The sequence below is a fragment of the Mobula hypostoma genome, chromosome 14, assembly GCF_963921235.1.
Source record: "Mobula hypostoma chromosome 14, sMobHyp1.1, whole genome shotgun sequence".
Classification (NCBI taxonomy): domain Eukaryota; kingdom Metazoa; phylum Chordata; class Chondrichthyes; order Myliobatiformes; family Myliobatidae; genus Mobula; species Mobula hypostoma.
The window spans coordinates 6,102,959-6,371,440 of NC_086110.1; the positions used below are offsets into that span (position 1 = coordinate 6,102,959).

Genomic DNA, 268,482 nt, shown 5'->3' on the forward strand with positions numbered 1-268,482 from the left:
GGTGCCCAAACTTTTGCATGGTGCTCCTTTCTTTTTTTTCACTCTAAAATTGTACAAAACAAAAATAATACACTAATCTTGCTTAAAATGTTGAAAAGAATGTTTCATCTTTAACTTTATGACTTTTGGAGATCAGTTCATCTTCTACTCACTTAACTATTCACAGTAACAGAAATTTTGACCGGGGTGCCCAAACTTTTGCATGCCACTGTATGTACAGTCTAATGACAATAAACTTGAATTTGAAATTGAGAGGTTTAGAGGAACATGAGTCAAATGTGGGTGTGTGTGACTCGCTGAGATAGGAATTTTGATCAACATGGATGTTGGGACCAAGGGCATATTTCGGTACTGATTGTCCCTTCTATGATTCTATGGAAAATACACCCTTTTTTAGGGAGATGAAAACAACATAATACTCCAGGTCTCATCAGTGATACTGCTTTACTCCTGCCCTTAAATTCTCTTGCAATAATCACTAACCTAGCACTTGTCCTCTTAATTGCTTGCTGCACCTGACAGCCACATGTATAATCATTCCTATTACCTAAAAAACACCATCATTATCCAAACTCTCACAAGTTAACTAATGTCAGCCCCGTAATACTTGTAGGAGAGGCTCAAAAAGGCTGTAAGCAAGAGCAGGGAGACCATTTTGAGAAGGGCTGTTTTGCGCTGTGCTTGAGGCCTAAGTCTGGATGCTTTGACTGAGTGAGGAGGCTGAGCCGAGATAATGTACTGTAAGTTTTCCTTGTTGCTTTCTTTCAAACCAGCACTAACCACAAAGCTGAGAGCCAGAAGTCAGAGGAGTGGTGTACTCCTGTGAGATGTGGGAGGTCAGGGTGTGATCAAGTGCCCCTGATGACTGTACTTGCAGGAAAGTGTGTCCATAAGTAGCTTCTCTTGGACTGCATGGACAGTTTGGAGCGACAGCGGGCAGACAGGAGGCAGGGAGTGTTCTGGACTGCAGACTCAGAAGGGTGGTTGGTAGATGGGTGACTGCAAGGAGTGGAATTGGAACTGGTTTATTATTCTGATGTGTACTGAGGTACAGTGAAAAGCTTGTCCTGCGTATTGTTTATACAGGTCACATCAGTATGTTGAACATCAGTGCATTGAATTATATAGAACAATAACAGTGCAGAATAAAGTGTAACAGCTACAGAGGAAGTAGAGTGAAGGTAAACTAGATCATAACAAGGTAGATTGTGAGATCAAGACTCCAATTGTTTGGACTAATGAACATTTTTTTACTTTTATAACGGTGGGGTAAGAGCTGTCCTTGAGCCTAGAGGTGTATGCCTTCAGGCTGATTGTATCTAAAACGCTGTGACTCTTCAATTTTGTAAATGTTTAGTCAGACTCAAAGCTTCGGGAACAGCTTCTTCCTTTCCGCCATCAGATTTCTGAGCGGGTAGTGAACCCATGAAAACTACCTCACTATTTTTGCCCTCTTTTTGCACTACTTAATTCATTTATTTTTGTACATTCCTTGTTGTAATTTATAGTATGTTTATGTACTACACTGTAGTACTGCCTCAAAACGACAAATTTCATGACATATATCAGTGATAATAAACCTGATTCTGATTCTTCTGTCTGGGATGAGTGTGCCTTTGGTTATATTGGCTGTTTTACTAAGACAGTGAGAGCACGGATAGAGGCTTGTTTCCATGATGTGCTGAGCTGCAACTACAACACTTTGCAGTCTCTTGCGGTCACATGCAGATAGGGTATTCTGGTAAAAATTGGTATTGGTGGAAGCCAGGTGGTTAAGAACATAAGAAACCAGAGCAGGAGCCTGCTTCACCGTTCAATATGATCATGGCTGATCTGACCATGGACTCATCTCCAGCTTTTCCCCGAAACCTTAATTCCCCATACTATGCAAAAATCTACCTAAATTTGTCTTAAATATATTTACTGAGGTAGCCTCCACTGCTTCATTGGGCAGAGAATTCCAGATTCACCACTCTCTGGGTAAAGCAGTTCCCCCTCATCTCCATCCTAAATCTACTCCCTCAAATCCTGAGGTTATGTCTCCTAATTCTAGTCTCACCTACCAGTGGAAACAACTTTCCTGCCTCTATCTTATCTATTCCTTTCATAATTTTATGTTTCTATAAAATCTACTCTCATTCTTCTGAATTCCAGCAAGTGCAGTCCCAGGTGACTCAATCTGTCCTCATAGTCTACGCCCCTCATTCTGGAATCAACCTGGTGCACTGCCTCCAAAGCCAGTATATCCTTCCTCAAGTAAGGAGACCAGAAATGCATGCAGCACTCCAGATACAGCCTCACCATTACTATGCACAGTTACAGCATAACCTCCCTGCTCTTAATTTCAGTCCCTCTGACAATGAAGGCCAACATCCCATTTGCCTTCTTGATCGTCTGCTGCACCTGCAAACCCACCTTTTGTGATTCATGCACAAACACTCCACGTCCCTCTGCACAGCAGCGTGCTGCAATCTTTTACAGCAGAACCATATGACTGTTCCCCTCTTTAACAAGTTTACTGTTTTGGAAACTGTTGGGTTATAGCCTCTCAGGGGAAAGTGACAGCAGCACCACGAACGGCTCTGTTGTATGGCAGAGAAAGGCAAAGTCTAGGCAAGGTAGTGTAGGGGACTGTGATGGTCACGGGCACGGACAGGCATTTCTGTGGCTATGAGCAATGCTCCAGGGTGGGAGATGCCTGACTGATGCCAGGGTCAAGAATATCTCTGTGCAGGTACAGAGCATTCTGAAAGGGGCGGCCAAGCAGCTAGAGGCTATAGTCCATTCTCGCAGAGTTGTGCATTGAGTTTATGTTCCATTCTGGCCGAGCTTAGTCAAGATGGCACGAAATGGCAACTCCTTTGCTTTCATCTTTGGAAACAGCTCTATTTCTCTATGAATATCTCTATTTTTCCCTTTTGAAGACTCTGATCTGGAGTTACATGCTGACTTCAGTTCTTTGCAGAAATGGGACTCACTCTTGGGGTGTCACGACTAGCTGTTATCCGACATGCCAAGGACGCGGCCTAAGAGTTCAGCTCGCCTTTGGAGGCCTGGGATCTTGTGGCTCTGGAGACGGGCAGATCGAATGTCGTTGTCCCGGACCGGTGTGTTGTGGGAGCTGGGAGATCTTTAGCTGTGTGCCCAGAGACCTGAGATCTTTGAGCACAGAGCTCAGAAAAAGGGATGCAGTGGATTTTTAACATCATAAACCAGCACGTTGTTTATTATGTCTCCCCTCTCACTGTGAAATGGAGACATCTCTTTCTCCCTTATTAAGGAGAGACAGCAAACCTGTGGTGAATGTGTTGTCTTTGAGTGCTTGGTGGCAAGTACGCATGCTTTCTTTTTGCCGATGGGGGGAGGGTTTGCTGCCGCTTATGCACAGGAGGGAGGGGAACTGGAGTGACTTCCGGGTTCTAACATTTAACTGTCATTCATTCTTTGGGGCACTCCTCTGTTTTCATGGATGGTTGCAAAGAAAAAGCATTTCAGGATGTATATTGTGTACATTTCTCTGACACTAAGTGTACCTTTGAAACTTTGTTGTCGGAGTCTAAAACAGGACATTGACAGGACGCAGAGCTGAGCTGAGAAGAGGCAAATGGAGTTGAACCCGGGAAAATGTGAAGTGGTTCAATTTGGAAGGTAGAATTTGAAGGCAAAATACAAGGTCAATATCAGGATTCTTAGCAGTGTGGTAGTCCACGTCCACAGATTCCTTATAGTTGCTGCACAAGTTGATAGGGTGGTAAAGAAGGGACGTGGTGTGTTGTCAGGGGATTGAGCTCCAGATCTGTAAGGTAATGTTACAAGTCTATAAAGCTCTGGTTTGGAGTATTGTGTTCAGTTCTGTTCGCCTTCGTTTTAGGAAGATGTGAAAGCTTTAGAGGGGGTGCAGAGGAGATTTATCAGGATGCTGCCTGGACTGGAGGATTTGTCTTATGAAGGTAGGTTGAGCAAGCTAGGACTTTCTTTGTTGAAGCAAAGGAGGATGATAGGCAACTTGATAGAGGTGTGCAAGATGATAAGAAGCATAGATCCCGTGGAGAGCCAGAGACGTTTTCCCAGGAAGAAATGGCTAATGTGAGGGGGGTATAGCTTTAAGGAGATTGAAGGAAAGTATAAGGGGGAAATCAGAGGCAAGTTTTTTTGCACAGAGAGTTGTGGGTGTGTGGAATGCCCTGCCAGGGCTGGTGATAGAGGTAGGTGCATTGGGAAGTTTAAAAGACTCTTAGATAGGAACATGTAAGATATTGATCTAAGATCTTAGATGTTGGATGCCTGTGAGATGGCTTTTTAGAGCAGCTTATCCTCAGGGGAAGGATAGCTTAGATTGGGTGTTGTGTAATAACCCAGATCTTATTAGGAAGTTTAATACAAAGGAACCTTTAAGAGGCAGTATGAATTCATACTGCAATTTGAGAGGGAGAAGCATAACTCACATATATCAGTATTGCAATGGAATAAAGGGAATTACAGAAGCATGAGAAAGGAGCTTGTCCAGGTGGATTGGAGGAGGATACGGGCGGGATGATAGCAGAGCAGAGGTGACTAAAGTTTCTGGGAATAGTTCACAAGATGCAGAATAGAAGGATAGAGACAGGGGTAGGCAACCGTGGCTGACAAGGGAAGTTAAGGACTGCATAAAAACCAAGGAAAGGGCATATAAGGTAGCAAAGGTGGGTGGGAAATTGGATCATTGGGAAGCATTTAAATCCAACAAAAAGCAACTAAAAAGGGAAAAGATGAAATATGAGGCGGACTAGCCAATAATATAAAGCAGGACACCAAAAGACTTTTCAGTTATGTGAAGAGTAAAATGGAGGTGAGAGTTGATATTGGGTCACTGGAAAAACATGCTGGTGAGGTAGTAACGGGGACAAAGAGATGGCAGATGAACTTAATAGGTACTTTGCATCCAGGAAGACACTAGCAGTGTGCCAGAGGTCTGTGAATGTCAGGGAGTAGGAGTGAGTGCCATTGTTATTACCAAGGAAAGAGTGCTCAAAGCTCTTAAGGTGGTTAAGTCACCTGGACCAGATGGTCTACGTCCAAGAGTCCTGAGAGAGGTTGCTGAAGAGATAACAGATGCATTGACCATTGTCTTTCAAGAGTCACTTGACTCTGTAAAGAGAAATCTTGCCTGACGAAGCTGCTAAGAACTCTTCAACGAAGTGACAAGCAGGGTGGACAAAAGCGAGGCAGTGGATGTAATTGACTTGGATTTTCAGATGGTGTTTGATAAGATGCCACACATGATAAAATCCTTTGGTGTTACAGGAAAGATGCTGGCATGAAAGATACAGGAAAGATAGAGGAATAGCTGGCAGACGGGAGGCAGTGAGTGAGAATAAAGGGGGCCTTTTCTGGTTGGCTGCCAGTGACTAGTGGTGTTCCTCAGGGGTCAGTATTGGAACTACTACTTTTCACATTGTTTGTCAGTGATTTGGTTAACAGAATTGATGGCTTTGTGGCAAAGTTTGTGGATGATATGAAGATAGGTGGAGGGATAGGTAGTACTGAGGAAGCAATGCGATTGCAGCAAGACTTAGAAAATTGGAAGAATGGACAAAAAAAGTGGCAGATGGATCAGTGTTAGGAAATATACGATAATGCCTTTTGATAAAAGGAACAATAGTGTGGACTATTATCTAAATGGGGAGAAGGTTTAAATATCTGAGGTGCAGAGGGACTTAGGAGTCCTTGTGCAAGACTTCCAAAAGGTTAATTTTCAGGTTGATCTGTGGTAAAGAAGGCAAATGCAATGTTGACACTTACTTCAAGGGGAATAGAATATAAAAGCAAGGAGATAATGCTGAGCCTTTATAAGACTCCAGTCAGACCACATTTGGAGTATTGTCAACAGTTTTGGGCCCAATGTCTCAGAAAGGATGTGTTGTCTTTGGAAAGAGTTCAGAGGAGGTTCACAAAGATGATTCTGGGAATGAAAATGTTAACATATGAGGAGTGTTTGGCAGCTTTGGGCCTGTACTCACTGGAATTTAGAAGAATGCGGGGGGAGGGGCGTGGTCTCATTGAAACCTACCAAATGCTGAAAGGACTAGATAGGGTGGAGATGGAGATGTTTCCTATGGTGGGGGTATCCAGAACTAGAGGGCCAGCCTCAAATTTGAGGGGCAACCCTTTAGAACAGAAGTAATGAGGAATTTTTTTTTATCCAGAGAGTGGTAAATCTGTGGAACGCTTTGCCACAGACTACGGTGGAGGCCAAGTCTGTGGATATAATTAAGGTGGAAGGTGATCGTTTCCTGATCAATCAGGGCATCAGAGGAGGTGCATGGCGTTGAGTGGGATCCAGGATCAACCATGATGGAATAGCAGAGCGGGCTCAATGGGCTGAATGGCCTAATTCTGCTTCTATGTCTTACTGTCTTATGTTGATAGAAAAATGGAGGGCTATGCAGGAGGGAAGAGCTAGATCAATCTTAGAGAAGGTTAAAAGGTAGGCACAACATCATGGGCTGAAGGGCCTGTACTGTGTTGTAGTGCTCTATGTTCTGGTAAGAATAAGTTCTCTACACAAAAGTTGTGTTGAGCTGGAATTCTCCATCTGAAACTTCTGAGAATTAGCGTGGGTGGGGTTGGGGCGATTACAGAGATATCTATAACAGTAGTGCAGTTCTATGGAACTGGAATTAAATCTACAACTATAAATATGTTTTCATTATTCATGAAGGATGAAAGGAAAAAAGCAAAGGTTCTTGGAACAGTTGTTCTGACACCTGAGGGAACTTTTGGTATCTGACTTTGCTTTGGAAAATCCCCATTTATTCATGAGGACTAAGGTATATTTGCAAAGGATAGGCCACAGCTCAAAATATCTATGGATTTGTTGCAAGCAAGGGTAATGTGTGTATTTCCGTTTTCATTTCTATTCCACAGCAGATGTTTTTAACAATGTTTTAATGATGTTTTTAAGTAACCTTCAAGGGAATGATGGTAACTGATTAACCTGGATTAAAGAAAAGTACATGGGTGAGTACTGAAACTGAAAGAATGGTGCATGCTGTGTCCCTCACGTATCTGCGGTAAGAGCATATCCATACATCAGATTTGTTATGGACTTTAGGAGTTGCCATTGACATGGAAATTCATGTTGTAGCAGGGAAGGTAGTCTGGAATATTCAAAGTTCAAAGTACACAGGCAGCCACAAAACAAAGAAACCCAATAGAACCCATTAAAAGAGGACTGTCAAACAGCAAATGTGCAGAAAAAAAAACAAATCGAACAAACAATAAAAGTAAGCAAATAATATTCAGAACTGAAGTTCACCAAAGTGAGTCCAATGTCATGAAATAGACTCTTTAAAGCAGAGGTTGAAGAGTTCTTGATGAGGAAGGGTGTCAAAGCTTACAGGTAGAAGGCAAGAGAATACGTTTGAGTGGGAATGGTGGAGCAGGCTCAATGGATTGAATTTCATTGTCGACTAATTCTATGTGTTATGGTCTGATGGAATATTAACTTGGAAATAGTTATTGATGGCTCTATCAAGCGAGTCACATCAGCCACCTCCCAACTGATGGAACTGGAGTGGAAGCTATGCATACTCCATCTCAAGGCTGGCTTTAGATGGAGAGCGTAAGTAAAATCAAGGACTAAGAGTCAATTTTACTAACCATGTGCTTTATTAGGAATTTGCTATGGTGTATTGGTCATGGCATGACATGCAAGAAGTAGCAATTATAAGAATAAAGAAGTATATAAGAAAAGCCAGTAAGACCATAAAACACAGGAGCAGTATTTGGCCATTTGGCCCATCAAGTCTGCTCCGCCATTCCATAATGACTGATGTATTATCCCTCTCAAGCTCATTCTCTTGCCTTCTCCCCGTAACCTTTGACTCCCTGACTATTGAAGAAGCTACTGACCTCCACTTTAAATATACCCAATGACTTGGACCCCACAGCCACCTATGGCAATGTATTCCACAGACTTACCAGGACAAAAACCCATACATTCAAAAGCCTGTGCAATACGAGGGAGGGCTTTCTGTGCGCAGGAGGTTCAATCGATTCACCATGCGATCACTCGGCTGCATGCACAATTGCACATTCTCGCAATCCATCTAATAGCGCTGAGAAATCTGTTGGTGGAGAAGAAGAAGCTGTTCCTAAAACACTGAGTGTGTGCCTTCAGGCTCCTGAACCTCCTCCCTAATGGTGGTGATGAGAAGAGGGTATGCCCTGGGTGGTGGGGACAGGTATTTAAGATGAGAGTAGGAAAGTTTAAGGGGGATATACAAGGTAAGATTATTTTTCACAAAGAGAATGGCATTTGCCTGGACTGAGTATTTTTAGGGAAATCAGACATGCTAGTTGTGTTTTGAGAAGCTGATAGGTAGTAGGCACATGAATAGCAGGGAGTGGATCTATATAATCATCAGCAAGCGGAGGAGGTTTAGTTGTATTTGACACTGTATCTGTCATATTGGGCTGAAAGGCCTGTTTCTGTACTGTACTGATCTCAGTTCCTCCTACAGACACATACCTCCACTTTATTCCTTCATCATGGCAATGTTATCACTTTCCTAGAGACTCCTGACAACACTGTTTTCTCTAATGCTTGTGTTCCCTTCGATATCTCTGGTAAAATTTGTTCATACTTTGTTTTTGTGTTTCTCATTGCTGTTCTACGTATCTCTCCCAGTCATCTGGGTCCTTTTCAAAGTTTGGATTAAGAAGGCCTTTCATTGTCTCAGATCACTGTCTCATCTCTAGCTGGAGTTTTATTGTCTAGCATGGAGAGTCCTTGTTTCTTGGGAATACAGACTGGTTTTCGAAGACAATAAAATCTCTTTTAATCATTTCCTTAATGAGTTTCTATTCATTTTGCCAAGTTTACGGTGTGGAATATTAAAAACACAAACACGAGGAAATCTGCAGATGCTGGAATTTCAATAAAAAGTGCAGGTGAACGCAGCAGGCCAGGCAGCATCTATAGGAAGTGGTACAGTCGATGTTTCGAGCTGAGACCCTTCGTCAGGACTAACTTAAAGAAGAGATAGTAAGAGATTGAAAGTGGGAGGGGGAGGGGGAGATCCAAAATGATAGGAGAAGACAGGAGGGGGAGGGATGGAGCCAAGAGCTGGACAGGTGATTGGCAAAGGGGATATGAGAGGATCATGGGACAAGAGGCCTAGGGAGAAAGAAAGGGGGAGGGGGGAACCCAGAGGATGGGCAAGGGGTATAGTGAGAGGGATGGAGGGAGAAAAAGGAGAGAGAAAAAAAATTAATAACAATAAATAAATAAATAAATAAATAAATAAATAAATAAATACATACATACATACATACATACATACATACATACATACATACATACATACATACATACATACATACATACATACATACCGGATGGGGTTCGAAGGGGAGGTGGGGCATTAATGGAAGTTAGAGAAGTCAGTGTTCATGCCATCAGGTTGGAGGCTACCCAGACGGAATATAAGGTGTTGTTCTTCCAACCTGAGTGTGGCTTCATCTTTACAGTAGAGGAGGCCGTGGATAGACATATCAGAATGGGAATGGGATGTGGAATTAAAATGTGTGGCCACTGGGAGATCCTGCTTTCTCTGGCGGACAGAGCGTAGGTGTTCAGCGAAACAGTCTCCCAGTCTGCGTCGGGTCTGGCCAATATATAGAAGGCCGCATCAGGAGCACTGGACGCAGTATATCACCCCAGTCGACTCACAGGTGAAGTGTTGCCTCACCTGGAAGGAGAGGAAAGCTGTGTTGGAGAGTTTTTAAAGTGGAAAAGCTGTTGCAACAGGATAGTTCCACCTCTCTCCACCTCTGTAGTCCAGGTCCAATGGTATGAATAAATGTCACAACTGGTGTCTTCCTTGACTGCAGTAGATGAGTAGGACTTCTGTGCATCAGCATGCCCTTTTCTCTCTGCGGAGCATTGCAGAACCACCATTGGATCTCATCAGCCCAGTCCGCCAGAGCCGACTTCACATGCTGGGGCGGGCACGTCTCAGCACAGGACCTGCTGGCCACCCTACATGCTTTAGCCCACCTGTCGAAGCGTGTGGCAGCTGTCACATGAAAACAGCTACTTGAAGCCACAGGTGAGAGCTAGGTGTCTGGTGGAGACCAAAGGTAACATTCAAGATGAGTACCAATACCTTCAAATGATTTGTCATTCCTAACTTTCGAAGTAGTTAGCGAAAATTTTATTTTCACTCCTGGCCACTTCTGGCATTTCGAAACCTGAGTGCTTGAAAGTGCAGTGAGCAAAACAGTTCTGAATTAGCTTACCGCTTATTTCTCACCAGCTATCAGTGACATAAATCACTGCTTTTTGAACACAGACACATGCTATTTAAAAACTCTTCACTCTAACCACGTATAGTGACAACAGCCATATAATTGCATGTGACTGATGCTAGTTATAACTTGTTTAGCAACAGTCTCCTGTCCCAATTGAGCAGCCTAGTGTCCCAAATAAATGAAGGGAAAGCTAGCTATTTTCTTGATTAGTTTTTGTTCTTTAAATGTTGTCTCAAATATGCAGCTGCCCTGATTAACCGATGCCCCAATTAACCAGAATCCACTGTATACTTGGAGCAGTGCCTCCAGCATTGTCAAAGACCTCTCCCACCCTTCCCACAACCTCTTTGACCTCCAGCCATCAGGCAGAAGGTACTGTAGCATAAGAACCAGATCTGTCAGGCTGGGTAACAACTTCTTCCCCTTCTCTGTCAGGCTTCTTAACATCCTGCTGCCACCCAGCACACTTACAATTTGTATGAATGCTCTGCCGCCCCCCACTCCCCAGATCACAGACACTCTCATCTTCACTGGTCACTTTTCATCATTTATTGCTGCTGTTTCACAGATTTATATGACTGCTTGTTTTATTATATTAGTGCCAGCAACATTATACTGTCTTAGGTAAACATGCATCTCACACTTTCTGTCAACCTGTCAATCTTTAGGCCATGTCACCCAGGGACTTGTGTTAATATTACTGTGTGACTGTGTTTTCTACATTTGCCCCAGAGGAATGATGTTTCATTTAGCTGTGTACATGGCAATAAACTTGAACTTGAAACCTTGGAGGTTTTGCATGCACACAAGTACAGAACTTCAACTTCTTCCCAACTACAAAGCATTGAAAACTTTTGCCTTGTGAGTGAAGCCTATCCTAAGATTCTTACAACTTCTTTTCAATAAGATTGAAAGAGTAGAAATAAATATAATGGGTCAAGATAGGGTAAATTCATGCAGGATGCTTCCACTAAACTTGGGTGAGACTAGAACTAGAGGTCATAAATTAAAGGTGAAAGATGAACTATTTAAGGGGAACATGATGGGAAACTTAACTCAGGGAGTGTGGAATGAGCAGCCAGCAGAAGAAGTAGACATGGGTCTGATTTCAACATTTCAGAGAAGTTTGGGTAAGTACATGGATGGGAGGGTTATAAGAGCTATGTTCACATCGATGGTTCTGAAAAAAGGTTTTGGCCTGAAACATTCTCTGTTTATTCATTTCCGTAGATGCTGTCCAACATGCTGAGTTCCATCAGTTTATTGTGTGTGTTGCTCAGGATTTCCAGCGTCTGCAGACTTGCTGCTGTTTATGATGGGCAGAATAATAGTTTGGCACAGACTAGATAAGCCAACAGACCTGTTTCTCTGCTGTAGTGCTCTATGACTCTCTACCCTCACTCTCTCCCTATAATTCCTATATTCCAATTTTAGAATTTGTTTTGATATTTCAGTCTTTTATTATCTAAATTTTAATGCAGTCATCTTAATATTAATTTTACTTTCTGCATAGATTTAATTAAAGATTAAGATTCGGATCTTACTTCCTGATTTGCTGTCTATAAGAATTCTTCATTCTGAATGGCAGCTCTGCGAACTTCTGACATTACTGCTGCTGGATACCATGTATCCCAGAGAGATATATTCTGCATTACCATCTGCTCATCCTTTGCGAGCAGCATCTTGCCATTTCCATAATTCCCTTCTCGCTTTGCTGTTGACCAGGATAAACGCTGCAGACATTACCTGTGTGAGGTGGTGCAGTTTAGGAGAGGGACAGAACACAATTAATTCAGGACACTCAACAGTGTGGATGAACTTGGGGTCCACAGCACCCTGAAAATACTGTGCTTTGAAAAGGTGGTTTATGGCATAATTGCTTTTATGAGTCAAGGCATTGGGCTCAAGAGCAGGGACGTTATGCTGCAGCTTTATAAAACTGTGGTTAGGTTGCATCTGGAGTATGGTATCCAGTTCTAGTCACCTCGTTATAGGAAGGATGTGGAGGGGTGGCCAGGGTGCAGGTTTCACAGTTCAAAGTAAATTTATTATCAAAATACATATATATCACCATATACGACCTTGAGATCCATTTTCTTGCAGGCATTCATAGTAGATACAAAGAAACATCAGAGGATTAATGAAAAACTGTACACCACAAGAAGGACAAACACCAATAAGCAAATGTAAAAATAAAAATAATAAAGATAATAATAAATATATAAGCCATAAATATCAAGAACATGAGATAAAGTCCTTGAAAGTGAGCCCATAGTTTGTGGGAACATTTCAGTGATGGGGCAAGTGGTCCATCCCTTTTGGTTCAAGAGCCAGATGGTTGAGGAATAATGACTTCCTGAATCCAGTGGTGTGGGTCCTGAGGCTCCTGTACCATCTTCCTGAATCCAGTGGTGTGGGTCCTGAGGCTCCTGTGCCATCTTCCTGAATCCAGTGGTGTGAGTCCTGAGGCTCCTGTACCATCTTCCTGAATCCAGTGGTGTGGGTCCTGAGGCTCCTGTACCATTTTCCTGAATCCAGTGGTGTGGGTCCTGAGACTCCTGTACCATCTTCCTGAATCCAGTGGTGTGGGTCCTGAGGCTCCTGTACCATCTTCCTGAATCCAGTGGTGTGGGTCCTGAGGCTCCTGTACCATCTTCCTGAATCCAGTGGTGTGGGTCCTGAGGCTCCTGTACCATCTTTCTGATGGCAGCAACAGGAAGAGAGCACAATCTGGGTGGTGGAGATACCTGATAATGGTTCTGCTTTCCTGCGACAACACTTTGTGTAGATATTGCATTCAAGGGCATTCGTGCTTCCATATCAAACTGTGATGCAGCCAGTCAGCATAGTCTGCACCCCACATCCATAGAAGATCGTCAAAGTTCTAGATGACATAACAAATTTTCACAAACTTCTAAGAAAGTAGAGGTGTTCTCGGCTTTCTTTATTATGGCAGCTATGTGCTGGTCCCAGGACAAATCCTCTGAAATGATGACACCAAGGAATTTAAAGCTCTTGACTCCCTCCGATTCCTCAATGAGGACTGGATCATGGACCTCCAATTTCCTCTTCCTGGAGTCAATAATCTGCTCTTTGGTCTTGCTGATGTTGGATGAGTGATTGTTATTGTGGCACCAGTCAGTCAGATTTTCTACCTCCGTCCTATATGCTGATTCAGCACCACCCTTGATTTTGACAATGACAATGGTGTCATCAGCAAATGTAAATATGGCATTGGAGCTGTGCCTAGCCACACAGTCAGAAGTGAAAAGCAAGTAGAGCAGAGCATTAAGCACAAAGCCTTGCGGGGCACCTGTGCTAATTGTGATTGTGAAGGTGATGTTGCCAATTCCAAGTGCCTTGCATCACAAGGAGGATTTGAGACCTAGGCCTGGGAGCTTATTGGTTAGCTTTGAGGGGATGATGGTATTAAATGCCGAGCTGGAATTGATAGAGAGCATCCTGATGTATGCACCTTTGCAGACCAGATGTTCCAGTGTCGAGTGAAGAGCCAATAGGATGACATCTGCTTTGGACCTGTTGCATTGGTAGGCAAATTGGAGCAGGTTTAGGTCTCTTCTCAGGCAGGAGTTCATGGAAGTGCCTCCATATTATTTTGGTGGGCAAAGCAAGCACAGAAGGCATTGAGCTCATTTGGGAGCGAAACCTTGTTGTCACATATGTTGCTTGATTTTGCTCTGTAGATGACAGCATTCAAGCGCTGTCACAGCTCTCAAGCATACCTTCAGTGATTCTAGTTTGGTCTGGAATTGCCACTTTGCATGTGAAGTGTTTTTCCCTGAGGTTTTTCCTGGATCTCTTGTACCAGATTTGAACACCACTGATCTGGTCCTCAGCAGATTGCAGATCTTTTGGTTCATCTAGGGTTTTTGTGTAGGGAAAACTGTAAATGATTTTTGGGAGACACACTCATCCATGTCTCACGTTATAAAGTCTATGACAATAAATACATTCAATTCCTCTGATGAGTCCCTGAACACAACCCAGTCCACTGATTCGGATCAGGGTCAAGATCTAGTGGCATAGAATGAGAGAGATAGACAGATATTATCTTTATCTTGGGGTTAAATGAGGGCAAAATTTCAAAGGGGATGTGTGGGAGCAAGTTCTTTTAATGCAGAGAGTTGTAGGCACCTGAACTATACCGTCATAGGGCTGTGGTGGAAGCAGAGGTGATAGAGGCGTTTAAGAGGCTATTAGAGAGGCACATGAGTGTGGAAAGAGTGGAGGGCTGTGGGCCATGTGTAGGAGAGACTAACTTAATTTGGCGTTGTGTTTGGTGCAGCGTTCTATTACACTGAGCGCACAGGAAGTTGAATATCTTTCTGACATTTGTGACACAGTTAAACCCAACTGGTGTAAATGTTTAAAACCATCAGCTTTTGCTGCATTTCTCACAATCCACCTCATTATGATCTTGCACTTTATTGTTCACTTGCACTGCATGTTTGCAGTAGCTTTTGCACTTTACTCTGCATTGTTACTGTTTTACCTTATTCCAGCACAATGCACTGTGTAATGATCTGATCTGTATGAACAGTATGCAGGACAAGCTTTTCAGTCTATCTCAGTACATGTGACAATAATAAACCAATTTCAGTTCCAATTTCTTTGGAAATTTCCAGACTGCATGAGGGTCTTTAACTACAATTTAAGATCTTTTACAGTAGCACTGTGCACAGATTTCTCTCAGGAACAATCAGTGCTGATGTCCATGCATTTACCCTGTAACAGGCAACTGTATCACATCCAGTAAAACAGTTCCATTGCCCATACAAGTGTCCCACCAGTAACTCTCAGTCATTGTCAGTGGATCAGCTCCATTACTAAAAACACAGAGAACATACAGCACAATACAGGCCCTTCGGCCCAAAAAGCTGTGCCGAACATGTCCCTACCTTAGAATTACTTAAGCTTTACCCATAGCCCTCTATTTTTCTAAGCTCCATGTAGCCATCCAGGAGTCTCTTAAAAGACCCTATCGTTTCCGCTGCCCACAGCCCATTCCACGCACTCACCAATCTGCGTAAAAAAACTTACCCCTGACATCTTCTCTGTTCCTACTTCCAAGCACCTTAAAACTGTGCCCTCTCGTGCTAGCCATTTCAGCCCTGAGGGAAAAGCCTCTGACTACCCACAGATATTAGTCACACCAAATAAAAAAAAACAGAGGTGCTGTAAACACATAGAACACTTACAGCACAGCCCTTCAGCTCATAATGTTGTGCCAACTTATTATCCTACTCTGAGATCCATCTAACCCTTCCCTCCTACATAGCCCTCCATTTTTTCTATCATTCATGAGCCGAAGAATTTTTAGAATGCCCTTGTGCATCTGTCTCCACCACCACTCCTGGCTGGGTGTTCCACACACCCACCATTCTCTGTAAAAAAAAAACCTATCTCTGACCACCCCCCCCCCCCAAAGCAACACACATAAAATGCTGGAGGAACTCAGTGGGCCAGGCAGCATTCTACAAAAAACAGTGAACTGCCAATGTTTTGGACCCAGACCGCTCATCAGGACTCTGGTATTAGTCATTCACTCTAAATCTACGTTTTATTCCCTCTGCATTTTTTCAACAACACCTAGATCTGAGCCTCAACCTGGAAGGGTCTAGACTGTGTGGAAAACATAATATGTGGTCCCAGTACCTAAGAAGGACTGACCAAAAGTCTTAAGATACTACCGTCCGGTGGTCTTAACCTCACACACCATGGAGACTCCAGAAAGGCTGGTCCTGGCTCGCCTCCAACCCCTAGTCAGTTCTGCCCTTGATCCCCTGCAGTTTGCCTACCAGAGCACATTGGAGTTGACAATGTTGTCACCTACCTGCTGAACAAACCCTACTCCCATTTTGATAAGCAGGGCAGCACTGTGAGGACAATGTTTTCTGATTTCTCAAGTGCCTTCAATACCATACGGTCCTCATTGCTGGGGGAAAAGCTTCGTTCAGTGCAGGTTGGCACTTCCATCGTATCCTGGATAATGAACTACCTGACTGGTAGATCACTGTTTGTGCAACTTCAGAGCTGTGTGTCAGACATGGCTATAAGCAGCACTGGGGCCCCACAGGAGACTGTATTGGCTCCCTTTCTGTCTACCTCAGACTTTAGAAACAACACTGACTCATGGTGTCATCTGCAGAAATTCTCTGACGACTCAGCAGCAGTTGGGTGTATAAAGGATGGATGGGAGGATGAATACAGGGCCGGATGGAGAACTTTCTCAAATGGTGCAAACTGAAACATTCGCAGCTCAACATCAGTAAGGAGATGGTGATGGACTTTAGGAAGACTAAGCCTGCATCGCTCCCCGATGAGGATGTGGATGTGGTGGGGACTTACAAGTACCTGGGGGTGACCCTAGATAACAGACTTTAGTGGACCCCAACACAGAAGCTGTGTACAGGAAGGGCCAGAGTTGCTTCTATTTCCTGAGGAGATTGAGATCCTTTGGAATATGTAGGCCTCTCCTTCACATGTTCTACCAGTCTGTTGTCGCAAGTACAATCTCCTATGTGGTGGTGTGCTGGGTCAATGGCATCAACATGAGTGATGCCAACAGGCTCAATAAACTGATTAGGAAGGCTGGCTCTGTTATTGTAGTCAAAATGGACACACTGGAGGCTGTGCTAGGACAAAGGACCCTATGGAAAATCCTGGCAATTCTGGACAATGTTTCTTACCCCGTGCATGCCATCTTGCCTGAACAGAAGAGCACTTTAAGTCATAGACCAAGGCAACTTAGTTGCTCCAAAGAGCGCAAAATGAGGTTATTCATACCCTCGGCCATTAGGCTCTATAAGTGGAAGTGATGACCTCCTCCTGTTAAGATTGTTTGAGGTAACTTAGTTTTTTTAAATTCTTTTTTGCTTCTCTTCTAATATTTGTGTATCTGTGCTCTTGTAATGCTACCATGACACTGTAATTTCCTTTGGGATCAATAAAGTATCCATCTAGATTCTACCCCTCTCCTGCACAGAGTGGCCAGTTAACCCCCGGCCACATCTTGGGGACATGGGAAGGAGACCAGACCACCTGGCGGAAGCTCCTTGTAAGTCACAGGGAACATGTGAACTCCGCTGGAGGTCAGGACTGAACCTTGATCTCCGGTTCTAACGAGTAGTGGCCATCCCTTCGTGAGTGGGTTTTCCATGTAACTCACTGTATTGGTGTCCAAGAGCCAGCGCCAGTGTCCCAGTGATGCTTCTAGTTTCCTTCGAGCCACTGGAGTCTGCACATCAATTGTATTCTGTGTGGTCGGTGCAAAGGGAAATACCTTAGTAAGGACCAGGGAATCAGTGATGACAGACCAGAACTCAGGTTGATTCAGTCTGCTGGTGTAGGCATCCTCTTGACTGATGTGTTCAGGAGTTTACACACTTACTGAGAGCTTGCACTCTGGATCTTACACACCACAGGAAAACAGGTCAATTGTTCCCCTTTCGAAGAGAAAGGATGGGTGTGGGGAAAACTGGACAGGCGACAGAGGATGTGTGACAATCACAATCAGGTGTATTGTAACGTGATTCTGTGGCAGCATTAACAGATGGGAGAAGGAACTTAGGCCGGCCGGCAGGCAGGTTTGTACAGCACAGCTTTATTAATACTGGAAACATCACAGTGCGGCTGAGGCTTCAGGCGGTGAGAGTAAACAAATTTACATGGTTATAACAATACAAAACGGGGTGGAAAGGGTAGGGTACTGAAATAAATTAAATGACAATTACTAACAGCACCAGTAACATCATTTCAGTTTATTTATTTGTTTTATCTTGTCTGTACAAAAGGTTGTGTGTGTGTGTGTGTGGGGGGGGGGTGTTGCGTGGGTGGAAATGGAAGAACATTAAGTAAGCTGCCACTGTCATGATAGAGATCGTGAGCTCCTTGAAAAGTTTTCAGTGATGGTGAAGGCAAACAGCGAGAAGAATCGCTGCCCCGCTTCTCGCATTGGTGCTGCGAGGTGGGTACATGGTAGCGGAATTGGGAACATGCGGTGGGAGTGGACGCTGGCGACCTCCGCGCCCTGTCCCTGCCAGAAGCGACTGGCTGGCTGCTGCTTTGGCTGGACAAACTGAGCCCTGTGTTTGCACAGCAAGCTTTCTCAGTCCTTCGCTGTCGCCGGAGTGATACCTTTCCAATATGTCTTCAGAGGTTATGCAGACCACAATGCTACCCTCTAGACCCCAGAAATACTTCTGGCAAGTGGCAATCTGAAACTGAAAGAGGCAGTGCACAAAACCTCTGGCCCCTGTGGATTTAAAATAGTTTCTCTCCATGACCTGCCATTCTCAGTCAGTTAGATCAGTCACCCCAGCAACCCATGATTTCGTGACAGTATTTTGCACACCTTTAGCACCAAAGACAAACACTAAGGCCAAGCCACACACAGGAGATGTCAGAGAAGCAGGCTGAAGGAGCATCATAAAGCAGGAGGGAGTCGGATTTCAGTGGTCGGATTATCAGGCAGTTGTTTGATTTTACTGTTTGTTCTTCCCCAGGTGACGCTAACTGATATTCCAACTACTCACTTAGAAGCACTAAGGTACCTGCCAGTTCTCCAATCACGCCATACCCGCCACCCAGTTGGCAGTGTTTACTGTTAAACCATCTCCTTTCGTATTAAGGCATTGGCCAGTGTCTGCGTTCTGCTCTTACAAGCTCTCCAGTCTTAGACTAGCTTTCCCTGGCCAGCGGCCGTTCTGTGCGACAGCAGACACATCAAAGTTTATGGCACTGTCGGAGAACAAAGCTCGGCCACTTGTACCCGAGCAGAAGTATCCCCACAGACCAGAATTTTGTACTACACCACGCTCCCACCACCTGCTCTGTCTATTTGAAATGTACTTACTAAATAAACAGAAGCATTTGACATTTCTTTCTTCTTCCCTTGGCCAACTCCAACCACTACCCCAGTGCCGAAGCCTTAACTTCCAAACTCCTCAGCCTGTCTCCTGAAAGCCGGATGTAATTCAGATAATTAGTAACCGCCAGTTAAAACAGACCATCACCAACCCTGGCCAGCGCCCACTGAACTCAACCAGAAGCATCTTTTAAACAAACTGATATTGAAAGAGGGACGGTGGGTGGAGATACATCTCTACCAAAGGAGGTGTTAGGCGCTCCTTTCCTCTGCTAGCCTGCAGCTCACCTCTGGGCAAGGTGTAGCACTTACTTAGCACCTCCCCTACCCCGCCAGTCGGGGTTATGTGAAACCATGGGAGCAGCAGGTGCATGTCACAAATCCTGGTTACACAACCACTGACGCCAGGCAGACAGGTCTGAAGAGTATTGATAATGGCTGGGGACTACCGCCCAGAATAAGACGATGGCAAACCACTTCTGTAGAATTTGCCAAGAATAACCCCATGTTTAGAGACCATGATCACCTACGTCGTACGACACAGCAATGATGATATTTAGAGCTTGGAAATGGCAACCTGAGCTAGTCCCATTCGGGCCTGTATTCTGCCCACATCCTTCTAACCTATGCAACCATCCAGCCTGAGCTCTCCAGTGTAAAACAGTATTGGGATATTAAGGCAAGAGGGATTGGAGGAAGGGAATGGAGACGTGGACATGGCAGTGAGGCAACCCCGGGTGAGGAGAAGGACAAACACAAGAGCGGAAATCATCCTGCTGGTTGCGAACAGATAGCCTGTCTCCTAGCCATAATCCTAACCCAGCTGATTTGACCGTGCCACAGTTGTCTTTGTTTTTGCATCCTCACTGAAGAAATATCTCACTGACGCAGCCTTAATTTCTTATTTTCCCTCAAAAGGGAGCTGGTTCACGTCACCAACAGTTCTTGGCCTAGGCACGCTACCTTGCAAACACAGACCACGATCCAACACAAAAAAAAAATGCTGGTTTACTTGGTCACGTAAAGTATGGACCAAAAGATAATACCTGTAGTCAGTTTGCAGTGCAGCCAACAGTCTTACAGTCTCACAAAACAACACACAAGTTGGCTCTCTCAGCAACACACAGCACTGTTTGCCTTTCTGGGGCCCCTTGAATTGCAAATTGTAGTGCTTAGCTCATCACAGTCACTTGGTTTAACGATTATAAACACTTCATCGTAAATGATGAAATTCCCCCGGGCTTTCCCCCATCTCCAATAATAACTAGCTGTTTTCCTTTTCCCTGCTAGGCCTGCTCTTTCCATTCAACCACTGACACATCACACAACACTCCAGCCTCTTCCACGCGGCCAACTCGATCTCCAACCCCGGCTCCTCACACACTCACCTTGATTCACTCACAATCAGATGCTCACATGAAGGAAAAAGGAAATAGCTTAAAGAAGGTCTTTACAGGTGGACACAATTATACAGGAATCACTGTGCAAAATGTCACGTGTTGGCTCTGCCTTAATGGGTGGTGAGTATTACTGCCTTCTCCATCCTGCCTTTGGCACCTTCTCCAAAGGACCATATCCTGACTCTCCCAAAAAGCAAATATCACCTGCATAATGAACTTTAGGCAGATTCAAACTGAGGCAGTTCCCTTGCATTGATTCCAAGCTCTGCTCTCTCCCCTTACATTAGCCTGAATTCATCCTTACGCCTCCATCCAAACTCTCCCTGTACCCCCTCCATTCCAAACCCTGTCCTCTCCCTGTACCCCCTCCATTCCAAACCCTGTCCTCTCCCTGTACCCCCTCCATTCCAAACCCTGTCCTCTCCCTCTTCCCCACCATCCAAACCCTGTCCTCTCCCTGTACCCCACCATCCAAACCCTGTCCTCTCCCTGTACACCCTCCATTCCAAACCCTGTCCTCTCCCTGTACCCCCTCCATTCCAAACCCTGTCCTCTCCCTGTACACCCTCCATTCCAAACCCTGTCCTCTCCCTGTACACCCTCCATTCCAAACCCTGTCCTCTCCCTGTACACCCTCCATTCCAAACCCTGTCCTCTCCCTGTACCCCCTCCATTCAAAACCCTGTCCTCTCCCTGTACACCCTCCATTCCAAACCCTGTCCTCTCCCTGTACCCCACCATCTAAACCCTGTCCTCTCCTTCTTCCCCACCATCCAAACCTTGTCCTCTCTCCGTACCCCCTCCATTCCAAACCCTGTCCTCTCCCTGTACCCCACCATCCAAACCCTGTCCTCTCCCTGTACCCTACCATCCAAACCCTGTCCTCTCCCTGTACCCCCTCCATTCCAAACCCTGTCCTCTCCCTGTACCCCACCATCCAAACCCTGTTCTCTCCCTGTACCCCCTCCATTCCAAACCCTGTCCTCTCCCTCTTCCCCACCATCCAAACCCTGTCCTCTCCCTGTACCCCCTCCATTCCAAACCCTGTCCTCTCCCTCTTCCCCACCATCCAAACCCTGTCCTCTCCCTCTTCCCCACCATCCAAACCCTTTCCTCTCCCTGTACCCCACCATTCCAAACCCTGTCCTCTCTGTACCCCCACCATTCCAAACCCTGTCCTCTCCCTGTACCCCCTCCATTCCAAACCCTGTCCTCTCCCTGTACCCCACCATCTAAACCCTGTCCTCTCCTTCTTCCCCACCATCCAAACCTTGTCCTCTCTCCGTACCCCCTCCATTCCAAACCCTGTCCTCTCCCTGTACCCTACCATCCAAACCCTGTCCTCTCCCTGTACCCTACCATCCAAACCCTGTCCTCTCCCTGTACCCCCTCCATTCCAAACCCTGTCCTCTCCCGGTACCCCCTCCATTCCAAACCCTGTTCTCTCCCTGTACCCCCTCCATTCCAAACCCTGTCCTCTCCCTGTGCCCCCTCCATTCCAAACCCTGTCCTCTCCCTGTGCCCCTCCATTCAAACCCTGACCTCTCCCTGTACCCCCTCCATTCCACACCCTGTCCTCTCCCTGTACCCTCTCCATTCCAAACCCTGTCCTCTCCCTCTTCCCCACCATCCAAACCCTGTCCTCTCCCTGTACCCCTCTCCATAATCTTCCAGAAATAGTAGGGGACAGAGGGTCCAGTGAGATGGAGGAACTGAGCGAAATACATGTTAGTAGGGAAGTGGTGTTGGGTAAATTGAAGGGATTAAAGGCAGATAAATCCCCAGGGCCAGATGGTTTGCATCGCAGAGTGCTTAAGGAAGTAGCCCAAGAAATAGTGGATGCATTAGTGATAATTTTTCAAAACTCGTTAGATTCTGGACTAGTTCCTGAGGATTGGAGGGCGGCTAATGTAACCCCACTTTTTAAAAAAGGAGGGAGAGAGAAACCGGGGAATTATAGACTGGTTAGCCTAACGTCGGTGGTGGGGAAACTGCTGGAGTCAGTTATCAAAGATGTGATAACAGCACATTTGGAAAGCAGTGAAATCATCGGACAAAGTCAGCATGGATTTGTGAAAGGAAAATCATGTCTGACGAATCTCATAGAATTTTTTGAGGATGTAACTAGTAGAGTGGATAGGGGAGAACCAGTGGATGTGGTATATTTGGATTTTCAAAAGGCTTTTGACAAGGTCCCACACAGGAGATTAGTGTGCAAACTTAAAGCACACGGTATTGGGGGTAAGGTATTGATGTGGATAGAGAATTGGTTAGCAGACAGGAAGCAAAGAGTGGGAATAAACGGGACCTTTTCAGAATGGCAGGCAGTGACTAGTGGGGTACCGCAAGGCTCAGTGCTGGGACCTCAGCTGTTTACAATATATATTAATGACTTGGATGAGGAAATTAAATGCAGCATCTCCAAGTTTGCGGATGACACGAAGCTGGGTGGCAGTGTTAACTGTGAGGAGGATGCTAAGAGGATGCAGGGTGACTTGGATAGGTTGGGTGAGTGGGCAAATTCATGGCAGATGCAATTTAATGTGGATAAATGTGAAGTTATCCACTTTGGTGGCAAAAATAGGAAAACAGATTATTATCTGAATGGTGGCCAATTAGGAAAAGGGGAGGTGCAACGAGACCTGGGTGTCATTATACACCAGTCATTGAAAGTGGGCATGCGGGTACAGCAGGTGGTGAAAAAGGTGAATGGTATGCTGGCATTTATAGCGAGAGGATTCGAGTACAGGAGCAGGGAGGTACTACTGCAGTTGTACAAGGCCTTGGTGAGACCACACCTGGAGTATTGTGTGCAGTTTTGGTCCCCTAATCTGAGGAAAGACATCCTTGCCATAGAGGGAGTACAAAGAAGGTTCACCAGATTGATTCCTGGGATGGCAGGACTTTCATATGAAGAAAGACTGGATGAACTGGGCTTGTACTCGTTGGAATTTAGAAGATTGAGGGGGGATCTGACTGAAACGTATAAAATCCTAAAGGGATTGGACTGGCTAGATGCAGGAAGATTGTTCCTGATGTTGGGGAAGTCCAGAACGAGGGGTCACAGTTTGAGGTTAAAGGGGAAGCCATTTAGTACTGAGATTAGGAAAAACTTCTTCACACAGAGAGTGGTGAATCTGTGGAATTCTCTGCCACAGGAAACAGTTGAGGCCAGTTCATTGGTTATATTTAAGAGGGAGTTAGATCTGGCCCTTGTGGCTACGGGGATCAGGGGGTATGGAGGGAAGGCTGGTGCAGGGTTCTGAGTTGGATGATCAGCCATGATCATAATAAATGGCGGTGCAGGCTCGAAGGGCCAAATGGCCTACTCCTGCACCTATTTTCTATGTTTCTATTCCAAACCCTGTCCTCTCCCTGTACCCCCTCCATTCCAAACCCTGTCCTCTCCCTGTACCCTCTCCATTCCAAACCCTATCCTCTCCCTGTACCCGCTCCATTCCAAACCCTATCCTCTCCCTGTACCCCCTCCATCCAAACCCTGTCCTCTCCCTGTACCCCACCATTCCAAACCCTGTCCTCTTCCTGTACCCCCTCCATCCAAACCCTGTCCTCTCCCTGTACCCCCTCCATTCCAAACCGTCCTCTCCCTGCACCTCCTCCATCCAAACCCTGTCCTCTCCCTGAACGCGCTCCATCCAAACCCTGACCTCTCCCTGTACCCCCTCCATCCGAACCGTCCTCTCCCTGTATCCTCTCCATCCAAACCCTGACCTCTCCCTGTACCCCCTCCATTCCAAACCCTGCCCTCTCCCTGTATTCCAGCATTGCCCCACCCTCCCCGCACCCCTGTGGTCCTACCTCCCAGAATTTGCCCTCTCCAGTGACGTGGCCCATAATTCCAAATTCCACAGCCCACCTTTGGGAGCTGAAATGTCAGAAAACCTAAATGCACCTAAATGAAATAAAATTCCATTGGAGAAGAACCCTTAATAACTGGACAACTACTTTGACTCCAGCACATCCTTCATACTAGAAGTCATGACGAATTTGCATCCTGATGTATTTATTAAATTATTGCACAAATGTAACAATATAAAACATTGCTTAAAGTGAGCTTATTAGATTGGAAGCCACGAGACAAGGTTTAATACAGAGCCCAGCATCACATGACTCTAAACCATCACAATGACCCTTGTTACAAAGGTCACCCAAAGTCACAGCATCGACATTTCCTCCAGGAAGGTTCATTTCTATTCCATTTAATTACTTTCTCACCCTGCTGAATTAAAATTAAACAATCGTTGCTGAAGACTGAACTGGTCACTTACGTGGATAGTAATGTAAGTTTACGTACTTGCATCTGAACATTTACAAACTGTTCTTGGGTTTGGGTTCACAGTGAAGCAATGGGCCATTACAGCTCATCCCATCATGAGCGTGGGGCAGAAGGCTAAGGAGAGGGTATGCGGTAGTGATGAGGTCAGCCAGATGTTCATCCAAGTTCATCCCTGCCCAAGCAATGGTGTTTGTCTGGATGCCAGTCAGAACTGAGATGCTCCCAGGCACAGAAACAGCTGTAAGCGTCCAACTCTGGCTGACGTGGCCCAACACTGCCAACACCAGCAAAACCCAAGCTACTGAAGGAATTCACTGGATCAGGCCATTTTGGGTCGAGACTCTACAGATGCTGCTTTTCCACTGAATTTCACCAGCAGTTTGTTCAGTTACTCCAGTCTGCAGCATGCGCAGTGCGTTGCGTGTCCTTTAGACTGCGAAAACTAGGACAGGAGCTGGCATCTTGCTGGTGTACCCTCACTACCCCCCCCCCCCAACCCCTCTTCCTCTGTGTTGCTTCAGCCTTGGCTGGGGTGAATCAAACTTGGCATTCAGCACAAATATACTGCCAAGCGCCTTTCAGGCAGAAGTCAAAATGTTCATTTGGAGATTTTCGGAAATAAAATCTAAAAAGCTATTATGAAAAAAAAAATCACCATTTTCATTTTCTGGAAACTTCTATATAATGTTAAAAACCTCTTTTCCCTGCAAGCGATAAAAGGATTATATAATGTCTAATGAATCATACAACTTCTCACACATTATTTCACAAATATCTAGCTAATAAATACTAAAATTGCAATTAATCAATCATTTAAGTGTGATATAGAATATAAGCCTTGCTCTAAAACTGTGCTGCACATCACAATGGGTTTAGAGGGAGCTTGTTTGCCCACTGTTAACAACAGCATTAACCAGAACATTCTTCAGCTCTTGGGTTCAAGTACTGAGGTGAACCTTGGCTTTAAAGGTTGCTCCATAGCTTTTGAGTCAAGATGTTGCAAGTCCAATTCCTTTCCAAATATCTGAGGACATAATCCAGACTAGTGTTCTTCGGAAATATAAAACGCTACATTACAAGAGATAGGCCAATGTACCAATCTGATCCTTATTCCATCATTCAAGACAGCGTTGGCAATCTCATGATGTATCCCAGCCGCTACTAATGCCTCAGCTGGTATCACTGAAACAGATTTCCAGGTCACCTTCCTCACAAAAGGACACGGGCAAAAGCACTGTGCATCTGCTACACATGACAACTGTACCAAAACTATCATCTCGCACCCTTGAGTTACCGAACACAAGAACATCCGCAGATGCTGGAAATTCCAGAGCAACACACACAAAACACTGGAGGAAATGGAATAAATGCTGGTCCCACTTCAAGCCTCCTGATAAAACAGCAGGAGCAGAGGGCCCTTTGATAGATCAAGGTATCGGACCGCAAGGCATTCCAGCGTATGGTGAAAACTGCCCATCTAATTGCCCACCATTGAGAACATCTGCCATAAGCGCTGCCTGGGCAGGGCGAAAAGCATTATCAGGGATGCATCTCTCCCTAATCATGGCCTTTTTACTCTCCTCCCATCCAGTAGGCACTACAGGAGCCTCTGCTCCCGCACCAGCAGACACAGGAAGAGCTTCTTCTGAGGCTGTGACCCTGCTGAACCTCACATCACAGCGCTAAGCAGTATTGCACCCATATTGTACTGTCTCAGTACTTTTATATTTGTGTGCTGTAGCACTTTTTATTTACAGCTATTTTGTAAATAACACTATTCTTTGCATTTCTGGTCAGATGCTAACTGCATTTCATTGGCTTTGTATCTGTATTCGGCACAATGACAATAAAGTTGAATCTAATCTAAGAAAGCAACAGGCTAAGGGTGGTGTGGGGTGGGCAAGGAGAAGAGTGTTTACCTGTCCCATACACCAGTCAACTCTGTAGTATTAATTAGGTAATTTCAGCAGTTCCTGGGCACATCCAGGAAATTGTTGACCACGCACACAAGAGGAAAGAAGTGGAATATATGCCCTCACAGGATAATCTCTCCTGACTGTACTGCTCAAAGAGAAACTAGGGATTCCTCAATAGTCCGGTTCAGCAAGTAAAAAATAAACTGAAAACAAAAATACTGGAAACACTTCACAGGTCAGGCAGCACCTGCACAGAAAGAAAGAGTTAACCCTTCAGGCCTTTGACATACCGAGTATTCCCAGCTTTACTCCAGTAACACCTAACACAGTACATGCTGGTTACTGCCTCGGGACGTCCAGAAGAAGGATATCAGCTGCAGCTGGACACTTTTCTTCTCCTAACCCCAGTAATATATTAACCCAGCTGAAACTCTCCTCTCTTGCATTCAGTGATCTGGGTACTGGAACTGAGAGTCATGGGACAGTTACAGGATTCCAATAGCAGTGGGAATGTGGACCTTGGATCCGTGGAAAGGGATTGAGGATTTTGCCCTTCTGAGGGAGGGGGAGAGTGAGACTGAGTGCACGCCATCGACATGAACAAACATATCCAAATCCTTGATGTTATCTGTTTCAACCAACTACAGCAGAAATCTCCTCCTCCAGGAGGATTCAGTTGGATAGGTCACCACACACTTCGAAGACTAACTAAAGCCTTTGCTACCCTCCCTGTTCCAAATGACCTCCGTTCCACAAAGAGGAACCAATCCAAATCTCCTTGTGACCTAACTTGCACCAAGTTCCTTTCACCCCTCAGATGATGACCTTCTCTGGACTTTGGTTAAGTAATGCCTTGATCTTACATTCTCACATTCCTGTTCCCATACCTTCCAAGATCCTGCTATGATCTTTATCCACACATCACCAGCTCCGCTCTCCAGAATGCCCACATTTAATTGTTCCACCTCTGCTTGTCAAGAACTTAAACTCTGGAATTCCTACTAAGCAACTCTACCACTATTTGCACTTTAAGATGCTCCTTAAAACCTACCTTTTTGGCTAAAGATTTCATCTTCCACCTTAAAAGCTCTGAATGTGACTTGGCGGGAGTATTTCTGCTTTGCTTGCTAAATTTGGTGTATTCACCCTGGATACAGTGGTGAAGGTGGCAAATACATGCTTGCCTCCCTGGGTTGGGGCACAGAACAGAAGAGTTGACATGTTATGTAGCACCTTCACAAAACACTGGTAATGCTGCATTCAGAATATTGTTCAGTTCTGGCTACCACACCATAGAAAAGCTGTGATGATGCTAAAGAAAGTAGAGAGGAGATTCCTCAAGATTGCAGGAGTTCACTCATGGGAAAGAGATTGAATAGTCTAGGCTTGCTTTCCCCGAAATGAAGGAGGTTGAGGGATAACCTGGCTGATGTATGTAAGGTCTTAGGGTAGACTTGGGGTAGATAGTCAAAGTCTTTTTTCCCCATGATAGGAGTATCAAAAACAAGAGTGCCTGGATTTAAGGTGGGAGGTGGGAATTTTAAAAGGGATCTTTTGATACACAGAGAGAGTGGTAGATATCTGGAATGTGCTTCCAGGGGAGGTGATGGGATCAGATACAATCAAGTACTTAAACAGACACTTAAATAGGCAAAGTGTAGAAGGATACAGTCCTTAAACTGGTACACTAGTATGGGGGAAATGGTCAGCATGGTTGTGATGGGCCGAACGACTGCCCGGTTCTGTGCTGTACAACTCTATGAAATCATCCCGGGACTTGTTTTTGCTGTATAAATAGTAGTCACTTTTGGCTCTGGAACAAGCAGCAGAGCGTACACTTTTGTGGGAGAAATTGCACCTTTCATGCAGGAGGTGAGTCACACACAATAATAAACCTTACTGGCTGGACTGCTTTGTTCACCAAATCAACAACAACCTGAAAGGCCGGTTTTAATGAACAGTTTTTTTTCTTTTTCACCCATTGCCTCAAGACAAAAAAAAACTCAGCGCACAATCTAGAAGGAAGTTACCCTTAGACAGGCCTGCAATCATTCTGAGAAAGTTTGGCAGGTTTCTGGGTAACTATATTGGCAAATAAAGCTGGATTAGGTTTTCAGTGGATGCTGTTCTCCACCAACATTCCCCAGTGAGGATAATTGTGCATCAAATCTCTATCTCTTTTCTGGAGATCAGGGGACATGACCATTTTCGCTGGCCAATTCTACATCAATGAAAGGCTATGGTAGATGCAACCCCAAGATATCACTCCGCTTGCTTCCCCAAAAATGAAAAGACAGTCTATTACAAATAAATATCCAACAGGTAAGACTGCTAAAAGGGTAACAGACAGTGACTGAACTGTTAGATCCACCTCCTGATTCAGACTTACCCGTCTTTACCAGTCGGAGGTGCCTTTTCAATTGGAAATCACTAAATTAGTACTTTTTAAAGAAAATGTCACATTAGTCTACAAGTGTCCAAGTAAGTCTACCATAGAAGAGACCAAAATCCATTTGTACCATTCAGCAGGACTGCAAAGGTTCAATTTTTGTATTGCAAAGGTCAGCTGCTTGGACAATCGGATGCAGAAAAATCCAATTGCGAAAGTGAAGAACACTGGGACTCACTAGAAGACAGAGAACTTCCAGCTTCAAGTTGGTTAGAATGGGGAGCAGTCTAATATTCAAAAATGATCTTGAAGCAGCCCCAACAACATGAATGAATGCAAGGGAAGCGCGATGCACCGAAGGAACTTGCAACCTGCACCTCTTCCTCTGAACCAGCAGACTATTTCTCCCCTTGGGACATCCTCCCCCGCCCAATTCCACCCCACCCTCTCGTTTCTCTGCGACTCCGGGGCTGCATATTGACGACTGACGCACATTGAAGATGACCGCAAATCACCACAGTGTTTGAAGCTACACGGAGCACGTTAAGAGAACATTTCTGCATTGCGTCAAATACGGCAAAAGCTAAAAAAGAGTCACACAGTGAGTCAGTAAACGGCTGATAGAATATCTTAAAGAACAAAATGTTAAATTCCTCTTTTAACGAACATAATACACGCATTTAAAACCTGCCACATCTTAATTTAAAATATTCTGTTCCGCCACACCAGTAGGTTGTTCTTGCTTGGTTTAAGGTAGTTCATGGCACTGTATTGGAAACCAGATTTGTTAAGTAAGAGTTCAGAGTCTTTTGGTTCGATCTTCTCATCGTATTACACAGGGTTCATTTTAGGAGACTTTGCGGCCCAGCTCGACCTCCTTTCCTGCCAGTACCAGCCAGTCCTGGAGCCCCAGGTCCCGCCGTCACAAAATCCTGGGTGCAGACCTGTCATTGGTGATGGTCCTCCTAAGCTTGACGCCCCGGCGGATGGCAGTGAGCATATCTTCAGGGGCCTCGCTGGGGGAGACAGGGGGCAGTGGGAGGCCCAAGCTGTCGTCAGAGGCGGGGGGCACCGAGGGGAAGGGGAACTGTCCTTCACCCAGAGCCTGGGCACTGGCCACCAGCTCGCCGATCTTCTCCACCAGGCTGTGGCGGTTGGCAGCCAGCTGCTGCTGCTCCTCACTCGACATGTGGCCTCCCGGGTAGACGGAGATCTCCGCAGTGGCCCCGCTCCAGGCTGCATTTGGCAGGCTCAGCCGCTTGGGCGAGGCCTTGGCGTGCTCCAGGGTGCCGGGCGAGGCGTCGTCAATGAGAAATACACTCTCGTCACTGCCCACCCGGGTGGCGAGCTGGCCGTCCGGCACAGTGGGCGTCTTCACCGGCACGATAGGCGGGCGAATGGGAATAGGGCCGGCGCTGGAGAGGGCACGCCGCACAGAGGGCTTGGTGGAGGGGGTGCGCCTGATTGTGGCCACCCCGGGGGTCACCCCTGAGGGCCCCGACACGATACCTGAGGGCAGCCCAGCCGTTGAGGCCGGCCGTTTGGCCTGGAACATCCTGCGGTAGCTCTGTGCGATATCACTGTTCCGTGGGATGGTCGATGACCTGTCGAACTCACTCTGGTGATCTGCCTCCACATCGCCATTGACGGAGTAGCAGTCGTAATCTGACACTGTGGGGGGCGGGGGGGAGGCAAAGGGCACGATCAGTGGCTCCATCACTGTCAGCAGGGATACTTCAAGAAGGATTAAACAGAGACCAGAGATACAAAACTATTTGCTGCAAATGGGAGATGCAGAACAGAAACAGGCTGTTCGGCCCACCAAGTCCGTACTGACCATCAATCACTCATTTACACCACTTCTACAGCCAATTAAATCTACCATCTTTGCTATGTGGGAGGGATCAGGAGTACCTGCCGGAGGGGGGTGGTGGTGGGGGTGGGATCGTTATGGTGGCAACAGGAGTGTGCAAACTCCGCACAGAGACGAAACCCCAGGTCAGGATTAAACCTGGTCCTTACTGCTGTGAGGCAGTAGTTCTACCAGCCACGTCACTCTATCGCTCCCTAAGGAGCTGAATCAACAATACTGCACCATGAACATTGACCAAGGCCAAGCAACTGAGTGAATAACACACACCTGCCCAGCTAATGATTGAGAAAGGCAGTGAAAGTGGGATCACAGGCAGATCGGGTACAAAGGGAGGTATCTGGCATGCTTGCCTCCAGAGATTGAGGCATAGAATATGGAGTTGGGATATATTGTTAGGTGGAGATGATATTCTCTGGCATCAGAGCCTCAGAATATCCCTCTAGAAAAGAGGTCAAGGAGGAATTTCTTTAGCCAGGTGGTGAATCTGTGGAATTCATTGCCATACATGGCTGTGGAGGCCACGACACTGGGTACACTTAAAGCAGAGGTTGATAGGTTCTTGTTTAGTCAGGACATCAAATGTTACAGGGAGAAGACAGGAAACAGAGGTTGAGAGGGATATCACGGTAGTGTAGTGGTTAGCACAATGTTATTACAACGGAGAGCGTTCCAGAATTCAGAGTTCAATTGCAGTGCAGTTTGTAAGGAAACTGTATGTTCTCCTGGTGAATCACTTGGGTTTTCTCCAGGTGCTTTGGACTCCTCCCACAGTGCAAAGATGTACCAGTTAGTAACTTAATTGGTCGTTGTAAGTTGTTCTGTGATTGGGCTAACGCAAAATAGATGGGATGCTGGGGCTCGTTGGAACGGAAGAGCTGTTTCATACTGTAAATCTAAATAAAAATAAATCAATTAGCCAGGATGGAATGGCAGAGCAGACTCGATGGGCCAAATGACCTAATTCTGTTCCTTGGGTCTTAGATTGCAATTTCACAAAACACTGGGTAGGCTGCACATCAAGTATTGTTTTCTCCAAGCTACAGAAAGGGTGTGGTTGCACTGGACAAAGTGCAGACCGGATTTCCCAGGATTTTGCCTGGATGGGTGTATATCAGTCACGGGGAGACAATAGACGGGCTGGTCTGCCCTGCCCTGCCCTATAGCAACGGCACTTGAGGGTGACTTGATTAGAAGCGTATCAGGTTATGAGAGGCACAGATAAGCTAAAGATTTAGAATACTGCCCCCCAACCCTGGTGGAGGTATCAAAAACAAGAGGTGTTGCAGTGTCAGATTTATCTGTAGATCAAAAGCCAACCCCTCGTGGGAGGTGGGGATTGGAGCAGTGTAGTCCTCCAACTAGCTCCTGTTTAGCTTATGACATCACAGCACTGGCGGAGTTTAAACCTAGTGTGCAGTAACCATGCGATCTCTTTTCAGTTTCTGGGTCACCGCAGACCAGATAGTTGAGAGTGCTGTGGAAACAGCAACGGTGGGGGTGTGCTGCAGTAAAGAGGGTCTGGGCACCCACTTTGGATAAGTATTTGCCGCTGTGTGTATGCTGGGTGTCTGTTTTGCCCTGCCCCTTCGGACGCTCAGTTTAAATAGGTATTTGTAACCGAGTCTAACTTGAAGTGTTTACTGCAGTGTCATGTAACCTACTTACTGGTGGTGAGGTTCTTCCGTCCCCACAGAATCGTTATGAGGCAGAGCAATAGTGATAGTGAAGGTCAGGTATCCCTCACACTTGGAGTGGGGTTTGCTGCTGCAGGAGGAGTGCAGCACAGTTGAAGGAGGAAGCAGAGACCTCCATCAGAGAGCTCTGGTCACAGGAATCTGTCATGACACTAGAAACTCACCAGGGGGTCGTAGGTTAACCTCAACCATGGAGGGACATTTAGTTAAGGCAGCAGCTCCCCATGTAAAGGGAATGGTCTTGCCCTTATTGGAACCAGCAATAGGGGTACCATAAACATTGCCATCAGATTATTGGAGGGATTAGAGTACGCAGGGAAACGTCCCCATATTCAGGTGTGGCAAATTAGACATGCAATGTGGGGATGGAGGGCCTCACATGACCCATAAAGAACTGTTTTTGTGTTGCTCAGAGATGGGGTCCTGAGGGAGCAAGTAGATGGGGTTCCCACTCCCACCTATATGCCATGTGGGGGGGGGGGCTGGGGGCACGGAAACGGTAAACAGTAAATGGTGGGGATGTGCTGCAGTAAAGAGTGTCTGGGCACACACTTTGGATAAGTATTTGCCACTGTATGTATGCTTAGTGTCTCTTTTATCCTGCCACTTTCGGTGCAAAACCCTTCAAGCTAAACTGAGTTATTGAAAGTTAATAAATACTTGACCTACTTACCGGTAGCAAGTCTCTTCTGTATCACTCACTGAACTGAGAACCTGATTTCCAACAAGAGGGCTCAGGTGAGGAGAAAGAGCTTAAAGGGGGATCTGAGGAATAAGTTTGTTTTGTACAGAATGGTTGCTACCTGGAACATGTTGCCAGGGGAGCTTGTGAAATCAGATACAACTACTGTTACTAAGAGACATTTAGATGGAGGCACACAAAGTGCACGAGGATCTCAGCTGGTCCAGCCGCATCCATGGAGGGGAGTAAGTGGCTTGTATGTCAGACTGAGACCCTTCATCAGGACCGGAAAGGAAGGGGGAAGAAGCCAGAATAAGAAGGTGGCTGGGGGAGGGGAGCTGAACTGAGAACTGGAAGGTGAGAGATGGAAGAGGTAAATGGCTGAGAAGAAGGAATCTGATAGGAGAGTGGACCATGGGAGAAAGGGAAGGATGAGGAGCGAGCAGAGGCATATAGCAGGATACATTCTAATGCAAAATGTGATTAGTGTAGATCAGTAAGATGTCAGCATGGGCACAATGGGCCAAGTCCATTGCTCCTTAAAAGTGGCCGTGCAAGTAGACAGGATGGTAAAGAAGGCATGTGGCATGCTTGCCTATATTGGCCCGGGCACTGAGTCACACTGCAGCTTTGTTTAGGATATATATGTATTATTGCAATTCTGGTCACCTTGTTACAGGAAGGACGTGGAGGATTTAGAAAGGGTACGGCAGAGGTTTAGCTGAATGATACTTGGATTAGGGAGTGTGAGGTGAAGAAGAAGTTGGAGACCTTGGGTTGTTTTCTCTTGAGGTTCAGAGGCTAAGGGGCAATGCGATAGATGTTCATAAAACTCTGGAGAGGTATACAGAATCTTCTTCCCAGGGTAGAAATGTCAAACACTAGAGAACACACATCTCACGTGAGAGGAGGAAAATTTAAAGATTTTGTTTAATTTGTGACTATGTTTGACACAAGCATCATTGCCTGAAGGGCCCGTGCCTGTGCTGTGCTGCCCTTTGTTCTGTGTGTCCAGTCAGTACAGCAGTAACTGTGTTCACTTATGCAACAAAATACACTCTAGAAAAAAAAAAATGCACTAACGTAGTCACTGAATGTTACAGTGGCATGCAAAAGTTTGGGCACCCCTGGTCAAAACTTTGTGAATAGTTAAGTGAGTAGAAGATGAACTGATCTCCAAAAGTCATAAAGTTAAAGATGAAACGTTCTTTTCAACATTCTAAGCAAGATTAGTGTATTATTTTTGTTTTGTACAATTTTGGAGTGAAAAAAAAGGAAAGCAGCACCGTGCAAAAGTTTGGGCACCCCAAGAGAGCTCTCAGATAACTTTTACCAAGGTCTCAGACCTTAATTAGCTTGTTAGGGCTATGGCTTGTTCACAGTCATCGTTAGGAAAGGCCAGGTGATGCAAATTTCAAAACTTTATAAATACCCTGACTCCTCAAACATTGTCCCAACAATCAGCAGCCATGGGCCCTCTAAGCAGCTGCCTAGCACTCTGAAAATTAAAATAAATGATGCCCACAAAGCAGGAGAAGGCTATAAGAAGATAGCAAAACGTTTTCAGGTAGCCATTTCCTCAGTTCGTAATGTAATTAAGAAATGGCAGTTAACAGGAACGGTGGAGGTCAAGTTGAGGTCTGGCAGACCAAGAAAACTTTCTGAGAGAACTGCTCATAGGATTGCTAGAAAGGCAAATCAAAACCCCCGTTTGACTGCAAAAGACCTTCAGGAAGATTTAGCAGACTCTGGAGTGGTGGTGCACTATTCTACTGTGCAGTGACACCTGCACAAATATGACCTTCATGGAGGAGTCATCAGAAGAAAACCTTTCCTGCGTCCTCACCACAAAATTCAGTGTCAGAAGTTTGCAAAGGAACATCTAAACAAGCCTGATGCATTTTGGAAACAAGTCCTGTGGACTGATGAAGTTAAAATAGAACTTTTTGGCTGCAATGAGCAAAGGTATGTTTGGAGATAAAAGGGTGCAGAATTTCATGAAAAGAACACCTCTCCAACTGTTAAGCACGGGGGTGGATCGATCATGCTTTGGGCTTGTGTCGCAGCCAGTGGCACGGAAAACATTTCACTGGTAGAGGGAAGAATGAGTTCAATTAAATACCAGCAAATTCTGGAAGAAAAAAATCATACTGTCTGTAAAAAAGCCGAAGATGAAAAGAGGATGGCTTCTACAACAGGATAATGACCTAAACACACCTCAAAATCCACAATGGCCTACCTCAAGAGGTGCAAGCTGAAGCTTTTGCCATGGGCCTCACAGACCCCCGACCTAAACATCATCGAAAATCTGTGGATAGACCTCAAAAGAGCAGTGCATGCAAGATGGCCCAAGAATCTCACAGAACTAGAAGCCTTTTGCAAGGAAGAATGGGCGGAATCCCCCAAACAAGAATTGAAAGACTCTTAGCTGGCTACAGAAAGCGTTTACAAGTACTACGTTTCTAAGTTTCTAAGTACTGACCATGCAGGGTGCCCAAACTTTTGCTTCGGACCCTTTTTTTATTTTGAAACTGTGAAAGGTGGAAATAAAGAAGTAATCTTGCTTAAAATATTAAAGAATTGTGTCATCTTTAACTTTCTGCCTTTTGGAAATCAGGTCATCTTTTATTCGCTTAGCTATTCACAGTAACAGAAATTTTGACCGGGGTGCCCAAACCTTTGCATACCACTGTATGTTTGTTAGATTAACAGTACATTTGCGTATTTATGTGAGCGACAGTGAATCACTGAACACAGGGGGCTGATAAAATTCCAATGTCTCTAGTGTGGTACTGAAGTTAGAGTGTTGGCAAGATCATTATATCCTCAATGTTGTCAACAGAAGTGAGACTCCAATTTGTGTATGACCAGCTCAGATGCTGATCCCTTAACCAAAGGCAGAAAGCAGAGAGTGAGCAAGCAGGTGTATGGTCTTGACTGGATGCATAGTGTGATACTTGAGTAGAAGGGCAAACACCAGGAAAGGGAGCACAGACAGATCTCCTGACAGAAGTACCTTGAGAAGGGATGGTGTCTTCGGAGCAGGAAGGCGTTGTGGTCTGGGTGCTGTAACCGCTTGAGTACTGCAGGGAGTCACGGCTGCTCTTCTGGTGCTCCAGGCTCAGGCCACGAGTCAGCACCATGGCCAGGTCACTGGCCGCCGTGGAGATCTCCTCCCCATGCTTCTCAAGAGAAGAGGCACAAGAAATAGTTAGCATTGACTACCTTATTTCCTCTGCTCCAAAGACCCCATTTATGCAACTAGCTTCGAAAGGATTGTTCCTGCTGGATCCCTCTCCTCTTGTAACATTGGCTCTGAGACCCCAGCATGGATGGTATCAGAATCTGAATCAGGATTAATATCACTGGCACTTACAGTGAAACTTGTTGTTATGTGGCAGCAGTACATTGCAATACATAGTAATAAAAACTGCCATCCAATTCCCAAATGGACATTGAACCCAAGACCACTACCTCACTACTTTTTAATCTTTGTTTTTTGCAATACTTATTTTAACTTAATCTATATCTATATATAACCATATAACAATTACAGCACGGAAACAGGCCATCTCGGCCCTTCTAGTCCGTGCCAAACTCTTACTCTCACCTAGTCCCACCGACCTGCACTCAGCCCATAACCCTCCATTCCTTTCCTGTCCATCTATCTATCCAATTTAACTTTAAAGGACAACATCGAACCTGCCTCAACCACTTCTGCTGGAAGCTCGTTCCACACAGCCACCGCTCTCTGAGTAAAGAAGTTCCCCCTCAGGTTACCCCTAAACTTTTGCCCTTTAACTCTCAACTCATGTCCTCTTGTTTGAATGTCCCCCACTCTTAATGGAAAAAGCCTATCCACGTCAACTCTATCTATCCCCCTCATAATTTTAAATACCTCTATCAAGTCCCCTCTCAACCTTCTACGCTCCAAAGAATAAAGACCCAACTTGTTCAACCTTTCTCTGTAACTTAGGAGATGAAACCCAGGCAACATTTTAATAAATCTCCTGTATACTCTCTCTATTTTATTGACATCTTTCCTATAATTCGGTGACCAGTACTCAAAACTACTGACTGCTAACTTGATGTAAACCTCTCAACTTAACTTCCCATACGATTCTGAGTTGTCTGCAACCAGCTTTAACCATATAACTATATATATATATATATATATATATATATAGTTATTGTAATTCAGATTTTTTTTCTCTATATCACGTATTTCATTGTACTGCTACCATAAGATTAACAAATTTCACAACATGTGCTGATGATATTAAAAATGATTCTGATCCCTCCATGAGAACTGGTGTGTTTCCTCGTCTTGCCCTTTCTGAAGTCCAGAATCAATTCTTTGGTTTTACTGACTAAATGGAAGGTTGTTGCTGCGACACCGCTCAACTAGCTGATAACTCACTCCTGAATGCTCCTTTACATTTCTCACCACCTTTAAAGGGCCATCCTGTCCCTTTCAACCGGATCAGAAACACAAGGGTGGATTGGATCTGGACTGCAGTGCTCCTCTTGTCCTCAGACACACTTGGGGGACAACCAAGAATCCAATTTTAATTAAACACCAGTCTCATGAATAAAACAATTTATCAGCAGACGTTATGAGTGCTCCACTGGGGATTTTACTCTGGCTCCAGTGAGCAGCCTATAAAGGAAGCGTGAATGTATAGCAACTTGAACTGGGCTTTCCGTGGGAATTGGTAATGGATTCTGAGAAATACTGGATCTGGTGAGGCTGCTCCAAATGCAGCCTGTCCCAGGGTATCAGCCACTTGGAAGGTACATAGTCTTTGATTTAAACCAACAAACCAAGAGGCTGATTGGTTTACTTCTGTATCAAGGAAATATGTTCTGCAACACTGGCTAAAGCTGGAAACAGCATATCTTCAAAGCAAGCTCCTGACGTCTTGGACTGCAATGTAACTTGGAGGGTATGTGTATAAGATAACACTTCAATTTACAGATTATGTCCTACATCAAATGGTAAGAGTATGGTTATATAATGCACCCTGCATTTTAATATACTGTGCTCGTAACCTGAAGCATAACAAACTCTACCCTGTACTGTGATATAGTGCTACTGTATACACTACACCCTGAACTGTAATATACTGTACCTAACATTGTAATGAATTATACCCTGTACTGTGATTTATAGCACTGTGTACCATAATATACTGTACCTTGACATTCAGGACACTGTGATATACTGGATTTTATATTGTAAATATTCTGTCTTATTCTGTACCTGGTACTGTGATAGAGTGTCCTGCACTCTATCCTACTGTGATACACTGCTCCTTGTATCATAATATACTACACCTTGCATTTTAATACACCGCACTTTGTACTGTGATATACTGAACTTTAAAGAAACACTGCACCTTGTACTATAATAATAGCACTTTACATTGTAATATTCTCTACTCTATAGTGTGAAATACTGCCCATTGTACTGTGATAGACTATATCTAAATCTGTGATATTCAGTACTGTCGTGTACTGTACCTTAGCAGCCAGTGATGCTGCAGTCACACGAGGCCTCTGTCCCTCCTCGATGCTGATTCCTGGATAGACCACGGCAGCCGAGACCGCTTCAGCTTCGCGGTACCGCTCGACTGCCTCCTTGCGTTTCTGTAAAGTGTTCACTACTGGCTGGTCATACGGCCCAGGCTTCGACCAGTCCTGGAAAGTTGAGGCAAACGCACAGTGAATACAGATGTGAACATGGGGACTAGAAATTCACAGCCACAGGGAGGAGGAGAATTTCATTTGATTAGATATTGTAGCAAGGCAGCTATTTAAGTAATAAAGAAATTCTGGGTTTGCTTAACGGTGGCTTACTAGAAATAGCTCCAATAATGCCTACATTTGGCACCTGGAGCAACTTCACAAACCTGCCCTCTCCCCCTGCTCACCTATCCTCAGACTGCCCAGTCAACTGCTTTCAGCCACCACAGTTCACCTGGTTTCAGCAATCATTTCCTCCATCTGCTCCTGATACACAACCCTTGCTCTTCTGTTCTTTCTGTTCCTTCGCCCTGCAAGTGCTGACAGCATTTGTACACTGACTGGGGAGGGCTATCACCTTCCATCCCAGGGCAATGTGGAGCAAGAGTGGCTTACCAAAATACCAGGCATTTATCTTTAAATGAACATGGTCACAAGAAACAAAGAACTCCAGAAATCTGAAAAAAAGATGATGATATGGGAGATACTCAGCATTATTGAGAGAGAAATTAAGTTCATTCTTTACTGCACTGAAACGTTAACCCTCTTTCCCTCTCTGCCTCACTTGCTCATAGTTCCCTGCAGTTATTGCTTTTATGGGTAAGGGGAATGTGGTTGTATCTTGACCAGCAGAAACTGGTCTGGGTGGTGGAAATGTAGGGCAGGGGATGCAAACTTGGCAGCATAATAAGCTGTTTCCTGGTTAGTACTGAGAGAAAAGATATTCATTCCTGGAAAATTTCATCTCTTCTGGAATCTGGGATCACTGGTATCTTTACTCTGCTACTTTTTCTTTCTTGTCTGTTTCTTCCATCTTCAAGTTGCCTCCTTCACCTCTCACCACCCCAGACCGTCTCCTGCGCAGAGACCCCTTTCCCAGAATTTTTAGCTGCCTCCACCACAGATCATGATCGAATTGGCTGCATTCCAGTTTCTAATTCAATTAGTTTCAGGCTGCCTCTGAATTAAAGCACCACCATTAAAACAGGCAGGCACAAAAAAGGTGTTAACGTGCAGTGGATTCCGAGATCACGCATGCAAGTGATTGGGGCAGAGCAGCAGATGCATGAGGAGAACATGATGAGAGGTAAGCGCAAATTGAATGAACTGTAACAACACAAAAAGTGAACAAACCAACCTTCCAGCTAGGAATCGATGAGGCAGGGCTAGTTCGAAGGGGGTGGTTAAAGGAAGGGTTATCAGAGAAAACAGCAGGGCCAGGCCCAGCACGCGACCTGGTGTCAGGGATGGTGGGAGCACAGCCAAATAACGCAGGTGAACAGCACTCACTAGGAAGATGGCAATGTACATAACCAGGCATGAACTGCAGATGGAAGAACATGATGTCAGCACAAGCAATAAGTGCACAGCTGTCAGATGGCTTGCAAGAAAAAGGTTAAAAAAAACACAACTTAATCAGGGGCTTTCCATGCGAAAGCATCAGACACACAACCAACAGTTCAACTATTTAAAGTACAAACACTGGATACCAAGGGAAGATGGCTAAAGGTGCAACTTGTTGATCTGGTAGATTTCTCCCCAGAAAAATTCGTACGCAGGTTTCTGATCAGACATGGGCTGGAGGTGTGAGATAACTAGCTGACCCAAATGCATTAAAACTTGCACTAATGGGCAAGAGATCCTGTTGTTTTGATGTACCAAAGTTTTCAAATCTTAAAGCAAAGCCTTCTTCAATCAGAGCAACCACAGCTAAAGCCAATCGAAGGACTAAGTGCTTTTTGAAATATTGTGTTTTGCAAAAAATTTCTCTTGAAACACTGCTACAAGCAATTGGGCTCCAAAACTAGAGGACCATTATCCAAGTCCCCAACAAACCTTCTCCAACTCACTATTTAACCTCACATCCTTCTGGATACAGCTAAATACTGTAAGTTTTCAAAGTATTCACCAGTGAATTCTTCAACAAGTTTCTGTTTGAAGCCAAGCCTTCTGTCATTCCGTCAGACATCATACAACTTGCATCATCTTGATTTTGCAAAAGGTACACGATATTTTACATCAACAGGCTATTTATGCATAATGAATCCAATTATCAGTATCAAGAGTCCAATTGTACTATATTTCTACTGTTTCACACTTAAACGTTAATATCTTGCGATTCTGTGTTTTCCTGTGTATACATTTTTGGTTTTCTTCCAGTGACTGAATTTGATCTTTCTTTGAATATTTTGTGATACCTGCTTTGATATTGCTTGATACTTATTTTGATATTGAATTTCATATTGATTTATGGAAAACACTTTGTAACTCTAGGGAGGATATTTTAGCCGTGGCAAATGGTATAGTATAGAATTGTACAGAGGTGTTATGTAATGAAGCAGTGCCAACCTGAATTACATCCATTCAAGCACAACATTTTAGAGGTGATTTGATCAAGGGGTTTTAACTGAAAAGTGATTTAATAAGGTGGATAAAGAGAAATAGTTTCCTGGGATGGAGAAGTGAAATCATAAATTAGAGCTGAGTTCACTCCTTTACCACCACATCGCAACAAAATTCAGGAGTAGTCAGGAGACACAAGGGCAATGGAAAACTAGAATCCTCTTGCCAAAAGTTCTCTATGATGGGAACATACTAATACTGAAAAAAATTGAGTACTAATGTGGAAATTAATAGAGTACTAACACTGAAATCAATAGAATATTAACGCTAAAATCAATAGAGTATTAACGCTGAAATCAATACAGTAAAATGCAGAAATTAACAGAATACTAATGCTGAAATCAACAGAATACTAATGCTGAAATCAACAGAATACTAATGCTGAAATCATAGAATTCAATTAGCTGTAAAGCAACTGAGAGATAAAAGTAAATACAGCTGCCTTCTAATTCAGTGCTAGAACAGAACTGATGGGTTGAATGGCCTTTTCCTGTCTGTGTCAAGGGTTAGGATAGTACACTGAGATGGAGTTAAGATATCTGCCTCTTTGAGCTCATCCACGGAAACAGCTCAAATTCCTCTCTCTGTCTCTGTCTTTTCCTTTCCGAGGTTGCTGGGGTGTGTCGAGGTCTGATCTGCAAAAGCACTCAAAATGTGTTTTTTTAAAATGGTGGTGAGTTCCTGCTCCTGGAGCTCACCAGCTGATCCTTTTCCAACATTCTCCAGGCACGGCTTGGAAGGTGGTGCCTCCAGGGACAACCGATTCCAGGCCGGTGCTGCCGACTGAGGCATCGTGAGAGAAGGAACATCAGGAATTCGCTGTGGCAGACGTATGGAAGGAGTTCTCTGTAGTTGAGCGAATGCCCTCTCTCTCTCTTCTTCTTGATGGTGGGGAGTGTTTGTTGCCCCTTTCTCTGTGAAATGGGCAACATCTCACCTGTGTAAATTGCGGAAAGGAAGTATGTGTGTGGGGCCAGTGTTCTGTGCTCGGTGCCAGATGTGGGAGGTCCTGGGATCTCCCAGCCTCCCGGACAGCTATATCTGCACCCGGTGTGTCGAGCTGCAGCTCCTAAGGGACTGCGTTAGGGAACTGGAGTTGCAGCCCGATGACCTTCGTCTAGTCAGGGAGAGTGAGGATGTGATAGAAAGGAGTTATAGGCAGGTGGTCACACTGGGGCCACGGGAGACAGACAAGTGAGTCACAGTCAGGAGAGGGAAGGGGAAGAGTCAGGTACTAGAGAGTACCCCTGTGACTGTCCCCCTGAACAATAAGTACTCCTGTTTGAGTACTGTTGGGGGGGACAGCATACCTGCGGGAAGCGACAGTGGCTGTGCCTCTGGCACAGAGTCCGGCCCTGTGGCTCAGAAGGGTAGGGAAAGGAAGAGAAAGGCAGTAGTGATAGGGGACTCTATAGTTAGGGGGTGATTCTGTGGACGCAGGAAAGAAACTTGGATGGTAGTTTGCCCCCACCCCAGGTGCCAGGGTCTGGGACATTTCAGATCACGTCTACGATATCATGCAGTGGGAGGGAGAACAGCCAGACGTCGTGGTACATATTGGTACCAATGACATAGGTAGGAAAAGGGAAGAGGTCCTGGAAACAGACTACAGGGAGTTAGGAAGAAAGTTGAGAAGCAGGACTGCAAAGGTAGTAACCTCGGGATTACTGCTTGTGCCACGTTGACAGTGAATATAGGAATAGAATGAGGTGGAGGATAAATGTGTGGCTGAGCGATTGGAGCAGGGGGCAGGGATTCAGATTTCTGGATCATTGGGACCTCTTCTGGGGCAGGTGTGACCTGTACAACAGCGGCCTCAATGACTACAGACCGGTGGCATTGACCTCCCACATCATGAAGACCTTGGAGAGACTTGTTCTAGAGCTGCTCCGGCCTATGGTCAGGCCACACTTAGATCCCCTCCAGTTCACCTACCAGCCCCGACTAGGAGTTGAGGATGCCATCGTCTTCCTGCTGAACCGTGTCTACGTCCACCTGGACAAGCCAGTGAGCACTGTGAGGGTCATATTTTTTGACTTCTCCAGTGCGTTCAACATCATCCGCCCTGCTCTGCTGGGGGAGAAGCTGACAGCGATGCAGGTGGATGCTTCCCTGGTGTCATGGATTCTTGATTACCTGACTGGCAGACCACAGTACGTGTGCTTGCAACACTATGTGTCCGACAGAGTGATCAGCAGCACTGGGGCTCCACAGGGGACTGTCTTGTCTCCCTTTCTCTTCACCATTTACACCTCGGACTTCAACTACTGCACAGAGTCTTGTCATCTTCAGAAGTTTTCAGATGACTCTGCCATAGTTGGATGAATCAGCAAGGGAGATGAGGCTGAGTACAGGGCTACAGTAGGAAACTTTGTCACATGGTGGGAGCAGAATTATCTGCAGCTTAATGTGAAAAAGACTAAGGAGCTGGTGGTAGACCTGAGGAAAGCTAAGGTACCGGTGACCCCTGTTTCCATCCAGGGGGTCTGTGTGGACATGGTGGAGGATTACAAGTACCTGGGGATACGAATTGACAATAAACTGGACTGGTCAAAGAACACTGAGGCTGTCTACAAGAAGGGTCAGAGCTGTCTCTATTTCCTGAGGAGACTGAGGTCCTTTAACATCTGTCGGACGATGCTGAGGATGTTCTACTAGTCTGTGGTGGCCAGTGTTATCATGTTTGCTGTTGTGTGCTGGGGCAGCAGGCTGAGGGTAGCAGACACCAACAGAATCAACAAACTCATTCGTAAGGCCAGTGATGTTGTGGGGATGGAACTGGACTCTCTCACGGTGGTGTCTGAAAAGAGGATGCTGTCTAAGTTGCATGCCATCTTGGTCAATGTCTCCCATCCACTACACAACAGAATCAACAAACTCAATCGTAAGGCCAGTGATGTTGTAGGGATGGAACTGGACTCTCTCATGGTGGTGTCTGAAAAGAGGATGCTGTCCAAGTTGCATGCCATCTTAGTCAATGTCTCCCATCCACTACATAATGTACTGGTTGGGCACAGGAGTACCTTCAGCCAGAGACTCATTCCACCGAGATGCAACACAGAGCGTCATAGGAAGTCATTCCTGCCTGTGGCCATCAAACTTTACAACTCCTCCCTTGGAGGGTCAGACATCCTGAGCCAATAGGCTGGTCCTGGACTTATTTCATAATTTACTGGCATAATTTACATATTACTATTTAACTATTTATGGTTCTATTACTATTTATTATTTATGGAGCAACTGTAACAAAAACCAATTTCCCCCAGGATTAATAAAGTATGACTATGACTACTACTATACAAAAAGGATGGGTTGCACTTGAATCCCGGGGGACCAATATCCTGGCGTGGAGGTTTGCAAAGTCTGTTGGGGAGTGTTTAAACTTGAATTATTAAGGGGTGGGAACCGAACTGAAAAGACTGGGGAAGAGGCGGTTGGCTCACAAATAGAGAAAGCTTGGAGACAGTGTGTGAGGGAGGATAGGCAGGTGATAGAGAAGGGACACGCTCAGACTGACGGTTTGAGATGTGTCTATTTTAACACAAGGAGTGTTGTGAACAAAGCGGATGAGCTTAGAGTGTGGATCAGTACTTGGAGATAGGATGTTGTGGCCATTACAGAGACTTGAATGGCTCAGGGACAGGAATGGTTACTTCAAGTGCCGGGTTTTAGATGTTTCAGAAAGGACAGGGAGGGAGGCAAAAGAGGTGGGGGCGTGGCATTGTTGTTCAGAGATAGTGTCATGGCTGCAGAAAAGGTGGACGTCATGGAGGGATTGTCTACAGAGTATCTGCGGGAGGAGGTTAGGAACAGGAAGGGGTCAATAACTCTACTGGGTGTTTTTAATAGGCCGACTAATAGTAACAGGGATATCAAGGAGCAGATAGGAAACAGATCCTGAAAAGGTGTAATAATAACAGAGTTGTCATGGTGGGAGATCTTAATTTCCGAAATATTGATTGGCATCTCCCTAGAGTGAGGGGTTTAGATGGGGTGGAGTTTGTTAGGTGTGTTCAGGAAGGTTTCCTGACACAATATGTTGATAAGCCTCCAAGAGGAGAGACTGTACTTGATTTGGTATTGGGAAATGAACCTTGTCAGGTGTCAGATCTCTCAGTGGGAGAGCATTTTGGAGATCATAATTCTATCTCCTTTACAATAGCACTGGAGAGGGATAGGAACAGACAAGTTAGAAAAGTGTTTAATTGGAGTAAGGGGAATTATGAGGCTATCAGGCAGGAACATGGAAGCTTAAATCAGGAGCAGATGTTCTCAGGGAAAGGTATGGAAGAAATGTGGCAAATGTTCCAGGGGATATTTGTGTGGAGTTCTGCATAGGTACGTTCCATTGAGACAGGGAAGTTATGGTAGGGTACAGGAACCGTGGTGTACAAACACCGCAGTAAATCTAGTCACGAAGAAAAGAAAAGCTTACAAAAGGTTCAGAGAGCTAGGTAACGTTAGAGATCTAGAAAATTATAAGGTTAACAGGAAATTCGGAGAGCCAGAAGGGGCCATGAGAAGGCCTTGGCGGGCAGGATTAAGGAAAACCCTCAAGGTATTCTACAAGTATGTGACGAGCAAGAGGATAAGACGTGAAAGAGTAGGAGCTGTCAAGTGTAACAGTGGAAAAGTGTATATGGAACCAGAGGAGACAGCAGAGGTACTTAATGAATACTTTACTTCAGTATTCACTATGGAAAAGGATCTTGGTGATTGTAGTGATGACTTGCAGCGGACTGAAAATCTTGAGCATATAGATATTAAGAAAGGGGTTGTGCTGGAGCTTTTGGAAAGCATCAAGTTGGATAAGTCACTGGGACCAGATGATATGTACCCCAGGCTACTGTGGGAGGCGAGGGAGGAGATTGCTGAGCCTCTGGCAATGATCTTTGAATCATCAATGGGGACGGGAGAGGTTCCGGAGGATTGGAAGGCTGCAGATTTTGTTCCTTTATTCAAGAAAGGGAGTAGAGATAGCCTAGGAAATTATAGGTCAGTGAGCCTTACTTCAGTGGTTGGTAAGCTGATGGAGAAGATCCTGAGAGGCAGGATTTATGAATATTTGGAGAGACATAATATGGTTAGGAATAGTCAGCATGGCTTTGTGAAAGGCAGGTCATGTCTTATGAGCCTGATTGAATTTTTTGAGGATGAGACTAAACACATTGATGAAGGAAGAGCAGTAGATGTAGTGTTATGGATTTCAGCAAGGCACTTGATAAGGTACCCCATGCAAGGCTTATTGAGAAAGTGAGGAGGCATGGGATCCAAGGGGACATTGCTTTGTGGATCTAGAACTGCTTGCCCACAGAAGGCAAAGAATGGTTGTAGACGGGTCATATTCTGCATGGAGGTTGGTGACCAGTGGTGTGCCTCAGGGATCTGTTCTGGGACCCATACTCTTTGTGATTTTTATAAATGACCTGGACAAGAAAGTGGAGGGATGGGTTAGTGAGTTTGCTGATGACACAAAGGTTGGGGGTGTTGTGGATCGTGTAGAGGGCTGTCAGAGGTTGCAGCGGGACATTGATAGGATGCAAAACTGGGCTGAGAAGTGGCAGATGGAGTTCAACCCAAGTAAGTGTGAAGTGCTTCATTTTGGTAGGTCAAGTGTGATGGCAGAATATAGTATTAATGGTAAGACTGCTGGCAGTGTAGAGGATCAGAGGGATCTTGGGGTTTGAGTCTATAGGACGCTCAAAGCAGCTGCACAGGTTGACTCTGTGGTTAAGAAGGCATACAGTGTATTGGCCTTCATCAATCGTGGAATTGAATTTAGGAGCCGAAAGATAATGTTGCAGTTATATAGGACCCTGGTCAGACCCCACTTGGAGTATTGTGCTCAGTTCTGGTCGCTTCACTACAGGAAGGATATGGAAACCATAGAAAGAGTGCAGAGGAGATTTACAAGGATGTTGCCTGAATTGGGGAGCATACCTTATGAAAACAGGTTGAGTGAACTCGGCCTTTTCTCCTTGGAGCGATGGAGGATGAGAGGTGACCTGATAGAGGTGTATAAGATGATGAGAGGCATTGATTGTGTGGATAGTCAGAGGCTTTTTCCCAGGGCTGAAATGGCTGCCACAAGAGGGCACAGGTTTAAGGTTCTTGGGAGTAGGAACAGAGGAGATGTCAGGGATAAGTTTTTTTTACAGAGAGTGGTGAGTGCATGGAATGGGCTGCCAGCAACAGTGGTGGAGGCAGATACGATGGGGTCTCTTAAGAGGCTTTTGGATAGGTACATGGAGCTTAGAAAAATAGAGGGCTATGGGTAAGCCTAGTAATTTCTAAAGTAGGGACATGTTCGACACAACTTTGTGGGCCGAAGGGCCTATATTGTGCTGTAGGTTTTCTATGTTTCTGTCTCTCTGTCCCTTGTGAGACAGAGAGTGAGAGAGAGCGAACGCGTGAGAAAGAGAGAGAGAGACAGAAAGAGTGCGAGAGAGAGAACGAACCCTGTGGCATGTCAAACTGTCAGGCAAACAATAGCTTTTGTTAACTGCAGATCATGGTGTCTCTTTGGATGGCTTGCTGTTGCTTGGCGGGTGGTGGGCACTGATGCTTTTTTGCTGATATGGGCGGCGGGGAGGTTGATGCATTGATGCTTGCAGGGGAGGCGGGAGAGGGGGCTTTGGGGTTCCATCGTTTTTCTGTCGTCATTCTTTTGGGGTTCTGTTTTTCATGAATGTCTGTGAAGACTAAGCACTTCAAGTTGCATACATTATATATTCTCTAATAATAAATGAAACCATTTGAACTTGAATAGGGGGTAAACTTACACCACCCTCCTCCAATGACCCTCACTTGAAGGACTGCAATATTTCAAGTAGACAACTCACCAACACCTTCTTAAGGGCAACATGAATTGCATAATTAAATGTCTGTTCAGCCTGTGAAGCCCATATCCCTTGATTGAATATTAAAAATATGGCTCGGTCTCATTTCTAGAGTTACGCCATATTATGTAAAGTGAGATGCTCCTTCCCGGAGTGAGATTGCTGATGAAACATAAAGTAGTTTTTTAAAAAAGTAAAGTGAAGGGTCTTTGATCTGAAATGCTATCTCTGCTTCTCTCTCCACAGATGCTGCCTGACCTGCTGAGTATTTCCAGCATTTTCTGATTAAATTTTCAGATTTCCAGCATCTGCTATTTTGTAATTAACTTTGTTTAAAAAAAATATATATATATTTATTTATTTATCTGGAAAATCTTCCCCTGTCCTCATTATCAACCAGTGATTCAGCAGATATACTGAAGAATTCTTACGATGATAAATGTGTGAACAATGTGTTGCCATAGAGACAGAGGAGAACCTGACATGAACACAGTGGGTCAAAGAGTCTGCTTCTCTGCAGTATAACATCATGAATGAGCCCTGTCAAACGTTTCAGTGAGAACCGTAATAGAAGCATCATACAGCTGGACTCTCTGAAGGGATTGTTGGACTAAATATGCAGATACATCCTATTGATCCCAAGTGTGCACACACCCATTAAACAAAGCTGAGCAAGGTGTTGATAGAAACACAGTTCACTTATGGAGTATATCTAAAAATGCAAACACTTTAAAACTTACAGTATCAAAATGAGGGGTGGGAATGGGCCCCAAGCACATGGACTGTGGATTAACCAAGTTATCCCGACTGTGCTGTATGGCATTTACTTGCTGGATCCTCGAGCCCGGGTGGGAGGGAATTAGCGATGAGTATGGGTGATTCACCTTTTCACCACCTGACCAGGCTCCAGCCGTGGAGCTAGAACTAACCGAGGTGGGTGAGCTACACTCGCTGACCGACTGACAGGTCTCTGATGCCTCGGAGGAAGCTGAGCTCGATGACTTCTGCGTTGGGTCCAGGGTCCAAGAAGACAAGACGAAACAATGAAAGGGAGAGAGACAAGAGCTGGTTAGAACTTCAAATACTCAGAACTTGCACCTCCTCCCTGTGACTGCACAGGTTTGCCCCCAGGTGATCTAGTTCCCTCCCACACTCCGAAGACTGACTACTGTAAATGAGCCCAAGTGTAGGTGGACATGTGGGAGAGAGTACGCTACAGGAAAAGGAACAGGGGAATGGGGTGCGGGAGTGGGCATAGACTCTACGGGCCACATCATCATAAAGTAAGGATGTAAGTAAGTGTAGAGCCAGGATTAGGTGGTCCTGGAGGCAGCGGATCAGAGTAGGTGGGAACAACCCAAGGTATTTATAGCTTTGAAATCAGAGTTATGAGTTACTCCAGAGCTGCTCAAGTTCCTCCACAGACCTTCCCAATTCTCAGATGAGTGAAGCCAGCAAGCAAATCTTGAGACCAATTTTGACTTCAGCCCAATTTTATTCCTGAATATTGTTGGCCGTGGGTCAGTTGTTCAGAAGCCAAGCGGTAAAGGTTCAAGACTTCACACCCCAGCGCCGGATGGCCGCTCTGCTCACCCAATACCAGTGAGTATGGGGCAATTTGTTGCCAGTTCCGTGCCGGCGAAGGGCAGACCTGAGGCACAGCTTCTGAGCAGTTGTTTGCTGGATGGTTCAGGGGTCACAGGCTGTCACCTGCAAGGGTTTGCCTGGAACCAAAAAAAATAACAGTGCTCTGTCGGGGTCATGCTAAGAAGGGTACTTGTGTATGTACCACAAACACCGAGGGGGTACGCCAAGCCCTGTGGAACCCAGTGGTGACAGCCCTTCACCTGTCTGTCATTATCCTGTACTTACTGATTCAAAGGCAACCTGGGATCCATGTTGTCACCTTCTCTTGACTAATACTTTGTTTTTGGCATGATCAAGGTTGATCAGACACAAAGAGAGGGAGGTAGCAGCTGCCATCACAACAGACCGGAGGTGAGTAGGGTCCAGGCGCTCTGTCAGCCCACAGAGCACACATGATCGAAGTTAGTCAGTTTAATTTGTCCCAATCCCGACTCATCACAACACTACTTGCCAGCAGCAAAATATTCAAGTTCACTGTTGAGTCTGGCTCAGTGACAGCTGACCATCATCATAACCCTTCTTTGGGGAGGTCGAGAAGGAGCAGCCTGTCTTAATCCAAGCTCAAAAGTGCTTTGTTTAGCAAACTAAATCAATCTACAATCTGCTGGGAAATTAAACCTTTCTTCATACTCTTTGTGATCTCCAAGGGATATTCCCTGTACTTGAATACAAAGTTTAGCATAACCCATCAGAGAAAATAAAGCATATGTTTGAATAGATCAATAAACTCTTGCTTTCACTTGGAGGTCTCCTGAGTTATCACAATTGTACACGCTTAGTTGTTTCTACTAGTGTTCTTTGGGATTTTCAGTCTTTAATTAAAATTAAAGAGTGTCTCGGAATGCACAGGACAGCAGAAGGCACAGCCTCAGAATAGAGGGACAACCCTTTCAAACAGAGATGAGGAGAAATTTCTTGGTTGGTGAATCTGTGGAGCTTATTGCGACAGATGGCTGGGGAGGCCAAGTCATTGGGTGTACTTAAAGTGGAGGTTGATAGGTTTTTGATTGGTAAGATGATCAAAGGTTATGGGAAGAGGGCAGGAGAATGAGGTTGAGAGGAATAATAGATCAGCCATGATCGAATGGTGCAGCAGACAGTGGGCCGAATGGCCGAATTCTTCTCCTGTGTTTTATGGTCTAATTCAGACTGGTCTTGAGCAAGGTACATTTTCAATGAATGGTGTTTATACTATTGCTGCTCCACGGAAACCTACTACAAATCCCTTAGAGGACAGAGGAATTATACTCGCACAAACTTTGTTCTTGTGCTTGTCCCTTGCTTTGCAGTGTGATAGGGGCACACAGAGTAACAACATAATTCTGCAGGTACTCATAGAGAATGCTTAGTGCATTATGACCTGGTTCAGAAAAATGTACTGTGAACGTCTGTGCGCGTGTGCATAAGGCACCTTGAAAATTCTCATTCTATTATTGAAAACCTACAGCACAATACAGGCCCTTCGGCCCACAATGTTGTGCTTACTTTAGAAATTACTGAGGGTTACCCATAGCCCCCTATTTTTAAATGCTCCATGTACCTATCCAGGAGCCTCTTAAAAGACCCTATCATATCTGCCTCCACCACCGTTGCCGGCAGCCCATTCCACGCACTCACCACTCTCTGCGTAAAAAAACTTACCCCGACATCTCCTCTGAACCTACTTCCAAGCCCCTTAAAATTACGCCCTCTCATGCTAGCCATTTCAGCCCTGGGAAAAAGCCTCAGACTATCCACACAATCAATGCCTCTCATCATCTTATACACCTCTCATCCTCCATCGCTCAAGGAGAAGAGGCCGAGTTCACTCAACCTATTGAATTGTCCCCAATCTAGGCAACATCCTTGTAATTTTCCTCTGCACCCTTTCTGTGGTTTGCACATCCTTCCTGTAGTGAGGCGACCAGAACTGAGCACAGTACTCCAAGTGGGGTCTGACCAGGGTCCTATATAGCTGCACCATCACCTTTCTGCTTCTAAATTCAATGCCACAGTTGATGAAGGCCAATGCACCATATGCCTTCTTAACCACAGAGTCAACCTGCACAGCAGCTTTGAGTGTCATTTGGACTCAGACCCCAAGATCCCTCTGATCCTCCACACTGCCTAGACTCTTACCATTAGTACTATATTCTGCCATCATATTTGACCTACCAAAATGAACTACCTCTCACTTATCTGGGTTGAACTCCATCTGCCACTTCTCAGCCCAGTTTTGCATCCTATTGATGTCCCGCTGTAACCTCTGACAGCCCTCCACACTATCCACAACACCCCCAAACTTTGTGTCATCAGCAAATCTACTAACCTATCACTCCACTCCCTCATCCAGGTCACTTATAAAAATAATGAAGAGAAGGGGTCCCAGAACAGATTCCTGAGGCACACCACTGGTCACCAACCTCCATGCAGAATATGACCCATCTACAACCACTTTTTGCCTTCTGTGGGGAAGCCAATTCTGGATCCACAAAACCATGTCCCCTTAGATCCCATGCTTCCTCAATTTCTCAATAAGCCTTGCATGGGGTACCTTATGAAACGCCTTACTGAAATCCATATACACTACATCTATTGCTTTACCTTCATCAACATGTTTAATCACATCCTCAAAAAAATCAGTCAGTCTCGTAAGGCATGACCTGCCTTTGACAAAGCCATGCTGTTTATTCCTAATCATATTATGCCTCTCCAAATGTTCACAAATCCTGCATCTCAGGATCATCTCTATCAACTTACTAACCACTGAAATAAGCCTTGCCAGTCTTTAATTTCCTGGGCTATCCCTACTCCCTTTCTTGAACAAGGGAACAACATCCGCAACCCTCTAATCCTCTGGAACTTCTCCCATCCCCACTGATGATGCAAAGATCATCACCAGAGGCTCAGCAATCTCCTCCCTTGCCTCCCACGTAGTATATCTCATCCAACTTATCCAACTTGATGCTTTCCGAAAGCACTGGCAGATCCTATTTCTTTTAATATCTATACGCTCAAGCTTTTCAGTCCGCTGTAAGTCATTGCTACAATCACCAAGATCCTTTTCCGTAGTGAATACTGAAGCAAAGTATTCATAAGTACCTCAGCTATCTCTTCTGGTTCCATACACACTTGATTAGTCCTATTCTCTAACTTCTTATCCTCTTGCTCTTCACATACTTGTAGAATGCCTTGGGGTTTTTCCTTAATCCTGCCCACCAAGGCCTTATCATGGCTCCTTCTGGCTCTCCTAATTTCATTCTTAAGCTCCTTCCTGTTAGCCATATAATCTTCTAGATCTCTATCATTACCTAGTTTTTTTTGGACCTTTCGTAAGCTTTGCTTTTCTTTTCTTCTTGAATAGGTTTTCAACAGCCTTTGTACACTACTGTTCCTGTACCCTACCATCCTTTCCCTGTCGCACTGGAATGTACCTATGCAGAACTCCACGCAAATATCCCCTGAACATTTGCCACATTACTGCCGTACATATCCCTGAGAACATCTGTTCCCAATTTATGCTTCCAAATTCCTGCCTGATAGCCTCATATTTCCCCTTACTCCAATTAAACGCTTTCCTAACTTGTCTGTTCCTATCCTTCTCCAATGCTATTCTCTGATATAAACAAATAATTTAGCCCCACAAGCAATATTTCAATGAACTCCTGTGATCTGTGCTTTCTCAAAAGACCTTTTTCAGATTCCAGCAAAGTGATTATGCTCCCTACCTTTGGAACATTTGCACTGTGAACATTCACAGCCTATTGTGCGTTGTGGATTAACAATTTACTGTGAACAGCCACGATATCGATCCTCTTTTGCGCACTTATTTACAGAATCGAATCAATACAGAAAGATATGACATGGAATTGGGTAATTGAGTCTGTTTCAGTCATCAACTCCATGCTCATCTTGTTTTTTTTTATTTTCCACACCACATGAATTCCCCCCTAACTGAGATTCTACCACTCACCTACACGCTAGAAGTAATTTACAGCAAAAAATCCAAGACCTTGGGATGTAGGAAGGAACCAGATCACCCTGAGGGAAATCTGCAGAGTTAAGGAGAGAACGTGCAAACTCCTCACCGACAGCACCCGAGGTCAGGATGGAACTTGGGTCCCTGGAGCTGGTCGCTGAGCTACACTACAGGATTAGCCAGAGGCAACTGACAGTCATGGATAGTGTCTAAACTCCATACGGACAGGACCTGAGGTGGAATTGAACCAGCTGTGCCAGCTATGCTTTCAGTCTTCCATGCATCATAAGTCTTCATTCAGAGCAGGGTGAGCATACTCACAATCCTGTGATAAAATCAAGTGGCATTGTGAACAGAAATGGTTCTTGTAGCCACATGCCTTACTGTAGGTTGGGGAAAAACCTGTTCTGGTGAGTCACCTCTATCTGATTCATGCTGCCTTCTCTTTGGTTTGTCTCCTTGCAGCGCTGCGAGCATACTCTAGAAACTGATCACGTTACCTGGGCATTAATCTAACGATCTTTCTCCAAATCAGACAAATGTCAAAGTCCCAAGGCACCATGTGTAGGAACTCTGCACCTTACGCTGCTCATACTTGTGACAGTCAGATCTGCTGGGTGAGATTCATTGTCCAAGAAGGCAGTTCTGCAACACTTCGTGAGAGCAAAGAGCATGACAAGGCTCAGAAGTCATGGTCGTCAGCTGCAATCAAGGAAGACACCAGCTGTGATGCAGTTGCTAATGTTGCCACGCAAAAGTGCGGGACGGACACCAGTGTAGACTTGGAACATAGACTGTTCCACGTAGCTGACAAACAGACAAGGCAAGCAGAGCTGGGACCCATGTGAATGCCCATGGCTACACTTTTTGTTTGAAGGAAGTGGAAGGAGCCAAAGGAGAAATTATTAAGAGTGAGGACAAGTTCTGCTAAGTGGAGGGGAACTAGTTGGGTCTGGTGTCCAGAAAGAAAAGGAGAGCTTTGAGGCCTTCTCGGTGGGGGATGGAGGTGTATAAGGACTGGATATCCATGGTAAAAATAAGATGATGAGGGCCAGGGAACCTGAAATCAGTCAACTCCATTGGTGCTTCTTCCTGCACCCGTGCTGAACCCATTGACTTCATCTACTTTGCCTCCAACTTCCATCCTGCCCTCAAATTCACCTGGTCCGTTGTTGATACCCCCTTCCCTTTCTCGATCTCACTGTCTCTGTCTCCGGAGACAGCTTATCCACCGATGTCTATTACAAACCCACGGACTTTCACAGCTACCTGGACTACACCTCGCCCCACCCTGCTGCTTGTAAAAACACCAATCGCCTTCTCTCAATTCCTCCATCTCCGCCATATCTGCCGTGAGGATGAGGCTTTTCATTCTAGAATGAAGGAGATTTCCTCCTTTTTCAAAAAATGGGGCTTTCTTTCCTCCACCATCAACACTGCCTTCAACCGCATCTCTTCCATTTCACACACATCTGCTCTTACCCCATCCTCCCACCATCCTACCAGGGATAGGGTTCTTCCTGTCTTCACCTACCACCCCCCCAGCCTCCATGTCCAGCACATAATTCCACGAAACTTCTGCCACCTCTAACGGGAGGTCAATCCCGGAACATCAATCGCTCCCCTCCCACTTTCTGCTTTCCACAGGGATCGCTCCCTACGCAACTCCCTTGTCCATCTGTCCCTCCCCACGAATCTCACTCCTGGTGCTCGTCCATGCAAGTGGAACAAGTTCTTCACTTGCCCCTACACCTCCTCCCACACTACCATTCAGGGCCCTAAATAGTCCTTCCAGGTGAGACAACACTTCACCTGTGAGTCTGTTGGGGTCACCTGTGTCCAGTGCTCCCGCTGTGGCCTCTTGTATATCAGTGAGACCGGACGTAGAATGGGAGACCACTTTGCCAAGCACCTACGCTCTGTCCGCCAGAACAAGTGGGATCTCCCAGTGGCCGCCCATTTTAATTCCACTTCCCATTCCCATTCCACTGTTGTGATGAGGCCACACCAAGGCTGAAGGAAACAACACCTTATATTCTGTTTGGGTAGCCTCTAACCTGATGGTATGAACGTCGATTTCTCAAACTTTCGGTAATGCCCTCTACCTCCCTCACCATCTCCCATCCCCCTTTCCCTTTCTCACCCTATCTCCTTGCCCACCCATCACCTCCCCCTGGTGCTCCGCTCTCCCCTCTTTTTTTTCTTCCGTGGCCTTCTGTTTTCTTCATCAATCAACTTCCCAGTTCTTTACTTCATCCTTCCACCTATCACTTGGTGTTTCTCCCCTCCCCCAGCTTTTAAATCGACTCCTCAGCTTTTTTCCCCTCCAGTCCTGCCGAAGGGTTTCGGTCCTAACGTCCATAGATGCTGCCTGGCCTGCTGAATTCCTCCAACATTGTGTGGGTTGACATGGAATAAAACCTGCTTTCTTCCAGTCAAGATGGTGCTAGCAAGCAATGATTCCTTGGGCGACATCTTCCAGAGAACAAAAACTTTCAGATTATTTCACTTATTCTGTGCTTTCTGCTTGTTCTTTTTGTTTTGCTTGTGTCATGGAAACTGTAACGTACAGTTTGAACCCCGATGGAAGGACCCAGCACAGTGAGCTGCCTCGTGGAGATCAGAGATGGGCGGGGGGAGTGGGGAGAACACAAGCTGACTCATGGAAACGACTAACGGCAAGACAACTCCATCTCAAAGCAGGAGGAAGAGTGAAGAACTGAGGTGAAAGCAAAGGGGGTCAGCGATTGCTCCCAATGGAGGACACCATTTGGACTAGGTGTAAGTTCTGGGTTATGGAAGGACTGTTTGATGTTCTGAGATTTATGTGATAGGACTCTATATTGGTCTCCTTCAGTTTACTACCATTTTCTTTCCTGTGGCCTTTTGGTAAAAGGGTGCTCTGTTAGTTCTTTGCATGTGGGGGTGAGTGGGAGGGGACTTTAGATGTTACTGAAGCTGTTCTTTTTTGTGAACGAGTGGGTTGGAGAGTAGATGGAAATGTGGGGAGATTAAATGTGATAATTGTATGGGGAAAGTTGCTGTGCACTGAGTCAAAGGGCCTGTTTCTGTGCTGCATGAACAAACGTGATAGACCTACATCTGCTCCTTCCTACTTTATCTACAAGCTCTCGCCAATAACATTAGCACTCATCAAAGCTAAGAAGCACTCACCTGACTGGTTATATCTGACGGCATGGGTGACGGTGGCTTGGAGTACATGGCATCCTGGGATATGAAGCCAGAATCATGTGAAGAGACGCTGGAGAGCCGGGTGCTGGAACTGGCGGGCTGAGCCAAACTGCGGTAGCGGTAGTTTGAACTTGGCGAGTGAGTCTGGGATCCGCTGGAGCGCGAAGTGCTGCTATTTGTACTATTTACACTGCTGGGGAAGGATGTGGAGGGTGAAAGGATGTGAGGGAGGGTAGGAAGACAATTTGAGAGAAGGTCAGACTTGCTGAAAATACAATCAGAGACAGAGCCTGCAGAAAGTTCTTCACAAACATGAAATTCAGCAAATGCTGGAAATCAAGAGCAACACACACAAAATGCTGGAGGAACTCAGCACCTATAGAAAAGAACAAACAGTCAGCGTCATCAGGACAGAAAAAAGGTCTCGGTCTGAAATGTCAACTGTTCATTCCTCTGCATAGATGCTGCCTCACCTGCTGAGTTTCTCCAGCATTTTGTGTGTCTCACAAATCTCTCCACTGTATTCATTTTTCTGGTATCTGCCCATATGAACAACCAGGAAAGACTGTCTCTCTTGGCCACTTCAGAGCTGACCAGAGTGCAGATGAAGCTGGTGTCACAGATAGGGGAAGGTCTGCGGACTTCATCCTCTGAATTAGTTTTTATGACAAATCGCAGGTTTGGGAGTCCAGCTGTTCCTAAAAATTTGATTTTTTAAATTGCAGATCCTGAACTGAATTTAAACCAGAGGTGAGATTTGAACTCAGGTATTTGGGTTGTTGTCCAGGGCCTTGTGTGTTAACCTATAAGACAGGCTAATGGGCAGCACGTGGCATTTTGTCCTCCCTTCCGTCTTCTCTCCTTCCTTAGAACCCCACTTATAGCAAGACCAAAAGAACAGTCCTTCCAATGCAGCATAAAGTATCAAAATCAGGTCTATTATCACTGATGTATGTTGTGAAAACTGTTGTTTTGAGGCTGCAGTAGAATGCAATGTATAAAATATACTACAAATTACAATACAAGAAATATAAATTAGTACAAAAGAGAGCAATATACTGAAGTAGACACCAACAGAATCAACAAACTCATTCGTAAGGCCAGTGATGTTGTGGGGATGGAACTGGACTCTCTCACAGTGGTGTCTGAAAAGAGGATGCTGTCTAAGTTGCATGCCATCTTGGTCAATGTCTCCCATCCACTACATAATGTACTGGGTGGGCACAGGAGTACATTCAGCCAGAGACTCATTCCACCGAGATGCAGCACAGAGTGTCATAGGAAGTCATTCCTGCCTGTGGCCATCAAACTTTACAACTCCTCCCTTGGAGGGTCAGACACCCTGAGCCGATAGGCTGGTCCTGGACTTATTTCCTGGCTTAATTTACATATTACTATTTAACTATTTATTACTATTTTTCTATTACTATTTTATTACTATTTATTATTTCTATGACTATTACTATTTACTAATAGTAATATTACTATTACTATTTCTATTTATTATTTACGGTGCAAATGTAACGAAAACCAATTTCCCCTGGGATTAATAAAGTATGACTATGACTATAGTGTTCATGTGTTCATAGACCGTTCAGAAATCTGATGCTCGAGGGGAAGAGGCTGTTTCTAAAATGTTGAGTGTGTGTCTTCGGGCTCCTCTACCTTCACTTTGACAGTAGTAAGAAGAAGAGGGCATGTCCTGGGTGGTGGGGGTTGTCAATGATAGATGTCACCTTTTGAAGATGTCCTCAACAGTGGGAAGGCTGATGCCCATGATGGAGCTGGCTGAGTTTACAACCATCTGCAGTTTTTTCCAATCGTGCAGTGGTCCTTAATGAAATATAGCCATAGACATGCCTTCTCATGACTGCATCAATATGTTAGGCCCAGTTAAGTCAATTAATGCTGTGTTTAGCCCAGTGGTCATCACCCATGTAGGGAAAGGAGGAAAAATAGATAAACTGAGGCCTGGGTACAGGTGAGAACCCATCAGTTCTTCCAGGGACAGTGCAAGGATGTCCTTGTCCTGAATAATAGAAGAGTAAGCTGGACAAGGAAGGGAGTCATGCTTGGTCTCACTGTTGAATTTAGGACACTTTCAGAAAGGCATCAATGCCTAGGAGAGGTTGTAAGACAGAATTACTGAAACATTATTTATATGACAACGTGTCGTTCCCCACTGTTAACCTTCCCATGAAGCCCTAGCTAGTTTTAAGCTGGAGAGATGAGAGGAATAGAAACCTCGTGCACCTACCTACACATGCTGGATTTCCGGGAGCTCGAGCTGCTGGGGGAAGATGGTGGAGTCTGGTAGGACCAGCTATAGTCAGAGCCCTTCAGGTCCTTAATCACCTGCAGGAGAAACGCAGAGGTAGATTACTCTGGGAATATGGGGCAAGCAAGGCTTTATGGGGAAACAGAGCCCAGCAATACAACAGGTAATTTTATGCCATTGTAAACAGTCCTTTTAAGATGTCTGCTATCAATAAGTACAATGTTCTCACCAACTGTCCTGCACAAAACCTGACCACATCACAGAGTGTACAGTACCTGGAGTTCAATCTAGATAAGTGTAAGGTGATGCATTTTGGAAGGACAAACCAGAAGGCTGAGTACAGGGTTAATGGTCAGTTACTTAAGAGTGTGGATGAACAAATGGACCTTGGGGTTCAAATCCATACATCCCTCAAGGTCGTTGCACAGGTTGATAGGATAGTTAAGAAGGCCTATGGGATGCTAGGCTTCATTAATAGGGGGATTGAGTTAAAGAGTAGAGAGGACATGTTGCAACGCTACAAATCTCTGGTGAGACCAAGAGTATTGTGTTCAGTTCTGGTCACCTCATTATAAGAAGGATGTGGAAGCTATGGAGAGGGTGCAGAGGAGGTTTACCAGGATGTTGCCTGGATTGGAAAACAAGTCTTATGAGGCAAGGTTAGCAGAGCTGGGACTTTTCTCTTTGGAGCGTAGAAGGATGAGAGGGGACTTGATAGAGGTCTACAAGATTATGAGAGGCATAGATAGGGTGGATAGCCAGTACCTGTTTCCCAGGGCACAAATAGCAAACACCGGAGGGCATATGTACAAAGTTAAGGGATGGAAGTTTAGGGGAGACATCAGGGATAAGTTTTTTACACAGAGGGTTGTGGGTGCCTGGAATGACTTGCCAGGGATGGTGGTGGAGGCTAAAACATTAGGGGTATTTAACAGCCTCTTGGACAGGCACATGGTTGAAAGAAAAATAGGTTACGAGGTAGTGTGGGTTTAGTACGTTTTTTTAAGGAATATACAGATTGGCACAACATCAAGGGGCGAAGGGCCTGTACTGTGCTGTAGTATTCTAGTGTCTAGTGTCTAGTACCTGTAGATGTTAGTTTGTCCCAGGGATACTCCACCTGGACTATCACTTTCCCAAAGGCCCTCCCTCAGGCCTTCTGGATGCACTCCCCAAAAGCCTGTCCACCATCTACAAAGCCCAATGGAAGACTCTCCACTTGCCAAATGTGAGCAGCTTCAACAACACTGACGAAGCTCCATACCATAGAGGATATAGCAGTCCGTTTGAAAGTCATCCCATCCACACTCACTCACTCCACCACCGACACACAGTGTGTACCGTCTACAGGATGCACTGCAGCAACTCCCCCAGACTCTTTAGACAGCACCTTCCAAACCCACCACCTCTACCAGCTGGAAGGACAAGGGCAGCAAAAGCACAGGGAACACCTCCGGCTGGAAGTCACACACCATCCTGACATGGAAATATATCACCGTTCCTTCACCATCACTGGGTCAAAAGCCTGGAACTGCCTCCCTAACAGCCCCAAACGTCAAGGATTGCACTGGTTCAAGACGGCAGCTCATCTCCACCTTCTCCAGGGCAACTAGGGATGGGGGATTAAATGTTGGCTCAGCCTGCAAAGACAATGTCTGGGAACAAAAACTGGGAATCTCTCTCGCACAATGGTCTCCCTTCAGACCAGAGTGATCTGTCAGACTCCAGCATTAGCATCCGCCACCTCTTCTCCCCTACCAATGTGGCTCTCCATTCCCATCCAATCCCTACATCTATTCCCTCAGACCACTCCCTCTTGCTTCTAAGTCTAGCCAGCCGTCTCAGACCACAACAGACGAAACCACCACTTGACAATTTTGCTTTTTCATCCAGATATGGGCCGCATGAAACATTCCAAAGCTTACACAATTTCAGTATTGTTACTTCCACCCTGACAGCCCACTCCCCATGTCAATCACTCTGCAGAATTTCCTGACCTTGGCACTAACCTTGTAACTCTGTCAGGGCAAGAGTTACCCTGAAACAGCAAACCTGGTCCAATGTCTCCCTGCTCTTTACAGCCTTGTTATCTCTACAAATTAGACCCCAGGTGGCAGCACTGTGGTTAAATCACCAGTTCCCTACCTGAACTTCTGGACTATTGTTCAGAAATACCCCGGGGAAAGGATACCTTTGTAGGAAAGGAGTGTCAAAACCAGACTTACAAACAGTACAACTTAAATTGAAGTTACCAAACAATTTAATTTAAAAAGCTAGTTCAAAGTTCAGAGTGAATTTATTTATTATAGTATGTATATGTCACCATATACTACCTTGAGATGCATTTTCTTACAGGCATTTACACGAAAATACAGAAATGCAATGGAATTTATCAAAAACTATACATAACAAAGACCGACATACATCCAACGGGCAAAGGACAGATTGTGCAAATAATAAATAAATAATACTGAGAGCCTGCTTATGTGGCTTCTCTGCTAAGGTTTATTCCAAGTACACGTGGATATTATATGTTGTCATCTACTTTACTCTACTAACTATACTTAGTAAAATGACATCTTTGTAACTAAATGGGATCCCTGTTACAATCAGATATGACTGGGAGATTATCAAAATACCAAGAACAATACTCTGAGAATAATAGTCGAATCATACAAAGTGGAAACAGGTCATTTGGCCCATCACAGCCATGATGGCAAGTGGGCATCTGCCTCTATTAATCCTATCTTCCAACAAAGTGGCACATTCTGGTTATGTTACACGCTCAAGGAGATCTGTTTTTTTTTGTGAGAATAATGTAATGGTCCTTTGGAGGTCACCTGATATGATTTTCCCGCCGATGTGAGGTCACGTGATGACATGTGCCCCGTGACTATATAGGGGTCGACTCAGGTGACGCAGTAGGGATTTTGAGTTTGTAGATTTCCAGGTGGAACGTGTTGCGCCTCCGTTTCTGGTGCGTGTTTGTTTTTGTGACGCAGTTTCATTTTTAAAATGGAAGGTGCGTTCTCTTACAAGATTTGTATTATTGAACTGGAAATTTGTGGCTGGAAGTGCCAATTTACTCAATTCCGACAGTTTTGAAGGGAGAGTGAAGAATTCGTCGAAGTGAAGGATCGAGAGAAGTTGGCATCGTTTGGCAGTTTAATAAAGGATCGACCTTATTGAGTCTTCGTTGAAGAGAAGCTGCATTGAGATAACTCTTGTAAAAGTGCAATGAGTTCATGCAAAAAGGCTTTCTCTCTCTAAAAGGAATTTAAGGTCAGTCGATTTAAACTGTTTATTTTCGGCATCGGGAATCCTGTGGACAGAACCAGCAGTAAAGGTACGTCGGTGAAGAAATCGTTCTCCAGAGAAGTCTCTCCCAATTGAATGTGTGAAACTGTTGGACTTTCGACTGTATCGCTTTAAGAACTGTTTTCGCATTTAACACTTTAAGAACCAGAGCCGAGTGGAGTTGATGAACGGCTGTGTACCTGTTTAACCTCCGGTCAAAGTTTTCCTTTGTTTTTTCTCCTTATCACTTATATGTGTTTAATAAATGTTCGGTTGTTTTTATAAAACCTGTCTCGATTAATATTCATTGTTGCCGGTTACATAACAGTTAAGATAATGCTTTACAGCGCCACCTGCAGATGGGGGTTCAATTACTTAAGGAGCCTGTATGCTCTCCCCATGATCACGTGGTTTTCCTCACACATTCCAAAGGGGAGAGGGTCAGCAAGTTGCAGGGCAGCACCAGAAGCGTAGCGACGCTTGCTGGCTGCCCCCAGCAAAGCCTCGGACTGTGTTGGTCAAACAAAACACTTCACTGAATCTTTCCATGTGCTTGTGACAAATAAAGCTAATGTCACCTTTGTTTATGACTGTAACCTTCTATCCCCAGGCAAATGACCTTGCTTCCAGACTGCTCCAGGCACTCATCGCTCTCTGGGTGAGAAAGGGTCCCCTCTAAATCTCTTAACCCTCACTCTAAATCTGTGTCCTCTAGTTTTATCTGCTGCTAGTTGTGAAGTACACCACAACTATGATGTGACACACTTGCAGTGATATTTGGGAGATCACAGCCCAGCCCATAGGAATGGTACATTGCTGTTTTTAGCTGGGGAGTTTTTTTTTAATACATCAAAGTAAACTTTATTCATAATAAGGAAAATTATTTACAAAAATAGCCCATGCAATGTCTTTTCATGTTTACAACACTGTAAGATGTATGAGCAGAATAAGGCCACTCAGCCCATCGAGTCTGCATTCATAGTCAATGCATTAAGTAGAGTTCTATTACATTCCAACAGGACTGCTGCCACTCATGTGCACCTTGGAGTGGTAAGCTACCACAATAATAGAGGGACTTCCTCACCCAAAATGGCTTCATGCCCAGTAGCAGAAGAGTGCTCCACTGTGGTTCTCTCCTGCGGATGCAGCTGAGTGATGTGTGCCCATACATTCAGAGGCAGGAGGCAGGAAAAAGGACCGGAAAGGCTTCCGGTTCAGGCAGCTCACAGTTGTAGAGCAGGTGCCCAGCACCAGACAGGCCCAGTGCAGGGGTTGCGGGGATTAAATGATGAACCAGGTTCCCTGGGCACCACTCAAAAACTTCTTGCAACTATATTGGTCGGTCAAATATGATGGCAGAATATGGTATTAATGGTAAGGCTCTTGGCAGTGTGGAGGATCAGAGGGATCTGTGGGTCTGAGTCCATAGGACACTCAAAGCAGCTGCACAGGTTGACTCGGTGGTTCAGAAGGCATACGGTGCATTGGCCTTCATCAACCGCGGGATTGAGTTTAAGAGCTGAGAGGTAATGTACAGCTATATAGGACCCTGATCAGACCCCACTCGGAGTACTGTGCTCAGTTCTGGTCACCTCATTACAGGAAGGATGTGGAAACCATTGAAAGGATGCAGAGGAGATTTACAAGGATGTTGCCTGGATTGGGGAGCATACCTTATGAGAATAGGTTAAGTGAACTCGGCCTTTTCTCCTTGGAGCGATGGAGGATGAGAGGTGACCTGACAGAGGTGTATAAGATGATGAGAGGCATTGATCATGTGGATAGTCAGAGGCTTTTCCCCAGGGCTGAAATGGCTAACATGAGAGGACACAGGTTTAAGGTGCTTGGAAGTAGGTACAGAGGAGATGTCAGGGGCAAGTTGTTTTACGCAGACAGTGGTGAGTGGGTGGAATGGGCTGCCGGCGACAGTGGTGGAGGCTGATATGATAGGGTCTTTTAAGAGACTCCTGGATAGGTACATGGAGCTTAGGAAAATAGACGGCTATGGGTAATCCTAAGTAATTTCTAAATTAAGTATGTGTTCAGCACAGCATTGTGGGCTGAAGGGCCTGTATTGTGCTCTAGGTTTTCTAGGTTTACATTATGGGTTGAAAAGTTACCTGGTGTTTTTGAACAAGGGCGGGACATGATTGCTGATCTAGAAGATAACGAACTGACTGCCCTGCCCTATGGGCAGTTGTAGGCTAACCAATTGCTCATAATCTGTAATTTACACTGGAATTAACCACTGCCTTGGGTCACATCTACCCCAGCCAACAGCTCACAGCCTGGACTAAGACCTGAGACAATGGAAGCCCCACCCTCAAAGTCACATCTTGGGCATCTTTGTGCTGTGATGCCACGTGCCCTGGGATGAGAACTGTTCCTGCAGCCCCATTTCATCTATTAATGCAGCCTCAGTACCTACTCACCCACCCATGCATGCACTTGCCCACACATGCACACCTAGTCATGTACATATCCAATGTCCACTTCCACCTCCACCCTGCAGACATATCCACCCATGCATGCATTCACCAACCCATCATGCAATCATACACAATGCACATATCCAATCACACACTACCACACTCACTTATCCATGCAGGTATGCACCCACCAACTCAGGCATACTGTACATCCATTTAACCATCCACACATTAATGAACCAATGGACGCATCCATTCACTCCACCCACATGCCCGTGCCACAAGCAGAATTATAGAGAATGCTGCAGGTGTTTACACACTGTGGTCTATCCTTACCTGCTCACTGGCTGGAGGCAGCTTATGTGGTTCTGCTGTCTGGATGACAAGATCATCAACAATTGCCTGGAGGTGCGTGATCTCACCCAGCATCGCGATCTCCCCATCCTAGAGAAACACAGCATGTTAAACCTGATATGCCTGGCCAGTGGGCCAAATGGCTGTACTCTTCCTTCCCTGCCCAGAGGGGAGATCATGACGAACTACAGACAGAGTTTCAAAACTCTTTGCACGCAAACCCACAGCGTAATCAACCTCAGGGCATCACAGTCAAAACCAAACAAGCTCACTCACCAGTACCAGATTCCAAAGCAGTAATAGGAAAACAGGCTCAGTTTAACCCTTCCCTTGCTAAGGGAATAGAGTCAGGAGTGTAACACTGGGAGTGAGTCCTCCAATATAATCCAGATGCTTCACATACAGAATAAGGGATTGCAGAAGATATGTCACTGGGCATGATCTATTTGAGGGATTTCATTTAGAGAGGGTGACTACTCATTCTGTGTCAGTCTTTAATGGGAAACAATGAGTTTATGGGTAGTTGGAGACCTACTTTGCCTTCTGCTTGACCTCTGTTCCCCTTGAAGTAATTACTAGCTCACAACACCTTCTCCAAACTGTTCAATGAAGTTACCACTAACCCCCAGGAATCCATCTTCTGCCAATGGTTTCCATTTACCCAGACCTGGCTAGGACTGCGGTCGCTAGTGATGGGTGTTGTGCATTTAATATTTTAGTAATGCTTGAGTAATATTGTAAATATATTGTTTGATCAAGCATCCTTTGTTGTTTATTTAATGCACTGTGGGTTATGTGTAAAGGTATGTAAATGGCATACGTCATCACGTCACCACGTCATATGTGAACGGCTCGCTGAAAGTAAAAATGAAATTAATTACACACATCCCGGCCTCCCATGTTTCTCTTTGGATTGATTTTATGTTTTGGAGTTACGAATAACAGTGGGGAGTACAACCACTGCCATACCCCAGGCAATGAGATTGCAAGCCTCATCACGATGGGAAAACAACTCACCCTAGGTGATACTGAACTAGCTCGCATTTCACCCAGTTACAGAGCTCCTGGGCCACACATGGACCTGGTAAAGATCAAAAAGCCATAGAGCAATACAGAATGGATACATGCCCTTCGGCCCACTGAGTCCATGCTGACCAAGGTACCCATCCAGCTGGACCCAATTTCCGGCAGTTAGCTCCTATCCCACCAAGCCCATGTACCCATCAAAGTGTTTCTTAAATGACTTTATTGTACCTGCCTTAAACACTTTCTCTGGCACCTTATTCCATATACTCACCACCCACTGTGTGAAAAAATGCCCCTCAGATCCTTTTTAAATTTTTCTCTTCTCAGCCTAAATCTGAGCCTCCTAGTTTTGGCCTCCCCTACCTTGAGGAAAAGACTGTTACCTACGCCTCTCATCATTTTAAACATTTCTATAAGGCCGCCCCTCATTCTCCAAGGAATAAAGAACCAGCCTGGCTAATCTCTCAGCCCCTCCAGCCCCGGCAACATCCTTGTAAATCTTTTCTGCACTCTTTCTTGTTTACCCACACCTTTTCCATAACAGGGTGATCAAACAACACTCCAAAAGTGGCATCACTGACAACTTAGACAACTGCAGCATAATGTCTCAACTCCAATACCCAGTCCCCTGACCGAAAGCCAGTGTGCAAAAAACACTTTCTTTCACCGCCTTCTCAACCTGGGACGCCACTTCCAATGTACTCCACTGTACTCCAAAGACCCCCTGTTCCTTACACTCTCTAGTGTCCGGGCACAGTCAGAATATTGTGCTCAGTTCTGGCCACCCTATTTTAAGAAAGATATGGAAGTTTTAGAGAGGGTGCAGAGATGATTTTCCAGGATGCTGCCTAGATTAGAGTACATCTTATAAGGATCGGATGAGTAAGCTAGGGCTTTGCTCTTTGGAGAGAAGGAGGATGAGAGGCGATTTGACAGAGGTGTACAAGATGATAAGAGGCGTAGACTGTGTGGGCAGCCAGAGACTTTTTCCCCTAGAGTGAAAATGGCTTATATGAGCGGGGTATAATTTTAAGGTGATTAGAGGAAAGTATAGCGAGCAAGTCAGAGCTAAGTTGTTTTTTTTTACACAGAGAGTGGTGAGTACATGGAATGTCCTGCTGGCTGGATACATTAGGGACATTTAAGCGACTTTTAGATTGGCACATGGATGATAGAAAAAGGGTCTTAGATCTTAGAGTTGATTAACAGGTCAGCTCAACAGGGGCTGCGGTGTATTGCTTCACGTCCATCTTGGTATGGATATATAAGAGCTGCCTCTCCACCTGCCTTTAAAGATGGAATTGGTGAATTTATTACACTTGTTGGGAACTTCCTACGTTTTTCACGTGATGTAATCGGCCAGGGGCAATCGATTGGCAGTGTGCCCACTTTATCTTAGATTCATCAGCCAGTGGGAAGAGAGTCAGGATTCACAGGAGACTTTGTATGCAGTAATCTGTTTGACACAGTAGGTTGAGAAGCATTGGTGAGGAAGAGGAATTGGTCCACATTTTAGGTCGAACCCTGCCTCAGGGATACATTCAAAGGGCAAGTTCAGGCAGTAGGAACAGCCTCTCCTGGGGTGCTTGTAAGACCACGAGACCATAAGATATAGGAGAAGAAATAGCCCACTCAGCCCATCAAGTCTGCTCCGCCATTCAATCATGGCTGTTTTATTATTCGTCTCAACCTCCCTTCTCCTGTCTTCTTCCCATAACCTTCGACACCCTGACTAATCAAGAACCTATTAACTTCCACTTAAAATAAATACAATGACATGGAGTCCACAGCCATCTGTGGCAATGAATTCCAGCCTCACCAGCCTCTGAGTAAGGGTATTCCTCCTCATCTCTGTTCTAAAGGGAAATATCTTATGGAGGTTAATAAAATCATGAGGGGCAGATAAGTCTTTTTCCCAGGATGAGGATTCCAGAAGTAGGGGGCACAGGTTTAAGGTGAGAGGGGTAAGATTTAAATGGGACATGAGGAGCAGCTGTTTCCACTGGGAGGATGTTGGGTATGTGGAACAAACTCCAGGGGAAGTGGGAGAGGTGGCAACAAATGCAATGTTTAAAGACATTTACATAGGTACAATGATAGAAAGGGGTAGTGGGATCTGGGTCAAATGGGACCCGCTGAAGTTGGCACCTTGGTTGGGCCAGAGTCTGTTTCCACTCTATGATGCCTGATCCATGTTTCCTGCATTTTCTGATTTTATTTTAGATTTCCAGCATCTCCAGAGTGCTTTTTTATTTGATTCTTTTCAACACGTTACAACTGCCTGGACCATGAACATCCTCCTATTTAGAGCAATGTTGCTTCTGAACTCTTTCAGTACTGAGGTAGGCGCCTTACCACCACGGGCTGTAAAAAGGTGATGAACGTGCAAAATCGGCCCCTCTCCTCGATCAGGGCCTTCCGCACGGCCTGCTTCTCCATCTCCTCCAGCAACAGGTACATGTCGTTCACATCCTGCACGGCGTTCTCCACCTGAGGCCTGAGGTCACCCTTACCTGGAGGAAGGAACAGACAACACTAGGGCTTCACCGCGGACACACTCAGGAGCTTGGGCAACTGGCCCAACTGCCAAAGACTGCCAGCTCTAGTTTTGTGCAGGACTAGTGTGAGGTGGACCAAATGGGTCTTCACAGGAAACGGTGCACTAACCCTGGAGTTGGGAGAGTGTCTGTTGGGGAGATATGCAGCCAGTTCCCCACTGCTACACTGATGACAAGAAGGGGTGTCAGAACAAGGTGAAATCTGCTGGGGTCATGGAGCAGCTGAAGAACAGGCCACAGCGACGAGGAACATACAGGGCAATCTTCTCAATGAGAGAGAGTGGGTGGGAGGGTGAATGAGTGAGCGGGCGAGTGGGTGAGTGGGTGAGTGGGAGAGTGGGTGGGCGAGTGAGTGGGCAGGTGGGCGGGCGAGTGAGTGGGTGGGTGGGAGAGTGGGTAGGTGGGCGAGTGGGCAAGTGGGCAGGTGGGTGGGCGGGCGGGCGGGTGAATGAGTGAATGTATGTATAAGAGTGAGTGAGTGTGAGTGTGTGGGTGTGTTAGCTAATATGTGCATAATGCAATGAACATGGATGTAAAGCACAGAAATAGGCCTTTCAGCCCATTGCATCTATGCAGGTCACCATGCCTACCTACCTACAGTACTGTACATCTCTCCTGTTACCAGATAACAATACTACTGAGCTAAAACAAAGCTAAGTACTCTTATTTCTGTTTCCCAAGCACCTTCCTATTTTAACCAATATACGGTACAGTGTAAAAGTCATGGACACCCTCACTAAATATGCGTGCACAGTACTGAGTGTTAGTCACACTGGCCTGCAATCATTCCATGTCCCTCTGTCCTGCTCATTCAACTGCCTCTAAGATGTTGTTACTGCTCCTGCCTCCACCAACCTCCTCTGGAAGCTCACCAGCTTCCCTCTTTGAAAATCTTACCCCTCAGATTCCCTTTAAACCTCTTACCTTAAACCCATGGCCTCAACTTTCGGACACCCCTACTGTAGAGGGAAAGAGATCCAGCCTATCCTACATCTCCAATCCAGGTTACATTCTTGTGAATCCTCACTGTACACTCTCCAGTTTAATCTTTTCTACAGTATATAGGTATGTCTATGTGTACGTGTGCACACGTGTCCTGAGGGAAGAGAAAGCAGGGCACTGTCGTTGTTACAGTGGGAGGTGTGCAAAAAGCACGCTGATCATTTAAGTTGGGGGCTGGGGGTAAATAACCCATCTCTCATGCTGGTGATAGTAAACCCGACTGTGATTCAAGGTATCCTTTACCCTGAATATTGAAGCTGGGAGGTGCTGTGCTCAAGGCAGGCGAAAGTGTGCTCGGGGGGGAGGGTGGCCCGACCTGGACTCGAACTCGGGAGCCTTTGCTCTGGAGTCCGGCACTGATGCCATTGCGCCACCAGCCGGCCGGCACCAAGGTGCAGTCGCACCAATGACACGCTCAGGGCAATGAGCTCCTGGTCTTTCTGTGAGGATTCAACGAAGGCCCCCTGATGTTCCCACAAAAGAAACGTGTGATGGGTGAAGTTGGGTAAACACCGCGTCAAGTGAAGTGCAGAAAGATGTTCCCAAACCATCTTTATGTAGACACAACAATTAGTGTGACCTGCCCTGGAGGGAATGGCTTCCATGTGTGATAAACACCAGGGAGAAGGCAATGCCAGGAAGAGCAAGAGTGTCCCCTGCAGGCCACTACTGGTAATGTCACAAACACAGACAGATTCATGGCTTTCGTGCAGGGTTTAAAGTAGCTCGTACGGGCTGGGGAGAGAGTAGCTAGTGCTGAATTTAGTTCACTTTTACCCAGGCTTCGGCCCTGCTTATCAATCCACTTGTTGGGAGCTGGGTATTTATTGCTCATCCCTAATTACCCTTGAGAATTTGGGGACAATTTAAATTAAATTTATATTTAATTTATGCTCTTTTTGCAAATGTTGTGTCTAATGCCATACGCTACGATGTTCCTCCAAGTAAGATTTTCATTACACCTGTGCGTACGTGTACTTTTTCATATGACAATAAACTTGACGGGTACACCACTGTAACTTGCAGGCTGAGAGCGTGGCAAGCAAGACAAATGCAATGTTCGCATTTCTTTCCAGAGGACTAGAAGATTAAAGCAACAAAGTAATACTGAGGTTTTTTAAACATCGGTCAGACCCGCACTTGAAATATTTGTGAGTGGTTTCGGGCCCTCATTTAAGAAAGGATGTGTGGGCATTAGAGACAGTACAAAGAAGGTTCACAAGAATTATCCCAGGAATGAAAGGGTTAACGTAAGAGAAGCATTGATAGCGCTGGGCCTGTACTCGCTGGAGTTTAGAGGAATGGGGGGGGATGGATTTTACTGAAACCTATCAAATATTGAAACCCCTAGATAGAGTGGATGTGAAGAGGATGTGAGGATGTTTCCTATAGTGGGGAAAGTCTCAGTCAGGAGGGCACAGTCTCAGAATAGAGGGACATCTATTTAGAACAGAGAATGAGGAGGAATTTCATTAGCCAGAGGGTAGTCAATCTGTGGAATTCATTGCGAAAGATGGTTGTGGAGGCCATGTCATTAGGTATATTTACAGCACAAGTTGATACGTTCTCGATTAGTCAAAGGTTATGCGGTGGAGACAGGAGCACTGGTTTTGAGAGGGATAATGAATTGGTCATGATAGAATGATGGAGCAGATTAGATGAGCCAAATGGCCTGATTCTGCTCTTATGTCTTATGGTCTTAGGACATTATACATGAGGAATATTGTGTTCTGTTCTGATTGCCTCATTATAGGAAGCTAGGAAGCATGTGGAAGCTTTGGAGAGGGTGCAGAGGGGATTTACCAGGATGCTGTCTGGACTAGAGAGCGTGTCTCATGAGGATAGGTTGAGTGAGCTCGGGCTTTTCTCTGGAGTGAAGGAGAGTGAGAGGAGACTTGATAGAGATGTACAACATGATAAAAGACAGCGATCAAGTGCATAGCCAGAAAATTTCTCCCTGGGTTGAAACAAATGGGCATAATTTTAAGGTGGTTAGAGGAAAGTATGGGGTGGCATGTCGGAAGTAAGTTGTATTTTTTTTACACATAGAGTGGTGAGTGCCTCCCAGGGGTGGTGGCAGAAGCTGATATATTAACAGCCTTGGAGAAACTCTTAAGATAGGCACATGGATGATAGAAAAATGGAGGGCTGTGTATGGAGGAAGGATTAGATTGATCTTAGAGCAGGTTAAAATGTTGGTACAACATTGTTGGCCAAAGGGCCTGTACTGTGCTGTAGTGTTCTGTGTTCTATGTCCTGGTTGAGATTAGGAAATTTAGCATGAGTAGAAGGCAGATAGACAATAGCCAATTCTATAAGTTTCAGTCAATTCTGAACATGAACAGATACCCCGACCCCCACCCCCCAAGCAATAACAAACACTTTATTTAGAAATGCCCCCTGCCCCACAGTGATTACAAAGTTTGTACATAGGCTACGCCATCTTCTCACAGCTACTGTCGGGTAATCCCACACCACCCAGATCCAAGAACAGCCATGTACTTCCCTTCAACGATTTGGTTCTTGAACAAACTGGCACAACCTTAATCACTACCTCGGTACAGCAACGCTGTGACCGTTTCGAACTACAATAGATTTTGTTTTACTTGACCTGTGCATTTTCTGATATAATATTGTATTATATTATATATGTCTACTTTATGTTTCTTGAGTGAATGTTGTGCCTCCAACGCCACGTGCCCTTGAAGTTGCTGCAGGTAAGTTTTGCATTTCACCTGTGCATGCACATACTTGTGCAGATGACAATAAACTCGACAACAGATATACTGCACAACACTAACATTGCACACCAATAAGTCACAAGTCAACTACACAGATACACCCCCAAATAATTAATAAAATACTACACAGATCCACAGCGTAATAATAAGCAAATTGCACAAATGCACCTTACAGTGGCAACAGGCAGAATATATACAGAGACACCTGACAGCAACGCAGTCTAGGACAGTCATGCACAAAGGAACACAGCAAAGTGGGTAGCCATTCCAGATTACAGCAGTGACAGGCAAGTGAAGTGATGGCTGAACAAGTCAATGCAGAGAGCAAGTGCTAGAATGAGACCTGCTGAAGCAAGATTCTGGGCTGTACCCCGTCTCAACCAACAGCATCATTACCCTGGCACTAACCACCATGTCCTATCACACCCTCTACATCTGCGAGGCAAAGCTCCCTATGCACTGCTCCCTCACTCACTCCCAGGGACATGGTTAGACACAGAGTAAGATTCCCTGTGGCACACTCAGGGCACAGATTATGCACAAAGTAAAGCTCCCTGTACATCATCCCAACACTCACTCCCAGGGCAGGCACTACAAGATGCAAAAGACAATATTTTAATTTGTCTATTTGTTGGGCTGATTTGAAAAAAAAAACAAATAGGGGCAGGAAATAAAAACTAAAAAAGGTGGTGGTTTGGACACAGAGCAAACCACAACATACACAGTCAAAGGCACTCTCCAAAGGTAGGGCCAATGATGGTTAGGTACAGTGTAAAACTCTTGGTACACTGTCCCATCAAATGGTGAAGGTACAGCAAGAGTTAGTAACAGATTAAGCCCCCCTCCACAATATTTCATCCATCTCAAGACCAATGTTCATATTTCTGTGCCCAGCTACAATCTTTCTAAGCGAGACACGGATGAGGTTCAATATCACAGGAAAGTCTTACTGACACGACCCTAGCTCTAGTGCAGGCACACTGACCCGACCCAATCACTCGTGCAGACACATGGATCTGACCCTAGCACCAGTGCAGGCACACTGACATGATCCTAGCACTTGTGCAGACACACTGACACGACCATAGCACTCGTGCAGGCACACTGACCCGACCCAATCACTCGTGCAGACACATGGATCTGACCCCAGCACACGTGCAGACACACTGACCTGACCCTAGCAGTCGTGCAGGCACACTGACCCAACCCTAGCACTCGTGCAGACACACTGACCCAACCCTAGCACTCGTGCAGGCACACTGACCCGACCCTAGCAGTCGTGCAGGCACACTGACCCAACCCAATCACTAGTGCAGACACAATGATCTGACCCTAGCACCAGTGCAGGCACACTGACATGATCCTAGCAGTCGTGCAGGCACACCGACCCGACCCAATCACTCGTGCAGACACATGGATCTGACCCTAGCACCAGTGCAGGCACACTGACGTGATCCTAGCACTTGTGCAGACACACTGACACGACCCAATCACTAGTGCAGACACACTGACCTGACCCTAGCACTTGTGCAGACACACTGACCTGACCCTAGCACTTGTGCAGACACATTGACCCGACCCTAGCACTAGTGCAGACACACTGACCTGACCAAATCACTCGTGCAGACACACTGACCCGACCCTAGCACTAGTGCAGACACACTGACCCGACCCTAGCACTCGTGCAGACACACTGACCCAACCCTAGCAGTCGTGCAGGCACACTGACCCAACCCAATCACTAGTGCAGACACACTGACCCAACCCAATCACTAGTGCAGACACACTGACCTGACCCTAGCACTTGTGCAGACACATTGACCCGACCCTAGCACTAGTGCAGACACACTGACCCGACCCTAGCACTTGTGCAGACACACTGACCTGACCAAATCACTCATGCAGACACACTGACCCGACCCTAGCACTCGTGCAGACACACTGACCCGACCCTAGCACTCGTGCAGACACACTGACCCCACCCTAGCACTTGTGCAGACACACTGACCTGACCAAATCACTCATGCAGACACACTGACCCGACCCTAGCACTTGTGCAGACACACTGACCCCACCCTAGCACTCGTGCAGACACACTGACCTGACCAAATCACTCGTGCAGACACACTGACCCGACCCTAGCACTAGTGCAGACACACTGACCCGACCCTAGCAGTTGTGCAGGCACACTGACCCGACACTAGCAGTTGTGCAGACACACTGACCTGACCCTAGCACTCGTGCAGACACAATGACCGACCCTAGCACTAGTGCAGGCACACTGACCCGACACTAGCACTCGTGCAGACACACTGACCTGACCAAATCACTCGTGCAGACACACTGACCCGACCCTAGCACTAGTGCAGACACACTGACCCGACCCTAGCAGTTGTGCAGGCACACTGACCCGACACTAGCAGTTGTGCAGACACACTGACCTGACCCTAGCACTCGTGCAGACACAATGACCGACCCTAGCACTAGTGCAGGCACACTGACCCGACACTAGCACTCGTGCAGACACACTGACCTGACCAAATCACTCGTGCAGACACACTGACCCGACCCTAGCACTCGTGCAGACACACTGACCCCACCCTAGCACTCGTGCAGGCACACTGACCCGACACTAGCACTAGTGCACACACTGACCCGACCCTAGCAGTTGTGCAGGCACACTGACCCGACACTAGCAGTTGTGCAGACACACTGACCTGACCCTAGCACTCGTGCAGACACAATGACCGACCCTAGCAGTTGTGCAGACACAATGATCTGACACTAGCACTTGTGCAGACACTAATCATACATGGTGACAGCATGAAAGGCACAAACACTCGCGCGAGAGAGAAAGATGAGCTGCATCAGAGAGGAGACTTACCAAGGAGCTCTACGGGGAGGAGGAGAGGAAAGGGAGAGGGGAAGAAGGTCAGAGAAGGCAATGGGAATAGCAGCATTAGTGACCAGGCAGAAGGTAGGAGCAGAGTATCCTAGCTCATTTCTCGCAAGCATAGCAACAGGGCTGAGAATGGGCATCTGTGAACACCTCACTTTAACACCACGGCTGAACAGAACCTGGTCGGGGTTATTTTACCATCGGTCATCTTGGGCTGTACTGGGATCCAAAGCACCGCTAACTGTCACCAAGTATCGCACTTGGATACAGAGCAGCATCCATTGCCAGGGAAGGCAATGGGTAATGGCCAGTGTCCAGAGAGGAACAGTGGCCTAGGTAATGACCAGTGCCCCGACAGGGCAATGTACTAAGTACTCACCAGTGCCCAGAGAAGGGCAATGGGTAATGGCCAGTGTCCAGAGAGGAACAGTAGCCTAGCTGCTAACCAGTGGCCAGAGAGAGGCAGTATCCAGGACACTGGCCAGTGTCCTAGGTACTAATCAATGTCCAGAGAGGAGCAATGTCCTAAGTACCGAACAGTGTCCGGAGAAGTCAGTGATTTATGTACTGACCAGTGTCTAGAGAGCAGCAGTGCTCTGGGTAATGACCAGTGTCCAGAGAGGGATGGTGCTCTGGATACTGAAGGGAGTTATCCTGGCTGAGAGTTTCCTATTTGAGGTCGCATAGAAACATTAGTCTCTCCAGATAGTTGAGATTCATACCCTGGTGACCCACCTCTCCCACTGGGGTTACAAGTCAGAGCAAACTAAAACTCAGCCAGTGTCCACTCACCTTTCCGTGCCTTCTTCTGGAGCTTGAGAGTGTCAGACGATTTCTTCTTTATCTCGTGTCGAGCTCGTTTGTACTCTGAGGATGAGAAGGAATTTCTTTAGCCACAGAGTGGTGAAACTATGGAATTCATTGCCAGAGACGGCTGCGGAGACTGACACATTGGGTATATTTAAAGCAGAGGCTGACGGAGGTTCTTGGTTAGTCAGGGTGTCAAAGGTTACGGGGAGAAGGGAGGAGAATGGGTTGAGAGGGATAATAAATCAGCCATGATCAAATGGTGGAGTAGACTCAATGGGCCAAATGGCCTAATTCAGTTTCCATGTCTAACGGCCCACAACTATGAGCACAATTGTGATTTAAACTTACATGGGCACATTCAATAAAAGCCTGAGTGATTACTCTCTCTCCTGAGCTGCCGGTTTTTATTTGATTAATATTCATAAAAAGAATAAAAATATCATCAGTGTTAGCTAAGGCATGGGCAAGATGGGCACCATGTGTAACAGCTCAACGTGCTGACTTTTCCCCAAAGTTTTTCCACTGTGCTGATTTTTCAGAATCAGAACCAGGTTAACTGACATGTGTTGTGAAATTTATCCTGTCCTGGCAGCAGGACAGTGTGGGACATAAAAATGACCATAAGCTCCAATAAATAAATGGGGCAGAAGAGAAATGCTGAGGGAGGAATAACACTGCCACCTGCTGGCTGTGAAGGGAGTGGGTGGCAGCTGAGCCCAACGATGCAGATCTCAGTCTGAGTGTGAATCCCGGGAAGGGAGGAAGGGACACAGAGCTCACTCTATTACCTTTGGCATGGTCCTTGTCCAGCTGGTTGACAGACTTTTTCCAGTCCTCTATCCTCTCCTGTAAGGGGTTGATCAGGCTTTCCATCAAGGCACTGGGAATGGAAACAGGAACATGCTGACATCAGAGAGACTGGGAGATAAAAAAGGTAGGGGAGAGCGAGGGAAGAGGGAGGGGAGGAGAGTGGGGGAAGGAGGGGAGGAGAGTGGGGGAGGGAGGGGAGGAGAGTGAGGGTGGGAGGAGAGTGAGGGTAGAGAAGGGCTGACAAACAGAAGCAAGATTGGCAGTACATCCTTGGTCATTGCTATATAGAGGCCTCATTCCCCACACACCAAAACACAAAAACAGCCCCTCACCCCTCTGCTATAACCTTGTTGCATTTTCATTGGACTTGCTGAGACTCCCTTCCTCCTGAGAACACAGCAGTGCAGGTTGATTGGGGCTTGCTTCCCTCTGGGGTGCATCCCTCAGCCAGCAGAGGTACTGTTGCCTGGCCTTGCCAATTCAGTTAGAGAGATGGCAGAGCAAACGTGAGAGGGGTAAATTTAATTCCATCCCAAGCCAATGGCAATGAATGGGTTCCATGGTTTTGTGGCTGTCTATGGGAAGACGAACCCGAGGGCTGAACACTGCATACATACTCTGAAAATAAGCCTGCTTTGAATCTTTGAATGATTGATCAGTTCACTAATCCTCCTGTAATACTTCAGAGAGCCGTGTGAGGGGCAAACACTGACCACATTGCTGGCTGCACGAGTACGTGCTGAGGGGTGCAGCCATCACAAGGGCTCAGGGAAGGACCACAGTGGCGGGTTCTGCTACTCAAAGGGAGCAGCTTGCCCCAGTTGGAAAGCACTTTTATAATAGTGTGTCACCCAGGGCCCCATGAGTGGACATGGTAATATCCTTCATCTTAAAGAATTATAGTAACTACCGAATGCATTCCCCATATATCGACAGGCTTTGCATGACTTATTCTCATATATATATTTATGATTTATGAAGAAAAATATATATTATTTTACTTTGAATAAAATGTATCTTGTTTTAAAAAATCACCATAGGGAGGGGGTGAAAGTCAATGGTGCTTCTACGAGTCTGTGTTTTTCTTTAAAGGTTATACTACTGAATAACACAATCATGAAACTTCCAGTTTTTTTGGTAGTCTCATATATAATTAATGTTGCCTATTTTTGAAATAGAAATCTGCACAGTGTCCAGAATTGGAAACATGCTGCACATTCTCTGCTGTCCCTGAGCCGCAATCTCTTCTTCTGACCAAGCTGCACTGGGCAGCAGCTTTGCACAAACAGGACTGCAGCAGACCACCTCCCTCACCCCCAACTCCCTGGTCTCAAGCTACCGAACCCTCTTAAATGACGAAACACTGACTTGGTGAAATGCCGGAGCTTGGCCTCGATACTGCGATGTCTCATACACATTCGGGTCAATGCTGAGCCGATGTCCCGCGTGGCACCTGGGGGGGAGGGGGGAAAGAGAAGGCTCTTTAGATCATGTCTACTCCCCAGCTCAAACAAGCAAAGGCCAACAGTGAGCAGCCCCAACCTCCGATGGTCCACAGAACCACTCCGTTATTGGTTGTCATCAGGACATAGTGAGATGCTTTTCTTGCATCCTGTTCATACAGGATCAAGTCAGTACACAGTGCAACACAGGAAAAATGCCGGAGGAACTCAGCAAGTCAGGCAGCATCTTCATCGGGAGAAGGAAAGGAAGGGGGAAGAAGCCAGAATAAGATGGTGGAGGGGAAAAAATGGAAGAAAGGGAAGGAGGATAATGATGGTGGGCAGGTGAGGAAATGGGATGAGAGAGAAACAAAAGGAGAAAAGGGTGTGAGAGAAATGATCAAAATTTGACGTTCATGATGAGGCTGCCCAAATAGAACACGAGGTGTTGGCCTCAGGAGGAAGCCACAGACATGTAGATGAGGCCACACTGGGAGTACCAGATATAACAGATTGTGCCAACAGACTCATAGGCAAAGTGTCGCCTCACTTGGAAGGGCTGCCTAGGGCTCTGAATTGTGGTAAGGGAGGGGGTGTTCGAACAGGTGTAGCACTTGTCCCAAGAGGGAGAACAGTGGGGAGGGACAAGTATTGAGGTAGAGTAAGGTAAAGCAACAACAATGAAGAACAAGGTGCAACAGCTAGAGAGAAAGCGCAAGATGAGAACCAAGTAGACTATGAATTCAGGAGTCCACCTTTTCGTACAAGAGGTCCATTCAAGAATTTGACAACAGTGATAAATTCAGCTTCTCTGGGCGAGAAATTACAGGAGGTTCCCAGCAGCCACTTCGAGCCATTCTTTTGTTGACCTGCAGTATTCTGAAACTAGCTGTGCCCTCCGGAAGGGGAATAAATTAGATAGGATCTGCCCCAGAAGTGAACCAATTCACCTGTCCCATGGCTCTATGCCCACCTGCCTACCGTCTCTACATTCACAAACACTACACGATGAACAGACAGAACTGCCCATCTCTCAACATTCACAAACACTACACGATGAACAGATGGAACTGCCCATCTCTCTATCTTGTCCCTGGAGGCAAAAATTAGCATGAGGGGGAGGGAGTCATCAATGGTGTTACGCAGATGCCAGTGTGGGTCAGTTCAGGAGCTGAGGACCTGCCACCATCCCTGCCCTTGAGAGTGGTTCCTGTAGACCCTGGATATCTGGCAGGTTTAGAGTTCATCCCAAAGATGGCATCTTTGACACTGCAGCACTCTCACAGCACTGCAATGCTGGAGGGCTCGGGAGTGTGACACCCTGAGGGACCTCTGCCAGGCTAGGATGGACACCATGACAGGAGCCAGAATTTGAGGACAGCCCAGCTAATAATTCTGTCAAAGCTTAGAAAGTGGGCAACAGAACATCTAGAAGTTGCAGGTATGAGTAGCCTGCTGTTACATGTGTGTCACTGCCTAGAAACTGTATAAATCTAACAACCGAGTCAATTGTACACTGCTATAGTTATCTCCAATCGTTTACAGCAGACCTCGTACATGTTACTGCCATTGGACAGGAGGGACAGGAGCATTAGGTCTCACACCATCAGATTCAGGAACAGTTATTACCCTACAACCACCAGGCTCTTGAACCAGCAAGGATAATCACACTCACCTCAGTTACAAACTGATTCCACAAACTACAGACTAGACTCTCTTTCACGGACTACTTTTATTCTCACAGCTCGTTTTCTTTTGCACGTAGGTAGTTTTGCGCAGGTTGGTTTGGAGTTCCAGCATCTGCAGAACTTCTAGTGTTTACATCTGTCAGTCTTTTTATTCACAGAATTCTACTGCTTTTATCTTATCCCTGTAAATACCCGCAGGAAAACGAATCTCAAAGTAGCATACAGTAACCAATATGTACTTTCATAGTACAGGTGGCATTGTAGCATAGTGGTTAGCACAACACTTCACAGGACTAGCGAACCAGGTTCAATTCACGTCACTGGTCCGGTTTCCTCTCGCAGTCCAAAGACATACCAGTTATTACCGGTCATTGTGAATTGTCCCATGATTAGGCAAGAGTTAAATCAAGGGTTGCTGGCTGGCAAGATTCAAAGGACCAGAAGGGCCTTATTCTATGCTGCACCTCAATTATTAAAAGAAATAAGTAAATAGCTTACAACTACCCACCCATCACTCCCCAGTCTTCCCCACCTACCCCAGTCACTCATCACAGCCCAGTCCAACACATAATCGCCCCTCCCCACCTTCCTTCTCACCACGTCTCACCCATCACCTCCAGGTCTCTCACATTACCTCTCCCCCATCACCTCCCAGTCTCTCACATTACCTCTCACCCATCACCTCCCAGTCTCTCATATTACCTCTCCCACACCTTCCCCCTCACCCATCAGCTCCCAGTCTCTCACATTACCCCTCCCACACCTTCCCCCTCACCCATCAGCTCCCAGTCTCTCACATTACCCCTCCCACACCTTCCCCCTCACCCATCAGCTCCCAGTCTCTCACATTACCCCTCCCACACCTTCCCCCTCACCCATCAGCTCCCAGTCTCTCACATTACCCCTCCCATACCTTCCCCCTCACCCATCACCTCCCAGTCTCTCACATTACCCCTCCCACACCTTCCCCCTCACCCATCAGCTCCCAGTCTCTCACATTACCCCTCCCCCATCACCTCCCAGTCTCTCACATTACCTCTCACCCATCACCTCCCAGTCTCTCACATTACCCCTCCCACACCTTCCCCCTCACCCATCACCTCCCAGTCTCTCACATTACCCCTCCCCCATCACCTCCCAGTCTCTCACATTACCTCTCCCCCATCACCTCCCAGTCTCTCACATTACCTCTCACCCATCACCTCCCAGTCTCTCACATTACCTCTCCCACACCTTCCCCCTCACCCATCAGCTCCCAGTCTCTCACATTACCCCTCCCACACCTTCCCCCTCACCCATCAGCTCCCAGTCTCTCACATTACCCCTCCCACACCTTCCCCCTCACCCATCAGCTCCCAGTCTCTCACATTACCTCTCCCACACCTTCCCCCTCCCCCATCACCTCCCAGTCTCTCACATTACCCCTCCCACACCTTCCCCCTCACCCATCACCTCCCAGTCTCTCACATTACCCCTCCCCCATCACCTCCCAGTCTCTCACATTACCTCTCCCCCATCACCTCCCAGTCTCTCACATTACCTCTCACCCATCACCTCCCAGTCTCTCACATTACCCCTCCCACGCCTTCCCCCTCACCCATCACCTCCCAGTCTCTCACATTACCCCTCCCACGCCTTCCCCCTCACCCATCACCTCCCAGTCTCTCACATTACCCCTCCCACGCCTTCCCCCTCACCCATCACCTCCCAGTCTCTCACATTACCCCTCCCATACCTTCCCCCTCACCCATCAGCTCCCAGTCTCTCACATTACCCCTCCCACACCTTCCCCCTCACCCATCAGCTCCCAGTCTCTCACATTACCCCTCCCACACCTACCCCTCACCCATCAGCTCCCAGTCTCTCACATTACCTCTCCCCATCACCTCCCACTCTCACATTACCTCTCACCCATCACCTCCCAGTCTCTCACATTACCCCTCCCACACCTTCCCCCTCACCCATCACCTCCCAGTCTCTCACATTACCCCTCCCACACCTTCCCCCTCACCCATCAGCTCCCAGTCTCTCACACATTACGTCTCCCCACCTTCCCCCTCCCCATCACCTCCCAGTCCCACATTATTCTCCCCCTCACCACTCATGATCCCCTCCTCCCCATCTCACCTGCCAGCTTATACCCCTCCCTCTTCCCCATCTCTGTATTCTGTTTTCTGACAACTCCTTTTAAGTTCCGATGAAGGGTTTCAGCTCAAAATGTCAACCGTTTATTCCTCTCCATAAATGCTGCCTGATCTGCTGAGTTTCTCTGGCATTTCACACATGTTATCTACTGTCCACACCTCCGGTTATCACTGCTCCGTCCATTACACCCACCCCTTCTGTTAATGGTCAGTTCACAGCGCTTCTCCGCAACTCTCCCGCACGTGCACGCAGTGTATTGCATACACGCTTTCCCCGGTTCAGGGGAAATTGAAAAGTCTGATTCACATCTATTTATTACACATATATTTTAACGTACAGCGAAACGTGTCATTCGTGTTAACAACCTACACAACCTCAGGACGTGCCAAGAGGGTTAGAGAAAATGAAAATCCGACAATGTCTATATCCAGTGAATGATGAACTATACTGAAACCCTGTATGTTTCCATCCCCAGCTCTACTGGTACATCATCTCTAAAAGAGAGAGGGAGCATATCCCACTGAGTCAAGCCTCAGTCCTGCATTTGCCTGTATCCCTGCAACTTACTTTCTCATATGCCACCACTTCCCCTTGATTTCCTCTGCCATTTGAAGTGTACTTCACTTCACACCATTTTAAAAGTTTCTGCTCCCATCATCTCCCCTCCCAGTTAATCTGATCAAAATCATTCTAGTTAGACCCCCCCACCCCCTCTATGTGTTACCTCAGTCACTGGCACTGTAAACACTTTGAACCACTTTCTACAATATTGTTTACATTGTTTGGTATTTATGCTCATTTTATTCCACATTAGCACTTTAACCTCCATCTTATTTTATATAATTCTTTATTCTTTGTAATTGTTGAATGTTTTTGTTTTAATTACAAGTCATTTGTATGTTCCTATCAGGATTAAAGGCAAAGTGAATAGGAATAAGGAACCTTGGTTCTCAAGGGATATTGCAACTCTGATAAAGAAGAAGACCTTTTCAGAATGGCAGGCGGTGACTAGTGGGGTACCGCAAGGCTCAGTGCTGGGACCCCAGTTGTTTACAATATATATTAATGACTTGGATGAGGGAATTAAATGCAGCATCTCCAAGTTTGCGGATGACACGAAGCTGGGTGGCAGTGTTAGCAGTGAGGAGGATGCTAAGAGGATGCAGGGTGACTTGGATAGGTTGGGTGAGTGGGCAAACTCATGGCAGATGCAATTTAATGTGGATAAATGTGAAGTTATCCACTTTGGTGGCAAAAATAGGAAAACAGATTATTATCTGAATGGTGGCCGATTAGGAAAAGGGGAGGTGCAACGAGACCTGGGTGTCATTATACACCAGTCATTGAAAGTGGGCATGCAGGTACAGCAGGCGGTGAAAAAGGCGAACGGTATGCTGGCATTTATAGCGAGAGGATTCGAGTACAGGAGCAGGGAGGTACTACTGCAGTTGTACAAGGCCTTGGTGAGACCACACCTGGAGTATTGTGTGCAGTTTTGGTCCCCTAATCTGAGGAAAGACATCCTTGCCATAGAGGGAGTACAAAGAAGGTTCACCAGATTGATTCCTGGGATGGCAGGTCTTTCATATGAAGAAAGACTGGATGAACTGGGCTTGTACTCGTTGGAATTTAGAAGATTGAGGGGGGATCTGATTGAAACGTATAAGATCCTAAAGGGATTGGACAGGCTAGATGCGGGAAGATTGTTCCCGATGTTGGGGAGGTCTAGAACGAGGGGTCACAGTTTGAGGATAGAGGGGAAGCCTTTTAGGACCGACGTTAGGAAAAACTTCTTCACACAGAGAGTGGTGAATCTGTGGAATTCTCTGCCACAGCAAACTGTTGAGGCCAGTTCATTAGCTATGTTTAAAAGGAAGTTAGATATGGCCCTTGTGGCTACAGGGGTCACGGGGTATGGAGGGAAGGCTGGGTTCTGAGTTGGATGATCAGCCATGATCATAATAAATGGCGGTGCAGGCTCGAAGGGCCGAATGGCCTACTCCTGCACCTATTTTCTATGTTTCTATGTAAGAGGGAGTTGTATGACATGTATAGGAAACAGGGAGTAAATAAGGTGCTTGAGGAGTATAAGTGGTGCAAGAAAATACTTAAGAAAGAAATCAGGAGGGCTAAAAGAGGACATGAAGTTGCCTTGGCAGTCAAAGTGAAGGATAATCCAAAGAGTTTTTACAGGTATATTAAGAGTAAAAGGATTGTAAGGGATAAAATTGGTCCTCTTGAAGATCAGAGTGGTCGGTTATGTGCGGAACCAAAGGAAATGGGGGAGATCTTAAATAGGTTTTTTGCGCCTGTATTTACTAAGGAAACTGGCATGAAGTCTATGGAATTAAGGAAAACAAGTAGTGAGATCATGGAAACTGTACAGATCGAAAAGGAGGAGGTCTTTGCTGTCTTTAGGAAAATCAAAGTGGATAAATCCCCGGGACCTGACAGGGTGTTCCCTCGGACCTTGAAGGAGACTAATGTTGAAATTGCAGGGGCCCTGGCAGAAATATTTCAAATGTCGCTGTCTACAGGCGAGGTGCCGGAGGATTGGAGAGTGGCTCATGTTGTTCCGTTGTTTAAAAAAGGATCGAAAAGTAATCCAGGAAATTATAGGCCGGTAAATTTAACGTCGGTAGTAGGTAAATTATTGGAGGGAGTACTAAGAGACAGAATCTACAAGCATTTGGATAGACAGGAACTTATTAGGGAGAGTCAACATGGCTTTGTGCGTGATTGGTCAAACATGACCTACCTATTGGAGTTTTTCAAGGAGGTTACCAGGAAAATGGATGAAGGGAAGGCAGTGGATATTGTCTACATGGACTTCAGTAAGGCCTTTGACAAGGTCCCACATGGGAGGTTAGTTAGGAAAATTCAGTCGCTAGGTATACATGGAGAGGTGGTAAATTGGATTAGACATTGGCTCAATGGAAGAAGCCAAAGAGTGGTAGTAGAGAATTGCTTCTCCGAGTGGAGGCCTGTGACTAGTGGTGTGCCACAGGGATCAGTGCTGGGTCCATTGTTATTTGTCATCTATATCAATGATCTGGATGATAATGTGGTAAATTGGATCAGCAAATTTGCTGATGATACAAAGACTGGAGGTGTAGTAGACAGTGAGGAAGGTTTTCAGAGCCTGCAGAGGGACTTGGACCAGCTGGAAAAATGGGCTGAAAAATGGCAGATGGAGTTTAATACAGACAAGTGTGAGGTATTGCATGTTGGAAGGACAAACCAAGGTAGAACATACAGGGTTAATGATAAGGCACTGAGGAGTGCAGTGGAACAGAAGGATCTGGGAATACAGATACAAAATTCCCTAAAAGTGGCGTCACAGGTAGATAGGGTCATAAAGAGAGCTTTTGGTACATTGGCCTTTATTAATCCAAGTATTGAGTATAAGAGCTGGAATGTTATGATGAGGTTGTATGAGGCATTGGTGAGGCCGAATCTGGAGTATTGTGTTCAGTTTTGGTCACCAAATTATAGGAAGGATATAAATAAGGTTGAACGAGTGCAGAGAAGGTTTACAAGGACGTTGCCGGGACTTGAGAAACTCAGTTACAGAGAAAGGTTGAATAGGTTAGGACTTTATTCCCTGGAGCGTAGAAGAATGAGGGGAGATTTGATACAGGTATATAAAATTATGATGGGTATTGATAGAGTGAATGCAAGCAGGCTTTTTCCACTGAGGCAAGGGGAGAAAAAAACCAGGACATGGTTAAGGGTGAGGGGGGATAAGTTTAAAGGGAACATTAGGGGGGGCTTCTTCACACAGAGAGTGGTGGGAGTATGGAATGAGCTGCCAGACGAGGTGGTAAATGTGGGTTCTTTTTTAACATTTAAGAATAAATTGGACAGATACATGGATGGGAGGTGTATGGAGGGATATGGTCCGTATGCAGGTCAGTGGGACTAGGCAGAAAATGGTTCGGCACAGCCAAGAAGGGCCAAAAGGCCTGTTTCTGTGCTGTAGTTTCTATGGTTCATACCTGACCAACACACTAGAGCAAATTCCTTGGCCCTTGTACAGTTCCACCTGTGTCTCACTCTCCATATAATGCATCTGGCAAGCCACTGGAATTTGTCCCTGATGGTATGGCACAGTGCTCAGTGAGTAGAAACACTGGTTTGCAGTGCGGGAGACCTCACAGGTGCTGTCTGTGTGGAGTTTGCACGTTCTCCCTGTGACCACCTGGTTTATCCCCAGGTGCTCTGAGTTGATGTGTGTTGGTGGTTTAATTGTCCCTAATGTTTTGAACATAGAAATCTACAGCATGGGGATGGGAATGGTTGGGGGGAGGAGGAGGGAGAATAAAGATGGGATTGTTGTAAAGCAATGATTGATGGTTGGGATAGACTCGATGAGCTGAAGAGCCTGTTTCTGTAGTAATATGCACAAAATACTGCAAGAACTCAGCAGGACAGGTAGCATTTGTGGAGAGGAATAAATGGGGAAAGAAGCCAGAATAAGAAAGTGGGATGGGGTGGGGTGGGGTGGGGGGGTGGAGGAGTAGGCCATATGAGAAACCAGGTGAGGAGAAGTGAGTCATAAGCTGGGAGGTGATAGGTGGAAGAGACAACGGGCTGAAGAAGGTCACATCTGATAGGAGAGGAGAGTGGACAATGAGAGAACCATTACATAGATTGTATTCTCCCCTCCATAGAAACTGCCTCATCTGCTTAGTTCCTCCTGCATTTTATGTATGTTGCTCTGAATTTCCAGTGGCTGCAGTCTCATGTTTAGGGCCTGTTCCTGTTCTGGAAGACTTTGTGACACCTCATAGATATTAGCTCCACCCAAACTCTCCACCACCCTCACTCCACCCCTTCCCACCGCCAACCACACATACACACGTACCCAGCACACATCTCTTCCATGGAGCAGCCACTGAGCATGCACGCAGTAGAATCAGAATGTTTACACTGCAGTGGGGCTTTGTTGGAACTGTAATGAGAAATTTCCTTTCTCTTACTCTGTATCAAGACAATAGGAAATGCATGTTTAATGATGCGAATGGATGTGCTAATTTGGTAAAGGAGACTCTCTCATTCCCAGAGCAGGCGGTGTTTGCATACCTGCCAACCCCCATTCTTCTCATGGAAGTGCCTCCAATTTTCTGGGGAAGTCGTTGATGTAAAACTGGAATTTTCTTCATGTTATAAATAATCAACTTGATGCAAATCGCTCCAGAGGAAATCGGAAGCAGCTGTTCCTCCACGGATATTTTGACACAGGACAAGTTTGGGAGGAGACAGAATCATTTAGACCTCGGGGCTTTTGCTGGCTAGGCAAAGTCACTGAGAAGCTTGTGTGCTACAAACATCAGTGATACTTGCGGAAATAAAAAAGATTTAAACCAAGCCGGGTGCAAACCTACCACAGCTCCTTTTCTCATCAACATCTGCTACCGGAATTCCGATCTGGTAATCAGGATCTCCAGGGGCACGTTGATTACCTGTCCTGAATACCAATCCGTCTGTCGGTATGGAACCTCTGATGTGCATTGTCTGATACTGCTTGATGGGGTCCTACAGAGTGAGCTGGGCCCATGTTTCCTGCCTGGGGAGTGTTTCAAATATACAGTGTCTTGACTTAAAATCAAAATAGCACTAAACTGTGGTCTCCATCAGGATTGTGGCTCCTACTTAGTTATTTTCTTAATGTTTGTAGGGATAGTTTTGGGTACAGATGGGATTTAGGGATCAGGCTTGGGTGTAGGGGTAGGAAGATGGGAAAGTCAGGGGTTAGGTCTCTGCTCCACTGCACATTGAAAGGTCAGTAATGTGGATGTGCTGGAAGGCTGGCGATGTGGACATGGTACGAAGATCATTTGCAATCCAGGCCTCCATTCCACGTTTCAATGTGGATGGGTGACAAAGACAACCATGGATATCTGGCTGTCCCAGGTCAATGGGTCCAGGGAGGCACAAGGGCTGGTAAACTGTTGCGCCTGGAGTTCTGAGTCCCATCATCAGCTAGTCCAGGATTTGATACTGAAAATCGAAGACTAATGGTTGACTGGAAGTCTGGAATTTGAAGCTTGACTGCTGAAGCTCGAAAACTAGAGACAGGAGGGTTGGAGTGAGGAAAGGTTTCATTTTGCTGCTGTTGTTTTGTTGCTTGTTGTGTTCAGCGTCTGTTACGTTGTGTTCGGTTCCTTTCTGTTGTGTTCAGTTTGTGTTTTGTTGTGTTCTGTGTCATTCTTCTGAGCATTGTGAGCATGCTATGTTGACACTTCTGGGCTGCTCCCAGCACATCCTTAGGCTGTTATTGCAAATGACACATTTCACTGTATAGTACTGTGCAAAAGACTTTGGCACATGTAAAAAATCTGTAAAGTGAAGGCGATTTAAAAAAATAATGAAATAAAAAGTTTCTTTTTTTTGCGTGTGTGTGTGTGATGTTGGCGGGATGATGTCTTTTTCATGCCTTTACAAGGGAGGGAGGGAGGGAGGGAGGGACAGAGAGAGAGAGAGAGAGAGAGAGAGAGAGAGAGAGAGAGAGAGAGAGAGAGAGAGAGAGAGAGAGACAGACAGACAGACAGACAGACAGACAGACAGACACTGACTGTGTGGCACACCACTCCTCACACAGACATTTCCCAGTATTTTTCCCTTTATCTTACGAGGTCGAGTTGCGATCTCGACACTCAAACCCGGCACGGATGGAAAGCGTATTTGGGAACGGACCCGGCTGGGATCGAACCGGTAACCTCCGTTCCAGAGTCCGGCACTGATGTTATTGCGCCACCAGCTGGTCCGAAATAAAAAGTTTCTAAATATCAAAATAAAAATTATTAAGAGCAGGGCAGCTCACAGAAGAGCAATCCCATCACTCTAATTTTCATCTCCTCCCCATATTTCCCTGCACTCCTGCAGTTTACTCTCCCTCATACATACCCATCAAAATGCCCCTTGGTTCTCTTTGCCAGTTTCTCACTCTGGCGGTTATTCACAGTGGCTGAGTGATCTACCCGCACGCCTTTATGGGAGGAAACAGGAGCACCCAGGGGAATCCCACTTGGTCACAGACTGAAAAGGAACACTTCATGCAGACAGCAGTGGAGGTCAGCATTGAACTGCACTCCATCTTCCTGTACAGTAAGCTCAGTGCAGTGAGTGGTTCAGCCAAGGACTTTTCAAATAGCCAGATCCTCTCTTCATCAGCCTTCCCCCAATATAAGACCTCAACCTCAGGGCCAACCTAATCCACAAATTGGTTGGGGTGAAGGCATTACAGATTTCTAGCGCTCTGAAGTCCATCATGTAGTTTGATCCTTCTAGTCAAGCCAGGAATCATGACAAGGACCTTCACTGCACTTAGCTTACATGTATAACCACTGGTCTTCAGGTCAGAGAAACAAGCCGATGTTTTCAAATTGCCTGTGTTTTTGAATCTCAACTGAAGGTCAAGATAAGTGAGAAGCTGGCTGGGTGTGAGTCTGCTGTGACATTCAACCATGGCTGATTTTGTTTTCTCGACTCCATTTTCCAAACTTCTCTCCATCACCCTTCACTGCTTTAACAGTCAAGAACCTATCAATCTCTGCCTTAAATACACCCAGCGACCTGGCCTCCATAGCCTTCTGTGGAAATGGATTCCACAGATTAACCACCAATGGGCTGAAGGAATTCCTCCTCATCTCTGTTTTAAAAGGGATGTTGTTTATTCTGATGCTGTGCCCTCAAATCCCAGACTCTGCATGCAATTAACGGAAACATGCTTTACATGTGCACTCTATCTAGTCAGTTTCAAAGAGACCCCCCACCCCCACCCTACATTCTTCTGAACATATCCAATATAGGCCCATTGCTGGAAGTTCCATGTGTTTCCAGACTCCAATCAACTTCCCTAACGTATTCCATCGTCATTTTATTTAATGATGTCTATCTCATTGACATATTCCTGACACATGCATTTTGGGATGTGAAACAGGGGTAGGATGGAGACTAAAAGACAAGAATGTTGGTGAACAGAGAGACCATGATTCCCTGTATAATTAATGCAACATTAATTTTCTCTTGGGCTGATCTTAGTAAACTCTAGGACTATTTCTGGAGGACTGAGATTACAAGAGTGTGGCAGGAGACAGTGTTCACTGCACTGAAGAAATGAATGCCAAATACCCACTGCTCTGTGCTTCTGTGCATTCTGAGCCATTCTTATTCAAACAGTTTAAGTCTTAAAGAAAATTAAATTGAATAATGCTAGTAGAAACAGCTACTTGTATGCAGTTCTGGTCACCACAATACGGGGAAAATGTGATTAGGACAGAGGGTGCAGAGAAGGTTCTTGAGGATGTTGCCTGAACTGGAAGGCTTGAGTTAAAAGAAGGGACAGGATGGATTTTTCCCTTGAGGGAGGGGAGCAGAAGGATAGGTTTATAAAGGGCATAAATAGCTAGATGACCACAGTTACGGTCTTTTTCCCAGGTTAATATGGTCTAGAGGACGTAGGTTTTAAGGTCAGAAGGGTAAGATTTAAAGGGGATCTGAGGGGCATATTTTTCACAGAGAGGGTGAAGGATGTGTGGAGCAAGCAGCCAGAGGAAGTGGTAGAGCCAATTACAGGGTTGTTAAACCACATGGAAGGAACGGTTCGGAGGAATATATATCAAACACAGACAAATGAGACCAGCATCTTGGTCAGCACGGATGAGTTGGTCTGAAGGGCCTGTTTTGATGCTGTTTAACTCTACAAATGTCTGAATCACATGTATAACTTTGTGTCCTGAGTTGTGTGTAATGAATTGAATTGACTTCATTACTTACATCCTTCCTATACACGATGAGTAAAAATATTTACGTTACGTTTCCGTCTAAATTAGTAATTTATAACAAACAGTATGTACAACAGACAGTCAATATAACAAAAATACAATTGTATCCGCATGAATTACTCAGTCTGATGGCCTGGTGGAAGAAGCTGTCCCGGAGCCTGTTGGTCCTGGCTTTTATGCTGTGGTACCGTTTCCCGGATGGTAGCAGCTGGAACAGTTTGTGGTTGGGTGACTAGGGTCCCCAATGATCCTTCAAGTCCTTTTTACATATCTGTCTTTGTAAATGTCTTGAATAATGGGAAGTTCACATCTACAAGTGTGCTGGGCTGTCCACACCACTCTGCAGAGTCCTGCGATTGAGGCAAGTACAGTTCCCATGCCAGGCCGTGACGCAGCCAGTCAGGATGCTCTCAATTGTGCGCCTGTAGAAAGACTTCAGGATTTGGGGACCCATACCAAATTTCTTCAACCGTCTGAGGTGAAAGAGGCACTGTTGTCCTTATTTCACCACACAGCTGGTGTGTACAGATCACATGAGATCCTAGGTGATGTGTATGCTGAGGAACTTAAAACTGTTTACCCTCTCAATCCCAGATCCATTGATGTCAACAGGGGTGAGCCTGTCTCCATTCCTCCTGTAGTCCACAACCAGCTCCTTTGTTTTTGTGACATCGAGGGAGAGATTGTTTTCTTGACACCAGTGTCAGGGTGATGTCTTCTCTGTAGGCTGCCTCATTATTTGAGATTAGGCCAATTAAAGTAGTGTCGTCAGCAAATTTAATTAGCAGATTGGAGCTGTGGGTGGTGACACAGAGAGCAAAGGAGGAGGCTTAGGTCACAACCATGGTGGCTCCTGGGTTGACAGTCAGAGAAGCAAAGGTGAGGGAGCCTACTCTTACCACCTACAGGCAATCTGACAGGAAGTCTAGGATCCAGCTACACAAGGCAGGGTGAAGGCCGAGGTCTCTGACCTTTTTGTTGAGCCTGGATGGAATTATGGTGTTGAATGTTGATCTGTAGTCCAAGAACAGCATTCTCACATAAGCATCCCTCTTCCCAGGTGTGTAAGGACGGTGTGTAGAGCTGTGGTTATTGCGTCGCCTGTTGATCAGTTGTGTCAGTAGTGAATTGCAGGGGGTCCAGTGTGGGTGGTAGCATGGTGCTGATGTGGTCCTTGACCAGCCTCTCAAAGCATTTGCTTATTATTGAGGTGAGTGTGACAGGACACCAGTCGTTCAGACATGTTACCTTGGTCTTTTTCGGTATAGGGACAATGGTGGAGCAGGAGGGCACTCTACACTGGGAGAGGGAGAGATTAAAACTGTCTGTAAACACACCTGCCAGTTGTGCCATGCAGACTCTTGAGTACCCCCCTGGGATGCCATCTGGTCCTGCAGCCTTGCGACTGACCACTCATTGGAAACACCGCGTACTTCAGCCTCAGAGATGACCAAGATGCAGATCACATTTGTGGCTCTCCTCGGGGGCTCAATGTTGGTGATATCGAACTGAGCGTAAAAAAAAGATTTAGCTCATCTGGGAGAGAGACAGTGATGTTGGAAACTCCACCGTGTTTAGCTTTGAAGTCTGCGATGGTGTGCAAACCTTGGGTAGTGAGGCTGCCTCACTTCAGTGATCACAGTCCAATTTGTGCTGTCCATGCAGTTTGCTCATTCTCCCTGTGACACCTTGGGTTTCCTGCAGGTGATCCTGTATTTTCCAATCTTCCAGTGATGAGCTGACAGTCTAGTTAAAAGCAAATGTGTCCCTGGTACAGATAAAGTGCAAAAGACTCAAGGGAGAGTTTTTAGGCATGAATAGGGGACAATTCATTGCAGGAGCACAGGGAAATAAGGAGAGGGGAATTGAACTGATGGGATTGTTTTGTAGTTACCTAGCATGGAATGAACGGGCTGAATGGTTTCCTTCTATATCACATATGCAAGAAAGAAACAAATAGGTTTGTAGATCTGCACCAACCATGAAAGCTCAGGCAAAGCTAATATTTAATTACAAACTGAGTAACACACAAAATGCTGGAGGAACTCTGCAGGTCAGCTGGCATCTATGAAATCCTGATGAAGGGTCTCAGTCCGAAACGCCCACTCTTAATTCCTCTCTATAGATGCTGCGTGAACTGTATTTGCACAGCTTATTTACAGTTTGCAGGTCCTCATGTTTAGTTACTATTCTAAATGTTTGCTAAGTATGCCTGCAGAAAAAGACTCTCAGGGTTGTATGTGGTGACGTATGTATGAAAATAAATTTTACTGTGAACTTCTTTGTGTGCTGAATTCCCAGCATCTGAAGAATCTTGTGTTTATATTTCATTGCAACCAATTTGGAACGCTCAAAAACTTTCTCTGCACCCAGCGGTTGTGCAATATTCTGATTTCTCTGTGTCCCTGTCTCGTTGCCCAGTTAGCAGATGTCTGTGTACACTACACATACCAGACCAAAGTGGTCTTATTCTGGTTTCCAGAGCCTGCTCAGTGAACCCAGGGAAACAATGGAATGCCAGCGTCAGCAGAAACACTGGTTGTTACAGAGCTGCCAGTTATCTTGGTCTGGTCCTCAACTCCATGGCTTTGCTGATCAAACAAGAGAGAACGTGGACAAGATTCTTGGTAGGGAGAGGTGCATTGGGAAATTCAGGGCCACCAAAGGGCATGTGGGTGATATGTTGGGGGTGGGGGGGATGGTATCAGGGATCGAAGAAGGCAAGCATGCCAGGTGGGACAGTGGAGAACAATTATTTATCAATGTTAGTGGTGCTCAGTACGGAGAAAGAAGAGGACAAGGAGGAGGTTGGGTCACCAGGCTCTTCACTCTACTCCACCATTCACAACTAATCTGCTTCTATGAACCTAGTTGTTAACAAGCAGAACTGGGGTGAATTATGGCCCTGCAAGATACCCAACGTGTAGGTAAGTGGCAAAGAATCAAAGGGCGAGTTGAGGGGGGCATGAGTCACAGGGCTACCGAGAGCCAAGGAGAGGGGTGAAATAGGATTGTCAGGATGCCATCTGTCACCACCTTCCTCACTGTCCTCCATATGTGGAAATCTGGGATAAGCTTGGCAACTGAACTACCACAGCCCTTCGGGTCGGGCGGGAGGAGGGAGTTGGGTGTGGTAGAGGATTGCAAAGATTCATCAGTCCCTGAGAAGACATTTCTCCTCATCTCAGTCTAGTGTGACTGTAACCTCTGATTCTAGACTCCTTAGCTGAGGGAACTTCCTCCCTGTATCCATCCTGTGGAGCCAAGTTACTGAAATTTTCAATGAGATCTCCTCTCATTTTTCTAATTGTTCTCTACAGTCATAGTTTACTCAACCTCTCCACGTACAGACAACCTAGCATCCCTGGAACCTGTCTGGTGAACCTTCATTGCACTCCTTCAAGGGCAAATACATCCCTTCCCAGGCAGAGTCTCAGCAAGACCCTATGTAATTGAAGTAATTTGTATCTTCTCATAAGAAAGACTAATGGACCTTTTACCCTTTTAAACAGTTGCACCTGCAGTGCCTTGTGTAGAAGGAAAGCCAGGTCCCCTTTGAACAACAGCAACACAGACCAAACTCTCACCATTCTAAAAGCAGCTGTCCTGATGAAGCATCTCAGCCAAAAATATTGACAGTTCCTCCACAGATGCTGCCCGACCTGCTGAGTTCCTCCAGCTTGTTGTGAGTGTTGCTTTGACCACAAACATTTCCACATTGTGTTCTATCTGCCACGCTCTAATTCACTTAGCTCATCCATAACACTCTGAAGCTCCAGTGCATTCTCCTTACGACTAGTGCACCTCATCTGGTTTAGTATCATCGGCAAGCTTAGAAATATTTGGTACCTCTAGTCAAACTACTGATGCAGACTGAGAGGAGCTGGACCTAGAGCACAGATCCCTGCAGCATCCCACTCATCACAGTCTGACAACCCCAGAATGATCCCTCAGTTCAACGTCTCATTCCATTTCTGACACGACAGTCCATGGACACCTCTACTGCCATAACCAGGTCACGCTCAGGAACAACACCTCATATTCCATCTTGGCAGCCTCCAACCTGAAAGCATGAATATTGATTTCTCTAACTACTACCTGCTCCTCCTCTCTTTTTCAATTCCTTATTCTGGCTTCCCTTTCACCTCTTCTCCTCATCTGTCCATCACCTCCTCTGTTGCCCCTCCTCCTTCCCTTTCTTCTTCCATCAGATTCCTTCTTCTTCAGCCCTATACCTTTTCCACCAATCACCTCGCTGCTTCTAAATTCATCCCCCTCCCTCTCCCACCTACCTTCACCTATCACCTTCCAGACTGCACCCTTTCCCCTCCCCCACCTAGTTATTCTGGCTTCTTTCTCATTCCTTTCCAGTCCTGAAGGTGGAGCCATGAGATGTGGCGAAATTTTGACTGTTTATTCTTCTCCATAGCTGCTGATTGACCTACTGAGCTCTTCCAGTATTTTGCCTGTGACCCTCTGAGAACAATCCATTCAGTCCCCCCCCCCCGCAACCTTAGCTTTCTGTACTGTAACCAATTCTCACTCTATATTATTCCAGTTCCACATGGCCCAGTCGTGTCGATCAACCTCCCACATTGGGCCTTCATCGAAAGCTTTCTGAAACTCAAAGTAAGCCACATCCACTGGTTCCACCATACCTACTGTCAGAAATGCCTCAAACACCATTAATAAAACAGATGCCATATCACCTATAACCTCAAATAGATAATAATCAGACTTACAGTGATTAAAAATAGACAGTGAGGGAGACAGGAAAGAGAAGGAGTTGCAAAACTCTTGTCACTCTTAGCCATCTATGCTTCAGGGATAACAGCCCCAGCCTATCCATCTACTCCTTACAACAGTTCCAATGTAATCCTGACCAATTTGTCCTTATTCCATACTCTGTACCACCTGCCTCCTGGTCAGTATACAGTGGGGCAGCACAATAACATAGTAGTTAGCTTACGCCATTACAGTGCCAGAGCCCGGGTTCAGTTCTCGCTGCTGTCTGTATGGAATCTGTGTGTTCTTCCTGTGGCTGAATGGGTTTCCTCTGTGTGCTCTAATTTCTTCTCAAATTCCAGATACGTACAGGCTAGTCCGCTAATAGGTTGCATGGCTTTAACTGGGCAGCATGGGCTCGTTGGACTCGAAGAGCCTGTTACCATGCTGTAGCTCAAAATAGAAATCTAAACAGTGATATTAACGAGAAAGTTCGCATGCCCGTTGGCAAGGAGAACCAAACTGGAAATTACACGAGGCCCTTGTATTACTAAAATGACTTTCAGGACCTCAAGATCTCCCTAAGTGCTGTACATCCTCTGAAGTACTCCAGCAGTGAAGTTGCTGCTCCAACGGAGGGAGCCAGAAAAGAGAGTTGCTGGATACTAGGCATGCAAATCTACCCATGAGTGAAGGTAACAACAAAAGTATGACTTCAGCTGTGGTGAGCATGTTGTCTAAGTTGTGAATGGAGTTTCCTTTGTTCCCAGTAACTTTCTACTACGGATCCGTTATTTATTTATATACACACAGTCTTTCTCTCTCTCTCCTTTTTCTCCCTCTGTCCCTCTTACTATACCCCTTGCCCATCCTCTGGGGTTCCCCCCCTCCCCCTTTTCCTTCTCCCTGGGCCTCCTGTCCCATGATCCTCTCATATCCCTTTTGCCAATCACCTGTCCAGCTCTTGGCTCCATCCCTCCCCCTCCTGTCTTCTCCTATCATTTTGGATCTCCCCCCCACTCCCACTTTCAAATCTCTTACTAACTCTTCCTTCAGTGAGTCCTGACGAAGGGTCTTGGCCTGAAACATCGACTGTATCTCTTCCTAGAGATGCTGCCACCAGCATTTTTTATGTGTGTTGCTTGAATTTCCAGCATCTGCAGAATTCCTTGTGTTTGCGTTACCTAATTTGCCTATGATTTTCAGTCATGTTGCTTGAGGAACATCAGATAGGCTGGGGCATCATTACAACAGGGACTTTGCCAGATCCCAGTGAGGTGAGCTGGACCTAACAGAGGTGTGCAGAGATGGGGGGACTCAGTCACCCTGCAAATCACCTCAGCTTAAATCAACATCCTGAAAAGATCCCTCACCATTCACAGGATGGTGACCCTCCACATTTCCTGTGTCCACCCTTTGACCTCCTATGCTTCATGGGTAACAGACCCATCCTCTCCATCCACTCCTCATACATAACTCAAGCCCTCCAGTCCTGGTAACATCCAAATGAATCTTTTCTATACTCTGAGTGACATTCTTCTGCTGGACGACCAGAACTGCAAACAATACTCCGTCTGTGATCTCACCAGTAACGTGTACGGATCCCACTACAAAGTCTCAAAGCCATCCTCCCTGTGGGAGTGCCTTCCTCTCTGTAAGACACCATTCCATGAAGTGCTAAGAAATGCAGATAATATTATTGCACGAGCCATCATCCATGGCTTTGGTAGTTCTGAGCCAGTCGAAAGCAATCCTGACCAATCTGCCCACTGTTTCACATTCTGTAATTCTCAACTCTAGTTGCTAGTCAATGCACAGGGGCACAAATGGGGGAGGTCCGAAATACACAGCCTCAGAAGAGAGCAGAGGTTCCCAACGATTTTCTTACACCATGGAGACTTGCCATTAACGAAGGGGTCTGAGGACCCCAGGTTGGGAACCTCTGGAATAAAGGGGCATTCCTTTAGAACTAAGATGAGGAGGAATTTTGTTCAGGAATCTCTGGAATTCATTGGCACAGAGGGCATGGAGGCCAAGTCACCGGGTGTATTTAAGGCACAAATTTCTGGGTTCTTGGCCGATAAAATGGATTAGGGGTGATGGGGAGAAGGAGGGAGATTGGGGTTGAAGGGTAGAAAAGTCAGCTATGATTTCAATGGTGGACCAGACTCAATGGGCTGAATGGCCTAACTCTGCTCCTGTGGCTTATGGTACTGGGGATCATATAGGGCTTGGGCAGCATTTTTGGATGATTGGTTCAGAGAGGAAAGAAGGGAGTCCAAAATTCCATTTAAGTATTTTGAAGCTAACAGAGACGAGAATGGCAGTGAGGGAGAAAAGACCGGAGACCCCACTGAGTTGGGGCTAAGGAGAAGGTGCAAAAGACCCAGCTGGGAACCAGCTGGAGGCTGTGAGCGTGGGTTGGGAGGAGTGAGGGAAGGGGAGTTGGTTGGGGGCCACGGGCACATGCGAGAGGATCGGTTTGGTTGGGGTGGTGTGGTGCTATTAGGGCTTTGAGGGTGGTTGGTGGAGTAGGATGGCGGAATGGTCACTGGCTGGTGGACTGGGAACCTTGCTTGGTTGGGGTGGGGAAGGTTGTGATGGTTTTGGGGACGTGGTAATGGGGTTGGTAGAATGGCAATGCTGGTGGGGGGTTTAATCGATGAGACGGTGTTGGAGGGACAATGAGGGCAAGGGAATTGATTGGTTGATGGGACAGAAATGTGTGTTGATCCTTATCCTTACTATCTCCACTATAGCCCAAGAGATGAAACAACAGAGAAGATGTCTCCACTTAACTGAGTGACACAATCAAGATTCAAGATTGTTTACTATTATTTTCAATACACAAGTGCAAAGGAAAACCAAATAATTGTTAATCTGGATCCAGTGCAGCGCAAAAGCCCCACAGTAAGATAAAGAACATAATAATACCAAAAAAGTGCAATAATAAAAATACTTAAGATACATAGATTAAACGCACGTCCATAAAGTGATGTTAGGTATAGGAGTGCCTGTGCATAAAGCGTCTGACAGGAAATGATAAATTAGTGGCGCTTTTGCACCTCTTCATTGTCCACCGCTTGCCCGCTCTGCTGGCTTTAGAGTTATAAGCATATAGTACAGCTATACACACAAAATGCTGAAACATCCACCCAAAACTGTACTTTTTTTTCCATAGATCCTGCCTGGCCTGCTGAGTTCTTCCAGCATTTTGTGCGTCTGCAGCATCTGCAGATTTTCTCTTGATAGTGCAGATGCGTTGCATACAGCGGCTGTGTTGCGAGCTCCGTTTCAAATCTACAGTATACGACTAATTTCTACAATTTTCTTAGCATTTTCTGTTGAAGTAGCCAATAGTCACATCAGATACGATAGCCTGATCCTTCTGAAGATCGGAAAGACGGCATTGACCCACTACGTGCCGCCTCTCCTACACTGGGAACCCCTGCTTGCGCGATCCATGGGAGACTCATCTCTTACACCGCCACTACCTCGGAAGAAGTGCCAGAGGCGAGGGAGAAGGGCCTGAGAAGGCATGCTAATCAGCCACTGCCTCCTAGCATATTCCTGGCTAATGTTTAACTCCTGGACAACAAGCGGTGCAAACTGACAGCCAGCATCTCCTATCAGCGGGAAACAAAGGATGTAACGTTTTGTGCTTTGTGGAGACCTGGCTGATGGAGGAGATACTGGACCAAACTACGAGCCATCTGGGTTTTCCCTGTCCGAGTGGACAGGTCGAAAAACCTCTCTGGGAAGATTAAAGGAGGAGGGGTATGCCTCATGGTCAACAATTCTTGGTGTGACCCCCAGAATGTGCATGCCCTCAAACCCTTTTGTTCCCCAGACCTGGAATACCTGGTGCTGCTGTGCAGACCCTACTGGCTGCCTAGGGAGTTCACAGCTGTTACCATCACAGCAGTGTACATTCTGCCCAGTCTGATTAGAATCAGGTTTATTATCACCGGCATGTGATGTGAAATTTGTAAACTTAGCAGCAGCAGTTCAATGCAATACATAATATAGAAGAGAAAAAATAAATAAAATAAAAATAATAAGTAAATCAATTACAGTATATGTATACTGAATAGATTTTTAAAAACGAGCAAAAAAACCCAGAAATACTGTTATATTAAAAAAAGTGAGGTAGTGTCCAAGGGTTTCATGTCCATTTAGGAATCAGATGGCAGAGGTGAAGAAGCTGCTCTTGAATCACTGAGTGTGTGCTTTCAGGCTTCTGTCCCTCCTACCTGATGGTAACAGTGAGAAAAGGGCATGCCCTGGGTGCTGGAGATCCTTAATAATGGACGCTGCCTTTCTGAGACACTGCTCCCTAAAGATGTCCTGGGTACTTTGTAGGCTAGTAACCAAGATGGAGCTGACTAGATTTACAACCCTCTGCAGCTTCTTTCGGTCCTGTGCGGTAGCCCCTCCATACCAGACAGTGATGCAGCCTGTCAGAATGCTCTCCACGGTACAACTATAGAAGTTTTTGAGTGTATTTGTTGACATGCCAAATCGCTTCAAACTCCTAATGAAGTATAGCCGCTGTCTTGCCTTCTTTATAACTGCATTGATATGTTGGGACCAGGTTAGATCCTCAGAGATCTTGACACCCAAGAACTTGAAGCTGCTCACTCTCTTCACTTCTGATCCCTCTACGAGAATTGGTATGTGTTCCTTCAACGTATCCTTCCTGAAGTCCACAATCAGCTCTTTTGTCTTACTAACATTGAGTGCCAGGTTGTTGCTGTGGCATCATTCCACCAGTTGGCATTATCTCACTCCTGTACACCCTCTTGCCAACACCTGAGATTCTACCAACAATGGTTGTATCGTCAGCAAATTTATAGATGGTATTTGAGCTATGCCTAGCCACACAGTCATGTGTATACAGAGAGTAGAGCAGTGGGCTATGCACATACCCCTGAGGTGTGCCAGTGTTGATCATCAGCGAGGAGGATATGTTATCACAAATCTGCGCAGAATGTGGCCTTCCGGTTTGAGGAATTAAGGATATAAAAAAACATTTTGAACCTATGTAACATCTGACTAAAAGAATAATTGGGATTGAACAGGAATTTTTGAACTGAAGTAAACTCTGTCTTCAGCAGTTAGCAAAAAAAACGGCGCATATCAGTTCTCTCTTAATTTGCAGAGAGACATTGAGAATTTGATAAATTGTACATTGTACCCTCGTTTGAGTAGGGTGGGAGGAGGACTCACTGATAAGGACAGGAATGAATATCCATCTGTAATTAAGTCAGGGCCTAGCAAAGGGGATAACTGATAAGGACTGGACAGCACATCCATCTGTAATTAATCCTTGATTTAGCAGACTCTCTTACCTGTAACTAAGTTTTGCACCAACAGACTTGGTGGGCGTACCAGTTCAAATGACATCTTGCAACAGTAATGTATGGGACTTACTATGTATAAATATACAGCTGTAACCTGACTAAGTTAGCCCACTTGTCGGATGGTGGCAGTACCTACGTGCCTTACCTTCGACAACTGGGTCTCAAACTCCTGCAGGAGGGTGCGCAATAAACTGTTGTAACTATAAGAAGCTGGTCTCCCAAGTTTTATTCAGATTCGACTTTAACAGGTTAGGAAGTCGAGAATCTAATTGCAGAGAGAGGTACAGAGGCCCAGGTCCTGCAACTTCTCAATTAGGATTGTGGGAATGACGATATTAAATGCTGAGCTATAGTCGATGAACAGCATCCTGACGCAGGTGTTTGTGTTGTCCAGGTAGTCTAAAGCCATGTGGAGAGCCACTGAGATTGCGTGTGCCATTGACCTAATGTGGCAATAGGCAAATTGCAATGGGTCCAGGTCCTTGCTGAGGCAGGTGTTCAGTCTAGTCCATGATTAACCTCTCAAAGCATTTCATCACTAGCAACGTGAGTGTTACCAGACGATTGTCATTAAGGCAGCTCACATTATTCTTTATAGGCAGTGGTATAATTGTTACCTTTTTGAAGCAAGTGGGAACTTCAGCCAGTAGCAGCGAGAGGTTGAAAATGTCCTTGAATACTCTCGCTCGTTGGTTGGCACAGGTTTTCAGAACCTTACGAGGTACTCCATCAGGACCTTCTGCCTTGTGAAGGTTCACTCTTTTTAAAGATTGCCTAAATCGGCCTCTGAGACAGAGATCACAGGGTCATCGGGTACAGCAGAGATCTTCACAACTGTAGTTGTGTTCTCCCTTTCAAAGCGGGCATAGAAGGTGCTGAGTTGATCTGATAGTGAAGCATCGCTGCCATTCATGCTATCGGGTTTTGCTTTGTAGGAAGTAATGTGTTGCAAACCCTGCCAGAGTTGCTGTGCATCCGATGTCGCTTCCAACCTCGTACAAAATTGTCTCTTCGTCCTTGAAATAGCCCTCCGCAAATCATACCTTGGTATAGGCTTGGGTCGCCAGACTTGAATGCCATAGATCTAGCCTTCAGCAGACAATGTACCTCCTGGATCTGGCTCTCAAGGAACTGTATGAGACCACCAACACGCTGGAGACTGCACACCCAGAGGCTGCCTTCATCGTCGCCAGTGACTTTAATCGAGTGTCGCTGACGGAAGTCTCTCCGAAGTTTTGTCAGCACATCCCAGGTGAGCACTCGTGGAGATAACACACTTGACCACTGCCGCAATGCTTACAAAGCTCTCCTTTGCCCAGCTTTTGGAAAATCAGATCACCCTTCGATCCTGCTTTTGGCGACATACAGGCAGAAGCTGAAACAAGAGGCAGCCATAGTTAAAACCGTCCACTGTTGGTCCGACTTATCGGCCTCCATGCTGCAGGACTACTTTGATGATGTCGACTGAAATGTCTTCCATGAGGTTATCTCTGAGTTCATGGATGGAGTCACGTGCTTCATCCAGAAGTGCATCAGGGATGTTGGTCAGGGTCTTCCCGAACCAGAAACTCTGGATTGACAGGTCGGTGCGAGCAGCACTTACCACACGACAGAGCTTACATTGCCGGCAATCAGCAGGAGCTCAAGAAAAGCAGCTAAGATCTACACAAAGCTATCAGGGCTACGAAACAACAACACAGGGACAAGATTGAGTCAAGATTCAGAACGAATAGCACATGTGACTTGTGGTGAGCGCTGCATACCATCGCAGACTTCAAAGCCAAACATAGTTCTGCCAACATCACAGCCTCTCTCCCCAAATGAGCTCAACCGCTTTTACGCTTGCTTCGATGTCACTAACTCTGAGCCTTTGAGAAAAGCCACCGCTACAACCTGCAACCTGGTTACCTCTGAAGCTGAGGCATGCAGATATTTCCAATGAGCGGACAGTCACAAGGCTGCGGGATCAGATGGCATCCTGGGGGTGTACTCAGGATGAGCGCGACACAACTGGCAAGTGTGTTTACAGATATTTTTAATCTCTCCCTCTCCCAGTGTAGAGTGCTCTCCTACTTCAAATTATCCACCATTGTCCCTGTACCAAAAAACATCAACGTAACATGACTGGCGTCCTGTCGCACTTACCTCAATAATAAGCAAATGCTTTGATAGGCTGGTCAAGGATTACATCTGCAGCTTGCTGCCACCCAAACTGGACCCCCTACAATTTGCCTACTGGCACAACCAATTGACAGACGATGCAATAGCCACTGCTCCACAAACCGTCCTTACACATCTGGAGAAGAAGGGTGCTTATGTGAGAATGCTGTTCTTGGACTACAGTTCAGCATTCAACACCATAATTCCATCCAGGCTCGGCAGGAACCTCAGAGACCTTGGCCTTGACCCTGCCGTGTGCAGCCGGATCCTGGACTTCCTGTCAGATCGCTGGCAGGTTGCAAGAGTGGGCTCCTTCACCTCCAACCCTCTGACTCTCAATACAGGAGCCCCTCAGGGCTGTGTACTAAGTCCCCTCCATTACTCCCTGTATACCCATGACTGTATTGCCACCACAGGTCTAATCTGCTAATTAAACTACACTACATTGATTGATCGTTATTAATCTCGAACAATAATGAGGCAGCCTACAGAGAAGAAGTCATCTCTCTTATACAGTCGTGTCAAGAAAACAACCTCTCCCGCAATGTCGCAAAAACAAAGGAGCAGGTTGTGGACTACGGGAGGAATGGAGATGGGCTAACCCCTATTGACATCAATGGATCTGGGGTTGAGAGGGTGAACAGCTTTAAGTTCCTCGGCATCCACATCACCGAGGAACTCACATGGTCTGTACACACCAGCTGTGTGGTGAAAAAGGCACAGCAGTGCCTCTTTCACCTCAGACAGTTGAGGAAGTTTGGTATGGGCCCCCAGATCCTAAGAACTTTCTACAGGGGAGCAATTGAGAGCATGCTGACTGGCTGCATCACTGCCTGGTATGGGAACTGTACCTCCTCTAATCACAGGACTCTGCAGAGAGTGGTGTGGACAGCCCAGCACATCTGTAGTTATGAACTTCCCATGATTCAGGACATTTACAAAGACAGGTGTGTAAAAAGGGCCGGTAGGATCACTGGGGACCCGAGTCACCCCAACCACAATCTATTCCAGCTGCTACCATCCGGGAAACGGTACCACAGCATAAAAGTCAGGACCAACAGGCTCCGGGACAGCTTCTTCCACCAGGCCATCAGACCGATGAACTCACGCTGATTTGTGTGTATTTCTATGTTACATCAACTGTTCTATTTATTATAAATGATTATGATTGCACATTGTGATGGAGACGTAACATAAAGATTTTTATTCCTCATGTATGTAAGAAGGATGCAAGAATAAAGTCAATTCAATTCAACTATATCCTGTCAGTGGCACATCAGATTCCCAAGCAGCAGAGCCATGGGAGAAGGGGTTCAACATTCTAACAAAGTCAACGTATACCAGTGAGAAAAATATGGCTATCTGACTGCTTCTTGCACTCGAGGCCCTCCCACTCCCACCCCCACCCCCAATCTCCTGTGAGACATCTGGACGCGGAGCTAATCACATACTGCTGCATCCTGATAGTAATCACTGGTAATGAAATGACTAAGACTGCTGAAGTTATTACCAGGACCTAATTGCTGACCCCCTGAGTGAGGAAGGGCGGAAACCACAGCCTAGCTGAACAGACAAAGGGAGGGGGAATGCAAGATCAAAAATTAGTCCCAAATCCTCCACAAACTGGGCCCTAATGACTGACAGGAGTTTCCTGGTCCCTTGATCGCCACCCCATCACCACAGAACTCCGACCACCTCCAGCCCGAGCGAGTGATCACCGCTTCTTGCCTCTGCTCTGTGTTACTTCCCAACACAGTGTGCTAGGCCTGATTAAACACAAGCATTAATGGCTGGATTGACAGCACACTCTGGTAGTTCTGTTTAATAGAGGGGTGGCTCCCTGTGGGTAGTTAATTCACACAGAGACACTTCCACCAGATTCATGGCTATAGGCCAGGGCAAATGCCTGATAACCCGTGTGCGATCCCACCCAGCTTCTGTTTGAAATCTGTTCTGAATACCAGCACTCCCACCCCCTCTGCTAAGAATGATCCTAATAGTTGAAATGCCTGCTTCCTTTCCACGTTCTCCAGATATGAGGTGCAAACCACACCCGACTGCTGGGCAACAGCCACCCACAAGAGTGAAAGGCTGACCGATGGCCCACTCTTTAAATGCTCATTCACAGGATGTGCGATTCACTGACCTGGCTCAGCTGTCTCGAAATCCCAGCCTGGCCCTAGAAGGTACCTAGGAACAACTGCGGTGACTCGTGTCTTCAGTCACTTTGAGGCTTGTGGGGGTGGGTGGGGGGAGCAGATTTCCATCTACAAAAGGGTGTGAGGAAATCAGATTACTCTTTGGAAAAACCTGAGGGCTTCGTGGTCACAATAATTATAATAGTGTTGTTATGAGCTGAAATTAAGCAGCCCAGCTAATGCTATGAAATTTTGGGTTCACGTTCCAGGCTTTAAGATTAGGCCCATTGTGCTATTCTATCGTGGCATGGTTACCATGATGACACACTCATCTGGGCCCCGGATGTATACAATGACTACAACAGCAAATCACTGCTTGGGCAACCCACCCCCTGATACCCCAAAGCCCTTCACCCTTCACCTGGATAAGAGCAAGATCAACAACACTGGGCACCATACAACACAATGCAGCCTTATCAATAGTCACTCTATCCACAACCACTCACTCACTCACTCCATCACCAGCACACAGTGTCAGCAGTGTGTACCGTCTGCAGGATGCACTGCAGCAACTCCCCCAGACTCTTTAGACAGCATCTTCCAAACCCACCACCTCTACCAGCTGGAAGGACAGGGACAGTAAAAGCACAGGGAACACCACCGGCTGGAAGTCACACACCATCCTGACCTTGAAACATATCACTGATTCTTCACCATCACAGGGTCAAAACTCCCTCCCTAACAGCACTGTGAGTACACCCACACCTCAAGGACTGCAGTGGTTCAAGAAGGCAGCTCAGCATCACCTTCTCCAGGGCATCTCGGGACAGCCAACTAAATGCCGGCTCAGCCCATAAAGACCACAACTCGAATGAATATAAACAAAAACAAGGCAGGAGAGGGGATATAACTTTAAGGTAATTGGATGAAAGTCAGAGGTAGGTTTTAGCAGAGTCATGAGTGTGTGGAACAGTGTGCTAGAGGGTTTGATAGAGGCTGATACATTAAGGGCATTTAAAAAAACTCTTAGAAAGGCTCATGGATGATCGAAAAATGTCGGAGGGAAGGGTTAGAATGACCTTAGTGTAGGTTAAAAATCAGCACAACATTGTGGGCTGAAGGGCCTGTATTGTGTTGTTATGTTCTATAGAGCGATGAAACCCTCAACTTACTGCAACTCCAGCAACATTCAAAACAGGTTTTAACCCACCTGCTTTGAATGTATGCTCTCTCCACCACAGATGTGACTGGCCTCTGATGTGTACCATTCATAAAGTTATCCTAACAGGATTCCTAAACCCACCTCTTCAACCAACTGGAAGTGAAAGAGCAAGCTATAAATTCTGTTCCAAGTAATACATCACTGTTTTATCAGCGTGCTGGCTCTTTAACAGTGCAGTGGGAACCCATTACATGCACGGGCTGCTTTGTAGAGAAATGCAGCCATTGAACACAGCCTTCACAGGTGCAGTTCAGGATGGGCAATTAATGCTGGCCTTGCTAGGGATACCCTACCCCTCTGAATGAGGGCAGTGGGGAAAAGGAAGACATTATTACACAATAGAGAGTTTAAAGAAAGACTTAAAGGAGAAAATTTGGGGCTTGGATAGATGTTTGCATTTGTATGATGTGCAGGATGCAGAAATAAAGTTAAGTAATATAAAAATACAGTTAATGATTAAAGAATAGATATGGACTTCTAAGTGTAATTTTTAATAAATGTTGACTGTTGTTCTTGTTGCATGTCACACCCTGACTGACACACCACAGCAAATACATATAGATGTAGAATCTGTAGCTCCACAGTCATTTGTGGAAATGAATTCCACAGATTCACCACCTTCTGACTAAAAAGATATCCTCAGCCCTCTCACTATTAGAAACATCCTCTCCACATCCAGTGTCTAGGCCTTTCAATATTCAATTGGTTTCAATTTAATTCCTCCTCATGCTTCTAAACTCCAGTGAGTACAGGCCCAAAGGCATCATACATTAACCCTTTCATTCCCCGGATCATTCTCATAAACCTCCTCTGGACTCTCTCCAATGCTAGCATATCCTTTTTATTAGACAAAGGGCCCAAAACTCCAAAGGTGGCCTGACTAATGTCTTATAAAACCTTAGCATTACATTTTACTTTTATATTCCAGTCTCCTTGAAATGAATGCTAACATTGCAATTCACTTCCTTCCCACTGACTCAACCTGTAAGTTCATGCTAGGTGATCGAGTATAGTTAAAGCGGAGGTTGATAGGTTCTTGATTAGTCAGGGTGTTAAAGTTACAGGAAGAAGGCAGGAGAATGGAATTGAGAGGGATAATAATTCAGCTATGATGGAACATGATTGCTTGAATGGTCTAATTCTGGTCAAATGCCTTATGGTTAACCTCACTAACCCCATTGATCTGTAGGCTTCTAGAAACAATACTTCACTGTTTCTTCAAGAATTCCGAAGACAAAGGTGTGATCGGAGCTGTGCTGAGGTCTCAGAAGGGGTTCTGATTGTGGGCGATTGTTAGTTGGCAATTACCAATGCCCTGAAATTGTCCCTATGCTGCTTGCTGTTGAGACTCATACACAAAGACGAGCCACTGGCTGAAGGACTGTTCTGCCTTGTCTAGGACGCAGGCATACGATCAAAGTGCCTGTTTCGTGCATCATACTATGAGCAGTTCCAAAGCAATTGGACTCCAACTTGTTGAAATGAAACCACCCAAATGCCAGCCACAAAAATACCGAAATGAGTCAGCAATGAAAAATCAATGCTGTAAACCTTTTATACATTTTCAAACTTAAACTGTTGCTTAAGTTGGGGAGGGGGCTGAGCAGGAAAATATCTTGTAGAACATCCTCCAGCCCTAATGGACTGCTCACAAATCTGACCAGGATCTACAGGACCTTGAGCAGTAGAAAACAGTCCAACGAAGAGACCTCAAAACCTTGCACAACATTCTCGAGCGATTGAGTCAAACAGCACAGAAACACGCCCTTCAGCCCTTCGAATCCACACATTTACACCAATTTCATTGTCATTTATTCTCCCCACATTCCCATCAGCTTTCCCTTGCCCCAGATTCTACATCCCCCACCCCCCTCAGGTACACACTAGGGACAATTTATTGACCTGCATGCCTTTGGGATATAGGAAGAAAACAGAGCACCTGCAGGTAGCCTGTATGGTCACAGGAAGAGCATGTAAACTCCACGCAGACAACGCCCAAGATAAGGATTGAATCCAGGTCACTGGAGTTGTGAGACAGGGGCTCTGCCCACCATGATACAAGTGTGGACCCCCCAGAATATAAAGTGAGATATTTAAAGGGAACATCAGAGGGTGGTGAGAGTGTGGATCAAGCTGATAGTGGAAGTGGTGGATGTGGGCTTGATGGCAGTACTTACGGGAAGTTTGGACAAGTACATGGATGGGAGGGGTATGGAGAGCTATAGTCCGGGTGCAGGTTTCCTCCGAGTGCCAACGTAACAAGAAAGGACAAGCCCTGCCTCTGGAGAGATTATCCTCATCCTGATCCCTGTACTGACTGCTTCCCACAAAATTGTTCTGGCGGGGGCGGGGGGGCGGCGGGGGTGGTGGAGGGGGAGTGCGGTGTACGGTTTGTGACTGGAAAATGAGGCAGAACATATTGTCTCCCATTAAGGACATGGTTCCATTGCTGAAGGCAGTTCCTGTGTTCCAGCTCTTTCACCAAACACTCCCCGATGGAGAGAGGAAACACAAATTATCCCAAGGCTGCCTAGACTCCAGTTGCTTGGCAGGGCTAAAGACACTTACGGAAAGCAAAAAGAACAGAACAGTACAGGGTAGAAGCAGGCCCTTCAGGCAGTTACTCCATACTGACCCACTTCTCTGCTTAGTTTCACTGATCTGCACTAGGACTAGAGCCCTCCATACTCATCCCATCCAAATACTTATCCAAACGTCTCTTAAACGTTGCAATTGAAACACCATCCAGTGCTTCTGTTGGCATCTTTTTTCCACACTCTAACCACCCTCCGAGTCCCCTTAAACTCAGAACAGAGTGCCTGCCGGTACCATAGATGCCAACGATAAGGAATGCCCAGCAGACCTCTGTGTGACTAGGGCTACAATGCTGTGGATATTAGTCTGGGAGACAACACTGGTGATTGTTCCCTTGCAGAGCTGATCTTCAAAATGCACGGGAAAATACTTAACCAACAGCGCTGATACACCAAGAATCAAGGCCACTTGAACCTCTGCGGAGAGACTGTGGAATGTCGATGATGTGTGTATTTAAACAACTTTGGAGGCCATCTCCAAGCATTCACCATCCATTCCCTGTAGCACGAGAGTGCATGCCACAAGGCAAGGGATCGCTACTGCAATGCACCTTCTCCTACAACGAAGGTTCACAGCAAGACCATGGAAGGCATAGACGTCTTACCAAATCTCAGAAGCCACCTCTTGGTGATGTCAGATAATGATGTTTGACATATGAGGCATCATCAGAACCAGGTTTATTATCACTGACATATGTTATGGAATCTGTTATTTTGCAGTACATTGCAATACATAAAATATACTGTAACTTATAATAAAAATATAAACATATATATATCCACATACTATATATATATGTGTGTGTGTGTATGTGTACACACACACACACTCATACACACATATACATACATATATGTGGCAACCCCAAATGACAGTAACATCAGGAAGAAAGAATATGAGAAGTTGGAGAAATACCAGGACTTGAAAGAGCAGACAGAAAGGATGGAGAAGGTTAAAGCCAGAGTAATCATGGTGGTGATAGGAGCACTTGGAGCTGTGTCACCTGGACTGGGAGAGTGGCTACAACAAAACCCAGGAACAAAATCTGAGATCTCAGTCCAGAAGAGCGTACTACTAGGAACGACAAGGATACTACGCCAAACCCCTTAGCTCCCAGGCCTCTGGTGGAGGACCTGTGACTAAGGGGAAAATACACACCTCCCATAAGGGGTGGGAATGTGTGTGTGTCTATATATATTTGTTCTAAAGAGACCAAAATTATTGAGGTAATATTCATGGATCGTACATAAGTCTGCTGCTGGAGGGGAAGGAGCTGTACCTAAACGTTGAGTGAGTGTTTTCCTTTATCGCCTCCCTGATGGTAGTAATAAGAGGAGAGCATGTCTTCGTATTAAGGGTCCTTCTTGACAGATGATTTCTTTATGAGGCATTGCTCACGAAGGAGCTGGCTGTGTTTACAATCTCCCAATCTTGCGCAGCGGCTCCTCTGTAGCAGACGGTGATGCAACCAGTTAGAATGCTCTCCATGGTACATCTGTAGAATTTCGCAAGAGTATTTGGTAACGCACCAAAATTCCTCAAACACCTATCGAGAAAAGCGACTAGCATGCCTTCTTCATAAATACGTCAATATGTTGGGCCCAGGTTAGAGATGTTGACACCCTAACCTGGGACTTCAAACAGCTCAACAGTCTACTAGATCTACAATTAGTGATCGTTGCCCTTTACAGATGATGAATTTGTCTTTAGAAACTCCAAGTACAATAGGCTTCAGAATAGGTACAGATTTTATTACAAACTAATAACTATTCCTTGCTTACTTAACATTTGCATCCCACACGTGACTGACTTACACACAAACATCCCAGGCTGCTCCCTCTGTGACAATAGTGTTCTACATGCACACTGCAACTGGACCCTTGGATCTCTAACCGTGTTTGTTTCTATTGTTACTTGTTGTTCTGAAGACTGTGCAACGCTCCTCTCAGGGGCTGGTGAATCTCTGGAATTCACTGCTCCCTAGGGTAGTGAAAACCAGATCATCAGATATGAAATTTGAGACGGAGACAGATAAATATTTGAAAGCAAACAACTGAGCTGGCAGGGAAGAGGAGATGATGCCAGCGCAGACCTGCCACAATCGTACTGAATGGTGGGACAGGCGTGAGGGTGTGAGTAGCCTACTCCTGCTCCTGTTATCTTGTGTTCTGGTGAATACCATACTAAAATCCACAAGATACCAAAGCATATCAGAACCAGCACTGATTCCTTATCAAATACTAACAACCAGTGACCACATCACACATAGAATCAGAGTACTATAGCAGAGTATATGACAATAAACTAATCTGAATCAATAGATTGAAGAGGTAAGGAAAGGTGACATCCTTTCATCACAAAATAAAAGCTTTAGAGTTATAGAGCACTACAGCACAGAAACAGGCCCTTTGGCCCATCTAGTCCATGTCAAATTACTATTTCTCCGAGTCCTATTGACATGCATAGCCCTTCAAACCTGTCCCACCCACGTATTTGTCCAAATTTCTCTTAAATGTTACACTCAAATCCACATCCACCACTTCTGCTGGCAGCTCATTTCACACTCTCACCACCCTCTGAGTGAAGTTATCCTCTTAAGTATTTCACCTTTCACTCTTAACCCATGATCTCTAGATCTAGTATCACTCAACCTCAGTGGAAAAAGCCTGCTTGCATTTACCCACCTCTCATAACTTTGTCTACCTCTAAGTGGTCACCCCTCATTCTCCTCTGCTCCAGGGAATAAAGTCTTAACCAATTCAACCTTTCCATATAACTCAGGTCCTCCAGTCCTAAAACATCCTTTAAATTTTCTCTGTAATCTTTCAATTTTATTGATCTCTTTCCTGTAGGTGGCTGACCAGAACTGTAGACAATACTCCAAATTAGGCCTCACCAACGTCTTATAAAACTTACATGTATGGTTTGGTCTTTCTATATTTCTGTCAGTCTCTTAAACTTAAGCAATCTCCCTCAAAAGATAATTCACAGGTCAGCTTTTTCAGAACTGTTTCTAAACTGTGGAACTTAATACCTAAAACTATAAGGGATATAGGCTCAAGATGACACTTTTAAAAGCCAGCCAAAACTTATTTATTTAACTAATGTCATTTGTCTTTTATTTTTATGTTTGCACTTTATTCCATTACAAAACACTTTAAACTACATAATTTGAAGGAATAGTGCTTGATATTGTTATTATTATATACAGTACAAATATATCACACTTAGCTAAATATTCCAAAAATCTGGCCAGGATCAAAAACCCAGATTGCTGATTGAATGGAATTCATGTCGACAGAAATCTTATTTTTGTCATAATGGGGCAGCAGGAGGACTGACAAAAGAATAGTCTTCTTCCCACCTTCCTGCCCACTGATTCCATCAGGACTGATCCAACATAACTGCCATTCCCAACACTTCCGTGAATACACTCAAATTTCCAGAATTTAAGGATCAGCCTTTGGAATTTCTGAAGGTTAATCAAAATGCAAGAGTAATAAACTTTTTGACTGTCTAAACATTTTCATTTTCTTTTCTTATCTGCTTCCACCTATAACCCAGATGCCTAGGTCTCTCTGTCCCTCCCCCTCTCTTACCCCTGACCCTGGGGCATCAGCCTGTCACTCTCGATCAACCTGTCACACCCTCCTATCCCACCCCAATACCTCTCCACATTCAGCCTTGATGCAGGGCGTTAACACAAAACACGGACAATTCCACAACCCCCCCCCGCGCCCCCCCCCAAAGGTGCTGTATGACCTGCCGAGCTCCTCCAGCAGTTTGTTTCTGGCTCTAGACTTCAACATCAGCAGAGTCTCCCATCCCTAAGCACTCTCTGTGACCAGTTTTTAGAACATTAACGAAAAGGGGCAAGCAAAAATGAGAAATTTATTTTCCAAGTTGCAAAGAAGAATTGGAAGAACCAGACAAATATGGCAGTTAATGTGGAGAAATTGGGGTTGTTGAACAAAGTGGGCAGTTGGAAGCAGGCATTCCAGTGACCTCCACTGCAGGAACATGTTGTGCTGTCCTCCAAGAGAAGTTCTGGCAAGCCCTGGCTAGTGTAATCTGTTAAATCTGCTCATTCAGAATGAATGACGACCAAACAATCAGATTCTACACAGGAAAACTGTGGGAACAGCTGTACCTTGACAAATAAATTCCACTCTGTAGATGGCCGGAACACATAGGGCCTGGTTAGATTACCAAAATACAACCCCCACCCCCACATGCACATACAGCTTAATCCAGACTTGAGTAACCTGCTTTTTGTTTCCTGCTTTATCATAAGTATTCCACCAGGAATCACGTGTCCCATATCCTTAAACACATTGTCTCTGAGCTACTAAATGGTATGGTATGACCATTTTGCAGTGTATTTAAAGCTGACTTATTTTCCTTGGGAACAGAAATAAAGCACATGATGAGAAATTACCAAGCATTAGTCCTGATGCTGTACTTCGACCCAACAATTCCTTTCCTCTCATAGATGCTGCTCGACCACAGAGTTCCTCCAGTAGATTGTATTACCCCAATTGCCAGTTTAACTGAGTCCTTAGAGAATTGATTTTAAATTAATTTCATGAAAAAGGTACAAGTGCCGGTAAAGCTACATCTAACAACATGTTATGGTACAGGTACTGGAAATGTCCTATGCGAAATGGGAATGAGGCTGCTCATCCATAAGGCAGAGGAAGTTTTTACGTTCTTTCCCACAGCGAGTATTTGGGGGAGATGGTGGTCAGATTACAGACTCGCATGGCAGGACTGTAGCAAGCTTTCACCGCAAAATTTTCAAACCAGTTCATTTGGGTGCGATATCGCAATAAAAAGATTTTGCACTACACTGAAGAATTAAAACTAGGTAAATCTATCAGCTTTGAATATTTTGTACTGCTGCAGATTCCATTAACAGACAGAAAGATGAGCATGTACACTAAAAACAGAATACTGCAGTGCTACATTTATTCTATCCTGATTTGTGGAAGTGAATGCTGGACCATTTCTCCAGCAATGGAAAAGAGACTAGAAGCAGCTGAATTATGGTTCTATAGGAGAATGTTAAAAATATCATCCACCACACACACATCAAATGAAGAAGTTCTCAGAAGAGCCCAAGCAGTTCGATCACTCATACCAACAATAAGAGAAAGACAACTCAGATTCCTAAGGACACATCATGTGGAAAGATGAACTAGAAAAACTCATACTCTCTGGAAAGACTGAGGGGAACAAACTTAGAGGAAGACCTTGGCTTATGTACATCAAAAGCCTAGCCAGGTGGCTACACATCAAGGAAATGGAAGTCATCAGAAAAACGAAGGATAGACCTATATGGAAAACCATGGTCACCAAAGTTCCGCATTGGATATAGTACCTAGACAGGTGCAGATTCCATAATCAAGTTGATTTATTATGTGTACATCGAAACATATAGGGAAATATGTCATTTACGCTAACAAGCAACACAGCCGAGAATGTGCTGGGGAAAGCCCACAAGTGTCATCACCCAGTCTGGCCCCACCATGCTCAGCGGAACAACACAGAACACAAAAGCAACAAGATAACAACAGCAAAACAAGTCCCCTTTCTCCCAACCATACACATACTGTCTTTTAATTCCAAGAAGGCAGTTTCCCAGCGGATTCATACTTGCAGGAATTGGGACTTCGACTACCCAGCTTTCCCGTACTTACACTCTCTCGTGTCTGTAAATATTTTGCAGCTTAGCTTTTTAAATGGAACTACTTAGCTTAAGATCGAGAGCTGCTCTGGAGCAGTTCTGAATTTATAGCTGTCAAATGCCGACTTAAATATGGAAAAAACTTTTGCGAGTGAACAGGTGCTGAAGCACTTTCTCACTGCCCTGCAGATAACATCTCATGGTTTGGGAAACACATGGCTTCTGCATCTCAGTGCTATGTGTAGTCAATATACAGTGGCATGCAAAAGTTTGGGCACCCCGGTCAAAATTTGTTACTGTGAATAGCTAAGCGAGTAAAAGATGACCTGATTTCCAAATGGCATAAAGTTAAAGATGACACATTTCTTTAATATTTTAAGCAAGATTACTTTTTTAGTTCCACCTTTTACAGTTTCAAAATAACAAAAAGGGAAAAGGGCCCGAAGCAAAAGTTTGGGCATCCTGCATGGTAGTAACACCCCCTTTGGCAAGTATCACAGCTTGTAAACGTTTTCTGCAGCCAGCTAACAGTCTTTCAATTCTTGTTTGGAGGATTTCCGCCCATTCTGCCTTGCAAAAGGCTTCTAGTTCTGTGAGATTCTTGGGCTGTCTTGCACGCACTGCTCTTTTGAGGTCTATCCACAGATTTTCGATGATGTTTAGCTCGGGGGACTGTGAGTGCCATGGCAAAACCTTCAGCTTGTGCCTCTTGAGGTAGTCCATTGTGGATTTTGAGATGTGATCATTATCTTGTTGTAGAAGCCATCCTCTTTTCAACTTCAGCATTTTTACAGATGGTGTGATGTTTGCTTCCAGAATTTGCTAGTATTTAATGGAATTCATTCTTCCCTCTACCAGTGAATGTTCCCTTTGCCACTGGCTGCAACACAAGCCCAAAGCATGATTGATCCAGCCCTGTGCTTAACAGTTGGAGAGGTGTTCTTTTCATGGAATTCTGCACCCTTTTTTCTCCAAACATACCTTTGCTCATTGCAGCCAAAAAGTTCTATTTTAATTTCATCAGTCCACAGGACTTGTTTCCAAAATGCATCAGGCTTGTTTAGATATTCCTTTGCAAACTTCTGACGCTAAATTTTGTGGTGAGGACACAGGAGCGGTTTTCTTCTGACTCTTCCATGAAGGTCATATTTGTGCAGGTGTCGCTGCACAGTAGAACAGTGCACCACCACTCCAGAGTCTGCTAAATCTTCCTGAAGGTCTTTTGCAGTCATACGGGGGTTTTGATTTGCCTTTCTAGAAATCCTACCAGCAGTTCTCTTGGAAAGTTTTCTTGGTCTTCCAGACCTCAACTTGACCTCCACTGTTCCTGTTAAATGTCATTTCTTAATTACATTACAAATTGAGTAAACAGCTACCTGAAAATGCTTTGCTATCTTCTTATAGCCTTCTCTTGCTTTGTGGGCATCATTTATTTTAATTTTCCGAGTGCTAGGCAGCTGCTTAGAGGAGCCCATGGCTGCAGATTGTTGGGACAATGTTTGAGGAGTCAGGGCATTTATAAAGCTTTGAAATTTGTATCACCCGGCTTTTCCAAATGATGACTATGAACAAGCCATAGCTCTAACAAGCTAATTAAGGTCTGAGACCTTGGTAAAAGTTATCTGAGAGCTCAAATCTCTAGGGGCGCCTAAACTTTTGCATGCTGCTCCTTTCCTTTTTTCACTCTAAAATTGTACAAAACAAAAATGTTGAAAAGAATATTTTATCTTTAACTTTATGACTTTTGGAGATCAGTTCATCTTCTACTCACTTAACTATTCACAGTAACAGAAATTTTGACTGGGGTGCCCAAACTTTTGCATGCCACTGTATGTAGGAAGACTGTGTCAGCCCTTGGAAAGAGCTTCCAGATTAATCATGCTCTCCCTAAGCTCCAAGTGGGGAATTGGAGAGGAATGCCAGTCAATTAACCAATCTAAACAACATGAGCAAGGTGTGTTTCTCAACAACGTGAGAAGGAGGGAACCTTGAGAAAGACTTCCAGACGTTGAAACCATAGCAACAGAAGGCCTGGTTGCATGAGACTGAACTCCTACCCCCACAAGGACCTGGACCCACTGCAATTTGCCTATTGCCACAATAGGTCAATAGCAGATGCAATCTCAATTTCTCTTCACATGGCCTTGGGTCACCTGGACAAAACCATGTCAGGATCCACGCAACACACATCAAAGTTGCTGGTGAACACAGCAGGCCAGGCAGCATCTCTAGGAAGAGGTGCAGTTGACGTTTCAGGCCGAGACCCTTCGTCAGGACTAACTGAAGGAAGAGTGAGTAAGGGATTTGAAAGTTGGAGGGGGAGGGGGAGGGGGAGATCCAAAATGATAGGAGAAGACAGGAGGGGGAGGGATAGAGCCAAGAGCTGGACAGGTGATAGGCAAAAGGGGATACGAGAGGATCATGGGACAGGAGGTCCGGGAAGAAAGACAAGGGGGGGGGGGGTGTGACCCAGAGGATGGGCAAGAGGTATATTCAGAGGGACAGAGGGAGAAAAAGGAGAGTGAGAGAAAGAATGTGTGCATAAAAATGAGTAACAGATGGGGTATGAGGGGGAGGTGGGGCACTAGTGGAAGTTAGAGAAGTCGATGTTCATGCCATCAGGTTGGAGGCTACCCAGACGGAATATAAGGTGTTGTCCCTCCAACCTGAGTGTGGCTTCATCTTTACAGTAGAGGAGGCCGTGGATAGACATGTCAGAATGGGAATGGGATGTGGAATTAAAATGTGTGGCCACTGGGAGATCCTGCTTTCTCTGGCGGACAGAGCGTAGATGTTCAGCAAAGCAGTCTCCCAGTCTGCGTCGGGTCTCGCCAATATATAAAAGGCCACATCGGGAGCACCGGACGCAGTATATCACCCCAGTCGACTCACAGGTGAAGTGATGCCTCACCTGGAAGGACTGTTTGGGGCCCTGAATGGTGGTAAGGGAGGAAGTGTAAGGGCATGTGTAGCACTTGTTCCGCTTACACGGATAAGTGCCAGGAGGGAGATCAGTGGGGAGGGATGGGGGGGACAAATGGACAAGGGAGTTGTGTAGGGAGCGATCCCTGCAGAATGCAGAGGGAGGGGGGGAGGGAAAGATGTGCTTAGTGGTGGGATCCCGTTGGAGGTGGCGGAAGTTACGGAGAATAATATGTTGGACCCGGAGGCTGGTGGGGTGGTAGGTGAGGACCAGGGGAACCCTATTCCTAGTGGTGTGGTGGGAGGATGGAGTGAGAGCAGATGTACATGAAATGGGGGAGATGCGTTTAAGAGCAGAGTTGATAGTGGAGGAAGGGAAGCCCCTTTCTTTAAAAAAGGAAGACATCTCCCTCGTCCTAGAATGAAAAGCCTCATCCTGAGAGCAGATGCGGCGGAGACGGAGGAATTGCGAGAAGGGGATGGCGTTTTTGCAAGAGACAGGGTGAGAAGAGGAATAGTCCAGATAGCTGTGAGAGTCAGTAGGCTTATAGTAGACATCAGTGGATAAGCTGTCTCCAGAGACAGAGACAGAAAGATCTAGAAAGGGGAGGGAGGTGTCGGAAATGGACCAGGTAAACTTGAGGGCAGGGTGAAAGTTGGAGGCAAAGTTAATAAAGTCAACGAGTTCTGCATGCGTGCAGGAAGCAGCGCCAATGCAGTCATCGATGTAGCGAAGGAAAAGTGGGGGACAGATACCAGAATAGGCACGGAACATAGATTGTTCCACAAACCCAACAAGAAGGCAGGCATAGCTAGGACCCATACGGGTGCCCATAGCTACACCTTTAGTTTGGAGCAAGTGGGAGCAGGTAAACTTGAGGGCAGGGTGAAAGTTGGAGGCAAAGTTAATAAAGTCAACGAGTTCTGCATGCGTGCAGGAAGCAGCGCCAATGCAGTCGTCGATGTAGCGAAAGAAAAGTGGGGGACAGATACCAGAATAGGCACGGAACATAGATTGTTCCACAAACCCAACAAGAAGGCAGGCATAGCTAGGACCCATACGGGTGCCCATAGCTACACCTTTAGTTTGGAGGAAGTGGGAGGAGCCAAAGGAGAAATTATTAAGAGTAAGGACTAATTCCGCTAGACGGAGCAGAGTGGTGGTAGAGGGGAACTGATTAGGTCTGGAATCCAAAAAGAAGCGTAGAGCTTTCAGACCATCCTGATGGGGGATGGAAGTATATAAGGACTGGACATCTATGTCAGGATGCTGTTCGTCAACTATAGCTCAGCATTTAACACCATCATTCCCACAATCCTGATTGATGAATTACAGAACTGGGCCTCTGTACCTCCCTCTGCAATTGGATCCTTGACTTCCAAACTGGAGACCACAAACTGTGCAGATTAGTGAAAATATCTCCTCCTCGCTGATGATCAACACTGGTGCACCTCAGGAGTGTGTGCTTAGCCCACTACACAACTGTCTCTATACCCATGACTATGTGGTTAGGCATAGCTCAAATACCATCTATAAATTAGCTGATGATACAACTATCGTTGGTAGACTCTCAGGTGGAGAAGAGAAGACATACAGCAGCGAGACATGCCAACTACTGGAGTGGTGTCGCAGCACCAACCTTGCACTGAACATCAGTAAGAAGAAAGAGGTGATTGTGGTCTTCAGGAAGGGTAAGACGAAGGAACACATATCAATCCTCATAGAGGGATCAGAAGTGGAGAGAGTGAGCAGTTTCATGTTCCTGGGTGTCAAGATCTCTGAGGACCTAACCTTGTCCCAACATACCAATGCAGCTATAAAGAAGGTAAGACAGCGACTATACTTCATTAGGAGTTTAAAGAGAGTTGGTATGTCAACAAAAACACTCATAAACTTCTATAGATGTACTGTGGAGAGCATTCTGACAGGCTGCATCACAGTCTGGTATGGGAGTTGGGGGGAGGGGGGGCTACTACACAGGACAGAAAGAAGCTGCAGAGGGTCATAAATCTAGTCATCTCCATCTTGGGTACTAGGCTACAAGGTACCCAGGATATCTTCAAGGAGTGGTGTCTCAGAATGGCAGCATCCATTATTAAGGACCTCCAGCATCAAAGGACACAAGAAGTAGGTAAAGGGAGTTATGGAACAAGAGAAGGAGATACAGAGAGGGAAGAACTCACTGATCATTTGAACACAAGCTGAGAATGTCAATCTTAAATCGCAGGTTGTCATACAAGTGGTATACTGTTAACTGTACTGTCTTCCTGTTGGGACAATCTTAAGTGTTACTGGGAAAGGCATCATGGCTAGCGTGCATTTCATTCCCCAAGGAATCCTTGAATACATTTTTAACAGGGAGCAAACCTAACACTGTGTTCATTGACAACATAAATTTAACAGCAGTACACAAAGGTGCCGGTGGAACTCGTCAGTCAGCATCTGCGGAGGGAAAAAGTACTCAATGATCTGGGTTGAGACTATCATCTGGACTTTATGAAAGGCCTTGCCCCAACATATCTACTGTTCATTTCCCTCTATAGATGCTGCCTGACCGACTAAGTTCTCCAAGCGTCTTTGTGTGTAGCTCCAGTCCCTTGTGATTCCAACACAAGTTTAGCAATTATTTTCTTTCTTTTCAAATCTTTTTATTATTATTATTATCCAAAATTAACAATAGTACATCAAAGTAGGCAACACTTACAATGGCTCAAGAGAAAAAACATTGCTTTAAAGATTGAAAACATTTTGGTGAAAAAAAAACCCCACTAAGCAAGAAAAAGCGAGGGAAAAAAACCCCATTAGGTGTTCAACCCCGGAGCCATGCGTCATACAAAAAGCTTCTAAAGATAAACATCAAACCGCCAGCAAGAAAAAAAAAACAAAAATTTACAATTAGATCGTGGAGGAAATCTATCAATTAACTCAAATGATAGTAACGGGCAAACGAACCCCATCTTTTCTCAAAATCAAACATAGGTTCAAAAGTTCGACTTCTAATTTTCTCCAAACTAAGACAAAGCATCACTTGAGAGAACCATTGTGACAAAATGGGAGCTGATGTATCCTTCCACTTCAACAAAATGGCCCTCCTAGCTATCAATGTAACAAATGCAATAACAGGTTGGTTAGACAAAGAGATACCGCGTATATATTGATGAATTATTCCAAAAAGCACAGTTAATTTGTTAGGTTGTAAATTAATTTTAAGTGCTTTAGAAATTGTAGAAAAGACTGACTTCCAGAATTGTCCCAGTATAGAACAGGACCAAAACGTGTGTCAGTGTAGCTGTCTCAGTTTTACATCTATCACAATAACCATCAACATTAGGAAATATTTTAGACAGTCTCTCCTTCGTCAAATAGTAATGATGTACAATTTTAAATTGAATCAGTGAATGACTAGCACAGATCGAAGAAAAGTTAACCAACTTCAGAATCCACGTCCAGTCTTCAGTCATAAAAGTCAAATTAAGTTCCTTTTCCCAATCTTGCTTAATCTTAAATAAAGGACGCCTATCCCATTGTAAGAGTAAATCTTAAATTCTTCCAATGGAACCCTTCATCAAAGGGTTCATACTCGTAATAGTATCTAACAGGTCAGCATCCAATATGCAAGGAAAATTGCTTAAATATTTTTGTAAAAAAATGTCTAACTTGAAGGTATTGTAAAAAGTGTGAGTATGAAAGAGAATATTTATCCACTAATTGTTCAAAAGACATCAGTCGACCTCCTCTAAATAAATCCAGAGAAGAATTAATACCTTTATTTTTCCAAAGTAAAAAAATTGGATCACTCAAAGGAGGCTTAAAAAAGTAATTTCGATAGATTAAACTACAAAGTTTAAATTGTTTAAGATTAAAAAAATTATGGAACTGGAGCCAAGTTTGTAAAGAATGCTTAATCACAGGATATAAATTTAAATTAGCAACTTTAGCTAATTGTATAAGTAAAGCAGCTCCCAATAACGAGGTTAAATAAAACTGTTTCACAGCTTTCAATGCCAAATCTACCCAAATTGGCCGATCGTTCTTAAATTAGGCAAAGCAAGACCTCCATCCTTTTTCAACTTCTGTAAGTAACATTTACTAATTCTTGGTCTTTTATTGTTCCAAATAAAAGATAAAACAATAGAATCAATCCGATCAAAAAACTTCTTCTACAGAAAAACAGGGATATTCTGAAATAAATATAAACATTTTGGTAAAATCATCATTTTGACTATATGGATGCGACCAACAAGTGAAAATGTAAGTGGACTCCATCTACTAAATAAATACTTCATAGAGTCTACCAAGGGAACAAAATTAGCTTTATAAAGATCCTTATATTTTTTAGTGATTACAACACCTAAACATCTAAAGGAATCCATGACTTTGAAAGGAGTATTACCATATATAGAAACAGATTAATTTAAAGGAAACAGTTCACTTTTACTAAAATTTATTTTACATCCTGAAAAATCTCCAAATTCATTAAATAATTTTAGCAAGGCAGGAATAGATTCCTCAGGATTGAATATATAAACCAGTAAATCGTCAGCGTAAAGAGAAATCTTATGAATGGTCTCTATCACAAAAATGCCATAAATATCTTTAGCTTCACGAAGAGAGCAATTCTTATCCTCATGTCCAGATCCCTTAACGTCCTTGTCTGTCCCACCTCTGTAACCACCTCTGGAGGGGACAGAAATGATGAAGGAGGCTCCAGGGGACTTGGTCAGAGGGAGAGAAAGAAAAGTGTAGCTGATAAACTTAGGGAAGCCATTCCATGAAACACAACGTTACGATCTTGTTGGCAAACTGAAGGCATTGGATAACAGGGATAGTAAACCAACAATAAAAAGATGCTGCACATGCTGAGAATCCAAAATAAAAACAAGCTCAGCAGCCCAGGCAGCAAATGTAGAAGATGAAACCCAGCTAACTTTTCAGGCCAAAGATGCCTTCATCAGATCTTCTGCCGATGGGCAATTTAGTGGCCAGTTAACCCACCAAACAGCGTGCCCACGTTGTCATAATGATGTGTATCAATGGCATACTAAACAAAGTTTTTTCTTAAGTGTATCTCCGTCCAGATGAACTGCAACGTGGTGAACCTGTGGAATTCATTGATGTGGAGGCCAAGTCATTGGGTGTATTTAAAATTGAGATTGATAGGTTCTTGATTAGTCAGGGTGTCAAAGGTTACAGAGAGAAGGTAGGCGAATGGGGTTAAGAGGAATAAAAAAAAATCAGCCATGCTTGAATGGTGGAGCTGGCCCGATGGGCCAAATAGCCTAATTCTGCTCCTATATCTTAGTTTTATGTGATATTAATAAACCAATTCCACATTTCTTTGGGAAGAGGGAGGAAACCAGGGTATTCATGGGAAACCAAACACCTTCACAGGGAGAACTTCCAAACTCTACAGACAGAAAGTGTCTGAGGTCACAGTACTTCAGCCTGCAAGCAGGGTCACACCTTTGAGTGAACATGATACGGAGTGAGGTGTGAGTACATTCAGTGGGGTACTGTGGCCACGCTCTGAACATCGGACCACAACGTGACGGATCTGTGATTGAACAGAGCTACTTGTCATCTGCACAGCGTGCTGTATGTCTCGCTAACAACCAGTTCAGGGCGCTGCTCTACTACCTCAAGTTTAACACCAGAAAATTACTGTTAATATGAAAAATCTCTTTCAAAAAAAGAGTACATTTTAGCAAGAGCAAGACAGCCTGAAACAATTCTGCATTTTGCAATCTCCAGCATTGCCACACTTCTTACTGTTTGGTTTCAGGCAGGCAAATTTCTAGTCCACAATGCCCAGAGATGTTTCCTATTTCCCTGAGAACTCATTTCTCTCTGGTCAACTTCCTTTGATCCATTTGCCATTTAACTAACTACACAATGGAAAATTCACAGCAGCCAACTAATCTACCGGTATTTCTTCAGGATGTGAGAGGAACCCACAGAGTCATGTGAAGCACACAGTGACTCCACAAAGACAGCACCAGTGGTCCGGGCTGTAGCTTGCCGAGATTTGGTGTTTTACAATTTCTGCCAAGCGCTCTGACAAGAGTACTGAGGCATTTACCATCACAAAACACGTCCAGGTGAGCGAAAATCAGAAGCCACGGCTTACTGCAGAGGTCTGTGCCAGGCTGAGGGATCGTGATCCTGCCTTTAGTTTGGATCGAGGGATGTGACAGTGCTCAGGGAAACAAGAACTGTGCCTTCCTGCTCCATCCGGAAGGCGGAATGGGAGCATTCTCAGAGAATTTACAGCCACTTCTGCATGTGGCAGGGAATTCAGAAGATTACAGACTACAGTGCACGTCAGTGACCTCCCTGAGGCTGGATGTCTTCTAGCACGGTTTGATATGCAGAACAAAGTGCTGGTGAGGAAGGCACTCCTTCCCCCAGGGGAGCAGACACTCCATCTGGCTGAAGCTGAGGTGAGAAAGACCCTCGCCAGAGTCGACCCACACAAAGCTGCAGTGCCCAATAATACACCAGTCCGGGTTTAAAAGTCTGATGGAGGTGCTGATGGATCTATTCAACATCTCTCTGGAACAATCCATTGTCCCCTTGGCAACCATCATTTCAGTGCTAAAGAAGAAGACAGTAACCTGCCTAAAAGACTATCGTCCAGTGTCATTCAAGATTCAATTCAAGATTCAAAAAACTTTATTGTCATTCTAACCGTACATCAGCTCTGCAGGGCAGAATGAGACTGCGTTTCTTAGGGGCAGTGCAATCATAACATAACAAACACAACACTAAATAATAAACATAACAATAAATAATAAAACACAACAGCCACATGTCAGTTAAAATCAGTTATTCGTGTTCAGTGCAAGTTAAAAGTGTCCAAAGCAGAGTCAGGTGGAGCAGTTATTTAGCAGTCTGACTGCCTGTGGGAGAAAGCTGTTTAGTAGCCTTGTGGTTTTAGTTTTGATGCTCCTGTAACGTTTGCCCGATGGCAGAAGAACAAACAGTTCATGGAGAGGGTGTGAGGGGTCTTTAATGATGTACTGTGTCTTCTGGAAGCATCGACTCTGAAAGAGGTCTTGGACAGAAGGTAGGGAGACACCAATAACCTTCTCTGCTCCCCTAACCACCCTTTGCAAGGCTTTTTTGTCAACAGCACTGCAGCTGGAGTACCAGGTTGTGATGCAAAAGGTCAGCACACTCTCAACCACGCCTCTGTAGAATGTAGTTAAGATGTTAGTGGGGATTGATGCTTGTTTAAGCTTCCTCAGAAAGTGCAATCTCTGCTGGACCCAGTGGTGTTCCTGGACCAGGTGAGATTGTCCGAGATCTGCACCCCAAGGAACTTGATGTTTTTCACTCCCTCCACTGTGGAGCTGCTGATGCTGAGGGGTGTGTGCTCAGGCTGAGACCGTCTGAAATCGACGATCATCTCCTTGGTTTTGCTGACATTAAGCATCAAGTTGTTATCCCTGCACCAGCACTCTAGGTGTTTGACCTCCTCCCTGTACATAGTTTCATCATTTTTGCTGATGAGCCTCACCACTGTGGTATCGTCTGCAAATTTAATGATCAGGTTCTCCTTGAATCTGGCTGCACAGTCATGTGTTAGCAGTGTAAACAGCAATGGGCTAAGCACACAGCCTTGTGGGGATCCAGTGCTCAGTGTGATGGAGTCAGAGGTGTTCCTGCCAACACGGACTGACCGTGATCTTTCTGTCAAGAAATCCAGAATCCAGCGGCACATGGCAGTGCTAAGGCCAAGCAGCGACAATTTCTCCACTGGTCTCTGCGGGTTGATGGTATTGAACGCTGAACTGAAATCAATGTACAGGATTCTGGCATAAGTGTCTTTGTTGTCCAAGTGAGAGAGAACTGTGTGCAGTGTGGTGGATATTGCATCCTCCGTAGAGCGATTTGGACAATAAGCAAACTGCAGAGGGTCCAGCGAGGAGGGGAGGCTGGCTGTGATATGAGGCTTGACAAGCCGTTCAAAACATTTCATCACTATGGGGGTCAGGGCAACGGGACGGTAATCATTCAGACAGGCTACAACTGATTTCTTTGCTACAAGGATGATTGTGGAGGTTTTGAAGCACCTGGGGACAATTGCTTGACTAAGGGAGATGTTGAAAATGTCTGTCAGGACATCTGCTAATACATCAGCACATTCCTTGAGCACACGTCCAGGGATGTTGTCATCACCCATTGTGAAATGCTTTGAGTGACAGGTCATGGAGCACATTAAAGCCTCTCTCCTGGCTACGTTGGACCCTTTCCAGTTTGCTTATTGCTCAAGTTGATCCACTGTTGATGCAATAGCCTCTGCCCTCCCTTCTGTCCTATCCCACCTGGAACATGGGTCTCATATGCCAGACTGCTGTTTATAGATTTCAGTTTGGCATTCAATACCACCATACCCCCAGAACTCGGTGGGGAAATTGTCCTCACGGGGTCTCAACACCTCCCTCTGTAACTAGATACTGGACTTCGTAACAATAAGGCCACAGTCAGTCCATGTGGGCAGTAATGTTTCTCGTCCCATTACACTGAGCACTGGCACTGCCCAAGGCTGTGTGCTCAGCCCACTGCTGTTCACACTGCTGATAAACAACTGTGAGTCACGCAGCAGTGGTCCCCTTATCAAGAACAATGACGAGATGGAATATAGAGAGCTGATGGATTGGTGTAAGAACAACCACCTAAGCCTGAATGTGGAGAGGACACAGGAAATCATTGTGGACTTCAGGACGGTGCAGACAGACCATCCCCCTCCACGAATACATGGATCTTCCGTAGGGAGAGTTAAGTGCACCAAGTTCCCGGGAGTTCACATCACGGATGACCTCAGCTGGTCCCTTTAAATCACCTCCCTGAACAAGAAGGCACAGCAACACCTCCACTTGCCAAGGAGATCAAGGCAAGAAGGCTCCCACTGCCCATCTTAACTGCATTTTACAAGAGCACCATTGACAGCATCCTGACAATCTGCATCCCCAGCTGGTATGGGATCAGCTGAACATCAGACCAGAAGTCCCTACAAAGGACTGTGAGAACGGCTGATAGGATCATAGGGATCTCCCTACCATCCACCGGGGACATCTATCAGCAGCGCTGTGTATGCAGGGCCCTTAGTATTATTAAGGATCTCACCCATCCATTCAACATCCCCTTTGACTTTCTACCATCAGGCAGGAGACTACAATGCATAAAACAAGAATGGTCAGGATGAGAAATAGTTTCTTCCTTCAGGCCGTTAGGCTTCTGAACACCCTGCTGCATCGCATTCAAAGTGTCACTGGATAATCTGTTCCGTACCTGACAATACTTTAGTTTGTTATTTATGTGTGATTCTTCTGTAGATATTATCCTTACCTTCATAAGTTACTATGTGTTATGTGTACTACTGTGCTTTACACTGGGGTCAATGTCTCATTTCTCTATGTGTGTGTGTGTGTGTGTGTGTGTGTATATATATATATATATATATATATTTATATATAATTAAATGACAATAAACCACTTGACTTGACACCATTACAGAGTGCAGAAGGTTAAGGTCAGATATCAGCTCTGGGTTGAAAGCCAAGTGCTCCTGAAAATGGAACAACCTGGGAAAAAGCAAAACTGTGGTTATTTCACGAACAAACTTCCTGGCTTCTGGCCTCACCAAACCTACTTGCAGGTGATACAGTGTGCTGTAAGCAGCTGTTCATTTACAGAATGTTTATCAACACTGCTAAATGTTCTACCAGTGATCATCTGCCCATGAAATATGCATTACCACATCCACAAACTCCTGCTGATATCATTACAAGATGCCTGAGCAAGGCATTTGAAATTTATTCTACCATTTCAAATACTAAAGTTGTTTACTTTTTTTTGTCATGCAAGACAGGCCTCAACTTCCCTCAGCTTTAACTTCTTATTTTTCTCTTCACACATCTTTTGCAACAGTGTCCACAAGATAATTCATGACTTTCATTTTATGAGGAGATATTATTTGGGGTCTTAGGAAGATTTTACAGTAAAAAAGATTTGTGCAGGATATAAAATAGTTAATATTGTACCAACTACAGATTGCTAGCATAGTAATGACTACTACTATGTCGACTCAGGCCTAGGGGGCCGGCGTCGGGCACAATGACGGACTCTCCACTTCTCCCTCTCCCTCATCAGCGTGTTGTAGCCGCGCCGCTGTTTACTAGGAGCGTGTTGACCATAGTCTTGGGAGGGCACCCAGGGTTCATCCTCCCGTGCTTGGGCTCCCATATGATGACTAGGCTGGCAGGTAGCTCGGGGTGGCGTAGACAGCGCCCCGCTAGCTGCAGTCTTCTCACCTCGATTTTAGTGGTGAGCATCGGTAGGTCGTTATAGAGCTCGACATTTGTCATGTGCTGTTGCCAACTCACGTCAACAGCCATCCGGAGCATTCGTGTATAGCAACCATCTAGAGCAGGGGTCCCCAACCTTCTTTGCACCGTGGACCGGTTTATTATTGGCAATATTCTTGCAGACCGGCCGACCGGGGAGGGGGGGTAGGGTGGCCAACTTTCTCACTGTGTTTACCCCGAGAAAGACTACCATGACCATGAAGCCTTGTGCCAGCAGCTGTGTGCTCATGCGTGTATGTGCCGATTTTTTTCTACAAATCGTTTTTGGTGATTCTGCTCAGTGAAACTACACTGTACATACATTATTTCTACTTTATATAGGCTGTGTATTTATCATATAATTCCTGCTTTTACTATATGTTAGTGTTATTTTAAGTTTTATGTGTCTGGGAACGCTCAAAAATTTTTCCCATATAAATTAATGGTAATTGCTTCTGTGTTTTACACCATTTCGGCACGAAAGGTTTCATAGGAACGCTCTACCTTAGCGGGGGACATACAGGACAAGGGTGGTCCTGTACGGGACAAACCAATTTAGCCCAATATACGGGATGTCCCGGCAAATATGGGATAGTTGGCAACCCTGGGGGGGGGGGGGGGTGTTAATCACGACCAGAATATAGGTGATAAGTCAACTATAAGTCATTTATAAGTGGCTAATACACTCAATTTCATTTCTAAAAGGGTTTATCTAACGAATTTAATATTAAACACACAGCACATATTTTCCTCGCCTGAATATAGTAATAAGTCAATTATAAGTCACTTATAAGTCAATACATCATAACATTTTAAGTAACGTTTTTGATATTAAATACACAGCACATATTTTCCTCGTATGAACATATAAAATCATTGCAACACACCAATATCGCTGAATCAGTGGGAGCCCTGGGCTTGTTTTCCTGCAACAAGACGGTCCCATCGAGGGGTGATGGGAGACAGTGATAGTCGAACAGGGCTCCTTATGTCCAGTCTGTTCCGCAGTTTAGTTTTCGTTGCATTCATTGCAGAAAACACCGCTTCACAGAGATATGTTGGCAATGGAAGCAACATTTTCAGTGCTTTCGTGGCTATCTCAGGATATTTAGCCTTCACTTCAATCCAGAATGCCGGCAGAGATGTTATGCCAAACATACTTTTCAGCCCGTCGTCATTTGCAAGCTCGAGGAGTTGATCTTATTCCGGTGCTGACATGGATGACGTGTGCGTAATGACCTCGCGTGCGCTCAAGTTCAACAGTGGGCGTGACAGGGAATGAGGAAAGGTGCAGCTGACTCATATCATTTCAACTCGCCAAATCATATTGTTTCCTCGCGGCCCAGTAGTTGGGAACCACTGATCTACAGACTTTCGCATAGTCTTGGTGAGTGTCCACGTCTCACATCCGTATGCGAGAATGGACTCTATGACTGCTATGAAGATCCTCTATGACTTATAGTAATGAGCTACAATTATAAATACTAATTAAAAACTATTTTCCCTTAACTCTGAGAGCAGATTAAATAGATTTCTACTAATCCCAACTGTGAGAAATCATTTCCCACTACCTCCCATAATTTGGAATTGCAAGTAATGAGCTGTTGCTCTGATGAATTCCAATAGATTAAATTCCTTTCCACATGTTTTCACACTGCATAGATTCCAATAACACTCAAAAACTTCTATAGTTGTACCATGGAGAGCATTCTGACAGGCTGCATCACTGTCTGGTACGGAGGGGCTACTGCACAGGACCGAAAGAAGCTGCAGAAGGTTGTAAATCTAGTCAGCTCCATCTTGGTTACTAGCCTACAAAGTACCCAGGGCACCTTTAGGGAGCAGTGTCTCAGAAAGGCAGCGTCCATTATTAAGGATCTCCAGCACCCAGAGCATGCCCTTTTCTCGCTGTTACCATCAGGTAGGAGGTACAGAAGCCTGAAGGCACACACTCAGTGATTCACAAACAACTTCTCCCTCTCTGTCATCTGATTCCTAAATGGACATTGAACCTTTGGACACTACCTCACTTTTTCAAAAAAGAATACAGTATTTCTGTTTATGCACTTTTTAAAATCTATTCAATATATGTAATTGATTTACTTGTTTATTATTTTTTATTTTATTTATTACTACTATTATTTTTTCTCTCTGCTAGATTATGTATTGCACTGAACTGCTGCTGCCAAGTTAATTAATTCTGATTCTAAACACATCACTCCTATTTCCAATGGACTGAATTCTAATAGATTAAATCTTTTTCCATGAAAATTACAAAAATTTATTAAGCCTCAGCTTCAAAATGTGAAAGGACTAAGCAGCTTATAACACAAGGTTTTGCAGATGCTGGAATCTGGTGCGAACAGAAACAAAATGTTGGAGGAAATCAGCACGTTGAGCAGTATCCATGCAGGGAAATGGACAGTAGACGCTTTGAGTCGGGACCCTTTTGCCTCTCACAAAAAGTGAAACAATGACCATTTTCCTCCACCCGCTGACTTCTTCCAGCCATTTGTTTTCAGCTCCAGTTTATGATAACATCCACTGTGTTGGATTCCAATAGACCAAATAATTTATTTTCACCTAAATTATCCAGTGTTACAATGTCTGGTGCAGCCTCCTTGACATCAGTGAGGCCAGATGTCGACTGGAGAACCACCGCTTCAAACACCTTCACAACAGGTGGGCGGTCTTTCCTGATGGCCACCCATTTTAATTCTACTTCCTATTTCCATTTAACATGCTGGTCCAAGATCTCCTCTGCTGCCATGAGGAGGCCACTCTCAGGTTTGAGCAGCAACACCTCATATTCTGTCTGGGTAGCCTCCAACACAACAGCATAAACATCAATTTCTCCCCCCTCACTCTTCATTCTGCCTCCCCTCTTACCCCTTCTCCTTACCTACCCATCCTCCTTTGCTTTCTTCCATTGTCCACTATCAGATTCCTTCTTCTTCTTCAGCCCTTTACCTCTTCTATCCATCACTTCCCAGTTTCTTTCTTCACCCTCCTCACTGACCCACCCACCTTCCCCCTCACCTGATCTCACCACTACCTGCCATCTTGTACTCCTTCCCCTCCTACCCTATCTTCTGATTCTGCCTTCTTCCCTTCCTTTCCAGTCCTGATGGTAGGTCTCTGCCTGAAACGTCAACTCTTCATAGATGCCTCCTGATCAGTACGTTGCTCTGGATTCCCAGCATCGGCAGAACCTCTTATGGTTAAAAAGTACTGTTGCTTCAGTAGGAATTACTGCTTCATTCTACCTGCACTCTCGTGCATTCCATTGCTAAGGCTCAGCAAACTAAAGATGGTAATATTTACTGCAGAACAGAACTTCAAACAGCTGTGCGTTAGGGAAAGCTAATCTGCTTTGTTCCAAACCTTGTCTGTTCAATGTTTTCTCAAACAGTTTGCTGAACTGAGTCACTGAATGAATGGGGAATTAAGCTGGTGTTCAAAGATTTGTGAACTAACTATTTATATCCTTAGTTCAGAGAGGCCTGATCCAAATGATTTTTTGGCAAACTGTTCAGTACAGTTATCTGCTATCATTAGTACTGGAGACTGCAGACTTGAAATTTAAAACCAGCCTTAAAACCGTGCAATAAAATCAAGGAAGGGACAATGTATTTATGGGGAATGAGATTCAGGACAATTTACACTTGTGTGGTGCCCTTTGTGATTACAGTGCTTTGCAGCCAATGAGATACTTTGCATCCAGTCACCATGGCGACATGCACACATAAGCTCTCATGGGAGGCATTGAAGCAATGACCACACCACCTGAGCAAGAGATGAACATTAGCTAGGACACTGGGGCAACTCCCAGTGAGGTGTGGAGGGACCAGGCTCTAATGCAGCAAAAGGGAGTAGGGTAGATGGGTAAAAAGGCCTGAATCAGATTTATTATCATTGATTTGTGACATGAAACTCATTGCTCTGATGCAGCAGTACAAGGCGAAAAACATAAAATTAACATAAATTTATATTATATGTTGGAAAGATAAATTTCAGGGTTGCATTGTGCATGCATATCATGAATCTTTGTAAAATAAAGAAATAAAGAGTTAGTGTCCATGAGCCATTCAGAAATCCAATTGCGGAGGAGAGTTGTTTCTGAATTGTCGAGTGTGGGTCTTCAGGGTCCTGGTGGTAGGATGAGTAGGTATGGCCCAGATGGTGAGGATCCTTAGTTAAGGACACTGCCCTGAGGTGCTGCTACTAGAAGATGTCCTCAGTTTCAAGAGGAGGGAGCAATGTCTAAAGCCTCCTGCAGCTCTTGTGATCCTGTGCACTGGAGGCTCCATACCAGGCTCCACATGGGCCGAAGTGTTTCGGTACTGTACAACCCCATGAATTAGTGTAATATGCCTGAATACACCATGGCTGCCACAGACTTTATAAAACAGGCGTAGATAAGCGTGTCCTCACAAAGTCATTCAGAGCTAACCATGAGATCCGCAGTCTGCTGAGGGCCCCATCAGTGGTGTTTAGGCCCGCCAACCAAGTAAGATACAGGAAGTCCAGCTAGGTATGATCTCCGGAAGGCCATCTCACAGGCAAAGTGGCGATTGTAGACCAATCGTGAATCACTGAAAGATGCTCGACATCTGTGGCAGGGCTTGAATGCTATTACCTCATACAAGGAGAAACCAAGTGACATAGGTGACAACAAGGCTTCACTTCCAGGTGAGCTCAATGCCTTCCGTGCTTGCATTGAGCATCAAAACATAGAGGAACTTTCACAAACTCCCAAAGCTATCATTTACTATCATTTGTAAAGATTTGATTCATCCTGAGGTGCTGGTAGTTTAGTTAATTTATAAAAGGGCTGGAATATTTTGTGCAGTCTGGTGGCATTTGGTTTAGAGCAGTTGCCTCACAACTCCAGAGACCTGCGTTCCACCCTGACCACCAGCGCTGTGTGTGGGGAGACTGCACTCTCCATCACCACTTCGTGGTAGGCCAAACCTGAAGGGTCGAGTGGCCTGCTCCTGCTCCGACTCCAACTCCACATACAGCAGCCTGTGATGGAGGGCACATATGCATATGACACCCAAAGGCCAAGATAGCCTGCCACAAATCTTGTTGCTCTGCTTGACAAGTACGTTCACAGTCTTTGCAATTGTATCAACATCATTGTGCGGCCCGTGATTTTCCTGAACGGTAGTGCAGGGGTGCAGCTAGCCAAGCCTCACAGCTCCAGTGACTTGGGTTCAGTCCCAAACCCAGGTGCTGTCTGTGTGGAGTTTGCACTCTCTCCGTGACCACGTGGGTTGCATCCTGGTACTCCGGTTTCCTCCCAAGGACATGGAGTTTAGCATCTCACTGGTCTCTGCAAAGTGCCCCCAGTGTGTGGTTGGGATAGTAGAATTTGGGAGAGATGATAGAAGCGCAGAGGAATAAGATTGAAAGGATTGCTCAAAGGTGGACTAAAGGATATCATCCTATAGAGTGAGAAACAGTAACAAAGGCCAGCCCCAGAATTCATAAACTTATCTTACAAATACCCCTACACATTTGTACCTGTAAACAGCAGAACTTGATTTCTTTCTCTCCCCTCAGAGTAACTGTACTTCCTAACAGTCTCATGTGCTATGGATACCACTTACCTTGTATTATGCAATGCACTGTGTAATGATTGCTCTGTATGAACAGTGTGCAAGACAAACTTTTCACTGTACCTCAGTACATGTGACAATAATAAATCAATTCCAGGCAGAATTTCCCATATCCAGTGATTTTTTTCCTGTGACAAAAGTATGTACGCACTGAATGCACACATGGCACAGTTTATGTAGGTTTACAAAATATTTGACATAAAAATGCACAGAACAACAACAAAATAACATATTTAAGTTACTCAGTTATTTTTTCTCTCTCCTGTCTTTGGCATTTACCCATTCTCTGTAAACTCTTCCCAGACTAACAGAACTTCCATCCAATTGATATGGTCTTACTCTCAAAGGGTATTTCACATTTAAAGATGTTTTGTAGGGCATTATGTATCCCACTCTAATAGTCTTTGATATCAGGGCATTCCCAGAAAATATGATAATGGTTTGCATTTTGATTTCCACAATTTCTCCAGCAAACAGGGTGGTTATATATTTTGGGTATATACCTCAAGAATGGTTGAAAAGAGATAAATATTTAATGAATATACTACTGGTGGCTGGTAAAAAGACCCTTACCAGGAAATGGTTATCACAGGAAAGCCCAACTCTAAATGTATGGATTGAAATTACAATGGACGTTTACAAAATGGAGAAGATAACAGCCTCTGTTAATCATAAGCTGGAACAATTTTATTCATACTGGAAAAAAATGGTTTAACTAAATAACACCTCATAGGCCTGATTTTATTCACACAAGTCAATGAATATGTTGTAAAAAAAAAATCACTCCCTACTCTGCACATAGTTTTCTTCTTTCGATTGTTCTTTCTTTCCTCGCCTTTCTATCAGACAAATATTATGTGAAGATTTGTGACAAATATGATTATATAATATATGTACAGTATCTGAAATACATCTTATGGAAATGTTTAATGATGAAATTCAATAAAAAATAAATTACAAAAAAAAGAAAAAGAAAAACTTGGACAGGTACATGGATGAGAGGTGTATGGAGGGATATTGTCCAGGTGCGGGTCAGTGGGACTAGGCAGAAAAATGGTTCGGCACAGCCAAGAAGGGCCAAAAGGCCTGTTTCTGTGCCGTAATGTTCTATGGTTCCATGATAGCTTTTGATTCTCATTAACATATCCAAATGACATTCACCTGAACAGTTTCTCAGCTTGTTTTTGAGTTGATTCATTAGGCTAAAACCTCGCTCACAGTCCGCACTAGACGCAAGAAAGGTTCCCCCAATGTCCATCAACTGCGCACGGTCGCAAAACTGTTCATATTGAAGTACAAATGCCACCATTTGAGCACAGTTTGAAATCAGTTTGGATTTAATTTTTTCTTGCACGGAAAATTTGAAATCATTAAATCATTAAATAGTCTAACTATTAGACTATTTTCAGGTCGAAAATCACATAAGGCATTAACTTGTTCATCGCCAAATGTGAAGTCACAATCTGCAATTGCAGAGACGTCAAAAGCGAACCTCATCTTCAAGAAACCTTTCTTCTAAATGAACACGAAGACTATTTATAAAAGTCAACAGCGAACTTGTATCTACTGTGATGTTTTCTTCACGATGTTGGCTTAGCAAAACTTTAACTTTGTCACTCCACGAAACTTTGTCTCCTGTACCCGGAACAGGAAAGGTGAGGTGACGTAAATTAGTGACGTGCATTGTGGTATTTGAAAAACCGACTAACTAGTTAACAGAAACATTTAACTGAAAGATTATTTTCAATAAGTATAATTATTAATTACTACGTAATTTTAGGTAACTAACCTTTTGTGCGCACATTAATTTCCTTTGTGCGCTGGTTGAAAATGTGTGTGCGTACACACGCGCACAGCTTAGAGGGAACATAGCTCATAGCTCAACGATCCATTCTAAGTGCCTTGGGTGGGATTTCTATTGACAATCTGGCCTTGCACACAAAGAAAAGTTCCGCAATCATGCTAATAAATAGTACAAGTGCTGTGATGATCCTAAACCAATTTAATATTCGACTGTATGCCAGACAATTTGAATTCCAGCAATTGCCACCCAACCAACCACCAGATCTCACATACTTTGGTCCAATAATTTCCTTCTTGTTAAAAACAACTCACATTTCTTGCCACCCAGGAAAGGAAAAACCCCACCTTTCCAAATGACAAGCAACACATAACAGTTTGGATTGCTGGAAAAACATTTCCTTGTATGACTTGGCTGCAGGTTTGTAAACGTAACTAGCACTTCCCAGCCTTTATTGTCGTCTAAATTACCATGAACAGAATACTCAAATTTCCATAGTCTTTAATCCACTGAATAACACGAAGTAATCCCACATCAAGTTAAAAATGACTGGAAGAATGTGTATGCACAAACAAGTGACTGAAAAATATTTCTTGTTGACTGCCTCCCATCTCTTTCTCTAGGAATAAGGCAGACCATTGCTTTGGCTGCCAGGCTAGGTGATTGTTGTTAAATTTCCTAGGCTGGCTGAGCTCTGCACTCTAAGCACTACTCAGAAATCTGGGTCAGAAGTTAAAATCCCTGGAGAGAGCCACACAGCCGCTCTTAAGATTCAAGTAACAATATTACACTTGTGAGCAAAGTTTTTTAATAATTCATGAAGATTATTCCAAAGTGCCCCAAATAACGATAAGCAGATGGTAAATGCATATTATCATGTCTTCCTACCTGGCCATTGCTTCAGAATCAGCAACCACCTTTTTGACATCCACTGGCAATACCACTTCAAAATAAGTAATAAGTGAATTCAAGTGGTGTTAGAGAGCATTAAGAGCTCTATAATCACAGAGTCTGTTATGGTTTGATTGCAGCCCGTGCTACAGAAGGCACATGAGGCACCTTGCTCAGGAAAAACTTTCAGCTGCATCGTCCATCAATTGTGTGCTTCTGATTTTGAGTTAGCAGGGCTGCTGTGTAGTTAGAAATGAGTGAGACAACAGGCTCCAATAGGTGGGACAATTGGATTATCTGAATGACCACAGCAGTGACTGTGTGTCTACTCTACTTCCTCAGGAGAGTAAGGAAATTCAGCATGTTCCCAGTGACCCATTCATAATTTTGTAGATTAATCTCCATTTGCCACTTCTCTGCCCATATCTGTAAGTGATCTATGTAATTTCTTTGATAGTCCTTTGCACTGTCCACAACTCCACCAATCCTGGCATCAACCTCAAATTTGCTAATCCATCCACTTACATTTTCGTCCTAGATTTATATCACAAACAACAGTTTTCAGCACTAACAAGAGAAAACTAAGGGGCAGAAGACTCTGGTGGGAGTTGTGTACAGGCCACCTAACAGTAGTAGTGAGGTCGGAGATGGTATTAAACAGGAAATTAGAAATGTGTGCAATAAAGGAACAGCAGTTATAATGGGTGACTTCAATCTACATGTAGACTGGGTGAACCAAATTGGTAAAGGTGCTGAGGAAGAGGATTTCTTGGAATGTATGCGGGATGGTTTTTTGAACCAACATGTCGAGGAACCGACTAGAGAGCAGGCTATTCTAGACTGGGTTTTGAGCAATGAGGAAGGGTTAATTAGCGATCTTGTCGTGAGAGGCCCCTTGGGTAAGAGTGACCATAATATGGTGGAATTCTTCATTAACATGGAGAGTGACGTAGTTAATTCAGAAACAAAGGTTCTGAACTTAAAGAGGGGTAACTTTGAAGGTATGAGACGTGAATTAGCTAAGATAGACTGGCAAATGACACTTCAAGGATTGACGGTGGATATGCAATGGCAGGCATTTAAAGGTTGCATGGATGAACTACAACAATTGTTCATCCCAGTTTGGCAAAAGAATAAATCAAGGAAGGTAGTGCACCCGTGGCTGACAAGAGAAATTCGGGATAGTATCAATTCCAAAGAAGTAGCATACAAATTAGCCAGAGAAAGTGGCTCACCTGAGGACTGGGAGAAATTCAGAGTTCAGCAGAGGAGGACAAAGGGCTTAATTAGGAAGGGGAAAAAAGATTATGAGAGAAAACTGGCAGAGAACATAAAAACGGACTGTAAAAGCTTTTATAGATATGTAAAAAGGAAAAGACTGATAAAGACAAATGTAGGTCCCCTGCAAACAGAAACAGGTGAATTGATTATGGGGAGCAAGGACATGGCACACCAACTGAATAATTACTTTGGTTCTGTCTTCACTAAGGAGGACATAAATAATCTTCCAGAAATAGTAAGGGACAGAGGGTCCAGTGAGATGGAGGAACTGAGCGAAATACATGTTAGTAGGGAAGTGGTGTTAGGTAAATTGAAGGGATTGAAGGCAGATAAATCCCCAGGGCCAGATGGTCTGCATCCCAGAGTGCTTAAGGAAGTGGCCCAAGAAATAGTGGACGCATTAGTGATAATTTTTCAAAACTCGTTAGATTCTGGACTAGTTCCTGAGGATTGGAGGGTGGCTAATGTAACCCCACTTTTTAAAAAAGGAGGGAGAGAGAAACCGGGGAATTATAGACCGGTTAGCCTAACGTCGGTGGTGGGGAAACTGCTGGAGTCAGTTATCAAAGATGTGATAACAGCACATTTGGAAAGCGGTGAAATGATCGGACAAAGTCAGCATGGATTTGTGAAAGGAAAATCATGTCTGACGAATCTCATAGAATTTTTTGAGGATGTAACTAGTAGAGTGGATAGGGGAGAACCAGTGGATGTGGTATATTTGGATTTTCAAAAGGCTTTTGACAAGGTCCCACACAGGAGATTAGTGTGCAAACTTAAAGCACACGGTATTGAGGGTAAGGTATTGGTGTGGGTGGAGAATTGGTTAGCAGACAGGAAGCAAAGAGTGGGAATAAACGGGACCTTTTCAGAATGGCAGGCGGTGACTAGTGGGGTACCGCAAGGCTCAGTGCTGGGACCCCAGTTGTTTACAATATATATTAATGACTTGGATGAGGGAATTAAATGCAGCATCTCCAAGTTTGCGGATGACACGAAGCTGGGTGGCAGTGTTAGCAGTGAGGAGGATGCTAAGAGGATGCAGGGTGACTTGGATAGGTTGGGTGAGTGGGCAAACTCATGGCAGATGCAATTTAATGTGGATAAATGTGAGGTTATCCACTTTGGTGGCAAAAATAGGAAAACAGATTATTATCTGAATGGTGGCCGATTAGGAAAAGGGGAGGTGCAACGAGACCTGGGTGTCATTATACACCAGTCATTGAAAGTGGGCATGCAGGTACAGCAGGCGGTGAAAAAGGCGAACGGTATGCTGGCATTTATAGCGAGAGGATTCGAGTACAGGAGCAGGGAGGTACTACTGCAGTTGTACAAGGCCTTGGTGAGACCACACCTGGAGTATTGTGTGCAGTTTTGGTCCCCTAATCTGAGGAAAGACATCTTTGCCATAGAGGGAGTACAAAGAAGGTTCACCAGATTGATTCCTGGGATGGCAGGTCTTTCATATGAAGAAAGACTGGATGAACTGGGCTTGTACTCGTTGGAATTTAGAAGATTGAGGGGGGATCTGATTGAAACGTATAAGATCCTAAAGGGATTGGACAGGCTAGATGCGGGAAGATTGTTCCCGATGTTGGGGAGGTCTAGAACGAGGGGTCACAGTTTGAGGATAGAGGGGAAGCCTTTTAGGACCGAGGTTAGGAAAAACTTCTTCACACAGAGAGTGGTGAATCTGTGGAATTCTCTGCCACAGCAAACTGTTGAGGCCAGTTCATTAGCTATGTTTAAAAGGAAGTTAGATATGGCCCTTGTGGCTACAGGGGTCAGGGGGTATGGAGGGAAGGCTGGGTTCTGAGTTGGATGATCAGCCATGATCATAATAAATGGCGGTGCAGGCTCGAAGGGCCGAATGGCCTACTCCTGCACCTATTTTCTATGTTTCTATGTTTCTAAAACCTGGAGATGCTGGAAATACGAGCAACACACATAAAATGTTGGAGGATTTCAGCAGTGCCTGCCGACAGGTTTTAGCCTGAAGTGTCAACTGTACTCTTTTCCTAGATGCTGCCTGGTCTGCTGAGTTCCTCCAGCATTGTGTGTGTTACTGAGGTTTCATCACTAATTCTTGTGGAGCACCACTGGTCATGGGCCTCTAGCCAGAATAACAATCTTCCACCCCTGCTCTCTGTCTTCTCTGGGCAAGTCAATTTCGAATCCAAAGTTGCAGTTTACCTTGGATCCCATGCAACTTTATCTTCCGAATCAACCTATTAACAACCGAATTAACAAATACCTTACTAAGGTCCATATAGAACACACTCATTGTCTTAACCTCATCAAGTTCTTTTGCCATCATCTCAAAAAAACTTGATCAAGTTTCTAAGGCATCATTTTCCCTGCACAGAATTACCCTAAGCAGGCCATGCCTTTCCAAATGCGCACAAATCCTATCCCTCAGTATCCTCTCCAATCACTTTCCCCCAACTGATGTGAAGCTCACTGCCAATCCCTACTTCCTTTTTTGAAAGGCACAGTATTTTTCACTCTCCAGTCCTTTGAGGCCTTTCCTGTTGCTGGTGAAGACACAAATAACCTTTTCAAAGCTCCATACATCCTACTTGCTGCAAGGTTACGTGCCATCAGCTCTGAAGGATTTATCCAACTTAATGCTCTTCATGATCTTAAAGTGTCCCACTCTGTGACCAATATCTTCCAAATCCCTTCAGGGTAAGTACTGACACAAAGTACTCATCAGCCACTTGCTCTGACTTCAAGCACAAATTCCCTCCTTTATTCTTGAGTGGACCTATACACTCCTTAATTTGAGGAAGGACATTGTTGCTATTGAGGGAGTGCAGCGTAGGTTCATAGTCAGTCATACTTTATTGATCCCGGGGAAAATTGGTTTTCGTTACAGTTGCACCATAAATAATTAAATAGTAATATGTAAACTATGCCAGGAAATAAGTCCAGGACCAGCCTATTGGCTCAGGGTGTCTGACCCCCCCCCCAAGGGAGGAGTTGCAAAGTTTGATGGCCATAGGCAGGAATGACTTCCTGTGATGCTCTGTGTTGCATCTCGGTGGAATGAGTCTCTGGCTGAATGTACTCCTACGCCTAACCAGTATATTACGTAGTGGATGGGAGACATTGTCCAAGATGGCATGCAAGTTGGACAGCATCATTCACAAGGTTAATTCCCGGGATGGCGGACTGTCATATGTTGGAAGATTGGAGCGACTGGGCTTGTATACACTGGAATTTAGGATGAGAGGGGATCTGATTGAAACATATAAGATTATTAAGGGATTGGATACGCTGGAGGCAGGAAGCATGTTCCCGCTGATGGGTGAGTCCAGAACCAGAGGCCACAGTTTAAGAATAAGGGGTAGGCCATTTAGAATGGAGTTGAGGAAACACTTTTTCACTCAGAGAGTGGTGGATACGTGGAATGCTCTGCCCCAGAAGGCAGTGGAGGCCAAGACTCTGGATGCTTTCAAGAAAGAGATGGATAGAGCTCTTAAAGATGGCGGAATCAAAGGTTATGGGGATAAGGCAGGAACTGGATACTGATTGTGGATGATCAGCCATGATCACAGTGAATGCAGTGCTGGCTCAAAGGGCTGAATGGCCTACTCCTGCAACTATTGTCTATGCCTGGGGAGTCTCCCTGATCCTGCTCATCAAGAATATTTCACGGCCCCATTTGGCCTTCCTATTTGCCTGTTTAAGAACTTTCCTGCTATCTCTATTTTCCACAGGAGCCCAATCTGATTTTAGCTTTCTAAACTTTACACGTGCTTCCTTTTCCTACCTGATTAAATTCAGGACCTTTCAGATCATCCAAGATTCACTTATCATCTTGGTCCTTACTCCTTACCAGAACATGTCAATCCTAAACTCTCATCAGCTGGTCATTAAAAATCTTCCATATGCCATATGCAAACTTGTCTGACAGTAGATGCTCCTATCAACATCCCCAAAAGATCTGACTTCATCCTTCAACCTCACTATGAGAGATGTGCACAAAATGCGGAAAGAACTCAGCAAGTCAGGCAGCATCTGTGGAAGGGAATAGCAGTTAACTTTGGGATGAGGCGCCTCATCAGGTCCGGGAAGGAAGGGGGAAGAAGCTAGGTTAAAAAGGTTGGGGGATAGGAAAGGGTTCAAGCTGGCAGGTGATAAATGAGACCAGCTTAGGGGGAAGGTGGGTGGGAGGGGGGGATGAAGTAAAAAACTGGGAGGTAAAAGATGGAAGTGGTAAGGAGGCGGGGCACCCAGGGAGAGGTGATGGGCAGATTGAGGAGACAGCAAGGGGAAGAGGGACGCCAGAATGGTGAATGGAAAAAGAGAGAGGGGCAGGAGGATAAATTACCAGCAGTTAGAAGAATCGATAGTCGTACCATCAGGTTGGAAGCCACCCACATAGAATACGAGGTGCTGCTCCTCCAGCCTGACAGTGGTTTCAATGTGGCAGCAGAGGTGGCCATGGACCAAAGTACGTGAATAGGACTGGGAAGTTGAATTGAAATGGATGGCCACTGGGAAATCCTGCCTTTTGCGACAGACAAAGCAAAGGTGCTCCAAGAAGCAGTCTCCCAATCTACAGTCGGGCTTCCCCAACCATCTCTCTTTCTCAGCTCTCTTTCTGCACTTTTAAAATATTTTTATTGTAACTTACAGTAATCTTGTGTATTGCACTGTTCTGAAGTCACAAAATAACAAATTTCACAACGTATGTCAGTGATAATAAACAGTGATAATTCGTAAAACGTAATGAGTTGTGATCACTTTTACCAAAATATTCACCCATTACCTGGCCTGGCTCCTTTCCCAAAACTAGCTCCAATACGTTTCCCCTTCTAGCTAGAACTCTCCACATACTAGTTCAATGACCCTCCCTGGGTGTACTGAAGAAATCGCACCCCATCTGAGCCTCTTGTGTTAAGCAACTTCCAATCAATACTGGGGAAGTAAAAGTCCCACACTACGACAACACTGTTTTTTCTGTACTTTCCCACAATCAGCCTACCTATTTGTTTCTCCACCTCTTGCTGTCTATTGTATAATAACTGAAATGAGAAAGGCGAAATTTCACCATTCTTAATTCAGAGTTCCACCCAAATTAGCTCCTGGTGGACAAGCCCTCCAATGTGTCCTCTCTGAATTTTGTTGTGGCATTCTCCCTTAACCAGAGTGCAAGCCCTCCACCTCTTTAACCTGGCCTCTCCATCATGTCTACAACACCGAGCTGCCAGTCCTATTCCTTCTGGTAACCAGGTCTCTGTAATGGCAACAACAAAGTAGTGATCCAAGCTTGAATTTCATCCTCCTTACCTATAATACTCCCAGTGTTAAAACCAACACATTTCAGCTCATCAGACCCACTATGTTTATTAGACTGTCCCTTGTTGTATTTCCTTTCAATCTTACTATTTTTCTTGTCCTGAACCCTGCTACCCATCCCCCTGTCATTCTAGCTTAAAGCCTCCCAAGGAGCACTAGCAAACTGCTGCTCCTGGGACCGTAATAAACCACAGAGTTGTGAATGCAGCTCAGCACACTCTACATCTCTTACTGCATCAGTAAAGCAAACAACATAATCAAAGACCCAACAGGCAGAAGATATAAAAAAAATCCTGAAAGCACGTTCCACCAGGCTTAAGGACAGTTTCTATCCGGCTGTTATAGGACTACTGGATGGACCTCGAGTTTGAAAAGGTGGACTATTCAACTCACAGCTTACCTTATTGTTGCACTTCCTCTGTAACTATAGCACTATATTCTGCATCCTGTTACTGTTTTCCTTTGTACTACCTCCATGTACTGATGTGATCAAATGATCTGTATGGATGGCACACAGTAGTTTGCACATTACCCTATTAGATGTGTCAATAATAAATCAAACACCTTTACACCACAGGCATTCAGCATTTCTTTGGGAAAGTGACTGCATAACCAGCCTGACCCCGGGTCAAATGGCACCTGCATACAATGCTCCCTCAGTCAACATCTTCTGGATAGACCAGAAAACTATTTATTTCGCTTCTTTTACGTCTGTTTTTCATCTTCAACGCATTTCTAGAACTGTTCGAGCTTGCGGATTGATTGAGTGATCCAGCATTTTGCTGTCTCCCAGCAGGTCCGGGAAGCAGCAAGCCTCGAGGTGAAGAAACGAGATGCGATGTGAACTGATGTTCGACTCCATTTCACCAATTAAAGCGACGAGGAAGATTGAAACGGAGGCGAATGCAGAGAGTGAGCGACGACTGCCTGCCTTCTGATCACTGGTGGGATCACTCTACTGTCAGACAGGGAGTCTGTGTGACCCATCACTATCTTTGGAGGGTAGGTCTCTGTGTTTCTCCCCTTCAATGATGTTAGTGGATGTTACCGAGGTTTCAGCGTTTATAGATTTGGACTATGGACTTTTTCATTCTTGTGGTTTTTATATTGTGTTTTCACCTGTTCTTTCTTGTTGTTTTTGTGCAGGGAGATATGCTTATGTGGATACCAATTCACTGTGTAGTAATGAGGGGCAAAACAGCACCCCTTTTCTGTTAAATCTCTTGGGCAAGTGCTGGCAGTTGAGAATGGAATTCTTATTTTCTTGTCTGCTCTCAACGGCAGGGAAAGCCGAGCAGAACCAATCTCAGTCCTAGCAACGTTTCTGATCTACAGCCTTGTGTTACAATCACTGCTTTTATAAGGGCAGCACAGGATGCTTGTGTCTTCAAACTATCTCCTCGAATTGCATTTTTATCCTTCTACTGACTGAATTCCCTTTTCAATTTGGTTGTCTTTGTAATCATGTTCTACATGTTGCAGGAACTCTTCTTTAAAATCTCACTATTCCAGTGTTAAGTTTTCTGTTTCTCATCCCTTATTCATTTACTCATCTGTAGAAGTCGTCATTTAATGCATCTCTTCTTAAAAATTTCTAATATATCTTCTACATTTCCCCCAGAATTCTCTTCCTTTTATTTATAAAGCATCAATTTTCTGATGGGACATAATGAACATCAGCACAGTTTCTCTGCATAGTTCCCAACTGGCTAAACGCTTTCCACATTCTGCTTTTAAGTTCCCACTTTTCTGAGCTTGACTATAAAGCTCTCAGTTCCGAAATTATTCCAGTGATGTTCATACGTTTGTTATGTGTGCCCAGAATGGCAAATAAAATTACTTTGGCATAACCGAAGTCTCACTAATTCAATATCTTCACTTGGTCTAGGGTTACCATTGAGCTCTTTGGTCAATGCACTGCATTTCGCCTTGAACACCAGCTGCCAACTATGACCTTAGCAGCAGTCTACCACACCCTTTAAACTGGCACCATCCAGAACCTTTCAAGCACTGAGAAGCTGTCACCCGATAAATCCAACTCACTACTATAAGGGGTGTTTCTAAAGATACAAAGGAACACAGAAAAAAGCACCAGGACATCCTGCTCCACCATTCAACATGAACATGGCCAATCCTCTGCTTTTTAGATTTCCCTTTACTAGTTTTAAAGTCCTTTTTAACTCCCTAGTCACTTGATTCAACAGAACTTCCAGAGTAGCCCAGGAGCAATCCAACCCCAACAAACAACTTCCTCTTTCCACAGGACCGACGACAATGTCCCATGAATTGAAACCCACCTCTCCCGCACCAATCTTTGGCCTCCCTGTTATCCTGTTACCCTTGCACCAATAATTCTGCGATGGATCAGGAGCATGCTGCACGTTATTCCTAGCAGCTGCCGCTTTTGGAACAAAACCCTTATCATTCCCTCTCAGAGCAGCTGCTTCAAAATAACTGTACTTGCCAATCAGTGACTGTGCCCATCAGGACCACATCCAGGCGGATGGTAATTTACTTCCCCCAAGTGGTGGTAATTTTATTTTTAGTCTGGGACTTTTTTTTTAATGAAATGGTTTCAAGTTCAAATGAAGGGTCTGCCTTTTGCATTCTGTTTAAGATTTTATTTAGTTCCAAAAGGAGATGGAAAATGGTTAATCTGTTAACAGGAACTGACTACATTCAGTCTGTCATCTCCTTGGATCTGACCTCATCTAAGGGTTGCCAAAAGGTACTGACGAGTAGCAGAGAGGAAATAATCAGTCTCCGTCATCCCCCATCAGAGTCTGTGAATACAATCTAAACCATATGTCCAAATGCACTAGCTATTCTAATAACCCAGCACAGCTGGGAACAGGAATAGGCAGCCACTCAAGCCAAGACTCTCCCCACTGTCTAACAGTGGTGATTAGCCGGCCTCAAGATAATCTGCACCTCAGTGACGCCAAGGGAAGTTTGTAAAACTTGCCTCTCCCGACACTTGCTGGGGTTTGTCTCCAGACCTACCCTCTAATCTTCTCTCTCACAACTGCGCATCATGTTCACTCTCGGGATCAAGCCCCCAGTCAATTTCCACAAAATGGGCTCCCCCAGAGCTACTTCACGGGCAGAGCTCTGAGAATGACCCCTGGTACCGTATGTGATCTTTGCCCCCATCATAGAACTCCCAATGAAGATGGGTTGATTCAGCCCTCTACAAGATCACACCTGAGATCTTGCTCTGTCCTCCAAGAGCACCCCTTCACACCCAGTTGAATAAACCCACAGCTAGACGAGTGGTGGGAGTTGTGGTGATGGGCAGGAGGCAGATGGAAGAGTTTGTTTTTTTCAAGGCCAAACCATCTGTTTGTTTTTTTTATTTGATCAGGGGATGAGGGTTTCGTAGGCTGAACCAGCAGTTAATTGCCCTTGAGATGGCAATGCCTTCTTGAACTACCGAAGTCCATGAGGCATCAACTCTAACTACGAGTGCAATATCAAGCTCTGCTTTCTGCGATACACAAAATGATGTGTTCTCATTAGCCGGGGTCAGGGAAACACAGTTCATGATGGTACAAGGTCAGGGTTCCCACAGAGGTTGCATGGAATGAGCGGTTATCCTTCTGGGAAGGGACCACCTCCCGAGATTATTCAGCAAAGGAATCAGCAGAAGTTCTGATCCTTCCAGCATTTCACACACATGCCAAGCAAAGTTCCACAAAAAAAGTGGCTCACTGTGATTTCTAACTCATGGTGCGAATGTCCCGAGATGGCTGAGAATTGTACTGTACTGGCAACTTCGGCTTTTACAGGCAAGATTTGCAGGGCCAATGAAGCTAGAGTGGAGGTTGGGGCACAGTCTTCAATAAACTGTTCACAGAGGACAACCAAATGACTTGTGTAGGAGGCACAAGTTCCAAGACATGACGTGGAACCACAAGGAAAGATGGCAGCATGACAAGGAAAACTAGGCATATGAACTGTGGAATTCCAGGAAAAAAAAACTCTGAAAAACAAGCAAGGGGAGGTGGGAATAGATCACTGTGTGCTTCAGACAAACAAAAGTGTTTCAAGTTATGAGGGACTGGTGACAATGAATAGAAAGGGCAGGAGAAGCAGATTTCTCTCCTACTTTACTATGTTTATTCGCATGGTAAAGAGCTGTGACCTGCGGGGTTACAGAGGGGCTAGCTGCCGGTAGTACAGCTTCTGGCTCACAGCTCTGGCAGACAAACCATGGGTGCTGTTCGTGTAGTTTACACGTTCTCCCTCCTGGATGCCTGGGCTTTCCTCCCACATCCCTCGGACGTGTGGCTGCTGAATGCAGGGAAGTGGTAAAAGGTGGCCCTGCAAGAAAGAGCAGAGTATATACAGGGAAAAGTAGGAGCTAGAACAGGTTCAATGGGCTGAACCACTGCAAACAGGCGCGAAGGACCTAGTGCTGGCCATTGGGATTAGATTGGGCAGTTCTTTCCCAGCCACCATCGAGACCACGGGATAAATGGTCTCCACGAGGATTCCATGAAAAGGTGCATGAGCTGGAGACCTGAGGCACAGGATGGATCCAGATGCATCGAACCACTCCTGGTTCACACAGGTGCTCAGTTTTCCTCCGAGCCAGTCCAACAACCAGACTGCCGATGACGGTCAGTCATAGGAGGGAGGCCGCAGTGGAGAAGAGACTGTGGCTGTGGCTGTGGAGGGCAGACCCCCGAAATACACTAACAGGTTAAGGTGCAGTCTAGATGCCAGGCTAGAGATTCAGGAGGGAGAAGGGGAAAAGGAATACAGCGTAGGGGGGAGGGGAATGGAGTCAGACACAGGCGGCAAGAAGGGGGTAAGAAGAGAGTGGAAGAAGAGACTGGGTGAAGTGGGGGGGTAGGAAGAGCAATAGGAAGGGGAGGAAGAGGGGGGGAAGGGAGAGAGAGAAAGCGAGGGAACTAGGTGGGCACTTGACGCCTGGTTGACTGTGTAGATCTGCTGCTCCAGATTTCTGAAAGTATGAAGCATCTGACCATGACAGGTCTGATCTGAGGTAACAGCAGACCGTTCGAGGACAGGTCACTGATAAGAATTTATCAGTTGAAGATAAACAGCTAGTTACAAAACTCATTAAAGTCAGGCATTGAGCCACAGTTCAGATTGGTGCTGATCGGAATTCAGTGTGTGCTGTGCAGTTAACAATTTCATTTCTGAACTAAGTGGACTAAAAGCCTGCTCTAGTGCAGCTCTGTGGTTCTTGCACATACCACACATAGACGTAATCGCTCTGCAGTGGAGGAACTTGCTCCTAGATAGAGCGCAGCAAGTCTCTGGAAACATGAATGTGAGGGATTCAGAACAGGTGAATTTCAGCAGTTCCAAGGAATAAACAACAGGGAAGCGTTCAGGATAAAGGCATTACTGTTCTTTGAAGCATTACCATGGGATCATCTCGTACAGCCAGAACCCAGATAATAACTCACCTGCAAGATGCACCAATTAGTGGAGGAGAGCCTGGCATGTGACACCCTATTCGTGGCCGTGAGAACTGAACTTGGGAACTTTGCCAGTCCAGCCAGAGCATTAGCTCCATGTCAAAATACTGTCCATGCAGAGAGAGACTCCAGGGCTGGTTTCAGAGGTAGGATTTAAGGTCAGCCTTAAGAGGAAGGAAGGTAACCAGTTCGGCGAAGGGAAGTACAGATGTTAGGACCTGGGCGTCTGAAAGACCGAACTAATAACAGAGGAAGCTCCCAAAATTAGGGAATAGAGACACAAGTCCTTCTGATGAAGGGCCTCGGTCCAAAATGACAACTGCTTATTCACTTCCATAGATGGCTGCCTGACCTACTGAGTTCCTCCAGCATTTTGTGTGTTGCTTTGGATTTCCAGCTTCTGCAGAATCTCGTCTGGAAGTGTATGGGAACTAGACATCTTCAGTGAATATGAGATGGTGGTTGCCATGTGAAGAGCATGTGAGGTGTCCCAGATGTTGGTATGAGGGGACTGGACAAGGGCGAACAAGATTAAGCCGAGTTATAAGGAGTTAAGTTTGGCAGGGCAACAACCGGTAGAAACAATGGGCCTGAAGGGCAGTCCTGCTTTGTGGACCTTGGAGAGGAGACATAAGTGGGCAGTGTGGGGTTGGTGCACTATAGACCTGGAGGCTGTAGGGGGGAGATCTCTTGATGTGATGAGACCTGTGATGGTTCCTCATGTGAAGTTTTAAAGATGTTACAGGCAATAGGGTGGATGGAGAACTGCTACTTCTACCAGGATGCCCTGATAGAGGGGCACATTTTCCAATAGTGAAATTAGGAAATACCCTAACCCTAATTCAGTCCTGACCTCCAGTGCATTTGTGTGGAGTTCTGCCTATGAATGCGAGGGTTTCCCAAGGGTACTCCAGTTTCCTTCCACATCCCAAAGACAGGAAGGCTAACTGGACACCAGAGCAGGTACATGGTAGAATTGGGGGGATATGATGGAAATATGTTTAAATGAAAACTAGTGGGTCAACATAGACCAAATGGGCCAAATGGTCTATAAAGAAACACAGAAAAGATATTTTGTATCGCTCTGCCAATGGTAGTTAGTGATAGGTTAACTGGTCATTTCAAGCTGGATATTTAGTGTTTCAAGTTGATTTTCAGAATGCAGAACATTAGGATGAAAGCATGCATATAGAGTCACATTATGCAACTAAAAAACAATGTTACTGAATGATAGGATATATTCAGCAAATTCTATGGACTACCTATCTCCCCAGACTTATAAAAGTGGCCTGAGTAAAGGAGTCATTGGGTCTAGGTTGACTTCAGGAAGTAATCACTGTCTGCAAACTAAATCCACTTCAATGGAGAGACGCTCTGCCAAAGGTATCCATCCTTGACTATTGGAATGGAAGTACTTTCTCAAAAACATCAAGCTTCCAGCTAGTAGTCCTCCTTTGACCATCGAAACCAAGATAGCTCTGGGTACTTAACTAAGTCTTAAATAAGGTGGACATTTCCATCTGAGAGTGCACTACCCTATTTTAAGGATCAGTAAAAACAAATCTTGAGATCACTTGCTGCCTACAAGTCAAAATTTCTGAGATTTACGTGTCCAAGCACGAAGCCACAAAACTTTCTGTACAAAAATGCATTTGTGATCATTTCCAGACAAAATCATGCCAGTGGTGTGGCCTTTTCCATTCAAGAGCCCTCGATGTTTCCATTTTGACAGATAAACAGAATCACTTCAATTGTGCACAATGTGTTTGAAGCTTTTCCAACATAAACAGGCGCTCACAGATCCAGAAGCCACTTAACAGTTGCAGGAGCAAAAAAGTACAACTCACTGAGTTCTGCCTGCAACAGGATACTTCACAAGGCAGCTCTAAATTTCACCAAAGATCACTCACACACCTCCCACTGTCACAGAGAAAGACAGCATGGAAACAGGCTTACTTATCTGCATGAACCAGCAACCACCCATCTGCATCAATCCCATTCCTCTTACTCTCATCAGCAACCTCCCAGATTCAATTACTCACCTGCACACTCAGGCAATTTACAATGACTAATGAACCCACTAACTTGCACCTCTCTGAAATGTGGGAGGAAACTAGAACATCTGGAGGAATCCTACTGGTCACCCAGAGAGCAGCCAAAGACAGGACTATGAGGCAATAGCTGAACGAACTGTTGCTGGTGTGCCTGTGTCAGTCTGTGTGTGTGTGTGTCTGTGTCTGTGCGTGCCCGTGCCTCTGTTGCGCGCACACACACACACACACACACACCTGTGATTATCTGAGAAAGTGTCAGCATTAAAGACCAGTGCTGCAACAGACACACATGAAGTGGTGGCAGCATACTGGCACAACTGTTAGAGCTGCAGCCTCACAATACCAAGGACATGGATTCAATCCTGACCTCTGGTGCAGTCTGTGCGAAGTTTGCACATTCCCCCTGTGAAAGTGGCTGCTTCCCCAGTTTACTGACTGCTGTCAACTGTCCCTGGTGTGTAAGTGAGTGGCATAATGGGGAGGGGGATGATGACATGGGGAGAATAGAAAATGGGAGTAATGTTGAATCAGCGGTTGATGGTTAGCATGGAGACAGTGGGACGAAGGGCCAGTTTCCTTGCTTTATATCTCTAGGGAGCGTGAAACCGACTGGCCAACTCTAAGTAAAAGGACAGCTTGCACAGTTTCACTGGACCTCTCGGTAAGGAATCCCTGATCAAAGCCTCAGTGGGCAGAAAGCCACTATAGAACCAAGTGACTGCATGCAGTCTATTAACGGTCAGCGTTAAGCACCATTGACCCTCAGAGAGCTGGATCAGAGCACAAGGATGCGATTCAAGCACAGGGAAGGAATCAAAGCAAAGCCTTGTGAAGCCCAAATAAGCCTCTTTGTGTGCATTTCTTTTCACTGTCTTCTGCCCCTTCTTTGTATAAGGCTTGGCAGTGAGCGGAAGCCAACACTGAGGTTACTCAATGAGGAAAGGACAACACTAGAGGGAAATGTTCATCCACACATCAGGAAAGGCACGGGATACACAGGATATTGGCCTGACCATATCGATATCACACCAGGAAAGTCATGGGATACACAGGGTATTGACCATATCGACATCAAAGCAAATCATTCATTATCACACCAGGAAATGCACGGGATACACAGCGTATTGACCTGACCATATCGACATTACAGCAAATCCTTCACTATCACACCAGGAAATGCACGGGATACACAGGATATTGACCTGACCATATCGACATTACAGCAAATCCTTCGCTATCACAGAAGTACACAACTTAAAGTATCGTAGGTGCAAGAACAAATACCCCAGAGTGCTTTAGAAAGCACCGTTGGACAATATATTACCAGAGCCGTACAAGCTTAGCACAGATGACTCTGCATGAAGCACAAAGTTCGAGTCAGACACAAACGTATCTGAAGCAAAAAGCAGACTGCTGGAGGAACTCAGCAGCCAAGTGGCATTTGTGGAGGCAAAGGGGCAGGTGGTGTTTTGGATCAAGCCCCTGTATCAGTACTGAGTGTAGAGGGGAATGTAAAGAGATAAGAGGGTGGGGTGAGGCAGGGGGCTGGCAAATGATAGGTGGATCCAGGTGAGGGAGGAAAGGGATGGAGTCAGCAGTCACGGCTGGTGGGTAATAGGTAGAGACAGATAAGGAGAGAAAAAAGGAGATGGGGCAGGATGGGGTGAAGGGACGGAGGTTGGGAGAGGAGGTGGTCAAAGTCGACACTGGAAGGGACAGCAACAGAAAAATAAGAATAATGCTTCAAAGCAAAACCACAGTGATGAGGTGAAAGAGGCTTGCTGGAGATAATCAGGTAACACATTTTAAGAGGTGGAAGGTGCACAACAAGCCCAATAACCCTCTCCTGCAGGAAGTATTTTTTTAATTTAAAATGTGGAGATGGGTTACTGTGGAGTCACTCAGTGTGAATATTTCCCCAAGTCTGTAGATATGCAAAAGGGACTAGCTTGTATGGGCATCTGGACTGGTATGGACAAGATGGGTTGAATGGCCTATTCGCATGCTATATTGCTTTGACTCCACGTCAGTCAAACAACAAACTGAAAATACCAGCTCTCCATCAGAACTCATTCACAACCACACTGGTCCTGCACTGTGCACCAGGCAATTTACATACATGCACAGTGACCTCGCTGTGCTGCTCCTCTCGTCTCTGCTTTTGTACAAGACTTCTCCCTCTCTTGCCATTAAAAGATGAAGAAGCACAGAACAGCCCTGTTCCTTTCCCCGCCCTCACGCTTTCTCTCATTGACAAGTTTCACATCCGGAAAACCTCGTGCTCAATTTCAGCACACCACAAAATAATTCCCCTGCATCTCCCAAATTGCTCCGTTTACCCAATCTTCCCCGCATCTCCCATGTTAAAGTGAACAAGCTTAGTTAAACGCCAATGTTAGATGTAGGGAGCACACATCTCTTAAAGCAATTACTAAAAGTCACGCACCCGCCTGCTACCTGATCTTGATGCAGTGGCCTTCCAAAACAGTTTGGCTGACTTCCTCACAGACTGCTGGTTTTGGGTCTTTCACATCGTAAACAGTACAACAATGCACAAACGTCTTTTAGTAGCTGGGATCCACCCCCGCAAAGGCCAAAAATGTGGAAAATTAGCCACTGGGGATAAAAATGGCAGAAGGCTCTCATGAGAGGTGGAGGAACTTTGCACAATATCCCAGGGCAGGATGTGACCAGTTGAGCCACCTGGTCACTGACCGTGTTTGCAAACAGTCAATAATCACGACCTTCTACAGATGCGTGTTGAAAGTATACTAACATGCTGCATCACTGTGTGATATGGAAACTGAACTGCGTTGGACAGGAGGGCTCTACAACCGGCAGTTAATATCACTGGCACCATCCAGATCATATATGCAGAAAGGTCAGGAATATCATTAAGGATTGCATTCACCCTGCTCATGGACTGTTTGTCCCACTCCCATCAGGGAAAGTGCTACGAAGCATCCACACTAGGACCACCAGATTCAAAAACAATTACTTTCCCAAAGTTGATCGACACCTTTCACCCATTAACACACTCCACCACTACGTACACGTCAGTCACTCCTCTCCACAGCCCCCCAGCATCCTTCATCCCCCTATAAATTGCCACCTTACACTTATACTCCGCACCTCATAGTTACACCGAACTGACAGTCACTGCCCATTTGCCCTGCTGCTACCGAGAAGAGTTCTTCTCGTCAAGTCACGTTGTCACTTCATTTCCTGTCAGTCACCAACCATACGTCTGCACCTAGCGCCACTAAGCCTGTAAGTGACCACACTCATCGTGTTACATCGTGTTTTATAGCATTGCTTTTATATTTATTGTGTTCTTTATGCTTACTGTGTTCTTTACACTGCATCAGTTCCAGAACAATAATTTTGTTCTCCTTTACACTTCTGTGCTGAAGAATGACAATAAAATAACTTGAATCCCTTGAATCCTTGAAGAGGCAGATAGCAGGAAAATAGGCCCTTCAGCCCATCAAACACCCACTTACACCAATCCCATTGTACTCTCCCCAGATTCTACCACTCACCAACATACCAGGAGCAATTCATAATGGACAATTAACTTGCTGAGCTGTAAGTATTTGGGATGTAGGAGGAAAGCACAGAAACTGGGAGGAGGGGGCAAGGGTGCGGCGAACCCACACGGTCACAGGGGGAGACATGCAAAGTCCAGAGTCAGGATTGAGCCCGGTACCCTGGTGCCATGAGGTAGCAGCTCTGAGAGAGTCTGAAGGCCATGAGTAACCAGCCTCACTTGGGAAACTTGGGAGTTTGTTCTCATGAGCTGCACTGACTTTGGAGGATGTACTGCCATTCTGACAAGACATCATAGCACGTGACCGCAAGATAACTGCAGAGAGTTGTGCTTACAGCTCAGCACATCACTGAAGCCAGGCTCCATTCCACGGACTCTGGCTATACACCTCGCTGCCTCAGTAAAGTAGCCAGCATAATCAAACACCCCACCCACCACTCTGGACGTTCTCTCTCGGACAAGCCCTCCCACTGGGCAGAAGACACAAAAGCCTGCGGCTGTACTACCAGACTCAAGCTTAGCTACATGCACATCAGTCACTCTTCCCCACAGTCCCTCAGCATCCTTCATCTCCCAAAGCACTTTATTATCAAACTCTTGAATGGACCTCTGACAAAAAGATGTACTGTTGACCTCACAATCCACCTCATTGTGATCTTGAACTTTATTGTTTACCTGCACTGCACTTTCCCTGTAGATGTAACGCTTTATTCTGCATTGTTATTGTTTTACCTTGTTCTGCCTCAATGCACCCCGTAATGATTTAATTTGTAAGAACAATATGCAAGACAAGCTTTTTCTCTTCATCTTGGTACATGTAACAATAATACAGCAATACCAAAAACCCATGGTGAATCAACAAAATTCCACTGTACTATTTCACTGCAAGGAAGGTACTTCTCTATTAGCCTGGCTAATTTATTTTTCCTCAACCAGCATCATGAGATGGTGATCATCTCCTCACTTGTTTAGTTGCTAATCATGGGATCTTGCTGTGCTTAATTAGTGCTGAAATGTGTTGGGACACAAGATTGTGAAAGCTGCAAGTTCCATGTGGCTTCTTTCTTCCTCCTTTCAGTTCCCTTGATCAACACAGATTTTATTTTATTATAACAAGAGTAATTTTAATGTATACTGCAAAACAACAAATTTCACGACACATGTCAGTGATAATAAACCCGATTCTGACTCTTCTGTCTGCCTGCAACTCCATTTAAAATTCCATTGCTTCAAGCAACTGATTCTGGATAAAATCATGGGTAGATTTTGGATTCTAACCCACTCTATAAACATATTTACGTGACTTTCATTATTAACTCATACACTCTGGCTGCTGTCCACCTAAGCAGCGGAAGTGACCAGGCCGACACTCTCTCATAATTCTTTGACATCTAAATACCTTCCACTTGTACGTGACCTCGTGTAGTGCAACACCCCTCTCTTGCAGAGGTTTAAACCATCTGCAGGTACAAAGCCACAAAACAATTCTTACCCCTGAAGTAGTAATCCTTGAATTCTCATCATAGTCTTGTTAACTCCTCTTAAGAGATTGCCCAGGCTCCAAAGCGATCCATACTGGCACTTCATTAAAATACACTCTATTGGCAAATGCTTGTCCATTGCCAGCATTCAAGTGGAATTCAACGAGACTTATATCTGTTGCCACTGACTTCCATCCCACTTCCTCAGCAGGTCCATGGTACTTCAATCTCTGCCTCCCAACGCAATGAGTAATTCAGAAATCAGACAAAGGTCTGCAGCTTCCTTCTGCCACACAAGTCTCTAAATCGTGACAGGCATGTGCACTTGTCTGATCATGGCAAAACAAGGAAGGACCCTCCCCAAATTGATGTTCAGAATCACCCAAACACCTTCAGCAAATTTATCTGGAATAGAGCTCTTAAAAATACCATCATCCAAGAGGAAAAAATATAAGGCTTGTGCAATTTGATCAGTTTCACATTTTCTCCAAAGGCATTATCATGATGCCCAGCTAAGTCATTATCTTATCACTGGATTGTGGACAGAAGAGCAAGTTCATCATAGGGCTAGATGCAAACCCTCAGCAACACAATGCATTGAAACCTTGTTTTAGTCATGACACAATTGTCACACACAATTTCCTGTGACAGCACAGTTACACCCATTGTTCCTTTCCCCTACTGTGCAAGCAACAGCACATTTTGGTGACAAAACTTAGTAGCCCTCTCCCTAATGGTACATGTTGCACGGAGAGGTATGTTACACTGGATAACGTACTCCATAATAAATAAAACCAGTCTTTTCATTTCTATTCCTGCAACACACACAAAAAATGCTGGTGAACGCAGACGGCCGGGCAGCATCTATAGGAAGAGGTACAGTTGACGTTTCGGGACGAGACCCTTTGTCAGGCCTAACTGAGATAGTAAGAGATTTGAAAGAAGGGTCTTGGCCTGAAACGTCGACTGTACCTCTTCCTACAGATGCTGCCTGGCCTGCTGCGTTCACCAGCATTTTTTGCGTGTGTTGCTTGAATATCCAGCATCTGCAGATTTCCTCATGTTTGCATCATTTCTATTCCTGTTCAGTATGATGCCACTCTGGGCATAAGGCTCTGAAGCCCTGGATCAGATTACAGCTTGCAACTCACTGTCAGAAATCCATCATTTCACATAGACCATCCAAACCCCTCCGTTACATTCCAGTCTGGATTCACTCCCAGGCACTGTCACTGCACATGGAGAACCATCCACTGCACAGATCGCTAGGACAAGATGGTCAAATAATGTCCTCCTGCAAGAGGGACAGCTCCTTAAGTGAAATCAGATGCACCCAATCTTTTAATAATTCTGATGGTTCCTACCTCGTGTGTTCGTTGCCATGTCTGCCACTTTTTGAAACGCATCCAAAAAGGCAGCTGCTGCCAGTACAGTGGTCCTGAGAAAAAGAAACGAAGAGAGCATGGTGTCAGGAATTATACACTCTGAATTTTAAATCGATATTGTTGGTGTGGCCAGCTTCTGCCACCCTTGAGAAGGCAGTGGTGAGCTGCCTTCTTGAACCACTGCAGTTCCTTTAGGGAAGATGTTCCCTTGGGAGGGTGTTGCAAAGCTTAGACCCGGCAACAATGAAAGAACAGCAGTGAGTTTTCCCTAGGATGTCATGCCACTTGGAGACGATCTGCTAGCGATGGTGTTCCCTGCCTTCGCTGGCCATGTCCATCATGGTGGAGGAGATTGTGGCTTTAGGAAGTGCTGCTGGAATAACCTGGATGGATAACTGAGTTAACTTTTTAAAATGATATGTCCAAGAGTCATCATTCACTGGAAATGAATATGTGGGGAGGCAGATGGAACACGAGTTAATTGGGCTCCTTTACCCTGAATGACGTTGAATGTCCAATGTACCGTTGAGGCTGCACTCATCCAGGATGAATGCAGAGAATTAAGTTAGACGCCTGGCAGAATCCAATCTCCCTTCCATATTCTCTGTCTCTAGTTCCTGCTGCCTCAGTAAAGCAGCCAGCATAATCAAAGACCCATCCCCCACACATTCTCTCATTTCCCCTCTCTCCTTGGGCAGAAGATGCAAGCGCCTGAAAGCTTGTATCATTCGGCTCAAGATTACCTTCTATCCTGTTGTCATTAGACTCCTGAATGGAGGGAAATAAGCCCTTCATCACATCACCACCCCCCCCCCCAGCACATTGATAATGGGTATTATATGATGATGGATGTTATATTTGAATGCATGCAGTACATGGGATAAGATCGATGAACTTTTAGTGCAGCTAGACATTAGCAGGTATGATCACAGCTTAACATCCAAGGATACAGCTTGTATCGAAAGGACAGGCAGGTAGGCAGAGTGTGAGGGGTAAACTCTGTTGGTAAAAATTGAAATCAAATCCTTAGAAAGAGGTGACACAGGATTGGAAGGCGTGAAGTTCTTGTGGGTAGACTTAAGGAACTGCAAGGGTAAAAAGACCCTGATAGGAGTTATATACAGGCCTCCAAACAGTAGCCAGGGTGTGGGATATCAATGCCAACAGGGGACACAAAAGGCATGTAATAAGGGCAATGTTATGATAATCATGGGGGATTTTAATCTGCAGGTAGATTAGGACAATCAGGGTAATGCTGTTTCCCTACAGAGGGAATTTCTAAAATGCCGACAACATGGCTTTTTAGAGCAGCTTGTGGTTGAGCCACTAGGGGAAAGATAATGCTGCAGTAGGTGTTGTGTAATGAACCAGATATGATTAGAGAGCTTAAGGTAAAGGAACGCTTAGAAGACAGTGATCATAATATAGACATATGAGGTACCGCAGTTGCTGGAAATCCAGAGCAATACACAAAATGTGTTGGAGGAGCTCAGCAGGTCACGTAACATCTATGGACGTTTCAAGCCAAAACCTTTCATCAGGACTGGTCAATCTTGATGAAGGGTCTCGACCCGAAAGGTGGACTGTGTATTCCAATCAACATTGTGATCACAGTATGTTCGAATTCACCCTGCATTTTTGAGAGTGAGAAGATAAGGTTGGATGATTCAGTATTACAATGGAATAAAGGGAATTACAGAGTCATGAGAGAGAAGCTGGCCAAAGAGGGCACTACCTGGACTGGTGGCTGAATAGTAATGGCTGGAGTTTCTAGGAGCAATATAGACGGTACGTGATAGGTACATTCCAAAGATGAAGTATTAATCTGAAGGGAGGATGAGGCAACTATGGCTGACAAGGGAAGTCAAAGACAGCATCAAAGCAAAAGAGAGAGGATATAATATAGCAAAAGTTAGTGGGAAGTTAGAGGATTGGGAAGCTTTCAAAAATCAACAGAAGGCAACTAAAAATCCATAAGCTGAGAAAATATGAAATATAAAAGCAAGCTAACCAATAGGATACCAAAAGTTTTTTCAGATATATCGAGAGGTGAGAGGGGATATCAGACCACTTGAAAATAATGCTGGGGAGGTAGTAATGGGGGAATAAAGAAATGGCAAATGAATTTAATATGGAATTTGTATCAGTCTTCACTGTGGAAGACACTAGCAGTATGCAAAGTGCAGAACTGAGAGTTGTTGCTTTTACTAAGGAGAGGCTGAAAGATCTGAATGTAGATAAATCACTTGGTCTAGATGGACTACACCCCAGGGTTCTGAAAGATTGTGGAGGCATCACTAATGGTCTTTCAAGAATCACTATATTCTGGAACAGTTCTGGAGGACTGGAAAATTGCAAATATCATTCCACTCTAAGGGAGGGAAGCAGAAGAAACGAAATTATACGCTATTTAGTCTGACTTCAATGATTGGGAAGATGTGATAACAGCCCATTATATTACAGAAGAAATACTAGCATGGACAGAAGATTGGCTGACTAGTAAGAGGCAATGTGAAAATAAAGCAAGCCTATTTTGGTTGGTAATGGTGATTAGTGGTGTTTCGCAAAGGTCAGTGTTGGGACCACATCTTTTCAACTTATAAGTCAACAATTTGTAAGATGGAATCAATGGCTTTGTGGCCAAGTGAGCAGATGATACGAGGATAGGTGGAGGGGCAGGTAGTGTTGAGGAAGCAGGGATTCGGCAGAAGGACTTAGACAGATTGAGAAAATGGGCAATGAAGCAGCAGGTGGAATAGAGTGTAGGGAAGTGCATGGTCATGCACTTTGGTAGAAGAAATAAAGGAGTAGACTATTTTCAAAATGGAGAAAATTCAAAAATCAGAGGTGCAGAGGATCCAGTAACCCTTGCCCAAGTACTCCCAAAAGGTTAACTTGCAGGATGAGTAGGTGGCAAGGAAGACAAATTCATTTCGAGAGGACTAGAATATAAAAGCAAGGATGTAATGAAATAAGGCATTGGTTAGACCACAGTTTGAGTGTTGTGAGTAGTTTTAGTCTCCTTATCTAAGAAAGGATGAGTTGGCTTTGGAAAAGAGTCTGAGGAGGTTCCAAAAATGATTATGGGAATAAAAGGGTTAATGTATGAGCAGCATTTGGATGGCTCGGAGCCTACATTCACTGGAGTTCAGAAGAATGGGGGAGGGGGGAGGGAATCTCATTGAAATCAATGGAATATTGAAAGGCCTTGATAGATGTGGAGAGGATATTTCCTATAGTGGTGAGTCTAGGACCAGACTGCACAGCCTCAGAATAGAGGTACGTCCATTTAGAACAGACATGAGGAGAAATTTATTTAGCCAGAGGCTGGTGAATCTGTGGAATGCATTGATGGATCCCCCTCAGTCTAAGTTATTGAGTATATTAAAAGTAGAAGTTGATAGGCTATTGATTAGTCAAGGTGTCAGAGGTTATGGAGAGAGGGCAGGAGAATGGGGTTGAGAGGGATAATTGGTCAGGATGAAATAGCAGAGCAGACTCAATGGGCTGAATGGCCTAATTCTGCTCCTATGTCTTGGTAATGCTACTGATTGTCAAGAGTGGTACTTATAATCCCTGTGGAAGATGGCTATTACCTGGTACTTTATGACTGATGTTAGTCTTGCGAGACCATGGATCTACGCCTGGAAAGTCTTCACTCTCCAGGGCGCAGGCCCGGGCAAGGTTATATGGAAGACCAGCAGTTGCCCATGCTGCAAGTCTCCCCTCTCCACGACACCAATGTTGTCCAAGAGAAGGGCATTAGGACCCATACAGCTTGGCACCAGTGTCATCGCAGAGCAATGTGAGATTAAGTGCCTTGCTCAAGGACACAACACGTTCCCTCTGCTGGGGCTCGAACTCACAACCCTCAGGTCGCTAGTCCAATGCCTTAACCACTTGGCCATGTGTCCACACTTATGACTGATGATGTGAATGTCACTTGCCACTTTATCAACCCTCGCCTGAATGTTGTCTGATCTTGACTTACGCAGGCAAGGGCTGGTCCATCTCTTGAGCAATTGTGCAGTCGCCAGCCATCATCCACACCCCTAATGATAGGAAGGTCCTTGATGAAATAGATGATAAGAGGCACAGACTGAGTGGCTAGCCAGAGCCTTTTTCCCAGGGCAGAAATGGCAGTCTAAATATGAAGAAATTTTCAAAGGGATGAAGGACACTACCGTGGCTGACAAGTGAAGTCAGAGCCAAAGTAAAAGCAAAAGAGAAGGCGTACAAGGAAGCCAGAGGTAATGGGAAGATAGAGGATTGGGGAACTTCTAAACACTTGCAGAAAGAAACTAAGAAGGTCATTTGGAAGGAAAAGATGAATTATGAAAAGAAGCTGGCAACTAATATCAAAGAAGATACTAAAAGCTTTCTTAAGCATACAAAGGGTAAAAGAGAGTCAAGTGTAGATATAGGACCAATACTAAATGACACTAGAGATATTGTAATGAAAGATGCAGAGATGGCAGAGGAACTGAATGCGTATTTTACATCAGTCTTCACAGTGGAAGACATCTGTAGTGTACCGGACATTCAAGAGTGTCAGGGAAGTAAGGTTTGTGCAGTGAAAATTATGACTGAGAAGTTGCTCAGGAAGTTTAATGGTCTGAGGTTGGATAAATCTCCTGGACCTGATGGAATGCACCCTCGGGTTCAGAAGGAAGTAGCTGGAGAGATTGCAGAGGCGTTAACAATCATCTTTCAAGAATCGATAGATGTTGGCATTGTACTGGATGAGTGGAAAATTGCAAATGTTACTCCTCTATTTCAGGAGGGTGGGAGGCAACAGAAAGGAAACTATAGACCTGTTAGCCTGACATCGGTGATTGAGAAGTTGTTGGAATCGATTGTTAGGGATGAGATTATGGAGTACCTGGAGGCACATGACAAGATAGGCCAAAGCCAGCATGGTTTCCTGAAAGGAAGATCCTGCCTGACAATCCTACTGCAATTCTTTGAGGAAGTTACAAGCAGGGTAGACAAAGGAGATGCAGTAGACGTGGTGTACTTGGATTTTCAGAAGGGCTTTGACAAGGTGCCGCACATGAGGTTGCTTAGCAAGATAAGAGCCCATGGATTTAAAGGGAAGTTACTAACGTGGGTGCAGCATTGGCTGGTCAGCAGGAAACAGAGAGTGGGAATAAAGGGATCCTATTCTAGCTGGCTGCCAGTAACCAGTGGAGTTCCACAGGTGTTGGCACTGTTATTTTTTACAATGTATGTCAATGATTTGGACTACAGTATTAAGGTATTTGTGGTAAATTTGCCGATGACACTAAGATAGGTGGAGGAGCGAGTAGTGTTGAGGAAACAGAGAGCCTGCAGAGAGACTTAGATAGTTTAGGAGAATGAGCAAAGAAGTGGCAAATGAAATACAATCTTGGAAAGTGTATGGTCATGTACTTCAGTGGAAGAAATAAACGGGCAGACTATTAATAGATGGGGAGAGAATTCAAAATGCAGAGATACAAAAGGACTTGGGAGTCCTTGTGCAGGATACCCTAAAGGTTAACCTGCAGGTTGAGTGGGTTGTGAAGAAGGCGAATGCAATGTTGGCATTCATTTCTAGAGATATAGAACATAAGAGCAGGGATACGATGTTGAGCCTCTATAAGTCACTTACGAGACCACACTTTGAGTATTGTGTGCAGTTTTGGGCTCCTTATTTTAGAAAGGATATACTGACATTGGAGAGCATTCAGAGAAGATTCATGAGAATGATTCTAGGAATGAGAGGGTTACCGTATGAGGAATGTCTGGCAGCTCTTGGGCTGTATTCCCTGGAGTTCAGAAGAATGACAGGGGGATCTCATAGAAACATTCCAAATGTTAAAAGATTAGATAAAGAAGGCAAAGAGTGGTTGTAGACGGGTCATATTCTGCATGGAGGTCGGTGACCAGTGGAGTGCCTCAGGAATCTGTTCTGGGACCTCTTCTCTTCATGATTTTTATAAATGACCTGGATGAGGAAGTGGAGAGGTGGCTTAGTAAATTTGCAGATGACACAAAGGTTGGGGGTGTTGTGGCTAGTGTGGAGGGCTGTCAGAGGTTACAGCGGGACATTGATAGGATGCAAAACTGTGCTGAGAAGTGGCAGATGGAGTTCAACCCAGATAAGTGAGAGGTTGTTCATTTTGGTCGGTCAAATATGATGGCAGAATATAGTGTTAATGGTAAGACTCTTGGCAGTGTAGAGGATCAGAGGGATCTTGGGGTCCGAGTCCATAGGACGCTCAAAGCAGTTGCGCAGGTTGACTCCGTGGTTAAGAAGGCATACGATGTACTGGCCTTCATCAATCGTGGAACTGAATTTAGGAGCCGAAAGTTAATGTTGCAGCTACATAGGACCCTGGTCAGACCCCACTTGGAGTACTGTGCTCAGTTCTGGTCGCCTCACTACAGGAAGGACGTGGAAGCCATAGGAAGGGTACAGAGATTTACTAGGATGTTGCCTGGATTGGGGAGCGTGCCTTATGAAAATAGGTTGAGCAAACTCGGCCTTTTCTCCTTGAAGCGATGGAGGATGAGAGGTGACCTGATGGAGGTATATAAGATGATGGGAGACATTGATCATGTGGACAGTCAGAGGCTTTTTCCCAGGGCTGAAATGGCTGCCACAAGAGGGCACAGTTTTAAGGTACTTGGGAGCAGGTACAAAGGAGATGACAGGGGCAAGTTTTTTTTTCTGCAGAGAGTGATGAGTGCGTGGAATGGGCTGCCGGCAACGGTGGTGGAGGCAGATACGATGGGGTCTTTTGGATAGGTACATGGAGTTTAGAAAAATTATGGGTTATGGGCAACCCTAGTCATTTCTAAGGTAGGGACATGTTCAGCACAACTTTGTGGGCTGAAGGGCCTGTATTGTGCTGTAGGTTTTCTATGTTTCTAACATCACTGTAGCCACCACAGATTGGGTAGCCGGGGTTGAATAAAAATATTGATCACTGCAAGTTGATTTGATTAGGTGGAAGCTTTGGCTCTACAAACCTGGTCTTCACAACCCAGCTTTCACTTACACATCATTCAAATAAGATCACAGGGTACCTGTGGAGAAACAGAGATATACAGGCTGTGTATATACAAATAGCTAAAAGCTAGTGAGTTGGAACATTAAACGTCCAGGACAATTAGCAAACAATGCTCCAATAAATTTAACAAGGAATTTAGGCAAAACTACTTTACGGGGCGAATGTGGAACTTGCTGCTATGTGCAGTGATTAAGGCAGAAAGCATTTAGTGTCAACTTGGGAAAGCAGGCAAGGTGTGTGGGTGTGAGTGTGTGTGTGTGTGTATATATACACACACACACTGGCTGAAGACCCCAATTCGGGCTCTGAGATTTTAATGAAATCTGGCGGTTAAACCTAATGATGGTTGTCATACTTTGTTAAATAGAATGATAGCCACTGAATCCCAAAATTGTAAAACCAATGAGGTCAAGGAATTCTTGAGACCACAGGTCTCATGAAGTACACGATGCTGCAACAGGCTATTCAGTAACTGGGAAACTAAACTGCAATGTTGCTCAAACCTCCCTGCTGATTACACATCAAGATTATAGTCCCTGGTGAATGCTCTCTGTAGAAAGAGAAAAATTTCCAATGAGAATGAAAGTGCAATGTTTCGGCATTAACACAACTTCCCTGGAGAAATGGCAATTTCATTATAAGAGGCTCTTGACGGGCATTCTGGTTTATTTCTTCGCCCACCCAGTTACTTCAGGTTTCACTCGAACGCCCGTTCACCTTACCTGAGCTGGGAGTGGAGTTTGGCGGCTTTGGCATTGAAGTCCTCCCAGATTGGGTATGATCCCTACAGGGAAGCAATGGGCATAATTACAGATGGCAACGAGGCAATATTATCCTCTCAGTAAAAAGAAAGAGGCAGTGAGGGGTGCAGGGAGAAACTGGGGGGGGGGGCGGTGGGAGAGGAAGGTGAGGGGGGAGTAAGGGGGGGAGAGGGGGAGAGGGGATGCAGGGGTGGGAGAAAGGGGCAGGGGCAAAAGGGAGAGAGGGGAGAGACAGAGGGGTGGGGAGAGAGGGATGGGAGAAGGAGGGGAGAGAGGGAAGGGAGAGGGAGGGGGAGGGGGAGAGATACATACATATAGACAGGCACACACAGGATTCACTATATTAAACCGCAGACATTGATAAATCTCATTGAGGACATAGAAAATGGTCTGATGGATGACAGAGAAACAACATTGGTACAACATTCCTGATGAATGAGTAAATAAGAACTGTCAATTTACAGAGATGACCAACTTCATTTGAAACCAGCTTTCTGTGTTCCACTGCTGTTGACATTGGTCAAAAGAATTTTGCTCCCTAAAGAGCAGTACTCTATAGCAGTACGATATAGATCAGCACTGCACAGAAACAGGCCCTCAGGATGTGCAGACCTTGTCGATATTAATTAATCCCACCTGCTTGCACATGTCTCTATCCTTCCATTGCATTCACGTCCATGTGCCTGCCTCAGTATCTCTGAAAAGCTGGTATTGTATCTCCTTCCTCCACTTCTCCTGGCTGCATATTCCATCTACCACTCTGTGTAAAGAAGACATTTTGCCTCACAAGTCTCCTTTAAACTTCACCCCCCCCATCTTAAATCTGTACCCTCTAGTATTTGAGGCCAAATACAGCTCCAAAAGATGCAGAAAGTGGATCTTCTGATGGGTGCTCAGATACAATAAAACTGCCCCACTCTAAATAGAGTAAACTCTGACAACATTGCGCTGATTTTAATGGGAGTTGTGTGAACAAATTTCTGGTCCATTGTCTAACTTGATTTCTCTCCCCCCAAACACTGCCTGGACTACTGAGAATCTGTAGGACCTTTTACCTTCCCTACGTGCTCTATGTGAACTCTAATCCCTTCATACTCTCCAATAGTTCAACAAACCCAACTGGAGGTCTAGAGCTGGCCGATGCCAATTGATTCAACGGTACAAAATCTTGCCTCTGGTTTATTCCATAAACACTAATTATTTCTGGCTGATATCCTGGGGGTTTCCCCACTTTGCCCTGTTAGGTGTTTCCCACACTGTGTGATCTTTTTTCACAAATAAAAATGCACATAAAATTCTTGAAGCAAGTGTCAGTTTTTCTCCTGCCGTCATAGTATCTGTGTGACACATATTGTATTCTGCAAGATGCTTCAAGCCAGACTACAATTTGATTTCAGATTTAGGAAACAATTCAGAATGCAGCACATAGAAACATAGAAAATAGGTGCAGGAGTAGGCCATTCGGCCCTTCGAGCCTGCACCGCCATTTATTATGATCATGGCTGATCATCCAACTCAGAACCCTGCACCAGCCTTCCCTCCATACCCCCTGATCCCTGTAGCCACAAGGGCCATATCTAACTTCCTCTTAAATATAGCCAATGAACTGGCCTCAACTGTTCCCTTTGGCAGGGAATTCCACAGATTCACCACTCTCTGTGTGAAGAAGTTTTTCCTAATCTCGGTCCTAAAAGGCTTCCACTTTATCCTCAAACTGTGACCCCTCGTTCTGGACTTCCCCAACAACGGGAACAATCTTCCTCTATCTAGCCTGTCCAATCCCTTTAGGATTTTATACGTTTCAATCAGATCCCCCCTCAATCTTCTAAATTCCAACGAGTACAAGCCCAGTTCATCCAGTCTTTCTTCATATGAAAGTCCTGCCATCCCAGGAATCAATCTGGTGAACCTTCTTTGTACTCCCTCTATGGCAAGGATGTCTTTCCTCAGATTAGGGGACCAAAACCGCACACAATACTCCAGGTGTGGTCTCACCAAGGCCTTGTACAACTGCAGTAGTACCTCCCTGCTCCTGTCCTCGAATCCTCTCGCTATAAATGCCAGCATACCATTCGCCTTTTTCACCGCCTGCTGTACCTGCATGCCCACTTTCAATGACTGGTGTATAATGACACCCAGGTCTCATTGCACCTCCCCTTTTCCTAATCGGCCACCATTCAGATAATATTCTGTTTTCCTATTTTTGCCACCAATTATCCACATTAAATTGCATCTGCCATGAATTTGCCCACTCACCCAACCTATCCAAGTCACTCTGCATCCTCTTAGCATCCTCCTCACAACTAACACTGCCACCCAGCTTCGTGTCATCCGCAAACTTGGAGATGCTGCATTTAATTCCCTCATCCAAGTCATTAATATATATTGTAAACAACTGGGGTCCCAGCACTGAGCCTTGCGGTACCCCACTAGTCACCGCCTGCCATTCTGAAAAGGTCCCGTTTATTCCCACTCATTGCTTCCTGTCTGCTAACCAATTCTCTATCCACATCAATACCTTACCCCCAATACCGTGTGCTTTAAGTTTGCACACTAATCTCCTGTGTGGGACCTTGTCAAAAGCCTTTTGAAAATCCAAATATACCACATCCACTGGCTCTCCCCTATCCACTCTACTAGTTACATCCTCAAAAAATTCTATGAGATTCGTCAGACATGATAAAATACTTAAATGTTTACAGCCCTCAAAAATCAATCCTGATGACAAATATGAAACAGCATGGAAACAGGCCCTTCAGTCCACTGACTCCCTGCTAGCCACCAAATATCCATTCATACTGACCTCACAGTCCCATCCACTCACCCTGGAGTCTACCACTGACACCCAAACCAGGGCAACTTACAGTGGCCAGTTAAGCTCTGTGTCTTTGGGATGTGGGAGGAAACAGTAAGTGGGGACGAAGCACACAGTCACAAGGAGAAAGTGCAAACTCCACGCAGACAATACCTTAGACCAGGATTGAACCCAGACTGATGCAGCACCCATATGCTTTCTAACAAATCTTGAATTCACAGTTGCTCACTGAAAATGACGACAGAGTTAGGCTGAGAGGTGAAGGAGACGTATGGCATTCCTGCCTGCATATCTCAGGGCACTGAATACAAGGGTTGGGACATCATGTCACACTTGGACAAACTGTTGGATTTGGCCATTCCTTAGACTAAGTATTGTGTGCAGTTTTGGTCGACACTGTATAGGAAAGATGTAACTGAGTTAGAGAGGGTACAGAAAAGATTCACGAGGATATTGCTTGCATTGAAGGGCTTGAGGGTTATGGAGTGACTAGAAAAGCTAGAGTGAAGGTGCTGAGAGGATATAGAACCGAGCAGTGAAGACCAGGCAGATATCCAGCATCTGCTTTCCATGGGAGGGTATCTAAACCTAGAGGGCACAGGTCTAAGGTGAGAGAGAGAATGATTGAAGAGGATCTGCTGGGTATGTTTTCCCTATACAAACAGTAGCTGGTATTTGGAATGAGTTGCCAGAGGAGGTGGAGGAGGCAGGAACAACTACAACATTTAAAAGGCATCTGGACAGAGCAGGAGGAGAGAGGGAGTCAAATGGGATTAGCACAGATAAGCATCATGAGCCTAAGGGCCCATTTCTGAGATGCATCTGTATTTACTAAGGAAACTGGCATGAAGTCTATGGAATTAAGGGAAACAAGTAGTGAGATCATGGAAACTGTACAGATTGAAAAGGAGGAGGTGCTTGCTGTCTTGAGGAAAATTAAAGTGGATAAATCCCCGGACCTGACAGGGTGTTCCCTCGGACCTTGAAGGAGACTAGTGTTGAAATTGCAGGGGCCCTGGCAGAAATATTTAAAATGTCGCTGTCTACAGTGAGGTGCAGGAGAATTGGAGAGTGGCTCATGTTGTTCCGTTGTTTAAAAAAGGATCGAAAAGTAATCCAGGAAATTATAGGCCGGTAAATTTAACGTCGGTAGTAGGTAAGTTATTGGAGGGAGTACTAAGAGACAGAATCTACAAGCATTTGGATAGACAGGGACTTATTAGGGAGAGTCAACATGGCTTTGTGCGTGGTAGGTCATGTTTGACCAATCTATTGGAGTTTTTCGAGGAGGTTACCAGGAAACTGGATGAAGGGAAGGCAGTGGATGTTGTCTACACGGACTTCAGTAAGGCCTTCGACAGGGTCCCGCATGGGAGGTTAGTTAGGAAAATTCAGTCGCTAGGTATACATGGAGAGGTGGTAAATTGGATTAGACATTGGCTCGATGGAAGAAGCCAGAGAGTGGTAGTAGAGAATTGCTTCTCTGAGTGGAGGCCTGTGACTAGTGGTGTGCCCCAGGGATCAGTGCTGGGTCCATTGTTATTTGTCATCTATATCAATGATCTGGATGATAATGTGGTAAATTGGATCAGCAAGTTTGCTGATGACACAAAGATTGGAGGTGTAGTAGACAGTGAGGAAGGTTTTCAGAGCCTGCAGAGGGACTTGAACCAGCTGGAAAACTGGGCTGAAAAATGGCAGAAGGAGTTTAAAACAGACAAGTGTGAGGTATTGCACGTTGGAAGGACAAACCAAGGTACAACATACAGAGTTAATGGTAAGGCACTGAGGAGTGCAGTAGAACAGAGGGATCTGGGAATACAGATACAAAATTCTCTAAAAGTGGCATCACAGGTAGATAGGGCCCTAAAGAGAGCTTTTGGTACATTGGCCTTTATTGATCAAAGTATTGAGTATAAGGGCTGGAATGTTATGATGAGGTTGTATAAGGCAATGGTGAGGCCGAATCTGGGGTATTGTGTTCAGTTTTGGTCACCAAATTACAGGAAGGATATAAATAAGGTTGAAAGAGTGCAGAGAAGGTTTACAAGGATGTTGCTGGGACTTGAGAAACTCAGTTACAGAGAAAGGTTAATAGGTTAGGGCTTTATTCCCTGGAGCATAGAAGAATGAGGGGAGATTTGATAGAGATATATAAAATTATGATGGTATAGATAGAGTGAATGCAGGCAGGCTTTTTCCACTGAGGCAAGGGGAGAAAAAAACCAGAGGACATGGGTTAAGGGTGAGGGGGGAAAAGTTTAAAGGGAATATTAGAGGGGGGCTTCTTCACACAGAGAGTGGTGGGAGTGTGGAATGAGCTGCCAGACAAGGTGGTAAATGCAGGTTCTTTTTTAACATTTAAGAATAAATTGGACAGATACATGGATGGGAGGTGCATAGAGGGATATGGTCCATGTGCAGGTCAGTGGGACTAGGCAGAAAATGGTTTGGCACAGCCAAGAAGGGCCAAGAGGCCTGTTTCTGTGCTGTAGTTTGGTTTCTATGGTTTCTATGCACCAATCCATGATTTTACACACACCAAACAAAACTAGTCACAGACTATTTTGCCATCCATAAACACCTCCCATCAAATCTGCATCACCACCAGCCCAAACAACCGCTCCTCACCCTGAAGGAGCACGCCGCAAAAGAAAACCTTGTGCAAACAAGATTTGTAAATTGGAATCTGCAGCGCAGCGTGCACCAGAATGGTCTAAAGGTGTGGCAGATTGTTCACGAGGTGCCAGTCTGAGTCACCCAGAACTTGGACAAACTTCCACTGATGCACAGTGGCGAGTATCGTGACTGATTGCATTATGGCCTGGTATGGGAACACCAGTGCTCAGGAATTGAAAAGTGGTGGATGCAGCAGGGTCCATCACAGGCAAAGCCCTTCCCACCATTGAGTACATTTACATAGATTGCTGCCACAAGAAAGCAGCATCCATCAGAAAAGACCCCACCATCCAGGCCATGCTCTCTTCTTGTTACTGTCACACCACCAGGTTCAGGAACAGCTACTACCCTGCTACCGTCAGGTTCTTCAGCATGCAACTGATTCCACAACTTACAGGCCAACTTTCAAGGACTCTATAACTCATATTCTCAGTACATTTTTTTAACTTGTTGTCTTTTGCACATTGGCTGTTTATCAGTATTTATGTATAGATTTTCATAAATTCTATTGTATTTCTTTATTTTACTTTAAATGCCTGCAGGAAAATGAATCTCAGCGTAGTATATAGTGACATATAGTGACTTTGACAATAAATTTACTTTGAGTCTTCATTACTGCGAATCTGTGTAAAAATAGATTCCATCTTTAATCTGTTGACCTCCCGGTTTGTTTCTGTAGCCCAGCTATATTCTGCTGGCTCCACTGCGCAGGACAGCTCATTCACAGGCCCTGAAAGCAAAACCACAGAGTCCATCATGGGAAAAGGTGCCCCAACAAGCAGAGGAAAAGATTTCAGGACACTGAGAAATGCAACATCTCCTCTCACTCCTGCAAGTCCCTGAACCACGACTGTTCAAACTGGAGAAAGTATAGAGATCCAGGAGGGATTGCACCGTGAGAACACAGAACCTTGTGCGAGCAGAGGGCAGAAGGACCGCTTTGAAAACTCCATCTCCTGTTGTCCATCCACTATGTCCCACCCCATCTGCGGTTTCCTCACTGGCCATGTCAGAACCCTCCAAGCCGGAATGGAAATCAAGTTGATGTCTTTGTCATGTGCACAAGTACAACACCACTCTCCTGGTGCGGCACACACTCCATGACATGGCCACAACTGGAGCAGCAGTTCTCGGGCTCAGACCTGACCCAGACATTATGGAATGTCACTGCAAACGGGACAGTGGTGAGACAATACCTAGAGTATTACATGTAGCTCTGGCCACCTTACCATAGGAAAGATGTGATTAAGATAGAGAGGTTGCAGAAACAATTGACAAAGATGTTGTCTGGATCGGTGGGCCTGAATTTCAAAGAGGGACTGGACAGGCTGGGATTCTCTCCCAGGAGTGAAGCAGACTGAGGGGAGACCTTTCAAAGATTTATAAAATCATGATATATACAGATATGATGGATTGTCATGGTCTTTTATAGGACAAGAGCGTCTACAACTATAGGGCATAGATTTGTGAGGGAAAGAGATCTGAAGGACATGTTTTCCATACAGAGGGTGGTGGATATATGGATCAAGCTGTCAGAGGAGGTGGCAAAGGTAGGTACAATTACAATATTGAAAAGCCAGGTACATTGATAGGAACTTTTGGAAGGATGTGGGCCAAATGCAGGCAAATGGACTGGTTCAGGCAAGCACCTTGGTTGGTATGAACAAGAAGGGCTGAAGGGCTTGATTCCATGCAGGATAAACCCATAGCTCACTCGAGTGGCACAGCTGGATGAGAGACTGCCTCACAGTGCCAGAGACCCAAGTTCAATCCCAACCACTAACACTGTCTGTGCACGTTCACTCTGTGACCAAGTGGGTCTCCTGCGGATGCCGCAGCTTCCTCCAAAAACCCAAAGACACGTAGATCGGGAGGTTAACTGGCGCAAGTTGTCCCTGATATGCAGGTGAGTGGTAGAATCCGTGGTAGTTGAGGTAAGAACAGAGGTAAGAACTTTTCAATAAATGGGATTAGTGTAGGATTGATAGAGATGTACAGAATGATAAGAGGCATGGATCGAGTGGACAGCCCAAGACTCTTTCAGAGTGAAAATGGCTAATATGAGGGGGCATGATTTTAAGGTGAAAGGAGGAAAGTATAGGGGGATACCAGAGGCAAGCTGTTTTGTAAACACAGAGCACGGTGAGTGTATGCAACACATTGCCAGGGGTAATTGCCAGGTCGAGGCAGATACGTTAGGGGCACTAAGAAACTCTTCGGTAGGCACATGGATAACAGAGAAATGGAGAGCTATGTAGGAAGGAAGGTTTTGCTTTGAGTCAGATTAAAAGGTCAGCGCATCATGGGCCTGTACTGTACTATCATTAGTGTGAATGGGTGACTGATGGTTGCCATGGACTCAGTAGACTGAAAGACATATTTCTGTACAGCATGACTCTACAGATGGCAGACATGAGGTAAAAGAGTGAAGTCCTAAGTGGCTGGGAGAGAAGGAGGATGAAAGGCAAGGCAGGTGAGGAACCTCAGTGCAAGAATGGGAGAGGAGAAAGCAGAGCTGAAGATACAGAGAGCCTCTGAGAAGGACAGTACTGAGAACTGTGCCAGGCTGCAGCTGGGACTCTATAACAGAGCCATTCATCACACTACAGTCTGCATGTTTCCTGATAGATGGACTTGCACACAGCACGGTTTTATGGATTCAATAGACTGAAGGTTGGCAAACATATCATCAGGCAGTCACAGTAACAGAGAGCACTGGTCTGGATTCAGTGAGAGGAATTGTTCATTGTGGACAATGTCCAGACTGCATACAGAGTCAGGGAGAGGAGAGGAGGGGGAGAAATTCAGTGTGGAAAATGTCAGAAGGGAGGGATAGAGATTGACAGGAAAGGGGATAGAGGGGAGATGGGGGTGAGAGGATGTTGAAGAGCGTGAGAGGGCATGAGGGAGTACTGAGGGAGTGTGAGGGGACATGAGGGGGATAGAAGAGAGGAAGAGAGAGCTGGAGGCAGGGGAGAGAGGATGGGGGGAGGAGGCAGCATATTCTGGGAGAGAGGGAGGTGGGTAGAGGGGCAGAGGAGAAGAGAGGGAGAATCTACATTTAATAGTCCTGGTATATCTCAAAACCAACAATTTATTTCTGAAGTGCCACTAGAATTGATGGGCAGAGCATTTGGAAGTGCTTTTCGATAGGCAAAGTGCAAAAGAACAGTCCAAACACGGCCACTTATCCTATTAGACAGTTTTGTTACGTTAAAGGTGATCAATTAAAGATCTGTCCTTTTTCCCCAGATGATAAAGAAAGCCCCATAAGATTGCCAGTATTTGTGTTCTCTCAATGGATCCATTCTCCCGTTCTGGTATCAATAATGATAAGAGTTTCTCATTTGTCTTTTCTAGTGACCTTATCTCCCGTGTGCTATGTTGAGAATAATGACACAGATTAGGAAGTTTTCATGAAGTTTCCAATATCTGCTGGATAAATAAAGCTCATCTTAATACGGCAAAGAGCTGGAATTGAATGAATGCGCCACAGTTGTCACTGACTTCATTAAAACCTGTGTGGATGAGTACGTACCTACAAGAACAAACCGCAGATGAACCAGGAGATTCGTAGTCTGCAGAGGGCTATGTCTGTGGTATTCAAGTCTAGTGATCCAGGACTATACAAAAAAGGCCAGGTATGACTTATGGAGGGCTATTTAAAGTGTAAAAGAACAATTCTGATTGTGTTTAGAGGCGGAATCGAATGCATATCAACTCTGGCAGAGTTTGCAGGCCATTACTTCCTACAAAGCGAAACAAAACATCACAAGGGGCAGTGATGCTTCACTCCCAGAGGAGTTCAACACCTTTTATGCACACTTTGAAAGGGGCAATAAAACCTCAGCTCAGTGGAGCCTGCAGCATCCAGTGACCCCATGATCGCTGCCTCGGAGGCCGACATAGAATGTCTTTCAAGAGAGTGAACCCTTGGAAGGTGATTGGCCCCGATGGTATACCTGGTAGGGTTCTGCAAACCTATGACAACCAACTGCCAGGTGTATTCAAAGACATTTTCAATTTCTCATTTCTACAGTCAGAAGTTCTCACCTGTTTCAAAAGGGCAGCAATAATACCAGTGCCCAAGAACAGCAGGGCGAGCTGCCTTAACAACTATCATTCAGTAGCATTCACATCTGCAGTGGTGAAGTGCTTTGAGGGGCTGGTTATGGCTAGAATCTACTCCTGCCTCAGCAAGGACCTGGACCCACTGCAAGTTGCCTATTGCTACAATAGGTCTACCACAGGTACAATCTCATTGGCTCTTCACATGCCCTTGGATCACCTGGACAATATTAGTACTTACACCAGGCTGCTGTTCATTGACTACAGTTCAGCATTTAACACAATCATTCATACAGATCTGATTAAAAAAACTCCAAAATCTGGCCCCCCCGGTACCTCCCTCTGCAACTGGATCCTTGACTTCCTCACTGGAAGACCGCAGTCAGTGTGGAGAAGAAGTAACATCTGCACCTCGCTGATAATCAACACTGGCACACCTCAAGGATGTATGGTTAACCCTCTGCTCTACTCTGTCTATATACCCATGCCAATTCTGATTTGGAGGAGTCTGGAGGTAGAGAAGAAAAGTAATGCAGAATTGTTTTCATTACACAGTGGGGAAGAAAGTTGGGAAAGGGAGGATGTGTTAGTAGATTTCCATTAAAGTCAGTCATCCACCCACTGACCCAAGAAAAACAGAGAAATCATCAAAAGTTTCTCATCAGTCTGCAAAATGGTTTGCCCTATAAAATAATGATGGCTTCCCTTATCTGTCTAATTCAATGAACTGGGCAGGAAATGGTGCCTCTGTAATCCGAAGACCTGAGTATGAGCAACACACACAAAATGCTGGAAGAACTCAGCAGGCCAGGCAACAACTATGGGGAAAAAAAAGTACAGTCGACATTTTGGGTCAAAACCCTTTGGCAGGACAGGAGAAAAAATGCTGAGAAGTAGATTTGAAAGGTGAGAGGTGGGGAAAGAGAAACACCAAGTGATAGGTGAAACTTGGGGGGGGGGGGATGAAATAGAGTTGACTGGTGAAAGAGCCAGAAGGCCATGGAATAAAGAAAAAAGGGGGAGAAGCACCAGAGGGAGTCAAGGAGATAAGCTGAGAGAGGGAAAAGGAGATGGGAAATGGTGAAGTGGGGGGGGGGGGGACATTACCAGAAGTTTGAGAAATCGCGTTCATGCTGTCAGGTTGGAGGATACCCAAACGGAATATGAGTATGATTGGTTTTCCATGTTGTCATGTGGTTGAGGTGAGGGAGTGTGTAAAACACAAGGAGCAGCCTTTCTCCTTGTTTAGCAATTGTGATCTCCTCCAGTAATAAGTATGGGAATAGGTTTGCTCCAGTATACTCTTAATCTGATATAGCAGCAACAGTTTCTGTTCCCACTTCTGGTAATGTCCCCCCCCCTCCCCACTTCACCATTTCCCATCTCCTTTTCCCTCTCTCAGCTTATCTCCTTGACTCCCTCTGGTGCTTCTCCCCCTTTTTTCTTTATTCCATGGTCTTCTGGCTCTTTCACCAGTCAACTCTATTTCATCCCCCCCCCCCAAGTTTCACCTATCACTTGGTGTTTCTCTTTCCCCATCTCTCACCTTTCAAATCTACTCCTCAGCATTTTTTCTCCTGTTCCCACTTTCATTCCACATTACCCATCTGTTAACAAACACTGAAGCTAAACTGCCACTGAAAAAGCCATGGAGTAACTACTGCAGACACTGGAAACAAGTTTTGCAGATCGCTCAAAGACCCAGCCAGGAATGGGCTAAATTAGTATGGGGGAGGGGGGCTTTGTTCAGTCAAGGAACAGACAGAGGGAGAGTGGGGATTAGAAGTGGTACAGAGCACAGCCCAAGAACAGGGATGGACAGTCAGTATAGGGACAATGGGTTGGGAAGAGACAAAGTTTGTAGCCAGGGATCCCTGACTTATAATATTTTGAGGTTTAGGATGAATGGTTTTAAACTCAGATCAGTGGCACAAATTACAAGAATGTCAATATGGTTAGACCTTGCACTGTTTCTTGCACAACAAAAGGGCCATAAATCATGAGCAATGGGCCCCTTTCTGATTGCTGACTGCCTGGGGATCCTCTGAGTCTAACATCTTTATGGCATCTCAGTGCATGCAATTGGTTGCCTTGTTTTCATTTTTGCAGCTATGACTCATGGTGAAAAGCAGCTGACCAGAGTGCTTTCTTCTGTGCCTATGTCTGCACAATTTCCAGCTCCAGCCAGGAACTGAGCTGACCAGACTGTGGAGCTTGTGAAATGCACTGTGCGAATAGAAGTCCTTTCTTCTGTGCCTATGTCTGCACAATTTCCAGCCCCAGCCAGAAACTATGCAGGTTTATTGGACCAACTTTGCTCCTCTCCAGACTCCTGCCTTTCTCCACAGACAACCTCCATTCCAGACTGAAAACCTACTGTTTTCTCTTTGCTCCTCATGTCAGTGCTGTCCGCTATCAACCCAGATATCCATGAGCCAACTCAGCAATGACCTAGTCATACAGAACAGGATCAAGCTATTCAGCCCACTGTCCATAACAGTCATCAAGCACCCATTGCTCTCATATTCTTGACATCTTTTCCTAAGATTTACCACCCATTTACGCACCAGGGGCAATTTATAGTGGCCATAGGGACTTGATTCATTAGAATTTAAGAGACTGAGAAGTCTCCTTCGAGGTTGCAGCTCAGATTTAGTTGTTTTCAGGTTGTTTTAGGTTGATATAGGGATTTTTTTTATACAAAAAGGGAAATTAGGGATTAGGTTTAGGTACAGGGATGTTGGGAAATAGGGAGAGGCCTCCACTCCAGATTCAAAGGTGAGTAACACGGGCATGTAGGATGCCAGCAAGACAGGGAGGAACAAGGACCAGTGACCACCTGGGCACATGAATCACAAGATTGGCGTTCAAGGTCTAGTATCCAGGATCCCATCTTCGGAGAGTCCAAAGCTCAAGGACCATGTTCATCAGATTTGTTCACAGCACCAGTAGGAATCTCTGCACACTTGCAAGTCCCCAGCACCATCTGTTGCAGGCGTGACCAAGATATACACCAAGAAACGCCCTAGTACACAGTTCCTTACATTGCAAACTTTGTTGACCAAGAACACACTCCACTGGAGTTCTGTATGGTCAAGAGTGATGACAAATTCACATTGGGAAGGACAGAATCACCAAAACACAAATTGCATGTCTATGTCTTTTATTGTTACAATCACCATAGCTAACCCACAATACCACATAATCCTGAGTAACCCACAAAATGCTGGAGGAATAATGGACAAGCTCTCCTCTACAATCACTCTGAGCACCGGTGCCCCACAAGGCTGTGTACTCAGCCCCCTGCTGTACTGACTGTACACCCGTGATTGTGTAGCGAAGTTTCCATCGAACTCAATATATAAGTTTGCTGATGACACAACAATTGTAGGACATATCTCGGGTAATGATGAGTTTGAGTACAGAGAGCAAATTAAGAACCTGGTGGCATGGTGCGAAGACAATAACCTATCCCTCAACATCAGCAAGACGAAGGAATTGGTTGTTGACTTCAGAAGGAGTAGCGGACCGCACGACCCAATTTACATCGGTGGAGCGCAAGTGGAACAGGTCAAAAGCTTTAAGTTCCTTGGGGTCAATATCACAAATGACCTGACTTGGTCCAACCAAGCAGAGTCCACTGCCAAGAAGGCCCACCAGCGACTTTACTTCCTGAGAAAACTAAAGAAATTTGGCCTGTCCCCTAAAACCCTCACTAATTTTTATAGATGCACTGTAGAAAGCATTCTTCTAGGGTGCATCACAACCTGGTATGGAAGTTGTCCTGTCCAAGACCGGAAGAAGCTGCAGAAGATCATGAACATAGCGCAGCATATCACACAAACTAATCTTCCGTCCGTGGACTCACTTTACACCGCATGCTGTCGAAGCGGTGCTGCCAGGATAATCAAGGACACGACCCACCCAGCCAACACACTTCTCATCCCTCTTCCCTCCGGGAGAAGGCTCAGGAGCTTGAAGACTCGTACGGCCAGATTTGGGAACAGCTTCTTTCCAACTGTGATAAGACTGCTGAACGGATCCTGACCCGGATCTGGGCCGTACCCTCCAAATATCTGGACCTGCCTCTCGGTTTTTACTTTCCATTACTACCTTACTTTCCATTTTTCTATTTTCTATTTATGATTTATAATTTAAATTTTTAATATTTACTATCGATTTGTAATCCAGAGAGCGGGAAGCGCAGAATCAAATATCACTGTGATGATGATACATTCTAGTATCAATTGTTTGGTGACAATAAAGTATAAAGGAATTCAGCAAGTCAGGCAGCATCTATAAACACACCCGAGTTCCTCCTGCGTTTTATGTATGAGGTCAGTAGTAGGGACTCAAAAGATATGGGGTTAAAACAGGAAAGTGACTCTGAGGTAAAAAAAATTCAACCAGGATTTTATTGAATGAGGAAGCAAAGGACTCAGGCAGCTCCATTACAGGCACAACCCTCCCCACCATCAAAATTAATCTTTAAGAGGTGGTGCCTCAGGAGGGCAGCTTCCATCATTAAGGGCCCTCACCACCCAGGACATGCTCTCTTCCCATCAGAGAGCACTCACAGGAGCCTGAAAACCCACACGTAACATTATAGGAATAGTGTCTTCCCTCTGCTATCAAATTTCTGAATGGCCCGAGAACACTGCTGCTTTGGCACTATTCTGTTTTTGTAACTCTCAGTAATCTTTTTTATGTCTTGCATATACTGCTGCCACAAAGCAACAGATTATATGACACAAGTGTGTGATAATAAACCTGGTTCTCATTCTGAACAGAATGGCCTTCTGCTGCTTCTATTCTTTATGCTCTCACTGTAACTCCATATTTCCATTCTTCTCCTGTGCTTAGCTGGAGACACGCACTCTTTTCGATTTGATCTCAAAGGAACCAAGGCCTCAGTCAACATTTTGTGCCCAAGAAGTCTCTTGAAGCTGATACATTAACCCTGTTTGCCTCTCTCCACAGATGCTGCAGGCCGGCAAAGTGTTGATTTTAGTGCAGTTTTCTAGCATCCGCAAGATTTCTTTTTCATTTCCATTTCCTCAAACACGTTGTTTGTGCACAAGTCCAGGGCCTTTCTTCCCTTTGTCTATTCCACCATTTGACAAGATCATAGCAGATCTATCATCCAATTCCTTGTTGCATGAACCCCCTAAAAATGTTAGGACAACACAGAACTCCCAGCCTCAGAATTCAGAGTTTAAACAGGTTCGCCCTTTGTGGAACAGAATTCCAAACAGCTGCCTTTCTCTACTTGTAGCAGCTTCATGCTAGGAGGGTTTGCCTCCAACTGCTAGACCACGTTTCTTCCAGCAAGTTTGTCCATCTCTATATAGCCAAAAAAACCCAATCCTTAACATATCCAGAACATCAAACCCATCTTAATCTTCTAAATTCCAGGGAATACAACCCTAATTTTTGCAGGGCAACACATTGGCACAGCACTGAGCCATTGCCTTTCAGCTTTAGAGACCTGTGTTCAATCGGACACTGACTGCGTGGAGTTCGCATGTGCGCCTTGAGACCACATGGGTTTCCACCAGGTGATTAGCTATCCTCCCACATCCCAAGAACATGTGGTTTGGTACACTAATTGGTCACTGTAAATTACCATCAGTGTGGAGGTGACTGGTAGTATCTTGGGGAAAGTTAATGGGAATGTCATGGGAATGTCATGAGAATACACATAGATCAGAATCAGAATTAACATCACTGCCATACATCGTGAAATTTGTTGTCTTTGCAACAATGTAATACATTATAATAGAGAAAATAAGTGCATTACAATAAAATATATAAACTAGTTAGTCGTGCAAAAATAGAAATCAGTGGTGAGGTAGTGATCGTGAGCTCAATGTTCATTCAGATATCGGATGGCAGAGGGAAAGAAGCTGTTCCTGAATCATTGACTTTGTGCCTTAAGGCTCCTGTACCTCCTTCCTGATGCGAGCAATGAGAAGAGAGCATGTCCTGGGGGAGGGGGGTCTTTACTGATGGATGTCAACTTTTTGAGGGATCACTCCTTGACGATGTCCTGCACACTATGAAAGTCCATGATGAAGCTGACTAATTTCTGCAGCTTGATTCGATCCTGTGCAGTAGCCCATCCTCCCATACCAGAGTGTGATGCAGCCACTCAGAATGTTCCACGGAACATCTGTAGAAATTTGTGAGCGTCTTTGATGACATATCAAATCCCCTCAAACTCCTAATGAAATATGGCCGCTGTCACGCCTTCTTTGTAGCTGCATTGATATGTTGGGCCCAGGATAGGTCCTCAGAGATACTGACGTCCAGGAACTTGAAGTTGCTCACTCGTTCCGCTTCTGGTCCCTTCTACTTCAGGTTAATGTAGGATTAGCATAAATGAGTATTTGGTGGTTGGCACAGACTCAGTGAACCAAAAAGCCTATTTCTACAATGTTTCCATGAACCTAATTTATCCCTTACACTGCAAGTGCCATAAGTCCCAAACTTGGTGGTTAACCCTGAAGTTCCTTGGGATATCTTACTTACCTAACATTGAACATAGAACAATTCAGCACAGTACAGTACAGTCCTTTAGCCTAAGATGTTTTGCTGAACTTTTAGCCTACTCTTAGATCAATCCAACCCTTCCCTCCTGCATAAGCATCGAATTTTCAATCATCCACATGCCCATCTAAGAGTATCTTAAATGCTCCTAATGTGTCTGCCTCTACTACCACCCAGCAGGGCATTCCACACAGTTACATCTCACTGCATAAAAACTCCTTACTTCTGACATTCCTCCAATCACTTTTAAATGGTGCTCCCTGGTATTAGCCAATTCTACTCTGGGAAAAAGTCTTTGGCTGTTCACTTTTCTTTTAAGAGATACAGCACAGTAACAGGCCCTTCCAGCACAATGAGCCTCAGCCGCCCAATTCCACCCATGTGACCAATTAGCCTACGAACCCATCTGTAAGTCTTTTGCAATGTGGGAAGAAGCTGGAACACCCGGAGGAACCCCACATGGTCACAGGGAGAATGTACAAACTCTTTACGGACAGCGACAGGAATTGTATCTGGGTTGCTGGTGTTGTGTTAACCACTAGGCTACCATGCCACCTCTTAATCTATGCCTCTCACCATCTTGTACAGCTCTAGCAAGTCATCTCTGATCCTAACGGTACATAAGTATGAGTTAGAGCAGAAGTAGCAGTATCTGCTGGGAGGTGTGCTCCAGTGGGAGGCATAGTCACAGCTGGTATATTGCCTGCTGACTGCAGAACAGCAGGATTTCAGGGCAGGCTGTCTCAGTACTTCGGGAGGCTGATGAAGGTGAGAATTCAGAAGGGCAGGTGAGCATGTACATCTCTATCTCTCTGTGTGTATGTGTGCTTTGCAAAGAGATTGAAATTCTACAGCAGAATTTCTCCTTTCTTTATCTTTTCTTCCTTCTGGTTCCCACCTTACCCGTATTCTTCTCACGTGCCCATCAGCTTTCTTTGGTGCCCTCTCCTCTTCCCCTTTCTCCCACAGTCTCATTTCCTCCATCAGATTCCTCCTCCTTCAACCCTTCACTCTTCCACCTATTCCCTCACAGCTTAATTTTTTTTCAAGAGGGCGAACCCTCGCAAGGTGGCAGAAGTAGAAAGGGTGAGCAGTTTCAAGTGCGTGGATGTCAACTTCTAAGGATCTATCCTGGGCCCAACAAATCTAGTCAGTTCCATCTTGGGCACTAGCCTACAAAGTTCCCAGGACGTCTTCAGGGAGCCGTGTCTCAGAAAGGCAGCGTCTATTATTAAGGACCTCCAGCACCGAAGGCATGCCCTTTTCTCACTGTTACCATCAGGTAGGAGGTACAGAAGCCTGAAGGCACACACTCAGTGATTCAGGAACAGCCCCTCTGCCATCCAATTCCTAACTGGACATTGAATCTTTGGACACTACCTCACTTTTTAAAAAATATACAGTATTTCTGTTTTTTTGCACTTCTTTAAAATCTATTCAATATATGTAATTGATTTACTTGTTTATTTATTATTATTGTTTTTATTTTTTTCTCTCTTCTATATTATGTATTGCATTGAACTGCTGCTGCTAAGTTAACAAATTTCACGTCACATGCCGGTGATAATAAACCTGATTCTGATTCTGACCTTCAAAAGGCGATGCCTCAAAAAGGTAGCATCCATCATTAAATATCTCCAGCACCCAGGACCTGCCCTCTTCCCATTGCTACCATACAGAAACCTGAACAGATGCACTCAACATTTCAGGAACAGCTTCTTCCCCTCCATCAACAAGTTTCATAATGATACAACGCACCTCAGTTTTCTCCCCTCTCTTTTTGCACAACTTATCTAATATGTGTGTGTGTGTGTATATATGTATATATATATATATATATATATATAAAAAAATAGGCATCCGTTAGTCTCGTGAGACCATGGATTTGCGCCTTGGAAGGTTTCCAGGGCGCAGGCCTGGGCAAGGTTGTATGGAAGACCAGCAGTTGCCCATGCTGCAAGTCTCCCCTCACCATCATTTTTATTACTTTGTACTTCGACGTACTGCTGCCATAAAATAACAAATTTAATGACATATGGCAGTGATATTAAACCGGATTCTAATTCTAATTTATTCCCTCCCCAACACCCTAGCTTTCCCCCTCACCTGCCAGCTTGTACTCCTCCCCCAACGCCCACCTTCTTATTCTGGCTTCTTCACTCGTCTTTTCCAGTCCTGATGATGGGACTTGGCCTGAAATGTCAACTGTTTATTCATTTCCACAGACGCTGTATAAACTGCTGAGTTCCTCCAGCACTTTGTGTGTTGCTCTAGATTTCAACCATCTGCAGAAACTCTTGTATTTAAGATTAAGTACATTTATACTGCATGGGATCGCTCTATGTGGAAAGCCATGATCGCCCAAGCATGTAATGCACAAGAACATGAAGAAGAAATTGCAATTGCTGGGTATTACATTTCTCTTACTTAAGCTGTCTACATTTCTTAAGCCACTTGAAGAGCTTAGTTTATAGCATGAAGCTGTTATCACTGATTTGGAAATCACTGAAGGAACTCGGCCCAAAATGGGTGACTGCTTATTCCCCTCCATAGGGACTGCCTGACCTGCTGAGTTCCTCCAGCATTTTGTGTGTGTTGACCTGTGAGGTATTGAGTTATCAGGGCAGAGAAGAAGAATAATTTTTTCTCCCTCACAGGACTGCTCTCTTCCTCAAAGAACAGTGAGGTCTACAAATTCCTGAAACAAAGGGGCATGAAGGGAATGAAACTTTACCAAGGAGTACAAGTTGAGGGTACAATCAGATCAGCCCAGATCTTATTAAGTGGCAGAGCAGGACTGACAAGCCTGTAATGACTGTGATTTCCAAATGAAAACTCAAGCAAGCTTCATATGCTTGTGATTTCATTTGGAAATCACCGTCATTGCAGATCATCCCTGAGTTACAATCACCCTGTTCAAGGACATCCTATATACAAATGAGCTCCCATAAGATTATTGAATTTAAAAATCTAGCATATGTACATACATTTATTCCTACAAACAACTGTAGCTTCCTCACTCTTGCCATTTTTAGTAATTGTTCTTCTTTAATGGATTTTTGGGCTTCTGAAGCTATTTAATACAATACAGTAGAGGTGTGGTTATCATATCAAGTGATTCTTGTGTCATTCCTGACTTACGGACAAAATCGTCTTAAGATTGTCTATAAAAATGGACCTGGTTTGATACCCTGGTACGTGCTGCATTTGAAAATTAGACAGAGGAATGCTCTGCCTGCAATATGTAATGTTGTCACAACTCTTGAGAAAGACTGCTTTCCCAGTACGTGGTTGAGTGCAGGAGTCTGAAGTTCACTCACCAGACATACAAATGGAATCATGGAAACATAGGATCGAGAGGTCACTCAGATCCCCACAAATCCCTCCCGGAGAAAAAAAGCAGTCTCCCTCCACAGGCTGCTATCTGGTTCTAAATTGGGAATCTATCCAATTTCCTTCTCAGAGACTCAATGCGGACAATATTAACTGAGTTTTGTAATTAATTACAATGTGGAAGAGATCGTCTTAGGCAGAGGGAGAATATTTTATATTGCGAGCAAAGACAGACAGTAAGTAGTTTCTCTGTACATGAGTAATAGTTGGAGGAACTCGGGGGGGGGGTTGTGATCAGGCAGCATCTATGAAGAGGAATGCACAGTCGACATTTCACAATCTCTGACACAAACGATGCACTTCACTAAATAATGCATTTCCATAAAGCTAATCTTTACATTGCTTATGATGTTTGTCACTTCTGACAGAATTGGATGACAGTTTTTTTCCGTCAACATCTAGTACTATGCAAATTACTACAGCATACATCCTGCTTTTCAGAGGACTCCAATTTCTCTTTTTAAATTCCCTAATAAGGTGAAACTTGACTACAAATTAGACAAGCTTCAATTTTTGCCAACAGCTCCTCACTGAATGCTTTCTCTCAGCCCATGTAAACAACATTCATGGAAATTCTCCTGCCAGCTACTTCAGCTGCTTCTATATAGATCAATAGCCATCAATTATTAAATGTGACATATCTTTTTTACCTAATGCTGGAGCTCTCCAGTCAGATTCACTCACTATGTCCCTGATTATAGATACATAATTTCCCAACAACTTGTACTTTCAGGCTTATTGGTCTGTAATCATCTGGTTTCCATTTCTCACTTTAAGCACCAGACTGATAGGTGCAATCTTCTAAAGAGACAGCTCCCAAATTAAACAAATTTATGAAGTATACAGATAATTGTGCAATGTTCTTAACCACTTATTTTAAAACTCAAGACAGGACCATCTAATCCTCAAGATTTATCACAACATACTGCCATGATTTTCTTTTTTTCTTAATGTTTAATTTGCTTATTTGGACTTGGTAAATCTTCTCCCTGATTCAATATCAATTTCCTCAACATAAGCGGCAAGCAAGCTCCTGCGGAAAAATAAACAAAAAAACTGCAGCTTCTGGAAATCTGAAATAAAGATAAACAATGTTGGAAGTAACAAGCAGGTCAGTCAGCATCTGTGGAAAGCAAAACAGTTAACATTTCAGGTTTGGAACCCTTCAGAATTAGTAGAGTGAAAAATAAGCTCTGAGTAGTGACTGCGAGAGGGGTGTAGAAACATTGTAAAATCTCTGACAGGGTGAGACCAATTTTTTCTTGGGAGTGCAGTTAGAGAAGCATTTATAAGCACATAATGCTTCTTCATATGTGTAATGTGTTGTTAATGGAGAGGCTATGTGACAATCCTAGTAAGTCAGACTATATAAGGAGATGCAACACTTGCTCTTTCACCTCTTCCCCCAAGAACCTAAGTGTTCTTCCTGGTAGGCAATGATCCCTTTGCACTTCTTTCAATCCAATGTAAAGCATTCAATGTTCACAGTGGGATTCCTCCACATTTGAGAAACCAACTGCAGACTAGGTGACTGTGATCACCTTACAGCGGACAACAGCAGTCACCCTGAGTTTCCTGTCACCTGCATTTTTAGCTTCCCCGTACCAATCTGATGCCCCTCAAAGTCCAACCCTACCATCCTGAGAGGTGAAAATGGATAACAGGGCATTGATGAAGCTGTATAGGCCATGCAATGGATTACAAAAGCTTTCATGAACTCCAACCATACCATTGACTTCAGAGGACGATGGGTACAGGAGGTCATCAATGGCCTATGCTAAGGGCCCAAGTAAGTAAATATACCACTCTGGTGACCTGCCATCTGTGGCTTCTGCACTGTTCCAATGAGGCCCAACACTAGCTTGTGGAATAACACCTCACTTTGGTACACTGCAGCTTCACAGATTTAATATTGAAATTTTCTCCCTCCCTTCTTAAAGAGTGGAGTAACATTTGAAATGTTCCAGTCCTCTGGAAACATTCCAGAATCTAGCGATTCTTGAAAGATCTTTACTAATGTCTCCACAATCACTTCAATTACCTTTTTCAGAACCCCGGGTTGCTGTCCATCTGACTTACTTAACTTCAGACCTTTCAGATTCCCAAGCACATTCTCATTAGTAAAGGCAACTACACTCACTTCTGCTCCCTGACACAATCAATTTTTCTGCATATTGCTAGTGTTTTCCACGGTGAAGAGTGATACAAAATATTTATTACATTCACCTGCCATTTCTTTGCCCTTCATTACTACCTTTCCAGCATTATTTTCCAGCAGTCCAATATTCTCTCTCAACTCTCTTTTACTCTTTATATATCTGAAAAAAAACCTCTGGTATTTTCTTTAATATTATTGGCGAACTTACCTTCATATTTCCTGTTTTTTCTCCTTATAGTTTTTTTATAAGTTGCTATCTGTTAGTTTATAACAGCTTCTTGACCCTCTAACCTCCCACTATTATTTGCTATATATCCTCTCTTTTGCTTTGATGCTGTCTTGTGAGCCAAGGCTTCCTCATCCTCCCTTTAGAATATTTCATCCTTGGATGTATTTATCTGCATCTTCCGAATTGTCCCTAGAAACTCCAGTCATTTTATCTTTTCCCTCTCAAACTGCAGGGTAAATTCTAGCATATTACAATCGCTGCCTCCTAAAGTTCCTTTATCTTAAGCTCCCTAATCAAATCTGATACATTACGCAACACCCGATCCAGAATTTCCTTTCCAGTAGTGGGCTCAACCACAAGCTGTTCTAAAAAGCCATCTAGTAGCTTTTATGTTTTATATCCCTTGCAAGTTTCTTTTCATCCTTCTTTTTGACGACTTTCCTTTCTGCTTTGTCTCTCCCAGTGACCATGATCGGCTGCCAGTCATTGACTTTGTGCATAACTTTGTCTTTAGTTTGATGTTGTTGTTTCTCTTTCCAGAGGAACTTTTTCACTTTAGGATATAAAATAGTTCTGTAATTACCTCAATTCCTTTTTTAAACACTTCATACTGGTCTGTGCTTTAGTGACTAACAGATTTGTCCAATTTAATTGAAGTGAAGGTGAACCACACCCAAATCTATAACCTTCATAGCTGTTGTACATTTCTCCTGTTTAAATACATCATTGAACTTAATTACAATTGCTATTTGATAAATGGCCACACGTTAGGCTCTTAAATTTGGCTCCATATTCTGTAAAGAATCCAATTTGGCCTACACACTCGTAAAAAAAAGCTTTCTTGAAACTATTCTTAAAAAATTACTGTTTCTCATAACTATTGCCTTTACTACATTTGTCCAATCTCAGAAATTCGACACTGTAGTTCACCGACAACTCACATGATCACTATGTCCTTTCTTGATTATTTAACTTTGCAGTCTCCACAGTGTTTTTATCTCCATGCAATGGCTTCAGCACAACAGCTTCTCCCCACCTCCCCCAACCCTCGCTTGTTCTCCCCGTTCTTCAGGTGAACCAGTTAACTACATTCCCATTTCAAGTCCTGAATATTCACACTATCACATTACACACTTGAATCTGTACCTGTACTTCATTCAGTTTCTCCTTATGCTCTGTGCAATGCTCATTTCACATGCACTTACATAGATTACTTTACTCGTATCCCTCTCCCTCTCCGGTGGCCAGATCCATTCATAGTCATACTTTATTGATCCCGGGGGAAATTGGTTAAAATTGATTCATCCTTCACTCCTGGAGCCTGCTGGAAGCCCAGTTTATTCCAACACTCACAACACGCTGGAGGAACTCAGCAGGTCGGGCAGTATCTGTGGAAAAGATCGGTCGACGTTTCGGGCCAGAACCCTTCATCAGGACTGTAGAAGGAGGCCCTATAAAGAAGGTGGGGGGAGGGTGGGAAGGAGAAGGCTTGTAGGTTCCAGGTGAAAAACCAGTAAGGGTAAAGATAAAGGGTGGGGGAGGGAAGACAGGGAGGTGATAGGCAGGAAAGGTGAAGAAGGAATAGGGAAAACACAATGGGTAGTAGAAGGAGGCGGAACCATGAGGGAGGTGATAGGCAGATGGGGGAGGGGGCAGAGTGACATAGGGATGGGGGAAGGGAGGGGGACGGAATTACCAGAAGTTGGAAAATTCTATGTTCATAACCAAGGGGCTGGAGACTACCTAGACGGTATATGAGGTGTTGCTCCTCCAACTTGAGTTTAGCCTCATCGTGGCAGTAGAGGAGGCCATATATGGACATATCTAAATGGGAGTGGGAAGCAGAGTTGAAGTGGGTGGCTACTGGGAGATCCTGTCTGTTTTGACGGACGGAGCGGAGGTGCTCGACGAAGCGGTCCCCCAATCTGCATCGGGTTTCACCGACGTAGAGGAGGCCGCACCTGGAGCACCAGATTGCTTCCCACTCCCATTCAGATATGTCCATACATGGCCTCCTCTACTGCCATGATGAGGCTAAACTCAGATTGGAGGAGCAACACCTCATATACTGTCTAGGTAGTCTCCAGCCCCTTGGTATGAACATAGAATTCTCCAACTTCTGGTAATTCCCTCCCCCACCCTTCCCCTATGTCACTCTTCCCCCTCCCCCAGCTGCCTATCACCTCCCTCATGGTTCTACCTCCTTCTACTACCCATTGTGTTTTCCCCTATTCTTTCTTCAGCTTTCCTGCCTACCTGCCTCCCCTCCCCCACCCCTTTATCTTCCCTCTTACTGGTTTTTCACCTGGAACCTACCAGCCTTCTCCTTCCCACCCTCCCCCCACCTTCTTTATAGGGCCTCTGCCCCTTCCCTCTACAGTCCTGATGAAGGGTTCCGGCCCGAAACGTCGACCGATCTTTTCCACGGATGCTGCCCGACCTGCTGAGTTCCTCCAGCGTGTTGTGAGTGAACTGGAATCCTTCACTTGCCTGGGTTTAATATCTAATGGAGCACTACACTCATAGCCCTGTTTAACTGTGTTCTTCGGAAGAGATCCACCTTCCTATGATACTTTGTGAGTATTCACAGTATCCAGTAGTTAGTTCATCATTGGAATCCATAGTCTTTGAGTAGAGACCATCTGCCACTTATCTAGTGAACAGACACACCTCTTCAGCCCACAATGCTGTGCCAAACCAATTAAGCTAACGAAACCTGATTACACTGATTACAATCCCCCACCTTCAATTTGTTTTCTATATAGTGCCAATTCATATTTACAGCACGCCAATCGAACTCAGATCCCGTCCCACCCTGGTACAGATGCCACTGGGCATTCAGTACCCTATGCCAACAGTGAGCCTTGCATGAGCTTTCATGTGAGATGACACCAGAGCCAACCTCACCCAAGGTTTTCCCAGGGAGTAAATAGCAGGGTCTTGTCCTGGCAGGAACTATACTACTTTAATATGAAACATCTGCTTTGAATCTTAATCATTTCAGAGACTTCATCGACACTCGTTATCCTGGGCTTTTGTGTCAAATCACCAGCTGACTGACCCCCAGAGGTATTCTGTGTTCTCAGAAGTGTTATCAGCACAATTACTCAGAGTACTTGGAGGCACATGATAAAATAGGCCATAGTCAGCATGGTTTTCTCAAAGGAAAACAATTACCTGACAAATCTGTTTGCATTCTTCGAAGAAATAACAAGCAGGACAGACAAAGGAGAATCAGTTGATATTGTGTACTTGGATTTTCAGAAGGCCTTTGACAAGGTGCCACACATGAGGCTGCTTAACAAGCTACGAGCCCGTGGATAAAGCAGTAGCTGCTTGGCAGGAGGCAGAGTGGGAATAAAGGAAGCTTTTTCTGGTTGGCTGCTGGTGACTAGTTGTGTTCCACAGGGGTCTGTGTTGGGACTGATTCTTTTTACATTATATGTCAATGATTTGGAAGATAGAATTGAAAGTTTTGTTGCGAAGTTTACAGATGATATGAAGATAGGCGGAGAGGCAGGTAGTTTTGAGGAAGTAGAGAGGCTACAGAAGGACTTAGATTAAGAGAATGGTCAAAGAAATGGTGGATGGAATACATTGGATCTCCCCCTCCCACTTTCAAATCTCTTACTAGCTCTTCTTTCAGTTAGTCCTGACAAAGGGTCTTGGCCCGAAACGTCGACTGTGCCTCTTCCTAGAGATGCTGCCTGGCCTGCTGCATTCACCAGCAACTTTCATGTGTGTTGATGGAATACAGTGTCGGGAAGTGTATGGTCGTGCACTTTGGTAGAAGAAATGAAAGGGCTGACTATTTTCTAAATGGTGAGAAGATACAAAAAATCTGAGGCATAAAGAGACTTGGGAGTCCTTGTGCATGATTCTCTAAAGGTTAATTTGTAGGTTGCTTCTGTGGTGAGGAAGGCAAATGCAATGTTAGCATTCATTTCAAGGAGACTAGAAAATAAAAGCAAAGGTATAATATTCAGACTTGATAAAACACTGATGAGGCCTCACTTGGAGTATTGTGAACAGTTTTGGGCCCCTCATCTTAGAAAGGGTATGCTGAAAGGAGGAGGTTCGTGAAAATAATTCCAGGATTGAAAGGGTTGTCATATGAACAGTGTCTGATGGCTCTGGGCCTGTATTCACTAGAATTCAGAAGAATGGGGGGGGTGACATCACTGAAACTTATCAAATGGTGACAGGTCTTGAGGGAGTGGATGTGAGAGGATGTTTCCTATAGTGGGAGAGTCTAAAACCAGACAATACAGACTCAGAATAGAGGAGCATCCTTTTAGAACGGAGATGAGGAGGAATTTCTTTAGCTTGAGTTTAGTGAATCTGTAGTATTTTTTGCCACAGACAGCTGTGAAGGCCAAGTCTTTGTGTATATCTATGGCAGAGGTTGATAGATTCTTGATTGGTCAGAGCGTGAAGGGATACAGGGAAAAGGACAGAGATTGGAGCTGAGAAGAAAATTGGATCAGCCATGATGAAATGGCAGAACAGATTCGATGGGCCAAATGGCCTAATTCTACTCCTGTATCTTACGGTCTAAGTAGCAAAGCTGAACCACAGACTCCAACATCCCTATTCACCTCCTATCTAGGTACTTGCAGCCCACTGGAACGAACACTGAATTCTCCAACTTCGGGTAAACTACTCTCTCATCATTTTCTGTTTTCATGGAGAATTCAATAGTCACTGAAATGGTTAAATTACAAGTAACAAACTTTCCTCGATGAAATGCCTTGTCAAAGCTCACTATTCGTTTCTCATCACCTGATCTGTGTTAACCCACCTCCCTATGGGCTTTAATGCTGAGGCTTTTTAAGACCACATAAATCTGTATTTGGTGTGCTGCGAGCTGTTTACCAGCCCATATCTGAGAAAGGATGTGCTAGCATCTGAGTGAGTCCAGAGGACGTTCATGTGAATGATCTTGGGAATGAAAGGGTTAATGTACGAGGATGCCATTGATGACTCTGAGCCTGTACTCACTGGTATAGTGAGAATGGTGTACCATTTCACTGGTAGAGTGAAATGATAAGAATGGTGGTGGTGGGGGGGGGGGTGGGGGGTGGGGGGTGGCGGGGAGAAGAGAGAAAGAAGAATCTCATAGAAACCTACCAAATATTGAAAATCCAAGACAGAGTGAATGCAGAGAAGATGTTTCCTATTGTAGAAGAATCTAGGACCAGAGTGCACAGCTTCAGAATATAAGGGTGTCACTTTAGAACAGAGATAGGGAGAAATTTCTTTACCCAGAGGGTGATGAACTTGTGGAATTCATTGCCTCAGATGGCTATGCAAACCAAATCACTCCGTATATTTAAAGCAGAGGTCGATAGGTTCTTGATCAGTCAGGACGCCAAAGGTTACAGGGAGGAGGCAGGCAAATTGGATACAGTGGAAAAATCAATCAGCCATGATCAAGCAGAGTCAATGGCAGAATGGCCTAATTCTGCTCCCATGTTTTATATCTTTCAACTCACTCCTCCTCCCAGCTCTGCTTTGAAAACTGACACCCTTCTACCTGCCCCTCCACCCCTAGCCCAAGAGCTGAAGAAGGATTCTCCTTCCACAGATGCCACTGGACCAGTGGTGCTCTTCCTGCATTATGTTTTTCTTTCAAATTCCAGCATTTACAGTATTATTTGTTTTCCCATCTACTGATATAGGAGCCACTGCCTCAGACCCAGGCTCAACCCTGACCCCCAAGGTCGTGTGTCGTTCTTCCATGACTGCCGAGTGCTCTGCTTTCCTCCCATGTCGGTTGATAGGTTAATCAGCCACTGTAGATTGCCCTTGGGGGGTAGGTAAGTGGTTGGAGAGTTGTGGAGAATGAACTGTGATTAACGTAGGAGTAGTGTAATGGGTGGTTGACGGTCAATGTGGACTGAAGGTGGTTCGTGTATCTCTATAAATGAGTTTGTGATACATCTCCAGGGCACAGTTCATGATCTCCACAAGGACCAGTTCTACTGAGACTGATTGCCCGAAGTCGCTAGCCATTCTGAGGCTATGAATCATAATCACAAAGAGGAGGAGGAGGAGGGGATGAAAATGCTCAGAATGCTGGATAAATATAGAATCTGGAAAGGGCAAATCAGACAACCGGTAAAGATTAAGGGGCAGGGGCAGGGGCGGGGCCCACAAACTAACCTGAACTGCCAACCTTGCTTGCTCCCCTCCACAGAATCTGCCCAAATCCCTGCATAATATTCTGTAATTGCCAATCACTGAAGCATTTTGCTTTCTTTTGTAGAGTTATTTAGGAAAACAAATTCAGAGAGAAGCAGGTTTGTAATCATTTCTCTCCCATTAGCATGACCTTGGAAAACGCCATCAATTGGAAGGTTGCTCAGGTTCCAAATTTATTTGAAGTACACTTCAAATTTCAAAGTAAATTTATTATCATAGTTGTTGCCATATACTACCATGAAATTAGTCTATTTTCTGGAAATGCTTGCAAGAAAAGAAACACAATAGAATTTATGAAAATGTACACACCTACACATAACAAATACTGACAAACAACCAATGCGCAAAAGGAGGACAAAATCATGCAAATAATGACATATGTACGTAAATAAATAATACTGCACTGTAGAGTCCTTCGAAGTGATTCTATAGGCTGTGGAGTCATTTCAAGAGTTGAGGTGAGTGAAGTTATCCATGCCTGTTCACCAGCCTAATCGCTGATGGGTAACAGCTGTTCCTGAACCTGGCGCTGTGGGACCCAAGGCTCTTGTACCTCCCATAGGTAAAGTACAGGAACTTGCAGTCCTGTAAAATAAATACTTTTGTAGAGTGTAGAGTGCTTAGTCCAAACTGCAGGGTGAACTATTTGGCAAGTTGTATTGGCAAGAGGCACAGGATCAGTTGTCTGATCTGTGGTTACTGGTTTCAGATCCAGTTGGAGCATTCCTTGCCTCACTAAGACAGGCTGCACTGCATGATTTAGATACAGGCTGTGTCAGCAGAAATTTTGTCCTCTTGTACTTTACATTTCCTCTGTTGCACTGATTAGGGCAGGGAAAAAAACTCAGACTCACAAGCATCTCAGCTGATCTTAGTTTCAGGCAGATTGTGGGTTGACACGGACTCTGGAGTGCCCTTCAGAACTCTGCCCCGACGTGGACTTGCTGCAATAATGTCATGCAGTTACCAAGCAGAGCCTGGGCAACACTTAACCTCAGGTGCTGTCTGCACGGAGTTTGCACTTTCCCCGTGATTGCTGAGCACTCTGGTTTCAAAGACGTGGAAGGTGAGAGGTTAATTGGCCACTGTGTATTGCCCTGTAATATGAGAAGGGCTTACCATGTCCATTCTGGGGCAGCGCACTCACCTTCAGTCCCCACTGGACACTCAGCTCTCAGCTATGGCTCAAACTAGCTGTTTTTATGCAAAAGCAGCCACACCCCGGCATACTGCTTCAACAGCTGGGCGAATCCAGGTGAGAAAAGTCAGAGGGTCAGATACCCCGGTGAGATAGAGACATGACTGTCCAAGCAGGCCACATCAGCTCTGGTGAACTGGGTGAGTGAGATCCAACATCCAGGAAGGCAGCTCTGCAATTCTTCATGGAGAGAGAAGGGCATGACATGGAACAGAAGTAGTCACGGTCGTCCACCGTAACCAAGGAAGACTCCAGTTGTGACAACTACTTGTATCACTGGACCTGGACTTCAAGGGCGAGAGACGGCAGAGTGGACAAGCTTTTCCACTTTAAAACTCTCCCACACGTTTCTCTGTGCAGTTCACATCAAAATCTGTACAAATCTAACTGTCATTGTCAGATACGATTGACAACCAATCAATCATGGCCCCTGGTGGGTGGATGAATGGTCACTTTCTTGAGCAGCTCATTCCATATACACGCATCACGCTCTGTGTGGAAAAACTTACCCCTCTTCACTTTTAAATCTTCCCCCTCGCACATTAAATCTCACATTTAGACTCCTCAGCTATGAGAAAATGATCTGTAACTATCTACCATACCTATGCCCCTCTTCATTTTATAGATCTCTATAAGGTCACCCCTCAGCCTCCGATGCTCCAGGGAAGATGGTCTGAGACCAGCCACTCTCTCCTTATAACTCAAGTCCCGGCAGCATCCTCACTCCAGTGTGATCACATCCTTCCTGCAGCACGGCAACCAGAACTGCACACAATTACCCCAACTGTGGTGTAACCAACAATTTGTATCAGTACAATATGATAATCTCAACTCTTTTACTCTGTGCAACCCACATAAAAGTTGCTGGTGAACGCAGCAGGCCAGGCAGCATCTCTAGGAAGAGGTACAGTCAACGTTTCAGGCCGAGACCCTTTGTCAGGACTAACTGAAGGAAGAGTGCATCTGCAGAATTCCTGTTGTTTGCGTCTTTTACTCTGGGCCTCAGCTATTGAGGTATGCATACCATATGCCTCCTTCATCCTGTCTACATATGTCACCACTTTCAGGGAACTATATACTTCTATCCCTCAAGTCTTTTTCCCCTCCCCAGGACCATATCATTCATGGTGTTTATCCTGTTCTAGTTTAAATGCATTATTTGCACTTGTCCAACTTAAGTTCCATCTGTCACTCCCTTACCCATACTCGCAGGTGACCTAGACCCTGTTGCAAGCCTCCTTCACTGTCCACTATGCCACCAATGTTGGTATCATTTGCAAACTTACTAATCAAAGTACATTCATTATCAAAGAATATACAAGATACACACCTTGAGATGTGTTTGCTTACAGGCAGCCACAAAGCAAGAAACCCAAAGAACCCAATTTTAAAAAAGTAAAGACCAAAAACCACTGTGCTGAGAAAGGGAAAAAAAGCGCGCACACACCCCCCCCCCACCCCTCAACAACAGGAGCAGATGACAGCATTTCGAACCAGACTGAGTCCTCAGGTCTGCTCCCCAGAGCAGCAGGCCCAAGCCTCGATATCAAGTTCATCATATTAGAAAGACAAAAGGCCACAAAACTCGCGGACACAACAGCCACCGGAGAGAGAAATGAATGTTGTGGAAGAGTGAACGAAATCAGTCCAGCCCTTGCCTCCGGTCCCGACACTCAGGCTTTCTAGTCTGTCTGGGCCAGTGTTTAAATTATCTAATAAATCGGTAATGACTCGCTCCAGGATCCAGGCCCCGGTGCAGCAACACACTCAGGTCGTATAGCCTGAAGACATTCTCGATCTCACCAAATCAGCATGTACTTGGAATGATCCAACCTCTCACCCGGGTTGTTGGATGGGCATCAATACCTTTGCATCGACTCCTCTCCAAGTTGTTTACTCTTAACAGCCACAGTGATACAAACTCTATCTGCCACCCCATCTTGAACACGTTGTTGTGTTCCAACTTTGCAATGCTTCCACAAGGCCCAACCTTTGAATCAGCTTTGCCTCTGCTTGCTTCTTCATTGTTTGTGGGGATAGCTGACCACAGTTTACTTCAGAAAAGGTGTTACTAGCAATGATTTTAGTCATATTTCTTGTCTTCTTCACTACCAGTAAGCTGACGCACAGCTTCAGTACCACCATCTTAAACTGAATACTCATTCTTATTCAATTCATTAATGCATATTGACAAAGAATAGGGGCCAAACACCACTCCCTGTAGCATACCGCTGGTCAGAGGTCTCCACTACCACCATGCCAATGACTAGCTGACCCGTGGTCAATGGCAGAATCCGTGTAAATGAAAAATTGGGGAGGATAAAAAGGACTTGAGGTAAGATCAGTATAACTGGCTGGTTAATGATTGGTGTGGACTGCATGAATGCTGCCTGACTTGCTGAGTTCCTCCAGCATTTTGTCTGTTCCAGCATCTGCAGAATCTTGTGTGTCAGAGCCTGGGATCTATGGGTAATATACTAACAATTCCCTTCCTTCCTCCTGACTGTCCAGGCAAGAATGAGAAGCACAAATCTCACTTCCCATTCTGTGTTCCTGTCTTATCACAAACAGGAAAGGAAAAGATCTGGAGATACGCAGGGTGGAGTAACCGGATAAACAGACAAAATTAAACCAAACTCAGCAGCTAACAAAATACTTCCATTTAAAGGAAGGCATGTCAGTTCAAAGAGCTTTGCCCAGAATAACCACAACCATCATCTCATCAAAGAACAATTCAATATTCCCTAATTAATGCTCCCTCCGCACCCCTTCCTGGATCATGGCAATGTGAATCAGAAATCCAGAAAACTGACAAATTGGATACTCAAATACAAATCCTACCCTATTTCTGGAGCTGTGGAGTTTAAATTCAGTTAGAAATCTGAATTTGGAAAGTCAGTAACTCATAGTTATTAATAATAACCACAAAACTAAGAACATCAGGGGGTGGAGGTTAAAAAACACTGGCTCACTGATGGCCTTCGAGGGAGAGAATGGACCACTGCTGCCTACTCCAGACCTATCCCTAGCTGACTGAGTCTCAGACATCAACCCAAATGGCTGAACGAGTCATTCAACTGTACCAATTCAATCACAGTCTCAGAAAGAATGAAACCTTCACCAGAAGGAGTAAAGATGGCTCGTTCGGAAGTGGGGAAAAAATGCTTGTCATGTTATTGATGTTGTTATGTACCCCGTAACTGGGTTGCCAAACCAGCAGAAATGGACCACTCAGTTGGAGTCTGGATTACTAGATCTAAGAAAGTTTTATTAAAGAAACAAGCAACACAGTAATCGAAAGGATAATAAATGCAACAGTTCAGCAATGATAAACACACAAGTGCACAGAATTAAGATAACAGGATCAATCAAGCTCTATTGTTGTCTAGGGGTAAATGACCAATTTCAAAGTGACACAAAGTCCAGTTCAATTTAGTTCAGTTTGCAGTAATCGTTGCCATGGCGATGGACAACGTGGGGGGAAGGAGAGAGAGAACGAGAACGACTGATCATTCGAAACGGCTTCCACTCACAGACCGGCGATATTGCTCACAAGCAGCTTTCGGGCGAGTCCTTTGTGATGTCATCTGGGGTCACCGACTGTGACCCCTCCTCCAGATGCAGTCGATCCTCTGCAGTGAACCCGGCACCCAGGCAAGGGTGGACACACACCGGGTTCCCGCTGATCGTACCTTTCCACCCTGTGCGTTTATGGCCCGATACTTCCCACCGACTTGTGAGAGTCGCACCGCTTCCAGGGTCTCGTTACCTCAGGTGTCGTGTGTGTCCTGCCTTAGCGAACCTGTCCCTTTTTATCCCCCTGCTGGGGTATCGCCTGTCCATCACTTCAAACAGTTCAGGGTTCAAAGGGGGAGCCGATCTAGACAATACCCAGACTGATGGCTCCTTCATTAACACCTCCAAATGCTGCTTCATTGTGTGCCTTATCTCTCCCTCCCCTGAGGACAGGTGGCAGACCAACTGCTGATGCCACTGGTGCTATCCCAGGCCAGCAAACATCTTAATTTATGTGTATTCTCATCATAATGTTCAGGTTAGGTGTTGAATCACAAATAATTTAAGAGGTTGGTGTCCCACACAAATATCTCCCTAACATTGTCAGAGGCTGCAGTCATCCAGAAGCTGTGGATCGAACAGCCAGAGAGTACAACCACTTGTCTGGCTCTGAAGTCGGACCCTTAAGTACAGGTACTCAAGCTGCTGAAATGACCACAGAGGAAAAGACAGTAGAGCTCTCTGCAGGCATCCAGGGTCAGTGGGAACTTGACTACACTTTCAATTAAATGCAATGAGGTGGTAGTGTAGCTTAGCAGTTAGCACAACCCTTTACCGCAGACAGCTGTAAAATCAGGGTTCGATTCCCAGGAGTTGTACGTTCTCCCCATGAATGCATGGGTTTCCTCCCACATTCCAAAGTTAGACTGAATAAGTTGTGTGTGTTGCTTGGATTTCCAGCATCTACAGATTTTCTCTTGTTTGAAGTACAATGTTGGCATCGGAGCCATGGTGAAACTTGCAGGCTACCCAGTACGATCCTCACTGATTTGATTTGACACAAATGACATATTTTACTATGTGTTCCTATGTACAAGTGACAAATAAAGCTAATCCATCAATTTAAAAGCTTAAAAAATCAGCCAGAACTGATCATTTCAGCCTACTTCACGTAAAGGGGGCCAGTTGAAAAATCAAACTCACAGCTCGGAACTGAAACACATTGATCAGACCCAGGTGGGGGATGAGGCGAATGATAAAGAGACTGAGCTAACACAATGAGGGCTCTCTGGGCACCAATTACCTTCAGCATTAAGAGATTGCTTTAAACAGGAAATAAAGACTTGAATTTATTTAGCACCTTTCATGACCTCAGACAATCCCAAAGCACTTGGAGAGGAATCAATATAGTAATGAAGGAAATGAAACAGTCATTTTGTGTACCACGAATTCCACAATCCATTAGTGATTGGAATGCAGGGCATGTTGTGACATTGTCTCCAGGAATAAATATTGACCAGGACACCAGCACAACTGACGCTCTGCTTTTAAATAATGCCACAAGATCCTTTTATGCCAACTTGCAAATGCCGATAATTTATTGTGAACGTGTACTAGGGAAGAGACAGCTGGTTGTGAGATATAGATTTATTTATCACATGTACATCAAAACATACATACATCCCTCAAAGTTACTGCAGGGAGTGTTGGCATTTACTTCAGGAGATTGAAGTCAAGAGCCACGAGATAATGTGGCTCTATAAAACCCTGCTTAGATTATTGTAAACACAAGAGGCTGCAGATGCTAGAAACCCAGAGCAATGCACAAAATGCTGAGAGAGCTCAGCAGGTCAGACAGCATCTACAGAATTGAATAAACACTTGACACTTCGGGCCAAGACCCTTCATCAGGACAGGAAAGGAAAGGGGAAGATACCAAAATTAAAAAGATGGGGGGAGGGGGAGGAGGCCCAGTCTCCACTTTCCACAGGGACTACTCCCTCCCTTGCCCATTCATCCCTCCCCACTAATCTTCCTCCAGGTACACATTTCTGAAAGAGACAGACCTGCCCTTTTACCTCCTCCCTCACCTTTAATCAAGGCCCCAGACAATCCTTCCAGGTGAGGCAACACTTCAGCTGTGAATCTGTTGTGGTCGTCTATAGTATATGGTGATCCCTATGTGGCCTCCCCTACAATGGTGAGACCTGACGTAAATTGGTGGACCACTTTGTCGAGCACCTCCACTCCCACTGACAAAAGTGGATTTTCCAGGAGGGCAACCATTTTAATTCCTATCCCCATTCCCGTTTCGACATGAAAGTCAATGGCCTCGTCTTCTTCCATGATGAGGCCACTCAACATTTCAGGCCAATGTCTTTCCACCCCCTTTCCTCTCTCCATCCCTCTGCACAACTTAGAAACACATGCAATTTCCAAAATATTCACATTTCTGAAGAAACATCATAGACCTGAAGTCTAACATTTCCTCCTTCTGCAGATGCTGTTGTTGGTGGTTTTAGATCCCCGAATTAGCAATTCCTTGTTTTAACGCTGAGTGTGTTAGATCAATTCACTGTGTTCGACTGGAGTTGAACAGCCTACCTTATTTGAGATTCCAGGACATTACAGCTAACCCAATAATCATGCAGTATTAAGTACATTGATCTGGTTCAGTTATCATTTCTCTTCAAATCAGTAGGTTATCAGCCCACCCATGTATATCCTAAGCCCATCACGTTGGCTCTGCCATTCAATAAAATTGCATCTGATTACATCCACACCATCTTTCTGCAAAAAGCCCAAATCCCATGATTCCACCAATATCAAAAGGTCCTCCAGAATCTGCTTTGAATCTACTTGGTGCACAGACACATAGTAGTTAGCATACTGTTAATACAGCGCTAGTGACCCAGGTTCAATTCCATTGTTATCTGTAATAAGTTTGTACGTTCTCCCCGTGACCATGTGGGCTTCCTCCAGAAGACGTACCTTTAGAGTTAGTGAGTTGTGGACGTGCTCTGTTGGTGCTGGATGCGTGGCAACACTTGCTAGCTGCTCAGCACAATCCTTGCTGATATGATTTGACGGAAAGGACACATTTCACTGCAGATTTTGATATACATGTGACAAATATAGCTAGTCTCTCATCTCTAGTGAACAAGTTTCCACCATCCTCCTGAATGAAGAATTCATCACTCTCTCAAAATTCTTTTCCTCTGGGGTGACTTCACTTGCAATCCAGGGTTGCTGCATTATTGGAAGTCCCACCCTTCCCATAAAGTCAGAGATTCGCAGCACAGAAATGGGCTCTTCAGCCAGAGGCTGCGCTGACAATCGAGCACACATTTACACTCATCCTATCCACTTCACATTCCTATCAACTCTCTCAGATTCAACCACAGATTCGAGCACAGATGTGTGCACGGGTGCAATGAAACACCTACATGCAGCAGCATCACAGATATAAGCAACATCTACAAGGAAAACATAAATTACACACTACTTTTTACCAGAAACAACACAATTAGAATAAAACAAGAGTCCACTGTAGTATACAGTGGTCACTGTGTTTCTATCATCCCGGAGCTCAAGAGGGTGACAGTCGAGAGGAGTGCTTTGAGCAGCTGGTTATGGATCACATTAAGTTCCATCCTCCTGCTACACTGGACCCTTTCCATTTGTTTATTGCTCAAATCGGTTCACTGATGATGCCCTAGATTCCGCACTCCACTCCGCCCTGCCCAACTGGAAAATGATGGCCTATATGCCAGGATGCTGTTTATGGACTTCTGATCAGCATTTAATATGATCATCCCTCAGAAGCTGTTGGGTAAACTATCCTCACAAAATGCTGAAGGAACTCAGCAGCAGGCCAGGCAGCATCTATGGAAAAAGAGTAAAGAGTTGCAGTTTCAGGCTGAGACCCTTCATCAGGACTGGGAAAAAAAAAGGTGAGAAGGCAGAGAAAGAAGGTGGGAGGAGGGGTTGAAGTAAAGAGCAGGGAAGTTGATGGGCCAGAGAAGGTGAAATCTGATAGGAGGGGTAGAGGACCATGGAAGAAAGGGAAGGGGGAGAAGCACCAGAGGGAGGTGATGTGCAGGTGAGAGGGAGAAATAGGAATGGGAATTGGTAAAGGGGGGGGGGGCAATTGCCAGAAGTTCAAGAAACCAATACATCAATTCACTGATGACACAACAGTGAATCAATCAACAGCGAGGCAGCGTAGACAGAAGAGGTAGAGCAGTTATTTGAAAGGTGTGAGCACAACATGGACAAGATCAAAGAAATGACTGTCGACTTTAGGAAAGCGCAGGTGGACTACTCCTTACTGCACATACACAGCTCCTCTGTGGAGTTTCTGATTTCTGGGAGTGCATACCTGGTCTCTGGACACTACCAGAGTGCCCTGACCAGCTGCATCACCGTCTGGTACAGGAATCTGACCGCAAGACCCTACAAACGATTGTGATGACTGCTGAGAGAATCATCAGGGTCTCACTTTCACCCATCAGAGATATTGATCAGGAGCGCTGCATACGTAGGGCCCTTAGCATTATTGATGAATCCTTCCATTCATCCGACAATCTCTTAACCTCCTATGATCCGGCAAGAGGACAAGAATTATTAGGATGGGAAACCGCTTCTTCCTCCAGTATACAAGACTACTGAACTTCCTGCTACCGTCCAGGTCTTATAACATTTGAGGCACCAGTTTACCTCTGTCATGAATGCACCTTATTATTTGTTAATTTATTGGTGGTAATATTACTTTATGTTAGGTGTGTGAGTTTCATGTTCTGTGTTGTGCACCTTGGTCGAGAAGAACACGGTCTCGTTTGGTGGTACTCATGTTCTTGGTTGAATGACAATAAACTGAACTTGAACTCTGTGGTGAAGTAGTTATTGTTGCAAAAAAATAAATGTTTGAAGGGAAGTAGCTGTTTTCGGTGATGGACTTCAGGCTTCTGTACCTCCATCCTGACGTTAACTGCAAGAAAATGAAGGTACCTCAGGTGAAGGAACTCCTCTGGTGACTCACTTCCTCATACCCTCACACCTAGAAGCCTGTTCAACAACCTGCGAATGGTATGTTCTGGGATCAATGCCTAAAGGTCAAGTTAATACCCAGAAGTTGGCAAAGTCCAGAGACAGGAAATCTAAAAGGCCAGAGACCTAAGTTGGTGAGTGCAGAGCCAGGGGCCTGAGGGCCAAGGAGGGGAGGTTTGAGGCCTGATGACTGCGAGTGTGAGTGTCCAGGGAAAAGGAATGGAGGTCCAGAAGCAGCCTATCCTGGAATTGCAGGCCCGTCTGTATGGATAAAGGGGTGCGTGGGTGGGTAGCTGGGAGTATGGGAAAGGGGCTTGTTTTACTGCTATTGTCTTGTGTTGTTCTGATTGCTGTTTGCGTCGTTCTGTTGAATGTCAGTGCTGGAATGTGTGCAACACTTGGTTATTAAAGCAAACAACACATTTCATGTATTTTGCAATGTACGTGTGATAAATAAATCTGAATCTGTGAAGACACACTCTCCACTTGCTTGGGTGAATGAAGCTCCAACAGCCTGAAAAAAAAATCAATGACAAAAGCCTGATTGGCTTTTTTGTGGAAGTAACAAAACAACTCGATGAAGGTAGAGCAGTGGATGTGGTGTACGTGGATCTTTGTAAGGCATTTGATAAGCTTCTTCATGGAAGATTGAGCCAGAAAGTCACAAGGCATTGGACCTATGGAAACTAGGCAGTGTGGATTTGGAATTGGCTTGGTTAGAGAGGGCAGTGGTAAATGGCGCATATTCTGCCTGGACATCCATGACTAGAGACATTCTGCAGGATCTGTGCTGGAACCTCCGCAACTTGTGATTTTTATAAATGACTTGGATGAGTAAATGGAAGAGTGGGTTAACAAGTTTGCAGATGACACAAAAGTTGGTGGTGTTGTGGATAGCGTATAAGGTTGCTGTAGGTTACAATAGAACATTGACAGCTTGCAGAGCTGGACTGAAAGGTGGCAGATGGAGTTCAATCCAGAAAAGTGTGAAGTGATACACTTTTGAAGTTCAAATTTGAAGGCAGAGTACAGGGTTAATGGCAGGATTCTTAGCAGTGTGGAGAAACTGAGAGTCCTTCAAAGTTGCCATGCAAGTTGACAGGGTGGTTAAGGTGGTGAATGGTTTGTTGGCCTTCACGAATCAGAGGATTGAGTTCAAGAGCTGTGAGGTAAAGCTTTAGCTCTACAAAATTCTGGTTAGACCACACAAGAGTTTTGTGTTCACTTCTAGTTGCCTCAATATGGGAAGGATGTGGAAGCTTTAGAGAGAGTGCAGAGTAGATTTGCCAGGATGCTGGCTGGAATAGAGAGCTTGTCTTACGAGGATACATTGAGCCAGTTAGGGTTTTTCTCTTTGCCGTGAAGAAGGATGAGCGGAAACTTGATTAACGTGTATTTGATTATAAACAGGCATTGATAGGGTGAATAGCCAGCCCTTTTTCCCCAAAACAACCATGACCAATACTAGAGGACATCTTTTTAAGGGGAGTGGAGGAAAATTTAGGGCAGAAAATGGCCACAGTATGCACCAACTAGAAAATGCACTGCAGTTACTCATCCAGGCTAGTGTATCCTCCCAGATCTCTAACACATAGCAATGTTACGGCAGCAGCTGGATCTAAACTCAACAGCACTGAGGAGTATCTGCCCAGAACGATTGCCATGGGTCCACCATTTTAAGGGCAATTAGGGAGATGTCAACAACGTCCATGCGCAAAAATAAACGAACAATGGTAGCAATACTACCAGAATCACTGACATATGTTGTAAAATTTCTTGTTTTGCCAATAAGTTACAATAAAGAATGTGAAGTATATAAAAATATAAATAAGTGGTGCAAAAGAGAGCAAAATAATGGTCATGTTCAGGGACCTTTCAGAAATCTAACGGTGGAGGGGAAGAAGTGTGTGTCTTCAGGCTTCTGTACCTCCGCCCTAATGGTAATAGTGAGAAGGCGGCACATCCTGGATGGTGAGGGACCTTAATGATGGATGCCACCTTAATGAGGCCTTATGAAGAGATCCTCGATGGTGGGAGGCTAGTGTCCGTGATGGGATTGGCCAGAGTTTACAACACACTACACCATTTTGCAAACCGGCACAGTGGATACTCTCTTCCAGACAGTGATGCAACTGGGCAGAATGCTCTCCACAGTACATCTGTAGACACTTGCTAGACTCTTTGGTGACACACCAATTCCCTTCAAATTCCGAATGAAATATAGTCACTGGTGTGCCTTCTTCACAATTGCATCAATATGTTGGGTGCCGGATCGAGCTTCAGAGATGCTGACACCCAGGAACTTGAAACTGCTCACCTTTTCCACTGCTAACCCCTTGATGAGGACTGGTGTGTGTTCCCCCGACTTTGCCCTCCTGTAGTCCACAGTTAATTCCTTGGTCTTACTGACGGTGAGTGCAAGGTTGTTGTTGTGACACCACTCAACCAGCTGATCTATCTCACTCCTGTACACCTCCCCGTCACCGTCTGAGATTCTGCCAACAACAATGGTGTCGATGAATTTAAGAACATTTGCAGAGAGTAAAGCAGTGGGTTAAGGATGCATTCTTCAGATGCCTGTGTTGATCACCCACAACTGTGGTCCCCCAATGAAGTAGTCAAAGATCCAGTTGTAGAGGGAGGTACAGAGGCCCAGATTTTGAAGCTTGTTGATTAATACTGAGGGTATGATGGTGTTGAACACTGAGCTGTAATCAACAAACAGCAGCCTGATGTAGGTATTGCTATTGTCCAGGTGGTCCCAGGCCAAGTGGAGAGCCAGTGAGATTGTATCCGCTGTAGACCTATTGTAGTGGGTCCAGAAGTTAATTCTAGCCATGTGAGTGCTACTGGGGGATAGTTATTGAGGTAGCCCGCCCTGGTTTTCTTGGGCATGCCCTATTAAAGCAGGTGGGAACCTCTGATGGCATCAGAGATTGAAGTTGTCTTTAAACACGCTAGTTAATTGGATGGCACAGGTTTCCAGTGGCCTGCCAGGTACACCATCAGGGCCTGATGCCTTTCAAAGGTTCACCAACTTGAAAGATGGTCAACTCCCTCGCCAGATAAAATGGATGATACTTATCCACTAGATGTTCTAGGTCAGGGGAGCAGGACTGAGACAGAACCACCACGATGTGTTAGTCACAAAGCAAACGCTCCCGTCTCTGCCTTTAGTCGATGCTGCTGCCTGCGGTGGAAGGTGAAGGCCTCTGGCTGCAGTGCTGAGTCCAGAGTTATGGGAGGCGAGTTACGTCTCTGTGAAGTAAAGTACACAGCTGTTCCTGATGTTCTTCTTGTACTGCAATCTTGCTCTGAGGTCTTCAGTGTTATTTTCTAGACACTACATTAACCAGGAGTACGATAGGGAGTGAGGGACCTCAAGGTCCTGCATTTCAGTTTTACCTGCGGTCCAGCCCTATGGCCGCGTTTCCTTAACGGGATACTGCACTCTCTGCCTGGGTGATTTTGATGACTGAACCAGCAGAGATGTGTTTGTCAAACATATGCCTTACAGCTCCAGAGACCTGGGTTTAACCCTGACCTTGGGTGCATGGAGCTAGCATCTTCTGGATGCTCTAGTTTACTCCCACTTCCTAAAGACACATGATTTGGTAGGTTAATTGGCCACTGTCAAATGCCCCTGGTGTGTAGGTGAGTGGTAGAATCAAGGATGGGTCAAGAAGGAAGTGAGGAGAATGAAATGGGATTAACCTAAGTGGGTGGTTGATGGCTTGTGCAGATTTAACAGACAAAGGGCCTGCTTCTGTATTGTATCCCTCTGACTTCAAATATTGGTAGGAGAGACCACTGCACCATCTGTGCCATATATTCCTACCACCATGTTACCATTGTGTAAAACAGGTACAATCACATGTGGCAGCTCAAAATTGGATGCGATGGACCTGCAGAAACCAAAATCTGTAGCCTTATGGCGGCATACCGCTTACTCCCCCATTCTTTTCCAGCATAACCCAATTGCAAAGAGGCCCACAGACTGTTATGCTGGGACCTAAAAGTGAGGTGGCAACCCGGTCAGAAGTGACGTAGCATGTCCTGTGTGCTAAAGCAGCAGAAGCGATCAACCGACCACACCAAAGCTTCGCAGTCCTGCATACTGGTGGACAGTTAGTTAGACCTGTCCTAGGGTTGGAGAACTCTGTGTGAGTGGTAGGGGGGAAAGGGGATTGTTTTGCTGTTGTTGTTTTCTTGCTTGTTGTGTTCTGTGTTGTTCTGCCAAGCATTGTGGGCACACTCTGCTGTCAATCATAAACATGGGAAAATCAGTAGATGCTGGAAACCCAGAGCAGCAACACACAAAATGCTGGAGGAACTCAGCAGGTCAGGCAGCATCTATGGAAAAGAATAAACTTGAAAACAGTTAATTTCGGGCCAAGACTCTTCCTCCATAGATACTGCCTGACCTGCTGAGTTCCTCCAGCACCTGGTGTGTGACACTGTGTTGTTGCCAGAATGTGTCATGACATTTGAGGGCTGCCCTCAGCAGATCATTAGGTTGACTCAAACATTGCATTTCACTGTATGCTTCAATGTACATGCGATAAATAAACCTGAATCTGAATTGTAAGTTGAGTGCACTGGCCCTAAATCAAGGCAGCATTTGACTGAGGAGCCCTCGGTAAAACGGAGGTCAATGGGTATCACAACAAAAACACTTCAGAAGCTGCTGTTGTAGTCCTATGAGGGAAGAGGGTAATGTTTGGACGTCAATACTTCTATCGCTACAGGAGTTCCTCAGGGCAATACTCTATAGTCATAGTCATACTTTATTGATCCCAGGGGAAAATGGTTTTCGTTACAGTTGCACCATAAATAATAAATAGTAATAGAAATAGTAATAGTCATAGAAATAATAAATAGTAATAGAATAGTAATAGAAAATAGTAATAAATAGTTAAATAGTAATATGTAAATTATGCCAGTAAATTATGAAATGTCCAGGACCAACCTATTGGCTCAGGGTGTCTGACCCTCCAAGGGAGGAGTTGTAAAGTTTGATGGCCACAGGCAGGAATGACTTCCTATGACGCTCAGTGCTGCATCTCGCTGGAATGAGACGTTGGCTGAATGTACTCCTGTGCCCAACCAGCACATTATGCAGTGGATGGGAGACATTGACCAAGATGGCATGCAACTTGGACAGCATCTTCAGCTGCTGCATGATCCTTCCATCACGTGAAGAACGTCATCTCACACACTCAATGTTTCAGCCTCTTCCTCTCTCCCATCAGATTTCTGAATAGACAATGAATCCATGAACTTTACTTCACTGCTTTTTTTCATCTCTTTGTGCCCTGCTGATTTATTTTTTTAATATATGTACGTAATTTATAGTTTGATTTTATGTATTATATACTGGGACTGCACACGCCACGACATTGCTGGTGACGTTACACCTGACTCTGACAATCACTCAGTGTACTGAAGGCAACTTTGGCTGATGTTCAACACAATAGCCGAGCCCATCTTCCACTTCGCTGAACAAGCTACATAAATTCTGTCGCAATAAGAGCACGTGAGTGATTAACTCCTCCTGACACCCCCACAAGATCTACATCACGCATTTGACCAGGCTGAGTCCAGCTCCAATATCAGACAAAGAACCTCACTCCATTAAGGTCAGAGCAGCCAGCTTGACTGGCACTCCATCCACCACTTCATCTTGTGTGCGTGTGTCAACTATAAGATAGCGACTCTCGTCTGTGACCATGATGGCAATGCAGAGCGAGCATTGGAACATCACCATCTATGGGTCCTCCTCACCACCCTCGCTTGGAAATGTTTTACTAAATCAGAATCAGGCTTATTATCACTAATATACATTTGTTGTTTTGCAGCAGCAATAGAGTGCAAAGACATTAAAAATCACTTTAAGTTACAATAAGTAAATTAGTGCAAAAGAGGTGGTGTTCATGGACCATTCAGAAATCTGATGGCACAGGGGAAGAAGCTGTTCCTAAACCATTGAGTATGGGTGTTCAGGCTGTCTGATGGTAATAATGAGAAGAGGGCATGTCCTGAATGGTAAAGATCCTTAATGCAGGATGCCAGCTTCTTGAGGTACTGCCTTCTCTAGATGATCTTGACGGTGGGTAGAGTTGTGCACTTCATCATCATTACATCTAAATCCCAGAACTCTCTCCCAACAGCACTGTTCAAAGCTGATCCTTCACCAGGAGGATGGCAGCAGTTCAAGGAGATGCTCACCCCCACCTTCCCTGGGGAAATTAGGGATGCGTAGTGATGCCCCCATCACATAAATAAGTAATAATGAAGTAAGCCTCTGATTCTACTGATGCGGCCAACTTCAGTGCTGCCAAAGTTACTACAACAAAGAGTGCAATGTTCAATTTTTCTTAAGGATTGTGAATGGAACAGCCATAAACCACTGGCATCCTTCCCTGGAACAGTCAAAGCAGTCAGCCTTCTCCAACTGATGTCACTGTAAACCATGGTCAGCATCGTTTAAATGCTTTCCACAGTTTTATGCTCCCAAATAAACCAGGAGCAAAAAAAAAGAAATATTATTTCAAGGTAGAAGTTAATATTTCTTTCCTCATCCCCATTTGACCCTGATGAGGGTTTTCCTAAACTGCAGCAATGCGCAAAATGAGGACTCTCCTACAAATAGCATTGCAGAGAGAATTTCCATAACTTTAATCCACAGACAAGGAAGAATGCTGACATCCAAACTGGAATGGTGGGAACTCAACTTGTCATTTTTTCCCCCTCACGACAGCCTAGAAGGCTGAGGGGTGACCTTGTAGGTTATGAGAGGCTTAAAAAAGATGGTCAGAGTCCTTCTCCCAGGGTAGGAGAGTCTAAAACCAGAGGGCACAGATTTAAGGTGAGAGGGGAAAAAAATTAAAGGAGGTTGAGGGAAAGTTTTATCACACAGAGGATGCTGTATACATGGAAGGAACTGCCAGATATGGTGGAGACAGAACCAATTATAGAATTCAAAAGGCATCTAAAAAATTATTTCGATAGGAGAGCCATAAAGGGATTTGGGTCTAATGTGGCAGATGCAATTGGACAAGAAAAACATCATGGTCAGCATGAACGAGTTGGGCAGATGGGCCTTTCTGTTCAACTCTGTGACTCTTTATTTTGAAAGCAAGCGCGACAGCTAGCACCATCACCACTTTGTCAAACTCTGTACTACAAAGTCAGTGTGGTGAATCGTTGGCTCACACGCTAGGTTGAAACTGGGATTGTTTAGTGTGTGAATCTGAAGCTGCATGATCTGGTATTTCCCTCACTGCATCCATCAGTCTGGGGTGGAAAGGTGGGTTCACCATGCTTCCAAAAAAAAAGGCTGAATGGTGACACCAGGCATATGCAAACAAATAAGCTGGCAGCATACTGAAGCTGCGACATCTAGGTGGGAATTGCTGTGTAATTAAACAGCAAGAGGGAGGTGGTGGACCTAGAGCATTCTAGTGATAACAGGCCCAGTAACAAACAAAGGCTGAAGCACCTGTGAACAGTTTTAGTCAGAGTGTAGAGTGGTGATCCACCTCGTTTTCCTCTCAAGATCAGCATCATCACAGAAAACTATCTCCAGCCAAAGAAAAGGGCTTCCCTTCCTCCACCGCGTCTCTTCCATTTCACACACGTCTGTGCTCAACCTCATCCACCCACCACCCCAAGAGGAACAGGGCTCCTCTTATCCTCTCCTTCACCCCACCAGCCTCTGTGTGCAGCAAATAATTCCCCACAACTTCCACCACCTTCAACGGGATCCCCCCACTAAGCACATGCTTCCCTCTCCCACTTGACTTACAGCTTTCCAGAGGAATCACTCCCTATGCGATTCTCTTGTCCATTTGTCCCTCCTCATTGATCTCCCTCCTGGCACTCATCCCTGCAAGCAGGACAGGTGTTACAACCTGCCCCTACACCTCCTCCCCTACTCAGGGCCCAAACAGTCCTTCCTGTGAGTCTGTTGTATCTGGTGTGGCCTCTTGTATATCAGTGAGACCCGATAGATTGGGAGACCGCTTCACCAAGCACCCAAGCTCTGTCTGCCAGAAAAAGCTGGATCTCCCAGTGGCCACCCATTTTAATTCCACTTCCCATTCCAACATGTCAGTCCACTGTCGCAATGAGGCCTCACTCAATTTGGAGGAGTAACATCTTATATTCTACCTGGGTAGCCTCCAACCTGATGGCATAAACATCAATTTTTCAAACTTCCGGTAACGTTCCCCCCCCCCCCCATCTACTCCCCATCCCCTTTTCCCTCTCTCACCTTATCTCCTTGCCTGTCCATCGCCTCCCTCCGGTGTTCCTCTTTAATTCACTCCTCCCCCCTCAGAATTTCACCTATCACCTTGTGTTTCTTCTGCCTCTCCCGACTCCTGATCTATTGTTCTCCAGTCCTGCTGAAGGGTCTCGGCCCAAAATGTTGACTGTACTCTTTCCATAGATGCTGCCTAGCCTGCTGAGTTCCTCCAGCACTCTGTGTGTGTGTGTGTGTGTGTGTGTGTGTTACTATCTCTAGCCAATTTGATTCATTCCACGTGGAATCAGGATAAGGTGGAGAGCACAGCAAAGGTTACGGACCTAGACAACGTTGAACTGTGGCACCAAAGAACTGCACTCCAAAACTAGCTGCAACTCTGATAAACTGTGCTTAGATAATTACAACATTGACATCTACTAATATTAGCCAGAAACACCATAAAAACAACCAATGAGGCCGATTACTCTCCTGCCCACTGTCAATAGCAGCGATGGAAGCTGATATTGATGGTATGGTCAAGTAACGGCCGACTTTTTTGTAGTAATGTCAAGGATCCACACCAGCCCAGAACTCATCACAGTTTACAGCACAAGAAAGAGAAGGAGAAGCCATTCGGCCTCTTTTGCCTTCTTCACCATTAATGCAATCAATGCTGATCAGGGCCACTTTACTGCATTTACTCAGTATTCCAACATGTATTGATCTCGGAATTGAACAACCTCAGTGACGGAACTGCCACAGCCCTCTTCAGAAGGGGATTCCAAGAGAATCATCATGCGTTAGATGAAGAGGTTTCTCCTTGTCTCTGTCCTGAATGGTGACTGTGACCTATAATTCTAGACTTCCAAGTGGAGAGATCAACTCCACAGCGACCCACCCAAGCCCTGAAAATGTCGTGTCTTTCAATGAGATCACTTTGCTTTTGCCTCGGGCCAGTCTTCGAATCTCTCCTTGCAAAGCAAACCCCAGAATTAATTTGACAAATCTCAACTGCACTTCTAGAGCAAGTGATCCTTCGTTGGATGGAGAGGCCAGACCTGTATGTAATATTCCAGATGTGGTCTCAGCAGGCCCTTGCATAATTGAAACAAGATGTCGTTTTGCTTGCACTTCAATCTTGTGCAACACTAAACTGACTTGGCGATCCATTGCTCTTCCTTCATCACTACAAGGTCTGAATCCTAGAACGTCCTCTTCTGTTGCTCTCTGGAAGCACCTTCACACCAGGACTGCTGTAGTTCAAGAAGCCAACTCACCGCTTTGCCCCCTCCAGTTCCTCAAGGGGCAATTGGGGATGGGCAAAACACAATCTTTTGCCATGGTGTGTTTGAGTTATCATTTATCTGTTTATAATTAAAGCATGGTAACTTACAGACAGCCACAGGAGTTGAACCCATCTTGCCTGTGCTGTAATGCCATTACACTAACTGTACTGCCAATTAATTCCATGGTCAACAGTTTCTATAACAGTCCACCGCCATTCAGGTCAGACCCATAATTACCAACAGTTTACCACTAGTACTGTGTGGTAGAGCAACACCGGAAAAACAACGGGCAACAGCAGTACAGAGTCCAGTTATACAGTCACAGACCTCCACTCTGGAACAGGGCTATTTTGAGACAGCATTACACTTACGGCAACTGCACTGCTGTGACACCCCACTTGGTAAACTGACAAACCTGTGTCCACCAGCTCAATTCCCCACATCCCCCCCCCCCCAATTGCCACCTCATGGAGATTTCTCACATAAACCCAAAACTACATGGACAGAATCCATAACCTTTGGGTCCGGAGCGCATAAACCTCTTTTGCAAAATTCTGACTGTTGTTTTGTAAGTATGGAATAGTCTCAATTTGCAGCTGGTCCAAAGCAGGTCACTTGGCAACAGCGATGCCCTCTGTGCACAGAACGGGGCCTTCTGTTTAATCAATTGCACAATCCTGTCAATAGTCCCAGGGGTGGCCTTGCTAGGAATAAAGGGCACAGTTGGCTTGGGGCAACAAAACGTGAGAGTGCATGCCAAGGTCAGTGTAAAGGGTACTATTTCCTCCCAGGCACACTTCTGCAAGATAAATAGTCCTATCACCGCCTTATCTTTGTTTTTTAGTATTTAAATCCCAGGACGCAGCAGCAAAAGGGCGTCCATTTCTAAATAAAAATACTTTGTGGTAGCTACTAAACAGTTAGTCAGTTTTCCCAAAATGAAGTAAGATCTGATCATCTCCATCTTCTGCAGACAAAACCGGTTTAAACCCAACTGTTAATTCAGCATTCAGTCAAGACGGGGGGGGGGTCGGAATTTAAAACCACTTATTAATTGGTATTGCAGTATCCCTGTGAAGTGTTTTATAAACACGCATGAGTGCCAGTGACTGAACCGCGTCTGGATTCTGCACACACCATGAGAAATCTCTCACAGCAGCGACCTGCAGTGCTTCCGAAGCCAGCGTTTTCCTGGAGCAGAGAGAAGGAGCAAGGAGCTATATTTCTGACATCGCTCCGCCCTCTTCCAACAACATTTCATGGATCAGTGGAAATGCTGAAGCTTTAAATGACCCTCCCCCCGAACAAAGTCAATTTCAAATTTGGATACACGGATGGAAAACTACCCCAATGCACACACAGCAGTCTAGCGACGGCAACACGCACTCCTCCCCTACACTCGTCGTACCGATAGTGCGGTGTAATAATTTACCCCGGCTCGCATTCCCTCGCTCTGTCTCTGGCTCCAGTGACTGCCCTCACATACACACTCTCCTTCTTCACACACTGGGGCAGAATATTATTCCCCTATTTTGTTCACAGACCTTTGTAATCTGTAACCCGACTCCCTCTGTACACGCATTCACAAGATTCCATCTTCCACATTTATTAAAAAGCGCCTATCTCAGTACAGAATGCAGTACGGCTACAATACAAAACATGTTATATTTACATTAAGCTCTGATTTACTGTCACCTCCCCACTCCCCGGTATTTACTTGCATCAGATCTCCGGAGTAAATTGCTCCCTCAGTTTACACGGATGATAGCTGTAATTAAAAACAATATTTAGAGGGAGAGGCGAGCGATTTCATTTATTTGTTGCCAGCTCTACAGCCAAGGGCAACGCAATGGAGATCCTACCTTCATGTCATTGATGACCGCCTGAAAGAGCCCACCGAGAGCTCCGCATTCCTTATCCATGCCCGTCTCCATCTTTGTACATCCACAAACAGTAGAGGGTGGGGGGAATGCAGGCCACTTGTCCTCTCCTCTCCCGCGCGGCGGCTACAGCTACGAGCAGACAAAACAATGAGGGGAGAGCGGACACAGTGATGTGCGGTGCGGTGCGGCGCGGCGCGGGGCTGCGGGAGGAGGAGAAGGGGGCACTCACTCTCCCCCCTCGTCACTCGGTTCCTCCCGCTCTCCGATTTTCCTTTCCAATCACTTTCAAAACCCGATTAATCCCAGAGGCAGCCGGTGGCTTTGCACGGACATGACTCGTCGGCGGCACCGGGAGCGGGACAGAGACGGGATGTGGGTGGGGAGAGGGAGGGAGGGAGGGAGTGAGTGTGTGTATGAGGACACTGGGCACCGAGCTCCCTCAGGCGGCGGTCCCCCGGGGTGCACGCGCACCGCAACCCTGAGTCCCGCCGGGAGCGAGCCAGCGAGCGCGCGCGCGCGTTGCCAGCCCCGGTCCCCCGGCAGCGCGCGCGCCGAGCAGCAGAAATCCCACGCACGGGCTCCGGTCACGCCCCCCTTCTCGCCACCGTACTTCTGACTCGTCATGTGGCCGTGGAAGCTGCGATTCCATTGGACAGAGGGCGGATAGTGGGCGGGATCACGATCTTCTGCAGCATCGATAAATCACAAAGGAAGCCGATAGCCGGCAGTTGTCGGAGGTTTGCGCAAGGTAGTTGTTACCACGTCGGTAATCATAATTCACATCAAGACTGGCCACAAATACTTGACGTCTACCTGAGTGCAGATATGCACAGTTACCACTACATGGATATAAATGAAACTGTCCTCATACGTCCTGATACAAGCACTCATATTTTAGAAAACAGAACCAAAATTCCCTATTTATTTATATCAAAATATTTTCCCGCCACAGAAGCCGAAAATAGTGCACCTCATTGTTCTGTGGTCTTAATTACAGGGTTTCGGCCCGAAACGTCGATTATTTCCTCTTTTCCATAGATGCTGTTAGTTTCTCCAGCGTTCTTTGTGTTGCTTTGAATCTCCAGCATCTGCAGATTTTCTCGTGTTTGTTATTGCTGTTTGTGGATACTTACTGTGTGTAAGGGGGACTGCTGTCTTCCCCTGCAACCCAAGGGTGACAGCTTTACAAAAGGACTTGAGTGCTACAAAGCACTTTGAGAGGCTGTGGGGCTGGGGAGGAGCCTGTAAATGATTGTAAGGAGTAATGGCAACTCATTAAGCATGTTCTACCATTCAGTAAGGTCAAACTGAGATATTGTGACAGAAGGCATCTAATGGCATCACGACCGATAGCTCCACGTGTTATTTATTTAGAGATACAATATGGTAACAGGCACTTTTGGACGAAACAGGCCATCGCCGCACAATTACACCCACGTCACCAATTAGCCTTCCGTCTGGTACGTCTGGAACGTGTGAGGAAACTGGAGCGCTCGGAGGAAACCCATGGGGACAACATACAAACTTGGCACAATTGAACTGGTGTCTCTGGGTCTGCAATAGCACTACACTAACCTCTCCGCTATAGTAGCGGGGGAGAACTCAGTAACTTTTCATTCCCTGCCCCCATTCATCTGCTTGTCAAGAATTCATCTCCCTCTGCTTCAAAAATATCCAAAGCTTCAGCTTCCACTGCCCCTTGAGGAAGAATAACTGGGCGACACCTTATTCTGAAGTAGTGACCCCTAGATGTGGATTCTCCTGCAAGAGGAAACATTCTCTCCACATCAACACTGTTGAAGCCCTCGTGATCTTATGTATTTTAACAACACACCTCTCAGTATCCAACCACCCTCCAAGCTATATACACACATCTTTTGCTACTAGCGCACAAAGGAAACCAAACTGCACACAAAAGGTTGTCACCTGCTACCTCGTTGTCATGTTAAATATACCTCATGATCGTTAAGGTGTTGGGGAAGATTTCTAGCTTGCGTTGAGCATGTTGTTGTTGAGTGGCTCGCCGAGCTGGCTTGTTAGCTTGCAGACGTTTCGTTACCCAACTAGGCAACATCATCAGTGCAATTTTGAATGAAATGTTGGTGATCTACATTGTTCGTCCATACCCATGGATTGTTCGGTGGAGGTCTGTATTTCATGCTATGCGGCAGTACCTGGTTCATCAGTCATTTGTGAAGAAAATTGAGTTGTTCTCATGTAGAGCTTTGTCGGCTAGCAAAGGTTTCCCATTGACAAGCAAGTTTGAGCGTGTTGCTCTTGTGGGTCTTTAAGATGTTGGAAAAGATTTATAGCTTGGGTTGAGGATTTTGTAGAGTGGTACACAGTTACATTTCCTTTTCCAGTTTCTGGTGTCGACAATTTGGAGTTTGTAATGATTTGTCTGCAGATATTAGAACTGGCTTTATTGAAGAAATTATTGATTCACTATGTCAAATTCCAAAGAAGCAAAGGGCGTGAAGCGCAAAAGAACAACTAGTTCATTTAGAGCAGGCTGGGACCTCAAGGGACTGCCCATTCCTGGTGTGGGCTCTCTCTGAGGTTCTGTTTAACAGACACCCATAAATCGATTCTGTTATTAATTCATAAAATAGAGAAAACAAAAATCACACCTCTACAATATTGTAATGAATAGCATCAAAGGTCCAAGACTATTAAGAAGGAACAATTAATGAAGCTCGATCTGTTGTGTGTAGGAATGAATATATGTATGTACGTGCATTGGAGATGTAACGTAAAAATTTTTCTCCTCATGTATGTGAAGAATGCAAGAAATAAAGTCAATTCCATTTAGTAATAAAACAGCTTGTTTGTATGTAAGGGTGTCCTTAAGCAGGGTGATTGTAACCAAAGGACGATCTGTAATGGCTTTGATATTCCTGAAGTGATTGAACATGCAGAGGAAGTGGAGAGAGAGAGCAAGAGGTTATTTTGCTGTTCATAGGAACAAACATGTATATGTCAGTTTAATAATATTATGGGAGCTTGTTCACTTGTAGGGATGTCCCTAACTCAGGTGTGAATGACTGAGGGATGGTCTATATTAATCTAGTAAACTGTCTCCAAAGTGCTCCCATTTTCTTGCTTGTTCCCCGTACCTCTGTTTCACAAAGTGTATTGGCCCACTGTGCCAGGTTGCTAATAAGAAAAGATCCATGTCAGAAAAAGCCGAATGTTCAAAATCAGGGATTTCTCCTCATCTCAGACCCAAATGGCCAAACTCACTTCTTCTGGTTGTGATACAGGTACCAAGGCGTTGGATGTGAACAGATATAATGACTGGAATTATGCCATGTTTTTATAAATACTTTGCTGGGCATGGGTGAGTGGTTAATGAAAGGAAATCTGGATTGGGAAATATATGTCTTTAATTCATTACCAGGTTGGAGGTAGTACTGGCATTTAGCTGCCTCTCGTTGGTTATTAAGGTGATTGGTGATCCAGTGAGGGCACTATAATGGAGTGAAGGGTCAACCATTTTAATATGCAGCCAGGGTAAGGTATGGACCATGTTAGTTTGACAATTCTCTTAATTTAATAAGAAAACTTTGGTGAACTGGCTGGGATTAAATAACAATTCCAGAGCCCTGTTTAAGTGACTTGGGTCTGGTACCATGACAGCTGTCCTCTGTCTCACTGGAAGTATTAACCTCAGGTGCTGCTGAAAAAGCAGAAGATGTTGGAAACACTCAACAGTCTAACAACATTTGTGGAGAGAGAAAAACAGAGTTAGTATTTCAGGATTATTTATCAGAGGACAGTAATCTCAATCTCTGTATCTCTATCTCTCTATCTATCTATCCCAGGACAAGTTAACAATACTGTTCAAAGTTAACAACAAGATAGGATTGGGTACATTAATCCTAATCCAGCAGTACTGAGTATCAAATTAGCTTGCATCAAAACTCCCAATAAAATATCTGTTGCATGTTCTGCACTAATTAGGGAGTGAATGTAGCAATAAAGTTCTCACTAAGATTTGATGTTCTATGAAGCCGGGTTGTAAATACAAATGCAGTCAGTGCACTGAAGAAATTATAAAGTCCATTAGAGAGTCAGCAAGGTGAACATTCTGACTGACTGCATGACTGTCTGGTATGAGCCCCCCTCTCCCGCACTACTGTACAGGAGCGAAAGAAGCTACTGATAGTTGTCCGCTCCTTCATAAGTACTAGCCTCTGTAGTATTCAAGACATCTTCAAGGAGCTGTTTTTGCACTACTGTTTTTAATTTAACTATTTAATATACATATATGCTTACTGTAATTTATTTATTTATTCTCTATCATGTATTGCATTGTATTGCTGCTGCTAAGTTAACAAATTTCATGACATATGCCGGTGATATTCCTGAAGCGATTCTAATTTTGGTTCTGATTCTGAATAGAATGATGTAAACTCCTATGCTCAGGTATATCCAAAAGGAGCTAATTAAGATGACAATAAGTAAATGCTTTTTTTATGACCATGTTCTGTGCGAGCATCTTTCTGCCGAAGTCAAAGTAGATTTATTAACAAAGTATGTATATGTCACCATATATACTGTACCACATTGAGATTAATTTTCTTGCAAGTATTTACAGGGAAATAAATGTAATAGAATTTATGAAAAACTACGCATAAACAAAGACTGGCAACAACCAATGTGCAAATAAAACAAAACTAAACTATAGTACTATAATAACTATAATATTGAGAAGATGAATTGTCAAGACTTGGAAAGTGAGTCTGTAGGTTGTGAAATGAGTTCAGAGTTGAGGTGAGTGAAGTTATCCGTGCTGGCTGGGGAGCCTGAAGGGTAATAACTGTTCATGAACCTGATGGTATGGAACCTAAGGCTCTTGCACCTTCTGGCTGATGTTACTAGTGAGAAGAGAGCATGGCTGGGATGGTGAGAGTCCTTAATGATGACTGCTGCTTGCTCATGGCAGTGCTCCTTGAAGATGTGCTCAACAATGTGGAGGGCTTTGCCTGTGATGGTCCGGACTGTATTCACCAGTCTTTGGGTGTGTCTAATCATGCCCAATTTTGTACACATTTCAAAGGTTTCAAAGGTACATTTAATGTCAGAGAAATGTATACAATATACATCCTGAAATGCTTTTTCTTCACAACTATCCATGAAAACAGAAGAGTGTCCCAAATTAATGAATGACAGTTAAATGTTAGAACCTCAAAGCCCCCCAGTTCCCCCCTCCCACACGTAAGCAGCAGCAAAGTAACTATTCTCCCTCCCCATCAGCAAAAACATCATTGGCACCCACCACCGAGCACTCAAGTGTGCAGCAAAGATACAGACTTACAGTAACCCAAAGACCCGGTATTCGACATACCACAGGCTCTCTCTCCCTAATAAGGGAGAAAGAGGTGTCTCCGTTTCACCCTCCATGTCACCCAATTCTGGAACCATCATGAGCTCAGTAACCTGTTTCCATGTTTGGCAAGGAACAGGGACAGCTGCTGCCCCATAGCTCCATTGAGCCAGGTTCGAACCTGACCTCAGGTGGAGTCTGCAAACTCCTTCTGTGACTTTCCCCCAGGGGGTGGGGGGGGGCTCCAGTTTCCTCCCACATCCCAGAGACACGTGGGTTGGTAGATTAGTTGGTTACAAGGAGTTATCTCTTGTTTGCCAGGCAAACAAGGGATAGGTTCCATAGAAATATGTTGGAGAATGGAACTTGTGAGAATTCAGCCACGAGTCTAGGTCGTAAGAAAATAATAAAGTACTAACTCACATGGCACAATGTTGGTGTATCTTACTGGCGAACTGCAATACTTCTGTGTGTAAGTGTGGGGCAGCACGCTAGTTCACACAGTCCACTTCAGCATACTGTACCTGTCGTAGATCATCATCCAAAACTTAATGGAAGCCCTGGTTAGGGAACAATATGTGACATTGCAACACACTAACTGCTGGAGGAACTCAGCAGGTCGGGCAGCATCTAAGGAAGGGAATAAACAGTCAACGTTTTGGCCGAGGCCATTCATCAGGACTAGAAAGGAAGGTGGCAGATGTCAGAATAAGAAGGTGGGGGGGGGGAGAAGGAGCACAAGCTGGTAGCTGATGGGTGAAACCAGTTGAGGGGAAAGGTGGGTAGTAGGGCACACATCATGACAGATTTAGGAAACCCCTCCCACCACAGTAGAATGTTTAAAGGGCAATCCCCCTATGTCTTGGAAGCTAATACTATTCTGCATGTGCGTTTGGGGGCACATTTATTATACTGTATGTTTGACAGGATGTTTCAGCAGTTGCCCCGCTAGTGTTGTGTACAACTGGGAGACACAGTAAAGATGTTTTTTTTCTTTTAATTCATCAGGGGATACGGGCTTTGCAAGCTGAGCTAGCAATGAATTGCCCAACCCGAATTGCCATGGTTATGAGCTGCCTTCTTGAACCTCTGCAGTTCTGAGGTGTGGGTAGACCCACAGTGTTGTTAGGGAGGGAATTGGTGGTGGTGATGAAGGAACACTGATATATTTCCAAGTCAGGATGGTATCTGATTTGGAAATATATTGGCGTTCCTTCACCATGTCGCATGGAGGGCAACTGGAGGTGTTCCCTGTGCTTTTACTGTCCCTGTCCTTCCAGCTGGTAGAGGTGGTGGGTTTGGAAGGTGCTGTCTAAAGAGTCTGGGGGAGTTGCTGCAGTGCATCCTGCAGACGGTACACACTGCTGACACTGTGTGCTGGTGGTGGAGTGAGTGAGTGGTTGTGACACCAGTGCATAGAGAAAGTTCCATCCAAAAGAAGGATCTCAACCAGAGACATTGACTTTATATTTCTCTCTATAGATGTTACCTGTACTTTTATCCAGTACTTTTGTGTGTTGCTCCAGATTCCAGCATCTGAAGACTTTTGTATCTCCTCAGAGAAAGCAGATATTTGAGGGGTCTGTGAGCTTTCTGCAGACTTAGGTAGTGAAACATCATATTTACATGGTGCATCAGACTGCCCAAATCCTAGAACATCCATCTAGATTGTGTCCATGAGATGAAGTGCCTCACAGTCTATGCTGCGCTCCTAGTGAGCTTGTACAATCTATTCTTATACCATGTCTACTTGGCATGAATACAGCATGGAGACAAGTCCTTCAATCCATCGAGTCCATACTGACAGTCAGCCAATGGAATCCAAACTTATTCTCCCCACATTCCCATCAACTCTCCCTAGATTCTACCAGATAACTGCACGCTCAGGGCAATTTTCAGTGACCAATCAACCTACCAACCCGCACATCTTTGGGATGTGGGAGGAAACAAGAGCACCTGCAGGATACCCATAAAGTGACAGGGAGAACATGCAAACTCCAGTTGTTATGCCACTGGAGGAACATCTTCATTGGGCTTCCACCTTGTCCAGGCTTCTGGCAGAACAGCAGAATACCTCAACAACTCGTGTGACAAAAACCTAAAGGAGGGTACTATTGATTGATGGTCCGGTACCTGTGCTTATGTAGGAGAACCTATAAGTTCCTCAGAGTAAACACGAGATATCTTGTCAGGTGTCATTTACTGTATCCGGTGCTCCCAGTGCAGCCTCCTCTACATTAGTGAGACCCGATGTAGATTGGGGACCACTTTGTTGAGCACCACAGATGGTATTTCCTGTTGGCCACACCCATTTTACTTCTATTTCCCATTCCCACCTGTCGGTCTATAGTATCCTCTACTGCCATGATGAGGCCTCTTTCAGGTTGGAAGAGCAACTCCCCATATTCCATCTGGGTAGCCTCCAAGTTTTTAATATGAACGTTGAATGCGCTAACATTTGGTACTTTCTCCCCACTCCCCCTTCTCTATTTTTCCATTCCCCATTCTGGCTCCCCTTACTGCTTCTCTTGACCTGCCCTTTGCCTCCCTCTGGTATCTCTCTTCCTTCACTCTCCTCTCCTACCAGATTCCTTCTTCTTCAGCCCTTTACCTCTTCTACCTATCACCTCCCAGCTTAGCACCACCCAGCCACCTTCCCTCACCAGGTCTCACCTATCAGCTGCCAGTTTGTACTCCTCCTCACCTCCCTGTCCCTTCTTATTCTGGCTTCTATCCCCTTCCTTTTCAGTCCTGATGAAGGATCTCAGCCTGTTTATTCCTTTCCACAGAGATGCCTGAATTTCACATTCCTCCAGAATTTCATGTGTGTCGCTCAGGGTGTTTAGGGTGTTTATCCCATATTGCAATGAGCACTCCACCCATCCTAAAAGTGTTTAGGGGGAGGGGGGGGAGATCCACCCAGTGCAGGTAAAGGAGGAACATATCAGCAGTTTATGACAGAGAGAGGTTTCCCTCTCATCGTGCCGTCTGGGCACAATACCAGAGCACAGGGATTCTCCTGAGCATCCCAGTCCACAGGATTGTGACCCAGGCTGCAGAGGGGACAAATGGGGCAAAGGTGACATGGCTGTCTCACTGGAAACATTGGCATCAAGTGCTGTAGACATCACCCATTCATGTCAATTAATGATAACATCAATGATTACACTTCCTGAAGGTGGTGATCTTAAACTGCCAAAGTCTTCAGATTCCTCAGCTACATATTACACTGCAGTAGCAGCTCCTGTCCATAAGGGGAACACAAAAATGTGATACCCTAAGTTGCCTAAGGCATTGAGGAACGAAGGATGGAGGCTCCAATAAACAGGATTGCAAGAGTCTTGTAGACTCAGGCAGTTCCATCAGAGGAAGAACACTCCCCTCCATCGAGGGTATCATCAAGAGGCAATGCCTCATGAAGGTGATATCCATCGTCAAGGTGTCCCTCCATCCAGGACATGCCCCCTTTTTGTTACTACCATCAGGGAAGGGAGAGCAGTATATCTAATTCCGCTGATGATACTAAATTGAGTGGAAAAGCAAATTATGCAGAGGGTTTGTGGAGAGATATGGATAGATTAAATGAGTGGGCAATGGTCCGGCAGATAAAGTACAATATTGGTAAATGGAAGTTCATAGAACCTGAAAGAAAAGCAAAGGATCAGTTGTTATGCAGAGAGACTAAGGCATGAATATGGTAGGTGAGCCTAGAACTGGAGGACATAGATCTGAGGATCTAACCTGGTCCCAACATATCGATCCAGCTATAAAGAAGGCAAGACAGTGGCTATATTTCATTAGGAGTCTGAGGAGATTTGGTTTGTCACCTAAAACACTTGAAAACTTCTACTGATGTGCAGTACTGTGGAAAGCATTCTGACTGGCTGCACCACTGTCCGGTATGGGGAGAGGTGCTACTGCACAGGAATGAAAGAAGCTAAAGAAAGTCATAAAATTAGTCAGCTCCATCTTGGATACTAGCCTCTGTAGTATCCAAGGCATTCTCAAGGAGCGGTGTCTCAGAAAGGCGCCGTCCATTATTAAGTACTCCCATCATGGAGAACATGCCCTCTTCTCTTTGCTACCATTAGGAAGGAGGTACAGAAGCCTGAAGACGCACACTCTACGATTCAGGAACAGCTTCTTTCCCTCTGCCATCTGATTCCTAAATGGATATTGAACCCCTAAACACTATCTCATTTTTTATATTATTTCTGTTTTTGCACTATTTTTAATTTAACTAATGGCTGACTTACTTTTTTCTGTTTTATCCTGTATTGCACTGTACTGCTGCTGCTACGTTAACACATTTCACAACATATGCCAGTGATAATAAACCTGATTCTGATTCTGAATCCGAAAGTCCGTGAAAGTGAGTCTGTAGGTTGTGTAATCAGTTTAGAGTTGTGGTGAGTGAAGTTATCCACACTGGTTCAGGAGCTTGATGGTTGTGGGGTAATAACTGTTCTTGAAACAGATATGGCCCTTGTGGCTAAAGGGATCGGGGGTATGGAAGGAAGGCTGGTACAGGGTTCTGAGTTGGATGATCAGCCATGATCATACTGAATGGCGGTGCAGGCTCGAAGAGCCGAATGGCCTACTCCTGCACCTATTTTCTATGTTTTCTATGTTTCAATGAACCTGGTAGTAGTGAGGCAGCTAAGCTTCCTGTACATCTGTAAGGCTTCTAAAGTAGATAGATGGATACTGTAGAAACCCACGTGGATTGTGTCTGACCTGTTCAATTGCAGTATAGTGAAGTGTCAGACACTGCACTTCAGGAGAGCTCTAGCTTGAGCTTTACCTTGCTTGAAGCAGAAAAGATCAACAGGAAATTAAAAAAAAGATAAAATGAGAGTAGAAGAGTCTGCTAGCCAGCCGGTGGTGTAGTGGCATCTGCACCAGACTTTGAGGCGAGTGGTCCCAGGTCAAATCTGGCTGGCTCCTTACATGCTTTCCATAGGTGCTGGGTTGAGTGTTGAGCTAGCAACTTGGCCTTGTAAAAAAACAGACAAAAATCCTAAAGGAACGGCAAGGTTGTCAGCCGAAGTGTCACAATGCGTAGAAAGGAACAAGAAGAGACTGCAGGTGCTGGAACCTGGAGTGAGAATCAATTCCCAGTTCCCTCCCCATTCCAACACTGATCTGTTTATCCTCGGCCTCCTCAGGGTGAGGCCAAATGTATCCCAGAGGGACAGCACTTCATATTCTTCACCCTTACAGCAGGATCCTGAATTCTACTATTTCAGCTAACCTGCTCCCCCTCTATATCTCTCCTCTTGATTTACCCAGTGCTTAGTACACTCTCAGCCAGCTCTCAATCACTCTGTTTTGGCCCTTTCACCCACTCCATTTGCCCACATACTCCTCCCACTGGATTCCTTCACTATTCCCATCTGCCCTTTAATCCTCCATTTTTGATTCCACACTTCGCCCTCCTCTGTCAGATTCCATCATCTGCAGCCCTTAGTTGTCCCTATCTCTCACCTGCCCCCCCCCCACTGTTCATTGCTATCTGCAGCTTTCTATTCTATGTCTGCATATTACATCTTCTCACCTGGATCCACCTGCCATCTCTTGCCCCAGCTCTTCTCTCTCACTTCTTCATGGTGGCCCTCTGAAGGGTCTTGATCTGAAACATTGGCTGTCCATTTCCCTCCACAGATGCTGCCTGACCTGCTGAGCTCCTCCAATAATTTGTTCCTTGTAAAGTATTCAGTGGGACAGCTGGAGTGGGACTACTTGTTCTGGGAGGTAATATAAACTCAGAGCCAAGCTGGCCCAGAGTAAAATTAGGAAGCATTGTTTCACACTATGTAGTTGGAACACCTTTCCCTCCACATTCCAAAAGTGAAAATTCACAGATTCCTATTTGGTTAAGAAATACTAGTTTGAGTTGTGTGAATGAGACCAAATATCCATACAAGTTGCAAATAGAAAGCACAATGGCTCACAGTGCTGTTCACACACAAGCAGTCAGTTATTTCCTGGGAGAGGTAAACAAAAATTGTAGCCTACAACTTCTCATTTTTAAAGACTGTGACAATGTCCCTTTGAGCAGATTAATGAAGATGTTATTTCCTTTGGTTGGAGGACAGTTACCTGAATTTGCTGCCAGCAACGTTTGAAAGTGCTTTGAGTACACTTGGCTAGCATTGACACATCTCATCTGTAAGTCACAAAGCTTTGGATGGTCCCGTCAGAAATCCTCAATTTCTTCTTCTCTTATCCTTTTCCTCTCTTTTTGCCTTGGTATTGAAAATTACTAACTTCCACATTGGTTTTGTGAGTTCTGAAGTGGCAGATGAGACCATTGTGAAATGCACAGGAGGTGGCAGATGGGGTGAGTGTTGGGTAGTTGGATTAGAGTTTATGCCAGGCTTCTGTCTGCACCCAACTCATAAATTAGAGGTTCTCAGTACCACCCTGCATGCTCCTTCTCCTCTTCGAGTGTTCATGGGCTAGATATTGCCAATTGTCAATGGACAGATACTACTTTTTTAAGGAAGTTTTGGGAACCTCCTTAAGGTCTTGCCATGACATTGTTCTTGGAATAATATTTAAGAATAATCCAATATCAACAGAAAACGTCACTGTTTTTGTTTGTGTTCACCTTGGTATTTGTCATTTTTAGCACTAATATTGCGAGAGACTATATTGATTGTATTGGTTGACAACTACTCTAACATGGGAAATAATTTGGTAGTTTGTAGCTCTAAGTCTGTGTGCATGTGTGTGTGTTTCTCAAAGAGAGTCAGCATGTATTCATGTGCGTGTGTGTACAAATGTGTGTGTGCGTGTGTCTGTGAGTAAGAGTAAGTCTGTACGTGTGTGTGCATGTGTCTGAGTAAGAGTAAGTCTGTATGTGTGTGTGTGCGTGTGTGCACATGTCTGTGAGTAAGAGTAAATCTGTGCGTGTGCGTCTTACAGAGTACCGTTAAGAACTGGTTTGCACCACATGGTATGATTGATAGTTGGGAATTTACTGCCTTCAGTGAAAGATGTTCTGTCTCTGTTAATATCTTATTCAAACAACAACAAAAAGGATACCATGAAATGTAAAGTAATGTCAAATTAGAGTTCCTGCTGGTTAAGAAAATGATCTACCACAAGGAGATAGGGAGTTGGGTTCTCCTCCAGGTAGACCATGTTGCATCTCCCAGGGAGTTTGAGGAAACTGAGCCATTCACACTATGGACAACGTGGAGGTGTTTCTTGAAGCCAACAACACAGGGGAGGTCAGGGAGCAGAAGAACAAGAGGGTGGAATAAAATACCATGACCTTTAGTGGAGTTGAGGAGAGACCTTAAGACCCAAAGACATAGGAGTGGAATTAATCCATTTAGTCTATCGAGCCTACTCTGTCATTTGATCATGACTGATTTATTTTCCATCTCAACTCTATTCACCTGCCTTCTCCCCTTTAAAGCTTTAGTGAGTCTATCAGCACTGGGAACTACTCCAGAAGGCATTCTGCAGACATGGGAAACAGTGTAAAACATCACCCAGTAAGGCAGATACCAGACCATTGGAATGTCAAAACCGTGGATTATTGGAGTTCTACTGTACACCTAAGTACCTGATCTTTACACTTAAAACATTCTTCAGAATAAATTCTCACCTTCAATAGGTTGCACTGTGAAACAGTGCTGTGTGCCTTAGAAAATGAACAACAAGTTACATAACATATGACTAAAGACATCATGGTGATTACCTGTGGTTAGATTAGATTAATTCTGCTGTTGTTAATTAGTCCTGGGTTACATGCTCATTTGGCTTTGTTGGGTAATCGCTTTTTAGCCCCAAACCATTATTTTAGTAATCAACGTTATTGCCTTGATTGAATTCTTTTTGATATACTTCCCACAGAGTCAAATGGAAACTAGCGAAGTGGTCTGACGTAGGGAGCGGTTCCTTAAAAACAAACAAAACTAACCCAAGTTTGTCAGGTTTACATGAGGAAACCTGGCAAGATTTATCCCTCCCCAGGGATAGAATCCATAACCTAGTAGCTACGTAATCCTCTTCTTTGTGTATCCTGGATATGCAGTACGTATTGCATAGTACTGCTTCCACAAACAACAAATTTTGCACCTACTCTATTTATGTCTCCCATAACCTTATCCACCTCTATCAGTGCATTCCTCAAATCCCATAGAAGGGAAAACAAACCCAATCTATCCAATTTCTCTGCATAACTAAAGTCCTTCAATCCAGGCAATGTCTTGCTGAATCTCCTTTGCATCCTCTCCAATGCAACCACACCCTTCCCATAGTATGACAGTCAGAACCACACACAGTGCTCCAATACTTTCACCGTGAAGGCTAATGGTTTCTCTCCAAAGACACTAGCACATGGGTTCACAACCTTTTTAGTGCCATGAACCGCTACCATTAACCGAGTCTGTAGACCCCAGGTTGGGAACCCCTGCCCAAGAACAAACCTACACTGCAGTACTGTGGGAAGGCAGACATGATATTGGGGTAGCTCAGAGCTGTTGTCCCATAATTCCATGTTCAACCCTGACCTCTGCCACCTTCTATATGGAGGTTGCATTGTCTCCCTGTGACCATGTGGGATTAATGAGCTAATTAGCTGCTTTCAATTAACTCCATGTTCAGGAACAGTTATTACCCTACAACCATCAGGCTCTTGAATTGGCATGGATAACTTCACCCACCTCAACTCTGAATTGATTCCACAACCTACAGACTCACTTTCAAGGACTCATGTTCCCAATATTATTTATTTAGTAATTACCACTTGCCTCACCTGCGGGAGTGTGAGGGGTCGGGTGGCAGGGAGTATACCCCTCAACAATGATGTGGTAAGGTGAACAACTGGAGTGCCACGTGGGTGGCCATAAGTATGGATATGTACAGACTATAAGGGAAAGTATATAAAGGATGGAAAGGTTGTGAATGGTTTATTGTATATAATTTAGTTTTGCATAAAGTATGTTTTGAAATAAAAAAAATTGGTTGGTTGAGTCTAGTTCCTTTATGATTCCATTGTTTTTCTTTGCATCTACTGTGAATGCCCCCAAGAAAGTGAGTCTCAGGGTAGTAGATGGAGACAAATACATACTCCGATAATAAACTTACTTTGAACTTTACATTTTTCATATTGTGGAAACAGACCCAGCTCATTTCTGTAACAGACATCAAAGTTGCTGGTGAATGCAGCAGGCCAGGCAGCATCTCTAGGAAGAGGTACAGTCGACGTTTTGGGCTGAGACCCTTCGTCAGGACTCACTGAAGGAAGAGCTAGTAAGAGATTTGAAAGTGGGAGGGGGAGATCCAAAACGATAGGAGAAGACAGGAGGGGGAGGGATGGAGCCGAGAGCTGGACAGGTGATTGGCAAAAGGGATATGAGAGGATCATGGGACAGGAGGCCCAGGGAGAAGGAAAAGGGGGGGGAACCCAGAGGATGGGCAAGGGGTATAGTCAGAGGGACAGAGGGAGAAAAAGGAGAGAGAGAGAGAGAAAGAATGTGTGTATATAAATAAATAACGGATGGGGTACGAGGGGGAGGTGGGGCATTAGCAGAAGTTAGAGAAGTCAATGTTCATGCCATCAGGTTGGAGGCTACCCAGACGGAATATAAGGTGTTGTTCCTCCAACCTGAGTGGGGCTTCATCCTTACAGTAGAGGAGGCCGTGGATAGACATATCAGAATGAGAATGGGATTTTTAATCCCACAGTCAGCCTCGGGCTCTGGAATGGGAATTGTTGATGGAGGCAAACGGCAGGGCAATGCAGACCGACGAGGAACTTGGAACTCACCCAGTGTCCCCAGGGACCCTCTGGAACCCCTCCCTCTGCGGCGCTGCTGAAGGCGAACATCAATACGGATGGCCAAATCCACTAGGGCTCCAAAGGTGGCAGGAAGGTCCTGGGTGACCAGCTCATCTTTGATGTCTTTGGAGAGGCCATTCAGGAAGGTGTCGCTCTTTGCCTCCGAGTTCCAGCCGCTGGAGATGGCTAGGGCCCGGAACTCTATGGTGTAATCTGACACAGATCTGCACCCCTGGTGCCTGTGCAGTATTTCACAGGCAGACCCTCTCCCATGTTTGGGGTGATCAAACACTTTTCTCATCTCCTCAGAAAATAACTGAAAACTACTGCAGAAAGGTGAGCCTGCCTCCCAGACAGCTCTCCCCATTCTCTCGCCCGATCGGACAATTGGGTGATGATGTAGGCCACCTTGGCTTGATCAGTCAGAAATGTTGTTGGTTGTAATTCAAAAATGAGGGTACACTGGGAGAGAAAAGAGCAGCAGGTACCAGCTTACCTGAGTACTTTTCTGGAGGAGGCAGACAGGGCTCTTGGACAGGAGGAGTGAGCGAGAGCGCAGAGGGCAGGGCAGAAGATGCAGTTGCAGAATGTTGATGGGAGCTCTGGGACAGCTGGAGTGACGAGTCTGGGCCACAAGATCGGCTACATTGGCAGAAAGTGACTCCACTCCCCTGAACACAGAGTCCAGCTGGTTCTGGTGTCTCGCCAGCATCACTCCTTGTTGTTCCAGGGCAGCTCTCTGGGGTCTGCTGGATCCATTCTGGCCAGATTGTACTGTCAGAGCACTGGAGCAGGGATCCAATCGCAGACCCAGTACTGTGCACACAGTGATATTTACTGAGTAGCAAATCCCAAGGTGCAAACAAAGTCAGCATCAAAGATCAGGCAGAGATCAAAACATCCAGAGAAATCCAAAACCCAGAATCGGGAAACAGGCAGAGTTGATATTAAGAGAGACAGAGCAGAGGTTATGAATGCTGGCCAGGTTCAAGAAAACTCACTAGCACCATCTGGCAATAAACAGGTGCAAAGTACAGGACTGAAATACACTGAGCAATATACAGAGAGGCAGATGATAGGTGGAGCACAGTGAGACACAGGTGGCAGCAATACAGGTAATAATGAGAAACAGGTGAGAGGCAGAGTACTCAGTAATACAGGGGCCGGAGTAGAGCAGGAGCAGGGACAGGAACACATGGCAATACAAAACCACAGATTGACAGCTAGGGGGAAACACACAAAAGGACAGAGTTCAACTGGAGGTACTGACAGTCTCCCACCTCCCACCCTCCTGTACTCCTTCTCAGTTCGTTACTCAAAACCATCGGCATGAAAGATTACTGGGAGAAGGCTGGAGAATGGGGTTGAGAGGGATAATAAATCAACCATGCTGAAATGCCAGAGCAAACACAATAGGCCAAATAGCCTAATTCTGCCCCTATGCCTTATGGCCTTATGGTCTCACTGCAAAAGTTGTCCCTGCACAGTAAAATTATGATTTGATCACCCAGGACCTGCCCTCTTCTCATTACTATCATCAGGGAGGAGGTACAGGAGCCTGAAGAGACACCCTCAACATTTCAGGAGCAGCGTCTTCCCTCCGCCATCAGATTTCTGATCGGACAATGAACCCATGTACACTACCTCACTGTCCTTTTGCTCTCTTTTTGCACTGCTTATTTAAGTTTTATTTTTTATATATTTCTTATTGTAATTTATAGTTTTATGATGTATCGCAATGTCCTGCTGCCACAATATAACAAATTTCATGACATATGCCGGTGATATTAAATCTTAACCAAACCAAATGATTGAGTCTACTGTCATAGGTATGCTGATTTATCGGTTGTCTGTCATATCTGATGCTGACAGTTAGATCTTCTGTTGTTTATTCTTATTAGATGATGTGAACTGCATGAAGAAACTGGATGGGGGAGTTTTTAAGCGGAAAGCCGCTGCACTGGGTAGTTCTACTCTCTCAGTCTTGGAAGTCTGGGTTCAGACGTCACGACAGGGTTCTTCCTTGGTTGCGGTGGATGACCATGGCTTCTTCTGTACCTTGCCCTGCCCTTTGCTCCCTACTAAGTGTTGCAGAATTGCCTTCTTGGCCATTGGATCTCACTATTGATCTTGCCCATCTAGTCCACCGGAGCTGACTTCGGATGCTAGGACAGGAATATCCCCATCTCTCCATGGTATGTGGCCACATGTCAAACTGGTATACTAGGTGTGGCCACTGTCACATGCAAACAACCACTTGGAGCCACAAGTGAGATCTGTGTGTCCAGTGGGGATCAAAGGTGAGTGAGATGCCCCAGAAAGGACACGAGAAGCCCCTTCGCCAGAGGTGCTACCCCTCCCTGAGCTCCCCTTCCACCCCAGTCACAGGTACACATGGGGTAGCCATGAAAAGTAGCTTTTAGCAGCAGCAGCACGGTACATTACAAACATGAGTTATATGACAAAATAAACATCAGTGCTAGTTGAGAGAGAAAAAGAAATTGTGCCTGAGGTAGTGTTAGCGTTTTTCAGATGAGTTCAAGAACCTGATCGCAGTAGGGGAGAAGCTGTTGTTGAAATTTCAGGCCCCTGACCTCCTTGCCTAATGCCAGAAATGAGAAGAGTACATGACCCAGGTGGGGATCTTTAAGGATGAGTGTTGCCTTCTTGTGACATCGCTCTTGTAGGCGGTGGGGAGAGCTGTACCTGGCCGAGTCCACCACTCTCTGTGGCCTCATGTGGATCAGGCTACGATGCAGTCAAAATGCTTACCATGGTACATCTGTAGACATTAGTAAGAATCTTTGATGACATGCTGAGTCTCTTTGACTCTCTGAGAAAGTACAGGCACTGGCGCATCTTCTTCAGAGTTGGGTTCAGAATAGATCTTCTGAGATGATGATGCCCAGGAACTTGAAGCTGTTCAGCCTTTCCACCACAGACTGGTACGTGTTGTTTATAAGTTGGGGATGTTATTTGGAGATGCTGATTCAACTGCTCCCTCATGTGAACATAAAGCTCTATTTGGAATAAAAGCTGGGGGCTTCTGCTGGTTAAGTTATCCCTCAGACCCTGATCCAAAATCTAGTCATGCAATTTTTGCTGAAATCTCAGAGTTTGCAAACTGACTGCATATAATTAATGAGAACATTTTAAAAGTATTTCATTAGTTGTTAAGTATCTTCAGGTCATGAAAGGCTCAATATATTTTCTTATTCCCTTAAAACATAGGAGGCTATTCAGCCCATTGCTCTCTGCTGGCACTCAGTCCCATTTTCCCACTTGTAATCCATTCTTTCCCATGTGTCGACTAACTCCATACTGGTTCTCCTGCTATGTGCAATGGAGTAATTTACATCGACTGACGAACCCACCAACCTGCATATCTTTGGGATGTGGGATGAAACTAGAGCACCAAGAGGAAAATCACATAGTCACAGGCAGAGTGTGAAAACTCCACATGGACAGCATTGTATCCAAGTCACTGGAGCTTGCTTTCTTGAGATCTGAGACTAAAGGTTGTCCCTTACAAGGACATTGGCAAACAAATTTGGCAAGATTCCATCTGGTGGAATACACAGTATTTCCATTTGAGAGCTGAATGCCTGTCACACAACTCTCATACGCACCTCTGAGGAATATCACCCTTCCTGTTTGGAGCAGGTAATTCCCTTGACCATGTTCTCCATTCTCCAATATTCTTCAAAGTAATTTCAATATAATCATACAAACAAAGTCCAAACAAAGTTTGAGGTAAAATTATCAAAGTACATATACTGTATGTCACCAGATACTACACTGAGATACATTTTCTTGTGGGCATTCACAATAGATACAAAGAAACACAATAGAATCAATGAAATGACTACAATTGATCAATGTGCAAAAGACGACAAACTGTAAATTCAAAAATAACTAATAATAAAAATGAAATAAGTAATAAGAACATGAATTGTGAAATCCATGGATTGTGAAATCAGTTCAGAGTTGTAGTGAGTGAAGTTATCCACAGTGATTCTGGAGCCGGATGGTTGAAGGATTATAACTTTTCCCGAACCTGGTCGTGCGGGACCTGAGGCTCTTGTACTTCCTCCCTAATGGCAACAGTAAGAAGAGAGCACGGCCTGGATGGGTGGGGTCCTTGATGATGGATGCTCCTTTCTTGTGATAGCGCTCTTTGTAGATGTGCTCAATGGTGGATTGAAGAACAGAGATGCAAAGTAATTACTTTGGTCAGAGGGTAGTAAATCTGTGAAATTTGTTGCCATGACTGGCTGTGGAGGCCAAGTCATTGGGTACATCTTAGGCAGCGATAGATAGGTTCTTGATTAGCCAGGGCATCAAAGGGTATGGGCTGAAGGCAGGGGAGTGGGAATGACTGGAAGAATTGGATCAGCCCATGATTGAATGGCAGAGCAGACTCAATGGGCTGAATGGCCTACTTCCGCTCCTATATCTTATGGTCTTATGAACACCAGCCGCACCTCCCCATTCTGCTCTCCTGCACTTTGTAATGGAAATAGGTAGCAAGGCTACCATGGACACGGAAGGTCAAAGGGCCTATAATACCCTAGTGCTCCATTGGTTATTTCTCCAGATCTGGACAGGAGAGGTTGACGATGAAACATATCAACTCCTGCCTGAGAAGAGACTTGGTTCTGCTCCAATTTGCCCGCTGTCACAACAGGTCATCAGTAAGTGCCATGTCATTGGCTCTTCACTCAACCTTGGTACATCTGGACAGTGAAGATGCTTACATCAGGGTGCTCTTCATTGACTACAGTTCAACAGTCTCTACTGTCATCCCCTCAAAACTAATCAATAAGCTCCAAGTCTTTGGCCTCAACACCTCCCCGTGTAACTGTGTCCTCGATTTCCTAACTTGCAGCAACCAGTGGTGGTGATGAATTGGCATTTCGGAAGGAGATCACAAATCCTGCAGAGTGGTGCCAGAACAGAAACCTTTCACTCAAACTAGAGTAAGGAGCTGATTATTGACCTCAGGAGGAGGAAATCAGAAATCCATGAGCCAGTGCTCAGGAGGAGAGTCAGCAACTTTAAATTCCTCAGTGTAATCATGTCCGAGGATCTGTCCTGGGCCCAGAACATAAACACCATTACACAGAAAGCACAACGGCATCTCTACTTTCTTAGAAACTTGTGAAGATTCGGCATGTCATCTAAAATTCTGATGAACTTCTATAGATGTGCAGTGGAGGGATATTGACTGGTTGCATCATTGCCTGGTATGTAAATATCAATGCTTCTGAATGGAATAGCCTACAATAAGTAGTGGATACAGCCCAGTCCATCACAAGTAAAGCCCTTCCCACTGTTGAGTACATCTGTGGGGATCATGTTTTTTGGTTTCTCAAGTGCTTTCAATACCATACAGCCCTCATTGTTGAGGGGAAAAGCTTCATTCAGTGCAGGTTGGCACTTCCTTTGTATCCTGGATAATGAACTACCTGGCTGGCAGATCACTGTTTGTATGGCTTCAGAGCTGTGTGTCAGACATGGCTATAAGCAGCACTGGGGCCCCACAAGGGACTGTATTAGCTCCCTTCCTGTTTACCCTGTATTCCTCAGACACTAGATACAACACTGAGTCATGTCATCTACAGAAATTCTCTGATGACTCAGTAGTAGTTGGGTGTATAAAAGAAGGACGGGAGGATGTCAAATGATGCAGGCTGAATCATCTGCAGCCCAACGTCAGTAAGGCAAAGGAGATGGTGATGGACACACTGAAGCTGTGTACAAGAAGGGCCAGAGTTGCCTCTACTTCCTGAGGAGACTGAGGTCCTTTGGAGTATGCAAGACTCTCCTTCACATGTTCTTCCAATCTGTTGTTGTCAGTACAATCTTCTATGTGGTGGTGTACTGGGGCAATGGCATTAACATGGGTAATGCCAACAGGCTCAATAAACTGATTAGAGAGGCTGGCTCTGTTATAGGGGTCAAACTGGACACACTGGAGGCTGTGGTAGAACAAAGGACCCTATGGAAAATCCTGGCAATTCTGGATAATGTTTCATACCCTCTGCATGCCACCTAGGTTGAACGGAGGAACACTTTTAGTGATAGACGAAGCCAACTGTACTGCTCCAAAGAGTGCAAAATGAGGTCATTCTTACCCTCCACCATTAGGGATCTATAATGAGTCAACCTATAACAGGGGAAGTGATGTCCCCCTCCTGATAGATTGTTTGAGGTAATTTATTTTTTATTCTTTCTTACTTCTCTTTTAATATTTGTATATCTGTGCACTTATAATGCTACCGTGACACTGTAATATCCTTTGGGATCAATAAAGCATCTATTTATCTATCTACATGGAGCACAGTCGCAGGGGAAAGCAGTATCCTTCATCATGGACCCTCGTCTCCAGGACATGCTCTCTGTTTGCTACTGCCATTAGGAAGGAGGTATAGGAGACTCAGGACTCACACCAGCAGCTTCGGGAACAGCTATTACCCCTCAACCATCAGGCTATTGAATCAGAGGAGATAACTTCACTCAGCTCATCACTGAACTATTCCCACAACCTATGGACTCACTTTCAAGGACTCTTCATCTTACGTTCACAATATTTATTGCTTATCTATTTACTATAATTACTGTGTCTATTTTTCTCCTTCCTTGTGTATTTGGACAGTTTGTTGTCTTTTGCACATTGGTTGTTTGTCCGTCCTGTTGGTTGTTGTCGTTTATTGATTCCTGATGTTTCTTGTATTTTCTGTGAATGCCCACAAGAAAATGAATCTCTGGGCTGTATGTGGTGATATATATGTACTTTGATAATAAGTTTGCTTTGACCTTTGTACTTGTACACAATGATATCGAGAAATATATTTAATTGGAGGGCCTGGCTTTAAATATTAGAATTCTTAAATAGATGGCCTTAATAATTCTCCCTTAATAACTGTGGTTCAGCACTTCATAACAGCACCTCTGCTGCTAAGAGAATTGTCCCTTGCTTCCTTTATAATCACTGCCCCGTCACGTCCACTGCAGTCTCAGGCCTGATGCTGGCTCAGTCTTAATGAATGCACGCTGTGTGATTTGTTGTTAGCTTCCTGTGGTCGGGCCAGTTTAGGATATTCTGTCATCAAATGTGTGCGAGCATTGTTCTAGCAGCAGACAAGGGGAGAGCTATTATCACTGCCAGAGTTTTCTGGCACTTTAACAGCAATGGGGAAGAAAATCCTGTGTTTGCTTTTTGTCACAGGGTGGGGAGGCCGCAAGGAGCAGCCCCGGCCCTCACTCTGGGACATATTTGATCCCAACTTAGAGGTTGAAAGAACATTGTCCCTTCCAGTCCCATGTGTTAAATAAATAATCACCAGGCTTCCTTTTGCAAGGTAACAGAGAGCAGGATTTCCACACCTGTTTTCACTTCCATAGTGAGAAACAGCCAACAGCACAATTTACTCACTGTCCGGCTGAGGCCAGGTTTGACCCTGGTCTTCTGAAATAATAAAAAAACATTACAGCTGTCCCTCATGAATGAACAGGCTCCTTCAGTCAATTCTGCCCATTAGAGATGAGGACAAATTCCTTTAGCCAGAGGGAGGTGAATCTGAGTAATTCATTGCCACAGACAGCTGCGGAGGCCACGGTACTGGGCAGATTTAAAGCAGAGGTCAATAGGAGGTTACAGGAAGAAGGGGATTGAGAGGGATAATAAATCAGCCTGATGGAGCAGACTTGATGGGCTGAATGGCCACATTGGCTCTTGTGTCTCATGGTCTTACGGTCTAAAATACGCAAAAAATCAACTCGATATACTAACTGCCTTTCCACAGAATTGTACTGAATGGCATCAAAAGCACACAAGGCTGATAAGAAAGAACAATTACTGAAAGTGGAGAGGAAGGAACAAACTGGTTCTGCCCTTCACAAGAATGAACAAATGCACGTAACCTCTGACATGTGAACTCAACGTGAACTCCATCAGGGCAGCCGCAGCCGGCGCTGAAGCCCAAGCCGCTAAAGCGGAGGCAGCATTTGCAGAAAAGGAAAGCCAAATCAAAACGGAACAAGCACGCTTAGAGGTATCACTTGATGCTCTTCAACGGGAGAGAAGAGCTGTGGTAGCTAAAGCTGGAGCATTAGAGGCAGCCATGGAAGAGCAAAATGAGGACCTCAGCTCCAAAACTGATCTTCAAACCCATGATCCAGCAAAAAAGAGTATGTGGAAGAGCAGGCAGAGCGTGCCACCTATCAGTCAACACCTACATTAGGAGGAGTCTCTACTAACAGTGTTAGTCAACCAGCCTCTGTTGTCCAGCGTGCACCCAAAGCTACTGTGCAGTGTCGCATTCAGGACGAGAAGCCCAGTCATGACAGTCATCCTCAGGAGCGTAGTTCATTAGCTGGAAGTCAGTTAAGGCACACCGACGCTCGCATGTCACACCTTTCGGGTAGAAAGCCCCAGATAGTGCGGAGTTGAAGGGGGGCCATGGATCGCATGAGTTACACAGTGGTATCTAATGACAGAGATCATCCTCAAAGCACACCAGGATGCAGAGGCCCAACAGGCTAATCCTGCTGATAGTCAGAGCATGTCGCACTTTGTCAGGTTTTTGGCAAGACGCGAACTTGTGTACTCAGGGCTTCTGCAGTTTAGTGACCGTCCTGAGAGTTACAGGGCTTGGAAAGCATCATTCCTGAATGCCATACGAGGTCTAAACCTTACAGACAGCGAAGAGATGGACCTCTTGGTGAAGTGGCTAGGTACCGAGTCAGCTGAACATGTGAGAAGGATAAGAGCTGTGTATGTCCACCACCCACAGAGAGGGCTCAAATTGGTTTGGAACAGACTTGACGAGTGTTTTGGGTCATTGAGAATGCGCTGTTGAAGAGAGTGGATAGCTTCCCTAAGATCTCTAACAAGGACCACCGGAAGCTAAGAGAGCTAGGTGACTTGTTAATGGAGCTTGAAGCCGCTAAATCTGATGGGGCCCTGCTGGGACTCGCCTACTTAGACACAGCCCCATTGAGCAGAAGCTGCCATATAATTTGCAGGAGAGATGGCTCTCGCACGGTTTTAAGTTCAAAGAGCATAATGTTCCCTTTCCACTGTTTTCCTATTTTGTGGAGTTCTTTTGTCAGCAAGCCAAGATGCGAAATGATCCCAGCTTTTCTCTCATTCCAGGCAGTACTGACCCTCCAGTGATGGGAAAGTCAGCTCCTAAGTACAGCAGTCAGCAGACATCCCACCCTGCAAAAACTCATTTCAGAGAGGTAGCATCATCAATTTGTGGGAGACTTCCGGGAGAGGTGGGGTGTCTGCAGTAGAGTAGCCCCTTAGCAGCTAGCCAGCTAGTTTAAATAACGTTAGCTATGCTAATGAATGAATGACACCTGTTAAACTCACCTCAACACGTCTTTTACAGTCTTAACCCACCGTGGGCAATAGAAGAGTCACTGTTGCAAACAGTGCAGCGAGCAACACTGTCATTATTTTGACCCCTATTAGGCAGGGGTACACTTTAGTGTAGTCTGGGGTGACGTACGTTTTATATATTTTTTTGGAACACTGTCACTCTGACTTTTTTTTTGGAACTCTCTCGCTCTCTATCGCGCGTGCTCTCGCTCGTGGTCACTCTCCCTCGCTTTCTCGCTCTTGCTCTCTCTCTCTCTCTCGCTTTCTTGCTCTTGTGCTCGCTCTCTCGCACGCTCTCTCATGCTCGCTCTCAAAAAAATCAATTTCCGGGACAGTGTATATAATTTGCGGGCATTAGGGAGCCACTATTAATTTGCGGGAGACTCCCGGACCTTTTGGGAGAGGTGGGATGTCTGAGTCAGAAGCCTCCAGTCTCAGTCCACAAGACTAAGCGTCTCCTTACATTTCCTCTTCGGCTGACACAACACGCAAGAGGAAAGTGGATCCTGCTGAGCAATGCCCCTCACACAAACCACACCCCCTCCAAAACTGCTGTGGATTTAGGGAGAAGTCCGTCGAGAACACGAAAGACTTTTTAAAGCAGCATCTGCTACAAATGCTGTGCATCATCAGCACATCGAGCCAAAAATGGTGACAGCAGCATAAAGTGTGCTGAATGTGGAAGCAAGAGTCACAGCTCAGCCCTGCACCCTGGACCTGCTCCTTGGTCCTCAGAGGCCCAAACCCCTGCACGTGAGCATGGCGGGGAGGAAGGGAACAATATTGAAGAAGCTAATGTTTCCTCCAGCTGTACACAGGTCTGTGGGGGAGACCTCACTGGAGAATCGTGCTCAAAGATTTGTCTCGTGAAAGTCTACCCAGCTGGCCAGCAGGAAAAGGCAATCCAGTTATATGCGATAGTGGACGATCAGAGTAATCGCTCATTGGTTAAGGTCTGACTTCTTTGACCTTTTTAACATCAAAGGCCACAACTCTCCTTACTCTCTCAAGACGTGTGCTGGTGTGGTTGAGACAGCAGGCAGAAGAGTGCATGGCTTTCAGGTGGAATCCATGGACGGGCAGGTTATTCGCTCTCTACCAACACTGATTGAGCGTAACGCGATTCCGAATAATCGCTCTGAAATCCGCACACCGGAAGCAGCACTGCATCATGCACATCTGAAACCTCTGGTGCAAAAGATCCCAGAGCTCGACCCTCAGGCTCCCATCATGATCCTGCTCGGAAGAGACATCATAAGGATTCATAAAGTACGGAAACGGATAAATGGGCCACATGACTCCCCCTATGCTCAAAACCTGGACTTGGGATGGGTAATTGTTGGCAACGTCTGTCTAGGAAATGTCCACAAGCCGGCCACTGTGAGCACCTACTATTCCAACCTCTGGAAAATGGCCGCCGCTCCATCTTTGAACCATGCTCTAATCGCTATGTCGGCAGCGAGGCCCCAGGTCTCCCGCACCTGTCCATGTGGAGGGTCCCACATGTGAGGACTACAGAGACCACCTGGGATGTAGTGTCTTTCAACAGAAAAAGATGATAACAACATGGGCCTTTCAGTTGAGGATATACTCTTTCTGAAGACTGTGGAACAGGGAGCCTATAAAGATGAGGACAATAGCTGGGTAGCTCCCCTGCCATTCAGAGAGCCGCGACCTCGCCTTCCCAACAATAGGTCATAAGCAGCAGACCGTCTTTCTTCACTGCGCTGCTCCTTTAACAAGAAGCCCGAGATGAAGGATAATTTCATCTCATTCATGGAAAAAATATTCCAGAATGGCCACGCAGAGGTAGCTCCTCCCCTTGGAAGAGATGAAGAATGTTAGTACCTCTCTTGCTCTGGGGCTCGCCATCCAAAGAAACCGGGCCAGATTCGGGTGGTCTTTGATTCAAGTGCTCAACACAAGGAAGTCTTACTGAATTAGGTCCTCCTGACTGGCCCGGACCTCAACAACAGTCTTCTTGGGGTACTTAGCCACTTCTGTAAGGACCCCATTGCCATCACAGTGGACACACAACATATGTTCCATTGTTTTGTCGTCAGACCGGAAGACAGAGATTTCCTGAGATTTCTTTGGTATGGAGACAACAACCTGGAAAATGACATCACGGAGTATCGCGTGAAAGTGTATGTCTTCGGGAATAGCCCATCGCCAGCAGTCACCATTCACTGTCTCAGACGAGCCACTGAAGAAGGGAAGAGGGAGTCTGGCAAGGATGCAAGGCAGTTCATTGAAAGAGACTCAAGTCCCTGTCCACATCAGAGGCTGCTATCGACTTGCTCAAAAGAATGCAGAACATGCTGGCTTGCTCCAACCTCAGGCTACATAAAATAGCCTCAAAAGCAGAGAAGTCATGGAGGCATTCCCCACTGAGGATCACGTCAATGACCTTAAAGATCTGGATCTTGTTGTCAACTCCCTACCAAAACAGCGCAGCCTTGGACTCTGCTGGGACTTGAAGGCAGACACTTTCCTATTCCAGGTGGCAGAAGAAAGGAAGCCATTCACTCACCGGGGTGTATTATCAACAGTGACCAGCTTATATGACCCGCTGGGATTCATAGTACCGGTCACTATACGAGGCAAGACCTTACTTCGAGAACTCTCAATGGAGACGAGTGATTGGCATTACCTCCAGACAAAGAAGAACTATGGGAAAAGTGGAGAGAATCCTTAAAAGAGCTTCAGCACCTGAAGATCCCAAGGCCATACACAAGTGTGTCTCCAACAGAGGCCCAGTACAAGGAACTCTGTCTTTTCGGATGCTTCAGATAAGGCAATAGCTGCAGTTGCCTATCTAAAGATCTCAGATGCAGAAGGGAACTGCCACATAGGCTTTATATTAGGCAAGGCTAGCTCCACATCCAGAACAAACTATACCTCGGTTGGAGTTGTGTGCTGCGGTGATGGCTGCAGACATGGCGGAGCCCATTACCTTTCAGATTGAGATCGAGTGTGATGCAGTCACTTTCTATACAGACAGCAAGGTAGCTCTGGGCTACATTTATAATGAAAAGTCGAGATTCTACATTTATGTCAACAATCGGATCCAGAGGATCAGGAGGGGCACAGAGCCACAACAATGGAATTGTGTCCACTGAACACAGCCCTGTGGACCATGCCACAAGGTCCAACCCTACAGCCCGTCTGAAAGACACCACCTGGTTTACTGGGCCTACGTTCTTATCTCAACCAGAGAAAACTTCTCCCAAGACAGCCGTCTTTGAACTAGTGGACCCAGAACAAGATAAAGAAATTCGCATGCAAGTGAGAGTGCTCACCTCCACTACCCAAGACAGCTAACTTGGATCTCAGCGCTTTTCTACCTGGAGGGCTCTGACTCGTGCCATATCTTGTCTCAAAAATATTGCATGCCTCTTCAAGAAGACCTCAGAAGACTCTACAGGGAGCTGCAGGGGTTGGCATCATTGAGAGACACCATACACAGTGGAGGAACTCAGTCAGAGCAAAAATGTCATCATTCGATCTGTGCAGCAGGAAACTTATGCTGAAGAAATGGAGTGCATCAGGACCCAGAGAGATATCCCTAAGGACAGTCCTCTGAGGATGCTAGATCCATTTATTGGTGACGATGGCCTATTTAGAGTCGGAGAATGTATACAGGAATCACAGTTGGGACATGGAGAAGAGGCCCCTAATCATTCCCAGACGGCATCATGTTACATCACTCCTCGTGCAACATTACCATGTGGAGTCACAACATTAAGGATGCCACTTTACTGAGGGCGCTGTCCGCTCAGCTGGCTACTGGATTGTGGGTGCCAAAAGGTGTGTAAGCAGTTTCATCTTCAAGTGCATCACCTTCCGTAAGCTTCGGGGGACATGTGAAGTCCAGAAAATGGCTGACTTACCTCCTGATAGACTCAGCATGGAACCGCCTTTCACGCATGTTGGTGTTGATGTATTTAGACCCTGGATCATCTCTGCGCGCCATACGAGGGGTAGCCACGCCAAAAGTGAAAGATGGGCAGTTTTATTTACCTGTTTAAGCGTCAGAGCCATCCAACTCGAGGTCATAGAGTCCATGGATAGATCAAGTTTTAATGCCCTGAGAAGGTTCCTGGTGATCTGTGGGCCAGTCAAGCAAATCCGTTCTGACTGGGGAATGAATTTCATCGGAGCATGCAAAGGTCTGGGAATCTCCTTGATGAAGATGTGGTGAAGAGGTATCTCTCAAAAAAGGGCTATACCTGGATATTCAATCCGCCTCATTCCTCCCATATGGGAGGGGCATGGGAGAGAACGATCGGCATCACCCGCAAAATCCCAGACTCCATGCTTCTCCAGTCAGGGCCTTCTAGACTCACTCATGAGGTGCTCACCACCTTTATGGCCGAGGTGATGGCCATTGTGAACAATAGACCTCTAGTGCCCGTGTCTGCAGATGTAGAAGATCCATTCACTCTCACTCCTGCCACACAGAAAAGCAGTCCTTATCCCATTCCTCCAGGTGAGTTTGACAGCAAGGACCTGTACAAGAGACAGTGGCGGCAGGTGCAAAGCTTCGCCAGTACCTTCTGGGACAGGTGGCGCAAACAATACTTGTCTAGCTTGCAGTTACGAAGGAAATGGACATTCAGTAGGCCAAACATCACACCAGGATCTGTGGTGCTCATGAGGGATTGTCAATCCAAGAGAAGTGACTGGCCTTTAGGAGTCATAATTCAGGTATTTCCCAGCAAGGATGGAAGAGTCCGTAAGGTTGAGTTGAAGATCAACAGAGGTAATGGAACAAAGCTGTTACTCAGGCCTGTGGCTGAAGTGGTCCTGCTGCTCTCCTCAGAGGACTAGGAATGAGGGACTTCTTCATTCTGAGGTGAACTGTGAAAGTGTTAAATTGTGGTATCTAAGGATACCAGATGGGGAGTGTGCTGCCTTTGTAGTCAGTTATTTTTATTTGTCATTTAGCACCCTTTGCTGGTAGTTTTGTATAGCAGCCATTTAGGTCATGTGATCTGTGTCTCTAGTTGATGACATCATCAGTAGGTGTCGAGACAGTTCTCCATGTAGAGTTGAGGGAGAGCTTGTGCTTTTTCGTCCAACATCATCCTGACGTTCAGGTCTTTGAAAGCATCGTCGCTATGTAAAATTTTACCCTACTGCCAGTTGCTACATTAAAGAAAGTCAACTTGGAACATCTTTGTCAGGGTAGTAATTGGGGTTGGAGTTCATCTGCCTGTCAATTCATGCAAGGCGTGTGAAGAGGACAGGACACCCACACTTACTCCATTCTGTGTGAAAAGTTTAGATCTTTCCCCTTGCACCTTAAATATATGCCCTTTATTCTTACACTCCTTTACTCTGGGGGAAAAAGACTGTAACCATCCACCCTTTTTGTTGAACCCCTCATGATTTTATAAACCTCTATGTCATGCCTCAGACCCCTTCACTCCAGAGAAATAAACATTCTTGTCCACTCAGTTTAAAGCTTCATTACATCCTCCTCTCTCCTCGCAGTCTTACCTAGGTTTGTATGGTGTGGATCTCCATCCATAAACCATGGGCAGAGACTGATAACCCAGCAACTATAACTGCACGTTTGGTTTAATGCTCCATCTACATAAGCCTTGATTATGGACTCTGTTCATTCGAGTGGAATTGGTGTCCATAGTCTCCTGACTCAGAAATGAGTCTGCTTCTAATTCAGGAGATTGAAAATCTGGTTGAGTGGTGCCACAACAACCTCACACTCAATATCAGCAAAACCAAAGAGCTGACTATCGACTACAGGGGGAAGAATTGGAGCCCCATGAGTCTATCTTCTTTAGGGGATCGGAGGTAGAGAGCGTCAATAGCTTTAAATTCCTTGGTTTTGTCAGAAGATCTGTCCTGAGTCCAGCATGTCAGTGCCATCACAAAGAATCCATCAGTTTTCTATTTTCTTAGAAATATCTAAAGATTTGCCATGTAATCTAAAAGCTTCATAAAGTTCGATAGATGTACAGTGGAAAGTATCCTCATTGGTTGCATCATGGCCTAGTTTGTTAACAACAATGCCCTGGAATGGAAAAATCTGCAGAACGTGAGGGAAACAGCCCAGTGCCCAGTGGTGGGCAAAACCCTCCCCACCAATGAGTACATTTACAAGGAGCACTGCTAGAAGAAAGCAGTATTCATAATCAAAGACCCCCACCATCTAGGCCATGCTCTCTTCTTGCTACTACTATCAGGCAAAAAGTACAGGAGCCTTAAAGGCTGATTTATACTTGTGCGTCAAATGTACGCTATAGGTATTGCGTAGCCTACACTGTACCCTACACCGTAGGGTGACATGCAGCTCCCCAAAACTGTAACTCATGCGTCACGGCGACGCAGACCGTAACAACTGTGATTGGTCCGCTTGGTAGCATCACATTTCCTCGTACGCATTTCCAGTTGCTCTTCTCCGCCATCTCTGTACACTGATGCGAAATAAACGGTTGGAAACGACGAACCAAACCGTCAAACCTACCTGCTGACACCTGAAGATATTTGAAATGCATTTCCTCATCCATGTCTCTCACAGAGAAGCTCAATACAGTGGCATAGAACCCCACCGCCAATTAGCATTTTGGCGGTGAATTGCAGGGTGACGCAGACACAACTACGCATGCTCACTATGACGCAGGGCTACGCAAAAGTATAAATCAGGCCTACGGTGTAGCCCGTACGCACAAGTATATATCAGCCTCAAGTCCCACAGCACCAGGTTCAGGAACAGTTATTACCCTACAACTATCAGGCTCCTGAACTGACATGGGTAACTTCTCCCACCTCAACTCTAAACTGATTCCACAACCTACACACTCACTCTCAGGACTCTGCAACTCATTCTCAGTATTATTTATCTTTTATTTGTACAATTTGTCTATGTTTGCATTTTAGTTGTCTATCAGTCTCCATTTATGTATAGTTTCTCATAAATTATATTGTACTTTTTTTATTTTCCTGTAAATGCTTGTCAGTAAGTAAATGTACTATATAGTGACATAAACAACAGGAATTCTGCAGATGCTGGAAATTCAAGCAACACACATCAAAGTTGCTGGTGAACGCAGCAGGCCAGGCAGCATCTCTAGGAAGAGGTGCAGTCGACGTTTCAGGCCGAGACCCTTCGTCAGGACTAACTGAAGGAAGAGTGAGTAAGGGATTTGAAAGCTGGAGGGGGAGGGGGAGATCCAAAATGATAGGAGAAGACAGGAGGGGGAGGGATAGAGCCAAGAGCTGGACAGGCGATAGGCAAAAGGGGATACGAGAGGATCATGGGACAGGAGGTCCAGGAAGAAAGACAAGGGGCGGGGGGGGGGGACCCAGAGGATGGGCCAGGGGTATATTCAGAGGGACAGAGGGAGAAAAAGGAGAGTGAGAGAAAGAATGTGTGTATAAAAATAAGTAACAGATGGGGTACGAGGGGGAGGTGGGGCATTAGCGGAAGTTAGAGAAGTCGATGTTCATGCCATCAGTTTGGAGGCTACCCAGACGGAATATAAGGTGTTGTTCCTCCAACCTGAGTGTGGCTTCATCTTTACAGTAGAGGAGGCCGTGGATAGACATGTCAGAATGGGAATGGGATGTGGAATTAAAATGTGTGGCCACTGGGAGATCCTGCTTTCTCTGGCGGACAGAGCGTAGATGTTCAGCAAAGCGGTCTCCCAGTCTGCGTCAGGTCTCACCAATATATAAAAGGCCACATCAGGAGCACCGGACGCAGTATATCACCCCAGCCGACTCACAGGTGAAGTGTTGCCTCACCTGGAAGAACTGTTTGGGGCCCTGAATGGTGGTTAGGGAGGAAGTGTAAGGGCATGTGTAGCACTTGTTCCGCTTACACGGATAAGTGCCAGGAGGGAGATCAGTGGGGAGGGATGGGGGGGGGGACGAATGGACAAGGGAGTTGCGTAGGGAGCGATCCCTGCGGAATGCAGAGAAGGGGAGGGGGGAGGGAAAGATGTGCTTAGTGGTGGGATCCCGTTGGAGGTGGCGGAAGTTACGGAGAATATGTTGGACCCGGAGGCTGGTGGGGTGGTAGGTGAGGACCAGGGGAACCCTATTCCTAGTGGGGTGGCAGGAGGATGGAGTGAGAGCAGATGTACGTGAAATGGGGGAGATGTGTTTAAGAGCAGAGTTGATAGTGGAGGAAGGGAAGCCCCTTTCTTTAAAAAAAGGAGGACATCTCCCTCGTCCTAGAATGAAAAGCCTCATCCTGAGAGCAGATGCGGCGGAGACGGAGGAATTGCGAGAAGGGGATGGCGTTTTTGCAAGAGACAGTGTGAGACGAGGAATAGTCCAGATAGCTGTGAGAGTCAGCAGGCTTATAGTAGACATCAGTGGATAAGCTGTCTCCAGAGATTTATATGGACTTTGACTTTGAGAGAAACTAACAGCTAAAGGACAAGTGGAGATGATTAGATCAAGCAATGAACTCTTCCACTGAGGAAGAACTTACCAGTACCAGTCGCCTGAGGATAAGCATAAAAATGACCAACTAGGCAAGGAACTAGTGGTCACCATGGAAACATGAATATCTGCCACTGTTAATTCTGTCAATGTTGAAATAATGATAGGAGAAATTTAATTCAATGAATGTATTTTCTATGGTATCAGTCCATGTGTTTGCCGTGGTAAATCAAAATGTCAAAGAGTTTCCAGTGACATCATCAATACGAAATAACCACAAAAGATAACAGACAAAGACTGATTAGTTAAATGTCGACAAAGGCTGGTCAACTGTGGTCCACATCGGAAGTGCCACTAGAACTAGGAGACATTGCCTCAACATTCAGGGGAGTAGATTTAGGAGGGAGATGAGGAGGAACTGCTTTTCCCTGAGAGTGGTGGCTCTGTGAATTCTTTGCCCAATGAAGCAGTGGAGGTTTCCTCAGTAAATACATTTAAGACAATGTTGGATAGATTTTTGCACTGTAGGGGAATTAAGGGTTAAGGGGAAAAGGCAGGTAGGTGAAGATGAGTCAATGGTCAGACTGGCCATGATCTTATTGAATGGTGGAGCAGGCTTGAGAGGCCAGATGGCCTACTCCTGCTCCTATTTCTTATGTTCTTAAGACCTAGGGAACATAGGCTTAAGGTCAGATGAAAACATTGCATGAAGCAAAAATAAACAACTTAATTTGAAAACAAAAATTAATTCCGATTAAATCACACTACAGACATAAATTTAAAATAACAACTTATATATTATATAAATACTTATAACTTTTTATAATAATAATGTTATTTTTAATCACTTGGGGGAAAGTCAGGAGCCTACAGATCTTATATATTTAGAAGTTCTGGGCCATAGGAGCAAATGCCTCAGTATCCAACTGTGCCCTCTCGCCTTATTTTCATTACTCCACCCCCTCAACCCCCCTCCCCAACTTGCCTCTGTTTCTCAACGATTCTTCAATCCTGCCCCTCTGCGCTGCTCCTACACAGTTGATGCCTTATTCCTTGATGTCCTCCTACATTCCACCTTAGCCCTGTCCCTTAGTGGACCATCAGGGGACAGTGTCCCCAGAGATATGGGCTGGATGGCAAAGTGTATAACTGTCCAAGACTGAGAGAATAATGGGAGCCTGTTCCTCTTGCAATCGAGGGTCTACATGCTCCTTCTGCAATGACACCTGGGCATGGTCATAACTCGAGAAGAGCAGTAGGCAGTTGTCCCGCTCAGAGCCCTCAACTGCCCACTACCTGCACAGGTGAATGGCCAGCTTGGCCATGACCAGCAACAGGCCTGTTAGGAGATCCTCTGAGCGACCCACCCCGCCCCCCACAGCCCGCTCCTTCCATATTGGGTGACTGTAGATAAGGCCTGCAGATGATGGGTTTTCAACAGCCTGAGAGAAAGGCACGGCTGTACGTGTCTTAAGAGTTGATGGGGAAGTGGACAATGGCAAACATTGGGCACTGCGTGAGGAGAGAGTTTATTCGTAATTAGGAATTGGTTTATTGTTGTCACATGTACCATGATACAGTGAAAAGCTTTTCAGGGTATGTCATTCAGAGCATACATCAAGGTAGTACAAAGGGAAGTAAACAAAATCAGAATTAATATCACCGGCATATGTCATGAAATTTGTTAGCTTCACACAGCAGGAAAATGAAATTCATGATAAATATATAGAAAAAATCTGAGTTACAGTAGGGATATATGTCTATTAAATAGTTAAAATATGTAATGCAAAAAAAAACAGAAGTAAATAAATAGTGAGATAGTGTTCATGGGTTCAAAGTCCACTTAGAAATTGAATGGCAGAGGGCAAGGAGTTTCTCCTGAATACCTGTGTGTGCCTTCAGGCTTCTGTACCTTCTTCCTGATGATAACAGTGTGAAGAGGTATGTTCTGGGTGGGGGGTGGTGCTTAATGATGGACGCCACCTTCCTCAGGCACTGTTCCTTGAAGATGTCTCTATGGAGACAGGTAGACAAGATAGAGCTGGCTAATTTTACAACTTTCTGCAACTTACTTTGATCTAGTGTAGTAGTCCCCCCCCCACCCCCCCATAGCAGACAGAGATACAGACAGAGTGCTCTCCAAGGCACATTTGTAAAAGTTTTTTTTTTTGAGTGCTTCAGCTGACAGACCAAATCTCAAACTCCTAATCAAATATAGCTTTATAGCTGCATCGATACGTTATGTTCAGGTTAGGTCCTCAGAGATATTGACAACTTGAAATTGCTCACTCTCTCCACATCTGATCCCTCTATTTAGACTGGTGCGTGTTCCCTCACCTTACCCTTTCTGAAGTCCATAATCAGCTCTTTGGTCTTGCTGATGATGAGTACAAGATTTTGGCTGCGACACCGCTCAACTCAACACGCTGGAGGAACTCAGCAGGTTGGGCAGTATCTGTGGAAAAGATCAGTCAATGTTTCCACAGCTGCTGCCCGACCTGCTGAGTTCCTCCAGCGTGTTTTTGACCCCAGCATCTGTAGAGTATTTTGTGTATACGACACCACTCAACTAACTGGTAAATCTCACTCCTGTAGGCCCTTTTGTCACCATCTGAAATTCTGCCAACAATGGTTGTATCATTAGTAATTTATAGATGGTGTTTGAGCAACGCCCAGCCACACCGTCATGAGTGTAGTGAGAGTAGAGCAGGGGGCTAAGCACGCATCCCTGTGGCGCGCCCGTGTTGATCGTCAGTGAGGAGGAGATGTTTTCATCAAACCGCACAGATTGTGGTCTTCATAAATCAGAGTACTAAGTGCAGGAGTTGGAATGTTAAAGTTGTGCAAGATGTGGGTAAAGCCTAATCTGGAGTATTGAGTGCAGTTTTGACTTTGGCTACCTACAGTGGAACATTTCTTTAATTACCCTCATCCTCTCTGGGAAGGCCCAGCACTGAGCACAAGGGTCCATTAATTAGCTCAGTCTGTCCTTCACCCTCCTAATTACAATCACTCTTGTACCTTCATTCCTTGATCCACACTGGCCCTTTATGTTAATTGCATCACAGGTAGATAGGGTAGCAAAGAGAGCTTTTGGCACATTAGCCTTCATAAATCAAAGTACTGAGTACAGGAGTTGTTATGTTGAAGTTGCATAAGGCATTGGTGGGACATATTTGAAATATTGCGTGCAGTTCTGGTCACCTAACCTACAGGAAAGATACCAATAAGATTGAAAGAGTGCAGTGAAAAATTACTACGATGTCACCGGGACTTGAGGACCTGAGTTATGGGGAAAAGTTACAGGTTAGGACTTTGTTCCCTGGAGTACAGGAGGATGAGGGGAGAATTGATAGAGGAATTCAAAATTATGAGGGGTATAGACAGGGTAAGTGCAAGCAGGCTTTTTCCACTGAGGTTGGATGAGACTGGAACTAGAGGCCATGGATTAAGAGTGAAAGATGAAATGTTTTAAGGGAACATGAGGGGGAGCTTCTTCAGTCAGAAGGTGGTGAGAGTGGAAAATGAGCTGACGCAGAACCTTTAACAGAAGTCTGGATAAGTTCAGGGATGGTCATGTGATTACATGGGTATGGATTGCTTATGGTCCAGATGCAGGTCAATGAGACCAGGCAGAATAGTAGCTCTGCCTGGACTAGGTGACCCGATGTGAGTGGATCTGTACTGTAGAACTGGTTCTATGGCTTTATTCAGTTCTTGAACCATAGTAGTAACCACTGCAGTTTAGTAACACTATGACTACCTCATACTTTTTTTTTGGTTCTGATTTTGTTCTCTTGTAAAAGTTGTGCATAATTTATGTTTATATTCTCCTGTGAATGCTATGTACGCAATTTGAAGCCATGTGTCTGTGAAGCTGCTACAGGCAAGTTTGTCATTGCATCAGTGCATACGTCTAGTTGTGGCTATGACAATAACCTCAACTTTGACTTTAATATACCCAAATGTTGTCTGATGATACAACAGTGGAGACCGTGTTGGTTGTGATATAGAGAAAGCCAAGTAAATGGTCAAAGGCATGACAGAGGTCATATAACTGAGAAAAAAATGTGAGATTATCCTCTTCAGTCATAAAATAGGGAGGCAGAGTATTTTTTGTTTAAGTTGGGAGAGAATGGAAGTTGATGACGTTCACAGGAACCTAAGTGTTCCCGCACATGAATCATTGAAAGTTAATGTCCAGATACAGTAAACAACCAGGAGAACCATATGTTGGCTGTTGTAGGAGGATTGAGTATCAGAGTGAAGTGCTGTACTGCTGTTACATAGAACCTGGTGGGTACAGCTCTGGGAATAATGAGTTTAAGGTTAGACAGATGGAGTGCCACACAGGTTCACCAGGTTGATTCCTGGGATGGTGGACTTGCTCCATGAGGAGCGATTAAGTAGACTGGACGTTATGCTCTCAGAGACTCTCTCAATGAAACACAAGGCTAGATGGATAGACAGACAGTCACAGATACAGGCCCCTCAGCTCCTCTCATCCGTGCTGAACAAATTGGCTAACTGAGCTAATCCCATTTAGCTCACATCCGTCTAAACCTTTCCTATGAACTGCTGGTTCAAAACCACAAATTTCGTAACATATGTCAGTGATAATTAACCTATTTCTGATTCTGACCACTTCCTCTGACGCCTTATTACATATACCCACCACCACTGCGTGAAAAACATGTCCCTCAAATCCCTGATCCTGTCATCTGCAGGGGTAACAATTCCCCTGACTGGGGAGTCTGGAACTTGGAGCCACGATCTCAGACAGAGGAATTAGTCATTGGGGACTGAGACATGAAAACATTTCTGCATCTAGAGAATGGTGAATCTTAGGATCTCACTACCCAAGGAACGTTAATGAAGTTTAGCCATTGAGTATATTCAATATACTGAGTAGATTTTTGGACTTTAGGATGAAGGCAAGTGGGGTTTAGTGCAGGAAGGTAGTGTTGTGTGAAATATCTGCCAGCACCCAGATGAAAGGCAGATTAGTCACAAGGAGTTTTCCATGATGACACCAAACTGTAGTCTTTGTCGAGGTTTCAACTTGATTTAGTTGTTTGTTTAGCGTTTTTTTTCCAGTTCATAGGGATGATAATGGAGACAGAGGGGAGTTAGGGGTTAGCTTAGCGTTTAGAGATAGGAATGTGAGCCGGATTCTAAGCCTTCTCCTCCACATTTGAAGGCCAGTGACATGGACGTGGGATATTTGTGGGCTGGCAGACCAGTGCAGGTGAGGACTGGTGGCCATCCCCCTCCACCCCAGGTTACTGAGTTGTCAGCAGGTTCCATGCAGGCAGGATGAATTTGGTCCAATGATCCAGTGGGTTCACGAATCAGTGAGCTCGAGTTTGAGGCCTAGCGTTGAGTCCTGTCGCCAGCGAGCCCAGAGTTCGAGGCCCATTGGCTGGAGCCACAGTGTGTGAATCTGTGAGTCTGCTAGGGAAGACGAAGGCCCAATTGTCTGTGAGTCTGAGTCTGTTGGAGGCTGGAAGCTGAAGACACCTGTCCTGGGGTTGGAGAACTGTGTAGGTGTATGGGTGGGAGGGAGGAACAGTGTTTGTTTTGCTGTTGTTGCTTGTTGTGTTCTGCCAAGTATTGTGAGCATGTTGTTTTGACACCAGAATATATGGTGACACTAGTGGGCTTCCCTCAGTGCAACTTTGTCTTGTATTTGTTGGTAATCCAAACAGCACGTTTCGCTGTATGATTGGATAATGTATATCTGATAAAAATGAATTTGAATCTTTTACTCTTGAATCCTGAGAAGTTGAGAGGCCTGAAAAGTGCGATGAAGTAAAAAGTCAGAGTGGGAATAGTGGAAGGTGTGGGAATAGTGGAAGGTGTGGGAATAGTGGAAGGTGTGGGAATAGTGGAAGGTGTGGGAATAGTGGAAGGTGTGGGAATAGTGGAAGGTGTGGGAAGGGAATTTGTTTACCCGAAAGAGAAATCACTAGTCGTGCCATCAGGTTGGAGGGCAGCCAGACAGAATACAAGACCATAAATCCATTAGATATAGGACAGAGTTAGGCCATTTGGCCTGTCGAGTCTGCTCCACCATTTCATCACGGCTGATCCATTTTCTCTCTCAGCCCCAATCTCCTGCCTTCTCCCCATATCCTTTTATGCCCTGCCCCCAAGAAGTTACTAACCTCTGCCTTAAATATACCCAATGATATGGCCTACACAACAAAGAATTCCACAGATTCACCACTGTCTGGCTAAAGAAACTCCTCCTCATCTCGGTTCTGAAAGGATGCCCCTTTATTCTGATCCTGTGTTCTCCAGTCTTGGATTCCTCCAGCACAGGAAACACCCTCTCCACATCAACTCTATCAAGAACTTTCACCATTCAATAGGATTCAATGAGGTGACCCCTCGTTCTACTGAATTCCAGTGAGTTTTAGAAGCCCAGAGCCTCCAAACGCTCTTCATATGACAACCCTTTCAATCCTGGAATCATTTTCGTGAACCTCCTTTGAGCCCTCTGCAATGTCTGCACATTCTTTCTTTGATAAGGGACCCAAAACTCCTCACAATACTCCAACTGAGGTCTCACCAGTGCTTATAAAACCTCAACATTACATCCTTGCTTATATATTCTAGTCCTCTTGAAATGAATGCTGACTTCACCATCGATTCTACCTGCAAGTTTACCTTTAGGGAATCTTGCACAAGGACTCCCAGGTCACTTTGCACCTCAGATTTTTAAATTTTTTCTCCATTTAGAAAACTGCCTAGCCTTGTATATCTTCTACCAAAATGCATGACCATATACTTTTTGATAATATATTCCATCTGCCATTCTTTGCCCATTCTCCTAATCTGTCTACATCCATCTGTAGCCTTTCTACTTCCTCAAAACTACTTGCCCCACCACCCATCTTCATATTGTCTGCAAATTTGGCCACAAAACTATCAATTCATCACACAAGTCATTGACATATAATGTAAAAAAATAAGCGGTCCCTACACAGAGCCCTCTGGAACACTATTAGTCACTGACAGCCAAGCAGAAAAGGCTCCCTTTATTCCCACTCTTTACTTCCTGCCAATCAGCCATTGCTTTATCCATGCTAGTGGCTTACCTGTAGTACCATGGGCTCTTAACTTGTTAAGCAGCCTCATGTGTTCCACCTTGTCAAAGGCCTTCTGAAAATCCAAGTACACAACATCCACTGATTCTCCATTGTCTATCCTGCTTGTTAATTCTTCAAAGAATTCCAACAGATTTGGCAGGCAAGATTTTCTCTTGAGGAAACCATGCTGACTTCAGCCTATTTTATTATGTGTCTCCAGGTACTCCAAGTATCCTTATCAATCAACTCAATTCTTCTCAACCACTAAGTCAGACTAATTATAGTGGCTCATAATTTCCATTCTTCTGCCTCTCTCCCTTCTTGGAGTGGAGTGACATTTGCAATTTTCCAGTTCTCTGGAACCATGCTAGAATCAATTGATTCTTGAAAGATCATTTCTAATACTTCCACAATCTTTTCAGCCACGTCTTTCAGAACCCTGGGGTGTAGTCCAACTGGTCTATGCAACTTATCTACCTTCAGACCTTTCAGTTTTCCAAGTACCTTCTCCCTAGTAATGGCAACTTCATGCACTTCTGCCCCCTGACACTCTGGAATGTCTAGCACATTGCTCGAGTCTTCCACAAAGACTGATGCAAAATACTTACTCATTTTGACTGGAGATAGAGTGGCAAGAGGTATGATTGAGATAACTGTGGGAAACAGTAGGTTGATAAATCTGTCATTGACAGTTTGTCTCCAGAGATGGAGACAGAGAGACGGGAGGGGAGGTGTCAGAGAGAGACCAAGTGAATTTAATCACAGGGTGGAAATTAGAAGCAAAGTTGATAAAATTGGCAAGCACTGTGTGAGTGCATGAAGCAGACCAATGCAGTTGTCAAAGTAGTGGAAGAAAAGTTTTGGGCGTATTACTGGGGAAGGCTTTGAACGTGGACTATTCTACATAGCCAATGAAGAGGCAGGCATAGCTGGGGCCCCATCCCCGGAGTTTGGAGAAAGTGGGAGGAGCCAAAGGAAAAATTGTTCAGGGTGAGGACCAGTTCTACCAGATGGAGGAGGGTGGTGGTGGAGGGGGATTTGTTGGTTCTTCTGTCAAGAAAGTAGAGAGCTTTGAGGCCATCTTGATGGGGATAGAAATGTATAGGGACTGAATATCCATGGAGAAGATGAGGCAGTCAGGGCCCGGAAATTGAAAGTTACTGAGGAGATTGAGGCCATAAGGAGTGTTGAGGATGTAGGTGGGAAGAGACTGAACCAAGGGGGAATTGAATGAATTTGAGATGAGGACATGAGTTCAGTGGGACAGGAGCAGGCAGAGACAAAAGGCCTACCCAGTCAGTCTGGTTTGTGGATCGTGGGTAGGAAGGGGAATTGAGCAGAATGGGGTAAGGGAACTATGAGATTGGCAGCAGTGGTTGGGGGTTCTCCTGAGTGGATGAGGTCAATGAAGGTGTCGGAGACAGTTTTCTGGTGATTTGGAGTAGGGTCCTCTTCAAGGGCAAGGTTTGAGAGTTGTCACCTGGCCTTAGCAAGGTAGAGGTCAGTGTGCCACACGACAACAGTACCTCATTTTTCTGTAGGTGTGATGGTAAGGTTGGGTTTGGGAGAGAGTGGAGGGCGGTGCGCTCAGAACAGGTAAGGTTGGAGGAGGAGAGAGAGGGAGAGGAGTGCTGATATCAGCAATTCAAGATGAAAACATTTAGAGTAGGCAGAGGACCAGAGCAGGGCTGTCCAAGAGGAGGAGGAGGTTTGAAGATGGGGGAAGGAGGTCATCAGCACCGGGTGTGGGATCCTTGCCAAAGAACTAGCTCAGAGACGGAGAAGAGCTTGATGTCATGGTGGGTGCAGAACTCAATGAGCTGCGGGTGAATGGGCACAACGGCGAATTCTGCTCAGACAGGGAAAGGTTGGAGGGAATGGTGAAGACAATGCAAGGAATAGAGTTGGAATCAGAGAGCAGGGAAGAGAATTGGTTGTCAGAGGAGAGAGGAGGGTTGGGATGTTCAGGGAAGGTAGAGTGGAAAGATGATTACAGATCCGAGGACCCAAGAGCTGATGGTGGGGCCTGAGAGACACAGGGCTGCAGAGTGGTGATGGAGGAAGGGGAGACTAAGGGTCCAGAGGCAGTGTATAAAGTCTCGTCCTGGAGGAGCTAGTGGTCAAGATCCAGGCTGGAGCTGGAGCTACAGGCTGTGCAGTTAGCAGTCTGAAGGTGTCTAGGGTCTGAGGAACCAGCATTGCCAGTGGTGGAACCTGGGTTCTGGATCTGCTCAGGATCTTTGGAACCAGTGTAGGTGATATGAATGTCACTAGTCTGGAGTTTGCCCACAGCTAACAGAGCTGGGGACAGAGTCAGCGAGAACTCTGACCTGGGGACATCCCATTGAATCAAGGTCCGAGCAGGAGGCAACAGGGATCCCAGTCCAGGGCTGTCAGTGGTCTGGAGACAGGTGATCTTCTGATCCTTGCTGGGTACGAGGAAAGTAGAGGATAAAATATCATGACAAGTGGAGGACAGAGGGGCCCGGAGCTGTGAAAGATGAGACAGGACCACCAGGTATCTCCCCATGCCAGAAAGAGTAATGCATAGAATATGAGGGAGAAGTAGTCAACTGAATGTGAGTATCTGGGATCCTCGGGTCTGAACTGAGACTTGAAAACGGATCTGGAAGCCACGTAGTACAAGATGGCAGTGAAGACAAGCTATTGATCTGGATGATGGATTTGTCCATTGATCTTTATGTCATTGATCTGGAGGATGGAATTGGTGGCTTTGTGACCAAGTTTGTGGCTGATAGAAAGACAGGTGGAGGGGCAGGGAGTGTTGAGATAGCAGGGAGTCTGCAGAAGCTATTGGACACAACAGGAGAATGTTGTCCAAAGTGGCAAATGGAACATATGGGCAGTGTATGGTCATGCACTGTGGTAGAAGGAATAAAGGTGTAGACTATTTTTTAAACAGGGAGGAAATTAAAAAAATAGAGGTGCAGGAATCCCATAAGGTTAACTTGCAGCTTGAGTCGGTGATAAGGAAGGCGATTGCAATGTTAGCATTCATTTCAAGAGGACCAGAATATAAAAGCAAGGATGTAATGCTGGGGCATAATAAGGTATTCGTCAGACTACATTTAGAGTACTGAGAACAGTTTAGGGCCCCTGCGTAAGTAAGGATGAACTGGCATTGAAGAGGGACACAAGGATGACCCCAGGAATGAAAGGGTTAGTGGATGAGGCGTGTGATGGGACGAGCCCTGTACACACTGGTGTAGAAGAATAGAGACATCCTATGAAACCTATGGAATGTTGAAAAGCCTAGATATGGATATGGAGAGGACAGTGGGCAAGTCTGGGATAAGAGGGTATAGCCTCATCCCTTTAGAACAGAGATGATGAGGAATTTTCTTTGCCAGCAGCTGGTGAATCTGTGGAATTCATTGCCATAGTCTGCCATGGTGACCAGGTCATTGAATATATTGAAAACAGAGATTGATAGGTTCTTGATTACTAAGGGTGCCAAAAGTTACGTTGAGAATGGGGTTGAGAGGGATAATAAATCAGCCATGGCGGAATGGTGTAGCAGACTCGATGTGCCAAATGGCCTAATTCTTCTCCCGTGCCTTCTGGTCTAAGCGATGGTGTTGGGCTAATGGGAGGAGCCACTGTCATCCGCTCTCTAGTCCCAAGGTGAGGGAACTAGGCTCGCCAAGGAACGATCTGCTTGTCTCAGGTTTTCCATCAATTATGGATAAAAATAGCCAGTTAGCCAAACTCTACACCCGATATTTCTTTTCATCATCCACTCAGCAACTCAAAGGAAACAACAACAAAAACTTCTGCTGATAGACTTAGGGAAACAAGATTATTGAGTGTTGAGGCATCATGTGACTCAAAGCTAAGATTGCTGTGGAAATGATTATACTGCAGTGGGTATGTTTGTGATGTGTTCACATCAGCTAGGATTACACATTTGGACAGAACATTACTCAGACTGCCACCTAACTCACTCAGATGGAATATGTGGTGTACAAAGTTCAAAGTAACTTGATTATCAAAGTACATATATGTCAAATATACAAACCTGACTTTCATTTTCTTGTGGACATAGTCAATAAATCTAATATCCATAATACAATCAATGAAAAACCACAATAACAGGGTGGACAAACAGCGTGCAAAAGACAACAAACTCTGCAAATATAAAAAAGAAAGAAAAAAATAAAAACAATGATAATAAATAAATAAATAAGCGATAATTATCAAGAATGTGAAGTGAAGAGTCCTTGAAAGTGAATCCATAGGTTGTTGGAACAGTTCAGTGATAGAGCAAGTGAAGATGAGTGAAGTTATCCCCTCTAGTTCAAGAGCTGTGTTGTGGAGGGGTGATAATTATCCCTGAACCTGGTGGTGTGAATCCTGAGGCTCCTGTACTTTCTTCCTGATGGCAGCAGTGAGAATGGAATATGACCCGAGTGGTGGGGGTCCCTGGTGATGGATCTTGCTTTCCTGCGACAATGTTTCATGTAGATGTGCTCAATGGTGGGGAGGCCACTACCTTGATGGACTGGACCGTACCTATTGCTCTTAGTAGGATTTTTAATTCTAGAGCATTGATGTTTCCATAACAGGCTGTGATGCAGCCCATCAATTTACTCTCCACCACACATTATTAGTGTGTCAAAGTTGACAAACTCAAACCCAGGGTTAGCCTCATCGTGGCATGTGGCAGGCAGAATGAAGGTGCTCGTTAATCAGTCTCCCAGTCTGCATTGGGTCTCACCAATGTAGCGAAAGCTGCACTTGGAGCACCAGATACAAATGATGACCACAATAGATCAGCAGTTGAAGTGTAGCCTTATTGCAAGGGGCCCTGTGGGAGGAAGTGTAGGGTCAGGTGTACCATTTGACCCACCTGCAGGGATAAATGATGCAGATTGGGGGATTGCTTTGTTATGCACCCCTATCCTCTCCATCACATAGAAACATAGAAAATAGGTGCAGGAGTAGGCCATTCAGCCCTTCGAGCCTGCACCGCCATTTATTATGATCATGGCTGATCATCCAACTCAGAACCCCACCCCAGCCTTCCCTCCATACCCCCTGACCCCTGTAGCCACAAGGGCCATATCTAACTCCCTCTTAAACATAGCCAATGAACTGGCCTCAACAGTTTCCTGTGGCAGAGAATTCCACAGATTCACCACTCTGTGTGAAGAAGTTTTTCCTAATCTCGGTCCTAAAAGGCTTCCCCTCTATCCTCAAACTGTGACCCCTCGTTCTGAACTTCCCCAACATCGGGAACAATCTTCCTGCATCTAGCCTGTCCAATCCCTTTAGGATCTTATACGTTTCAATCAGATCCCCCCTCAATCTTCTAAATTCCAACGAGTACAAGCCCAGTTCATCCAGTCTTTCTTCATATGAAAGTCCTGCCATCCCAGGAATCAATCTGGTGAACCTTCTTTGTACTCCCTCTATGGCAAAGATGTCTTTCCTCAGATTAGGGGACCAAAACTGCACACAATACTCCAGGTGTGGTCTCACCAAGGCCTTGTACAACTGCAGTAGTACCTCCCTGCTCCTGTACTCGAATCCTCTCGCTATAAATGCCAGCATACCATTCGCCTTTTTCACCGCCTGCTGAAAAAAAAAGGATAAAGCAGGATCTCCCAGTGGCCACCCATTCAATCCAACTTCCCATTCCCATTCTAACTTGTCTGTCCGTGGACCCCTTTACAATTCTTATGAGGCCAAACTGAGGTTGGAGGAGCAACCCCTCATATTCCATCTGGATAGCCTCCAAGCTGATGTGACGACATCAATTTCTCCAACTTCTGGTAATCTCTACCACCCCCCCCCCTCAACTTCTCTCTTCTTCTGTTCCGCATTCTGCACATTCTGGATACCCTCTCACCCCTTCTCCTCTCCTGCCCATCACCTCCCTTTGGTTCAGCTCTTCCTTCCTTTCCCTCCATGGTCCACTGTCTTCTCCTATTACACTTTTTCTTCTTTAGCCCTTTACCTCTTTCACCAATCATCTCCCAGTTTCTCACTTCATCACTCCTCAGTCCACCTTCCCCCTCACCTACTTTCAACGATAACCTACCAATTTGTTCTCCTTCCCCTAGCCCACCTTCTTATTCTGCTCCCTTCCTTTCCAGTCTTGATAGAGGGTCTCAGGCCAAAACGTTAACTGGATATCCCTCTCCATAGATGCTGCCTGGCCTGTAAACCTCCAGTATTTTGTGTCTGTTGCTCAAGGTTTGCAGCACCTGCAGATTCTACATTCTGTTAGTGTTTTCCTTTGCACTCTCACCGTACACTGTAGCAATGAAATAATCTGTGAGGGTGAACACAAAATAAAGTTATTCACACCGTGCGACAATAATAAAAACAAGTTTCCAATGGGCCCACTCCCCACTTAGTTCAGTTATCAGACATTAAACTTCCAGGATCTCAGATCTTTCTGCCTTGTTCCCACATAGGTGCAACTTGTAAGACATTCTGTGGGGTTATAGATCTGGGGGGGTGGGGGGAGAATAGGGGGGTGGGGGGAGTGTCTTTGGACAGTAAATACGATGAAGTGTCCTGCCAAATGCTGCATCCAAACGAGTTTCTGCAGCTGGATTTACAGTGACAAATAACAACCCTGGCCACTCTTGATGCCTTGGCCATGGGCCAGATTCCAGCTATTTCTGTAACAGAGCAGTGACAAACTCCCTGAGTCTTCATTTTTAGGCTTTATGACCAAGCCAGATATTAATACAGAAAATTTCTTCAAAGCCAGAAATTGACTCAGTGCAGTCAGTGTGGAACTATTCAGAGAAATTCAGCTTATAAGGATCTTTGTAAGGATCAACAGAATCTTCAGTGGGAGGAGGAAGCCATGCCAAACTTGTGCAGAAAACAACCACAGCAACTCCCAAGAGGGGCCTGGACAGCACAGAGCACTGGGATTCAACCTCACTGGGTGGTACTTCCAAAGTTCCCATTCTTCAGTCCTTCATAAGTATGGTGTTAACTTCATCACTCTAACTACCCCATTCCCATCTACCCTGGAGCATATCCCCAACTACCCCACCCCACCCATCCCCAAAATGACCTCTACCATAATTGATTATCACCCTCACTATCCCATCACCCCCAACACTGACCCATCACCCCAACATTAACCCATGTCCCCAACTACCCATCACCCCAACATTGAACCATCATCCCCAACTACCCATCACCCTCAACATTGATCCATCTCCCCAACACTGATCCGTCACCCCCAACAGTGAGCCGTCATCCTTAACTACCCAGCACCCCCAACATTGACGCATCTACCCAACTACCCATCACCCCCAGCTACCCATCACCCCCAACACTGACCCGTCACCCCCAACAGTGAGCCATCACCCCCAACAGTGAGCCGTCATCCTTAACTACCCAGCACCCCCAACATTGACGCATCTCCCCAACTACCCATCACCCCCAACCGTGAGCCATCACCCCCAACTACCCATCATCCCCAACATTGACCCATCTCCCCAACATTGATCCATCATCCCCAACAGTGATCCATCATCCCCAACAGTGAGCCATCACCCCCAACTACCCATCATCCTCAACATTGACCCATCTCCCCAACAATGAGTCATCATCCGTAACTACCCATCACCCCCAACATTGCCCATCTCACTAATTATCCATCAAACCCAACATTGATCCCTCTCCCCAAGTACGCATCATCCCCAACATTGACCCATCACCCCAACATTAACCCAACACCCGCAACATTGACCCATTAACACCAACATTGACCTATTACCCCCAACATTATCCAACCCATTATCTATCCCGTCACTCCCAACTTTGACTCATCTCCCTAACTACCCATCACCCCAACATTGACCAAATCATTTAATTTCCTACATAGCCTAGGCTGTCTCATTATTTTGAATACCAGCAGCTGGATAATTGCCCAATCCACATTCACACTGGCCCACGATGTTAATTAGAGTCATAGAGTACTATAACATGGACACAGGCCCATCGACCTGCACCCAGGCCATACCCCTCCATACACCTCCCATCCATGCACTTATCCAAACTTCTGTTAAAAGTTAAAATTGAACCTGCATGCACTACTTCCGCTGGCAACTCATTCCACACTCTGAATGAAGAATTTCCCCCTCAGGTCCCCTTAAATATTTCACCTTTAAGACCTGGCCTAGTTCCAATCTCACCCAATCTCAGTGGAAAAGCTCTGTTTGCCTTTACCCTATCAATACAGTACCTTCAAAATTATGTATTCCTCTACCAAATCTCCCCTCATTCTCCCACATTCCAGAGAATAAAGTCTCAAGCTATTCAACCTTTCCCATACCATCCATACTTGCCCAATCATTGAATCAAGCTCTCCCAGGTCCATTATTTTAATTAAACCACATTCACCTACATGGGCTCATTATGTTAGTTAGCCTGACACTGCACATACTTGCCCGATAACTGAATTGCCCATACCCTATTCACTGATGCCCACTGCCATAATTACCCCTGATGCCTCCCAGACTGGTGGATTATTTTATTTCCCTGTGTCCCATCCACATCTGGGTCTTTGTTCTTCCATCGATCTGCACCTGGACCATAGGCCTCCATACCCGTCTCTCATCCAAGTCCTATCCAAACTTCTGTTAAATATTACAACTGACCTCCTATCCACGACTTGTTGCACACTCACATCGCCCTCTGAGTGAGCATCATGTTGTCCTTAAATATTTCATCTTTCACCCTTAACCTATGACCTCTAGTTCTAATTCTCACCATACGTGATGGGGAAAAGCCTGCTTACATTCACCCAGTCTATACCCCTCATATGTAACACCAGTAGTTCCAATACTTCATTTCTCCCTACCTGATCCATAAACAAAAATACCCCACTCTATCTTCTCCATCTTATCATCTGAATGACCCCTGGTGTTTTCAGCTGCCAGGACCATACCTCTTGTGATGATACCACTGACCTGTCCTCCAACATCATTCTGGAAATGTGCACCCATTATCCATCTGCTCCTCACCTTTGTTGCACGGGGCAACTGAGAGAACCCAAGTGCAGGACACCAGCACGTCAACTGAGTTGGGGCTGCTGGTATAGATGTGAACATAGAACAGCAAACCAGAGGAATCTTGACAAGGAAACAGGAGCTACAAGGACTATCTTGAAACTAGAGCAGAACTTGGAACTAAACTTAGAATTAACAGTTCTAAGCAAACAAGAGAACAAAGTATCACACAAGAATAGACCAACAAACTGGCGACCTGTGCAGTAACACCATCGGACTTATTTCACAGTCTCTGATGCAAACCAGGTGCACTGTAATTAAGTAAACTAGCAGCAATTGGAAATCTAATGGCTGTAATTAGGGCATAATCAGGGAGAAAGGAGCATTAAAGGGGAACAACCAAACAGAACCATGACAACCTTTCCCTAAACCTCCTTGTGCAGCCTGTTGTGTCCCAGTTGGGACCAGAGCCAAGCCTCCTCCATTGGACAGAAAGGGAGGTGTCGCAGTTGACTTCTCCCTGCCATTTGTCAACATTTCGTCACATGCAGGGCCACGTGAGTGACAACAGTGTTATTGGTTTAAGGCATGTAATAGAACACTACTTAATGCATTGACTACAAAATTAAGGATGAAAAGGCTTTGCAGTTTACTCCTGTAAACTTTTTTTATTACAAATAAAGTTTACACACATACATATATATATACACACACATAATACATATACATAATGTATAGATACATATATATACACATAAAACATTTAGACACACCCAAGAGAACTGAGCAGCAGCCCTGGCCATTAATAGAATCTGTTCAGTGTGAACACATAGGAACAGTCTGGGAACAATAGGGAGTGTGAATACAAATGATTTGCTGTTTTGGGAAGTTTTGTGCTAAGTTAAAATTAGAATGTTTAAAAATAGCTGCTAGAAACTGAACTGACAGTGGAAATACTCAACAGGTTTAGAAGCTTGTGTAGACAGAGGAACAGAGATAATTTCATTCTTGTCAAAACCGGAGAGTGTCCAAGATGAAATGAACACAAAGGGAACACAAGAGGTGCTGGATTTGGGGGCAACACAGAACCCGCTGGAGGTTCTCAGTGGGTCAGGCAGCACTGCTGGAGGGAGAGGCATTACTGAGACCCTACACCTGACGGCTTATAGAGGTGCTGTTAAGCCGTATGACCATAATGTACAGGAGCAGAATTGGGCCATTCAGCGTATCAAGTTTTCCCTACCATTCAATTCAGGCTGATATTTCTGTCCCCCATTTTCCTGGTTAGCCTTATACTCCAGCGCCCCACCAAACAAGAACCTATCAATATCTGCTTTAAATAATACATCCAATAACTTGGCCTCCACAGCAGTCTGTGGCAACAAATTCCACAGATTCAACTTCCTGTATCTGAAGATATTCCCCCTAACTGCAGGTTTAAAAGGGCGTCCCTTTATTCTGAGGCTGTGCCCTTAGATCTTCTATTGACGGAAACATCCTCTCCGTGTAACGGCAGATTTTAATGAGAATCCGTCCCCTGCCCCACGCTCATCCTTCTGAACCCCACCAAGTACAGCCCAGAGATATCAAATGCTCATGTCGGAGGAGCCAGGGTGAAGAAGTACAGTGTTTTTCGCAGGTGGCACACACTGCAGTCACGGTGTACTGGTAGTGGAGAGATGGTGTTTGCTGACGGTGGTCGACGGGGTGTTGATCAACTGTCTTTCCCTGTCCTGGGCACCTTCATAAGGGTGTTGGAGCAACAGTCATCCAGGCAAGTGGGGAGTTCTCCATCATATGTTGCATGTCTGTGTCTGAGTCTGAATATGCAGGAAGCTGGAGGCCGAGGAAGACTTGGGGTTAGAGGACTGTGTATGCGTGTGGGTGGGAGGGAGGCCTGGGGCTTGTTTTGCTGTGTTTGTGCTATTCTGCTGAACATTGTGGACAATGCTATGTTGGGTGCCAGAATATGTAATGACACTTGCAGGCTGTCTCCAGCTAAACCTCTGGGTGCGTTGTTCGTTAACATTTCACTGCATCTTTTGATGTCAATGTGATAAATAAACATGACTCTTGAATCTTGACTTGTGCCTTGCGGAAGTCGGGAAGCATTAGGGTATCAGGAGATGAGTCCATTGCTCGGGACCTAGTCTGTCTGTGGCTGCTCTACTGAGCCAGAGGTGACTCCCAGGCACTGACTGCGAGAGGGATATGGAGGGTGGCTGGGTCAACACTCTCTTGCTGGAAGGGGTCAGTGCCTGGCACTGTGGGAGTGAGGAGGACAGGGTAAGTTGGGGGGAGGGAATGGAACGCCTGGAAGGAGCAGCTCCTTCAGAATAGAGCAAGATGGCGTGATTATACCGAAGGCACTGGGAATGGGGGAGGGTGATGCTGTGGGTGTGGAGCAGGTGGGGTAGAGGGTGAGGAAGCTCCATCACAGGCACAATCCTCCCCACCACTGAGGACATCTCCAAAGGACAGTACCTCAAGAAGGTGCAGCCCATCACGAAGGACACTCACCATCCGGGACTCGTTACTGATAGCAGGGAGGAGGTACAGGAGCCTGAAGACAAACTCTCTTCACCTCAGGAACAGCTTCCTCCACCATCAGTTGCACAGACTCATGAACCACAGTATTCTTCTTCTGCATGATTTATCTATGTTTTGTAACACAATAATTTCTATGCTTGTACTGTCCTGCTGCCATTAACAACACACTTCACGACGTATATTAGTGGTGATAAAGCTGATTCAATTCTGTCTCTTGAGGAAGAGTGGATACGGGTTGGTGATGGTGCGGCAGGGCGGGTGTGGGGAAATGGTGAGGGGACATTGAGTTTCAGCCAATCTGGGCTATGTGCTTTCGGTTCTGGAGACAACGCTGGAGAAATTGCGGCAGGCTGGATTCAGGTAACACTGAGGGCACTCTCCAGAGCAGGAAGAAAGCCCTGGTCAGAAATGTGGTGGGGCGAAGAGTAAGAGCCCGCAGAGTGGGAAGCATGTGGTATAATGATCTCCATGAAGGGTGTGTGTGGGGCCAGAGAAGGAGCTGCTGCAGGCAGATGAGGCTGGTGACGAAGAGCACGGGATGGGCCTCCCTCTGTTCAAGAGCGAGAGAGGCTGTCCCAACCAGGCTCTGATGTGCAGAGGGAATGGTGACCCATTGGTAAAGTGGTCTGACTGGTTGAGGATCTGAAGACCTTTTGAGATGAATAGAGGGCATTGGAAGTGTCAAGGATATGGGCGGGAAGGATTATGCTAAGTGTGGGAAATTCAAATCAAGTCCATGGGGTAACAGGACAAAAGCGTGCATCTACCTTGTCGATCGAGGGCCACTACATCCACCCTGTTCAGGACGAGCAGGTTATGTGGAATTGATGGAAGCAGCAGATCAGTTTGTTGTTCTGGTGCAGCGAAAACTCTTGTTAATATCAAGTTCACGGAGTAACCCATATAACGCTAAGAGTAAGAACAGCTGTGAGTGAGAAATGCCATAATGGTGATTAAAGAGAGATAAATTCTTTTCTTCATCAAGCCATTGAAACATAGAGTGAAATGTTTTGTTTGCATCAGGCACGTCCTGGGGCAGCCTGCTAGTGTTGTCAAGCTTTCAATGCCAACATAATTTACTAATCCTAACCTGTACGCCTTTGGAAACCGGAGCACCCAGAAAAAAATCCACACAGTCACAAGGAGACTGCAGAAGCTCCTTGCAGATAGCAGTGGGAACTGAACGCCGATCTTATAGTTTGAGCACTGTGAAGTGTTGCACTAACCATTGCTACCATGCCACCCCCGTGCAAGGACTGTAATGCAACCTGAAGCAGTACAAAAAGATAATGAAGTGACAATATGGAGAGAGGGAGAGTTAAGGGTCTGAGAACACTGGGAAGGGCATGCCTGGTCTGAGGAAGGCTATCATGGCTTGCTGTAGGATCTGGAACAGCAGGAAAAGTGGGCTGAAAAATGGCAGATGGAATTTGCTGCAGACAAGTGTGAGGTGTTGCACTTTGGATTGGTCCTACACAGTGTGTGGTATGACGTCAAGGAGTGTGGTAGAACAGAAGGTATACAGATCCATAATTCCGTGAAATTGGCAGCACAAGTAGAAAGGGTTGTAAAGAGAGTTTGGGCACATTGGGTTTCACAAATCGAAGTATTGAATACAGGAAATGGGCTGTCATGTTGAAGTTGTATAAGGTACTGACGAGGCCTAATTTGGAGTATTGTGTGCAATTCTGGGCAATTCATCTGCAGGAAATCTTTCAATGTAATTGAAATAGTGCAGCGAACACTTACAAGGATGTTGTCAGGACTCGAAGACCTGAGTTATAAGGAAAGATTGAGTAGGTTAGGACTTTATTCCCTGGAACATAAGAGAATGAGGGGAGATTTGATAAAGCAACAAAATTATGAGAGACACAAATAGGGTAAACGCAAGCAGGCTTTTTCCACTTAGGTTGGGTGAGCCTAGAACTGGAAGTCATGGGTTAAGGATGAAAGTTGAAAAGTTCACTGAGGGCTGTGAGAATGTGGAACGAGGTTCCAGCAGAAGTAGTGGATGTGAGTTCAATTTCAACATTGAACATTGAAGAGAAATTTGGATAAGTACATGGATGGGAGGGGTGTGGAGGGGAGTGGTGGGGAGTGGAGGGGTGTGGAGGGGAATGGAGGGATATGGAGGGGTATGGTCCAAGTGCAGGTTGATGGCTCAGCAGTGACTGGACAGTCTGAAGGGCCTGTTTCTCTTCTGTTCTGTACTATATGTGGGGATGCTAACAGAGCTAACAAGGTCATTAGACATAGGAGCAAAATTAGACCATTTGGCTCATCGTGTCTGCTCCACCATTCTATCACGGCCGATTCATTGTCCCTCTCAACCCCATTCTCAATGTAACC

The 268,482-nt window shown here is 45.2% G+C and overlaps 1 protein-coding gene across 16 annotated transcripts; it reads right to left on the reverse strand.

Moving 5' to 3' along the window:
- Positions 1-24,396: 24,396 nt before the first annotated feature.
- On the reverse strand, positions 24,397-215,104 carry mtss1lb (MTSS I-BAR domain containing 2b). Of its 16 annotated transcripts, XM_063066626.1 has the most exons (18): positions 214,527-215,104; positions 171,367-171,496; positions 165,234-165,295; positions 157,454-157,527; positions 105,881-106,001; positions 78,791-78,875; positions 77,401-77,492; positions 76,595-76,669; positions 75,788-75,796; positions 68,958-69,115; positions 65,559-65,666; positions 59,476-59,573; positions 57,201-57,411; positions 49,162-49,425; positions 40,318-40,503; positions 38,958-39,134; positions 36,451-36,616; positions 24,397-30,856 (listed from the first exon to the last, which is right to left on the reverse strand). In XM_063066626.1, the coding sequence occupies exons 6-18, from the start codon at positions 78,838-78,840 to the stop codon at positions 30,108-30,110; spliced, it is 2,343 nt and encodes a 780-aa protein (XP_062922696.1). In that variant the 5' UTR covers positions 78,841-78,875; positions 105,881-106,001; positions 157,454-157,527; positions 165,234-165,295; positions 171,367-171,496; positions 214,527-215,104; the 3' UTR covers positions 24,397-30,107. The 16 variants fall into 16 exon arrangements, with proteins under 16 accessions (XP_062922696.1, XP_062922688.1, XP_062922694.1 ...); XM_063066618.1 differs by lacking the exons at positions 105,881-106,001; positions 171,367-171,496 and having other exon boundaries at positions 214,527-214,676; positions 214,777-215,104; XM_063066624.1 differs by lacking the exon at positions 105,881-106,001 and having other exon boundaries at positions 214,527-215,103.
- Positions 215,105-268,482: the final 53,378 nt, after the last annotated feature.

Bases quoted from the DNA above. Each gene is read 5' to 3' on its own strand.
- mtss1lb (XM_063066618.1), bottom strand. From the start codon at position 214,598: ATGGAGACGGGCATGGATAAGGAATGCGGAGCTCTCGGTGGGCTCTTT. The intron at 76,670-77,400 runs GTAATAGAGTGA...TCTCATCCTCAG, and splicing joins GGACAAGGACCATGCCAAAG to AGTACAAACGAGCTCGACAC. The intron at 49,426-57,200 runs GTGAGTGCTTCT...GACCCAACGCAG, and splicing joins CGTCAGATATAACCAGTCAG to AAGTCATCGAGCTCAGCTTC.